Source organism: Grampus griseus, assembly GCF_964374135.1.
Source record: "Grampus griseus genome assembly, chromosome: 17".
NCBI classification, from domain to species: Eukaryota; Metazoa; Chordata; class Mammalia; order Artiodactyla; family Delphinidae; genus Grampus; species Grampus griseus.
The window spans coordinates 502,435-730,473 of record NC_139011.1 but is presented as its reverse complement, the minus strand read 5'-3'; the positions used below and the strand labels follow the sequence as shown (position 1 = coordinate 730,473).

The 228,039-nt window shown below is 59.9% G+C and overlaps 15 protein-coding genes and 1 pseudogene across 24 annotated transcripts; 11 read left to right on the top strand and 5 right to left on the bottom strand.

Moving 5' to 3' along the window:
• Nucleotides 1-9,814: 9,814 nt before the first annotated feature.
• On the top strand, nucleotides 9,815-27,472 carry SPATC1 (spermatogenesis and centriole associated 1; the record flags this gene model as incomplete). Its single annotated transcript, XM_082675049.1, has 5 exons — nucleotides 9,815-10,019; nucleotides 18,037-18,612; nucleotides 18,739-19,254; nucleotides 19,365-19,504; nucleotides 27,143-27,472. 5 exons carry the CDS (start codon nucleotides 9,815-9,817, stop codon nucleotides 27,470-27,472), a joined length of 1,767 nt encoding a protein of 588 aa, XP_082531175.1.
• A 1,140-nt stretch (nucleotides 27,473-28,612) lies between these two features.
• On the top strand, nucleotides 28,613-31,691 carry LOC309835689 (sphingomyelin phosphodiesterase 5-like; annotated as a pseudogene). The gene is made up of 8 exons: nucleotides 28,613-28,707; nucleotides 29,454-29,464; nucleotides 29,595-30,476; nucleotides 30,560-30,627; nucleotides 30,904-31,045; nucleotides 31,110-31,181; nucleotides 31,267-31,331; nucleotides 31,406-31,691. The product of its transcript is annotated as a sphingomyelin phosphodiesterase 5-like (transcript).
• OPLAH (5-oxoprolinase, ATP-hydrolysing) lies at nucleotides 31,685-41,400 on the bottom strand. Its single transcript, XM_082674401.1, has 27 exons — nucleotides 41,265-41,400; nucleotides 40,584-40,807; nucleotides 40,318-40,509; nucleotides 39,716-39,815; nucleotides 39,513-39,636; nucleotides 39,232-39,427; nucleotides 38,986-39,151; nucleotides 38,740-38,878; nucleotides 38,580-38,647; nucleotides 38,187-38,452; nucleotides 37,978-38,090; nucleotides 37,716-37,886; nucleotides 37,430-37,567; nucleotides 37,200-37,338; nucleotides 36,966-37,078; nucleotides 36,628-36,779; nucleotides 35,997-36,157; nucleotides 35,817-35,918; nucleotides 35,571-35,745; nucleotides 33,795-33,979; nucleotides 33,525-33,671; nucleotides 33,305-33,439; nucleotides 32,994-33,143; nucleotides 32,711-32,868; nucleotides 32,458-32,618; nucleotides 32,206-32,303; nucleotides 31,685-31,963 (listed from the first exon to the last, which is right to left on the bottom strand). Exons 2-27 carry the CDS (start codon nucleotides 40,752-40,754, stop codon nucleotides 31,817-31,819), a joined length of 3,867 nt encoding a protein of 1,288 aa, XP_082530527.1. The 5' UTR covers nucleotides 40,755-40,807; nucleotides 41,265-41,400; the 3' UTR covers nucleotides 31,685-31,816.
• Nucleotides 41,401-52,651: 11,251 nt separating this feature from the next.
• On the top strand, nucleotides 52,652-54,567 carry EXOSC4 (exosome component 4). Its single transcript, XM_082674801.1, has 3 exons — nucleotides 52,652-52,843; nucleotides 53,847-54,053; nucleotides 54,171-54,567. The coding sequence occupies exons 1-3, from the start codon at nucleotides 52,673-52,675 to the stop codon at nucleotides 54,528-54,530; spliced, it is 738 nt and encodes a 245-aa protein (XP_082530927.1). The 5' UTR covers nucleotides 52,652-52,672; the 3' UTR covers nucleotides 54,531-54,567.
• Nucleotides 54,568-55,800: 1,233 nt separating this feature from the next.
• Nucleotides 55,801-59,240, top strand: GPAA1 (glycosylphosphatidylinositol anchor attachment 1). Its single transcript, XM_082674540.1, has 12 exons — nucleotides 55,801-55,967; nucleotides 56,207-56,386; nucleotides 56,472-56,583; nucleotides 56,805-56,952; nucleotides 57,033-57,134; nucleotides 57,221-57,417; nucleotides 57,490-57,686; nucleotides 57,783-57,936; nucleotides 58,100-58,195; nucleotides 58,336-58,526; nucleotides 58,608-58,778; nucleotides 58,922-59,240. Exons 1-12 carry the CDS (start codon nucleotides 55,894-55,896, stop codon nucleotides 59,166-59,168), a joined length of 1,869 nt encoding a protein of 622 aa, XP_082530666.1. The 5' UTR covers nucleotides 55,801-55,893; the 3' UTR covers nucleotides 59,169-59,240.
• Nucleotides 59,241-69,189: 9,949 nt separating this feature from the next.
• Nucleotides 69,190-71,687, top strand: CYC1 (cytochrome c1). Its single transcript, XM_082675118.1, has 7 exons — nucleotides 69,190-69,357; nucleotides 69,969-70,165; nucleotides 70,248-70,374; nucleotides 70,461-70,618; nucleotides 70,714-70,874; nucleotides 71,183-71,283; nucleotides 71,387-71,687. Exons 1-7 carry the CDS (start codon nucleotides 69,226-69,228, stop codon nucleotides 71,489-71,491), a joined length of 981 nt encoding a protein of 326 aa, XP_082531244.1. The 5' UTR covers nucleotides 69,190-69,225; the 3' UTR covers nucleotides 71,492-71,687.
• A 1,144-nt stretch (nucleotides 71,688-72,831) lies between these two features.
• Nucleotides 72,832-77,405, bottom strand: SHARPIN (SHANK associated RH domain interactor). Of its 3 annotated transcripts, XM_082675082.1 has the most exons (9): nucleotides 76,762-77,405; nucleotides 76,298-76,472; nucleotides 74,093-74,230; nucleotides 73,880-74,021; nucleotides 73,705-73,795; nucleotides 73,485-73,638; nucleotides 73,287-73,405; nucleotides 73,071-73,199; nucleotides 72,832-72,987 (listed from the first exon to the last, which is right to left on the bottom strand). In XM_082675082.1, the coding sequence occupies exons 1-9, from the start codon at nucleotides 77,116-77,118 to the stop codon at nucleotides 72,904-72,906; spliced, it is 1,389 nt and encodes a 462-aa protein (XP_082531208.1). In that variant the 5' UTR covers nucleotides 77,119-77,405; the 3' UTR covers nucleotides 72,832-72,903. The 3 variants fall into 3 exon arrangements, with proteins under 3 accessions (XP_082531208.1, XP_082531207.1, XP_082531209.1); XM_082675081.1 differs by having other exon boundaries at nucleotides 73,485-73,795; XM_082675083.1 differs by having other exon boundaries at nucleotides 73,485-73,795; nucleotides 76,882-77,405.
• Nucleotides 77,406-77,583: 178 nt separating this feature from the next.
• On the top strand, nucleotides 77,584-80,656 carry MAF1 (MAF1 homolog, negative regulator of RNA polymerase III). 2 transcript variants are annotated; one of them, XM_082675084.1, is made up of 8 exons: nucleotides 77,588-77,927; nucleotides 78,660-78,785; nucleotides 78,890-79,018; nucleotides 79,093-79,258; nucleotides 79,391-79,512; nucleotides 79,593-79,712; nucleotides 79,882-80,013; nucleotides 80,140-80,656. In XM_082675084.1, exons 2-8 carry the CDS (start codon nucleotides 78,703-78,705, stop codon nucleotides 80,159-80,161), a joined length of 774 nt encoding a protein of 257 aa, XP_082531210.1. In that variant the 5' UTR covers nucleotides 77,588-77,927; nucleotides 78,660-78,702; the 3' UTR covers nucleotides 80,162-80,656. The 2 variants fall into 2 exon arrangements, with proteins under 2 accessions (XP_082531211.1, XP_082531210.1); XM_082675085.1 differs by lacking the exon at nucleotides 80,140-80,656 and having other exon boundaries at nucleotides 77,584-77,927; nucleotides 79,815-79,948.
• An 11-nt stretch (nucleotides 80,657-80,667) lies between these two features.
• On the top strand, nucleotides 80,668-90,617 carry WDR97 (WD repeat domain 97; the record flags this gene model as incomplete). The annotated part of the gene is made up of 23 exons (XM_082675301.1): nucleotides 80,668-80,905; nucleotides 81,110-81,240; nucleotides 81,425-82,053; nucleotides 82,211-82,332; nucleotides 82,521-83,226; nucleotides 83,298-83,440; nucleotides 83,523-83,759; nucleotides 83,836-83,926; nucleotides 84,029-84,161; nucleotides 84,252-84,373; nucleotides 84,648-84,708; nucleotides 84,880-85,029; nucleotides 85,108-85,335; nucleotides 85,417-85,542; nucleotides 85,638-85,721; nucleotides 86,715-86,837; nucleotides 87,271-87,372; nucleotides 87,475-87,672; nucleotides 87,753-87,874; nucleotides 87,961-88,123; nucleotides 88,244-88,959; nucleotides 89,056-89,117; nucleotides 89,227-90,617. The coding sequence occupies 23 exons, from the start codon at nucleotides 80,668-80,670 to the stop codon at nucleotides 89,427-89,429; spliced, it is 4,890 nt and encodes a 1,629-aa protein (XP_082531427.1). The 3' UTR covers nucleotides 89,430-90,617.
• Nucleotides 90,618-96,603: 5,986 nt separating this feature from the next.
• HGH1 (HGH1 homolog) lies at nucleotides 96,604-99,376 on the top strand (the record flags this gene model as incomplete). The annotated part of the gene is made up of 6 exons (XM_082674800.1): nucleotides 96,604-97,229; nucleotides 97,302-97,402; nucleotides 97,501-97,599; nucleotides 97,801-97,892; nucleotides 97,981-98,103; nucleotides 98,189-99,376. 6 exons carry the CDS (start codon nucleotides 96,604-96,606, stop codon nucleotides 98,366-98,368), a joined length of 1,221 nt encoding a protein of 406 aa, XP_082530926.1. The 3' UTR covers nucleotides 98,369-99,376.
• Nucleotides 99,377-99,443: 67 nt separating this feature from the next.
• LOC309835687 (testis-specific serine/threonine-protein kinase 5-like) lies at nucleotides 99,444-103,597 on the bottom strand (the record flags this gene model as incomplete). Its single annotated transcript, XM_082675300.1, is given in 11 exon segments — nucleotides 99,444-99,574; nucleotides 99,577-99,753; nucleotides 99,827-99,964; nucleotides 100,282-100,397; nucleotides 100,491-100,588; nucleotides 100,592-100,611; nucleotides 100,901-100,956; nucleotides 101,028-101,239; nucleotides 101,406-101,513; nucleotides 101,874-102,135; nucleotides 103,386-103,597. Coding segments are annotated over 11 exon segments (1,530 nt in total).
• Nucleotides 103,598-106,935: 3,338 nt separating this feature from the next.
• Nucleotides 106,936-173,758, top strand: MROH1 (maestro heat like repeat family member 1). Of its 2 annotated transcripts, XM_082674581.1 has the most exons (43): nucleotides 106,936-106,977; nucleotides 120,152-120,229; nucleotides 121,168-121,313; nucleotides 125,802-125,933; nucleotides 126,458-126,620; nucleotides 126,858-126,956; nucleotides 131,777-131,928; nucleotides 132,316-132,456; nucleotides 132,704-132,796; nucleotides 137,700-137,778; nucleotides 138,007-138,120; nucleotides 142,150-142,223; nucleotides 143,706-143,828; nucleotides 148,740-148,847; nucleotides 148,959-149,103; nucleotides 149,194-149,234; nucleotides 149,546-149,687; nucleotides 150,012-150,064; nucleotides 150,570-150,677; nucleotides 151,113-151,232; nucleotides 151,438-151,560; nucleotides 152,328-152,474; nucleotides 152,567-152,593; nucleotides 153,504-153,626; nucleotides 153,744-153,823; nucleotides 153,903-154,014; nucleotides 154,097-154,192; nucleotides 154,695-154,799; nucleotides 156,726-156,861; nucleotides 156,975-157,087; nucleotides 158,153-158,305; nucleotides 163,935-164,089; nucleotides 167,094-167,259; nucleotides 167,866-168,062; nucleotides 170,800-170,937; nucleotides 171,284-171,398; nucleotides 171,704-171,850; nucleotides 172,039-172,227; nucleotides 172,404-172,559; nucleotides 172,642-172,776; nucleotides 172,843-172,945; nucleotides 173,020-173,085; nucleotides 173,532-173,758. In XM_082674581.1, exons 1-43 carry the CDS (start codon nucleotides 106,947-106,949, stop codon nucleotides 173,615-173,617), a joined length of 5,010 nt encoding a protein of 1,669 aa, XP_082530707.1. In that variant the 5' UTR covers nucleotides 106,936-106,946; the 3' UTR covers nucleotides 173,618-173,758. The 2 variants fall into 2 exon arrangements, with proteins under 2 accessions (XP_082530707.1, XP_082530708.1); XM_082674582.1 differs by lacking the exon at nucleotides 152,567-152,593.
• A 150-nt stretch (nucleotides 173,759-173,908) lies between these two features.
• Nucleotides 173,909-195,048, bottom strand: BOP1 (BOP1 ribosomal biogenesis factor). 2 transcript variants are annotated; one of them, XM_082674570.1, is made up of 16 exons: nucleotides 194,652-195,048; nucleotides 192,983-193,180; nucleotides 186,951-187,031; nucleotides 176,610-176,764; nucleotides 176,394-176,511; nucleotides 176,214-176,315; nucleotides 175,931-176,143; nucleotides 175,696-175,857; nucleotides 175,527-175,607; nucleotides 175,384-175,453; nucleotides 175,173-175,305; nucleotides 174,914-175,094; nucleotides 174,550-174,838; nucleotides 174,392-174,476; nucleotides 174,209-174,316; nucleotides 173,909-174,136 (listed from the first exon to the last, which is right to left on the bottom strand). In XM_082674570.1, exons 1-16 carry the CDS (start codon nucleotides 194,922-194,924, stop codon nucleotides 173,983-173,985), a joined length of 2,403 nt encoding a protein of 800 aa, XP_082530696.1. In that variant the 5' UTR covers nucleotides 194,925-195,048; the 3' UTR covers nucleotides 173,909-173,982. The 2 variants fall into 2 exon arrangements, with proteins under 2 accessions (XP_082530696.1, XP_082530697.1); XM_082674571.1 differs by lacking the exon at nucleotides 192,983-193,180 and having other exon boundaries at nucleotides 194,652-194,792.
• Nucleotides 178,322-180,276, top strand: SCX (scleraxis bHLH transcription factor). Its single transcript, XM_082675080.1, has 2 exons — nucleotides 178,322-179,018; nucleotides 179,957-180,276. Exons 1-2 carry the CDS (start codon nucleotides 178,446-178,448, stop codon nucleotides 179,993-179,995), a joined length of 612 nt encoding a protein of 203 aa, XP_082531206.1. The 5' UTR covers nucleotides 178,322-178,445; the 3' UTR covers nucleotides 179,996-180,276.
• Nucleotides 194,928-214,616, top strand: HSF1 (heat shock transcription factor 1). Of its 3 annotated transcripts, none has more exons than XM_082674573.1 (14): nucleotides 194,928-195,174; nucleotides 209,271-209,379; nucleotides 209,686-209,822; nucleotides 210,058-210,182; nucleotides 211,469-211,544; nucleotides 211,613-211,674; nucleotides 211,763-211,859; nucleotides 211,939-212,075; nucleotides 212,156-212,425; nucleotides 212,780-212,863; nucleotides 213,602-213,707; nucleotides 213,805-213,870; nucleotides 213,973-214,018; nucleotides 214,094-214,616. In XM_082674573.1, the coding sequence occupies exons 1-14, from the start codon at nucleotides 195,058-195,060 to the stop codon at nucleotides 214,297-214,299; spliced, it is 1,638 nt and encodes a 545-aa protein (XP_082530699.1). In that variant the 5' UTR covers nucleotides 194,928-195,057; the 3' UTR covers nucleotides 214,300-214,616. The 3 variants fall into 3 exon arrangements, with proteins under 3 accessions (XP_082530699.1, XP_082530698.1, XP_082530700.1); XM_082674572.1 differs by having other exon boundaries at nucleotides 213,949-214,018; XM_082674574.1 differs by lacking the exon at nucleotides 212,780-212,863 and having other exon boundaries at nucleotides 213,949-214,018.
• A 1,420-nt stretch (nucleotides 214,617-216,036) lies between these two features.
• Nucleotides 216,037-225,125, bottom strand: DGAT1 (diacylglycerol O-acyltransferase 1). Of its 2 annotated transcripts, none has more exons than XM_082674751.1 (17): nucleotides 224,854-225,125; nucleotides 220,959-221,046; nucleotides 218,858-218,898; nucleotides 218,678-218,763; nucleotides 218,543-218,595; nucleotides 218,203-218,308; nucleotides 217,942-218,058; nucleotides 217,764-217,838; nucleotides 217,578-217,681; nucleotides 217,452-217,490; nucleotides 217,309-217,350; nucleotides 217,190-217,234; nucleotides 217,000-217,112; nucleotides 216,850-216,915; nucleotides 216,670-216,757; nucleotides 216,523-216,585; nucleotides 216,037-216,430 (listed from the first exon to the last, which is right to left on the bottom strand). In XM_082674751.1, the coding sequence occupies exons 1-17, from the start codon at nucleotides 225,048-225,050 to the stop codon at nucleotides 216,275-216,277; spliced, it is 1,479 nt and encodes a 492-aa protein (XP_082530877.1). In that variant the 5' UTR covers nucleotides 225,051-225,125; the 3' UTR covers nucleotides 216,037-216,274. The 2 variants fall into 2 exon arrangements, with proteins under 2 accessions (XP_082530877.1, XP_082530878.1); XM_082674752.1 differs by lacking the exon at nucleotides 224,854-225,125 and adding an exon at nucleotides 222,178-222,432.
• Nucleotides 225,126-228,039: the final 2,914 nt, after the last annotated feature.

The window sequence follows — 228,039 nt, the reverse complement described above, 5'->3', positions numbered from 1 at the left end:
ACCGGCAAGCCCTCAAGCCTTCTCCCCTCCCAGCCCACCCTGTTTCCCTCCCGCGCCCATCTGCCCTCCCTCCCCCAGGTGCACAGGGCCTGCTCCATGCCCCTTGTCCCACCACTTCGCGCCCTGGCTCAGCCCCCTCTGACGGGCCTTTCCCAGCCCATCCTTAGGCAGTCCGAGGCTGGGAGGGCACTCACAGGGCAAGGTGGGCTGGTGTCCTCCCAGGGACATTTCATGGACCTCGGCATGACCAAGCAGCCCTGCTACCAGCCTGCACACTCAGCACCCTGCTCCACTCTCCCCAGTCCTGGCTCTCCGCCTCACCCTGCTCTCAGCACAGGGTCAAACGGCGGCTGACGCCTAGAGAGCACTGGGTATGAGCTTACACACCCCCTGTCACATGGCTCCCCAACCACCTGCTCTGCCTACATCCCATGTACAGGCCCCACGCGTGCCACCAGCCCCTCCCCTGGTTCACGCTGTCCTGCCCCAACCTGCTCTGCCTACATCCCGTGGACAGGCCCCAGGCATGCCACCGGCGCCTCCCCTGGTTCACGCTGTCCTGCCCCACAGCCTTCTGGCTCTGCTTCTACGTGGCCTGCCGGTTCCTGCCTCAGGACCTTTGCTCCGCCCCTCATCCCAGCTCTCAGACACGATGTCCCCTCAGAGGCCCTGTAGTCCACCCTGCCCGCCATCTCCCATCCCACCACCTGCTCTGATGCCTTTGTGGCCCTCGTTCCATGCGTCTCTGCTGGAGCAGTGGTCTCGTCCACACCGTGTGCCCAGAGCTTGGCATGCATCTGCACACAGACAGACGTGCCCGAGTCCTCGGGTGCCGAATGGACAAATGAACATTCGGGAGGCTTCACAGATGAGGAGCCTGTGGCTCTCGGAGGTTCAGTAACTACCAGAGTCCAGCGGCAGCTCAGGTGTGTCCAACCAGCACAAGAAAAGCCACAAGACTTTTGAGGAAAATGAGGCTAGAGGCACAGTACTCAAAACGTCATCAATGAGATATTTAGAAGTCTCAACAACCTAATAAAAACGATAGCACAGTTTTATATATGTTACATGGTTAAGAAATACCAAAAATACTACAATAAATATGGCATTTGCCTTGAAGAAGACCTGAGCCAGTTTATAGAAGTGGGCGGGGGCAGGGTCGTGGCTTGTGGGTTACTATGAAGTGAGTTGTCTGAAGTCGGATGGGAAGTTGTGACCCGGATGTGGCGAGGTGTGGCTCAGCACAGAGAGGAGGCAGTGAACTGAGGCACTGGCAGATGTCTGAGGTGTGTGTGTTTTGCACGTTCCTATGTTGCTGTGGTCCATTCATCTGGGTGCAGTTTTTGCTTTCTGTTTTCACCCATTTCTCATAAACAAAATTGCACGTAAACAAACGGAATTTGCCTTATGTTCAGATTGCTCCTAAATATATCAACCATGTTGAAACAAATTCACATTTTCAAAACAAGCATTTTAGCAAACCGTATTTTTTTAGGATTCCCTCCTATAACCAGATTTTTCAGTAACACGACAAATTAAGAGAGTGCACCAGAGAAGGCACTCATCTACATCATAAACTGTAGCATGAAATTCCTCAAGCTGGGGCTCAAGGACCCAGACTGGCCAAAGAGGGGTTCTGGGGTCAGAGTATCCCAGCTGCGGGACAGCAGCCTAAACACTGTGGTGCAAGACGCTAGGAGGAGAGGACTGTCACGGGGAGTCTAAGCGTTGGTCAGCCCAAGCAGGTGTCCATCATCACCACCAAGCAAATGAGCTTAGCTCTAGCGAGTCCTCGGGTCACAAACCCAGGGCACAAACAGCAGATTCTAAGGACACTGGGTTTGGGAAAGTCTTTATTTCTGATCTGCTGAAGAAGGGAGGAGAGAAGAGACACTTTCCTAGGACCAGGCAGAAAAGGCTGGCCAAATACGTCACAGGGGGGCTTCCCTGGTGGCGCAGTGGTTGAGAGTCCGCCTGCCGATGCAGGGGACGTGGGTTCGTGCCCTGGTCTGGAAAGATCCCACATGCCACGGAGCAGCTGGGCCCGTGAGCCACGGTCGCTGAGCCTGCGCGTCCGGAGCCTGTGCTCTGCAACGGGAGAGGCCACAGCAGTGAGACGCCCGCGTACCGCAAAAAAAAAAAAAAGTCACAGGAAGAAGTGCGGGCAACTCTGCCCCCCTGATCCAACCGGAGCCCCGCCCAGGGCTCACTTGCAGGCATGGGGACCGGGGCAGCCTCAGGGCCAAGGGCAGGAAGGTCTGAGTGGCTGCTGATGGGGGTGGCCAATGCCCTGTGCCAATCCCAATATCTGACATGCAGCTTGGTGACCTTATCAGGCCAACCCAGCATGTGCATGTTGGCCTTGAGCTGCTCCCCTTCTAGCAGCTCTCCCTCTGCCAGCCCTGAGCGTGGGCAGATGGGACCCCAAGTGTCGGAAGTCTGTCACCACAACCAGGTGTTGAGCACCACGTGCAGGCCCCTACCTGATCTCAGCTCTCAGCCTCAGGGTCATCTGACCTTCAAGACAAACTCACTCCCCAGATGAGACAGTCCAGCCTGCCGTGACCTCACAGCCCCTCTCCCACCGCTCTCCAGATTCAGGCCTAAAACCAGGCCCCTCTGTCCCCGGCTGCTTCCCTCTGTGTTCACAGAGATTCCTAATGAAAATCCCTCGTGAAGGTTCTGTTCGATAGGGCTGAGCTGAGAGCTGGGAAGGCAGGTCTGCCCTCAGCCGCAGGGCCGGCAAGGGTCTGACACAGAGGCACCTGGAGCCGGAGCCAGGGGCGGGCATGGGCTGGGGGCGTGCAGGCTGGTGTGGAGGCAGGGTGGCAGAGTGCCCGGCTCACGGGAGATGTGAGGACCAGGGAAGCGTGCAGTGGAGGGGCGGGCATCGTCAGGCATGAAGCTGGCGTGCGCTTTGAGGAGCTGCAGGTGCAGAGGGGAGGGGGCAGGCAGGGACGTCTGGACTCTACCTGGAGCCGAGGGGCAAGGGCAGTGGCAGGGCCAGGCAGGGCCCATGCACTTGCCCTGCAGGGTTCACCCAGAGCCCGTGGAGCGCTGGGAGTGGACTCGAGGACCCAACAGAGACGAGTGTCCTGCAGCCCTGGGGTCACAGGTCATGCAATCACGTGAACTGGTGGTTAAAGCTCCTCCCTTCACTCCAAAGCCTCCGAGCCTTAACGTCCCACCGGGTGTAAAATCCAAACCCCTGTGTGAGCCCCACACGCCGCCCTCTGCCTCTCTGACTCGGTTGCCACCTCTCTCTCCGTGGCTCATTCCCCTCCATCTCACAGGCCTCCTGGATGGTCTTCAAAAGTGCGGCAGGCCTGCTCGTGTGCCCAGGGCCTTTGCACTGGCTGGCCCTCTATCTAGAAGGCCTGCCCCTCAACATCCTAATTTCTTGTCCTGCCCCCACCTCGAGTCCCCTCCCAAGTGTCACCTTGTTGGGGAGGCCCTCCGACCAGTCTGTACTGAAGGCCATGGCCTCCGCTTGCTCACCCTTTCCCCGCATTACGCCTCCCCACGGCCTGCATCACCACCACCCTCATCATCCTTCTCTCTGGCGACTGCCCATGGTCCCGCCGGGCATCAGCTCTGAGGCAGCAGGCCTTTGCTGTGTTCCCTGCACCAGTGAGAGATGGCGTCGATGGCTGCCGTGGAGCAAACGACCAAACGTACGGTCCTTACAGAAGCCACGAGAGCACACTGCAAGCCCACGTGGAAGAGGGGGAGACTGAAGCATCAGAGGGCCACGTGTCCTCTGGCCTAACCCTAGCCCTCGCTGGCAGGGCGGTCCTTGGCTCGGGCCCGTCAGATCTCAGGCCTCCCCCCCGCCTCCACGCCCTCTGTGCCCCCCACCCAGACTTTGAGAATGCCCTCCAGTCAAGGAACGGGGCTGGGGAGCCTGGGGTTCCCGCCAACAGCTTCCAGCCTGCCCTGCCCTGGGCAGCTCCTGCCATAGAAATGGAGCCAGAGAGGGCAGAGGCTCCTTGTTTGTTCCCTGCTGTCCCCCGCAACGGCACCTGGCAGGCTTTCAAGATCTCTGGGCTGATGAGAAAACGCATTTGGCTCTCCCTCTGTGCCAGACGTTGCCTCGCTATTTTACACACATTACCTCATCTAAGCCTCACAACAACAGTAGGAGGAGGGAGCGTTATTACCCCACTTGACAGACAAAGGAACAGAGGATGCGGGCTGCCCCGGCCCACACAGCAAAGCTGGAGACGAGCCGCCTGACCCCTCTGATGCTGCTGAAGGGGAGCCCTGAGGGGGTCTCCCAAGCTGGGGTGTGAAGTGGGAGCAGGAATCAACTGAGGGTCAGGGTAGGGGGCACACGGGCCTGACGTGGGGCCTGTGGAGCCTGCGGGCCTGGACCCCAACCACACACGCCCAGCAGCCCTGGCTCCTAGCCCCCGCCCCTCTCTCGGGCTGACCAGCCCTCCTCCTCCTTGCTGCCCTCCAGATAACACTTCTCAAAAAGCCGAGAGGGCCCTGCTACCAACAGGGAGACGTGGCCAAGGCTCCAGAGCCTGGCAGAGCCCTCCTGGCCCCTGCCCTGGCCTCTAGTCCCTGAGCCCTTCACGAGGGGTGATGGACGAGCCCCGGGGTTGGTGACCAAGGTCTCACTCCTAGAACATTCCGCCTCTAGCTGAGACCTGGACAGTCTTTCCTCTGAGGCTGCTCTTCCTGACTCTGGCTGGCAGGGCCCCAGGTAGATGAGCAGGTGCCCCTGCTCCCCACAGGGCCGGCTGCCTTCCCACGGCCCTCCAGACCCAGGGAGGGCACAGCCGGCCCCTCAGAAACCCAGAGGCACGTCCTCCTCAGACACTCAGAAGGCCAACTAGCACCTGGCCTGTTTCTACCACTAGCCAACGCATCCTCTCCAGCTTCATGGTGGGAATTCTTTCAGAAGAGAGGAGAGAGGGTTGAATAAAGATGCACTGATACATTTCTTGAGCACCCACTGTGTTCCAGGGCCTGTACTGGGCTCTAGGATGCAGAGTGTGCTGCGGTCCTTGTCCTCTCCGGGACACCACCCCGAGTCCTCCCTCTGAGTGGAGCCTTGATCCAGAAAGACCCTTTGGCAGCTGTGCAGAGAGGATGCAGCAGAAAGGCTGAGGCTGGATGCAGGGAGAGCAGGCCAGAGACTAGGCAGCCCGCCCCAAGCCCCAACCTCGACAGCTGGGAAGATGCAGGAAGCATGGGCCCGTCGTGGGGCCCTGGAAAGCCCCGGCACTTGGCATGGCTGTGTCTCGGTGCCTCACCTGTAGGAGGAGGGGACTGTACATCTGCCTGGGGCGGCGGGTGTTGGGACTGTTACAGCAGTGCCTGGAGGGTGTCGGCCGACTCCGTGGGAGCGCAGACTGGGCAAATGCCCCCAGGAGCTCCTTGCCAGCACCAGGATGTGACTGTGAGCCCACAGACCCTGAGGTTAAACAGGACGGAAATGATCACACGGCCGGTGTTGCTAGAACTGCGTTAGCCACATGCAGACTGGCCCCTCCTCGGGAGGGGACAGGAGGTAAAACGGGGTGTGGACAGAGGGCTCCAGGGTGAAGGTGCCTGTTCTTCAGCAACTTAGTGCCTTGAGAAGGTGGCTTTAAAGCCAAGTTTACTAAACCTACAAAGAATCCCAAGCCACGACAGGAGCAAAGACCCCTGAGGGCCTTGCCAAGTTGGCACGCCGAGCTGAATCTAATGCGGCAAATCTGAATGGGGACAAACGGCGCAAAAGCCCGTGACCCAAGACCAGACGGGGGGTCTGACTCAGCATAAGCAAGTGGGAAAACACCGAAGGTTTGACTGCAGTGGATTCCTGACGAGCCCGTGGGGAATGCAAAGCCAGAGCAGAGGCGTGGAGGTCCCCGTCACTCCTGCAGTCCCGACCTCCCTGTAGCAGGACCTGAGAACCATTCCACAGTGCCACTGGCCAGGAACTCAGACGGAAGAGCAGGACAGAAGACATTGAGGGGTGGCCCCATGCGTGCACGCCCCAAACTCCTGCCCCCAAATGCATGATCCAAATTAACGCGGGTCAATTTTTGGATGAATCCCTTGCTCGCCAGAGTTTTGCTACTCTCAATCCCAAGCTCAAACCTAATAGATTTGGATACCAAAGGACACTGTCTATGTGATATAACAGCAAAAAAAACAAAACAAAGATGAGAAAATTAAAGAGAGCAAATGAAGCCTGAAGAGGGTGAGTACAAGGAAAGCGGCAGGAGGCTGCAGCTCAGCACCGGGGGGAGCCGGGTCTTCTGAGGAGAGGCTGGTGGCAGCAGAGACACAGTGAGCTGCAACCAGGCAGTGGGGATAGCATCTGGCCCGTCCCCGGGCTTCCAGAGCTGGAAGGGGCTGGGGAGCCCGCAGCTGCACCCCTCCTCCTGGGAGCTGTCGTGCCCCCATCTCCTCGTGACCTTCCCGCTCACTTCTCACACTCAGGAACCCGGCATTAGCCCAATGGCTCTGCCAAACAGCCCTCCCTAAGTCCCTAAGGCCGATGCACACTCTGTCCTCCTGTCATCTGGCCTCTCGGCGCCATTCTATTTCCTCAGCCCGTGGCTGTGCCAGCCCAGCCCCCCGGGCTCCTCCTCGTGTCCCTGTGGCATTTCCGTCCTGTGTTCTCTGCAGGCTTGTCCTGCTCTTCAAGGCCCAGGAGGCCTAAAGCCTATTGTCTTTCATGACTTACTGATTGCTGGGTGACCTCACCCACCGCTGTGGCTGCATGTGCCGTCTAGAAGCTGATGACCCCAAGTGGTATCTTGCCAGTCCACGCAGCGGGCTCTGCCCTGGGACCCGAGCGGTAACCACTGCTTCCCTGAATTCACTCCTCAGAGGCTTCACGGCACCCGCTCTCAGCAGCGCATCCAAACCTGACTCAGGGTCTTTGCTCTAAACTCGGTCTTGCTCCCTGCTGGGCGGGGCCCCCAGCAGCTGTGAGGCTGTCCCTGCTCACGCCCGTGCCCAAGACCAGGCCGCCGGGTACCCGCTGAACTTCCCTCCCCCGCACCACTGCGTCCAAGGCACCCGCGCCGCTTGCTTGCGTGACTGTGGCGGCCTCCTTACTGCGCTCCATTCAGCGGCTCTTTCTCTCCAATCCATTCCCACGTGCCCTTCTCAAAGCCTTCAAGGGCTTCCCAAGGCCTTTAGGATGAAGATGAATGTAAGCCCTGCGGCCGCCAGTCCCCATCACAGCCTGGGCCCTCTGTCCTCCGCGCCCCGCCCCCGGGGCCCCATCACAGCCTGGGCCCTCTGTCCTCCGCGCCCCGCCCCCGGGGCCCCATCACAGCCTGGGCCCTCTGTCCTCCGCGCCCCGCCCCCGGGGCCCCATCACAGCCTGGGCCCTCTGTCCTCCGCGCCCCGCCCCCGGGGCCCCATCACAGCCTGGGCCCTCTGTCCTCCGCGCCCCGCCCCTGCCCCCGCCCCCGGGGCCCCATCACAGCCTGGGCCCTCTGTCCTCCGCGCCCCGCCCCCGGGGCCCCATCACAGCCTGGGCCCTCTGTCCTCCGCGCCCCGCCCCCGGGGCCCCATCACAGCCTGGGCCCTCTGTCCTCCGCGCCCCGCCCCCGGGGCCCCATCACAGCCTGGGCCCTCTGTCCTCCGCGCCCCGCCCCCGGGGCCCCATCACAGCCTGGGCCCTCTGTCCTCCGCGCCCCGCCCCTGCCCCCGCCCCCGGGGCCCCATCACAGCCTGGGCCCTCTGTCCTCCGCGCCCGGCCCCCTCGTTCCTTCGGCGGCACACTGCCCTGGGGCCTCTGCACGGGCTGTACTTCCGGTTGGAAGCTCTTCTCCCAGAGACTCCTCCTTCGTGTCACCTCAATCATCACTTCCTCAGGGGAGGCTGCCCCGAGCCGACTGGGTCTACCCTACCCGCCGCACCCTCTCCCGGCACCACGCTCAGCATTCATCACGCTGGTAATTCGACATTTACGTGTGATTGTTCGATTCTCCGCTGCTCCCCACTGTACTTCATACGGCCGATACGGCAGGGACAATGCCTGATTATGACTAGGATCGAACCCCCAGTTCCTAGCACAGAACCCCCAGTTCCTAGCACAACGCCTGCCATACAGTTGGTGCTCAGTATATATATTTTTGGAGGAACGCAGCACTGGTACATGGGAAATACAGATGGTGTATCAGTCAGCGTTCTTGTATATTGAGAGGTTTATTTTAAGGACCTGGCTCACACAATCGTGGGAAATAGCACGTCCGAAGTCTGTGGAGCAGACCAGGAGACCAGAAACTCAGGCAGAATTTCTAGGACAGCGTTGAGGCACAATTCCTTCTTCCCCGGAAAACGTCAGTTTTCTATTCTTAAGGCTTTCAAATGATTGTATAAAGACCACCCACGTGACTGAGAATCTGCTTTACTTAAAGTCAACCTTCAGAGCAATGACTAGGCTAGTGTTTGACCAAATACCTGGGCAGCACCATAGCCCAGCCAAGCTGACACAGAAAATGTAACCATCACAGATGGCAAGGAGGGCAGCAACCCAAGGAGAGGCCAACAGCGCGGTAAGACGATTGAGAGAGCCGTGACAGGCTTATTTTCACATGCTGGAGGAAAACCCAGCACAGACATTCTGTGAAGAGCTGAGGGTGTGCAGAGGGGATCTCTTCCACTGAAGAAATCTCAGCCCTGGTCCCCAGGGCCAGAGTGATTCAGCCAGGATTACAGTCTGGGGCGTCAGAGGAAGGTGAGGGCAGGCCCCCCATTGTGAGGTCCAGGTAGAACGCTCCACTCAGACTGGCCCCAGCCCTAGCTGATCTTCGACTCCATCCTCACCCTCACCCTCCTGCCAGGAGTGTGCCGTCTGTCTTATACCAGGACGTCACCACCCTCTCCTGTTCAAGAGCAGATGCCCGCAGAGCCAGTGGAGGTCACAAGGACGTGGCCTCACACAACTCCCAAGGTCAGGCCTGCAAATTTCTCTGTGTAGACGGCTCTAAAAAGGGGGAGTGCGATAAGGACTCAGAGATATGAGTTCTTGGAACCTGATGGGGAATGCAGTCTTGGGTTCTTGAAGGACTATAGTCAGGAAAATTCAAGAAGCCAGAGAATAGTGGGCACAGAGGGGGCACCGCTGGGGAATTTGGAATAGGGGAACCTGAGTCATCAGAAATGGAAACTCCAAGCTATAGGGAGCCGACTGCTTAGACGAGGGAGCCCCTGGGCCAGCAGCCAGGGAAAGGCTCTCAGCACCTGGCGTCAGAAGAAAGCATAGCCCAGTGTCCCGCTGTCCAACATGTTAGTCCCCAGGAGAAGGCTGACAGCTAAATCCAGGTGCGCCCAAGATCCCAAGGGAAGGGCACCCTCTCCAGGAAGGCAGGTGATGAGTCTTCATTCAGCAGATGTTCACTGGTTACCTACCTGCACGGCACTCGGCCCTTTGCTGGATGCTGGCGAGTCGCAGTCCTTGCCCTGGATGTGAAGTGAGTGAAACAGCGCTAAAGAGCTAACTGCACAGAGCCAGGTAAGTGCTGTGATGGAGGACACGCCTGCGGGGAAGCCTAGAGGGCGGCTGCTGGGAAGCTCCACAGAGGAAAGCCGGCTGGACAGAGAAGGGGTGGGAATGTTCCAGGCTGAAGCAGGGCCTGCGCTCAGGCCTGGAGGCACGGAGAGCTGAGCCTGGTAGAGCAGAGAGGCCTGGAGGAGGTGCAGCCTCTGACCTCACAATACCCAGGCCCATGGGCCAGCCTTGCAACTTGCAAACTCTAGTGCCCTCTTCCAGCCCGGGTGAGGCCCCGGGCCCTGGGCAGCCTCCAGGTGCAGCGCCCTGCTGACAGCCGCACCCTTCCCGCTGCCCTGGGGCATGTCTCTACTCACCAATTACGAGGGGCTTCGCCATCAGATCGAGAGGCTGGTGCGGGAAAATGAGGAACTGAAGAAGCTGGTGCGGCTCCTTCGGGAGAATCACGCGCTCAAGTCGGCGATCAAGATGCAGGCGGGTGGCCTGGGCATCAGCGGGTTCAGCAGCAGGCTGGGCGAGGCAGCGACCGACCCTCCTCAACACCAGGGTAACTGCAAGGGGCCTGGGTTCAAGAAAAGCGGGGAGGGAAGGGTGAGACTGCACCCGAGAGGAGAGACTCTGTGCTGGGGTCTCGGGAAATCGTGGAGGGAAGGGCGGAGATAGCAACAAACACCGGGTGAGGGGAGGGCGAGGACATAGGGCAACCACGATAAAAGAACAAAGCTAGGCACCAGCCCCATTCACCTGATGGCAGGAGTCCCTGCCCACCCACACACTCCTCCCCTCAGGTGAACTTCCAAGCAGCTCCACAGACTGAGAATTTCCCAGTCCTGGAATCCAAAGGTGCTGCCCCACTGGACCCAATACGGCACCCACCCTCAGCTTCCCCCCCCCTCCATCCCCCCGCCCCCCGCCCCCTCAGCCCCCTGCCCCATCCCTCTCCACTCAGAATTGACCACCGGAGTCTAGAGACCAAGGAGAGAAGCCAGGACTGAAGCTTGAGGTTTGAAATCGTTAGTGTGTGACAGCCCTGGGGCTGGAGAGGAGGTATGGGGCAGGGTGAGACAGAAGAATGGGCAGAGAAGTTAGGGGCGTTCACACGGAAGCTGCCCAGGGGCCAGCTCTCCCCAAGCCACCACATTCTGGCACAGAACTCCAGGGAGTACAGGAGTCCTAAAATCAAACCTTCCAGGTTGTTACAAAGGTTTATTTGTCAGGTAAGCAGATAGAACATAATTTAACAGTCGTTAGCTTGACTGATAACTTTTAACTGACATATCATATGTAAGCCTCCATTTGTGCTCTCGGCCAGGGGGAACTTGGGAGAAGGAAATTCAGTCTTGGAGGAAGAGAATAAGTTGCACTTTGGACAAACTGACTCTAAGACGTTCTCACGACATCCACCTGGAGCACCCAGGAGGCAGCGGAGGTGTGAGCCTGAGGCTCAAAGGAGAGGTCAGGGCTAGAGAGAAAAGATGGAAGAGTCACTGATAACTGAAGCCGCAGGAGGGGTGAGACGATCTGGAAAGAGAGAGGAACAGTGAGGAGAGACTGGGGACAAGTCCTGAGTCAAGACAGGTAGAGAAGCTGGCAAAGGGGCACTCAGAGAGACAAGGGACACCTCAAAAGTGTAATGTCACAGAAGCCGAGACAGCTTCGAAGGGGACAGAGTGTCAGCGGAATAAAGGCTGCCTGAGAGGTGGAGCAAGAAAGGTGCTAATGACCTGCGTTGGGAACCTCGGCTAGAGCAGCTTCAACCGCACTGTGAGCAGGAAAGGCCCAGGAGTGAGGTGGAGAGTGCGGGAGAAAACGGAGAGAATAGACGGTTGACACTACGTTCATGAAGTAGGGCTTGGAGGGGCGCCAGCTGGAGAAGGGCATGGCGTCTAGAGCTGCTTTTCCTGATGGCAGAGACCTGAGTTTATTTCTATGGAAAGGGGAGATACGAAAGAGAAAAGGAATGCTTTACAGAGCAGAGGCTGCCTTGACTGAAGGAAGAGCATCCGTCCACTGCCGGGGAAAGGAAGGAGGAAGGGTGGGTGAGAACACCAGGTGGGAAGCTGCAGAACTCCGGAACCGTGGCTTCAATTTTCTCTGGAAAAAATGTCATTCTCTGACAGTCAGGGTGGAGAGAAAAAGATGGGGAAAGTCTGAAATAAAGTGAAAATGGCAGGAGGAAGTGAGAGGGGAACCAGGAGGTGTGTAACGGGCGCAAACGGTGCCGGCATGTGTGGGCTTCGCGGGCAGCAGCCACCAGCCGCCTCCAGCAGCACTGGGCTGGCGGGGGTGCGGACAGACATGCGGAAGGCAGGCAGGTGGCCATAAGGGCCGGTCAGCGACAGCCTGGGCCCACCACGGAAGGGAGTGGACGCCAGCTGGGCTGGCACATGACACGGAAGAGGCCAGCGTCCCAGAGACCTAGAGAGGCCGGCAGCCAGGGCAGAAGGCACGCCTCCGTGGGCAGAGCGGGTCGCCTGCGCGGCGGGAAATCAGTAACCATCGCTGTTGGCTGCATTAATTTCACGGGGAAGAAAGGCCATGCGGTTCAGGCGCTGGCCTTGCGAACATGGCAGGGGAAGGCGGAGCCAGGATGCATGGGGACTGAGGGCTCAGGGGCTCTCGGCCCGACGTCTCGCAGACGGAAGGTGCGCGGGGCGTCGGGGCAGGGCTCAGGGGCTCTCTCGGGCCCGACGTCTCGCAGACGGAAGGTGCGCGGGGCGTCGGGGCAGGGCTCAGGGGCTCTCTCGGGCCCGACGTCTCGCAGACGGAAGGTGCGCGGGGCGTCGGGGCAGGGCTCAGGGGCTCTCTCGGGCCCGACGTCTCGCAGACGGAAGATGCACGGGGCGTCGGGGCAGGGCTCAGGGGCTCTCTCGGGCCCGACGTCTCGCAGACGGAAGACGCATGGGGACTGAGGGCTCAGGGGCTCTCTCGGCCCGACGTCTCGCAGACGGAAGGTGCGCGGGGCGTCGGGGCAGGGCTCAGGGGCTCTCTCGGCCCGACGTCTCGCAGACGGAAGGTGCGCGGGGCGTCGGGGCAGGGCTCAGGGGCTCTCTCGGGCCCGACGTCTCGCAGACGGAAGGTGCGCGGGGCGTCGGGGCAGTGGGCGCAGAGCGGAAGTGAGGGCTGCGCCGAGGGCTCAAGCCCCCACCGCGGGGGCGGCCCGCGCGCCGGCTCCTCCCCCCGAGGGGTCGGGCGGGGAGGCTGCCAGCAGGGGGGCAGGAGGGCGTCTGCTGCCCTTCCTGCTGGGCGCCTCCCCCTCCCCCCTCCTCCCAGGCCCCCACCCTGCTGCCCCTCTGTCTTCTCTTGCTTCCTTAGGCGGGGAGCAGCCTTCTTCCTCTTTCCCGAAGGGCTTTGAGCAGCCCTGCTCCTCACAGCCTCCCTCCCCTCCCCCAATCCTACCGGGGCCTGTTACCCCGGCAGGGCCTCCCTCCTCCCCTCAGGAACCGTCCTCCCCCAAGTCCCAACCTCCCACCCCGGACCCAACCCTACCCCCGCCCCACCCCCACCCCAGGGATTGACCCTAAGCCCCCGGATCCATCACTCGTGGGACCCCAGCCCTCCCTCAGGATTGCCTTCCTCTTAGGAGCCTTGTCCCCCCTCAGAACCCAGCCCCCTGGGGACCCCATCCCCCCTCAAGACCCACCTTCCTTTTGGGACCCCTGTGCACCCTCAGAACCCACGCCCTCACAGCCCTCTCCCCTCAGGACCCCATCCCGCCCTGCCCTTCTTTTAAGACCCTTGTCCCCCCTCAGAACCCGCCCCCTTCTCAGGGCCAGTCCCCTCCTCAGGACCTGTCGCCATCCCCCCTCTCTTTCTCACCTGCCGCCACCCCAGACCTCTTGGAACCCTGGGCTCTAGCGGCCTTTGCTCACCCGTCTCGCCTCCTCGAGTCCGGCCTCCAGCAACACCTTCCCGCCCAGACCCTCAGGCCCCGCCCCTCAGGGCAGCCCCGTTACGCTAGCTCCGCCCCTTGAGCGGCGCCGCAACTCTGGCCCCGCCCCTACGCTCGGGCTCCGTCCCGTCAGGGCCCTCCCTGGCGCCCCGCCCCCTCCGACCGCCGGCTTTGTCGCCCGCCGCATTGACTGACCCCCGGCTTCGTCCCCGCGTGGACCGGGGGTCTCGGTGGCCGGGCCGCCCTTGCCCGGGTGTGGGCCCGGCCTGGTCCTCGCGGGGCCGACGTCCTCGCGGAGGGAGGGTTCCGAGGCCGGAGAGGCCACGGGTGGTGGGCAGGCCCGGGAGGGACCGATGGGGAGGCTCTGCAGCCCGGAGCCCGAGGGCCGACCAGGGAAAAGGCGCGAGGGCGCGGCCGAGTGCAGGACAGTGTGGCGCACGTCCTGACCGACGCGACGAGGGGCGGGAGACCAGAGTGGGGCCCCTCCAGAGTCCCGCCCTCGGCCTCGGCGGGAAGGATAGAGCTGCCCCTGTGAGGAGCAGGCTGGGGGAGGAAATCACAAGTTCGCTTAAACGGTTAAAACATTGTAAACTGCATTTGTAGATCTAAGACATTTGCTTTTCTTTTTAGCTTCAATAGTCCGATGTAACAAACAAACCTTCCTGGACCCAAATAATTCTTATGTATAAAATAAACATAGGGCTTCCCTGGTGGTGCAGTGGTTAAGAATCCACCTGCCAATGCAGGGGACGCAGGTTCGAGCCCTGGTCCGGGAAGATTGCACATGCCGCGGAGCGACTAAGCCCGTGCGCCTAGAGCCCATGCTCCACAAGAGAAGCCACCGCACGGAAGAGTGGCCCCCACTCACTGCAACTAGCTAAAGCCCGCGCGCGGCAACGAAGACTCAAAGCAGCCAAAAAATTAATTAATTATTTTAAAAAGCTAAAAAAAGCCCTATATAGATGCAGTGAATCTAAGTTCTCTTTAAGGTTCTAATACTGTATGTAGTAAAGTGCCTAGGAACATTTCAACTCGTAAATCTAAATCAGCAAAATATAAATTATAAGGTTAAAACAAACTTGCACATTTTGCATTACAATACAAAGCTATAGGACTGAAATCTCTTAAACCGAGGCTCGACCTGGGGCTCCTGTTGGCTCCGAGCACTCCTGTTCATGAGAATTCCCTGGAGGTCCAGTGGTTGGGACTCTGTGCTTTCAAATGTCCCCATCTCCCAGCCAGAGATTTCAACAGGCTGCTCCTGAGATTCTCATCGGTGACCCTAATGGGTCAAAAATCCATGGACAGGGCTTCCCTGGTGGCGCAGTGGTTGAGTCCTGCCGACGCAGGGGACGCGGGTTCGTGCCCCGGTCCGGGAGGATCGCACGTGCCGCGGAGCGGCTGGGCCCGTGGGTAACCCTACACTGGCCTTTTTTAATCATCAGGTTTTATCTGTGCTCATGTATACGTCATGTTCTTCATACTTATTGAACACTTTCTGTGGCCCAAGTACTGTTCTAGGCACTGGGAAACAGGAGCAAACAGACAAAGCCCTGCCCTCACGGAGCTTCCATTCTAACCGAGGGAAATAGGAAAAACCAATAAGTCAATGGAGAATATCTTGGAGAGAGATAAGTGCTAAGGAGGACATAGTCCAGAGGAAGGGGAAGGAACGGGTTGGGTGAAGGAAACTGGTGATTTGGGATGGAAGAGCTCATTGAAGAGCTAACAACTGAAAGGACGGGTGGAAGTACGTGGCCAGCTGTGCACACGGGAAAAGCGTTCCAGGCAGAGGGAACAGCAACACAAAGACAGAGGCAAGAGCGTGCCGGAGCATTTGAGGAACAGCAAGGAGGCCCGAGGGGCTGAAGAAGAAGGTGCCAGGGAGAGACCAGGAGGAGAAGAAAGTCAGAGAGAGGACGAGCCAGGTCACGGGGGACACTGAACTGCCTAGCACTCAGAATGAGACGGTGAGCTAGCTGGTGGGCATTTTAACTGGAACAGTCTGGCTGATGTGTGAAGGGAGAGGCCAGAAACAGGTAGCAAGCCAGGGGGCTCCTGCAATAATCCAGGCAGGGTAGTGTTGGTATGGACCGGAGTTGGGAGGAGCACACGTGCTGGATTCTGGATATACGTACTTGAAGGTGTTGCAGACAGATGGGATGCTCGGGGCTCCTGAAAGAGAAGTGTTGAGGCTGCACCATTTGAGGCCTGAGCCACTGAAAGAGCGAAGACGTCGGCGGCCGGCACGCCAGGGCGGCAGAGTCCCCAGCAGAACCCTGGGAAGAAGGGGGTCAGGCCACTGGGATGTGAGTCAGAGTCCAGCCCAAGAGTAAGCAGCCTGCGCTGGTCCAGAGCGTCCGAGCTGCATCAGCTCCTGCGGGGAAGCAGACTCTAGGTGGGCCTTGGGGCTGCCCCCGGGGGCAGAGGATGTGGGCCCAGAAGCACCTGGAGGAAGCCGGGAGACCGGGAACCTGGATGCCAAACCAAGACGGGATTTCAGCAGGGAGGAACGTCCCGCCGCGTGGACACCACTCGCCACCTGCGAGAAGAGCCCCGTGAAGCGTGCGCTGGGTTCTGCGACGCGGGGTCACCGGCCCCTCGATCAGTGTTTGGGTGCAGGGATGGAGAAGGAGAAAATGGACTGAGATGCTGAGTTGGTACAACGCCCAGGGACATCTGCGAGGGACACAGAGGACACCGGTGGAGGTGGGGACATCAGTGAGATGGAAACCAGATCCCCTGGGTCTCAGAGACCATGAGGACCTGGCCGCGCAGGCACCGTCTTCTCTCCCAAGTCCTGAAGACGCTGCCCGAGTGGTCCTTTCCCATGTCATCCGGACCCTAGGCTCCCCCAAGAGGAGACAGGCTGGGAAGGACAAACGCCCTGACTCGGGTCTCCGTGCCCCGTCACCCGTCTCTGCCGCACCGCCTGCTCCTTCCCTCACGCCGTTCCTCTCCGTGGGATACTTCCCTTTGGGCCACAAGCTTCACTGTCTCTTCAATCCTAAAGCAAAAATCCAAAAAAGCCAAAGCAAGAAATCATAAAAGACTGGTTGATTTGATTCTGAAAATTTAAGTTATTTGTTTGGGAAAAAATAACAAAACTTAAAACAAAAATAAACGGCAGGACATCCTGGCACACATTGTGCAGGGCGGCATCAGTGTAACAAGTCCCGGACTTCTCAGGGAAAGTCAGATGTTTCTGAGGGGTCTGAAAGTGGATAGACTTAGCAGTGTGCGTTAAGAACCTCTCAAATGTCTGTTTTCGGGGGGAAAGATAATAAAGATTTATATAGTAGAATTTTTGTCACTGGGAAAACTGGAGACAATTGATTCTCCCAACAGCCGAAACAGGCTCAATAAACAATGGCACGTGCACAAGCCGGGCACCACCGCAGCCACGATAAGCGCTGTTTTCCAGGAACGATGATGCTGAAGGTAGCCGTGGTGCAGGCCCAGTAGGAAGAGGCGGGGCACATAAGGACACGGGCCACGTACGCAGTCACCACACACGTGTGCGTGGCCTGGGAGCTAGGAATGGACTTTACCTTTTTAAAGAGCTGAGGGAAAACCCAAAGGAGTCTGCTGGTTCACGACATGCACTGAGTCCATGAAATTCTAATATCGGCACCCACAAGTAACGTTTTGTCGCCAAGCTTCCACGTGTATTTGTTTCCGTGTTGTCTGTGGCTGTTTCGGAGCCGTGACAGCAGAGCTGAGCGGCTGCAATAGAGGCCGGATGGCCAGGAGAGCTGGAGCTCTTTTCACCAGCTCTTTACAGAGGGGTTCGCCAGCCCCTGAGCGACATAAACACGTGGAGAAAGTCTTTAAGCCTTCGCGGAGCTTTGCTATATGATGGACGGTGGGATAACAGGACCACCAGTGGTTTTCATCTTTTCTGACTTTTCTGTATTTCCATTCTTTTCCTATAGTAAGCATGTACTGCTTTTTTTTTTTTAATGTGGAAGTTTTCAATCAAACTGCACACTCACAGAAACCTTTCCTGCACCCTCCCTAGGGGCCTTCTCCCCCAAACAGCGGTCACTCAGTCATCCGAGGGCAGTCTCCTCAGGAACCCAAGGGCAAACGGGCTCCCAGGCCCCACGCAGGGGAGAAGCAACACCCCCTCCTCTGCCTGCATCCCCGGCGACAGGCAGGCGGGGGCCCTGTACGGGCCAGGCACACCCTGGGCTCCACGGGAGGCTCCCAGCAGCTTTGAGCTCTGGCCTCCCTGAGGGTCCCCCACGTGGTGAGGCTTGGCCGTCCCCAAGAGGACAGCAGTCAGGAGGCCCGGGCCCACTCCCCCACCACCTGGGAACAGAGGGGTCCACTTGGCGACCTACGTGTTCAGACCCTCCTCTCCTCCGTGAGGGGTCAGCGGCTCAAGGCAGTGGGCCTGTCTGAGGGACAGGCAGCGTGGAAGGTCCTGGTGGCTGGGGGACCGGCGTTTACAGAGGTGATCCTGGGAGGGACCAGGCTCCCTCGGAGCACAGGGATGAGGGGCCAGACCCTCGCGTGGGATCCACTGAGCAGCCCCACAGATGCCCGCTTAGAGGTGAGGCTCAGAGAGAGTTGGTCAGCTCATCAGAGGCACATGGGCATCTTGGTGCAGGCCCTGCCCCAGTGGGGAGAGAGCCTGGGGTCTCAGTGCTTTCTCCGTGTCCCCCAGGTGTCTTCCCGCCCCCGGCCCCGGCAGCAGCAAACGAACCCGTCCTGGAAGAAGGGATGGCGGCTCTGGTGCCCCTGGCCGACACGCTAGACAGCCCGCAGCCCAGCCCCGCGGCAGGCCCCGTCGTGAGCGCCCGGATGGGCCCTCTCAACACGCTGCTGCCCGGCCTGGGGCCCATCTCACAGAGCAGCCCACTCTCCAGCCTCCTGACTGGCCCCCTGAGCGACCACCTGGCCAGCCCCGTGGCAGTGCCCCTGGCGGACACACCGGCCAGCTCCCTGGGCCTGCCCTCGACTGGCCCCCTGACTCCCAGCAGCCCCCTGACAGGCCCCCGAGCTGTGCCTCAGAGCAGCCCCCTTATGGACGCTGTAACAGGTTCGGTGGCCCTCTCTCTGAGCAGCCCCCTGCTCACCTCCACGGCTGCCCCCCTAGGTGTCTCTCAGAACCTTCCGGCCAATCCCGTGAGCAGTCTGGTGCTGTTGGAGGCCCCAAGGGTGTGGCTGGCAGAGCCGCTGCAAGGATGCCCCTCTGGACCCCATCCCTCAGCGGGTGGGGGGCCTGCTGCCACCGCAGAAGGTAACCCGTGCAGGGGGAGGGGCAGCGGGGGCCCAGGGGGCGGGGCCCCTGCCAGGCTGGTAGGCCCTGGCCCTGCCTCGCTCTAACCCTCCTCCTCTCCTTTCTGCCCCTCCCCCACGTCGCTAGCCCCGCCCTCCGCTGAGCACCCCCAGCCCGCCCAGGAGCCTGAGCCCCTCAGCATGACGTCTGTGGGTGCGCCCATGCAGACCTCCACGCCCGTCGGTCCCATGGGCACACCCAGCCCCGCGACAGCCTTCTCCTACGGCACCCCAGACGCCCGGACACAGCCTGGTGGCCCCCAGGGACAAGCGGTCTCTGCCTCTGTCCCTGCCTCGGCCACCTCCTACAACATCACCATCCTCGCCTCTGCCCTCACTCCCGCTCCCCAAGCTGCCACCAGCTATAGGCCCTCAAGCACCCCGCACCCCTTTGCCCGCACGCACCGCTCCCCGACCCGGCTCTCGCCCACCCTCCACTCCCCTGCACACAACCCCCACTCCCCGCCTCGAGCCTCGTCCTCACCGGCTTCAGTCAACGACACCCGAGGTCCACGCGTGGCAGAGCCGTCTCGGAAGAGCAACCTGCAGTTGGAGCGGAAGCTAGCCCACCGGAAGACCGGCAAGTTCCCTGACAGCTCCCGACGTCAGCACGGGTCTGGGGTCTCCTCGGCTGCCCTAGGAGACCTCCCAGGCACCCCCCTGGGCTGCTGACCACGGTCACTGACCACTCCCTCCACCCCTTGTTGTCCCCAGAGTCGAAGCAGCTGGCCTGGGAGAGGCTGGTGGGGGAGATCGCCTTCCAGCTGGACCGCAGGATCCTGTCCAGCATCTTCCCCGAGCGTGTCCGGCTCTACGGCTTCACGGTCTCCAACATTCCGGAGAAGATCATTCAGGTGTGTTGTGCCTACCTGCCGCTCACCGCCTGAGGGCCTACCCCGCCACCTGCAGGGCTGGGGACGGCCTTCCGGGGGCCCCTGCACTCCGGCTAGGCAGAGCGCATCAGAATCTGCGGGCACCCTGGGATGGAGGATACACCGCACTCAGTCCAAGTGGCCAGCAGGTGTCCGCGGCATCTGGCAGCAGGAGTGTGTGGTCCCAGCCACCCGGGCGGCCTTCCCAGAGGGCAGAGCAGCAGAGGGGCCCCAGCACTGTCAGGCCTGTGAGCTCCCACTTTGCCACTGCCATGGCCTCGGGTCTGCCAGGCCCCGCTCCCACGGGCCCTCCCCAGACTGGCAGAGCTGCCGCCTTATGTCTCTCCCTCGCCCTGTCCAAGTCCTCAAGTGTCACTGGGGGGTGCAGGGGAGGCAGTTCTCAGAGCCTCTGAGCAGCTGGCGGCCTGGTGGCCAGGGTCTTCAGGCCGGGCTGGTTCCGTATTCCCAGCATGCCCTCCACTGAGCCCGCTCCCACTGAGGGACACAGAGGACGATGTTTCCCAAACACGCTTGGGCGCATCTCCTCGCCACCACGTGTAGGAGGCACGTTGGAGTGGGAGCCGTCGGGGGCTTGGGCTGCGCCGGGGCAGGATGAGCCGGTGCGCGCCCTTCCCCACCGACGCGCCCACTCGGGTGGAGCGGGGGTGGGGCAGGGGTGGGGCAGGGGGCGGGCGTCGGCGCCGAGGCCCTTCAGCCGTTTACTCTTCCCTCGCGAAGTAGCCCTCGGTGCTCCCGGCCTCTACCTCTCTGGCCGTCCTTATCCGTGGATGGACTGTGGCTCTGGGTCTGTGAGTGGGCAGGAATCACGTTCAGTGACAGTGGGCTCATCTGTGTCCCGGTTTGAGCTTGCCTTCTCCTTTTGTTAAGGTGTCCTTTGGTTAGGTTTGTAATTTTAATGAGACCAAAATAATCCACGTTTTTTATCCACCTTTTCCTTTTTTTTTTTTGGCCGTGCCACGTGGCATGCAGAATCTTAGTTTCCCGACCAGGGATGGAACCCGCGTCCCCTGCAGTGGAAGCGCAGAGTCTTAACCGCTGGACCGCCAGGGAAGTCCCACGTTCTCCTTCATTGTTTGTACTCTTCGAGTCCCATTTAAGGCTGGAGCTGCCGGCCCCGCCTCGGTCCCCTCTCCCAGTCCCACGAGTGTGGGCTCCAGGTTTGCAGGTCTGGCCCTGCCCAGGTGACAGTGTCCTAATCCTGGGAGGCCAAGGGAGCCAGGGCATCTCTCCTTCCAGATCGTCGTAGCTCCTCTTGGCCCTTCGCTCTTCAAGATGAATTTTAGGATCAGTCTGGCAATTTCCAAGAAAAACCTAGTTCAAATTTTTAGTTTTTCATTGGTTTATAGGTTGAACTGGGGAAGTTTCCCATCTTTGCCATGTTGGCTATCCCTGTGTTGCTTGTGTCGGTGGGGCCAGCTTTGGCCATGCTGGGTTTGACGAGCCTTGACTCCTACCCTGGACCACCGCCACCATGGCTGTGCCATGAGTGCAGCCCGGCAGCGGCTGTTTAAAACTTGGCAGATGACGCGGGAGAAGCACAATATTTATGTCTCTAAAATGCTGCATCTGATATCTAGTTGGCAAAGACTACACTTAATCATAAGTGAAAGTCTAGTTGCCCACATAGAAGTTAGACATCAAGCTATGGAGAGAGGTTTCTGGTTGTTTGAAACTGCTGTTTATGCGGAGGATAAGGTGGACCCTCCAGGAGGGTGTGTGCTTGCAGGTCCTCCGCTTCCACGCCGCTCTCCACCTTGCCCGCGAGGTGCCGCTTATGCCGGAGAACTTAAGTCACGGCACTAAACGGCAACTCTTTAGAGAAGAGGCAAGAAAAGGAAGCAGAACGCACGTAAGGCAATTTGTTTGGTATTTAAGGACGTCGAGGAGCTTGGTGCCCCTGAGCCTGTGCTTCAGGCTCCACCTCGGCGGCCTCTGGGTGGTGGTTCTCACCACAACACTCACCTGGTCATTCTGCCCATCGGCCACCGTCACCAATTCCACAGCCTCCGGCCCCATGCGCCTTCCATCCAGCCATGAGCAGAGCTGCAGGATCATACACTTGCTGCCCTTGTTCCCAGGAAGCCCTCCACTGCAGCCCACCCGCACGGAAGCTGTCTTCAGGATAGCCCCTGGCTGGCCTTCTGTAGGGCCCACTGCAGGTTGACTGAGCTCTGGTCCCACCTGAGGATCATAAAGATGCTTCCTGGTCTCGAGCCATCCTGCCTACTTGGCTGGATTATTCGTTGATTCCCATCTGCATTTAATTCCACTTTGCCCAGGCTTTCACTTCCCTTCATCAAGACATCTTGTTTATTTCTCTGCACATTGACCTCCAATGTTGGCGGTTGCTAGAAGCCCTAAATTCTACCTAGATTCACCAAACCAGGCGAAACCTGGTGTCGGCCCACTGGGGTCCTTTGCTTCCCGAATGCCGTAGAGCTTTAACGCTGGACACTGTAGTGGAACCCGATATTCAATGAGGACTTGCTGACTTCTTCCATAGAACGTGGCTATCTACTTTTGTGTAAGTTCGCAGACAGTTACGCTGTCTTTTAAGCTCAGCTGAAAGTTATCCCAGCGCTCATTACTGTCAGTTTTTCTACCCAGACACAAAGATCTGCTCCAGGGAGATGCTCTGGCTCTCTTCCTTTCTGCGCCCTTGTCCTAGGAGACCCTGAGTCCAGCTGCATCAGTGTGAGGGTGACTGAGGGTGGTGCCTCGGTCCTGCCCGTGGTCCCCCCGGGATGCTCTCTAGGCCAATGCATTGGCCTGCTCAGAACATTCTTGATTTCTGTGTACTGATTTGTTATTTAGCTACCTTGCCAAACCCCCTCGCTAGTTTTGATAGTCTGTATATCATTTTGGCTTTCCTCTGTAGACAATCATATCATATAGCACTTAAAAAAATTTCTTTTTGTTTTGGCCGCGCTGGGTCTTAGTTGCGGCATGTGGACTTCTTAGTTGCGGCATGTGGACTTCTTAGTTGCGGCATTCGAACTCAGTTGTGGCATGCATGTGGCATCTAGTTCCCCGGCCAGGGATTGAACCTGGGCCCCCTGCATTGGGAGCTCAGAATCTTACCCACTGGACCACCAGGGAAGTCCCATACAGCACGTTTTAAAAGCAGATCATAAGGCTACCTCATCTTGTCTCTGACGTGATTACAAACACACACTTCTAGTCTTCTGGTTAAGTGCGATGTGTGTTCCAGGCTTTTTGCCAGATCTTCTTTCGACAGATCAGTCAGAGTCCTCGGTTGCACACAACAGAATCCACACTAGCTGATATAGGCAGAAAGGGGTTTATTATAAATGTTTAGGTGTTCAGACAGGCTCCAGGAAGGACACCAAATTGGGCTTGCCTGCTACACAGCCAGTAAAAATGCCAGACGGCAAGGGAGTGAACACGCCATCGTCGTTGCTGCCCCGGGAACAGCACGCACACGCCTAGTCGGATGCCTGCCGTTTGGTACGGCTGCCCCGAAGAACCAGTGCCACAGCCAGTGCGCTCTCCAGAGAGCCCAGCCCCTGCCTGCACTGTCTCCTCCAGGAGACGAGGTCCACGCACCTGTACTTGCTGGGCGGAAACCCAGGTCAGAGGGGTACCTGAGCCACAGGGGAGTCTGGAATAGGTGATGTTTAGCGTCCCGCCTCTTAGAGTTCAGGAAGGTGCTAGAATGCACCAGGACAGAAGCCAGTGAGCCACATTCAGCATCTGCCTCACCAGGTGAAGAAGTTCCCTCTTCCTCCTTTGTCCAGAGTGCTTGGTTTTTTTCTTACTCATGAACAAATACTGAACTTTTAGAATGCTGTTTCTCTCTCACTGAGATGACCACACAGTCTTCTTCCCCCGCCCTTTTCTGTTAACATATTGATACACGTGAGGAGATACTCTGCTCGTAAACCACACTGCGTCCCTGTGTCTCTAGGTGCCCGGGAGGCTCTGTTGCTGTTCGTGAGTTCTGCGGCTTCGCTACATTTTTAGAGATCGTGCCAAGTTTCTGTGACAGGAATACATGGCTTAATAGCCAGAGGTTTATCTCTCCACAGGGTTGTGGGGCCCTGCTGACCAGCCCCTCGCACACGTCAGGGTCCCCAGGGTCCCCGCGTCCCGGGACTCGGCCTGGGGGTGGTGCTCGAAGTCCCAGGCGCCTCCCCTTGGCTCGGACTTAGGGACATCAGGTCCCCCTGCAGGATGGTGGGACACGTGGTGGTGTCAGCCGGGCATTTCATTACCTAGAAGAAGGGGGAGGCGCCGCCCTGTTCAGTGGAGGGTGTGGACTCTGCTCATCCTCTCTATTGAGCCTTCTTCAGATTGTGTTTCCTCACTTCTCTTTATTATTTCCTCCCTTCTCCTTCCGTTAGCTTTGCTTTATTTTCCTTTCTTGGGTTGAGCTCTTAAATCATTTTATTTTACATCTCTTTTGTTTTTAAATAACTGCATTTAGGACAAGGAAGTTCCTTCTGGTCAGGGAGATATTCAAAATCCTCAACAACCGGTACCAGGGAACCCCAGCCAGAGTGGACCCTGTTCTAGGGTCCAGGCAGAGCGGGAGGCTTCCGCTGTTCAAGGCTGGTGGGGAGAAGCGACGGTCTCCTGGCAGCCCCGGCTATGTCCGCCAAGGCTCCAGCCTGACTGGTGGCACTCTGGCTGCAGCCCTGCAGGCTAGAGGGGTGGTGTGTGGCTGTTCAGGTCTGACTATCTCACGAACTGCCTTGCATCTCCTCTCTAACCCCTGAGTCCGTCGGGACCACCATCTGAGGGGCGTCTGGCTGCCCGTGAGTGTTGGCTTCTAACACGCCTGCCCTGCGTTTGGAGAATGAGGGCCGCACCACGCGGATTCTCTGGTATTTGCTGCCATTTCCCCTCACTGAGCGCATGGTCGGTGCTGTGTGTGGTCCAGGACGGAAAGATTGCGTGATGAGCACGCGTGCTGGGTCTCGCAGGTGTGAGTCTATGTGCCTCCCCGCGCCCCCGCCCCCCACGTACCCCCTCCAGTGCCAGGCCCTGCGGCTTCGCCCTGTAGAGATTCTTCCCCTCCACTCTGATTGTCTCCACGTCCACCTCCACAGCTACATTCTCTCCTCCGCTCCTACCCCGTGGTCCAAACTGCTGTCACCTTAGCTGGTCCACAGCTAGCTTGCCGCTCCACCTGTTCAGGCCTGGCTAGCGGCAAGCGTTCAGAATATGCCAAGCGGGCGCCAGACACAGTCTCTGCCCTCGGGGAGCTCACTCTCTCCCTCCGAGGCCTTCAGTCAACAAGAAGAGCCGTCAGGAGCTCTGCCTCTCGTTCTTCTCCCCACCCAGACCCGGGCTCACCGGGGCCAACTTCACCGCCCTGGGCGCCCCTCCTTCTCTACTCCTACGCCTGTAGACGTGACCCCCGTGCAGCAGAGCTGACTGGCCCGGGTGCTGTGCTTGACGCCCCCAGAGACGTTTCCTTTGTCCTCACAGCAGCGCTGTCAGGCGGTGCAGTGTTTCCTGCAGTCCCAGCAGGGAACGCGAGGCTCACACTCAGCGTGGTGGCCGCCGTCGAACCCGACTCTCCCCGGGGGCCCTGCTCTGCACCCGGCGTCCTGGCACCTTCTGTGCCATGCATGCTGCTCCCCAGCCTGGAAACTTCTTCCCTCCACTGTCCTTGTCCTTCAGGCCTCGCTTCAGCGACCTCTCCCTCCAGGACCCCATCCCAGTGGCAGCGCTCGCAGTACCATCCCTCTACCGGGCCGTGTCCTCACTGTAAACTCTGAGGGCCTTTTGCTCACACCTGAACTGGGAGGGCTCGGAGATCTGCAGAGTGAGGATGGATGGACAGAACCCTTCACCCTCTCTCGCCAGCTTCCGCCCAGCCCCTGCCAGTGGTCAGCACGATCTCTTAAAACCATAAAGCCCACCAGGCGTCTCCGAGCCTTTAGGACAGGCACTCCGCTCGCCCGCCACCTCCAGCCCCGTGCTCTGCTCAGGCCCGCAGCTTCTCAGGGGAAGCCTGAGGGGACTGGGGGCGGGGACCCACACCCGCTGCCCCCGTGCTGTCGGGGTGCTTGTCCTACTCTTCCCCACCCACTCCCCCTTGTCGCCCTCCACTCTCAAGGGGTCACCTCCTAGGGGCAGCCCTGGCCTCATCTCTCAGCGTAAACGTGCCCCCGTCGGACTCCTGCTCGTGTCTTAAGCTCCGTGTGCCCGGCCTGGCACACAGCAGCAGCCCAGCCACGGCCGGGGGTGAGCAGGAGACGGCTCTCGATGCCCCCGCAGGGGCCGAGGCTGAACGCCATCCACCGGCTTGCTCCCCGGTCGCCCCGGTGTGAGCAGCCGCAGGTCCGCTTGCTCACCCACAGATGCCGGCTGAGCTCCTGCCGTCTGTCCCCCCGGGGCCTGGAAACAGGCAAATGGAAGAAGATTCAGGCGCCCAGGTCAGGAAGCCAGGCCCGTCCTAGTGTCACCAGGCAGCAGAGGTGCGAGCCTAGGGCTCTGGGGGCCCCTGGGCTGAGCCCAGGCATCAGCCTGGTGCTCTGCTCACGTGACCATCCAGGGAGCGGACAGGGAGGCCTTCCTGGAGAAGGCAGTGCCTGAGCAGACTGTCCCGGCATCCCTAGCAGGTTGGGAGCCAGCCTGGTGGACGTCTGGGGACCTGCGGGAAGAGGGTGAGCAGGGCCAGATCCGGGCCTTGCCGGTCCGCCCTGGCCCTGGAAGTTGGAGCAGTGGAAAGTGCAGGGGGGCTCTAGCGGGGAAAGACCCTGTCCCACTACGTACACTTCAGACCTTCGTTCTGCAGGCCTGGGGGCAGTGGTACCAGTGACAGATACCTAATTTGCAGGACCCAGTGCACACAAAAACACAGGGCTCCTTGTTCAAAATTATGAAGAACTTCAAATGGCTACAGCAGAGACGGCTGAGGTCCCAGAAGGCAGTGGAGGGAGGGACGGGGCAGGGGGGTGACGCTGCGGGACGCAGCTCAGCCCGGCAGGGCGGTCACAGGTGATGAAGATGGAGGCAAAGAACCCGGTTGCTGGCAGACCCCGGGTCCAGGCGCTAGGAGCCAGCACCCGGTGGCAGCAGACCCGGGGTCCAGGCGCTGGGAGCGGCACCCGGTGGCAGCAGACCCCCAGCGCTGGGACTCAGGGCCCTGGCTCTGGGCCTGGGGTCATCGGTGCAGCATGAGGGTGGGAAGGGACGCCCGCAGGGGGTGTGCAGGCCACGGGGCGCTGGGACGGGGGGCCCGGAGGAAAGGCTGAGAGGAAGCGGGGCGGGACCCAGGAGGCAACCCTGGGGGCTTTGGGACGCCCCCTCGTCTTTCATCACCCCCAGCCGTGCTCTCTGTCCCCAGCTCCTGTGGCCCCCGCTCAGTCCGAACCCCTGGCGGTGGATGGAGCACGTGATGGGGCCTCTGGAACCTCTCTGCTCAGGCGCAGCCCACAGGGCTCCCCTCGCCCTGAAGCCCACAGGCGCCTCTCTCAGCGCCTCCAGGACACCCCCCTTAGGACACCCCCTCGGATCTGGATCCCCCCACAACCACACCCCCCGGCCTCCGTCGCCCCTCACCTGCCTGCCTGCTTATGTGCTGCGGTGGGGCCAGAGGGTCCCTGACGGCTGCTGTCCCCTCAGGCCTCCCTGAACCCCAGCGACCACAAGCTGGACGAGGAGCTGTGCCAGACACTCACACAGCGCTACACGAGCATCATGAACCGGCTGCAGAGCCTGGGCTACGACGGGCGAGTGCACCCGGCACTGACCGAGCAGCTGGTGAACGCCTATGGCATCCTGCGGGAGCGGCCCGAGCTGGCCGCGTCCAAGGGCGTCTCCTACACCGTGGATTTCCTGCAGCGCGTGCTGGCGGAGACCGTGCACCCCAGCATGCTCGCCGACGCGCTGCTGCTGCTGTCCTGCCTCAGCCAGCTGGCGCACGACGACGGCAAGCCCATGTTCATCTGGTGATGCTGGCTCGCTGTGGCCCGCACCTGGGTGCACAGCCATTAAAGCTCGCCTCGGACGCTGGGCCTGCGCTGGTACTCCTGGGTGGTGCTGCCTCCTCTGGGGGGCTCGCCAGCGCCCCCTCCCCAGCTCCCCTTCAGTCCCGCCTACCCTGTAGGTTCACGCCCCTTCCGGGGCCCCTGGGGAGAGCCCCAAGACCAAAGCTCAGCAGCTGTGTTACCAAGGGGGATGTTCCAAAGGCCCCAAAGCTGGCCTGGCAGTGGGAGCACAGGAGCCCCTGAGACCTGGAGGGGGAAGAGCCGGAAGGAGCCCAGCTGGCAGGCAAGGGTCGTGGTGTGCCAGCAGGCCTGGTGACGGGCATGGAACTGAGGCCTGGGCACAGAGCAGGAGGCAGAGGCGACGTCAAGAGAAGGATGTGGGCGTGGGAGCGCCTCCCTCTGCACGAGGCAACAAGTGCTTCTGGAACCTCACGGAGGGCAGGAGGACGTTAAAGGGAGGGGAGCCAGGAGGAACCTGGGCACCGCGCAGCCCAGGGAGACGGGGTCCCTGCCAAAGGCCCCGCAGGAAGGGACCGGACTGGGAGAGTCAGAGCCGGCGAGGGCAGATCCCACCTACTGCAGGGGCAGAGCTGAGGTGCACAGGCCGACGGAAAGCCGAACAGAGCAGGGGAGAGCAGGAGTGGGGATGGGGTGGGGTGGGATTCCTGGAGGTGACCTAGAGACTCGGAGCGGGAAGGGCTCAGGGAGAGTGCGGGATGCAGAGGGGTGCAGGCCAGGATGCTGGTCCCTTCAGGACGTGCGTGAGGAGAGGAGAGCAGCGTGGGGCAGAGCAGAGGGCCTGCCTGAAGAGGGGGAGGTGGTGGGGATGCGGACCCCAGTCAAGGAGGCTCTGGAAGCACCGCTGCCTGCCAGCCTGAGGACCGCAAGTGAACAGAGGAGCCCCTGGGTCTGGGTTCAAGCAGGGGAAGCACGTCAGCAACCAGCGAGGGGTGCGGAGAGGGGTGTAGCGCGTGCTGGGGTGCTCGGCCCCAGGGCTCCGTCTGCTTGCTCCCCTCACTGCCGGGCTGCTACTTCAGGAGATGAAGCCAGAGCCCTGGGAGAGGCAGGGAAGGCCTCTGTGGGTAGACATGTTAGCGAGCTACACATGCAGACCTTCCAGCTCTGCCTGCCGAGAAGGCTTAGCATACGACAAACCCACGGCAACGAGCACACCCAGCACCAGCTCTTGATTCGTAAAGGGTATCGGGGATTTCTGGAAAATTGGGGGCTGGGGGGGAGAGCAGAAGCCCCTTCTCCTCCATGTCTGTAGGTGTGAAGGGCAGCCCTGGCCCAAACTTCAGGGCAATTTAAGAGACAACCTTAAGAGCTCTAGGAACTGGTTCACAGCTCGAATTAGGAAGGTGGAGGGCAGGGCAGCGCCTGAGCAAGCGGGAGGCGGCTCGGTCCTGGGATGCAGCAGAGCGGGTGCAAGAGGCTCCGTGGACGCAGAGCTGGCTTCCCCCTGGCTCGCGTGCCCCGGCGGCCCGGCCTGCTGCGCGGGGCCGAACCAACAGCCCTTCCCCCAGATTGGAAGCTTCTTGGGGGAGGGTCACAGAGCCGCCTCCACTATGGGCGGTGCCCGGCGCTGAGCCGGTGGCTGGTGAGGCCTCTCCGAGTCCGCCCCTTCCTCGGACTTGGGGGAAGCAGGTCGGGGTGGGGTAGATCCCGCAGTCTGGGCAGCGGGAGCGCCGGGGCCATTACGCTCTGACTCGCGGGAGGAGGGAGAGGGGGAGGCAGCGCGCATCGCGCTCCACTCCCTGTCGCTGCGCCGGCCCGCATTAAAAAGTGTCGCGCTCCACTTCGTGTGGGCTGCACCCAGAAGTCGCTCCCATCGGGCGGGTCTGGGGGTTCTCCCTGCGGCTTTCAGGGGAGGGCGGGGCGAGAAGGATCTGGGGCGGGACTAGGGTCTCTTTCGCTTTCCCTTTTGTTCTCCAACCGCCGCCGAGGTTCCGCGCGGGTGAGGAGAGGGCGGCTTCCCGGGTGGCTCCGCCAGTGCCCATACCCCCAGGCTCGCGGGGGCTCAGCGCCTTGCCGCCTCCGCGCACAAGTTGTGCCACGTGGCCTTGACCCCTGTGACTCCCCTGCAGCTCCCGGGCACGCACGAACGAGTCGACTCGCACGCTGGAAGCCAGTGAGTCGTCGGAGAGACTTGCTACCAAGAGCCCCGCGCGCCACGCCATGCCCGCCCGACTGGCCCCCGACGCCCTGCGCCCTACGGCCCTCAGCCTTCCCGCACCCTGTGCTGCACGCTCTCCCCGGCCTGGCCCGCGCGCTACGTTTCTCGGCCTGCTGGGCCCTGGACCAGCTGCTGGGCTGCTGGGCGCCGGCCGCACGCCCGAGCGACCAGATCTGGCTGAGCGCCGCAGCGGGCGCCGGAGCGGCTCTGTCGCTGCTGCTGCTTGTCGGCCTGCCTGTGGCACTGCCGGACCTGCTGCTGCAAGCCTGGCGCCGTCCCTTCTGCTACCAGCCCCCTCCGCAGTGCTGGGCGCCCCCCACGCCCTGGCGCCCCCCCAATTGAGCCCGCGCGCAGCTTCAGCTTCTTCGGCGTCAACCTGTGCCTGCTCCCCGACCGGCTGGCGCACAACCAGCGGCGGGCCGAGACCGTGGGCGCCGTGCTGCTCGCCGGCCTGCGGCATTCGCCCTATGGGGCTACCGGCTGCAGTTGGCCAGTGCAGGGGTGCCGTGAGGGGTGCTGATAGGCGCCGTGCCAGCGAGGCTGGACTTCATGTGCCTGCAGGACGTGTTCCATCTTCGCGCAGAGCGACGCCTGCTGAGCCGCCTGGCACCCAATCTGGGCCCGGTGTCGTACGACGTGGCACATTCGGCCTGCAGCCCGGGCTACATCTGAAGCTGCTGGGCAGCGGGCTGCTGCTGGCCTCGCGCTACCCGCTGCTACGCGCAGATTTCCAGTCCTTCCTCACGCACGTTGCGAGGATGCGCTGGCCTCCAAGGGACTACTTTCTGCACAGGTGTCCGCCCACCGGCCGCGGCGATGCGGAACCCGGAAGGGGGCGGGGCATGGGGTCGAACGCGCGAAGGTCCCCAAGCGCAGCTGGGCATCCCGGACGGGCGCCACATCGTGGGCTTTCCTGCACTGCACGCATTTGCATTCGCCGAGCGGTGAGCCCGACTGGCTGCTCGTAGGCTCGTGGGCGGGCCGCCCCCCCTCACTCTGCGCGGAGTCCCAATCCTTGTCTGCACCTCCCCTCCCCCCACCGTTTATTCACTGCCCCAGGCGCCGCCAGTCCCTTCGAGTGCTGGTGGGCTCACAGATCGGGACCGGGCGGGGCGGGGGAAGGCGCGGGCGCAGCTGGGTGTCCAGGAGGCAGAATGGCACCTCGGACTGAGCCTTCCTTCCCTCCCCGTCCCTCCCCTCCAACCCACCCCGCCCCGCAGAGGACGGGCTCCTGCGCCGCACACAGCTGACGCTGTTGCTGGACTGGGCCGAGCTGTCCGAGGTTGAGAGCCGCCAAAGTGACGAGGCCGTGGCCTTCAGTGTGCGCCTGGGTGACCACAACTTCGACAACTGCGCGCTTAGGTGAGAAGAGGCTGCAGCGGGGCGGGCGGGCGGCCCCGCCCACCGAGCGCCGGCCTCTCCGCAGCCCACGCGCGGGAGCAGCGGCACCAGCTGTTCAGCCGCTTCCGAGACCGCCGCCGGCCGGGGACGCGCCGGGGTTGGGGGCGGACGGACCTAGGGCGGGCTCGCGGGCCAGGGTCCCACTGATACCGCCTCTCCCCACCGCCCTCCGCCCTCCCCAGGAACGCTGCTGAGATCCTGCAATCTCCGCCACTCCGTGGCCTGCCCCGCGGAGATGCTGAGGCGAGTGGCTACCTGGGGGCCAGGCAACGCCCGGAAGGAGGGATGCCCTGACCTTGGTGACACTGCCACCCTCCTCAGGGCCTTGGAAAGGAGGAAGGGCGCCGCCACTCCCTGGCAGGCCCTCCCAGGGGAGGCCGCCCGGCTGAGCACTGGCGGGCCGGCGCCTGGACTACGTCACCTACCGAGGAGGACCCGGAGGCGTTCTGAGCCCAGTACGTGCCAGAGCTCAGGGTGCTGGGCCTGCTGGCGCTGGGGCGACCCCTCAACCTGACTCCTGCCCCCAAGAGGTGGAACGGGTGACATTCAGCACCGCCCTGGTGGGGCTTACGGACCACCTGGCGGTGGGACTTGCAAGCCCTCCTAAGGCAGGTACGGAGGAGACAGGTGCCAGCACGGGTGGAAAGACAGACAGGGACACAGAACGTGAGCCTGGCCAGCCGCCACTGGAACAGGACGACTTCAGGAATCTTTATTGTGCGGGGCCCTCCCTCACACAGTCTCCTGGGCCCTGCGGTACTCATAGACGCTGCCCCGCTCAGGGAAGGCTAGGGGCTGCAGGAGCGACGCCGGCAGAGGGGCGGGGTCCTCTGGGTCCCCATAGCCCCCGCCGCCTGGTGTGTGGAGACAGAACACATCCTGTGGGGCAGAGGGGAGGTTCAGTGTGGGGATGGGCTCTGCCTGTCTCCTGCCGCCATCCCATCCCCGGCGGGGCAGTGCAGCCACAGCAGCCAGCTGGGACCCCAGAGTCTGCAGCCCCCATCCTTCAGGAGCCAAATTAAACTCCGTCTCTAGTTATCTGTGCAACTCCATTCACTCTGTGGGATGAGGGCAGCTGGGGGTGGGGGCGGGGATGGGACAGGCCAGGCCGCAGTCCTTACCCCCGGGGACACGAGCACTGAGGTCTTCCCACCCAGATTCACTGTCCGGCCGCCCTTCCGGATCAGTAGGTTTAGGCCACGAGTTCCGGGCTCACCCCCTGCAAGAAGAGGCAAGGTAGGGGTGGCCCAGGAGGCAAGGAAGTGAGAGGCGTGGGGAGTTGGTGGGGGAATAGGGGGGTAGATGGGACAGGAGGTGGGTGGGGAACTGACGGCCGTGATGGGCTGGGGGGAGAGGGGAAGGGAGCCACTTACCCATAAGGCCATAAGGCTGGAAGGCGCGGCGCTCGGTCAGCACTGACAGTAGCGCCTCCTCACGAAAAAGCAGCTCGCGGATAACACCATCGCCGCCCCGGAAGCGGCCGCGCCCCCCAGACCCCAGTCTCAGTTCAAAGCGGCGCAGGATAACTGGGTACCTGCGCGGGGCCAGGGTCTCAGCCCAGCCTGCCCCGCCCCCGCTCCACCCCAGGCCCGGCTCCTCAGCCCCACCCCTTCCTGCAGCGCTCACCTGCTCTCCAGGATCTCGGGGTCGGTGATCCGTGTGTTGGTCATGTGGCTGTGCACACCGCTGCGCCCATGCCAGCCGGGGCCCGCGCCCGCGCCGCCCGCCACCGTCTCGTAGTAGCCCATGTGGGCGTTGCCCAAGGTCACGTTGTTCATGCAGCCCTGGCGGGGACAAATGGCCGCTGCACTGGCTGGGGGCGCGTCGCCTCTCGGCCGGTCGCAGCCTGCAGCCCTCCCTCCCCCCCGCCCCCAGCAGCCCCAGAGCTGTGCCCACCGGCCCACCACACCTGGGAAGCAGCGCAGGCCCCGAAGGCCCCCAGGATGACGTCCACCACCCGCTGCGACGTAAGCACGTTGCCGCCCACCACCGCCGCCTCTGGGGACGGGTCCAGGATGGAGCCCTTAGGGATCACAACATGCACCGGTGCCAGGCAGCCCTGTGGGGAGAGGGGCCAGCGCTCAAGAAGAGTTGGGAGGTACACCACACGCGTCCCTAGGATCAGTCCGACCTTGGGCTGACCTAGCCCCAGGCTCTCTCAGGGTGACGTGGGGCTTGGGGTTGACCTGCTGTCCGTGTGCGCAGCACACCCTTGCACACCTGGTTGAGTGGGATGTCGCGGCCGACCAGACAGCGAAGGCAGTAGATGAGCGCAGACAGCGTGATGGCCCGAGGCGCGTTGAGGTTGCCGAACACCTCGGGCCCCGTGCCGCTGAAATCAAACACCGCGCTCCCCTGCCCGCCAGAGAGGAGGGGAGAAGTCAGCAGCCGGGTGGCCACGGCCCTGATGCCTGGGGAGGTCCTTCCTCCCAAGACTGACCTCACTCACGTCGATCTGCACTCGGAGTCGGATGGGAGAACCGTCGTCCATGTGGTCCTCTGCAGACACCTCCAGGGGCAGGCCCTGGGCCTGCCGGGAGGTTCCAAAGGCCCGAAGCATGTCTCGCACAGCTAGCTCAGCGTTCGCCTGGTGGAGAGTATGTTCAGTAACGGCCGCGCCACCTTCCAGGTGGGCCAGGTGCCCCCCACCTCCGTCCACCTGCCTGGGGCAGGCACAGAGCTGCCGGCTTGCTCCTTCCCCCCGGCCCACCTGAATGTGGCCCATGTAGGCCTGTACCACATCCAGGCCGTACTGCCCAATGAGCTCGCCCACCAGCTGGATGCCCTTCTGGTTGGCTGCCACCTGGGCACGCAGATCTGACAGGTTGTCGTGCAGGTTCCGTGTTCCGCTGCAGCCTGGAATGTTGCCTGGTGCCCGCAGGGCTTCAGTTACCGCTGAATGGATGGGATCGCCACTGAGCCACTCAAAGTCCCAGGGCCACCTGGTGCCCTGCTCCACACCTGCTGTACTTCTCTGCTGGGGCACTTGCGGGGACCACATGTTGGCCCATCACTGGCTCCTCACTACCCTGCTGGTTCTTCCAGGTCCCTGAAAATCCCCAGCTTCCCCCCATCAGCTATTGAATCTTCTTCCCACACCACAATGCCCCAGGGCACCCTAGGATGGGACAAGCAGCTTTGACCGTGACCATGATCTCACGTGGGCTGGAGGTACCCGGGGCAGGGGGCAGGGCAGGGGGAAGGTTCCCTCAGCAAACTCTCCTCCCTCCTTCATTTCTCCTGCCCTACCTCCCCACCACCTGGCTCACACTCTCCAGCCTTTTCTGGGCACCCCTCCCCTCTCCCAGCAGGAAAAACCACTTCCCTTAACCCTCCCACACTCACACTGCCCTCAGCCCTGGGGCCCCGAACTCACCGCCACAGCCAGTCGTTTTGAAAGAGCGCCAGCATGGCTGCCTGTGCGCCCCGCCACCGCCCCCAAAAGATCTGGACAAGGCGTCCACCTCGGGCAGCAGTACGGGTTCTGGCCCCGTGGACCACTCCCTGCTTCGGGCAAGCTCCCCTCCTGAGTCTGGATCAGGGTCCTCTGCCAGACATGCCTGCACAGGTCCCTCGGTGACCCCTACCCTCTGCCCCCACCCCATACTGACCAAGGGAGCAGCCAGGCCTCAGTCACTCTGTTCGTGTTCTCAGCACCCACAACAGCCCATGGCTCTGTTACCCCACCTTCCACCCTGCCCACCTCACCTGTTCTCACTCTGGGATGCCCCGTGGGCTCTCACACCAGCTGTCCCTGACCCCCAGGTGCCACTGCAGTCTCTGTCCCACCTTCCTGGCAACTGCAGTGCCAGGACCTCCATCCTACAGCTGTCCAAACTTGATTCCCTCCCCGCTGCCCAAGTCCCACCACTTACCAACCCTGACCTCCAAAACCCCCTCACCGTTGCCTCCCAGCTTGAGGCTCAGCATCTTCGAGGGCGAGAGCGGCTGCCCCCCCCACGCCCCCTGCCTGGCCTGCAGGAGCCTCCACGCGCCCTGCACACAGGCAGGGGCTTGCCCGGTGCACAGGCAGCTCAGGCCCAGCTGAAGCCCTTCATGGCTGCCAAGTGACTGACCCAGGCCCCGAGAGCCTGCAGCCCCTGGCCGCTGGTGCCGCCGTGTCTCTGCAGTCCCCAGACCCAGTGCAAACCCAGTGCAAATCATAAACGCCACCAGCAGCCGCCCACCTTAAAATAGGCTCCTCCTCCTCCTGCACCCAATCCCTTGGGTGTCCTGGCCAACTCCCCACCCCCAAACCTTCCAGGCCTCCTTGGACCCAGGCAGAACTCAGCTCAGCTCGTCTGATCACCTCTGAGAGGCGATCTGCAACCACCCTGGGGGGTCACCGACCAGCTCCCTCAGCCTGGAGGCTGGCCTAGGCCAGGGGGGAGGGGGGCAGCGGGGGCTGCATCCCCGTGTCCGGCCCAGCCTGGCTGCACGAAGCGGCCAGGTGTTTCAGCCCCACCCCAGATCCGTTCCCACTCACCCTCCTCCTGGAAGACACCCGCCTGGACGAGTCTGAAGGACAGAAAGATGGCGCCCTCCTGCTGCAGGGTGGTGGAGTGGGGGGGCATGGAGCCCGGTGTGATGCCCCCAATGTCCGCGTGGTGCCCACGGCTGGCCACGTAGAACACAGGCCGCGTCTGACCCGGCCAAAACACCTAGGGGTGAGGGCAACGGTCAGGGGCGCCGGCGGCCCTACCACCCGAGGTACCTGGGCAGCGACCCTCACCGGTGTGATGACGGTCAGGTCTGGCAGGTGGCTGCCCCCCGCGCAGGGGTGGTTGCTCAGCAGAACGTCGCCGGGATGGAGGTCAGCCCCCACGTGCTGGATCTGAAGCCAGGAGACAGGTGCAGAGTGGGGAGGGGGCCGGTGCAAGGGGCGGGGGGCAGGGAGAGGGGCCCGCCGAACCTGGAACTGCACCGTCTCCTGCATGGCACCCAGGTGCACAGGGATGTGAGGGGCATTGGAGACCAGCCCCCCGTCGGGCCCAAAGAGGGCGCAGGAGAAGTCCAGGCGCTCCTTGATGTTGGTGGAGATGGCCGTGCGCTGCAGGATGCGGCCCATCTGCTCTGGGGACACAGAGTGACCAGATGCCCGCTGGCCCCACCCCATCCACAGCGCATCCCCGGGGTGCGGAGAGGCAGGGCCCACCGCCTTCAAGGCCTCTGAGTCCCGGACCCAGGACCCGAAGCGGGCGATGGTCCACCCAGACACTGCGAGGCCATGGCCAAGCCACATCTTACTCGTGAAGGGCACCCCCTTCCTCCCCAGCCCTGCCCAGCGCCACCATCAACCCTACGCCCTGCTTCGCAGGTTAAGAAACTGGTGCGAGGCACAGGCTTTGGGGCCTGGGTTCACCGTGCGGAGCCCAGACCACGCGGTGCCGGGAGAAGAGCGCCCACCCTGCCCAGGGCCTGCGCCACCGCAGGACGCCTTCCGCTTCCGCCCCTTCCCCCGGGTCACGCTTTCTCTCCGCACACCCCTGCCTGGTGCGCCGCAGGGAGCGGGGCGGGGGAGCAGGATGGTGGAAGCCACTCACCAGCAATGCTCATGAAGCGATGGGAGAAGATGGACAGGTGGATGGGGTCGAGCTGGGCACCCACCGTGCCGGGGGCCTCAGCCCCCACGGAGATGCGGATGTCCCCAGTGTCAGTCACCTCCGCCTGGCAGGCTGGCTCCACCAGGATGGTACTGCGGGCAGGGCAGCAAAGGGGCTGCAGGAGCCAGGCCACACACCCCTCCCAAGCAGGGACCCCACGTGCCCAGGCCCAGAAGCAGCCCAACCAGGAAGGGACCCGAGAGCCCTTCAGGCTCCTGCAGCCTGGGCCCCACGGGTCACCCCAGCCCCGGCAGCCGTGGCCCCGGCCCTCAGCCCACCTGTTGCTGTCAATGAGGAGGCAGGGCCCCTGCAGCTTGTGCCCAGCGCCCAGCTCGCCCAACAGGTACACGGGGGTCTCCTGGTAGCCCCCCTCGAAGTAGCAACGGGTCGTCTGAGGAGGGCGTCAGGTGAGCGAAGTTCCTAGGGCCGGTGCCCTCCCTGCGTCTCCCCCTCCACACCTGTCCCCGTGTCCCAGTGGGTGTGGGTGGACGGGCACAGGCAGGGCCACCAACCTTGTCTACCCGGGGAGGCCCACTCTGGGCTTTCGGGACGTACTCGAGGCGAAGGCCACTGCGGCCAGTGCCCCTCACCCGCACGTCGTCCACCACCACTGGCCGCTCAGGGATGATGAAGCCAAACTCCCTCATGTACCTGCACACCCGGAGGTCCCGGAGAGCCATCAGGGCGGGCAGCCAGGCCAGCGGACGCCAGCCAGGGCTCCCAAGACGCGGAGCTCACAAACCTCTCGACGAAGCCTGCCCCGAAGTCGCCCGCTCGGGGTGAGTGGGCCGTGGCCGGGTGCTGGTGGGCGGACACCATCAGGGCGCAGTCCGTGCCCTGGTAGCGCAGGTGCAGGAAGCTCTCGGTGCTGATCTGAGCCCTGCAGCGGCGACAGGCAGGGCACTCGCACTGGGTACCCTTGAGGACACCCAGGCCACCCCTCCCTGACTGCCGCCGAAGAGGCCCCAAGTGCAGCGGCTCGGGTGCGGCAGGCCCTCCACCTGGCCCGGCAGCCCCCGGAGCCCCACCTGGGGAAGCCCTGGGCCCGCAAGGCATCCACGCACTGCTCCTCCAGGCGGCTCAGCCTCTGGTCCAGCTGCACAAAGGTCTCGGGCGCGTAGGGCAGGGAGCAGGGCTCCTGTGCCTCGTGTACCACGTCTGCCAGGGCCAGCCCCAGTGCTGACAGCAGCCCACTATGCCTAGGGGGACAGGGACCGCACAGCGAAAGGGTGGGGTGCCTCCCACAGTGGCCCCCCGGCCCCAGGACACACGCACCACACCCAGACTCACCTATGAATGTGCACGGTGTCCATGCCCAGGGCCCGGGCGATGGCGCAAGCATGCTGCCCACCAGCTCCCCCAAAGCAAGCCAGCACATGGGCCGAGGGGTCGTGGCCTCGCGCCTGGGGAGCCAGAAGGGGATCAGTGGCCTACCCTGCCCCGCCCGGCCCTCCCCCATCCTGTCCCCCACCCCTGGGCGAGGGGAAAGGCGGCTGTACCTGCGTGAGCGCACGGATGGGCCGGCACATGGCCTCGTTGGCCACACGCACAAACCCCATGGCCACCTCCTCCAGGCTCAGTGGGGAGGCCGGACAAGGCCCGTTGGTCAGGAAGCTGTTGACCTCAGTGGCTACAGCCTCCAGGGCTTTTCGGGACGCCTCCGGGGACAGTGGCTGGTCCTCTCCCGGCCCAAAAATGCGGGGGAAGGAGGCAGGCAGCAGGCGACCCAGGACCAGATTAGCATCCGTCACGGTCACAGGGCCTCCTGGGAGGTGTGCACGGTGTGGGGCTGGAGGTGAGCGCCAGGAGCGGGCAGTGGGGGTGAGGCTGGAGGGGTCGCTGGGCCTGGGCCGTGTGGGAAGGGGACTGGCAGAGCACGTGCCAGCTCTTACCTTTGCGGTAGCAGGCGGGGCCAGGGTGGGCTCCTGCAGACTCTGGCCCCACCACGAAGAGGCCTGACCTTTGGAGAGGGGAATTGGAGGTGGAGGTGGGCTGGGAGGCAGGGCTGGGAGGCAGGGCTGGGGGTCCGCCCAGGTGCGGGATGGGGCTGACCTGAAGAAGAGGCGGGAGCCCCCACCAGCTGCCACGGTGTTGATGTCCAGCTGGGGGGCCTGGAGGGTGACACCAGCTGTGCTGGCCTCGAAGACGTGTTCAAATTCGCCAGCATAGCGGCTCACGTCGGTAGACGTGCCTGGTGGGAGACGGGGTGATGAAGGGTCATCCCACAGACCTGGATGCCTGACATTGCCCAGCCCGGCATCTGAGGCTCCCCCGGACCCCCCCCTCAGGCCCTCATACCTCCCATGTCAAAGCCGATGACAGGATGGCCACCCTCCACCCGGTAGGTGGTGGCTGAGTACCCAACGACGCCCCCAGCAGGGCCCGAGAGCACAGCGCGGGAGCCACTGAAGGAGTCCATGGGCGCCAGGCCACCATCGGAGCGCATGAACAGCACCTGCACGTCCTGTGGGCAGGCAGGTGGGCAGTGAGGGGCGGGGCGGCGCAGGGCGGGGGTGGCCGGGGCGGGCCGGCGGGGGGCCTCACCTTGAGCTGACCCTGGAAGCCACGGCGGAAGCCCTGCACGTAGCGCTGGATGGTGGGTGTGAGGTAGGCGTCGGCGCAGGCAGTGTGCCCCCGGGGCACGATGCGCACCATGGGCATGGCCTCCGAGGACAGTGACACGTGTGTGAAGCCCAGCTCGCGGGCCAGGGCGCCCACCTGCTGCTCGTGCTGGGCCCACCTACGATGGCGTCCGAGTGCCGCTGAGCTACCTGCCCACCCGCTGGCCCACCTGCCGCCCGCACCCCCAGCCAGCCCACACTCACGTGTATGAGTGCATGAGCACCACGGCCAGGCTGCGGATGCCTCGGGACAGGAGCCCCTCCAGCTTCCCTCGCAGGCCCCCCAGGTCCACAGGCTGCTGCACCTCCAGCAGGTCCCCTGTGCGGCCTGCAGGGAAGCCCCCCGCTGCCCGTCAGAGGCCCATCTGGGCCTGCTGCCCTGCGCCCCAACACTCGGGCATCCGTACCTTTCACGGGCTTCCCAGCACCTGGCTCCTCTCGATACAGCACCACACGCTCGTCCACTTCCAGCACCTCCTCGTACAGCATCTCGGGCATGGGCACGGCCTGAGGGCAGGCAGAGGCTCAGAGGAGTCCCAGGCCTGAGGGTCCCTGCTGGGGCCCTGCACGGGTGGGGCAATGCAGGCGAGCAGATGTGTCCCAACAGGCCAGTCCACAGGCCCAGGAGACACAGTGAGACAGGGTGACACAGTCAGAGCGGGTGGCCCCAGGAAGGCCCCCCCGGGGGGCGGCTCTCTGCCCCCAGGCCTCTGAGTGCAGCCAACTGCCCCACCCCCACAAAGGCAGCTCCTTCCCAGAGCCCAACCGTGGGGGTGAGGGTCAGGGTCCAAGACTGGGCGGAGCGGCAGACAGGCATAGGACAACACGTGACCAGTCAGGGCTAGGGGGACGCAGCATCCCACTACGAGTGCCCGGAACCTCCTCTCTATCAGCTGGTGGCCTTGGGCTGGCACTGACCCTTCCAAGGACCGCCCTCCCCGCGGGGCCACGGCACTCCAGGGAAAACATGTGCTGCAGAGCTGGCCACCTGCTGGCGTGATGAACTCACCAGGTCAAAGAGGTCTTCACGGGCCTGGGTGCCCACATGCAGCAGGTCTCGGAAGCCGCGAGTCACCAGCAGTGCCACCCGCTCCCCGCGCCGTTCCAGCAGCGCGTTGGTAGCTACCGTGGTGCCCATGCGGATGCTGGCGATGCGACTGGTGTCCAGCGGCCGGTCCCGCGGCAACAGCATGCCCCCCTCCTGGGAACCACGTGGTCAGCCATCAGGCCTCTGGCCCCAAGTCCCTCCCCACCCCACCACTCTGCCCTGGCCACCTGCTCCAGGATGCGGCGGATGCCCTCGGTGGGTGCGTCCACATAGTTGGCGGGGTCTTCTGAGAGCAGCTTTAAGACCCTCACGTGCCCCCCTGGGCACTGGGCAAAGACATCTGTGAAGGTGCCTCCGCGGTCAATGGCAAAGTGGAAGCGCCCCTCCGGGCTGCCCATGGTGGTGGGGCTGGAGTCCAGCAGCGACTCTTCAGCCGGCAGTCCTGGGAGCACTGGACAGAGGCAGTGGGTCAGCAGGGAGGCCTGGGGGGCATCCTGGGATGGGGAGAAGACAAGGGTTCCTCGCCCATGAGGGGCCCTGGGTGGAGCCAGAGCTGGGCAAGTCCTGCAGGGCCTCATGACCCCCACTCCCCAGTTCCAGTGCGCAGGGTTGCAAGGGACCCCAGGGCCTGGAGCAGGGCTTTCAAAGGAGGAGGCGCGGCGGGAGCCCTCGGGCTGGGGTTTCTGGGCCCTTAAGCACGAAGAGGCACGTGGGTTGGGGGCTGGTGAGAAAAGGCCCACTTCCCAAAGGCTCGACCTTGGAGCAGAGGCCGAGCGGGACACGGGGACGGGGCGGAGCCTGCGCAGACGACGGGGCGGGGCCGGGAGGCGAAGGGGAGCGGGCGGTGGGGGCGAGTGGGGCCGGGGGTGCGGACGGGGGAGCGGGGAGGATCCTGGCGCGGCGCCCACCTGGCCTGTCGGCTCCGGTCGCTCGCCGTCCGTTCGGCCGCACTCGCTCTGGGCCCTGCCCGCGCCCTCCCCCAGCCCGGAAGCGGGGCCCGCCGGGCTCTCCGGTTGCGTCAGGCTCGGGTGGCCCGGAGCCGCGGGCGGCAGGCGTCTCCATCCAGATCCCCGGCGGGGCGGCGCCGTGCCGGCGCGGCCCCACCCCGCGGCCCGGCCCCCGGGCACCTGGGCTCTGCGGCCGCCCGGCCCTGCGCCGGTCCGGAGCTCGCTGAGCGCGGGCGCCCCGGGTGCCCTCCTCCAGGTGCCCCGCGGCAGGCGGAGCGCAGACGACCTCGGACCGCGCCCCGCAGCGTGCGGCGGTTGTGGCGGCCCGGGGTGGGGGATGGGTGGCGCGGGAGGGCAGAATTGAGTGGCCCGACCCGCGGCGGGGGGGCAGGGGGCGTCCTGGAGAAACCCCTCGCTCCCCGTGGGCGCGCCAGGCGCTGTGGGCTGGGGGCCCTCCACGCCGCCCTCCCAGGCCGACCGCGCGACGCTCGGGCTGATAGCGCCAGACGCTGTGGTCAGTCTCGGGACCACGGGGCGGGTGGCTGCCCTTCCCTGGCCCGTTTCCCGGCGAGCTGAAAGCTGCCCGGGTGCCTGCCCAGGCCTGAGGTGCGCTGGAGCTGTGAGGGGCCGCAAAGGAACGGTGGGGGTAGGGGGCTTCCCAAGCGGAGGAACAGCAGGTGAAGGGACCGCCTCACCTCACGGGCCAGGCAGACAGGTGGCCAGACAGGCAGGGACACGGTCCATGCCCTGGCCCCATCCCGCCCCAGACTCTACCGCTTCCTTGAGCCTTGCTGGCCCTTGAAGTCTGCTTGGTCCCAAGAGGAGAGAGGGAGGTTGGCTGCTGTGAGAGCACAGGGTCTGGGCCGCAACCCAGGCTGCAGCAGGGCTCCCCACGGACTGGTGGCCTCTGGCCGCCTCACATCCTCTGTATGATGGGGCATTAAAGGGCAGCCTCACGGCTCCCTCACTTCAGTCTAGCGCTGCTCTGAGGGCACTCAGAGATGTCACCCTCTCCCCGCTGCACCCCTAGAAGAGCCCCCCGACTCCATTCCTCGCCCCTTCCTCCACAGCACCTGTCAGCACCTGACAGAACACGGCTGCACGGGAGCAGGGATTTCTCCCACTTTTCGCTGTCCTGCACGGCTCGGTGAGTGCAGCCTGCGGGTCCCTGAGGAGACCCCCACGGCCCTGGCCCACGCACCTCTTTCAGCATCCCTGAAGTTGATGGTTCTGCGCCGGGGCAGGCGGGGGCTGGCGGTCACCTCGGCCAGGAGCCCGGAGCTGCAGAAGCTCAGGCCGATGCCCCGGTTCCTGAGTACCAGCTTCAGCTCCTCGTTCTCCTGGATGAGCTGCACGAGCCGCCGCAGCTCTTGGTTCTCCTGTGCCAGCCGCTGGATCTCCTGCTGCAGGCCCTCGTAGCTGCTGAGGAGGGACATGCCTGGCAGCGGTGGGCGGCAGCTGCCGGCAGCTGGCGGGCTGGCCAGGGGCAGCAGACCCTGCCATTGTGAGGTCAGCACTGCCCCTCAGCCGCATTCCAGGGCTTCAGAGCACCTGGAGCAGGGCAAACTTAACCTCTGACCTCTGGCCCCCTGAGGGTTGAATGGCTAGAGGAGCCCAGACCTGCCTCAGGCCTGGAGTCCCCCTAGGAAGCTCCTCCTGGAGGACAGAAGCTTCTGCATCCTAGCCCAGGATGGCGGTGTTGCAGGTAGAGGGCTGCGAGATTCAGGCATCCTTCCCCACCCATCTGGCCACCCACTGGCCACCAGCTGCTCGTGCCATGTTGTGGGGCTGGCTGACTGGGCACAGTCCCAGAGGCGGTCGTGGCCAGCACAGCCTCTGAAGGGGTCGGGAGAGTGGATGTTTGAGCTGCCCTGAGGGAGGGGGCATCTCTGGCCCAACAGCAAGGGGGAGCTGGACTGTGGAGGCGAAGGTGGGTCAGAGCTTGGGGGTGTGGGGTGAGCCAACGAGCACCTCAGGGCAAGGCTGGAGGCAAAGTGGTCCTGCTGCTGGGGTGGTAGGGAGTGTCACTGTCACAGGGAGGATGAGGCACCACATTCAGGGCCACACCTCAGGGCATGGGCGGGGAGGGCAGGGAGCAGGGAGGCCCCAGGAGACGTTGAGGACAGCAGGTTCCTGGGGGCAGGGGGGCCGCCTCAAGGACAACTGGGTTTACACTTGAGATCATATAAAGGACTTCTTTCCTTCACCCAGTCTGGCTTCCAATGGGACGGCTCTGTGCAGTTGGCATTATTTTGTGTCATTTCTTCCATTATGATTATTGTTTATTTCACATCGTCGTTTCCTTTTTGCGGGTCTGCTGTTTCCAGTTGTTAACCAGTAGTTTTCCTGGAATTTGCATGTCATTTCCCCACTGCTCCAGGGTGACACGCTGGCAGGAAGTTCTCGCCAGTGCTGAGCATGGGGGGACAGTCCTGAGAGCAGTTTCCGGGAGACTGGGGAGCAGCCACACTTAATCTCGATGGAAGTGATGTCAATTTTAATGGTTTCTGTAAGTGGGAAATAATCCTCATTCTAAGGGTTATTCTAAGGGTTAAGTATTCTTAACCCATTCTAAGGGTTAAGTAGAGTGTTTATGCAGAACTAGAGATCTTACCCCCAAACGACGACAGGCTCAGTGCAGTCAACTTCCAGCTCAGACGCTCTCTGGAGGCCAGAGGGTAGACTGTGGTAGGCAGAATTCTAAGAAGGCCCCCAAGTTTTCCTGCCCTGGCACACGCGCCCTGCATAATTCCAGTACTGTGAGTAGAATGGCTTCTACACCCATGATTGTGTTATGACACAGCTGAGGTATAAAGGGATATTATCCTGGGCAGACCTGGCTTAATCAGGAGATCCCATATAAGGACGGCTTTCTTCCTGGAGGAAGGATGCAAAGCTCCAGAGAGATTCACGCAAGGGAGATTCTCCACTGCTGGGGGGCCATGAGGCAGGACATGTGGGCAGCCCCTAGGACCTGATATGTCATAGCCAAAATCTTGAAAGACAAAGAGAAAACTTCAAAAGCCACAAGATAAAAATAACTCATCACATATAAGAGAATACCATAAGATTTACACCTAACTTCTCATCAGAAACAATGGAGGCCAGGAGACAATGGGATGATAAACTCAAATTACTAAAAAACTCAAGCAAGAATCCAGTATTTTAGAAAATGATCTTTTGTAAATTCAGGTGAAATAAAGAAAGTCCAAAATAAACAAAGAGAGAATCTCTTGTTAGCAGACCTACCTTACAAGAAATACTAAAGAAAGTTCTTCAAGCTGAAAGGAAGTCACATGAAATAGTCATTCTAGTCCAGTTGCCCAAATGCAGCCATGTTGCACCCAGACTTGTGACCTGCAGAGCTGTGAGTTTACAAGTGGATGTAGTTTTAAGCCACTGCATTTGGGGCAACCTATTCCATAGCAGTGGAAGCTAGCACAGCCTCCTGTGTTGAAGGAAACAGAGGAGCTGATTATACAAGCAGCTGGGTTGCAAAGGAAATGGCATGTGCACTGTCCCGGGGCAGAGTCAGCCTTGAGACCTGGGATGGGAACTTGGAGCAGATACACTTGGATCTTTGGCTGCCAAACTCCCACGAGCCCCTTCCTGGCAGAAGCAGCCCCTCGTTCCTCGCTGGAGGAGCGGGCAGTGGCCTCCCCTGGGGTGCAGAGGGCCGCCGACCACTGCTGCCACTGTAGGTGCACGTGCTGTCTCCCCTCAACAGGTGCGTCCAGCTCTCAGTCCTTGGACTCTGACCTGGCTTTCTGCCTTATTTTGACTGGAAGAACGTGGTGGAAGTGACAGTGTTCCTGTGCCGAGCCGTGACCTTGAGAGGCCTGGCAGGGGCAGGAGTTCCAGGAGTGACCCTGTCACTCTGGAGACTGTCACTCTGGGCGTGCAGCAGTCATTCGTGGAGGTCTACTTCTTGGTAAGAAGAGCGGGACCTGCCCCTCCCCGCCCTGCTCTGCATCATGACAGCTGGGCTCCGAGAGGCTGTGGCCAAGAGCACGGGGCGCCCTGGGCTTGGCTCCAGCCGAGGGCAGAGGAAACTGGGAGAGACGAACTGAGAAGACGAGGCCTCCCCCGCAACACCCGCGGGTCAGGGGTATCTCTGGGAGGGGCAGGCTCCCACCCGCCCCAGCTCCCCCAGACCCCAGCCAGCGGTGAGGGGGTGAGACGGAAGGACGAGTGGCTCCACAGCGTAGCTGAGCAGCTCCTCGGACGCTGAGTGTGGTGTTGGGGAGGATGGTGGAGATCCTAGTGGTGAGAAATTATTAAGGAGCTCAAACAGGACTTTCCTGGCAGTCCAGTGGTTAAGACTCCCTGCTTCCAATGCAGAGGGCATGGGTTCAATCCCTGGTCGGGGAGCTAAGATCCCACATGCTGCACTGAGCAGCCCCCCCGCAAAAAAAGCTCGAACACGTTACCACAAATCCGAAGGCTTAGAACAACAGACATTTATTCTCTTCCAGTTCTAAGGGCCGGAAGTCCAAACGGAGTCATTTGGGCTAAAATCAAGATGTCAGCCAGGACAGTTCCTTCTGGAGGGTCCGGGGGGGGGGGGGGGGAGGAGTTTGTTCCTCGCTGCGGCCAGCAGTCGGCGCTCCCCGGCTTGTGGCTGCATCACTCCAATCTGCCTCCAAGGCCACCTCTCCTCCTCCTCTGCTTCTGCAACCAAATGCCCCTCTGCTTCCACCTTAAAAGGATACTCATGATTACATGTAGGGCCCACCTGGATACTCTAGGACACTCCCTCCTTCTCAAGACCCTTAGCTTAATCATACGTGCAAAGTTCCTTTTGCCATTGAAAGTGACATTCACAGTCTTTGGGAATTAGGACCTGGCTATTCTTCAGCCTGTTACAATGGCTGGACGTGGGGCAGACTTGAAAGTGTTCCTCAACCGCAACCTGATTCATCAGCAAAGGGCAGCACGTCACTGGCTTGGGAGCTGAAGCACAACCTGTGCCCAGTCGGTGGCTGAACCCTAAGCTATGCTGACTCAGACGCAACTTCTGGGCAGCCAGGCTTAACTATAAGAAGGGGGGGGGGAACTTCTCCAGTGGCACAGTGGTTAAGAATCCGCCTGCCAATGCAGGGGACACGGGTTCGAGCCCTGGTCTGGGAAGATCCCACGTGCCGGGGGGCAACTAAGCCCATGTGCCACAACTGCTGAGCCTGCGCTCTAGAGCCTGTGTGCCACAACTACTGAAGCCCGCGCGCCTAGAGCCCGTCCTCTGCAACAAGAGAAGCCACCGTAATGAGAAGCCCACGCAGCGCAACCAAGAGTAGCCCCCGCTCGCCGCAACTAGAGAAAGCCCGCGCGCAGCAATGAAGACCCAACGCAGCCAGAAATAAATAAATAAATTTATTTATTAAAAAAAAAAGAGGAGGGGGGAGGGGGCCTGAGGAGTGACGTCATAAGCTGCACACTGTGGAGGAACAGACTTCACAGAACTGCTGCAGACAAGCCACTGGACTAATTAACAGCAACAGCAACAAGCCCAAGGAGGGGCCAGCTAAACGTGACCCAGAGTTACTACAACAGATCACCTAAAATGTCCAGCTTTCAGCAAAACACTCTGAGACGTGCAGAGAAACAGGACAGGGTGATGGCTGCACAGGAGAGGCACGCAGCAGTCACTGCCCTCGAAGGGCCAGGTCTTGGATTCGTAGACAGAGACATCAAAGCTTCGCTTACACAAAGGCCCGTGAGAGGGGTGGCTGTAGTGGCAGGCGGTGGCAGGCCCCTCTGCCACTGCAAATACCCCACCTGGGGCAGCAGAGACCCACAACCTCACTCGCACCCCTTCCACCTGGAGGGGCAGTTATTCTGCCCCAAACCAACCCCTGTTCTGGACACGGCTTTGCCTCCCTGACAGCTCCTCTCCCAGCACCTTCACCCCAGGCTTACCAAGTGCCTTACCTCCCGCTGGATGGGGATGCACACCAAGGACCCATCTGAGAGCCGATGGCCCACGGCAATGAGCTCGTGACCCCGGGACTCGCTGGTCTTCCCAGGTTCCCCACCAGCCTAACGGAATGGAGACCGTCTGTTGAAGGCCCTGCCGTGCTTCCAACTGGCTGTCGACCCCTCCTGGGATGGGACGCTGCTGAGATGCGTCTGTGCTGCCTAAGGGGTCTGGGGTCTGGGGACAGATTCACTGCGAGGTCATGAGGCTCAACTCGGGACTCTTCCAGGCCAGGGCCCCAGCAAAGTGTTCACAGGGTCGCACATTTGTAAAATTTGCGAAGTACATAATTTAATCACAGTCGGTTAATGCTGTCTCTTCCCACTGCCACCCGCCTTGGGTCATTTCCTCCCCTGCTGCACCGAATGGGGGGGCCTCGTGGGCTCCGCTCAGGGAGGCTAAGTCGGGAGGGCTTTAGTGTGGTTCTGGGGGGAACAGTCACTCCCTGATGTAGTGCAGTTATTGCTGTCATTCTGGTGGAGAAGTGGCCGCCAGGAACACACCCGCCTGTGTGCTGTGTGTCACTACACGTCAAGCTAATGCAATTGGCTGAAGAGTGTCGTCAATTCGAAAACCATCTAAGTTAGTCACAGACAAGAGCCCCCAAAGGCCCTGAAATCTTAGGGCTCATACGTAAAAGAAATTTGATAGAGGTTTTCTCAAATTTAATAATTCTAAAAATGTACACAATATTAGCTAAAGATGCTGTTACCTGAAAACAACTTTTCTCCTAAGCTGTAAGTTATAAAAATAAACTTTGATGGGACTTCCTTGGTGGTCCAGAGGGTAAGACTCTGCACTCCCAGTGCAGGGGGCCCAGGTTCGATCCCTGGTCGGGGAACTAGATCCCGCATGCATGCTGCAACTAAGAAGTCAGTATGCTGCAACTAAGAAGCCCGCATGCTGCAACTAAAAAGATCCCGTGTGCCACAACGAAGACACGGCGCAGCCAAAATAAATAAATATATTAAATAAACTTTGATTAAGCATGTTAGAGGGGAGACTAAATTATCCTCTCTCCATATACAGAAGGTGACATCATGAAAGTGTCATCATCTTAAGAGGTGACAGATTTTGCATCTGAAAAGCACAGGGGAAACATTAGAAATATGTCAGGAAGTTAATTGATGACATTATGTTTGTTTTCTGTGTGTTGCACGTTGGGATTTCTTTCCTCACTCTGTTCACTTAATTTTGTATATATGATTTTGTCCTGTTTCTTTTTTAAAAAAAAGTTTATTTATTTATTAATAAAATTAGTTGTGGCACACGGGATCTTCATTGTGGCATGTGGGATCTTTAGCTGTGGCATGCGGGATCTAGTTCCCTCACCAGGGATCGAACCTGGGCCCCCTGCATTGGGAGCATGGAGTCTTAACCACTGGACCACCAGGGAAATCCCTGTCCTCTGTTTCTTAAAGAGGGCCCTGAGGCTGCTCTCCTTCAGACGATGTTTGCAGAGCTGTGGCGTCTGGGAACCTAGGTTTCAGAAGACCATTCCCCAATAAGAGTGGCTCACTGAACCTAAACTCTTTGAGGTCAGGAGACCATTCCCCAATAAGAGTGGCTCACTGAACCTAAACTCTTTGTACAAACAAATATGGTTTATGCTAAACTCCTGCTTTCGTCCCAGGACTCTGGGTACATACCAGGCAGGCGTGCCTACATGACCGTGACCAGCTCCCTATGAAAGCTGTAGGCCCTGAGTTTCCAGTGAGCTTCGCTGGTGGCCAGCATTTCACACACATTGTTGCACCTTGTTCCCGGGGGGATGGAGTGTGTCCTGAGCGATTTCTCAAGGAGAGGACTCTGGAAGCTGGGGCCTGGTTTGCTCTTACTTTGCCCCACCAGCCTTTTCCCTTTGCTGATTTTGATTAACATTCTCTCCCTTGAATCGTGGTCATGAGTACAACTGTATGTGCTGAATTCTATGAGTCCTAGTCAATCACTGAATCCAGGGCTGGTCTTGGGGATCCTCAACACAGCTCCCAAATTTGTATATGCTTTAGGCCCCAAATGTGAATCCACCCATGTGTGTACCCTATGGCTAGAACACAAGGGCCAGAGAACCAAGGGGTTCTCATTCCTGAACAGCCCATACCCTAAACCAGAGATGCTGCCAGGTTGGAGATCTTAGTTCCTGGGGTGGGGGGACACTTCCACAAGGGGACACAGTAAGGTTAGCACTGATCTGGAAGGAAAAGCCACCCCGCAGTCACTCTGGGCTCCTTAGGCCCAGAACCAACATTATCCTAATTATCCTGAGCTGCTAGGGCCAACCATGAAATGAGGGCGGGGCACCCGGGGGGCTTCCACCTGCGGCAATGGACTACAGCAATCTTGACCTAGTAAGAACTGGAAGAGTAAGAGCCCACACTGCTGAGGGAAGAAGGCCTGCTCAGTCCAGCTGAAGAGTCGAGGGTGAGGGGATGGAGGATGGCTAGTGGCAGAGAATGACGGCCATCATTCACGGCCTTCGACCAGGCACAGTGGCAGGGTCTCATGCCCCAGTATTCTAGGAGACCACCGCCTTGGAGGGGACGCTTTGTCTAGGACTTAGGCCCAAGCCCACCACAGTATGTCCATTCCACCTGCTCTTCTCATGGCTTGACATTGAACTGCTTCTATGGCGGTGGGGGGTGGGGTGGGGAGGGCATGTCCCCTCCCCTTGAGCCTGGCAGACCTCTGTGACTGCCTTGACCCAGAATTTGGTGAGAGTGCCACTACGTGACTTCTGAGGCTAGGTCTTAGAACACCATGCAGGACTTCCCTGGTGGCACAGTGGTTAAGAATCCACCTGCCAATGCAGGGGACACATTCAATCCCTGGTCCAGGAAGATCCCACATGCTGCGGAGCAACAGCTACTGAGCCTGTGCTCTAGAGCCCGCACACCTAGAGTCCGAGCTCCTCAGCAAGAGAAGCCACCGCAATGAGAAGCCCGCGCACCGCAACGAAGAGTAACCACAACTAGAGAACGCCAGCGCGCAGCAACAAAGACCCAACGCAGCCAAATAAATAAATAAATAGATAAATAGACTAAGGCTATAAAACAGACACAGAGTGTATTAGAAGCACAGCACGTGTGGGAGAGTGCACAGAGAAGCAGTTTGTTTAAGAGAGAAGCAAAGCAAAGTTACACACCCAGGGAAGAAGATGTGTGGGTGTCCTCCCTGATGAGCACACCTAAGAGGCAGTTAAATCATTTCTATAGGGGCAGTTTCCCGGTCTTTCTTTTCCTCTGGCCAACCACCTTGCTTCGTTTCCCACAACTGCCTGGACCAGGGCCCTCCCCGCCACATGCGTGCATCTTTCAGCCACGGCGGATTCCAGCACGAGGGTCTTCAGGAGATTGACAGCACCTATTATGGGATAGTGACCCCTCCCTTTTTGACCCCTGAAGAGTCTTTCTGCGCACGGGCAGTTGGGGAGGTCTCCTTGACCTCAAGAATGATAGATGTGGTCATCTTATCTCTCTACTCCAGCCGAGCTCAACTCCTCTCTGCTCCTGCCATTAACTTTTTCCTTGAAAATGTCAGGGGAAGACAAACTCCAATTTACTCAGCTTGACAAATTCCAGCTGCTCAGCCCAGGGGCCCATCTACCTCCTACCTCAATAATATATTTATTTTTTGTTATTTGAAGGCACTAAGGCCATGCATCAAGAGTCAGACAGACACACAACCCCATACAATTCCCTTCTGGAAAGGGTGAGGATCTCTTCACTCTCAAATGGAAAAAGGAGGCCCATTTTATTGCACGTGGGAGCTGGATGTAATGGGGGAGCATGAGAGGACCTGAAAGACACTACGTGCAGGTGGTGCTGGGACACAGGCCTGTGCCCCTTCCTAGGCCCCTGTGAATGCCACCTCCTCTTGGTGAGTGTTGTAACCCTGCTGGTTCATCCTTCCACGTTCAAGTCTGAAGAATGCGATCTGGCTTCCTAAGCACTGCAGAGGGGCTGAATAATGCAGCTGGTGGGAATGGGGGGCGGTAGCGAGGGGGATGAACTCGCTGATGGTAATAACCTTGACCACCGAGAAACAGAGGTACCTGGAAACAGGAGGCAGCTAGGGAGAAAAGCATCTCATTTCTCCCTTCTGTAGACCCCTCAACAGTTCCAGGGGACTTGACCGACACAAGATGTTGGACTACATCAGGCAAAGAAATGCATGAGTGATTACAGCATGTCAATAACACTCTGCAGGTTGGCGAGGATTATGTAAAAACTGTAACTTTTTCTTGGTGGGAAAGGAGGGAAAATGTAACTCACACTTACAGCCTTCACCCAGTTAGTCCCTACCCTGGGGTTCCATCTCCCAAGCCCCTGGACACACACCCACTGCCCACAGTGGGGCAGTAGATGGGTAAATTCTGGTACATCCACCCCATGAGTATCAAGCAAAAAATTAGAGTTCCACAGGATTATCTGGACAGATTTCACTACGTATTTTTTAGTGAGAAACAGAAAAGTGTGTACGAAATGATCCCATTTAAAAAAATAAGCAGAGTTCCAAAAGCCCCTATATGTCTGTACGTTACAACTGCACATATTTGTTGTGACTTGTATGTAATTATGTGTGTGGAGAAAAATCATAAAACCAGTATTTAAGCTACGGCAGATGCTGGGGGGCGTGGGGTCGTACGGAGTGAAGAACCAAAGCAACATGGAAAATTAAAACTGCTCTAAAAAGAACCACGTGTATGTACAATATAAACTACGTGGTTTTTTTTTTTTATGGACAATTGTTAAAACTAAACGGTAAAAAACAAGAGAACAGAGAATGTGTCTCAGCTTGGGAAAACGAATGCATTTACGAGCGCGGAAGAACAGAAGCCGTCAGACAAAACGATGCTATCATTCCAGCAGTCGCGGCTCTCACCCGCGAACCTCGAGGAAGACGCCTGGCGTCAAAGAGAAGCAGAGGCGCACCGGCTGCGCGGGGTCCGAGCGGGGCTCGGCCGCAGAGGGAGAGGGAGAGGCGGAGGCGCGGCAGGGCCGGCGGGTCGCGGGCGTAGTGGGACGCCCGGGACTCTGGGCCCGGGAGAAGGCGCGCGCCGGCGGCGACCAAGGCGGATAGGCCCCGAGGGTCGTGGGAACCGCCCCTACGACAAACCCGGGGGGAAACGACGTGGGGATTCCACGCCCAGCGGGTCTCCACCCCTAGCAGCCACGGGACAGTCATCCCAAACAGTCGTACCCCAACCTCCCCGCGGACCGGAGGTGCGGAAAGCGGCGCCGCCGGGAACCCTGGGAGAACCGTCGTTCTCCGGAACCGGAAATGGGAGGCGGCGCTCCGGAAACCGTAGGACCCCGGAGGTCGGAAGTGGGGCATCCGGACCGCCGGGAACTGTAGTTCTCCAGAGAGCGGAAACGGGGGCTAGCGGCCGGGCGGCATGGCGGGGCTGGAGCTTCTGTCGGACCAGGGCTACCGGGTGGACGGGCGGCGCGCCGGGGAACTGCGTAAGATCCAGGCGCGGATGGGTGTATTCGCGCAGGCCGACGGCTCGGCCTACATCGAGCAGGGAAACACCAAGGCGTTAGCGGTGGTCTACGGGCCTCACGAGGCGAGTGGGCGCGCGAGCCGGGCTTCCTCCGGGGCGGGCAGAGAAATCCGGCGGCGGCAATTGTGGGGTGCGCGGGGCCGCCAGGCTGCGCAGAGGCTCGGGAGGTGAGGCCGGCGCGCGCCTCCGTGTGGGGCCGCGGCCAGAGTCCTAACAGTGTGATGCACGATGGTCCCTGCCTTTCTCATCGGCCACTGTCCCCTGCACCCTCCACTCCTCTTTGCTATTCCTAAACCCGCCAGGTGCGCTCCCACTCGCTCCCTCACCACTCAGCTCTACTCCGACGTCACCCTCCGGTGACACCTTCCCAGATCACCTTACTCACCTGTCAGATTCCCTCCCCTACGTTCACACACTTCCTGCTTTTCTGCACCCGCCTCCTCAGACATCAATTTAACGTATTTCTCACCGTTTGTCTCCCCACTGGAACAAACTACGTGAGGACAGGGACTGTAAATAAAGCCGCCTGGGTATATTGCCACTCCAGCGCTGGAGGCGTAAGGCCAGAGGGGTGGAAGAGTAAGCATGACACTCCTGCAGATCAGAAAGGCTGATGGTGGGGAGGGTGGGGAGTATTTCCAAATGAGATTGAGGGATTTGTAGAACAGGGAAAAGATTTAGGATTTTTGTCTCATACGTGGTGGGAAGCCTTTAAAGGTAAGTAGTACATGTATTGCCTAGAAAAGGCAGAATCAGACTTGACATTTGTAAACAGACTCTGATACAAATAGAGAGTGGGTTGGGAGAAGATGAGTCAAGGATGGAAACAGGGAGGCCTGTTAGGAGAGAGGTGAGATCCAGAGGTGATGGTAGCTTGGAGACTGGTCCAGTGGCCCTCCCCCAGGCTATGTTTTGGAGGTAAAGTAGTTGCTTGTTGAGACGCTGCAGATAGAGGGACGGGAGGGAGGGAGGGAGGCCAAGGCTCAGGGCAAGAGCCAGAGGAAGGGGTAGTGTGAGCTGGGAGGAGTGGGCCTGGCTCACGTGTCCTCCCCCAACCCTCCCCCAGATCCGGGGCTCCCGGGCACGAGCTCTGCCTGACAGGGCCCTGGTGAACTGTCAGTACAGTTCTGCGACCTTCAGCACAGGTGAGCGCAAGCGGCGGCCACACGGGGACCGTAAATCCTGCGAGATGGGCCTGCAGCTGCGTCAAACCTTCGAGGCAGCCGTCCTTACACAGCTTCATCCACGCTCCCAGATTGATATCTATGTGCAGGTGAGCAGACAGCAGCCCTCAACCCAGGGAGGGGAGAGAGGAGGAGGGTGTGTGTGTGGGGGTGGGGATGGGGTCAGCGGCCTAATGGACTGATGCCACTGGGGGGCGTCCCTGCAGGTGCTGCAGGCAGATGGTGGCACCTACGCGGCTTGTGTGAATGCAGCCACGCTGGCAGTGTTGGATGCAGGGATACCTATGCGGGACTTTGTGTGTGCCTGCTCAGCTGGCTTTGTGGATGGGACAGCCCTGGCAGACCTCAGCCACGTGGAGGAAGCAGCTGGCGGCCCCCAGCTGGCCCTGGCCCTGCTCCCGTCCTCAGGCCAGATTGCACTGCTTGAGATGGATGCCAGGCTGCACGAGGACCAGCTGGAGCAGGTGCTAGAGGCTGCTGCCCAGGCCGCCCGAGATGTACATACCCTACTGGACCGTGTGGTCCGGCAGCACGTCCAGGAGGCCTCTATCTTGCTGGGGGACTGAGCACGTGGCCACCCAGGGCCAGAATAAAACCCACGCACACTGCACTGTACTTTGATCTCTCCCTGCAGCACTCCCATGCCCTCAAGGCCTGGCCTGGTGCTGGCTCCAGGGCTGACTAAGGATGCTCCCCCACACATGAACTGCGTACCCCTTGCAGCCTCAGGAGTCAAAGCCTGAAGAAGGAGGGGATGTCCCTGGATGAGGACAGCAGCTTGGGCCAGGAAGGGGTCAAGGCAGCTGGGCAGTGAGACATGGCCTGGTATAATGAGCCAAGCCCTGAGACCGTGGAGTCTGCCATTCTCACCCCGGCACCTCCAGGGCCCTGAGCACAAGTGCTGAGGGAGTACTCAGCTGGCTGTGGCATCCCCCGTGGTGCTGTAGGGGCCCATATCCCACATCCTCTGGATTACGGCTTAGACCGAATGCTCTCTTTCCCCCTAGGAATCCCTTGGGCCTGTCCTGCTACTTACCTTGGGCTCCAAAAGTACAAGACACATGATCTAGCCTGGAGTCTTCTCAGCTCTGATCCTTTCTCAGTCAGACACAGACACTCCCTGCTGCCCCACCACTGCCCCTCCCTCTTCAGACTCCCCTTCTCCCACCTCTTGCCCTCAGACCTGCCCGAGCCCCCTGCAGCCTACCCAGGGGCTACTTCTCCTCCAATATCCCAGGCACCTCCTGGCCTGGACAGGGGTGCGCCCCACTTTCTACTTAACACACCCCAGCTCCTTTGACACCCCTTTGGCCAGTAGTATCACGCACCCTCCTCCCTGTGGCCATCTGACCCCAATGACCTTGGTTCTGGGCACACGCTGTGATTCCACTCGGCTGTTTTTGGTGACCGACATCCATAGGAAAGGGTCCGCCAATGCCTTGGTCTCTCAGTTCACGGAAGCCCCCTCCCTTCCCACCACGGCATTCAGACCTGTCATTGCCAGTGGCAGCACCTTCGGAAATCTTCCGGCGTCTATGCTCTGGTCGCCGCTTCCGGATTTCCTCCCACCTGCCCTACTCATCATCCTACTCTGATTCCCCTTTGAGCCGAGCTTTCTCGAGCGGCCCGTCGTCTTCACTACCCTCCAGCGTTGCACAATGCCGTCGGCCTGTCTGGAGGACGCTCTCCGCAGGCGGGAAAACCCGGACCCGGGTCCCGCTCCCTCCACAGCGGCTCTGCTCTGGGCATGCGCGGCGGCGGTGCGGGGGGGGGGGTGACTAGGGGGACGGCGCAGGCGCAGCGGCGTGAGGGCCGTCGGGACCGGAAGTGGGGGCCGGCGTGCAGCCCAGGGTCTGACAGGAGAGGCGTGCCCGGCCGGCGGCCGTACCTGACAGCGGGAGCGCGGTCCCGGAGCCGCCCGGCCCTGCGATGGGCCTCCTGTCGGACCCGGTGCGCCGGCGCGCGCTTGCCCGCCTCGTGCTGCGCCTCAACGCGCCGCTCTGGTGAGGGCGGGGGGCGCGGACCCCTCCGGCAGCGCGTGCCGGTCTCCTCCCTCTCGCCGGCATCACTCGGGGCCTGAGGCCTGGGGCTCAGCTCTCCCGTCCGGCGTCCCGGGTACCGGGACTCTGGATCCAGGTCCCGCAGACATGGTCCCTCCACCCCCAGTGCAGAGGTAGAGGCTGCGGGCCGGGGTGCCAGGGCCCGCTAACGCTCCGGTGGTCCTCCGTCTCTCTCCCCGCAGCGTGCTGAGCTACGTGGCGGGCATCGCCTGGTTCCTGGCGCTGGCTTTCCCGCCGCTGACCCAGCGCACTTACATGTCGGAGAACGCCATGGGCTCCACCATGGTGGAGGAGCAGTTTGCGGGCGGAGAGCGTGCCCGAAGCTTTGCCCGGGACTTCGCTGCCCACCGCAGGAAGTCGGGGTGAGCGGCAGAGCCGTGGGTATGGGGGAAGCAATGTCAGTCAAGGCCAGAGAGCTCTGCTCAGAAGCTCTCTTGGTGTTTCCAGGGCTCTGCCAGTGGCTTGGCTGGAGCGGACGATGCGGTCAGTGGGGCTGGAGGTCTACACGCAGAGTTTCTCCCGGAAACTGCCCTTTCCAGATGAGACTCACGAGCGCTATGTACTGGGGGGGCGGGGCGGGGCGTGGGAGGGTGGGAGGGGGGTGTGCCTGCGACCAAAAAGCACCTTGAGGGGGTGGCCTTGGGGCCGGGAAGCTCATTGGGGGCGGGGGGGATGTCTTGGGGCCAGAGAAGTCACTGGTGGGCATTCTAGGGCTAAAGGGGAGGGGTTTCGGCCATCTAGAGTGGGGCCGTGCTGAGGCTTCCCCAATACTGCATGCAGATGGTGTCGGGCATCAACGTGTATGGCATCCTTCGGGCACCGCGCGCTGCCAGCACTGAGTCCCTGGTGCTCACCGTGCCCTGTGGCCCTGAGTCTACCAACAGCCAGGCTGTGGGGCTGACGCTAGCACTTGCTGCGCACTTCCGGGGTGAGGCTCGGGGGCTACCGCTGGCAAGGGAGGGTTTGGCCACCGCCTCAGGCCCTGCTGACCCTGCTTTTGGTCTTTAGGGCAGATTTACTGGGCCAAAGACATCATCTTCCTGGTGACAGAACACGACCTTCTGGGCTCTGAGGCTTGGCTTGAAGCCTACCACGACGTCAATGTCACTGGTGGGTGTTCTTGCCCTGCCCTGGCCCCCACAGGGCCACTGTCCTCACCAGCCCCTTACTGGCAGCTCATTCACCTGCTTCTACAGGTATGCAGTCATCCCCTCTGCAGGGTCGGGCTGGGGCCATCCAGGCAGCCGTGGCCCTGGAGCTGAGCAGTGATGTGGTCACTAGCCTCGACGTGGCTGTGGAGGGACTCAACGGACAGCTGCCCAACCTGGACCTGCTCAACCTCTTCCAGACCTTCTGCCAGAAAGGGGGGCTCCTGTGCACGCTGCAGGGCAAGGTAGGGCCACCTGCCTGGGGAGCACGGGGCCTTTGTGCAGGCTTTATCTGACTTTGTCTCACGCTGTCTAAGCTGCAGCCCCAGGACTGGACATCAGCGGACGGGCCGCTGCAGGGTGTGCAAACGCTGCTGCTCATGGCTCTGCAGCAGGCCTCTGGCCACCCCCACGGCGCCCACGGCCTCTTCCTGCGCTACCGCGTGGAGGCTCTAACTCTCCGTGGCGTCAACAGCTTCCGCCAGTATAAGTATGACCTGGTGGCGGTCGGCAAGTGAGTGCCTTCTGGTCTGCCCTTTGCATACTCGGGGCGGGGTAGTGGGTGCCCGGGGGTGTCTGGCCAGCCGTGACCCCAGCCCACGCCCGGCAGGGCTCTGGAGGGCACGTTCCGCAAACTCAACCACCTCCTGGAGCGCCTGCACCAGTCCTTCTTCTTCTACCTGCTCCCCGCACTCTCCCGCTTCGTCTCCATCGGCCTCTACATGCCTGCCGCCGGCTTTTTGCTCCTGGTCCTTGGTCTCAAGATATCCTCTGCTTCCCGCTGTCCGTTTGTGGCCAGCCTCAGGTCCCCCCACTCTAGGCTGGGGAAAGCTCTCCAACCTTGGGGTGGGGGAGTGGGAGTGAGCCCTGGGTCCCCCGCTGGGCAGAGCCCATCACACCCCTTGTCAGGGTCCTTGACTCAGCCACGCTCTGGAACTGTGGATGCAGCTGCATGAGGCTGGAGTGGGTCCTGAGGAGGCTGGGGGGACCCCTGGGTCCAGTCCTCCCCTCCCTGCAGCACAGGTGATGGCCCCCCACTCCTGCTGTTGGGGTCCCGGGTGGTGGTTACTGCTGCCACTCAGTCTCAGCTGGTGGCGGGATGGTGAGGCTCCTCGGGACGCCCCGGCCCGGGATCTGTCTCCAAGTGCCCATGTGCCCTGCAGCGCGTGGGGCTGGCCTCGCTCGTGGCACCCTTGCTGATCTCCCAGGCTGTGGGCCTGGCCCTCTACGTCCTCCCGGTGCTGGGTCAGCACGTGGCTGCCCAGCACTTCCCCGTGGCCGAGGCAGAGGCCGTGGTGCTGACGCTGCTGGCCGTCTATGCAGCTGGCCTGGCCCTTCCACACAGCACCCACTGGTGAGGAGCTGGGCTGGATGGGCGCGGGCAGGGTGCACCCTGGACACGCAGGCGGCTGCCCCTGAACCCCTTGCCTTGCAGGGTGCTGAGCACACAGGCCCCAGACAGGAGCTGGATGGCGCTGAAGCTGGTGGCCCTGATCTACCTGGCACTACAGCTGGCCTGCATCACCCTCACCAACTTCTCCCTGGGCTTTCTGCTGGCTGCCACCATGGTGCCCGGCGCTGCACTCACCAAGCCCTCCGGGCCCCGGTATGTGCTGGTCAGTCCCCACCACAAAGCCCGCCACGACGTGCCCCCCACCTCCAGGGCCTCTGCCCCTCGCCGCAGACTCCCCCTCACGCGTCACTCCTCCTCCCCCACCAGAGCCCCCTTGACCTTGCCTCTCCACGCAGGCCACTCTGTGCTGCCCTGCTGGTGCTGACAAGCCCAGCAGCTACGCTCCTGGGCGGCCTGTTCCTGTGGCGGCAGCTGCAGGAGGCGCCGCTCTCCCTGGCCGAGGGCTGGCGGCTCTTCCTGGCCGTGCTGGCTCAGGGCGTGCTGGCGCACCACACCTATGGCGCCCTGCTCTTCCCGCTGCTGGCGCTGGGCCTCTTCCCCTGCTGGCTCCTCTTCTGGAATGTTCTCTTCTGGAAGCGCTGAAGGCAGGTGGGAATCCCCCACGCGCCCCACGCTCTTCCCTTCCTGGGAAATAAACAGTTCTGCTTAGCTGCCCTTCTGGCTCCTGGTCACACTGTCTGCCGTGTACGTGGGGCCCCGGGGCCTGTAGCAAGAGGCTTTGCCTGCAGGGTTAGACACCCTGCTCAGCCCCTTCTGGTCCACTTACTGATGGCGAGAGGGAGGGCCCCAGCTGCACCAGCCTTGGGAAGAGGTCCTTGGGTGGATGCTCGGGGTGTGGAAGTGGCACAGGCAGACCTGGCCGCAGCCCCAGGTGCACTCTCCCGGCCTTGGAGGTCTCTGCGCATCATGGCCGAGTGCTGTGCAAGAGGAAACATGACAGGCAGGGCTGGGAGGCCTGACAGGAGCTGAGACACCCAGAGACCACACAGCACAGTCTTCAGCGCTGGAGCTGAGAGGTCAAAGGAGCTGGAGCTGGCTCCCTCCAGAGGAGGAGAATGGCGCCCCAGCCAAGGCCAGAGCCTCGTGTGGGCTTGGGGTAGAGCAGGAGGCGCCCCTGGCCCGGCTTCCTGGGGGCCAGGCCAGCCCAGGCCGGGTGCCCACCCAGCACCACCTGAGCACCGGGGGCTGGCGGGGGGCACTGATGGGCTGGTACACAGAGAGGTCACTGGTTGTACCAAGACCCTGAAAGGGACTGGGGTGTCCAGTGTCCATTCGGGAGGGGAGGAAAGCAAAGTGTAGCCCTCTGGTGACGTTACGGCCACATGAGGCTAAGAGACCTCACGGGAGGGCCAAGGTGCCCCTGCCAGCGCCCCGCAAGGCAGCGAGACCGGTACCACCTCCTACAGGCCTCAGAGTTGGAAGGGAGACAGAGATGCACTGCCTGGAGCATCAGCCCAGGACCAGCCTCCCTTCCTTCGGGACCGCATCCTGGGATGGGGCAGCCTGGCAAGTCTCAGGGAGGAAGCTTCGCCCCCGGCCCCCGCCCAGGCCCACCTCTATGGTGGGGCTCATCTTCCTGGGGGACCCCCTCAACAGCTGGGGGTCCCTGACTCCACAGTGGGGCGCAGCACCTGGAGAGGTTCACTTTGGGGCTTCTCACTGCTAAAGGGCACGTGTGCTGTGTGTGCAGAGTGTGAGGGATGGGGTGGGGCAAGGGTGCTGGAGGCCCTCTGTGACTAGCAGCCCGGCTTCCATCTGCTTGTCGTCTAGTCATTTTGAGGCTAGAGGAGGATTGCAGCCCCACACCCTGCACCCCCAGCAGTGCCTCCAGACTGGCCTCTCTCGGAAATCTCCCCTGATAAGGCAGGCGCCGCCTGTCTGTGGGCTTCCCATCTTCCAAGGTGCGTAGAGATCTCTGCTCTGCTGTGGTCTCCCGTCGTCTCTGTCTTTGTGGACTGGCATCTGATACAAAATCCCTTCCACACGTTTTACCTGCACTTCGGCGCCAGTCAGTCATTTGCAACTGGACTTAGGCAGCCACTTAAAACGCAAATCATGAAAATACCTTACATCGTGAAACATACAAGTGAGGACAAAAGCTGTCCGATCATCAGTTGATTTGGGCTTACCCATACACGAGAGGTGGAGGGGAGCCGTGGGAGTTTTGAAGCTGATATGTTGGCGAAACAGAATTTCTGCTCTGCTTTTCATTGATGTCACTTGTGCAATACATTTTAAAATGAAAGAAAACGTCAGGCTGTAAAGATACAGATGAGACGTACAGGGGGCGAGGATGAGGCCCCGCAGGCTTTACTCAGGGTGCTTGCCGCTGGCCCCCACGTCCCTTCTCCTTAGTCACGGCACAGGCGCACTGCCAGACTCTGTGCAGCTAGGTGTGGCCGTGTGGCTGCTGTGGCCCACAGGACCTGCGCAGAAGCTTCAAGAGTGAATTCCCTGCAGAGACTTCAAACAGAGGATGGCCCTCTGAGCCGCTTCTCTCTCCTTCCCCGGGGCCACGTGGAACCGGAAGCACGTCTGGGACGTGAGCTCCAGCCCAGGCTGGGGGTGGAGATGAGCAGGGGCTCCCTGACCCTCCAAAGCCCTTGCTAAACTGGGGTTAGCCGTCGCCCAGGGTTGCTCAACTGGGCTTCATTTGCAAGAAAGAAACAAACTTCTACTGTGTTTAAGTCGTTGTTATTGGAGTTTTCTGCCATCTCAGTCCAGTTCAAGAGGGACTATTGCTGAGCCCAGCTCACATGGGGCTCTCAGGCGGTGAGCAGCCGGGTGCATCTAGAAGTGTGTGTGTCTGTTGTGTTGGTAGTAAGTGCTCATTCCTTGGTCGCTTGCCTCCCATGCCCCAGAAGAGCAGCTCTATGGCACAGGCTTTGTCTTTCTTCCTGCCTCTTTTCCAGCACAGAGCCAGGGACGTGGTGGAATATTCCTACGTATTTCTTGAATGAAAGAAGGGAAGAATCAGAGGGAGCCCTTCTGGAGGTCCAGGGGCAGACCTTTTGGCTTCCACAGGGGGCTCCTGTCTTATGATATGGGGTGAGGGCCCGGCAGGTTAGGGTGCAAGACTGGGGAGGTCCTGAGCCAGGCGGGACCCACCTCAGGACACCCAGCAGCTTCCTCACGACCAGACCCTCTGCAGACGTCCTCCTGCAATTGGCTGGCTGTCCCAGGTCTCCTCCTCTGTGCTTCTATCAGACCCTTTGCGAAGTCACCCCATTCCACCTGGGGCTTTAAGGTGGGGCTCCAGGGCTGCCCTGGGGGCCTTTCTCTGTGAGCCGCCCCTGCGGGCTCCAGCTACCCTCATGCCTGCACTCAGATCGTGTCTTTCCTCTAGGCCTCTGTCCTGAGGCCACGTCCTGTCACCTCCGCCTCCTGGATGTGCCATGGTCACCTTTAAGTCATCTCTTCCCAACCTGAACACCTCCCACCCCGCGTGCATCTCCTCCCCTGGTGCCCTCACCCTATCCTGGACCTGCGGTCCACCTTGTCTCTCTTCAGGGGATGCCTATCGCCTCCAGGATAAAATCAAACCTCCTTACCTTGGTCTCCAAGGCCTGCCTGGCCAGCTCCTGCCTGTTCTTCAGAACATTTTTATTGCCCCCCAGAAGGAACCCTGTACCCCACTTCCCCCTCCCCTTTCAGCCCCTGGCACCGTTAACCTACTTTCTGCCGCTATAGAGTTGCCGAATCTGGACTTTGACATGAATGGATTCATGCAGTACAGTAGTACCCCTTACCTTCGGGGCTTGTGTTCCAAGACTCCCAGGGGATGCCTGAAACCCTGGATAGTACTGAATCCTATCTGTTCGTGTCTTCCACCCACAAACTTAATGCTTTTTCCATCTTAACCAGATTCTTATCATGCACTGCGGCCATAACTTTTGCAGTTTTTGAGGCGCACCAGCAAAACTAGCATGAATTTCTTTCTCCTTCACAGTTTCGCGGATAGAAGATTGGTTCTTAGCGTAGATCTTAGCAACCTCAGCATACAATTTTTCTCCTTTCCTTATTAAGTTGAGGACTTTCACCTTTTCGCTTAAAGGAAGCACTTCATTTCACTTAAAGGCTTCTCTTTGGTGTACCTGAATCGCAAGCACCGCTACTCTTGCACTTTGAAGCCATTCTTAGGTAAAATAAGGGTCACTAAATGTAAAACAGCTAGCTAGTGGGAAGCAGCCGCATTGCACAGGGAGATCAGCTCGGTGCTGTGTGACCACCTAGAGGGGTGGGAGGGAGATGCAAGGGGGAAGGGATATGGGGATATATGTGTGCATAGAGCTGATTCACTTTGTTATACAGCAGAAACTAACACAACATTGTAAAGCAATTATACTCCAATAAAGATGTGAAAAAACAAATAAATAAAATAAAAGGGTCACTTACTTGAACACAGACACTGTGATGCCTCCACAGATGATCTGATAACCCAGATGGCTACTAAGTGACTAATGGGCAGGATATACTGGACAAAGGGATCATTTGTGTCCCAGGCAAGACAGAGGGGCGGGTGCAAGATTTCATCACTGTACTCAGTATGGGAAGTATTAACATGTTAGCAATATTAAGGCTTCCAACCTGTGAACACAGGATGTCCTTACATTTATTTAGGTCTTCTTTAATTTCTTTCAGTAATGTTTTATAATTTTCAGTGTACAAAGGTTGTTAAATTTATTCTTAAATATTTAATTTTTTCTTTTAATTTATTTTTGGCTGCATTGGGTCTTCGTTGCTGCACACAGGCTTTCTCTATTTGTAGCGAGTGGGGGCTACTCTGTTGTGGTGCATGGGCTGCTCATTGCTCTGGCTTCTCTTGTTGTGGAGCACGGGCTCTAGGTGCACGGGGTTCAGTAGTTGCAGCACGCGGAACTGCAGATATAGAGGGCTGACTTTAGAGTTATAGGTGGATTTTCAACTTTGCAGAGGGTCGGGCGCCCCTAACCCCTGCGTTGTTCAAGGGTCAGCTGTGAAATAGTAGTTGCGGTACGTGGACTCAGTAGTTGTGGCTTGCGGGCTTAGTTGCTCCGCAGTGTGTGGGATCTTCCCAGACCAGGGGTCGAACCCGTGTCCCCTGCATTGGCAGGCAGATTCTTAACAGCTGCGCCACCAGGGAAGTCCCCTAAGTATTTAATTTTTTGATGCTATTGTAAATATAATTAGTTTCTTAATTTCATTTTCAGTTTGTTCATTGCTGGTGTATAGAAACACAACTGATTTCTGTATATTGATCTTCAGTCAAACTTGATGAACTCATCCATTACCTCTAATATCAATAGTTTTTGTGTTCCTTAGGATTTCACAGTTGACCCTTGAACAATGCAGGGGTTAGGGGCGCCGACCCTCTGCAAAGTTGAAAATCCACCTATAACTCTACAGTCAGCCCTCTGTATCTGCAGTTCCAAATCCTCAGATTCCACCAACTGCAGATGGTGTAGTACTGTAGTGTGTATTTAGCAAAAAAATCTGAGTATAAGTGGACCTGCGCAGTTCAAACCCATGTTGTTCATGGGTCAATTGTATGTAATTCATGTTATCTGCAAATATAATTTCATTTCTTCCTTTCAAATTTAGATGCTTTTTATTTTATATTCCTGCCTAATTGTCCTGGATAGACCCTCCTATATAATGCTGAATAGAAGTGGCAAGAACATCCTTCTCTTCCCTCTAATCTTACTAGGAAAGCTTTCAGTCTTGCACCATTGAGTATATTAGCCATGAGCTTTTCATAGATGTCCTTTATCAGGTTGAGGAAGTTGCTCTGTATTCCTGTTTCTTTGAGGTTTTCATCACGAAAATGTGTTGGATTTTTTTTCAGAAGCTTTTTCTGTGTCTATTGTAATGATCAAATGTGGTCCTTTCCCCTTTATTACTATTATGTGTTATATTGAGCGTTTTTTATACATTGATTGATGTTTACATTGATTTATCTTTACATTACTGAGATAAATCCCACTGGGAAAAAGACGTACTGCATTTTTCAAGCATTGGGTTGAGTTTGCTAATATTTTGTTGAGGATTTTTGTTATCTGTATTCATATAGGATATTGGCCTGTAGCTTTCTTTCCTATGATATGTTGTCTAGTTTTAGTGTCAGGGTAATACTGATCTCAAATAATGAGTTGGGAAGTATTCCCTCATCTTCTATTTTTTGGAGGAGTTTGTGAAGTATTGGAGTTAAGTCTTCCTTAATTTTGGTAGAATTCACCAGTGAAGCCATCTCATCCTGGGCTTTTCTTTCTGGGAAGTTGTTGTTGTTATTTCATTACTAGTTCCGTTTCTTTAGTTGTTATCGGTCTATTTGGATTTTCTACTTCTTCTTGAGTCAGTTTTGGCAGTCTGTATCTTTCTAGGAATCTGGCCATTTCATATAGGTCATCTAATTTGGAGGCATAAATTATTTATGGTGTTACCTTATAATCATTTTTATTTCAGTAAGGTTGGTAGTAATGTCACTTTTTTCATTTCTAATTTTAGCAATTTGAGTCTTCTCTTTTAATCTTAGTGAGTCAAGCTACAGGTGTGTCATTTTCGTTGATCTTTTTAAAGAATCAACTTTTAGTTTATTTTCTCTGTTGTTTTTCTATTCTCTGTTTCAATTGTTTCTGCTCTAATCTTTATTATTTCCTTCCTTCTGCTTACTTTGGGTTTAGATTGTCTACTTTTTGTAGTTTTTTAAGTTAGAATGTTAGGTTATTTATTTAAGATCTTATTATTTTTTTAATACAGTAATTTAAAGCTCTAAATTTCCCTCTTAGCAGCTCTCTTGATGGTGCTAAGTTTCAGTATGTTGTGTTTTTGTTTTTATTCATCTCAGAGTATTTTCTAATTTTCCCTGTGATTTTTTTTTTAATTTAATTTTTATTTTTGGCTGTGTTGGGTCTTCGGTGCTGCACACGGGCTTTTCTCTAGTTGTTGTGAGCAGGAGCTACTCTTCATTGTGGTGCGCGGCTTCTCATTGCCTTGGCTTTCCTTGTTGCAGAGCACAGGCTCTAGACGCATGGGCTTCAGTAGTTGTGACCCACGGGCTCTGGAGTGCAGCCTCAGTAGTTGTGGCTCATGGGCTTAGTTGCTCTGCAGCATGTGGGATCTTCCCGGGCCAGGGATTGAACCCGTGTCCTCTGCATTGGCAGGCAGATTCTAAACCACTGAGCCACCAGGGAAGTCCCTCCCTGTTATTTCTTCTTTGACTAATTGTCTATTTAGGAGTATGTCATTTAATTTTCACATACTTGTGAATTTCCCCACTCTCCTTCTGTTATTGATTTCTAATTTCATTCTGTTGTAGTCAGCAAACAAACTTTGTATGCTTTTACTACTCTTAAATTTATTGAGACTTGTTTTATTGCCTAACATATGATCTATCCTGAAGAATATTCCATGTGCACTTGGGAAGAATATGTACTCTTCTGTTGTTGGAGTGTTTCATTGCTGCCCGTTACGTCTAGTTGGCTTATTGTGTTGTTCAAGTCTCCTCTTTCCCTGCTGATATTCTGTCTAGCTGTTCTATCCATTACTGAAAGTGGGGTACTGAAGTCTCCAACTGTTATGTTAAATTTTCTATTTCTCCTTTCAATTCTGTCCAGTTTTGCTTCATGTATTTTGGGGCTGTGTTAGGCAAATATATCTTTATAGCTGTCATTTCTTCTTGATGAATGGATCCTTTTTTCATTATAAAATGTCCTTCTTTAACTCTAATACAAACATTTGTCTTAAAGTTTATATTGTCTGATATCAGTATAGCCCCTCCAGCTCTGTTTTGGTTACTGTTGGTGAAGTGTCCTTTTTTCCAAATTTTACTTTCTATTTGTGTCTTTGAATATAAAGTGTGTTTCTTATAGGCATTATATAGTTGGACCATGACTTTAAAAAGAAAAATCCACTGTGCCAATCTCTTCCCTTTAACTGGAGACTTTAATCCATTTACATTTAACGTAACTAATGATATAGTACAATTTATACCTGCTATCTTGATATTTGCTCTCTATGTGTCTTATGTCTTTTTTGCCCCCAATTTCTTCATTATTGTCTTTGTGTGTGTGTGTGTGTGTGTGTGTGTGTTATTTTCCAGTGAACAACTTTAATTCCTTTGTTATTTCTTTGACTACATTTTTTGAGTTATTTTCTTAGTGGTTACCCTTGGGATTACAACTGACATCTTAATTTGTAACAATCTGATTTAGATTAAAATTACATTAATTTTAACTGTATTAAAAGATGTTGCTCCTGTATAGCTGTTTACCCCTTCTTAATTTATTGCCACATATTCCACCTCATATATTCTGTGTCTATACCCATAGATTTTTTTTTTTTTTTTTTTTTTTTTTTTTGGCCTCACCACACAGCTTGTGAGATCTTAGTTGTGGCGCATGGGCTTCGTTGCCCCGTGGCAAATGAGGTCTTCCTGGACCAGGGCTTGAACCCATGTCCCCTGGATTGGCAGGCAGATTCTTAACCACTGTGCCGCCAAGGAAGTCCCTGCCCCCTTGTTGTGAGAGATGATTTTGACAGATATAGAATTCTCGGTTGGCAAGTTTGTTCTTTCAGCACTTGGAATATGTCATACCACCACCTTCTGGCCTCCATGGTTTCTGGTATGAAATCTTCTGTTAATTTTATTGAGGACCACTTATATGTGATGAGTCACTTCTCTCTTGCTGCTTTCAAGATTCCTTTTCTTTGCTTTTCAACAATGTATAATGTGTACAGGTGTGGACCTCTTTTACTTCATCCTGCTTGGAGTTTTTTAACTTCCTGGATGTGTAGATCCATGTTTTTCATCAAATTTGGAAAGTTTTCAGTCACAATTTCTTCAAATATTCTTTTTGCCCCTCTTTCTCCTCTGCTCCTGAGAATTATGTATAGGTTGGTATGCTTAATGGTGTCCCACAGGTCTCTGGGGCGCTGTTAATTTTTCTCTCTATTTTTTTTTTCTGTTTTGCAGACCAGACAATCTCAACCGACCTAACTTCAAGTTTGCTAATTCTTTCTTCTACCTGCTCAAATCTGCAGTAGAACCCCATAAGTAAAAATTTTCAATTCCATTATTGTACATTTCAACTCCATAATTTCCATTTGGATCCTGTTTATAATTTCTTTTTACTGACATTCTCTATTTGATGAGATATTATTCTCATACTTTCCTCTAGTTCTTTAGACATAATGGTTTCCTTTAGCTCTTTGAACATTTTTTAAATTTAATTGTTTTTTATTAAAATTTTTTATTATTTTTTTAATTTTTATTGGAGTATAGTTGATTTACAATATTGTGTTAGCTTCTGCTGCACAGCAAAGTGAATCAGTTATACATATACACATATCCACTCTTTTGTAGATTCTTTTCCCATATAGGTCATTACAGAGTATTGAGTAGAGTTCCCTGTGCTATACAGTAGGTCCTCAGTCCTCATTAATTATCTATTTTATACATAGTAGTATGTATATGTCAATCTCAATCTTCCAGTTTATCCCCCCAAACATATTTAAATAGTTAAGATTCCCTAGAGATAGTTTCTATTGATTGGTTCTTTTTTCCCTATTTATAGGCCAGACCTTCTTGTTTCTTTGGATGTCTCATAATTTTTTGTTGAAAACTAGACATTTTCAATGATATAATGTGGCATTTCTGGAAATCAGGTTCCAGGTTTTGTTGCTGTTGCTGCTATGGTAGTTGTGTTTGTGTATTGGCTTTTCTGAACTAATTCTGTCAAGTCTATTATTTGTCATGGGTAGCCACTGAAGTCTCTACCTGGTTAGCTTAGTGGTCAGATAAATGATTGGACAGAAATTTCCTTAAGTGTCTGGAACCAATAAATCTCTGTCATTCCCAAGTGGCTCTGTGTGTATGTGGGACATGCTCTCGGAATTCAGCCAGGCAGTTTACAACTCTGCTTTAGGCTTCACCTGTGCACAGAGACTCAAGGTCAGGTCTTTCATGAGTATATGCACAGCCCTTACTTATGTTTTTGACCAACGGTATTCCGGAAGTTTGTAGGGCTTTTCAGCGCCCCTGTGGACAATGTATTCCCCAGTTCTTCCTTTTAAGCTTTTTGGTTAGTCTGTTATTTGCCCCAGCTGTTCTCCATTGCCTCAGGGAGATTACAGCTTTGAAACTACAACACTTGCCAGTAATTGCCTTCAACAGCCTCGGGGAATAGGCTACTAGCACTGGGCAAGTTGAGTGGGCTCGGCGAGAGGGGCCTTCCAGGGGATCACCTGACTGGTTAAGTAATATCAGTGCTTTGCAGTGAGGGTGTTCTGCCACTGCGCCAGGTCTGGAAATGTTGCTGGACGAAAGCGTGCGATGCCTTCGAAAAGCGGTGGATTCCGGGTTGGGGGCGTCCGGGCGTGGGGGGCGCAGCACCGCTGAGCCCCGGAGACCAGCGGCGGGATCAGGGAAACCAGGGTTGTTGGGAGTTGTCACGGCAACAGAGAGACGCAACGAGGACCCGCCCAACCGCTGGTTTCCACGACGACCGGAGTAGCGCGGCGAGGCGGTGCCCGGCCCTGACTGACAGAGCCCCGCCTCGCCCCCGCCCCGCGCCCTCCCACGCTCCCCGGTTCTCGCGATGTTTAAGCTCTTTCGGCGCCGCAGAGGCCCACGGTAGCGGCGGCCGCGCTGAAGAGGGGCAATATGGCGGCAGCGGCGGTGGCTTCGCTTCGCGGGTTAGGGCTGGGCCCGCGGGGCGCGGGGCTGCCGGGCGCGCGGTCCCGGGGTCTGCTGAGCGGTGCGCGGCCCGGGCAGCTCCCACTGCGAACACCCCAGGTGAGAGCTGGTCTTAACCCTGGCCGCCGCGCGGACCCGCAGGCCGGTGAAGGTCACCGCTGGGAGGCTCCGGGCGCGGGCCGGGCAGCGCGGGAGCAGCCTTCGCACCCGGGCCCCCGCCCCGGCCGGACCCCCGCTGCCTGCCGACCTTGGGAGCAGGGCTGTGCTCCCACCCCTCCGAGCAGCACAGGCACCTGGTGCCGAGCGTGGGGGGCGGCGGGGCGGGCTCGCTGCCGGCTCGGGACTGGGCGCTTCCCCGGGGGGCGCGCCCAGGCCCGCTCCCCTCTCCGGCCTTCCAGACTGGGCCCGCGTCCTAAAGTGACCTCAGCCTGATCTCGGCCAGCTGCTTGTGACCTTGGCCTGCCCCAGCACCCTTGCTCACTTCGGCCCGATTCCTGGCGCAGGATCTAAGAACACGCCTCACAACCCGCCCCCCCCGCCCTCAGGGCCGAATTCCGGTCGAGGGGTCCGCAGCGGGGAGGGTGGGGAGGGCAGTGGCGCGGGAGGTGGCCGGTGCTGGGTGCCTGAGTTGGGAGAGGTAGGCGCTGAGAGTCAGATCCCCAGGTAGGGCTGGGTGGTGTTCTGGCAGGCGCTGAGCGGGACTCTTGCAGGCAGTGTCCCTGTCGTCGAAGTCTGGCCCGTCCCGGGGCCGGAAAGTGATTCTGTCAGCGCTTGGCATGCTGGCGGCAGGGGGTGCAGGGCTGGCTGTGGCTCTGCATTCAGCGGTGAGTGCCAGTGACCTGGAGTTGCACCCCCCCAGCTATCCGTGGTCCCACCGCGGCCTCCTCTCCTCCCTGGACCACACCAGGTGTGTGGCTGGCTGGGGGAATTTCTGGGTGGGCCGGGTGGGGTGGAATCCTCGGCGCCCTTAACCCTTTCTGTGTCTCTAGCATCCGGAGGGGTTTCCAGGTGTACAAGCAGGTGTGCTCCTCCTGCCACAGCATGGACTACGTGGCTTACCGCCACCTGGTGGGCGTGTGCTACACAGAGGATGAAGCTAAGGCGCTGGCTGAGGAGGTGGGGACGTGGGGATGCCGACGACCCACAGATAGGGGCTCCTGCTGTGCTGGACAGCAGGGTTGTGATGGGGCTCTTGGTGGCAGGTGGAGGTTGAGGACGGCCCCAACGAGAACGGGGAGATGTTCATGCGGCCGGGGAAGCTGTCTGACTACTTCCCCAAACCATACCCCAACCCTGAGGCTGCACGAGCGGCCAACAACGGAGCACTGCCCCCTGACCTCAGCTACGTCGTGCGAGCTAGGTACTGGCCTGCGGTGGCCGGGTGTGTGTGTGGCGGGGGACGGCGGGAAGGGCTGCCTCATGCCAGGGGCTGAGGAGACCCCAATCTGGTCCCAGGCACGGTGGTGAGGACTACGTCTTCTCCCTACTCACGGGCTACTGTGAGCCACCCACTGGGGTGTCGCTGCGAGAAGGCCTCCACTTCAATCCCTATTTTCCTGGCCAGGCCATTGGCATGGCGCCTCCCATCTACAATGAAGTCTTGGAGTTTGACGACGGTGAGAGGCCCCCACGCTGGGGGTGGGCAAGCTGGGTCCTACTTTCCCCACTGCCAGGGATGCTCTCCTGGTGTTCTTGGCCCAAGAGTGCCTGCACCTTCCTTGGCTGGGACACTGTGTGTTTCTGAGGAGGCTCATGGGCAGCCTTGAGGCCATCTGTGTGCTGGCTGGTGGTAGGGTGGGTCCCATCCCTTTTGAAGCTGTGGGCAGGAACCCGTCTCTGCCCCATGGTGGAGGATGCTCTTTGGGCTACCCCAAATTGGGCAGGGACACCCACGGGCAGCTCGTACCACTTGTCCTTGGTCCAGGCACCCCAGCTACCATGTCCCAGGTAGCCAAGGACGTGAGTACCTTCCTGCGCTGGACATCTGAACCAGAACATGACCATCGCAAACGCATGGGGCTCAAGGTGAGAGGGCTGGGCGGAGGGGCACAGTGGGCCTGGGGGAGGGGCTGGGAGCTGGGCAGGGCTCCTTCCTGCCTCCCTCCTCTGAGCCTGCCTCCCCCCCCAGATGTTGATGATGATGGGCTTGCTTTTGCCCCTGGTCTATGCCATGAAGCGGCATAAGTGGTCAGTCCTGAAGAGCCGGAAGCTGGCATATCGGCCACCCAAGTGACCCTGCCCAGTGTCTGCTTGCTGTCCTGCCTGAATGGGTCCTCAAGCCAAGGAGCCACCCTGGGCCTGTTCAGGTCCCAGCTGGCCCTCCTGGCCAAGCCCCTCTTCCTCTGGGACAGAGGGGAAGGGGCAGGAGACGGGGTTCCAGCTCCAGATCGTTCAGCGCCCATCATAGAAATAAATTAAGTTTCTCAATATACCCATTTGAGCTATTGTGTGATGGGAATACAGGTTTGCAGAGGACTCTGGGACGAAGATCCCTGCCCTCAGAGCTCCCGGGGTGTCCAGTGCAGTGTGGTCAACATTGCCCTGAATGCTGGGAGTCCAGCCAGCAGTGAGCGTGGGACAGGAAGCAGAGAACTAGCTGTTAGAGAAAGCGGCAACACTGACAGGAGTGGAGAGAACCTGGTTCCAGGTGGAAAGGGCTTCGCTTGGCCGGACACGGCCCAGGGACCCAGGGCCCTGCTGCAGTAACCCACCAGTGTCCGTGTATTGAACCACTTGGCCTTCATCCTGCAGGCGGCGGGGAGCCCTGCATAGGATTTCAACCAGGGAGAGGCTGGCCTAAAGTAGGAGCTGCAGGAGCTGTTCCTGGGGCTCAGGGGCAGGCAGGGCTGGGCGGTGGCCGGGAGAGGAGGGGCAGCGCTCAACCTCACCAAGGAAGCAGAGAGGCAGGCGGAGGCCACCCAGAGGTGCTTCTGGTCTCTTGGCTGGGCAGCTGGAGGTGCTGTTGACTCAAGGGTCACGGTTTTTGTGAGGGGACAGCACCTCCTAGCAGTCTACAGGGCGGCTGGGAGTGGGCTCAGGCCACACGGCCAGACAGTGGCTGGGCTAACACAGCCATGGACCTGTCAGTAGCAAGAGGGCCATGGCGGTGTTTTCTTAGTAGTAGCCCTGGGCCCTGGCTCGGGGCTCTTATCCTCTGAGCTTTTCTTGTCCCCAAGCAGGGAATGTAAGGGCAGCCTGGTGGGAATAGCCCAGAGGAGTGGGGACCAGCGTGGGGAGGGCAAGAGCAGAGAGGAGAAAGGCAGAGGGAGGGTGTGTGCCTGAAAAACTCTGGTTGGAAAAGGAGGGCCAGTCAGCTGAGGGCTGGGTGGGGCTCAGAGGGCCCAGCCCAGTGGTCAGCAGGCAGGGGGTGTCCTAAGCACCCTTGGGGCCTGGGAGACTTCAGGGGACTTGCGTCCCAAGTATGCTCTTCAGTAGCCACCTGGGCCCAGCTCGGGAGCCGCCACCCCTGCCTCTGCCACTCAGTTTCATCTGAGTGGGGCTGCACCCTGCTCTGCATTCTCCCAGCAGCCCAGTCTGCACAAGGGCACAGTAAAGGGGCACCCAGCTGGCTCACAAGTGTATTTAATGACTCCAGCTCACAGCCCCTCCCTGGCAGCCCCGGTTTTGTCTCCAGCGAGCGGTCAGTCAGCAGAGGTTCCCTGAGAGGTTCAGGAGGGGGTCCAGGGACCTTGGGCCTGGAAGGGAAGGGCCATCCTCTCTCCTTGTGACCTGGGGGCAGGGGCAGAAGATGGGTCATTCTGCTTGTTTTGCCCCCCTGCCCCCATCCCCTCCCCTGCCTCTGCCCCTGGTACCTTTGGTAGCTGCTGGGTGGAGGCTGTGGGAAGGGGGTCCCAAGCACAGGGCCTCTGGGTGCTGCACATCTCACAGCCGGGTCGGCTTGGGGCATTGATGAAGGTGCAGGAAGGGCAGGGCCAGCCGGGCTGGGGAGGTGAGGACACAGTTACTGCTTACCCATTCCTTCAATGCCCACAGCCTCCTAGGCCCTCCCTGCCCAGTCCCTTGCCCACCTGAAGGGCGTTGGGCAGGCTGGAGCCAGCTGGCTGAGGGGCTTGGGGCAGCCCCAGTGACTGAGGAAACAGGCGGCCTAGTTCCCCATCCATCTTCTGGGGGTGCTGAGGATTGCGTCCTGCCAAAGAGGGAATGAGGCTCAGGACCATGTCAGGCTGCACCCCACCTTCCTCATCCCACTCCAATCAAGGACTGACCTGGGGCCTCTCGGGGGGCTGAGAGCAGGTAGAGGAAAGCAGGATCCCCATCCCGCCGGACCCCATAGAAAGCAAGGCTGTATTCGGGGACACACAGGCACCTCCCGATGACCCAGCGCTGCACAGCCGGTGGGAAGCCAAACTCCGAGAATACCTGGGGCCAGAGTGTCGGAATGTCACCCAGGTCCCCCCAGCAGGGCTCCCCAGACCCCGTGCTCACCTGCTCCTGGAGGGCCCCGATGGTGGAGTGGGGGTGGACTGCCAGCGAGATGTGGGCAGAGGACGCAGCATCTTCAACTGTAACCTGTAGCCTGGGCCAGAGTGTAGGTCAGCGGTAAAGACCGGGGACCTGACAGGACTGGGAGGACGGGTGAGATGGAAGCCCCAGGCCTTACCTGATGGGGCCGGGAGGGAAGCAGGCCTCCTGGAGCTGGATGCTGAGGGCCACGTGATGCTGGGCCAGGATGGCTGCTGCGTGGGCTGCCCGCTTCTCATCCCCACCCTCTATGGCCCGGGTCAGGTGCCCTGCTAGGTCCTCTACAGGGGAGAGAGGGCCGTCACAGCCCCCCGCGGGCTGCCCCCCAGCCCCTCCAGCCCCCTGCCCTTACCTTTCTCCATCAAGTCTCCAGGGCGCCAAGGAAGATCCACCTTGGGCTTGGGGGCCTTGGTTGCAGGTACTTCAAGGAGACTGGGCGGGGAAACAGGGCACGTTTCTGAGCCTAGGGCTGGGGTCAGGCTGTCACTGCCTAGGAGGGAAGATGTGGGGTGGGCTGGTGGTCTGAGCTCTAGCCCCCAGCTGAGTACTCACCCAGGCCTCTGCTCTCTGACCTCAGGTTTCCAGTACCTTTGTCTCCTCCCTCCTCAGCTCAGCCCCTGCCAGGGCCCCGCCTTGGCCACACTTAAAGCCAGGCCTTTTCCCCAGCCTTGGCCCTTGCAAACTCCAGAGGTCCCAGCTGACTCCACTCAGAGCTGCACCTGGCTCTTCCTTGGGCTCTGGAGTCCTTTTGGTCCCTTCTGCTGCCCAGTCCCACCCGTGCCCCTCCTCCACAGAGGCCGGGCCCCTTCTCTTGGCCTGTACAGGCCCTCTCAGCCAGCCAGGAGGCTCCCTGGCCTCGCAGCAGAACCAAAGGAGGTCCTCAGAAGGAGCCCACCCCATACTGCTCACCAGGAGCCCTGGAGTCAAGATGGCCTCTTTTTTTTTTTTTTTTTTTTTTGCGGTACGCGGGCCTCTCTCACTGCTGTGGCCTCTCCCGTTGTGGAGCACAGGCTCCGGACGCGCAGGCCCAGCGGCCATGGCTCACGGGCCCAGCCGCTCCGCGGCATGTGGGATCTTCCCGGACCGGGGCACGAACCCGTGTCCCCTGCATCGGCAGGCGGACTCCCAACCACTGCGCCACCAGAGAAGCCCCAAGATGGCCTCTTTGTTGTCCTCGGGGACCTCCATCCCCTCTCTTGGCTCTACCATCGTCACAGAACACCTTGGGCTGCCCCCATGCCAAACCCTCTCCAGCCGATGCCTGCCCTGGGCATGCTGCCGTCTCTGCTTCTTACCACCCACTTGAGGCCCTGCCCACGCGGTGCTGATGCAGCTCCTGTGGTGGCCTCAGTATTCTGAGCTGTCCTCCCACCGAGATAAGCAGGGCTCCCGAGCACCGAGCCCGAAAGATGTCATGCATACTGTTGCCTTGGGGCTTCTGTACCTGCTGCTCCCAGGACACATGGTTCACCCCATGATCTTTAAATTTCACTCAAGGGTCACCTTAATGAGGATTTCCCTGCCACCCTATTTTAAATTGCAAACCCCTCCCTTCCAGCGCTCCCATCCTTTCCACCATCTGGCAGAATTTATTTTACTTATTTCATACGTCTGTCTCCTCTCTGGAAATGCCAGCTCCGAGAGAGCAGGGATTTAAAGTGTTGTTCATGCTGAATCTCTAAGGCCTTAAAAGAGCGCTTCCTACAGGTGCTGGACACACATTTGCTGAGCCAACGGGCAACGAGTGAACGAAAACAAAGGCCTTTCCTTCTCTGCAGATGCTGTCGTCTGGACCTCTCTTCATCTCAGTGTATGGTTTTCTTCTCACCTCTGACGGCTGTTCTGATGCATCTGTGGACTTTCCCTGGTGCACTGTCTGCCTTCCCGACCCTCTTCTCTTCCCACTTCTCTCTTCTGGTAACCTTGGTTGACCTTTTCTACCCCCAACCTTTACCTCTTTAGAGCCCCAGCCCCAGTCCAGATCCACCTATCTCCCTTCCCTCCCACATGTTTAAGAACTTGACCACCTCTGTGCCCTCCCAAAAAGGTCCTCTATCTGGGAGCTCCCCAGTGTCTGTTCCTTGCAGCTTTCTGTCTCAACCACTCACTCTTCCATTTAAACCTCAAGGAAATCCAGCCAATTCCATCTCCTAAGCATCTCTGAAACATCCTTCTTCTCTCCGGCCCTATCTGCACCACTCACACGAATGCAGGTCTCAACCAGTCTTAAGTAGCTCGAATCTGAGCCTGTCACTCTCCCACTGAATACCTTCCCAAAGCTTTTCATATAGTCCGTCTTCTCACCCAGGTCCTGAGGGCCTGCGTGCTCTGCCCCTCCACATTGTCTGGCACTCCAGGCTCCAGCTCTTCGGTCTCTGTTCCTTTTCTCTACTTCCTCCCTCCTGGGAGTCCTCCCAGAACCCCAGCAGTGGGTAAGGTGGGCTCAGCTTTCCCCACTACTCCCCCCATCGAGACCTGGGGGGTCGGGGCTACTCCTGTTCTCTTGCAGAACTAACACTATCCCGGTCCCAGTGAATCTTCACTCCAGGGCACTGACCATTCTGTCCTTCCACGGTGGCACCTCGGACCAGGGCTGCCCACCGCCGAGCTTCCTGAGGGTTGGCGAAGTGCAAGCTGAGAGTCCCAGGCCCTCCTGGTGGAGGCTGCAGCTCATGCTGGCTGGGGCCTCGGACGGTGTAGGAGACGGACTCCAAGGGCCACTCCAAACTGACCTGAGGAGGGGGAGAGTCCGGGCTCAGTGCCTCCCCCAGCACATACTGCATGATGATCAAAGGAACACGAGGTAACATTTGCAGGCCACTTTCACTGTCCTAAGCCCTTTACACGTATTACCTTATGAAACTCTCACACTAGTCCTACGAAGGGAGGTACCAGCATTATCCCCATTTAACACACAAGGAAACAGAAGCAAAGAAAAGGTAACTGCTCAAGAGCACGCAGCTGGCGAATGGAAGGGCATGGCCTCGGGTTCAGCGGCCAGCCCCCGCCGCCCCCACTCACCGCCCCGGGCCCCGCGCCAAGCAGCTCCAGCCGGAAGCGCCCTGGTCGCTCGGGGTCCGCGCTCAGCTGCAGCCTCCGCAGCTGCGCCTCTGCGTCCGGCCCCGCGCCCAGCGGCCTCACCGCGGCGTGCACGGCCAGGAGCACCGCAGCCGAGCCAGCGTCGGAGGCCGCAGCCGCGCCGTCCGCCGGCGGCGCCATCTCCGGTCCGGTCCCGGCCCGGCCCCACGAGCCCGCTTCCGTGGCCTCGGGCCGCTGAGCGCCTCCACCGGCCGGAAACTGGGACCGCGAGCCTGGGGTTCCGGGCGCCGCCCGAGCGTTGGAGCCGTCTGACCCTCCCGCTTCGCCCACGATGGACATGGCCAGAGGGTCTTCGGACTCCGGCGGGCGAGGCTGGGCTTGGAGGCCTGTATTCTGGGCAAAGCGTCAGGGACTGAAGCACCTGCCACAACTGGAAGGCCCTAGAGGCTCGGCTGGGGGCTGCAGCCCGGCGGCCCTGTCGACCCCCGCGTCTGGCGGGAGCCGGACGCGCTCCTAGGCTCCTTCTGGGCCGCCGCCCGCCTCTCGCCGCCCACCGAACACTCAGTTGCCCCCTCTCGCCCACACCTACAGCACCCGGGGCGGAGCCGGCGAGGGGCCGCGACCAATGAGCGCCAGGGAGGAAGGCGGGTTCGCACGGCCGAGAAGATGACGGACATGCGCCACAGCCAGTAGGAGTGGAAGACGGGACTGAGCGGCGGGTACTGCCCCCAATGGCTCTGCGAGCTCCCGGTCCCGGCGTCTGGAGCGGGCCATTCAGACGCGTGGGGCCGGGCCTGGCGGACGCTTGTTGTTGTCCGGCCCGGGGAGATAGAGGTCGTTCGCTCGCTTGCTCGGGCCTTCTGTGGCGGTCGGCGGGCAGGTCGGTCGCGATAGTCGGGCGCCGTGCACGGGCGAGGCTATGTCGCGGTGGCAGCTCGGATGGGCCGGCGGGGCCGGGAGTAACGGGACGTCGCTGCGGAGCTTCTTTCCCCGGATACAGTGCGGCCCGAGCGGAGGCCGCGGCGCCGCACTCCGGTCCTGAGGCGTCCGCGCTACCCGGGGCCCGCACCGCCTTCTCACCCGCACCGACGCCAATCGACCTGACCCTGCCTGGTCCGGTCCGGCCCGATTGAGCGCAGAGTAAGCAGGTAGGGGTACGCCCTGTGCCCGGCGCCGACTCGGGCCCTCCAGAACTACAGCCCCCAGCAGGCTTCGCGCTGGAGCGCACGCGCGCCTCCCTAGGCGCACGGCTTCCTGGGACTTGTAGTTCGCGCGGCTTGGCTGGGGTTCCCCTTAGACCCGGCAGACGCTGTAGCGCCCTAGCTGCCCGGCTGACAGGCCCTCCGGGGGCCGCGGGGCCTCCCTCCGCTCCCTGTCGTACTTTCGGAGAAAAACGGAGGAGCTCACTAGAAAGCAGCCTGTAGAACAGGAAAGAGCGCCGCGTCCAGGTGACGGCAGGGCCGAGCCCCAGGTGATCTGGTTCCTAACTGGGTGCGGTTCTTACCCGGGCTGAGGATCCCGGCCGGAGGGGCACCGCAGGAGTCACGTCCCTTCGCGGGCTCGCAGGGCCCCCCTTGGTGGGTAGGGCTCTTGTGTCGGGATGGGGGCTGTTGAGGGAGAGACTAACCCAGCAGCCCCGGGGTTAGCAGGATCCCCGGTGGGTCCCCCAGCCTGGCCCAAGAGCTCCTGTGAGGTGCAAGAGGTGTGGCTGATCTGGGGCCTGGACGTGCCGCTCTCATCACCTCTCCCGCCAGTGCTGAAGGCCTGGGAGCAGGCTGCAGGAGGGACCCAAGTTGTTTACAGCGGCGCCACTTACTGGGAGGAGGGCTGAAGGTGGAGCCCCAAGGGCCAGACACCCATGGACTGACCTGCATCCTCAGGCAGCAGTAGCCCTTTGGAGCACAGGACCTCCTCCCCGAGGACATGAAGCTGTTGGAGAACTCCAGCTTCGAGGCCATCAACTCGCAGCTGACCGTGGAGACGGGAGATGCCCACATCATTGGCAGGTGAGGCCGGGGCTCTGGGGCTGGCGTCTCAGAGGTCACTCTGCCCTGTCTCTGGGTTGAGCCTGCGGGGGTGGCGTGCTTCATGGTTGTGCCTGCGTCTCTAGGATTGAGAGCTACTCGTGTAAGATGGCGGGCGATGACAAGCACATGTTCAAGCAGTTCTGCCAGGAGGGCCAGCCACATGTGCTGGAGGCGCTGTCCCCACCCCAGACCTCGGGCCTCAGCCCCAGCAGGTGAGCCGGGCAGGGCCTGCCCACTGTGCACTGGCAAGCGGGGCAGTGCCAGGCTGACGCTTCTCTCTGTGCAGACTGAGTAAGAGCCAGGGTGGCGAGGATGAGGGCCCCCTCAGCGACAAGTGCAGCCGCAAGACCCTCTTCTACCTGATCGCCACGCTCAACGAGTCCTTCCGGCCGGACTACGACTTCAGCAGAGCCCGGAGCCACGAGTTCAGCCGGGAGCCCAGCCTCAGCTGGGTGAGGGTCGGGTCGGGGAAGGGACCTGTAGGCCCACAGCCATCCTTGGCATCCTCCCTTACTCACTGGGGCTCGGCCCGGTTCACGCCTGCTGCCCTGGGTCCTCGTCAGCCCTGACTGTGACCATCCTAGGTGGTGAACGCAGTCAACTGCAGCCTGTTCTCCGCTGTTCGGGAGGACTTCAAGGCCCTGAAGCCGCAGCTGTGGAACGCGGTGGATGAGGAGATCTGCTTGGCTGAGTGCGACATCTACAGGTGAGCTGGCGTCCCTGCAGGTGGGTCCTGGGCGGGTGGCACTTGGGACCTAACACCGCATCTCGCCCCACACGCCCCAGCTACAACCCAGACCTGGACTCAGATCCCTTCGGGGAAGATGGCAGCCTCTGGTCCTTCAACTACTTTTTCTACAACAAGCGGCTGAAACGGATCGTGTTCTTCAGCTGCCGCTCTATCAGGTTGGCCGGCACCTGTCCACCTCCCTTCCTGTACCTCCCTGTTTGGCTCACACACCGTTTCCCCAGCCTGGCCCACCCCATTCCTAACTTTGTCCTCCCCAGACACCCTCCCTGGGGTTAGCAGCAGGCTGGGGGTAGGCGGTTTTAAGACTGGTCCCCCCACCCCCAGTGGATCCACCTACACTCCGTCGGAGGCAGGCAATGAGCTGGACATGGAGCTCGGGGGAGAGGAGGAGGAGGAGAGTGGAGGTGGAGGCCGCGAGGGCGGCCACGAGGAGACCAGCACCATGGAAGAGGACAGGTGCGTGACGGTTGCAGTGGCCTCCCTCCCTTCAGCCTGGGGTGTGCAGGGCAGGGTGGGGCCCCCTCTGCCTGCTCTCCTGAGTGTGGGCTCCTCAGAACTCACTGTGTGCCGCCCGTTGCCCAGGGTTCCGGTGATCTGTATGTGAAGAGGAGGAACAGAGGCCCTCGCTTCACCCAGCTTCAAACAGTGCCTGGACCTGCCCACCTGAGGGGCCGCAGGGCCTCCACAGCTGCTGGCCAGATCCTGGCGCTACCACAGCACCAGCGCCACTCCAGGCCACACCTGCCTAGCCCTTTGGCTGTAGCCTGTGGATGTCCCCTCAGCCCCACAGGCTCCCGCTGCCCACGCTGTGGCTGGACTGGACAGCAACGGCACAGGGCCTGGTGGGAAGAGCCACTGCCCCGCCCAAACGAACTGACACGGGCAGGGACAGCTGGACCACAGAGTTTATTTTTGTATTTTGTGCAGGGTCAGGCCTGGACCTGCACACTCCAGCCCAAAGGGCCGGAGACCCAGCAGGCGGTCCCCAGGGGTCATCCGCCCACTTGTACTCCCCACCTTGCCCATTGGGCAGCGTGCACTGAGTGTCACTTTGCTGCAGCTGGTTTGCTTCCAATAAAAGTTTCTGTGACTCAGTGCGCACGGAGGCTCATGAGGCGTGGGGGCGGGGCCTGCGTCGAGGGCGGGGCCTGCTGCGTCCGGTATCCTAGCAACGGTCCTAGAGGGCTGTTGAGCCGCCTGGACCCCGCGGCTCCTGAAATGGAGCCAGAAGTGTGGGACGCAAGCAAGCCCTTTACCATAGAAGGCGACCACCTGATTCCAGACCTGGACCTGTATGATGCCGACATCTACGACGTCCCGGACCCGGGACTGCTCAACGAAGAGGATGGTGAGGTGTCCTGGCCTCGACCCCCAGATGGCCGGCTTGGCCGCAGGCCTCACTCAAGCTCTGGTTCTGTCCTCTGGGAATGCAGCACTCCCCGGGCAGTCCCCTAACCTGGCAGGGCCCTCAGGAGGGGCCTTGGCTGCCCACGACCTCCAGGGTTAGGGGCCCAAAGGCCACACCGACAGGGCTTCCGCTGCCGGTTCGCAGAGTCATCGTTTAAGGAGGCGGCCCCACGGCTTTTTACCAGCAACTCTCGGTGGCAGAATGTGACCCCGAGCGCCCGTGCCCGCCAGCTGTGGCTGCTCCTGCGCACAGGCCTCCAGACTTTGGTGGAAAAGGTGCGGCTTGCCCGTGGCATCCGTCTCAAGGCCTCTTTCCGGCCCAGCCCTTCCCCTAGGGGTCCCCTGCAGGACCCCAGCCCAGATCCTCTTGGCTCCGCTAGGTGGGTGCCGCCTACAGCCCCGCCCCTCAACCCCTGGCCCCCGCCAAGTTTACGGCAGGCTTGCTGGTCCCGGTCCGCAGGAAAAGAGAGCCGAGCTGCACGTGGCGCGCTTGACGCACGGGCTAGAGCTGCTGCGGCGCCTGGAGGTGGCAGCCGGGCTGTGTTCGGTGGCACAGGACCCCATGGGCAGACGCTTCGTGGTGCTGGACGGTGCCGGCCGCCTGCACCTGCGCAGAGAGGATGGCTGGGCACAAGAGAAGCTGCTAGCTCCGGTCGCGCTTACAGGGCTGGTGGCAGTGCCGGGCGAGCTGGGCACTGTGGGCCGCTTTGTGGGCTGGGGCCCAGCGGGGTTGGCCATCCTAAGGTCCGACCTCAGCCTGCTGTGGCAGAGTAAGCCAGTGGAGCGCAGGGTGCCGGGCCGCGAGCCAGTCTGCTGCCTGCCGGTGCCCGACGCCGGGCTGCTGCTGGTGGCGGAGGCGGGCAGAAGCCTGGTGCTCTGGAAGTTCCGTGCAGGGGGTCGCTGCCTGGTTCCCCATGGGTCTCCTCTGTGGCTGCCGCCAAACCTCTCGGGTGCGCTTGCGCGTCTGGCTCTCGGGCCTCAGCATCCCCCTCACGTCCCACGCTGCTGCGCAGCCTACGGCTCAGCCGTGCTCACCTTTGATCTGCACACCTGGGCTGTCACAGATGTGCGTCGGGATCTGCACAAAACGTGAGGAGGGGCCCAGGGGCTGGTGGGAAAGGGGAAATCATGAGGTGAGTCCGCGACACAAATCCGGTCGTGGTAGGGGTGCCGGCGCGTGCGCACGCGCGCACACACACACACACACAGCAGTCCTGAGTCCACGGGCCTCCCTCTCCCCCCTCAGCACCATCTCCGACCTGGTGTACTGTAGAGAGGTGGGGGCCATGGTGACAGCTTCCCGGGACAGCACGGTGAAGGTGTGGGAGGCTGACTGGCAGATCCGGATGGTGTTCGTGGGACACACAGGTGCGCCGTGTGTGGCTATTGAGGCCTGGTCTCCCCTCACCCTGGGCACAGCCCTGCCTTTGAGAGCTCCGGGCACAGGATCTCCACGGGCTTCTGGCCAAGCTTCTCCGCCCTGGTCATGACCCTGACCGACGGCTCCCCTTCCCTCAGTCCCTGGTGCTCAGGAGTGACCCGAGCCCCTCCCGCAGGCCCGGTGACTGCGGTGGCCGTGCTCCCGAACACGGCCCTTGTGCTGTCGGCTTCTCAAGACGGGACGCTGCGCACGTGGGACCTGCAGGCAGCGGCGCAGGTGGGTGAGGTGGCGCCGAGCCGCCGGGGCCCAAGCGTGCCGTCGGAGACCGTGAGGCATCTGCTGGCTCCCGCCGGCCCCGGCTGGCCCTTGCTCGCCTTGCGCTCCCGCAGCGTGGAGCTGTGGCGCGTGCGGGAGCTCTACTCGCCATTGGCCCAGCTGTCGGCGCCGGTGCTCCACCTGCAGGTGGCGCCGGCGCTGCCCTCGCCCATGGCCCCGCAAGCGCAGCTGCCCACGCGCCTCGTGTGCGCCTGCGCCGACGGCTCGGTCTACCTGGTGTCGGTCTCCAGCGGACGCACCGTGAGCGCGCTTCTGCTGGAGCCTGAGGACTGCGCGGCCGCCGTGGCCTACTGCCTGCCCCGCGAGGTGCTGTGGCTGATGACGCGCGCCGGGCACCTGCTGTGTGCCAACGCAGCACGCTGCCCCATGCGCGTGCTGCACCGCCTGTGCCCGCCGCCGCCCCCGGCGCCCCGGCCTTGCTGCCTGCACCTCTACAGCCACCTCACGGACCCCGGGAGCGCGTTTGCCGCCTGGGAGATAGTGCGCCAGTACAAGGGCGAGCTGTGCCGCAGTGACGTGGCCGGGGCCTGGAAGGACAAGAACCGGTGGGTGCCGGAGCCAGCCAGGGTTGGGCAAGGCGGCCGGGTCCACACCAACAGGCTGTGGTCACCCATAGGTACCTGCTCGTGGTGGGGCACACTGATGGCACCCTGTCCGTACTTGAGTTGCGCTCCTCGAAGACGGTCTTCCGTACGGAGGCGCACGGCCCAGGCCCCGTCACCGCCATTGCGTCCACCTGGAACAGCATCGTGTCCTCCGGTGGGTACCTCTCCTCCCTCCACGGCCGGCCTGGGAACCCCTTCCCTCCCCAAAGGCCCCACTGTGGCTCCCGTCCCCACAGGGGGAGACTTGACCGTGAAGATGTGGCGCGTCTTCCCGTATGCCGAGGAGAGCCTGAGCCTCGTGCGCACCTTCTCCTGCTGCCGCCCGGCGCTGGTGCTCTGCGCCCTCGGGAATCGCATCACCGTGGGCTTCGAGGACCTGAACAGCGCCACCTATGGCTTGGTGCAGTTTGGCCTGGGCAACAGCCCTCGCTTTGATCACCGGCCCCAGGACGACCCCACGGACCACATCACCGGTGAGCGGGCAGGGCAGAGGTGAAGTCCAGGCCGCCAGATGGCTCTGGCCCCTGACCCTGAGTCCTGGCCCCCCAGGCCTGTGCTGCTGTCCCACACTCAAGCTGTACGCCTGCTCCAGCCTGGACGGCACCATCCGCATCTGGACCGCGGAGAACCGCCTGCTGCGGTGGGCTGGGGGTGGGAGAGGGTTGGGGGCTTGCCTCTGCTGCTGCCTCCGTGTTCTGTTCCAAGGAGCAGGGCCAGACTGTCGGTCTGAACAACCCTCCAGGCTCCTGCAGCTGAACGGTGCCCCTCAGGCCCTGAGCTTCTGCAGTAACAGTGGGGACCTGGTGCTGGCCCTGGGCTCCTGCCTCTGCCTGGTGGCCCACAGGCTCTACCTGCCCACATCTTACCTGATTAAGGTGTGCACTGAGCACAGGTAGGCAGGGTGGGGCTGCTGTGGGCAGACCAGCCACCGAGGCCAGGGCTCCAGGCTCCTTTCCCCCGCTCAGAAGCTGTGCCAGGATGTCCCTGATGTGGTGGATGACCCTCCACTGCCGCTGACCAGCCAGGAGTCGCTGACCTCAGCCCAGCTGCAGAGGCTCGCCAGCCTGCGCGGGGTGGCCAGCCTCAGGTCTGCCAGCAGGCCCAACCGAGCCGTCCCGGAGGCCCCGACCTGGCTCCCCTGGGTCAGGGCCTGGCCGAGTGCTCCCAACCTGAGACCCCAGGGCTCCCAGGCCCCTTGGCCACCCACCGCAAGCCCGTCCCAGTGCCGGCCTTCCCACTCGTGGCTGTTTGTGGTTCCCCGCCAGGGGCCTGGCCACCACCCCGGGTCCCTGGCCCAGCCTCTGCCCTATCCCACTGGTAATGCCACCCAGTGTCCCACCTGTGTCCTTCCCTGTCTGCAGCGCAGCCTCGTCTTTCATCCACTGCCCGACGGCCACGCCTCAGCAGCCAGTGTTGGAGAAGGTGAGGTGGCTCCTGACCCCTTCTCCACCTCAGTGGCCCAGCCCTGCCCCCCGACCCCGGCTCAGGCCCTTCCCCTTCAGTCCCTGGGCCAGGCCTGGGATCCCTGTGCTTGTCTAGGGGCACGCAGCAAGGCTCAAGGAAGAATGCGCTGACCCCTGACCCTCACCCCAGGACTTGGAAGCCTTCATTGCCCGGGACCAAGACCTTCAGCAGCTGAAACTGGGGCTGGTGGGCCCTGCAGCCCGGCCCTCACCCTCCTGGCCGCAGTGCCAGGAGGCCTTTGATAACTACCTCCGTCTGATTTATGGCCCTGGTCTGCTGGTGAGTGTGGGGCCTCCCCAGTCCCTCCCTTCACCCGGAGCCTCTGACACTGCCCGTCTGCCCTGCCCTCCCTGCCAGGGCAGGTATTCCGGAGGAGAGTCCCAGCAGTGGAGCACCGTGACCCTCACAGTGGAGAGACAGACCTGGGACGTGTGCGCCCTGCCCAGAGACGTCCCCGATCTCGGGGGCGTTGAAGCCTCACCACCACAGGATCTTGGGACCCTGGGCCAGCGCTTTGCCCGACCACCCCAAGTCCCCTTGCCTCCCCCCCCCACCCACCGGAGGTTGCACAGCAGAGCACCCCAGGTGAGGCTTACCACCACTCCCACCCCTCTGCCTTCACCTCATGGTCCCCACCCCACCCCCTGACGACTCCTTCCACCCCAGCTGCTGGCCCGCTCCTCCCCGAGCCACGAACTGGGCCTTAGTCTGCAACTGCAGCTGCAGTTGGAGCGGCTCCACGGGGAGAAGCCTGTGGCCCCGGATCCACTGTCCTCCCACCTGCAGCGCAGGGTGAGGGGCCCAGATGGGTGGAGGCTGCCGCCCGAAGGCAGAACTGCAGGGACACTGGAGTCCAAACTCGGCTCTGATCCCTGTCCCATCCCCAGATCCCCCTGCTGCTGAAGAGGCGGCCCCAGGAGCATCTCTCCAACCCCAGGGGCTTCTTCCCTGCCGCTGTTCAGCCCTATGAGGTGAGACCCCTCGCTGTCCTGAGGCCCTTCCCTCCCCGGGGGGGCCCTCCTTATGTACCCCATGTCCCCTTTGCTGTAAGCCTTTGTGCCCAGCTCTGACCCGAGGGCCAGGCCCACCTGAACCCCTCACCCCGGGCCTGGTTTTGCCACTGCTGCTCTCCGTGTGCCCTAACTCCTCACTCCGGGAACTGGCTGCCAGAGGGCCAGGGACTTCGGAGCTGGTGCCAGGCGAAGCCAGAGCCTCTGCCAGCGGTCGCTCCTGCAGCCACTCCCTAGCGCGAGGGTCGGGGGGCTGGGGCCTCTGTGCACTTTGTCTGTGAGACCAGAGTCCCCTCCCTTGAGGGGAGCAGAGTCGGTGGGAGCCGGCCTTCCCACTCTCTCCCCCTCCAGATGCCCAGACAGGCCCAGCCCCTTCTCCCCACACATCTGGCACTCTTACCTTCCCAGGTGGGTAACGGATCCTTCCAGCTGCTACTCCATCTACCCAAGCCCCCAGTAACACCCCCTCGAGCTCCCATTGTCCCCTTCTTTTTTTTTTTTATTTTTTGGCCACGCTGCGTGCCTTGTGCAATCTTAGTTCCCCGACCGGGGATTGAACCCCGGCCCAGCAGTGAAAGCACGGAGTCCTAACCAGTGGACCGCCGAGGGAGTCCCTCCTACTGCCCCCTTCTTATCAGCGTCTCTGCTCCAGGACCGGGGGCTGAGTCCTGTGGAGACCATGTGGGTGTCAGGGCTCCCCAAAGGCCGGCTGTTACCCAGATCTCCGTCCTCAGTTACCACAGCTGATGCCACACTCACTGCCTGCCCTTCGGCCTGATTTCTAGAGATTCTCTCTTCCTGTCTGTGTGTCGTGGGCAGGGCGTGTGAGCCCCACTCAGCTCTTGGACGTCAGGCGGGCAGAGCTGGGCTGGTGGCGGGGGTGCCCTGCCAGCGTGGTCTCTGGGGCAGGTGGAGTCCAGGCCCTCAACCTGCCCCGCTGTGCTCCACCTGCAGTACTGGCGGCGGCCCATCCGCTTCCCGGGCTGCGTGCCCAACTCGGTGGTGCTGCAGCAGATGTGGCTGCCTGTGGAGGTCAGCGGCCTCGGAGCCCTGGGCCCGCGCCGCTGCGAGAGCAAGGCAAGGGGCGGGGCGAGGCGGGGCGGGGTCTGCAGGGGGCGGGGCCGGATCCCTGCCGCGCCCGTGGCCACGCCTCGCTCTCCACTTCGCAGCCTGGAGGGAGCCGGGACGACCCGTGGCTGCCGCGGCAGGAGAAGCTGACCCAGTTGTTGGGAGGCGAGGAGGAGGAGGAGGGCGAGCAGGGTCTGGACTGGGCCTCGGACTCGCAGCGCCGCCACACGCAGCTCTCCGACCAGCTGCCGGAGCAGGAAGCTCAGGTGGGCGTCCGGGGCTGGGCTGGGCAGCGGCGCAGGAGCTGCCTGAGGCGGGCAGGGTCTGCAGCTGCTGCCGCTGCCCCTAGAGCCCCGAGGGTCGCATCCCGAAGCCCATGGGCTCCCGCGAGGACACCGCCAGGGCCGAGACCTGTCTTCACTGCCCCCAGTTCCACTACGGGCACTCGCTCTGGGAAGAGCGCTGCGGGCATCTGCCTAGGTTCCTGCTTTTTTTCGTCGGCCAGAACTGGTTCAAAAAGCTCTTCCCCATCTTCACTCTGCAGGTTCGGGGGAGTTTGGGAGGCACGGGCTCAGGTACGGGAGGGGGAGGCTGGAGCGCCCGGGTGCGGCGCAGGGGGCCAGGCCTCAGCACCAGATCCCTGCAGGCGTACCCCGAGGTGGGCACGGTGGAGGGCCTGGCCTCGCTGTTCATGGACCTGCTGGACGAGGCCTCTTGGGCAGACCGTGTGCACATCCTGCACGCGCTGCTGAGGCTGCTGCCCGACGTCAGCAGAGACCTCTGTAGCCGGCTGCACGGCATCCTCGTGCGCTTGCTCAACCTGGACCAGCCCCCCAGCCTCCAGGTGAGCCCCTAGTCCCGAGACCCGCCCCGCCCCGCCCCACCCCAGGCCTCGGGCCCCAGTGTCGCTCCCCCTGCGCTCAGGACAGGATGCAGAAGCAGTTTGTGATGCTGGCGCTGCAGCTGCTCCGGGCCTGCTCCCTGGAGTCCCGCGAGGTGGTGCTGGAGCTCCTGTGCTACGTCCTTTACTCGCCAGCCTCCTGCTGGTGAGTTCCGCTCCCTTCCCTCCCTCCTCCCCGCTGCTGCCAGGGAGGCCGCCCAGAAGCCTCCCACGCCTGTACACCTGTCCCAGGCCGGACCTCAGGAAGCTGCTGGAAGGACTCGGCCTTCAGGACCCGCACGGCCTCCTGTTCAAGGAGATGATGACCTGGGTCCAGGGCCCGGAGCGCGCCTCCAAGGCCGCACTGCGCAAGCGCTGCTGCCAGAAGCTGGAGGAGGTGGTCGGGCAGCTGAAGGTCTGGGCGGGGGCGGGAGTGGGGGCGGGGCGGGGCGGGGGCGGGCCACCTGCCCGCAGAGCCTCTCGCCTTCTCCCCAGGCTTTTCCCAAGTGCAGAGGGGAGAGCCAGGTGAGGCCAGCGGGCTCCTTGCCCCGCTCTGGCTCTGCGCCTCTTCCATCCTCCCCCATCCCTCACCCCTCCCCCATCTCCCGGGATCTTCCTGCGTCTCCCCAGGAGGGAGTCTGGGGTGGGGTCTCAGGCTTGGAGCCATGGGCAGCACCTCTCCAGCCTCCACTGGCCAACTCCCCAGCAGATGGAAACTGTGCCGCCATCTGTAGACAAGTCGTCAGAGATGCTGCCCGAGGTCTCAGAGACCTCAGCACTTCACCCTCCTTCGAAGGAGACCCTGTCGCAGATTTCCATGGTCTCTGGGGCAACTGTTCATATCTCTGTGATGCCCTCAAGCGTCTCCCGGACGCCCTCACCGGTGGTCTCACCCGGAGAGCCGGACTTGTCCGCCCTGGAGTTGCAGGCCCAGCAGACACTTGCACAGATGCGCTTTGGGCGGACCCAACGTGCACTGTCTGGGACACTGACGCACTTCTGCCCCTTGCCTGAGGCCCACTTGGGATCCTCCGCGCCAGCTGCACTGCCTGATGAGCCACTGCCTCTGGAGCAGACGACCTGGTCACAGTCAAAAATGCTGGACCTGGGGCCCATCAACGCACTCAACTTCTTCTGCGAGCAGCGTGGGGCTCGGCAGCAGGACCCCCTGCAGGAGGAGCCCAAGACCCTGCCCCCTCGCCCGTCCCCACGGACGCCCAGCATGGTGGTGCCACAGCCCCGGGAACCCCGGTGAGCACGCCACGGGTCCCTGGAAGAGGCTGGGGCAGAGCCTGTGTGGAACAGCTGAGGCGTGGGCTTAGCCAAACCCGCTTCCTTATCCTTCAGGCACTACTCCATCCTCCGGCTTCAGGAGGCCAAGGTCCAGAGGTCTCCAATGAAACTGAGGGGTGAGTAGGGACAGGGGTAGAAATCGGACCTGACCTCTACCCCACCCCAGCCCAGTTCCCGCGGAGCACTGACCCCACCCCAAGGCCTCACTATACTGCTGGCCCCCAGGCCGAATGCTGTCCCGGCTCTGGGCGGGCCGCACCCTGGATGGTGCCGTCCGGATGCTGAAGCTGCCACTGCCCCGGGTGGAACTGCAGCCTTTCCCCCCAGACTGGCCCAGGCCGGCCCATCCGCTGCCCCCGCAGCTCCTGCAGCCTGCCCTGCAACGCTACTTTCTGCCAGATGACACAGACCCTGACAGCTACAGCTGAGCTGGCTGGTGACCCTGGCCTGACCTTGCCTCCCCCTTTTCCCTCCAGCATGGAGTCAGGACATGGCTCTCCAGCCGGCTGTTCACCCCAGCCAAGGCCCAGGGCCCGAATAAAGTCCAGAGGCCACGGCCAGCTCACTTTCACCTTTGGGGGCCCCTGATGTGGGCGAGGGGGGGGTCTGGCTGGTGTGTCACGAACCTGCTGGTGGCCAGCTGCATGTGTGAGGCAGGAGCTGGGGGACTGGTGGGGTCTGGGATGGGACAGGGTCTGGGCTCGGGTCAGCACGTGGTAGAGCAGCGTTCTCGGTGCGGGAGGGCCTGTCTGCCCAGAGAGGGAACCTGCCGCACGGGCGTGGCCCTGCTCAGGCACTCAGCCACGGTGCTCAGGAGGGGAGGGGGAGACTAACGGGTGGGCCGGGGAGAGGGGAGGGTCTGGGTGGTCGCAGGTGTGTGGGGAGGAGCTTGCAGTCATTTGATGCAGGTGAAACCAGGAGTCGGTCGGAGCTTTGCTACCTTTAGGCTGGAAAGGAAAAAAATTAATGAAGAGGCCCCGTCTGCTTTATCCGAGAAGCAGTAAAGGGGCAGTGTTCTCTGGACCTTTCAACCTAAAAGTCACCAGGAGATTCACCTTGTCTGTGAAGCACGGGGTCTCGGGGCCTCGGCCTTCTTCTGAACTGCCGTGACCTCAAAAGGCACTGACCCAACCACACGTGGAGCCCACGTGCGCACTTACTAGGACGGCTTTTGTGACGGGCCTGTTCTAGCTTTCTGTATCCTGCTGCTGGGTTGCCTGAGCAGCGATCTCTTTCCTGTATTTTCAGCCTCTGACTTTGCGCATTTCTGCTCAATGGCTTTGTGGTTAAAATTGGTCTCCCACACCTTTCCCACAGCCCCTAACCTGCGCAGGGGCTCTTGTCACAGGGCTGCTGAGTGGGCCGCTCTTTCCTAGGCCAAGGAGGGCCAGCAGTGCCAGGTCCAGATAACTGAAAAACTTGACGTTTTTATAAAAGGAACTGTACCTGCTACAACAAGGACTGAGGCCCATAGTAGTCTGCATCTACTGGTGTTTCTATGTTCCGAATTACAGAAGCAATAAATGCTTTAAAAAATACAGACATGGGAATTCCCTGGCAGTCCAGTGGTTAGGACTCTGCGCTTTTACTGCCGAGGACTCAGGTTCGATCCCTGGCTGGGGAACTAAGATTCCGCAAGCCACGCGGTGCAGCCAAAAAAAACCACCAACATACAAACGTGAGAAAGTAGGGCAAGAGTTTAAACAGGTCCAAATCCCTGCTAATCGTGAAGGAAAACACTAATATATTTATTAATACGTATTAATATATAACTTTTAAAATTAGGAAATATATTAATGAAAATATACCATTAAGAGAGTAAAAAGTCAGGCCACAGAGTGGGAGAACATATTTGAAATACATGTAACTAAAAATGGCTTGTCTCCAAAATATATAAAGAAGTTCTACAAATTAATAAAAAAAAATCACACAACCCAATTAAATGTACAAAAAGCTAGAATGGGATTTCCACTACAGATGTTAAAATACCAAATATATATATAGCAAACATAAATACATATTTTTTTCCACTTCCTGACTGTGTGACGTTAAACAAGTTACCTGTGTTCTCTAAGCCTCAGTTTCCAATCTATGAAATGTGGATAATAATGCTATGACACCTCACAGGACTGCTGTGAGGATTAAATGAATTGTTATATCTAAAGAACTTAGAAACAGTGCTGAGCACAGCATAGGTAGATAGAAAACAAAGCCGGAACCCTTCCTCACATCATTTATGAGAGTAATTTTCAGATGAAGATTGTAATGTAGAAAATAAAACTATAAATATATCAGAAGGTAATTTAGAAAAATAATTAACTTAGAACACTCAGAAAAGACAGATATATTTGCTGATTAAAAAAAAAAGTTATGGCAAAGACAAAACTCAAAGCAGATCATACATGTAAATGTAAAATTATAAAAATTTAGCCTTAGAAAACAGGCAAAAGAAACAAAACAGACATTTCACCCAAGAGAAGATGAAGATGGCAAACGAGCACATGAGAAGATGCTCCACACACCATCCATTAGGGAAGTGTAAATTAAGAATGGCTCAGATTTAAAAAGGGACGCCACCAGATGCTGGAGATGTGGAGCAGCTGGATCTGTGTACGGTGCTGGCGGGAATGTAAAATGGTCCAGACGCTGGAAAGCAGTTTGGCAACTTCTTGAAAAGCAGGACTCAGCAATCACACTGCTGGGCATTTATCCCAGAGAAATGAGGACTTACGTCCACACGAAACCATACTATGCACCACTGTTTACAGCAGCTTTATTTGTAACAGCCCCAAACTGGCGATGACACAAAGGTCCTCAACAGGTGAATGGCTGGCCAATCTGTGGCACATCCACACCATGGAATACTTCTCAGCAATAAAAATAAATTATTAACGCAACAACCTGGATGAATCTCCAGATAATTACGCTGAGTGAAAAAAGCCAATCTCAAAACATTCCATTTAGATAACGTTCCTGAGATGACAAAATTATAGAGGTGAAGAACAGACTAGTGGTTGCCTGGGGTTAAGGACGGGCAGGAGAGGGCAGAGCAGGAGGGAGATCTCTGTGGTGATGAAGCTATTCTCTATTTTGACTGTGATATTGGTTACACGAATCTACACAAGGGATAAAGAGGCATGGAAGGACTTCCCTGGTGGTCCAGTGGTAAAGAATCCGCCTTACAATGCGGGGAACGTGGGTTCGACCCCTGGTCAGGGAACTAAGATCCCACACGCCGCAGGGCAGCTAAGCCCATGCGCCACAACTACTGAGCTCGCGCGCCTCAACTAGAACCCGCGTGCCGCAAACTACAGAGCCCGTGCACCCTGGAGCCTGTGTGCCACAGCTAGAGAAGAGAAAACCCGCATGCCACAACTAGAGAGAAGCCAGCACACCACAACGAACAGCCCGCATGCCGCAACTAAGACCCGATGCATCCAAACATAAATAAAATAATTAAATAATAAATCTTTAAAAAACAAAAAAAAGAGGCACGAATCTACACACACAATTTCATTTTGACACTGTATTATAGCCTCATAAGAGTAACCACTGAAGAACCTAGAACAGGCAGCTTTGTAGAGACAGAAAATAGCCATGAGGTCACTGGAGGGGTTGGGAGGTTAGAGTTTCTGCTCTGGGGGGTGAAAATGTTTTGGAAATACACAGTGGTGATGGTGGCAGAATGTTGTGGTGGTGATTAATGCCACTAATTATACACTTAAAAATAATTAAATGGGGGAATTCCCTGTTGGTCCAGTGGTTAGGACTTGGCGCTCTCGCTGCCGAGGGCAAGGGTTCAATCCCTGGTTGGGGAACTAAGATCCCACAAGCTGTGCAGCACAGCCCAAAAAATGGTCAATTTTGTTACATGTATTTTACAACCGTTTACAACAGTTAATGTAACACACCAGAAACCACTGAATTTAAATGGACGATCTGTACTGTATGTGGATTACATCTCAATATGCTACCGAACGGAACTTGGGTCTGCCTGCCTGATGCACAGTGAAACCAATCTGCTGACACTGGGCTGTAGTGAAGGAGGGTACAGCATTTATTGCAGGCGCCAATCAAGAAGAGCTGGCAGCTCATATTCAAAAGACCTGAACTCCCCAGTGGCTTTCAGGGAATGGCTTTTAATGACAGTGTGAGGGAGAGTGTCATGGGTTTTGTGATCAGCTCGTGCACAGTTCTCTGGTTGGTTGATGGTGAGGTAACAGGGTACTAGGTATTTCGGAAATCTCAATTATCAGTTTTCTGTGGTCTAAGTGCTGGTGGTCAGCATGCAGTTAACTTCTTCCACCTGCTGAGGGCTTTAGTATCTGCAAAACCACTCAAGGATATGGCTCAGGATATTATCTGTAGCCTTCAAGTACAGCTAAAGGTCCTTGACTTTGTTTTATGGCTAAACTATTATTACTTTGTCTAGACTGCTCTCTCTTTTTTGCTACGTTTTCCCACTTCTCTGATTCAATTTGCTCTTTGGAACTCAGGGACAGCCTAGGAGGCTAGAGGTGGTGGGACGTGGCGGGTGTCTCTCCCCAGGAAGGCCCTGCAGGGTCCTGTTTGGTTTCAAATAAAGCTATTTTAAAAAACATGCAGAAGGGACTTCCCTGGTGGCACAGAGGTTAAGAATCCGCCTGCCAATGCAGGGGACACGGGTTTGAGCCCTGGTCCGGGAAGATCCCACATGCCGCATTGCAGCTAAGCCTGTGCACCACAACTACTGAGCCTGCACTCTAGAGCCCACAAGCCACAACTACTGAGCCCACGTGCCACAACTACCGAAGCCCGCGTGCCTAGAGCCCATGCTCCACAAGAGAAGCCACCGCAATGAGAAACCCACGCACCACAACAAAGAGTAGCCCCCGCTCGCCACAACTAGAGAAAGCCCATGCACAGCAACAAAGACCCAACGCAGCCAAAAATAAATAAATAAAAATAAAACAAAATTTAAAAATTAAAAAAAAAAAAACAAAAAAACAGAGAAGGGCTTCCCTGGTGGCACAGTGGTTAAGAATCTGCCTGCCAATACAAGGGACACAGGTTCCAGCCCTGGTCCGGGAAGATCCCACATGCCACGGAGCCACTAAGCCCGTGCACCACAACTACTGAGCCTGAGCTCTAGAGCTCGCCACAACTACTGAGCCCACATGCCACAACTACTGAAGCCTGCGTGCCTAGAGCCTGTGCTCCGCAACGAGAAGCCACCACAATGAGAAGGCCGCACATCGCAACCAAGAGTAGCCCCTGCTGGCCGCAACTAGAGAAAACCCACGCACGGCAACGAAGACCCAACACGGCCAAAAATAAATAAATAAATAAATTTTAAAAATAAATAAATAAAAACACACAGGAGCCTCCTTAAAGGGGCTTCCACTGGCCAAACTGAGGATCAAAATAATGACAGTAAAGTATTATATTTCTATGAATAAACTAGGAATCCATGAGACTTCATTGACATAAATAGGTAAAGAGAAAGCTTTTTTCCCTACAATAAATGATAAAATTAGAAAATAGCCATTTGGAAACCATCACAGTAATAACTAATTCAGAGAAAAAAAACAATACATGCAAAAACTAGGGAGTGAAAGGTGGATGAGGAACGGAGTGTTTACATAGCCTCAAAGTATCCCCCCATAAAATACTTATTAAATACAAGAAGAAAAAGAGTAACCTGACAGGGAAGAAGCTTAGGCCACTCCATCATAATTAAGTAATCAAAATAAGCCTCTCCCGCGCTGAGACACACTGACGTTGTGCCACCTGATTGGACAGGACGAAAAGAACCCAGGATTTCCTCCAGAGCATTCCTGCCAGAAATGTACAACCTGAATCTAATCAGGAGCCAACCAGACAAATACAAATCGAGGAACGTGCTCCACAATAGCTGGCCGGTGGTCTGTGTCAAGGGCATGAAGAGCTGTTCCCACCTGGACACAAAAGGTGAGACAAAGGTCATTACAGGGGTGACCTGGGAATTTGAGGTCTCTGGGTCAAGGCTATAAGGGGGTTCTTTGTACAGTTCTTGTACCTTTAACTTTGAAATCACTTCCAAACGCTTTGGATCTTTTAATTCACCGTGGGCATATTTAAGGCTCCCTAGCTGCTGATTACTGTAAACACATCCTTGATGCAGTCAAATCACGGGCCTGCTCATTAGTCCCCTGCTCACGCAAGTGGGCCCTGAAGGTGTACATTTCTGTCTCAGTCAAAAGTACCCACCAGAGGGCATCATTTACCTAGGTTATCCACAATATTCTAATTCCATACCTTGAGGAATTTTCAACTCTTATGGCCTGGCCGGGATCTGTGTGTCCCGAGCATGTGGTTGCCTTGGAGAGGTGGCACGTCCTTGGACTCATCCATCCTCTTCCTCAATTTCCATGGGACTTTCAGGAAAGTTTAGGTTGGGATTGAGGCTATGGGTCTCAGGCGGGGCAAGTCCCGGCTCTTGGACGTTATGACCTCCTGACTTCAGGGCCATATTTTTCCCTGTAAGTGGCTCTTCTGGGCATCACTGCCCCTAGAGGCTTTGTCCTAGCCCTTAGTGTGAAACAAAAATAATATCTATTAAGAGGCTTATAACCTATGTAAAAGTAAAGTACATAACAAATAACCCATGAGTCAGGTAATAATTGTGGGGAAACCCCTATATTAGAAAAGAAGAAAGGTTTCAAATCAATGACCTCAGCTTCTACCTTAAGAAACTAGAAAAAGAACAGTAAATTAAACTCAAAGTAACCAGAAGAAAGGAAACAGTAAGGTCAAAGTAGAAATCAATAAACTTGAAAAAGAAAACAATAAAGAAATGAATCCAAAAGGTGGTTCTTTAACAAGACCAATAAGGTCTTCCGTGGTGGCGCAGTGGTTAAGAAGCCGCGTGCCAATGAAAGGGACACGGGTTCCAGCCCTGGTCCGGGAAGATTCCCACATGCCGCAGATGCAACTAAGCCCGTGCGCCACAGCTACTGAGCCCGCGCGCCTAGAGCCCGCGCACCGAGACGGAGAAACCATCGCAGTGAGAAGCCCGCGCACCCGGACGAAGAGTAGCCCCCGCTCGCCGCAACTAGAGAGAGCCCGCGCGCAGCAACAAAGACCCAACACAGCCAAAAATTAAAAAAAATTTTTTTTTTCTTAAACTGAATACAACCACATATAAAACCGAAAATATATCACGATCAAACGGAGAGTATGCCAGGGATACACTAGAAAGGCAATCACTGTAATTGATCCTGCTTTTCTTCCCGCGAAGACGGATGTTTGCCAATCATGAAGGAAGAGGGAATGTAATCGGTCTGCTATCAGCGGCTGGCAGGACCCCCAAGGGACGGTGCCATGCCGGGGCCCAAAGCTTGTCCCTGCACGACCCCCACCACCGCGCAGAGCCCGAAGTCCCCGGCTTCTGGCCGGCAACCAATCCCACAATCCCCCGGGCCTTGGCGTGGCCCCGCCTCCGCGCGCCGGTCCCGCCCCTTGCGCGGAGTCGGTAGCCTCGGATTGGTCACCGGGGCTTCCGGTACCCTGCAGAGCGGGGCCGCTGCCCACCTGCAGGCGCGTCGCGAAGCTGAGCTTGCGCAGCGGAGCACGCCGACAAGCATGCGGGAGGACGAAGGGGTCGTGGGTGGGTCAGCTGGTGGCCTCGCCTCCGTAGGGTCGCCGATAGTGGAGGCCGGCCCGAAGGCGGAGGCGGCGAAGCTGCTGCCTTTCCTGGCGCTCGGGGCGCGGGCTGACCTGCAGGCGGCGGCGGCGCAGCATGTGCTGGCGCTGACCGGCTCGGGGCCCGGCCGCACGCTGCTGGCCGGCCAGGCGGCACTGCTGCGGGCTCTGGTGGAGCTGGCGGTGGCCCCTCCTCCCGCCCCGGCCCGAGACGCCGCTCGCGCGCTAGTCAATTTGGCCGCCGACCCTGGTCTGCACGAGCCGCTGCTGGCGGCCGAGCCCGGACTACCTGCCCGCCTGCTGGGCTGCGCTTTGGACCCACAGTGGCCCTGGGCCGAGGAGGCGGCCGCCGTGCTGGCTAACCTCAGCCGCGAGCCGGTGCCATGTACTGCGCTGATGGCGGCGCTGGCGGCCGCTGAGCCCGGGGAGTCGGGCCTGGAGCGGCTGGTGCTCGCGCTGTGCACTCCCGGCTACAACGCCCGCGCGCCCCTGCACTACTTGGGGCCGATGCTCTCCAACCTCAGCCAGCGTCCTGCGACGCGCGCTTTCCTGCTGAATCACGACAGGTGAAGCCCAGGGCGCTCGCGGGGAGGGCGTGGAAATGAGCAGGGACGGCACTGAGTGGTTTTTCCCTCCAGGTGCGTGGTCCAGCGGCTGCTGCCCCTTACCCAATACCCGGACTCCTCGGTGCGCAGGGGCGGGGTGGTGGGGACACTGCGAAACTGCTGCTTCGAGCACCGTGAGTGGTGGTGAGGAAGTTGCCGTGTCGGGGAGTGGGAGGAATAGACTGGACCCTGGGGCCCCTCTGGACTGGCCTCCATTCCTGTTTCTCCCCAGGACACCATGAGTGGTTGCTTGGGCCTGAGGTGGACATTCTCCCCTACTTGCTACTGCCCCTGGCTGGGCCTGAGGACTTCTCCGAGGAGGAGATGGAGCGTGAGTGGCTTGGGTCGAGCCTCAGGGTTGGTCTGGCAGGAGGGGAGGCCAGTGGGGGAGAGGCAGAAGGAAGTGTCCAGATCAGGGCCCCTTCTGGAACCTTCTAGCAGGGAGTTGCTGAACACAGATGGGCCTTACAATGGCAGGGTCTTGCCTAGCAGACCAGGGGCCAGCATAGGGACCCAGTGAATTCACTCCTAGGGCTGCCCGTTGACCTGCAATACCTGCCACAAGACAAGCAGCGAGATCCTGATGCCGACATCCGCAAGATGCTCATTGAGGCCATCATGCTGGTGAGCCGGCGTGCTGCTACATTAATGTCACGCCCGCACACTTACATATTAGCACACTGACGTCTGGATAATCTCTGCCCTCTCCCAGCTGACGGCCACGGCACCTGGTCGGAAGCAGGTGAGGGACCAGGGAGCCTACTTGATCCTGCGCGAGCTGCACAACTGGGAGCCAGAGCCCGATGTGCGGGTGACTTGTGAGAAACTCATCCAGGTGGGTGCAGGGTTGGGGGAGTGGTGGATGTCCACAGTGTGCCAGCCAGCTGCTCACCTGCTTACCCTGCCTGCCCTGCTGGCAGGTTCTCATTGGGGATGAGCCAGAGCATGGCATGGAAAACCTGCTAGAGGTGCAAGTACCTGAGGATATTGAGCGACAGCTGCAGCAGCAGGACCGCCAGGAGCAGAGCAGCGCGAGCGGTGCGGCAGCAGCTGGAGCTGTGGCCCCAGAGACGCGCGCAGAGGGAGCTGCACCCACCTGAGGCCCGCGAAGCCTGCCGCCAGCCCTGGGCCCACCTCTGCTCGCCATCCGTCCAGGCCTCCCAGACCGGGTCTGTGTGCAGCCGCCCGCAGGCCTCTGGGTCCCCTGGCTCTGAGGGTGCGCCTTGCTGAGAAGCAGAGCTGTTCTTAAGCTCCAGGTCTTTGCTGAGGGTTGAGGGTGCCTCCCTGTGCCCTGTTGGCTCCAGGAAGAAGGCTGGTTGCTCAGAGGAGGACTGTTCAGCCAGAGCTGGCCCAACCCTGTGACTTGCTCAGGTATCTCCACGGGGATGGCCAGCAGGGCCGGACAGAAAAACACTGCAAGCCCGAGGGGCTAGCTGGAGCTTCCCAGTGCCAACGGTGCTACGGGGGTCTGGGCATAGGGGGGCACCCAGGTGCTTGCAGTGCCCCTTGGTACCAGTCCCACCCCAGGCCCCTCCATCCTGGGGCCCTGCCGGAGACCCAGCCTCAAAGGGCTCACCTGTTGAGGTTTTCACCAGCCACAGCCTGTCGTGGGGTCTAGCCAGGGCTGCACCCCTGTGGCCTGTCCTCGGAGCACTTGCTGGGCGTTGCCTCCCCTTCATGCTCCCCACCTTTCCACTTGACCTGTGCCCAAACCTGCCCTCCGCTCTTTGCAAGCTCCTCAAGTCCTATTTCCCAGTCCTGGACTGAGCTGATGCCCTCGCTCTCCCCCGCTAGCTGGGCCCTCTCGCTGGTCAGCCTGCCTGAGCCTCAGCTCCCCAGAGCCCCTCGCCTGCCGAGCTGAGAGCCTCCCTGATGTGCCTGCAGCCTTGCCCTGGGCTCTTCTTTCCCCTGACCACCCTCCAAAGCTGGAGACCGTCCCCTGGCACGCCCATCAAGGCTGGCTTCTTCATGGGTGCCGGGTGCCTCCCTCCTCTGCGGTCCCCTCTCTCTTCCCTCCCTCCCCCCAGATAAGTGAAAGCTCTGGCCTGGAGGTGTGTGGACTGTTTTCCAGATGCCCCAAGGCCCGCGGCCCTCTTCCCGCGTTGAGAAGTCCACACCGTTGGCTCCACAGAATAAACGCTCTGTTTGGCCTTGCCCCCACCGTCCCGCCCGCCCTCAGTTAACCAAGTAGTGTCCAGGCACGATCCGGATGGCAGACATGGAGCGTGGCGACAGCGGACGCCTGGAGGGGCTCACCGCGCGACTGGCCGTCTCCGTGCTCCAGAGTCCCAGCCCGGCAGGGTCGCACCTCGTCTCGGGGGAGACTCCGTGGGCTCGGGCGCCGGACCAGAGGCACTCTCAAGGGGGGTGCACTGTTGCTGGGGTCGCCGCAGGTGCAGGAGCGGCCTTGGGGGATCTGAGTCCGCGCTGGGCTCCACGTTGTCCGGGGACGTTGGGAGCTCACACTCCTCGGGCTTCTTTGCAACTGACCAGAGTGGGAGGGTCAGGTGGGGCGCTGAGGAGCCGCCCACCTGCCCACACTGGTGGGCATGCAGCACCTGGTGTGACGCCGCCGAGCACGGTGCGGAAGAGCGTATGTGCGGCGGGCAGCCTCCCGTGCTGCGCGGCCACCTGCTGCAGGCCCAGGCGCGCTCGCGGGCGCAGCTGGCGCAGGCCTCGGATCAGGTCCTGGCACTCTGCGGGTGAGGGCTCAAGGATGCGGCCTACAGGTGCCACTGCCCTCTCGCGCCCCAGCCCGCAGCCATCACGGCCAACAATGCTGGCAGCTTGGAGGTGTCATCCCGTTCAGTCTTCCCAGACGGCCGTAGGGTGTCCGTGTTTCACACGTGGGGAGACAGGCAGAGAGAGGTGAGGCGCCCTGCCCTGGGCTAGCGCAGGGTTCAGGCTTAGCGGGGCCGCCAACACATTTCCACCTCTCTGGACCCAGCTCTCTCTTGCCGCCCACCTGGGTGCGGGCTGGGACCGGGGAGGGACACAGGGTGGAGGCGCTCACCTGGGGACAGGCCTGGCCGTAAGGTGGGGCCCTGGCGCATCAGGTACCGCATGCGGTGGGGCTGGCGCTCCTTGAAGGGCAGGTTCCCGGTCACCATGGCGTAGAGGATGACACCTCTGGGGGCGTGGGCTTCCCAGGGCGTGCCCCCTCCCCTCCCCTCCCCTCCCTAGGGGTCCTGGAGCCTGTGAGGTGGTGCTCCCCGGCTCCACGGGTCAGCCTGCTCCCCGCTGTACTTGCTTGTGAGGACCTCCAGGGCTGTGTAGGCCACAGAGCCGCAGAAGGTGCTCAGCCGCGAGTTCTTAAGCCCCTACCGATTGGCAAAGCCGAAGTCTGCAGGGGGCATACAGGGAGGGCGGGGGGGGCGGGGTGTAAGTGGGCTCCTGTGGTGGGCACGGGGTGTGTGGGGTGACTGCAAGTGTGGCTCTGGGCGAGGGTGGGGTGTAGGCCTCCTAGGGGGATTGAAGGACAAGGCAGGCTGGGGTCAGAAGTTTGGAGCAAGCAGTGTAGACACTGGGTGCCTGGCTGGGGCGAGAGTGGGGAATGTGGCCCGCAGAAGTCGAAGACCTCAGTCAGTTGGCGCAGGCTGGGGGCAGGGTTGCGGGCTGGGCCGCAGGCTCACCGCTCAGCTTTAGGAAGCCTCGGTCATCTAGCAGGACGTTCTCACACTTTAGGTCCCTGCATGGGGAAGCGGAGGTGAGGCTGGGCCTGAGCTCAGGCGGCTCTCTCCATGTGGTGGGCGGGTGGGCTGGGCGGCGCCCTCAACTGCCATGCCTGAGCTGGGGCAGCACGCCGCAGCACTAGCTAGCTGCCAGCACAGCCTGTGGGCCCCCTGCTCCAGCCCCGGGCAGCGGCAGTCGTCGGACACGGCATTGATGTGCTCCGGCAGGTCACCACGGGCCGCTGGCTCCAGCACCAAGTAGGCGCGCCAGCTGTTCCGGTAGGTCTCGTAGAGCTGCACCTACTGGATCCCGCCCGCCTGCCATCACCCCGAGGAGGGGCCGTCAGGTGCACTGGATTGGGGTCTCAGGATGGGGCTGGGCTCGAGCGTAAGGGTCCCAGGAGGGGAAGGCGGCAGGCCTGGGCTGGGCAGGAGGAGACCAGGATGTCTTGGGGTCTCTGCCCACCACGTTCAGGTGCTTGTAGGTAGCACTGAGTGACGAGATCTCACAGGGCAGGAACTTGCAGGAGAACTCCACAGAGGCCTCAGCGGTGGAGACGATCTTGATAGCCACCTGCGGGAGTGGAGGGTGGCCACTGTGCGAAGACCACAGCCCCTCGGGGGCGGGATGTGGCAGAACAGGCCCTGTGGCCTTTGTGCATGTTGCTGAACTTGGCCGGGGCAAGGCTCGGTGAGCAGTGTCCTTGGGGGGCAGCTCTGGTCTCCTGCTCACTCCTGTCCCAGGCACTTATGTGTTCAAGGGGTCCAGGAACTGGGAGTGATCAGCCTGCCCGAGCCTTGGCCTTCAGGGAGGATGCAGGACCAGGAGGGGGCCAGAGCACCTGGAAAGTGCCTGAGTGGGGTTAGGACAGGGGCCTCAGGGCTGGGCTGGGGGGTGAACCGCGGATCCCCCACCCCATGGGGAGGAGGTGGCCTGCCTCTCTGTGGTGTGGCACGTACCCCGCAGGTCAGAGGCCAGCTTGGAGTTGTGCTGTGTGCGCTCCTGCGTGGCGTAGGCCAGGTGGACTTTGGAGAAGGCCCCAGAGCCGATCTTCTTGGAGGAAGGCAGGTAGCTGTTGTCTCTGCATTCGCATACCTGCTCCACGAAGGCTCTCTGGTCCACGAAGGTCTGGTCTGACCTTCCGGAGGTCGGGGCACTGCGGAAGGGGTTGGGGCCATCCAGCTCACCGCAGGGCCTTGGGGATGGGGGGCGGGAGGCGTGACTGAGGCCTGACCTGTTAGCGGGACAGGGGTGATGGGACTGCAGGAGGCCAGCTGGGACCTGCGCCCCCTCAAGGCTGCAGCCGAGTTTCTGAAGTCTTCCTGGGACTGGGGCAGAGACACGGGAGGGCCCAGGACTGAGAACTCGGGGTGGGAGGCTAACACAGCTGCACAACCATAGACTGGCACGGGGAAGGCAGGCTCTGGGATAGCGGGGGCAGATTCTAGAGTGGAAGGTTCTATAGCTGCACCTGCAGTGCGCCCTCAAAGGGGGTGTCCTATCCCCCAGGACTTGCTTGCCCTAAGAACATCTTGCTGGAACCAGCCCTGCCCTGCCTGAGGCCCATTCTCTGGGGTGAGAACCCCAAGGGCCAAAAGAGGCGTTTTTTGGACGGTGCTGTGAGGCTTGCAGGATCTTATTTCCCTGACCAGGGATTGAATCCAGGCCTTTGGCAGTGAAAGTGCCAAGTCACATCCACTGGCCTGGGGACTTCCCTGGTGGCACAGCGGTTAAGAATCCGCCTGCCAATGCAGGGGACCCCGGTTCAATCTCTGGTCCAGGAAGATCCCACATGCCACGGAGCAACTAAGCCCGTGCGCCATAACTACTGAGCCTGTGTTCTAGAGCCCACGAACCACCACTACTGAAGCCCACGCGCCTAGAGTCTGTTCCCCAATTAGAGAAGCCACTGCAATGAGAAGCCCACGCACTGCAACGAAGAGTAGTCCCTGCTCGCCGCAACTAGAGGAAGCCCACGTGCAACACTGAAGACCCAACGCAGCCAAAAAACAAAAACAAACAAACAAAAAAACCACTGGCCAGCCAGAGAATTCCCAAAGCCACCCAGCCTTCCTCTGCTCAGGCCTGGAAGCTTCTGCTCAGGCCAAGACCTGCTGCAGAGGCCTTTCCCCCAGAGCTGTCTACACACTTGATGACACATTCCCAAGCAAGCAAGTAACCCTCGCCCCTGCCTGGGTCCACCTCAAACCCCAGCTCCAGGAGAGATGCGCCAGCATGGTCCCTCCCTTCTCCTGGCCCCTGGAGTCTTCTGTGAGTGCCTTTACCATGGGGAGCCAATGTTTCCTAAGTGCCTGCTGTGAGCCAGGTGCTGTTCTAAGGGGCAACTACCAGCTCCCAGAGTCCTGCTCCTGTGCACAGACCGCACCCGACGTGCCTGTCCTGTGGCAGGCAGTTCACACCCAGGATTTCAAATCTGAGTAACACCAAGCGATGCCCCCTTTCCAGACGACACAACTGAGGCCCAAGTCGTAGTCTCTCTTCTGTGAGCTGGACGGCACAGTGGCTGGGGGCTGCCGTCCTGGCAGTGGCTGGGGACTGGGCTTGTCCTCGCCGGGATCCACGGTCCACAGGGTGCTCCCACTGCAGGGAGAGCCTCGGAATGCTCGGAATTGAACTGCTGTGGCACGTTTTGTCATCCCTGTTGGACTGTGAGCTGCTTGAGAACAAGGCTGGTGTTTGATATTCCGTTGCTCACCCACAACCCTTGTCTAGCAAACTGCCTGGAGTATAGAAAATCTGGGCAAACTAACTGGTTTGCTACTGACCTGGGGGTTAGGAAAAGAGAAGCTGAGTCAGGTATTTCAAGGGGAGGGCAACGTTATACTTGTCTTCCTCTTTCTGACTTACTTCACTTAGCATGATAATCTCTAGGTCCATCCATGTCCCTGCAAATGCCATTATTTCATCCTTTTTTATGGTTGAATAGTATTCCATTGTATACATGTGCCACATCTTCTTTATCCACTCATCTGTCAGTGGACACTTAGGATGCTTCCATGTCTTGGCTGTTGTAAATAGTGCTGCTATTAACACTGAGGTGCATGTATCTTTTCAACTTATAGTTTACTCCAGATATATGCCCAAGAGTGGGATTGCTGGCTCATATGGCAACTCTATTTTGGGTTTTTTGAGGAACCCCCATACTGTTTGCCATAGTGGCTGCACCACTTCACATTCCCACCAGCAGTGTAGGAGGGTTCCCTTTTCTCCACACCCTCTCCAGCATTTGTTATTTGTAGACTTTTTAATGATGGCCATTCTGACTGGTGTCAGGTGGTACCTTATTGCAGTTTTGATTTGCATTTCTCTAATAATTAGCAATGTTGAGTATCTTTTCATGTGCCTATTGGCCATCTGTATGTCTTTGGAGAAACGTCTTCTGTGCATTTGAAAAAAATAAGTGTATTTATTTTATTTATTTTACTTTTGACTGAGTTGGGTCTTCGTTGCTGCCTGCAGGCTTTCTCTAGTTGTGGTGAGCCAGGGCTACTCTTCGTTGTGGTGTGCAGGCTTCTCATTGCAGTGGCTTCTCTTATTGCAGAGCATGGGCTCTAGGCATGCTGGCTTCAGTAGTTGTGGCACGTGGGCTCAGTAGTTGTGGCTTGCGGACTCTGGAGCACAGCCTCAGTAGTTGTGGTGCACGGGCTTAGTTGCTCCGCAGCATGTGGCATCTTCCCGGACCAGGGCTCGAACCCATGTCCCCTGCATTGGCAGGCGGATTCTTTTTTTTTTTTTTTTTTTATACCCTTGTCCAAAGAGGTGTGCCCACAGGGGTATCACATTTGTAGTGAGGATGTGGCTTTCCCTCTTTGTGAATTCAAAGCTTCTACTGTTTGCAGAACCTAGTACTTTTTTTATAAATTTATTTATTTATTTATTTTTGGCTGTGTTGGGTCTTCGTTTCTGTGCGAGGGCTTTCTCTAGCTGCGGCGAGCGGGGGCCACTCCTCATCGCGGTGCGCAGGCCTCTCACTGTCGTGGCCTTCTCCTGTCGCAGAGCACAGGCTCCAGTCGCGCAGGCTCATTAGCTGTGGCGCACGGGCTCAGCCGCTCCATGGCATGTGGGATCCTCCCAGACCAGGGCTCGAACCCGTGTCCGCTGCATTGGCAGGCAGACTCCCAACCACTGCGCCACCAGGGAAGCCCGGCAGGCGGATTCTTAACCACTGCGCCACCAGGGATGTCCTTTCTGTGCATTTTTCGATTGGGTTTTTTTTTTTTTATGGATTTCTATGAGCTGTTTGTATGTTCTGGAAATAAAGCCCTTGTTGGTCGCATCATTTGCAAATATTTTCTGCCATTCCATAGGATGTCTTTTTGTTTTGTTTATGGTTTCAAAGCTTTTAAGTTTGATTAGGTCCCATTTATTTATTTTTGCTTTTACTTTTTTTTTTTTTTTTTGTGGTACGCGGGCCTCTCACTGTCATGGCCTCTCCCGTTGCGGAGCACAGGCTCCAGACGCGCAGGCTCAGCGGCCATGGCTCACGGGCCCAGCCGCTCCGCGGCACGTGGGATCCTCCCGGACCGGGACACGAACCCGTGTCCCCTGCATCAGCAGGCGGACTCTCAACCGCTGCGCCACCAGGGAAGCCCTGCTTTTACTTTTATTGCCTTGGAAGACTGACCTAAGAAAACATTGGTACGATTTATGTCAGAGAATGTTTTGCCTATGTTCTCTTCTAGGAGTTTTATTTTTTAAAATAAATAAATAAATTTATTTAATTTATTTATTTTTGGCTGCGCTGGGTCTTTGTTGCTGGGCCTGGGCTTTTCTCTAGTTGTGGGAGCGAGGGCTACTCTTGGTTGTGGTGCGCAGGCTTCTCATTGTGGTGGCTTCTCTTTGTTGCGGAGCATGGGCTCTAGGTGCTTGGTTTCAGTAGTTGCAGCTTGCGGGCTCAGTAGTTGTGGCTCGCGGGCTCTGGGGTGCAGGCTCAGTAGTTGTGGTGCACGGGCTTAGTTGCTCCGCTGCATGTGGGATCTTCCCGGATCAGGGCTGAAACCCGGAACCCGTGTCTCCTGCATTGGCAGGTGGGTTCTTAACCATTGGGCCACCGGGGAAGTCCCTAGGAGTTTCATTGATGCCTGCTCATCTTTTTTTTTTTTTTTTTTTTGCGGTACGCGGGCCTCTCATTGTCATGGCCTCTCCCGTTGCGTAGCACAGGCTCCAGACGCGCAGGCTCAGCGGCCATGGCTCACGGGCCCAGCCGCTCCGCGGCATGTGGGATCCCCCCGGACCGGGGCACGAACCCGTGTCCCCTGCATCGGCAGGCGGACTCTCAACCACTGCGCCACCAGGGAAGCCCTATGGCTGCTCATCTTGATTCCCACGGTCTGTTGGCATACTGGACGTGTGCCTCCAGTTTGCGTGTGTGTACCTTTTTGCGGAGGGTTCCTCGGCCCTGGGTCTCTCGGGTGTTGGTTGGGTGTTCAGTGTGTGTGCATGTGTGAGAGATATAGGGCATGACAGTGCCTGTGTGTGTCCCGGTCAGGCCCACCTGGCGTGCGTACCTGGACAGGTATGTGCTTGTGAGAGGACCGGCTTTGGGCGCACTGACGCGCCGAGCCGGCGTCGCCGATGCCTCTCCCGGTATGTGGGGCGGTGTCTGTGTGCCGGGATCATCGCGGTGTAAATGTCGTACGAGGACACAGCAGAGTGGGAAGGGAGCCGCGTCCTGCGCCTGCGCAGTGGCCGGCCGCACGCCTTGAGGCCGACAGGGCTGCCCTACTGGCGCCCAACAGTCAGGTGTGGCGGTCACGGGGCGGCAGGGGGCGGGGCCGAGCGCGAGGCGGAGTTTGCGCACTCTCACTCTCTGGGGTTCGGGGGACCGGGTGGAGAGGGCGAGAGGGACGCACCTCCGACCAGTGAGCGCAGAGATCGCTTGGGGGCGGGGCCGGGCTGCCGCGCGCCGGGCCACGGTTGGCGGGGGGGGCGGTGGCCTCGCCGCGTGGCCCCGCCCACTCCGGTCAGCGGCAGGCGGGAGGGCGGATGCCGGGCTGCGGCTGCCGCGGCTCCTCAGGTAAATGGGGTCGGGGCCCGGGATCGGGGCTGGCGGCGGTAACTCGGCGAGGCGCCCCTCGGGGAAGCCTGGGCTGCGGACTCTCGGGCCGCCCCCTTGGCCAGGCCGCCGCGGGAAACCGAGTCAGGGGGCGCCTCTCCAAGGTCACCGGGCGAGCGCGGAAAGGGTCCCGGGCGTCGCGGGGCCGAGCCCACCCCCTTCCCCGGGCTCAGGTGCGCCCAGCTGCGCGCGGAGCCGCATTTGCCGCGTCACAACCCGGAAGAGCGCCCTGGGAGCCGAGCCGCTCACATTCTTCGTCGCAACGGCATGGGGAGCCCGGCCCCCGTGCCCGTCCCCTCCCAGGGTGGGACTCGGAGTACCTGGTCTCTGTGCCCGTCTCCTCCCTGGGGGGCGCTCGGTCCCCAGTCCTAGCGCCTGTCACTCCGGAGGCGTGTGGTTCACGCCCTTGCTTCCCCGGGGGGAAAACGGGGTCCTCCCTATGGGAAGCTAAGCCTAAACCCGAGAGTCCCAACGCGCAGGGGCCGTTGTATTCGTTCCATTTTCTCTTTGACTGTAGAGCAGGGAGGTACTTTGTCCACAGTCCTGAGGATTACTGGTCATGTAAGGTAGGCGTGAAGCTGGAGGGCTGCAGGACGTCCCGCTCTCAATCCAGGTGAGAGCTCCGTGGTGCTAGGCCAGGGCTGGCTCCCAGTCAGCCCCTGGGCCCTTAGGCCCAAGTTTGGGTTCTGGTTTTCCTGGAGCGCCAGCACAGCTAGGGCCTGAGGTTCCCCGTTGCCGGCCCAGCCGGGGTGGGGGCGGGGCTGACTGGTAAGCTCAAGGGCAGTGAGGCACAAAAGGGTGCGGGGGGCAGAGGGGGCGGGTGTGGGGATGTAAGCGGGAGCGGCTGCCTGGTGCGAGGGGCAGGTGGGGTTGGGGTGGAGGCTGGCTGAGGGGACCACCCTGGAAAGGGATGGTGGTAGAGGTGGGGAAGAAGGTGGTCAGTGAGTCACTGTAGGGTGTGGGAAGGGAGATAGAGGAACAGGAGGGGGTGATGCTGACCTCTGACCCACGTAGCTGAGTGCACGATGACACAGGAAAAGAGGCAGGTGAGGTGGGGGTCGGGGAGAAGTCGGGGTGACGATGGTGTTAGAGCCGTTGAGTGTGCGTGGCGATGGTGGTCCAGATGGAGAAGGCCAGCAGGCGCTGGGCCCCAGGAGACCCATGAGGGAATCATCAGTGTGGGACACTTGAGTGGTGGCATGATTGTGACGTGGTTGCCCCTGTGGTCCTGGCAGCCAAAGGGCCTGGGGATGCTGTTGTCAGCAGGGTCTTCGGCCATCATGGCTCACGCAAGCACGTGTCTCTCGTCTCTCTTTGGTGTCAGAATAGGATCACCTGGAGTTGAGCTGTCTTGGTTACCTTGACACCGACGTCCATGCTGCGGTGGATTGTTTGGACCTGCGTCTTGCAGTTTCTCACTCCTCCAGGGCTGTTTGCTGCCTGCTGAGGGCCCTCAGGGGATCAGAGGTGGAGCCCGTGGCTGCTTGCCGGCTCCCTCACCCTCACAGCTGCCGCCTGTGCCTGGAAGCAGGTGTCTGTGCTTAGTTCGGACCAGGGTCCACCGAGGCCCAGGTGGGCAGCCGGCTCGCTGCTTGTCTGTGATCAGCAGCCCCAGATCTCGTGAGCCCCTTTGTGGAGCTGAGTTACTTGATCTTCTCGAGGTAGGGCCCCAGGAAGGCTCCTGCTCGGTGCTCAAGGAATGGTGGCTGCTGGACGTCGTGAGAAACGTGCTTTCTCCACTGAGCTGGAGGGCCACCCAGTTCTGGGGGGACACCGCTTGGCATGGCTTATGTTGAGAAACGGTGTTCTCAAAGGACTGTGCTTCCTGGGTCATCTGCCCAGGTTCTTGTCGGTGACTCTGGAAGCTGATTCCTTCTCTAGCTCCTGTGCTAAGAGGGGAAGACCCTGGGCCTTGTGCGTGGGTGGGGGTGGGGAGTTCCTGCGACCCCCCAGGGCCTCCTGACTTCCCAGTCTCCCCTCACACACCTACCCTCCAGACCAGCTCCTGGCTGCCTCTGGGCTGGGCTGTGTGTGGCCTCCTTGGCCTCCCACAGCCACTTCTGACCCCTCTCCGGCTCAGCAAAGTTGGCCCAGCACCTCTGTTAGCGTGTGCCAGTTCATGTGGCAGCCATAATACAAGTGGGCATCTTTCAGGCCAGGGGCTCTGTGGGTGGGGGCAGCACCTAGTGGGCATTACTAAATGCCATTGAATGAATGCTGAGTACAGGTGAGCGAGGAGGAGGGGTGGGAGAGGGAGGAGGGAGCTGCTTCCACGCTCACCCACAGCGCGTCCAGCGTGGGAAGGAGGACCCTGTTGGCCCTGCTCCGTGCCCTGTGCTGGGAGCATCTGGGCAGGTGTGGAGGAGGGCAGTGCAGGAGCCAGTCCCGGCGGAAGTCCCGCCCCATCGCTGACCAGCTGCTGACAGCACGTGCCTCGCAGACCTGCTTGGCCGTGCAGATTAAAGGAGATGGTGCCTCTTCAGTGCATCCTGTGGGACGCGGGGAGCCTCCCAGACCCGTCCCCGTCTCTGCACCCCCTTCCCCTGCAGCGTGTTCACCTCGATTTGCCGTCAGCTCTGTGCTCACAGGTCTGTCTGCTCCACAGACCTCCTGGCCTGGGGCAGGGGCAGCAGGTGGAAACTTACAAAACCGGTCAAGCCCGGCTCTTCCACCAGCCAGGTAGTTTATACTTACTTGACAGCCACCTTTTTCCAGTGCTTGTTTTTTAAAAAGTCTAACCAGATCCCTGATTGACACGTGTGTTTTCTAACATCTGCACTCACGGGAGGGCTTCTGTAGACGGATGGCGAGAGGTGGATGATCCCGTCACGCAGCGCGACCATTTGGGCTTGTGGGGGACACTCCACAGGCTCTGCTGGTTGTTCGCACCTGTGTGGTGGCCACAGCACTGACAACGTCTGGTGCTGGCAGAGCGCAGCTGTGTGCAGGCCTCACTCCCAGCGGCTCACTCGTGACGCGGGCAGAGCCCAGTCCTGGACTGGCCGTCTGCATACCGCCCTCCTTCTTGTTCGTCTTGTTGGTGCGGATGGGCTCCTTTGCGTGTTAGTAGGAGACAGATTCGCCTCTTGATTATGAACGGTTATGAACGGTTGGACCTGCTTTGTCTTTTAGTTACTTTATGCTCCACTGAGGATGGGGTGAGTTGTGAGAGTGTGGGGTTGTGGGCTTAGGTGTATGTGTATGGATGTGGTCTTCAATTTATGTGTGTTTTTGACTTTCAGAAATTAAAAAATTTTATATAGTCCAACTGAACAACATTCATCAAGGTGTGTGGGTTTTTGTGTCTGGCTTAGGAAGTCCTTTCCTACTCCAAGACTCTAAAATGTGTACTTGTATTTTCTACTTAGGACTTACATTTCATTTTTACATGTAACACTTATATCCATCTAGCATTTATTTTGGGGTAAGGAAAGATGTAGGGAAGCCTAATTTTTTTCCCCAAGTGCCTAACTAGCTGTTCCAACACTATTGGCTAATCTGTCTTCATTATTTGAAATCCTCCTTTTCTTCCTTATTGGTGTTTATTTCTGGACTTTCTGTACAGTCCTGTTGATCTGTTCACCTCTTCTTAGAACAACAGCATAGTTTTAATTACGGTAGCCTTTTAATACGTTTTAACGTAACATAGGACAAATCCTGCTCACATACTTCTCAGAATTTAGTCGGCTACTTTTGTCTGTTGACTCTTCCATATGAACTTTGGAACCATTTTATCAAGTGCCCTCCAGTAGCCCGGCTCACATATTTCTAGATGAAGGAAACTCGACAGTTGTATAATATAGAGTCTTATGGGAGGACTTTGGGTCTTTTCCTTCAATGCACAGCTTTAGTTTGTTTTTTGAAATTGCGTGCATATTCAGGATATAAACCACAACTTTTCTCCCCACTCACAGTGCGCTGGAGTGGACTGGCACGCACAACTGTCACTGTTTGGAACTGATGCCACAGTCCCCGTAGGAGCCAGGGCCGCAGGAACACTGGGTCACCCGCTGGAGGGGTGCGCTAAGGGACTGGCCCTTGAGGAATGAGTGGGTTTCCCGGGGTGGAGGGGGCAGGGCGGGGCAGGGTACTCGTAGGGACCAACAGAAGCAGAGGTGCGAGAGCCGAAGCCCTGGCCCAGGGCGTTCAGGTGCTGGACGCCTGCAGCGTGAGGGGCGAGAGAGAAGCAGAGAGGGGCTTGGGTCTAGGTTGCGACAGCCCTCGTTGAAGGTGTTGGTTTGATTCTGTGGGCAACAGTGAAGATCAGTGAGAAGCGGTGTGACGTGATGTGACCTGCGTTTGACAAAGGCCAGCACTCAGCGTGGAGGAAGTGGCCAAAGGCAGGGTTAGGTGAGGCGGCCGCCAGGGATCAGCTCTCAGAGAAGGAGCAGGGCATCTGCTGTCTGATGTGCAGTGTGGGGGTGGAGTGAGGAGGGTGGGGGGGGCGCTGACGTTGATCATGGCATGTCTGTCACTGAGTGGTGGCCTTAGAGGTGTTCACTCGTTCAGTTGCCACTCCCTTAGTAGCATATTCAAAGAGCAGTGCTTGGACAAATGTCAGTTTATCAAGTTTTTCTTTTATAGATTTTGCTTTTGGTGTCAGTCATGGATATTTTCTTCTATGTTTCTTTCCAGAAGTTTTATAGTTTTAAGTTTCACATTTAGGTCTGTGGGTCATTTGGAGTTTTTGTGTGTGGTGTGAGGTATAGATTGGAGTTTACTTATTGTATGTGGGTGTCCAGTTGTTCAGTACTGTTTGTTGAAAGACTATCTCTTCACTCAGTTGCCTTTGTACCTTTGTTGAAAACTGGACATATAAGTCCTGAAGCCAGGTAGTGTAAGTTCTCCAGTTTAGTTTTGGTTTGCTTTTTTTCAGAGTTGTCTTGGCTATTCTAGGTCCTTTGCATTTCCATATGAGTTTAGAATCAGTCTGTCAATTTCTACAAAAAACATTCTGGGATTTTGATTGGGAATGCCTTCAATCCGTAGATGCATTTGTAAAAAGTTGATATCCTTGTACCGTATTTCTCTCCATTTATTTAAGTTTTCTTTACTATCTCTCACCAGGTCCACCTTTTGTCAAATTTATCCCCAAATATTTCATATAATTTTTGCTCAGTGGCAAATGGTGTGGCTTTTTCAATTTTTGTTTATTGTTAGTATATGGAAATACAGTTGCTTTATTGTTCTTAATTTTTTTTTAATTTATTTATTTTTGCCTGTGTTGGGTCTTTGTTGCTGTGCGCAGGCTTTCTCTAGTTGAGGCGAGTGGGAGCTACTCTTCATTATGGTGCGTGGGCTCCTCACTGCGGTGGCTTCTCTTGTTGCGGAGCACGGGCTCTAGGTGTGCGGGCTTCAGTAGTTGTGGCACGTGGGCTCAGTAGTTGTGGCTTGCGGGCTCAGTAGTTGTGGCTCGTGGACTCTAGAGTGCAGGCTCAGTAGTTGTGGTGCACAGGCTTAGTTACTCTGTGGCATGTGGGATCTTCCCAGACCAGGGATCGAACCCGTGTCCCCTGCATTGGCAGGTGGATTCTTAACCACTGCGCCACCAAGGAAGCCCCATACGTTGCTTTTTTAATGTTAATTTTATATCCTGTGATCTTGCTAGCTGACTTATTGATCTGGTCCCACTTGTAGGTTCTGTAGGATTTTCTGCATAGATGGCCACATCATCTGTGAATAAAAACAGTTTTACTTCTTTTTCAATTTGGATGCCTTATATTATTGTTTTCCTTACCTTGTTGCATAGGCTAGAGCCTCCAGTATGATAGTGAATAGAATGGGTGAGAGCAGACATCCTTGCCTTGTCCCCCATCTTACAGGGATTGCATTTAGTCTTTTACCATTAAGGATGTTCTTATAGGTTTCCCTTAGGTGCTCTTTGTCAGGTTGTGGAAGTTCCCTTCTATTCCTGTTTGTTGGTAATTTTTATTATAAGTGGATGTTGGATTGTGGCAAATGCTTTTTCTGCATTTATTGAGATGATTATATGGTTTTTATTTTTTGGTCTGTTAATGTGACTTACATCGGCTGCACTTAAAATACTCAACCAACCTTGCATTCATAGGATAAACCCAATTTAGTCATGATGTATTATCCTTTTTACATGTTGGATATGATTTGATAAAATATTGTCAAGAAATTTGTGTCTATGAGGGGTATTGGTCTATAGTTTTCATTATTTGTAGTATCTGTGTCTGGTTTTGTTATCAGAGTTATGCTGGCCTCAGAGAATCAGTTGGTAAGTGTTTTTATTTAGTTCGTTATTTAGTTTTGGCCGCATTGAGTCTTCGTTGCTGGGCGTGGGCTTTTTGCTAGTTGCGGTGCGCGGGCTTATTGTGGTGGCTTCTCTTGTTGCAGAGCACGGGCCCTAGGTGTGCGGGCTTCAGTAGTTGTGGTGTGCGGGCTCAGTAGTTGTGGCTCGTGGGCTCTAGAGCGCAGGCTCAGTAGTTGTTGTGCACAGGCTTAGTTGCTCCGTGGCATGTGGAATCTTCCTGGACCAGGGCTCGAACCCGTGTCCCTTGCATTGGCAGGTGGATTCTTAACCACTGTGCCACCAGGGAAGTCTTGGTAAGTGCTTTTTATTTTCAGTTTTCCTGGAAGAATTTGTATATAGTTGGTATTGTTTCTTCCTTAAATGTTTGACAGAATTCCCCAGGGAAGTCATCTAGGCCTAGAGTTTTCTCTGTGGGAAGGCTTTTAACTACAAGTTCAATTTCTTTATTAGATATAGGGCTATTTAGGTTATCTGTTTTTTCTTGAGTGAGGTTTGATAGTCTGTCTTTCAAGGAACTTGTCTATTTCTCTTATTTACTTATTTTTTGCGGTACGTGGGCCTGTCACTGCTGTGGCCTCTCTCGTTGCAGAGCACAGGCTCCGGACGCGCCGGCTCAGCGGCCATGGCTCACGGGCCCAGCCGCTCTGCGGCATGTGGGATCTTTCCGGACCGGGGCACTAACCCACGTCCCCTGCATCGGCAGGCGGACCCCCAACCACTGTGCCACCAGGGAAGCCCTATTTCTCTTATTTTTTAAATTTTTATAATTTTTTATTGAGATATAATTGACTTGTCTATTTCTTTTAAGTTGTCCAATTTACTGGCAAAAAGTTATTCAGAATATATTCTTACTATCCTTTTAATATCTGTAGAATCTGTAGTGATGTCACCGTTCTCATTCATAAGATTGGTAATTTGTGTTTTCTCTCTTTTTCCTGATCAGTCAGGCTGGAGGTTATCAAATTTATTGATCTTCTCAAATAACTAGCCTTTGGTACTTTGATTTTTTTTCTATTCTTTGTTTTTTATTTCTTTGATTTATGTACTGATACTTATTATTTCCTTTTGCTTCTTTTGAGTGTCTAGTTTCTTAAGGTGGAATTTTTTTTTTAATAAATTTATTTATTTATTTGGCTGTGTTGTGTCTTCGTTGCTGCACGTGGGCTTTCTCTAGTTGCGGCGAGCGGGAGCTACTCTTCATTGCGGCACGCAGGCTTCTCATTGTGGTGGCTTCTCTTGTTGTGGAGCACTGGGTCTAGGCACACGGGCTTCAGTAGTTGTGGCATGCGGGCTTAGTAGTTGTGACTCGCAGGCTCTAGAGTGCAGGCTTAGTAGTTGTGGTGCACGGGCTTAGCTGCTCCGTGGCATGTGGAATCTTCCCGGACCAGGGCTCGAACCCGTGTCCCCTGCATCGGCAGGCGGACTCTCAACCACTGCGCCACCAGGGAAGCCCCGAGCAGGCAGATTCTTAACCGCTGCGCCACGAGGGGAGTCCCTTAAGGTGGAATTTGATGTTGTTGACCTTAAAACTAAAACAGCCAGTTATTTTACCAGCAAAATGTGTTTATTTGGGAATAGCAGAGAATTGCAGCCATGGCATAGCAAAAACTATAGGCTAGTCCAGCAAACAAAGGAGAGGAAGTTACTTTGCAGAGAAAAAGGAGGAAGTTGGGAGGGGCTGCTCTGAAGGAAAGTCCACCAGAGGGATGGGAGAGTTGAGGATGGTGATGGCTTCCCAGTGCCTGAGCTGAGAGGGTTCCCATCTGCTGGGCTTGTTGCCGGGCAAGGAGAGATCTTCCTTCCTCTTGCCAGGGTCCTAAAGTAGAGACATCTTCCTGCGGGGAATGCAAGTCATGACTCTTCCTGTTGGGTCTGTGATTCACCTGGAGTGGCAGTGCACAGGAGCTCCCACTCTGGCCTCCGCACTCCCTGCTAAATTAGGTTTCTTTTATTCAAATTCACAAAGTCATTCTTCTTTTCTAATACAGACATTTAGTGCTATACATTTCCCACAAATTTTGATGTCTTCATTTTCATTCACTTCAAAATGCTTTCTAATTTCATTTTTGATTTCTTTTTTGACTCATGCATTATTTTGAAGCATATTAAGCAGTTTCTAAATACTTGGGGATTTCTCAGATAGCTTTCTCTTATTGATTTCAAATTTAACTCCATGTGCTCAGAGAGCATACTTTGTATGACTCGAATTCTTTTAGGCTTATTGAGACTTGTTTTATTGCTCAGAATATGGTCAGTCTTGGTAAATGTTTCATGTGATTTTGGAAAAAATACATATTCTACTGTTAATGAATACAGTGTTCTATAAATACGACTTAAGTTGGTTGACGGTATTGTTCAGGTCTCCTGCACCTTTAGCAATTTTCTGTACACTTGTTCTGACAATTACAGACAGAGGGGTGCTGAATTTCTACTGTATTTTGGATTTGTCTCTTTCTCCTTGCGTTTTTATTAGGTTTGATTTTGTGTATTTTGAAGCTCTGTTATTAGGTGCATAACTGCTTAGAATTGTTGTGTCTCTGTAATCCACTTTGTCTACTATTAATGTAGTCACTCCAGCTTTTTTATGACTAGTTGTCAGCCTTGTTTTTCTTTTCCCATTCTTGTACTTTAGCCTCTTTATGTTAACATACTCAGTGTTCCCTGTGGTTTCTTGAATGTATGAAATGCAATTATAATCTAAATGTCCTTAACTACTAATTCTTTCCTCTGCATCATTTCTGGGTCAGTGTCTATTGATTGATTCATCCTCATTATGGGTTGAGTTTTCTTGCCTGTTTGCATGTCTGGTAATTTCTTTTCTTTAATAAATTTATTTATTTATTTATTTACTTTTGGCTGCGTTGGGTCTGCGTTGCTCTGCGCAGGCTTTCTCTAGTTGCGGCGAGTGGGGGCTACTCTTCGTTGCGGTGCACGGGCTTCTCATTGCGGTGGCTTCTCTTGTTGCAGAGCACAGGCTCTAGGCGTGCAGGCTTCAGTAGTTGTGGCACGCAGGCTCAGTAGTTGTGGCACGTGGGCTCAGTAGTTGTGGCGCACCAGCTTAGCTGCTCCGTGGCATGTGGGATCTTCCCGGACGAGGGATTGAACCCGTGTCCCCTGCATTGGCAGGAGGATTCTTAACCACTGCACCACCAGGGAAGTCCCTGCCTGGTAATTTTTGATTGGATGACAGACATTGTAATTTTACTTTGTTAGTGCTAGATGTTTTTGTGTTCCTATTACTATTCTCAAGCTTTGTGCTGGGTTGTGGCTAAGTTATTTGGGAACAGTTTGATCTTTTCAGGTCTTGCTTTTAGCTTTGTTAGGTGAAACCAGAATGGCATTTAGCGTCGGGCTAATCTTACTTGTTTTTTTTCTTTGTCTTTTTTGGCTGCATGGCACAGTTTGCGGGATTGAACCCGGGCCGTGGCAGCGAAAGCCTGGAATCCTAACCACTAGGCCATCAAGGAACTCCCTAATTTTACTTCTTTACTGAGCTGAAATCTTTTTTAGTGCCCTTCCCAGAACCCTGTGAGTTGTGGTGTTTCCCCCGATTGCTGGGAGCAGGCCCATTCCTGCCTCATTGTGAGCTCCAGGGATTATTTGCTGCTAATCCTTTTGGGTGGCTCCTTTCCTGGCCTTGTGTAATTTCTTCTTCTTTTTTTTTTAAAAATAAATTTATTTATTTATTTTTGGCTGCATTGGGTCTTCGTTGCTGCGCGCAGCTTTCTCTAGTTGAGGCGAGCGGGGGCTACTCTTCGTTGCAGTGCGCAGGCTTCTCATTGTGGTGGCTTTTCTTGTTGCAGAGCTCGGGCTCTAGGCACGTGGCCTTCAGTAGTTGTGGCACACGGGCTCAGTAGTTGTGGCACGTGGGCTCAGTAGTTGTGCCTCGCGGGCTCTAGAGCACAGGCTCAGTAGTTGTGGCGCACGGGCATAGTTGCTCCACGGGATGTGGGATCTTCCCGGACCAGGGCTCGAACCCGTGTGCCCTGCATTGGCAGGCGGATTCTTAACCACTGCGCCACCGTAATTTCTTCTTAAACATCGTGCTTGTATTGGTTTTCTATTGCTGTTGTAACAAATTACTACAAACTTAGTGGCTTAAACAACACATATTCATTATCTTAAAGTTCTTAAGATCAGAAGGCTGACGTGGATCTCATGGGGCTCTAATTGGGTTGCTAGGGCTGTGCTCCTTTCTGGGGACTCTGGGGAGGATCTGTTTCCTGCTGTTTCAGATTGTTGGCAGAATTTGGTTCTTTATGGCTGTAGGACCAAAGTCCGTGTCTTCTTGCTGACTGTAAGCTGAGGGTTGTTCCCAGCTTCTATAGGTGCCCACATTCGTTGGCTCAGAGCCTCCTTCCTCCATCTTCAAAGCCAGCCATGGTGGGTTTTCTTCCCATGCTTTGATTTTCTCCCCCTTTTTCCATCTCAGCTCTCTGACACAGCTGGGAAAGGTTCTCTGCTTTTAAGAACTTAGGCTGGTCTCACCCACATAATCCAGGGTAATTTCTCCACCTCAAGGTCTGTACCCTTAATCCCATCTGCTAAGTCCCTTTGCCAGATAAGGTAACATATTCACATTCTGGGGATGAGGGCATGGGCATCTTTGGGGACATTATTCTGTTGCCCCTGTGCTGGCCAGTAAGTCAACTGAGTGACCAGGAGACCCTCTGCAGGTCTCTGGACTTCTCTCTGGCACTAGACCCTCCAAACTCCAGCAAGACTCAGGCCTCCCAAGATGCTCCCCGTCCTAACTCTGGGCCTTCCTGAGTGTCCTCAGCTGGATGTGCCCTATAGGTGACGAGCTGGAGTGACCTCAGGGTTTCCTGCCCTTCGTTTCCTGTTGACCAACAGCCTGAGAACTATGGCTTCACGTGTTTTGTTCAGTTTCTTAGTTGTTTTGGTTGAGATGGCAAACGGGTCCATCCCTCCCAGGTGGGCTGGGGGCTGACGTCTCTTATGCTTGTTTGCGTTTGCTGCGACTCGAGCCGAGTGAGCACAGCTGTCTGCACTTGTGTGAAGGATGTTCCAGCTGGAGCTGGTTAGCCCCTTTGCTCTGAGGCGTGGACATAGCTGTATCTTTCCACAGGGCAAAGCCTCTGCCCCAGGAACTGGCTGCTTGCCTTGTAAACTCAGACCGGTTCTGGGAACTCAGGATGTGGGTTCCATGTGCGGGGGTGCCTGCCTCTGAGAAGTGTCCTGTGGGCTTTCTGAAGCCTGTGGCCGGTGCACCTCACACCTGCCTGCTGGCTGTGGCGCTTCCGCCTTTCAGCTTTTCAGGGGGGCGGTTTCTGCCACCTTCTTGCTGTGCTGCCAGTGGAACATGTGTTTTTATTTCTTGTTTTCCTTGTTATTTTCAGATGCTTTCCAGAAAGGGGAAACACCTTGCTGATGCCACCAGCTTCAAACCAGTCCTCTCCATCTGCTTTCTGTCTGCCCGGGATTCCTGGAAGCTTCTGGTCTGCTAATTTTATCTTTTCTTGTTTTCTAGTGCTCTTGTGGGTTTGTTCTTTTAAAACATGCATCTTTTCTGTCATTTCACTGAGGTTTTGGTGGGATGGGTGAATGCTTAGGACCAGTGTGCCTTCTTGATCTAGAATTCTCACTTATTTTTTAAAAATTAATTAATTAATTTTTGGTTGCATTGGGTCTTCGTTGCTGTGCGCGGGATTTCTCTAGTTGCAGAGAGCCGGGGCTACTCTTCATTGTGGTGCATGGGCTTCTCATTGCAGTGGCTTCTCTCCTTGCGGAGCACGGGCTCTAGGTGCGCAGGCTCAGTAGTTGCAGCATGCAGGCTCAGTAGTTGTGGCTCACGGGCTCTAGGCGCACAGGCTCAGTAGTTGTGGCGCACGGGCTTAGTCGCTCTGCGGCATGTGGGATCTTCCCGGACCAGGGATCGAACCCGTGTCCCCTGCCTTGGCAGGCGGACTCTCAACCACTGCGCCACCAGGGAAGCCCTCTCACTTATTTTTAATTCCACCCCCTAACCCTGTCCCCGCATTAGGTGACTTCTCACTGCCCCCTTCCCGTGTGGCCGCAACCACATGAGCATATCCTCCATGCTCGGGAGCAAGGCCAGGCGTCTCTCCTTTGCTGCCTCCACCTTCAGCCTTTTCTGAATCGGTGGTGACTGGGGAATGAAGGGTGGTGACCAGCAAATCGAGAACACTAGTGTGAGAAAGCAGCACCGTACAGGTCCTCGGAGAGTGTGCCGTAGGGCAGAGCATGTGGCCACGTGCTGAAGTGGGGGCCGCTTGCGCATTTCATGGGCTTTATCCTTTGGGCCCATCTGTTGCAAGTGGCGCTTCGAGGCGTGTGGTGTTTGGATCCCGTGTGCTGTTTGGATGGTTGGTTTCAGGCGCCAGGGAGCCCACCAGGTCCCTGTGCTGCCCACCCAGTCTCTCGGCCAGCAGGAGGCTCATTTAACGTTGTGCTAGGATCTCAGGCATGGGGAGTCCCAGCCCCGCAGCCACCAAGGCTGTTGCTCTTGGCTCTCAGGGAGGGTGTCCCTGCTCCGCACAGACCGCCAGCGACACCAGACCTGATGCGCACGGAGTGAAGGGAGATGCTGTAGCTGGGGGTGGTAACACGCTTGCCCAGGCCACCGTGGGCCAATCAGGACCAGCCCTGGTGGGCCGGCCACGCATCGGCGGGGCTGACAGCTGCTGGGGTGGAGGAGAGCCGGTGACCATTGAGGGGACGGTGCCTCCCGTCCTCCGCACGCCTTTCAGCCAAACTGTGGCAGAGACAGTTCCCCCAGGGCGAAATTGTTTAAACCTTGTGTTTTACACAAACAGAGTAACTGCTCAAAAACTGAGGAGGCTTATGACTTAAATGTTGCGCGTCTGGTTGCTCCAGGTTTGAAGACAGCTGTCCATGTTCACACCGGGCGAGAGGAAGCCACGGCCACAGCAATGAGCGAGTCATACGTGAAGAGTGAGTGTGTGGGGCTCTTGGCAGGTCTCCACGTCATGCCTGCCGGTTTCTGAGTTTGGGACACAGAGGAGCCCGTGGCATTGAGTAAATGTGCTTGGAAGGAATGACGCTTGCACGAACACACTTTCTCTAAGTTTCCATTAGAAAAAAAAAAGAAAACAAAGCTCTCGTCTCTGCAGATGCTGACGCAGAGGTCCAGATCTGGCCACAGGCTCAGTCTGGCATGGGGGACGGCGTTTGCCTGGCACAGGGGGCTTCGTGCTCCATGTGGGAGGGTCCCTGAGCCTTCGTCCCTTCTTACAGAAGCCCCAGGGCCGGCATCCACTCTGGCTGGCCGCTCTGCTTGCAGCCAGGGCCAGCTGTTTGCTGAGGGCATGGCCCCGGGCGGGGCAGAGGCTGGGAGTGGTGTTCCTGCCCCACAGCTTCCACCCCCAGGGTGAGGGTCTGCGAACCGCTGGCGGGCACACGCCCGGAGCTCTCGGGGCACTGAGGATGGGGGGTCCTGTCCGTGGGGCGGAGGCCTGGATCTGAGTGTGGGGAGTTGCCAGGGTGAGGAGTCTGCGAAAGCAGCTGGTGGGACTGGGGTGCCGCCTGGCAAGCACAGGGCAGAGTGTGGGCCAGAGGGCCACCTGGGGCAGCTTCCGAAGGGGCCCTGAGTCTGCACCGCCTGCCTTTTATAGGAGCTCGGATCCAGCGGGGCCGGAGACGTGGAGCAGACGTGGCCTGGCCTGGAAGGTCGGGGTACAGGTGGCTGGAGTGACCTCAGAGCAGGCGGCCAGTGGGTCCCAGAGATCCCGGCCAGCGCAGTGGAGGCTGCAAAGCGGCCAGGCCGGCGCGGCGGTCTCCTCCAGCTGTGGGGCCGAGTCCTCAGAGGCTGAGCGTAGCGATGGCGGGGTCGGGGCCGGGCCTGACTACGCCACTGGGCTTTGTCACGGCAGGGCTGTTCACCATTCTGCTGGACGCTGTCACCGACAAGGACCCTCAGGTGCAGGAGCAGGTGTGTGGCGCCCTGTGCGCCCTCGGAGAGTCACAGCCTGAGGAGGCTCTCCGCGCCTGCGAGGAGCACCTGCGGCTGCATGACAAGGTATTGCTGCTCCTGCCGGGCGGGTCTGCGGGGCGGGGCCTGCGGGGCGGGGTCTGCGCCAGGGGTCTGCCGGCTGGCTGGGTCCGGAGTGCAGAGCCGTGCTGCTGTGGGCAGAAAATCGTACCTGCGAGTCCAAGCCCCCTCGAGGCGGGCAAGTCCAGCATAGATGACCCTCTTTGCCTCGTGGCCTGTGGGCTGGTCCTGTCGTGGAGGGACCGGGTGGTGAGCACTGCAGCGTCCAGCCGCTCGCTCGCAGGCCCAGTGCCGCCATCCCCTTTCGCTGACCCGCTGGAGCCTGGACAGCCGTCCTCGCCGATGAGAGAGGGCAGCTCGCGTCCACCGCGGTAACGGGAACACGTGGACAGGCCTTGGAGAGGGGCTGTGGCTGGGTGGGCGCGCCGACTGGACTCTGCAGAGATGGCTCAAGGCTCTGCAGAGATGGCTCAGAAGGGGCTCTGCCAGCTCCCCCTCTCCTGGGTCTCGGCTCCACGGTTCTGTGACGCTCTCAGCTCCCTGTGGTGGGAAATTATTTCAGTTTTCCCCAGTGCGTGTTTTAGGCTCATTCCTGGGAGTTAGACTTTCGGTCTCAAAAGACCATTTTTCTTTTTGTTTTTGCCATTTGATCAGTAAAAGAGGATCCCTATACAATATAAGTTATTTCTCTCTCATCTGTCAACTGCCCTCTCCTGGGGGAAAGAGCCGCGTCCTGCTGAGCGGCCTGTGCTGTGGCTTGATGGCCTCTCCTCTCGTGGGGAGGGTCCCCTGCCCCCGCCCCGCTGTCCTAGCTGTTCTGGGCCTTTTACGTGTTCGTGGACTGCTGTTGGGACTGGGGGTACACAGGACGGGAAGGGCACCCTCACGCTTGGGCACGTGTGTGTCTACCCAGGCTCCTCGGCTCACGGAGCTTCACGGTGCGTGCACGCTGGGCGTCAGGGCCCTTCTCTTCGTGGCCGAAAGGCTCCATCAGCGTGACCTGCTGAATTTAGACAAAGCTTAGGGCTGCCCTGGCTGTTTGAGGAGATGGCCTGAGAGTACTAGAGGTGGCTAAAAGCCTTTGTTGTTTCTAACAGTTCACAGCAGAATTTACGTGTGCTTCACACTTGCCATTTTCTGGCTCATTTATGATTTTACCCCTTTTCTAGCCTTTTTAGTTTCTTCAACCAACTGTAAAAACCAGCTTCCTTCACAGTGGCCCTTTACAGTAAGCGTGTCTGGAGTTGGAAGCCCTGTCCCTCGCAGTGGAGCCCTTCCTAGCGCCTCTCCCCCACCAGCCACCGCCCCGTCCACACCCTGCTGCCGGCAGCTTTGTGCCACTCACTCGTGTTTCTTTCACTCACTCGTGTGCCACTCACTCGTTGGGCTGCATCTTAGCATGTACATTTCGAATCCCCTTGACTCTCTCTCCAAAAAGATGGGGGCTAGCAGAAGAAAGGTGTACAGCACTATCTGGTCAGCGTAGGTCGGTGCAGCGTTTTGAGATGCGTGCCATACTTTGTAGATATCAGCTTCTCGAGGCTTCCGTGTGCCTGGGGCGCTGGGGCATGTTCGCTGCTCCTCCAGCTGGTCCTGGTCTGTGTTCCTGGACGGTGGGGGGCCGCACGGTTTTAGACAGATCCAGTCTCCTTCCTGTTGGCCAAGTCTCAGCATAGGAAAGGTGAACACAGGGGCAAGCAGGCTCCTTCGCAAGGGCTGTCAGGCCAGTGGGCAGGGAAGTGATTTGGGGAAGAGAGGCAGAAATAGTTGTCTTAGCCCCCTCTGGCTCCTAGGACAAAATGCCACAGACTGGGCGGCTCTGAGACAGCAGACTTGTGTCTCCCACAGTTCTGGAGGCTGGAGGTCTTAGGATCAAGGTGCTGGCGGGTTCGGTGCCTGGTGAGCGCTTGCTTCTTGGTTTATAGGTGGATGTGTCCTCCCTTTGTCCTCACCTGGCAGAAGGGATGAGGGAGCTCTCTGGGGTCTCTTCTATAGGGGCACAAATTCCATTCATGAGGGCTGCACCCTCGTGGCCTAATCACATCCCAAAGGCCCTGCCTCCTAACGTCGTCCTGCCCGCAGGTAGCCTAGTCATCCAGTTCGTCCATTTAGTGGACTCAGTCAGTCCTGGGGGTGGGGGAAGGGCAGCAGGCCACCCGCCAACACAGCAGAACGGTTGAGCCGGAAATCTCACACACTCCTGCCAAGGGCAGGTAGCATCAGAGAGCTGCCCCCACCCCCCCAGCCCCGTTCCCTTCCCAGTGTGCTACCTGACGGGGCTGCGCTACATCGTCCTGCGTGAGGGCCTGGGCGAAACCCCCTCCCTCAGAGGGAGTGCTGCACATCTTCCTTTGACGTGGTTACTGCTCTGCTCATTGAACTCTCAAGAGCAACGTAAAGTGGAAATAAAATCTTAAAAACTAAGCAGCGGTTGCAACTTTGTAGAAGTAGAAAAACCCACCCTAAGATTCATAGGGAGTCTCGAGGGATCCTGTGGTTAGGACTCAGCCCTGTCACTGCTGAGGGCCCAGGTTCAGTCCCTGGTCGGGGAACTAAGATCCCACAAGCTGTGGTGCTGCAAAAAAAAAAAAAAAGGGAATTCTCACACATGCTACAACATGGAGGAACCTCTTTTTAAAAAAAAAAATATTTTTATCTAGGGATACATATGACTTTTAAAAAATAAATTTATTTTATTTTATTTATTGTTTTTGGCTACATTGGGTCTTTGATGCTGTGCGCGGGCCTTTCTCTAGTTGTGGCGAGCGGGGGCTACTCTTTGTTGCGGTGCGCGGGCTTCCCATTGCGGTGGCTTCTCTTGTTGCGGAGCCTGGGCTCTAGGCGCACGGGCTTCAGTAGTTGTGGCTTGAGGGCTCTAGAGCACAGACTCAGTAGTTATGGCACATGGGCTTAGGTGCTCCATGGCATGTGGGATCTTCCCGGACCAGAACTCGAACCTGTGTCCCCTGCATTGGCAGGCGGATTCCCAACCACTGCGCCACCAGGGAAGCCCCTGAATGAACCTCCTTGAGGACATTTTGCTCAGTGAAATAAGCCAGTCACTAAAGGACAAATACTGTATACTTCTACTTCTGTGAAGTGTCTAGAATAGTCAAATTCAGATACAGAAAGTAGAAAGGTGGGTGGCAGGGGCTGAGGGGATGGGAATGGAGAGTTAGGGTTTAATGGGACAGGGTTTCAGTTTTATAAGATGGAAAGAGCTATGGGGAGGGATGGTACTGACGGCCACACCACCAGCTGAATGTATTTAATACCACTGCACTGTATGCTTGAGAATGGTTAAGATGGTAAACTTTGTTATGTGTATTTTAACACAATTTAAAAAAGCGAAAAACAGAACAAAACAAACCAGTAGGGCTTCCCTGGTGGCACAGTGGTTGAGAATCCGCCTGCCAATGCAGGGGACACAGGTTCGAGCCCTGGTCTGGGAAGATCCCACATGCCACGGAGCACCTAAGCCTGTGCGCCACAACTGCTGAGCCTGCGCTCTAGAGCCCGCGAGCCACAACTACTGAAGCCCGCGTGCCTAGAGCCCATGCTCTGCAACAAGAGAAGCCACTGCAGTGAGAAGCCCGCGCACCGCAACAAAGAGGAGCCCCCGCTCACCGCAACTAGAGAAAGCCCACGCGCAGCAATGAAGACCCAACGCAACCAAAGATAAATAAATAAATTTTAAAAAACCCAGCAGCTGTGAATGACCCCATCAGTAGGACATTGTACTTTCCCCAGGTATAAGCTGTATGTTTCTACTTGAAATAGAGGGGTTCCTGCCCTCCCCTCTCGCATGCAGGGCTGAGTGACCGGGTAGTGTGGGCCACCCCCGTGAGGGCTGCTAGCAGCCTCTGCAGGAGGGAGCGTGGTGGGGACGTCGTTGGTGGGGGGCCCGAGGGTCACGAGCACCTTTTCTCAGGCCTGAGCAGCTCTGCAGAGTGCAAGCAGCTCTGCAGAGTGCAGCCAGCCTGAGTCGCGCCCTTTCTTGCCCTCTTTGCTCCCGTCACGTGGCCTGGGCACTCCAGCTGCACTGAGGTTGTGCCCCCTGGTCTGCACCCGCTGTCTGGACGCTGCATTCCCAGGAGGAGGGGGGAGGGTCCTCAGGGAGCAGCGGGTCTTGGTCTTTCCTGGCTCCCTGAGTATTTCCTGTCCTCGCCGCCGGTCTCCGTGACGCCCGGGACTCCCGCAGGATGAAGCCCTTCCCTTGGCTGGGCTCTGCTCACGTCGCGGGGTTTTCTGTCATCACCGTGACATGCCCCCCACCTGTCACGGCCTCCGCTGTGGTCTGCGTGTCCTCAGTGAAGGCGAGGATGATGCGTGCTGGACGGGGGCGCTGCAGGGACATGGCTGAGGAGAGGGCTGCACCAGGACATATGGAGAGCTCCCCAGGAGGCGGGCCACCCAGAGCGACGCCGTCAGGAGACCAGGGCTCTTTCTTAAGCTCAGAGAGGAGCCGTGAGAGACAAGCAGGTCCTGGCCCTCCCTCCATGGTTCTCTCCTCAGCTGGCGCATCCGTACCGGACGATGATCCTGAGGGTCATGGAGACGGTCGTGAGCAGTCACCTCGGCGAGCTGGACAAGGGCTTGGCCAGGGCCAGCATCCTCCTGGCCTCCAGCGAGATGACCAAAGTGAAGGTCCGTGGGGCTGAGCAGGCCCTGGCTTGGGAGGGAAGCTGCCTTCCGAGACCTTTCCTCCCAGGTGCCTTAAGGGTGTGGGTTTGTGTCCGGCTGCCTCAGCTTGGCCCCTGGGTCCTGTGCACTGACTGCCCTCCTGGGATGGGGAGGGTCACCCCACAATGGAAACTGACGCAGAGAGCAAACTCCCCGAACCCTCAGGGCAGACGCGGGGGCGGTGGTGCCCGGTGTGTGGAGGCGCTGAGAGCAAACTCCCCGAACCCTCAGGGCACACGCAGGGGCGGTGGTGCCCGGTGTGTGGAGGCGCTGAGAGCAAACTCCCCGAACCCTCAGGGCACACGCAGGGGCGGTGGTGCCCGGTGTGTGGAGGCGCTGGGCTCAGCAGGGAGCCCTGCTCCCAGCAGCAGCAGCGTGTCCCCTGGCGTGACTGAGGGCAGAGTGTCTCGTTTCGCTTCCTGGGCGGTTTCAGGGCGAGGTCTGCCTCCTTCAGTCTGGGTGCCAGTTCAGGTCTTTTGGGGGGATAGGAACTGGTTTGTGACTGGCAGCAGGCCGCCAGCAACGTCCTGGTGGCTTTGGGAAAGCGTTTCATCAGCAGCGTGATGGAGGAGATACTGAGCAAGTTCCAGCCCGGGGTCCTGCCGCACCATTTTGTCGTGCAGACGCTCGCCAACCTCTCAGTTTCCAATGGTAGGTGGTGGCCCGGCCCCTTCGACCCGTGCTCTGAGCGGTCGTGAAGACCTCTGAGAGCCCGCCGGCCTCGGTTCCTTGTGTCCCAGCAGTTCCACCGTGAGCCCCAGGCTGTGCAGAAGGAGCTCAAGGCGTGTGGCCGGGGTGCCCTCTGCCTCCCCTGGGGCACAGGGCCCGAGGGAAGGACAGGCTGGGTGGGGATGGCAGTGGGGCCCCCGTGACGTACCCCTCTTGCAGTGTTCGGCGTGGTGCCCTTCCTGACGTCCATCCTGAGCACCATGCTGCCCATGCTGAGTGCAGCCAAGCCCGACTCGATGAGGGTGGTGTTCTGCTGTGGTAAGATGGGCCTCCGCGGGCAGGGGGGCCTCCGCGGGCAGGGGGACCTCCGCGGGCAGGGGGGCCTCCGAGGGCAGGGGGGCCTCCGCGGGCAGGGGGGCCTCCGAGGGCAGGGGGGCCTCCGCGGGCAGGTGGACCTCCACGGGCAGGGGGGCCTCCGCGGGCAGGGGGCCTCCGCGGGCAGGTGGGTCTCCGCGGGCAGGGGGGCCTCCGCGGGCAGGGGGGCCTCTGAGGGGCAGGGGGGCCTCCGCGGGCAGGTGGACCTCCGCGGGCAGGGGGGCCTCCGCGGGCAGGGGGCCTCCGCGGGCAGGTGGGTCTCTGCGGGCAGGTGGGCCTCCGCGGGCAGGGGGGCCTCCGCGGGCAGGTGGGCCTCTGAGGGCAGGTGGGTCTCTGCGGGGCAGGGGCTGGGTGCAGCCTGTCCACTCCTGGACCTTTTGTCTCCGGTGCCCCTTTGTGGGGCTGTGGGTCCCCCAGGCTGCAGGAAGAGGGCGGGACATTTAGAGGAAGGGTGACTGCAGGCGCGGGCTGGGTGGGCACTGCTGCAGATAAGAGACCTGGCCTCTGCCGTCTGAGTGCTCTTCTCTGCTGCTGGGGGCCCCCTGCCCAGGACTCCACACTGCAGTCCCTGAGCCCCGGACGCTTGATGTGGGGCGGGAAGAGACTTACCCAAGGCTGCAGCTGCTTCCCATTTCTCTCCCTGCCCCGTGCTGGGAGCGTGACTGTTCCCTGGGCATCTTGGGATGGGGCATTCACTCTCCCACCTTCTGTGTGCGGCCCTCCGCGTGCCTGGCCAGGGGACGGTGCCTTGCGGCATGACTCTTGGGGGAGAGGAGGGCACTCGTGTGGGAGGGAAGCAGAGGGTCCTGAGACCCGGGGGCTGAGGGGGCCTGGGCCTCTTCTAGCAGCCACCACGTTGCCCTTGTCCTTCAGCTTCCTGGTGTCCCTAGTGTCCCCACCAGGCTCAGGGAGACGCTGGCCGGTACTGAGGGGAGGGAGAGGGAGCAGCTAGGCCCGCATGAGGACTGGACCCTTTTTAACCCGCAGCGCAGCCTGTTAGCAGGTGCTGGGCTTCCACCCCAGGCTGCCAGCTAGGGAGCATGTGGTGAGGGCGTGGCCGCACTGGGCAGGGCTCAGGGTTGGGGTTGGGGGCTGGTAGCTAGAGGATTGGTGTCTGGGGAGGGTTCCTAGGGAAGCTGCGTATCTTGCACACACCTGGGGACTTTCCTAGCCAGGGCCTAGAGCTTTGGGCCCCAGGCCTCCCTGTTCACAGTGGCTTTGGGTTCAGGGTTCCCCTGCTTTCAGGGGGCCCTAGGAGGGGCTCCAGCCCCTGCCAGCCCCCCTCACAGCCCCCCGCGTTCCCCATTCTCTCCATTCCCTGCCATGGTCTCTTTGGTGCCTCTTGCAGGCTCCTCCCAACTGTGCGTGATTGGCAGGCTGCGTGGGCTGAAGGGCAGAACCCTCCTTGACCTAGTTTTGGCTGAAAAGGGGAATTGTGACAGGATCCCCGATCAGCTGGGTGGGAATCACCGCTGAGCTGGGAATGCAGGAGCAGGTCACAGAAGGGGCCGAGGCAGAGCTGAGGGGCTGGGGCTGTACCTCAGGTGCGCCGCACACGGGGAGAAGATCAGCCTAGGACAGAGCCCGTGTCGGAGCCGAGGGCTTAGGTACCGGCCCCAGGCAGCTCCTCTGGGAGGCACTGGCCTCGCTCCGGGAGGTGCAGGGCCCTGCACAGAGAGCTGACTCGCGCTTCTCAGGCGCTCTGGTCCCAGCCCTTCACGGGCCAAAGGCCCCTGCAGTTCCCACCTGTTGGTATGTCGTGTATGAAGCAAGTGCGTGGGCCAAGAGACCTGCCCGCAGGCCGCCCTCCTGCTGAGGTGTGCGCCCCTCACCGCAGACAGAATGTTCAGGGTCTGCAGTTGGAGGGAAGAGTGGTCCTGCCTGCTGGAGGGGCCTCAGTCGGGCCAGGAGGGTCCACAACAGCCCATCAGCGGCCTGGGTGGGCCACGAGAGGGCTGGGGCCTCCTGTCCTTCCAGACAGCCTCTGGTTCTGGGCAGATGTCTGTGTCCACTGCCGGAAGGCGGCACAAGTGGGCAGCGGCGCTGGGCCAAGAACAGGAGCACGTGCACACTTGAAGCTTCTCGTCCAGTTTGCAGTACGCTGTGGCCAGGGAGACCCAGAGACCGTGTTGACATGCCCCAGACAGCAGGGTGCACGGCTGGCCTGGCCACACTGTCCAGCACCAGTAGCGGCCAAAAATCACTGCCCACGAGGAAAGTCTCTGATAGGAAAGGTGGCCGCAAAATAAGCAGAAACCGAGACTTGGGGAAAGCCGACGGTTCAGGGAGGAGAAGACAGGCAGGAAAGGAAGTCTGTGGTTAATGTCCTCTGGGAGCTAAGGGAAGATGCGTTCAGGAAACGAGCGTGTGGCTGTGAAGAAGCTACATTCGGAGAATAAAATTAAGCTTCTGGGAATTAAAAACATGATGAAAATGGAAGGCAGAAATGGAACAGAAAGTTGAGGAAATCCTCCAGAAAGTAGAGCAAAAATGCAAATATATGGAAAATAGGAGAGAAAAGAATTAGCAGGCTAGGCCATGAAGCCAGCATTCGATTGAGACAACCTGGAAAGAACGAACGGAGAGAGTGGAGTGGGGGCGTCGTGCAGTAATCCCCGAACCTGTCCTGCAGCAGGAGCTGTTCCTGGTGGAGACGCCCTCCAGGCACCGCACCAGGAAGACTTTGCAGGGGGGTGGGCAGGGATGGGCCAAGGGGAGGCTGAGGAAATAGGTGGCCTTGCCTTCTCTCGCTCAAGTGAGAGTGCCAGAAAGCTCCGGTGGAAGGCACCCTCTGAGAATCAGAGCCCTGCCCAGATGCTGCTTGAGCAGGAGGTAAAGGCTCTTGTGGAGAAGCCAGGATCAGGAAGGGTGCGGTCCCACGTGGGGCCGGGGGAGCCCCAGGGTGTGCGGCAAGAGATGTGGAGGTCGCCTTGGTGACTCGTGCCTGGAGAGCCAAGGAGACTCAAACCGCAGGTGGTCGGTGACTCTGGGAAACAAAGCTGCTCATGGACGGAGTGGGTGGGCTCTGGCGGCGTGGGTCTGGAGGGATGGACGGGAAGGACGGGCCCCGTCCTTGCGGGGAGTGGGTGAGGAACACCGTGGACGCGTTATTTATCGAGAGAGAGATCAAACCCCATGTTTGCTCCTGGAGCAAGGGAGGTTGGGCTGGCGGAGGGTGTGTGAGGAGTGCCCTTTACTCTGTGCCCGTGTGTGTACCTGATGGAACACTCAAGCCTAGTAACAGGTCGGGGGATGGGCTTCTGCTTCTGGCCGTATGGTAGCCTGTTACCCTGAAAGACCTTCCCACGCAAAATACCTAGGATCCCTGATCAGTTTGACCAACAGCCTGACTGAACAGCTCAAGGAGGCAAAAGAGTGGGGGGACGAAGGGGCCGTGGAGGAGTGGGGGGTTGAGAGAGGAGCTGAGGGTTCTCGGGGCACCTGCAGCCCCGGTTTTAGCAGCCGTGTGGCAGGGAGGGGACCAGAGCCCACCTCGCCAGACCCTCCAGGGGCCCATCCTCAGTGGAAGGGCTGCCCATGACACAGAAACCTTCCCCCAGGAGGTAGTTTTCTTTGAGAATTTCTTTATGTTCTGTCTTGAGCACGTGTGAACATGGCTGCCCTCCTGTAGATGGAGGGTTAGGGTTAGTCTTTCTGCTGGGCTGCAAAGCCCAGGCTAAGAAATTAGCCTTACAAGTGGGCCAGGTTTGAGGTTGTGAGCTGGAGCAAGTAAAGACCCCCGGGGCAGCTGCTGCAGCCCCTGCCTGGGCGCCGGGCTCTGCCCTCGGGAGGCCCGGCCGGGAGCCGCCGCCTCTCCGGGCCATTGCATCCTCATCTCCCCCTCCACTGCCCAGGCCCGTGGCCAGGGCCTGGCCTCCGACTCTCCTTCGTGGCCCCATCGTCTCCCCTGACCCAGAGTCCAGGTCCTGCTGACCACTCGCAGGTCTGCAGCAAAGCGAGTCCCCAGGCTTACCCGCCTGGTGTCCACAGCACAGTCCCTTCCACAGACACAGACCCCCAGACCAGCGCTCCCCACCCTCGGCACCCCGCCACCGTGCCCCCAGGTCTTCTTCCTACACGTGTCCTGGGGGGCCCACGCCTGCCCGGCACAGCGGCCCTTGAAAGCGTGTGGCACGCATCTCTGTGAGGGGGGAGGTGGGCACAGCAGACTGGAGTGGGCCAGACGTGGTGGCCTGGGGGCATTTTGGGGAGGTTGGTGCCTGTACTGGTTTCCTTGGACCACCTCAACGAAAGACCACAAATTGGGGGGGTTAAAACAACAGAAATGTGTTCTCTACGGCTCAGGAGGCCGGGATTCCGAGAGCAGGGTGTTGACAGGGCCGTGCGCCCTCTGCAGCTCTGGAGAGAAACCTTCCAGGCCCCCTGGCGTCTGGAGGTGCCTGTGCATCCTGGCGCGTTGGCTCGACGCTGCAGCAGTGCAGCTCTGCCTCCGTTGTCCCCGCGTGTCTGTCTCTCTTCTTGTGAGGACACGGTCCTGTTGGAGTGGCCCCCCACCCACTGTGACCTCGTCTTGACTCATTGCATCTGCAAAGACCCTATTTCCGAAAAAGGTCACGTTCTGAGCTTCTGCGAAGCACGCGAGCTGGGGGACCCTTGACGCCCGCACAGTGCTTTGGTCCCGAGCCTGGCCGGGTGCTCTGGAGGGTGTCTCGCAGGCAGCATGGCATGTTAGAAGGGGCAGGTGTCGCGCGGAAGCTGTGCGGCCATGGGCCGGCCGCCGCTTACCGCGTGGGTCGCCACAGCTCTGCAGCGCTTTAGCGAGAGCACCCTGGAGTACCTGGCCGACCTGGACCAGGCCCCCGACCCCACGGTCAGGAAGGATGCCTTCGCCACTGACATCTTCAGCGCCTACGACATCCTCTTCCACCACTGGCTGCAGAGCCGGGAAGCCAAGGTATGTGTGGCCCTTAGGGACCTGTGGCCTCACCTAGCTGGCTTTCCTCTCCCACCCCCAGCCTGGAGGTACTGCTCCAGTCACCTGGGCCTCTTCTGGGGTCCTGCGGGTTCTCGGGTGTGGGGGGGAGATCTGTCTACATGTGCTCCTCCCTCCCCCGCCCCACAGGTCCTCACAGAGTAGGGCTAGTTTTCTGGGGCCCCAGCGCTGGACCTCTCCCTGTAGGCCCACTCCCTCCACCCCTTTAGGACCCCCGCTCGCGGTAACCCGGGTCTTCGATTCCAACTGTGGGGTCCTTGGGGAAGGGCTCTTTGCACATCTCTGCCCCGGGCTGACGGGCGTTGCCGGCCGGTCCGCACGCGAGCGCCTGTCCCTGTGTCCCCCCAGCTGCGGCTCGCTGTGGTGGAGGCCCTGGGGCCCATGAGCCACCTGCTGCCCAGCGAGAAGCTGGAGGAGCAGCTCCCCAAGCTGCTGCCTGGAGTCCTCGGCCTCTACAAGAAGCACGCCGAGACTGTCCACGTGTCCAGGGTGCGTTCAGGAGTTCAGCTGCAGGGGGCACGGGGTCGGGGGGAAGCCCTGGGGGCAGCCAGCCTCAGTGGGGGGCGCGGACAGGAGCCGGGGAGCCAGGCCCACCTGGCCTTGCCGCGCGCCCCCTTCCCGGCCCTTCCCCACGAGTGAGCGCTGGGGTGGAGGGCTGGGAGACTCCCGCAGCCAGCAGGGGTGGGGCTGGGCCAGGAGGAGGCCCTGACGGCCCCTCTCCTCCCTCCTCGAGCAGAGCCTGGGCCAGATCCTCGAGGCGGCCGCAAGCGTGGGCAGTCGCACGCTGGACGTCCAGCTTGACTCACTCCTGGCTGCCCTGCATGCTCAGGTGGGCTGGGGGCCCAGGGAGGGGTGGGAGCACGCTGGGAGGTGCCTGCTGAGGGTCAGGGAGCAGGAGGCGGGGCTGAAGCGCCGTCTGCCCAGCGCTGGGGCTCGGGCCGCGCGACACAGCACAGCCCCGCCGTGCAGGGGCCGGAGCGGGCAGCCAGCAGGCCGGGGGCAGCTCTGGGGCCATCTGCACTGGCCGTGCGTCCCGAGGGCCCGGGCTCAGGTGGAGACCCCCTCCAGCGGTCTTGATGGCTTTGATGGAGAAAGGGCTTCGAGGAGGCTCCGCAGCCGTGCACACCCTGCCCCCCCAGGTCAGATGAGGGGCATGGAGGTCACGGGGAGCTCTGGGGGGACGTTGCGTCCGTGGGACTTTCTGAGTGGGAGAGAAGAGGGCCGGAAAACTAGAGAGAGCGTGGGCAGGCGGCTCTGTGAGAAAGAGAAGCAGGGAGAGTGGACTTACTTCCTTGCTCCCTCCACCCCCTGGGGCATCTCTGGGCCTGCTCCACTCCCACACCTGCTGGGATGCCAGCCTGGCCCGCCAGCCTGAGCCCTCACCTGCCACACACACGGACGGCGCCCTGCGAGGGCCGGGGCTCGGGCTATGGTAGAGAGATTAAATAGTAATTTTAGTGTGTGAGCAATGGTAATGAACCTGAAAAACTGTATGAAGTGGATAGATTCCTAGAAAAATCTTAAAAATGTCAAAATTGGCAGAGAAGAAATAGAAAACTTGACTAAACCAGTAAAGAAATGGAAACAACATTCCAAGCCCTTCCTTTCTGAAAGCAAACCCAGGACCCACGTGGTTTGAAGGTTGCGTTCTTCCAAACTTTTGAGGGACAGCTAATTTCCACCATACACAGGTGGGCTTGGAAATGAGAAAAGGATCCAGAGCTGCCTGATGGATTCTTTGAGGTTGGTCTTGATTCCAAATCCAAGTCAGGACCACACAGAAAAATCTAGGTCTACTACTGTGAGGCTGGATGTGAGAATCGTGTGCTCAGTGAAGGGAGTTGCCCCGCACTGCGCTCCCAGCACTGCACCCTCAGCACTGAGCTCCCAGCACTGCACCCTCAGCGCTGCACCCTCAGCGCTGTTCCCTCAGCACTGCACCCTCAGCACTGAGCTCCCAGCACTGCTCTCCCAGCACTGCGCCCTCAGCACTGCACCCTCAGCACTGTACCCTCAGCACTGCGCCCTCAGTACTGCTCTCCCAGCACTGCACCCTCAGCACTGCGCCCTCAGCACTGCGCTCCCAGCACTGCACCCTCAGCACTGAGCTCCCAGCACTGCGCCCTCAGCACTGCGCCCTCAGCAACGTTCCCTCAGCACTGCACCCTCAGCACTGAGCTCCCAGCACTGTTCCCTCAGCACTGCACCCTTAGCACCATTCCCTCAGCACCGAGCTCCCAGCACTGTTCCCTCAGCACTGCGCCCTCAGCACTGCGCCCTTAGCACCATTCCCTCAGCACCGTTCCCTCAGCACTGCGCCCTCAGTACTGCGCCCTCAGCACTGCGCCCTCAGCACTGCGCCCTTAGCACCATTCCCTCAGCACCATTCCCTCAGCACTGCGCCCTCAGCACTGCGCCCTTAGCGCCGTTCCCTCAGCACTGAGCTCCCAGCACTGCACCCTCAGCACTGCACCCTCAGCACTGCGCTCCCAGCACTGCACCCTCAGCACTGAGCTCCCAGCACTGTTCCCTCAGCACTGCGCCCTCAGCACTGCGCCCTTAGCACCATTCCCTCAGCACCGTTCCCTCAGCACTGCACCCTCAGCACTGCGCCCTCAGCACTGTGCTCCCAGCACTGCACCCTCAGCACTGAGCTCCCAGCACTGCACCCTCAGCACTGCACCCTCAGCACCGTTCCCTCAGCACTGAGCTCCCAGCACTGTTCCCTCAGCACTGCGCCCTCAGCACTGCGCCCTTAGCACCATTCCCTCAGCACTACGCCCTCAGCACTGCGCCCTCAGCACTGCGCCCTCAGCACTGTGCCCTCAGCACCGTTCCCTCAGCACTGCACCCTCAGTACTGCTCTCCCAGCACTGCAACCTCAGCACTGCACCCTCAGCACCGTTCCCTCAGCACTGTACCCTGAGCACTGCGCCCTCAGCACTGCGCTCCCAGCACTGCGCCCTCAGCACTGCACCCTCAGCACCGTTCCCTCAGCACTGCACCCTCAGCACTGCGCCCTCACCACCGTTCCCTCAGCACTGCACTCCCAGCACTGCGCTCCCAGTACACGAGGGGTGTAGGCCCCAGCCAGGGGGGCTGCACAGCGCTGAGGCCAGTCAGCTCACCTCACCATGGAACGAGATTCCCGAAAATATTCTCTGATATCAATCAATGCAGAAAAAGCTTTTGATAAAGTTCAACACCTATTTGTCGCTAAAGCTCTTAGCAACCAGGATCAGAAAGGAACTCCTCTAACTTAGCGAAGTTTAAATGCCCAGGCCCTCCGCGTGCATCATGGTGAACGGGAGACAGGTGCGCTTCCTCTAATGTCAGGATCAGAAAGGAACTTCTCTAACTTGACGAAGTTTAAATGCCCAGGCCCTCCGCGCACATCATAGTGAGTGGGAGACAGGTACGCTTCCTCTAGTGTCAGGAGCAGGAAGCAGCCCCACTCTCAGTGTTAACGGGGAAAGGAACAGAAATGGGGGGGCGTGAGGACCGACCTGTCGTTTATCTTCTCCCGGCCACCCACCCTCTGTCCCGGTCCCCTCTTTGCCTTTCCCGAGGCCCCGAGCTCCTCTTAATACACTTAGCGACGGGTGGGTTGCCACTCGGGTCTCCCGAGCGAGAAGGCACAGGCCTGAGGGGGAGGGTTCGCTCTGTTCCGTTCCCTGCTGTCCCAGCACCGGTGCATGTTACCCGTGAGCACTCAGTAGATGTTTGTTTTATGGATGGTTGATTTATTCATCCAGAAATGCACTCATTTATGAACTGAGTCGGTTCACAAATACTAGAACTAAGTTCAGCAAGGTTGCCGGTTACAAGACCACCCTGTAAAAATCAGGAGCATTCTTCTCCGTCAGTAGTGACCAAGCACAAAAAAACGACCCTTTACAACAGCAACAGAAACTTATCGTGAAGTGTCTGGGAATTCACCTAACGAAGAATGCCTAAGATCTCTATGGAGAAAAAGCTTACAACTCTGAAAAAAAGTGAGAGATGTAGCACAATATCATTTACTTAATATAAAAGTGATTGCGTTAAACTATAAAAACAAACAATGATTATCTATGGGATGGGGGTGGGGTTTAACGGGAAAATAAATATATAAAAGCTGAAAAGGCAGGAAAAATGTGATATTTCCTTCTCTTAGAGCTTTCCATTCATGTCTTTTGTTTTTCTATTGGTTTTTAGAGGTTTTTTTTCATATTGATCTGTAGCAGTTATTTATAGTCTCATATCATGTATGTATAAATGTTTGTTTCTACTTTGTCCGTTATCTGTGGCTCTGTTTATGGTTTTTTGTTTGTTTGTTTGTTTTGCGGTACGCGGGCCTCTCACTGCTGTGGCCCCTCCCGTTGCGGAGCACAGGCTCCGGACGCGCAGGCTCAGCAGCCACGGCTCACGGGCCCAGCCGCTCCGCGGCATGTGGGATCTTCCCGGACCGGGGCACGAACCCGCGTCCCCTGCATCGGCAGGCGGACCCTCAACCACTGCGCCACCAGGGAAGCCCTGGTTATGGTGTTTTTTGCCATGCAAAATTATTTAGTTTTTACACCATCATTTATTCATCTTTTATGTTACAGTTCAGCTTTTGCTATACTTGGAAAAGGCTTTCGAGTTCTGCAATTAATTTTTAGCTTCTCTCATTTTCCCCTATACTTTTACTGTTTAATCCGTTTGGAGTTTATTTTAGGGAAAGAGTGAGAATCTAGTTTTATCTTTTTTCCAGATGACTACCCATTTGCACTAGTTATCTATTGCCCTTTGACCGATCACTCCAAAACTTAGTACGTGAAAACAGCAGCGGTTTACTCTCTCCGAGTCACTGCGGAGTCCTGAGCAGCTCAGGCTTCCGCGTGGTCACGGTCACGCATCTTCTGAAGGCTCCCCGGGGGGCGGGGGTTCTGCTTCCAAGCCGGCTCCCTGCTCCGAGCGGCTGAGCGAGCCCGGGAGCAGGTAGGAAGCCGCGGTGCCTTTTATGGCCAGGTTCGGTCTTTGCAGTGGAAGTGACAAGCAGCACCCTGGGGGCCTGGAGCAGAACCCGGCCGCCTGGCACTCACCTGGTCCTGCACTCACCGCTGGTCACTTCTCACCTTAGAGCCCTGTGCCTGGAGGCCCTGTGGGTGTCCTTTGTTGTGACCTTGAGGGGTTGAGTGGGGACTGGGGTGCCACGCAGAGCTCAGCCCCCGGTGAGTGTCACCCACTGAGGTGCAGTGGAGCCCAGGGACACATGTGCCAACAGCCTCTGTTTTTACTTTTACCAGTGCAGCTCCTTTTTCTTTTACAATTTTGAACGAATGGACTCGAGGTATTTTGGTTTCCAGTGCTTTCTGCATTCTAGAGGTCCGCGGTTTCCAGCCCAGGATGTCATGCCCAGGAAAGCGGGAAAGTGTCTCCTTTCTCGTCAGGGAATGTGTTTTGGGAGTTTGTTTTCCTGGCTGGTGGTGGGAGGGGTGGGGTGTAGACGGAGCCAGGACTCTTTTCCCTTGAGAGGGCCAACTGTAAGGTGTGGGCTGAGGTCCCCAGGGCGCTTCCAGCCACAGGCGAGGGGCTCCTGCCCCCAGGTGAGAGAGCGCCTGAGGGACCTGCCCTCCCATGGCCTTGCTGGGCCCCGTGACTGTGCCCTCTGTTCCCGGAGCAGTGCCCCTGGGCCCAGCATCGTCAGGGGGCCTGCCCCTCCCGTGGCCTTGCTGGGCCCCGTGACTGTGCCCTCTGTTCCCGAGCAGATCTGCGTGCCCGTGGAGTCCTCGAGCCCCCTGGTGATGAGCAACCAGAAGGAGGTGCTGCGCTGCTTCACGGTGCTGGGTACGAGGCCGGCGGCCTGGCTGCTCTGGGGGGCGGGGGGCCCTTTGTCTCGTGTGCTGCCCGCCCGTGTCTCTGGGGAGCACACAGCCAAGACCTGGCTGGGCCGCAGCCCCGAGCGTCCGGCCTCCCTGGCCGCCGGGCCTAGCTTGTCTTGGAGGTGCAGACAGCCAGCAGGGAGCATAGGACAGCTCGTTACAAACAGTTCTTTGATGAGCGCTTGCCCTGCAGCCTGCTGCTCGCCTGACCGCCTGCTGGCCTTCCTGCTGCCCAAGCTGGACACCAGCAACGAGAGGACCCGTGTGGGCACCCTCCAGGTCGTGAGGCACATCATCAACTCGGCCGGTAAGTGCCCTTTGTGACGCAGAGATGGAAAAGGCAGACATTGTCCAGCTTTTAGGTGAAAAGGAACATCTTGCTTTGAATTCTTTAAATATTTTCCCCAACTTTCTAGTTTGCAAAATTCCAAACTTTTTGAAAAGTTGCAGCAGTAGTGCTCATCTGCCTCCCAGCAGGCGTCCATCGCTGACCTTTGCCCTTGACAGCTGGCTGTGGACGGTGGGACACGGCGCCCCTGACCCTGGGCCCGGCAGCTGCCACATGCCCGCCGGTCGGGTGGCTCAGTCCCGCTGCCCCGTCACGCTGTCTGCCGCAGCTGCCCCTCAGTGTGGGGTCTGTGCACGGGCATATGTTGCCTAGTTGTGTCTTAGACGTGGACCTTTGAGAAGAGTTGAGGCCGGTTCTGTAGACAGTCCCTCCATTTCCGTGTGTCTGATGATTTCCTCACAATTGGATGGAAGAATTCGGGTTTCTTGCTTTTAAGGCTAATTTAATCAGCAATAGGCTTGAACAGTTTTCGCACTTAAGTCTGTTTTTTCCGGTGAGCTTGGTTGCTAAACAGTGTCCGTGGCCGTGGGCCACGCCAGGCCTGCAGCCTGCTTCGGTACCGTCCTGAGCTGAGAGTGGTTTTCACATGGCAACGGGCTGTACAAGCAAGCAAAGAAGAAGATGTGACGGAGGCCGCTTGTGGCCCTGGAAGCCCAAGTGTTCTCTGTCTGACCCTCTATGGAACGAGCACGTGGACCAGGTGGCACCTGTGGACTCGGCAGCTCTCGGGTTTGGGGAGTGAGGGGGCAGCACTCGGCGGGCAGGGCTGGATCCTGCCGTGAGCCCAGGAGCACGTGGCTGGTGGCTGCTGGGGAAGGGTGGTGCTGGGACAGAGAGCAAGGTCTCTCACCTGAGCCACAGCGCCCTTGGGAGCCCAGGTGCCTGCGGGCCTCGGCTGGGCCTTCGCTTCCTCTCTGATCTGCTGTTTGTGGTCATTAGCGGCGCTGGACGTTTTTTACGCGGTTCATGGTCATTAGCGGCGCTGAACGTTTTTTACGCGGTTTAGCGTCGCTTGCCTCTCCTTTGTTAATTCTTCTCTCACGATGATGTTCCAGAGTCACTTCGTATCCACTTGTCTTTCATTTTTTCCTTTAAGTTCTTTCTCTGGCCATAAGTGTATATACATATATATGGTTAGGACTCGGTGCTCTCACTGCCCAGGCCCCGGGTTCAATCCCTGCTCAGGGAACTAAGATCCTGCAAGCCACGCGGCGTGGCCAAAAGAAAGATGTTGTACATATAAAAAATGGAATGCTACTCGGCCATAAAAAGAATGAAGTAATGCCATTGCAGCAACATGGATGGACCTAGAGATTATCATACTAAGTGAAGTAAGTCAGAAAGAAGACATACAATATATCACTTTTATGTGGAACCTAAAATATGACAGAAATGAACTTATTTACAAAATAGAAACATACAGACAGAAAATTGTTACCAAAGGGGAAAATTGGGGGGAAGAGATAAATTCGGAGTTTGGGATTAACAGATACTACTATATATAAAATAGATAAACAACATATTTAGTATCTTGTAATAAACTATAATGGAAAACAATCTGAAAAAGAATAGATACATAGGGCTTCCCTGGTGGCACGGTGTTTAAGAACCCGCCTGCCGATGCAGGGGACACGGGTTCGAGCCCTGATCTGGGAAGATCCCACATGCCGCGGAGCAACTGAGCCCGTGTGCCACAACTACTGAGCCTGCGCTCTAGAATCCATGAGCCACAACTACTGAGCCCACACACCTAGAGCCCGTGCTCCACAACAAGAGAAGCCACCACGATGAGAAACCCGCGCACCGCAGGGAAGGGTAGTCCCTGATCACCACAGCTAGAGAAAGCCTGCGCGCAGCAACGAATGCAATGCAGTCAAAAAAAAAAAAAAAAAGAATAGATACGTTTATGTATAACTGGACCACTTTGCTGAACACCAGCAACACTGTAAGTAAGCTCTACTTCAGTAAAAAAGTAAAATTTTTTAAAATTATATATATATAGATAGATTTAAATCTCTCCCTTTTGGGGGGCTTGGCCCTGGGTGGTTTACTTTGCTTGTTTACAATTGTGGTAAAATACACATAACATAAAATTTTCCACGCTCGTCGTAGGTGTACACTCAGCAGCGTTAAGTACGTTCACATGGCTGTGCAGCCGCCTCCAGGACCCTTTTCATCCTGCAAACCTGAAACTCTGTCCCCACTAAACAACACTCCCCACATTTCGGTCCCTTTTAAACCGCAGGTCTCCTGTGCTCTTTTCTTTCCCTTGTAATTTATCCGTGGAAGAGCCTAGGCCATTGGACCTGTGGAGTTTCACACGGTCAGCTTGGTGGGCTGTGTTCTCGAGGTGCAGACTGAGGTTTCCTCGTCCGTCTGGATTTCTTGCAAATTGGCAAGAACTCAGACTCCAGTCGAGTCCCTTTGGCAAGACTGTAGGGGGCACAGTGTGTACCGGGCGGCCTTGGCAGCGCTGCCGCTCGCCGCCTGGGGCACAGCTTGTGCTGCGCCGATTCGCTGGGTGCCGTGATGAAGAGACGCTCTTCACCTGCCGCTCAGCCATGCAGAAGTGTGGCTCATGCAGGAACTGCAGGCTCAGCTGTTGGCTCCTTTGTTTTGTCAGTTTTCAAGATAATACACTGGTCCCCTGTCATCTTCTAAAGGTGACCATTGCTCTCTAAAAATATCATAGGGACTCATGAATTCAAACATATTTGAGAAATTTCAGTTCATTGCAGTTATCACCATTATTTTTTAATTAACTTTTATTGGAGTATAGTTGATGTACAGTGTCATTTTAGATTCTGCTGTACAGCAAAGTGAATCAGCAGCATGTATCCATATATCCCCTGTTTTTTAGATTATATTCCCATCTAGGTCACCACAGAGCACTGAGTAGAGTTCCCTGTGCTAGACAGTGGGCCCTTATTCGTTATCTATAGTTGTTACCATTACGGGAGCTCAAATTGTGTCATCTCCGGGGAGTGGGGAGGCTTCTTCAAGTTCCGAGTCCCTTGATGAGGAGCTAAGCTCGTTGCGTATATTTCTTGCCCCAGACCTGGAATCAGCCATTCCAGGCCGTGAGGCCTCCAGTTCCCTGCGGGAGGTGGGATCATGACACACCCCTCCCCTGGGGCTGTCCTTGGAGTGACAGCGCCATCACTGTGCTCCCAGTCTCTGTTTTCATTAAAAACAATTGTTTTTGGCCGCACCACGTGGCTTGCAGGATCTTAGTTCCCGACCAGGGATCAAACCCGGGCCCTCGGCAGTGAGAGCGTGGAGTCCTAACCACCGGTCCACCAGGAGGTCCCTCTTTGTTTTTATTTTTATTAATCTCATGGCCACTTCTTGGTATTCACTTCTTACCCCCATTTAAATGTCAGAATGCGACTTCCCTGGCGGTCCAGTGGTTAGGACTCCGCACTCTCACTGCCGAGGGTCCGGGTTCGATCCGTGGTCCGGGAACTAAGATCCCACGTGCGGCGTGGTGCGGCCCCCCCCCCCCGAAAAAAACCTAAAATAAATAAATATCAGGAAAGGAAGGGTTATACAGCTGGTTCTCAAAGTGGGGTCCTCAGCACCAGCTCACCTGGGAATGTGTGAAAAGTGAACGCCTGAGCCCACCTGGGCCTGCAGGTTGGAGTGGGGAGAGGGGACAGCGGCTGGTGGTGCTTAACGAGCCTGCTGTGATTCTGATGCCCCAGGAGACCCCCTGACCCTTGCACTTGAACTGGGATACCTGCTCAGCCCGCTCTTTCTCTGCTGCCCTAAACTACAAACCTCCTAGCTTTTTAATTGGGTGAAATAATGTTATTTGCTGAAAAAGGTCATTTCCCCCTCCCGCCCACCGGAGAGAAATGGGTGGGCCTGTGCGTATGCGGCCCCCCCCCTGCCACGTGGAGGGCCACACTGAGGCCAGAACCCCGGCAGTGTGGCCTTGGGCCTTGTGGTGGGGGGCGGCCTGAGCCATCTCTCTGTTTCCTGCAGCTGCGCAGATGGAAGTCAAGCAACCCTTTATTCTCTCCTCCATGAAGCTTCCTCTTCTGGACACCAACAGCAAGGTAGGTCAGCGGGCAGCCCTAGCTCCGCTGTGAGCAGCTGCGGGCAGTGTGGCCACCAGGGACCCGGCAGCCACCTCTCAGCCAGGCCAGACCTCAGTGGGCGCGTGCAGGCCTGGGCATCTGGGACCCCCAGCTTCCTCCTGACGCAGTTAACCAAGTATGAAGTTAGGAAGTGGTCCCCCAAACCACCCTGGGTTTCAATCGTTCTCTAGAAGAACCCCCAAGCTCACAAGAGTCGTCATACCCACGTTATGGTTTACTACACCAAAAAGACACAGGCTAACATCGGCCACAGAAGAGGCACGAGGGGCAGGAGGCCCAGGAGGGTCTGAAGTCGGAGCCCCGCTGTCCTCTCCCCGTGGAGCCGTGGGCAGCCTGGGCTCCCTGGCAGTGCTGTGCCGGCTGCCCCCCAGGGAAGCCCCCAGCCTTGTGTCAGGGGTCTCTGTCGGTCCTCCATCGTGGAGACCTCAGAGTCCAGCCCCTCCTGGCCCGAAGCCCCCACCCTCAACCATCAGGTGGTTAGGTGATTCAGCGTGGCTGAAGCCTCAGGGAAGCGAGGACCCGGGGCTCAGGTGGGACATCCAAGGCCTTGGGGGTGACGCCCAGAGCTGGGGGCAGGGCTGCTCCTCCCTCCTGGGCTCAGCGGCAGCAGGGCCCCTCGGCTCTGTCCTGGGGCTGCCCCAGCCTTTGTGCTCATCCTGGGGCCCTGTTCTTTGGGACCTTCTGTGAGAGTTTCAGAAGCTACTGAAATGGACCCCAAACCACCTGCATCTGTTTCAGGGCCCCCGTGCCCTGGGTCACCCCCAAGGGGCCGCACCGCGTGCCTCCAACAGTGTCAGTGGCCAGACGCACTCAGCCTGAGCGGCCCTCGTGCTACCACATCGCTCACTCCCTCCAGACCTGTCAGCCCCACGGTCCCTCAGGACACACGTGTAGCTGGGGGCACAGGGCAGCGATGTGCGACCTGAGATCCGGGGGAGGAGAGGCGTCACCGGGACACAGGGAAGGGTCCCCAGGGAGGGGCATCGGGCCGGCGTCTGATGGAGCGTGGGAGCAGGGGGCCCTGGAGGGGGCGCCAGCCCCGGGAAGAGGGTGCTGCTTCCGGCCGCGACGGCCCAGCCATTCCTTGGAGCCGCCAGACAGAGTTATCGAAGGGGCTGGACAGCAGGACACTCAGAACTCTCAGGAGTGTTTGGGTGACAAGTGCAGACCCAGGGCCCTTGCCCAGAAGGGCAAAACGGGGTCGGGAGATGCCCAAGGAGGCGCCGGGAGGGGAGGGGCTGCGGGAAAGAGGAGGAAGAGGCCTTCCCCTGGGGGTGTGGGCATGGCTGCAGGCTGGCCTTCGTAGCAGGCGTCTGGGGAGAAGGTGGGGGCAGGTGCAGGCGCAGGCAGAGGGAAGGGTGAGATTCCACCGCCCAGCTGGGCCGGCGTGCTGTCTGGCGGTCCTCTGAGGCCCTTGCTGCTCTCCCTTGGTCCGGGCAGGTGAAGCGGGCCGTGGTGCAGGTGATCAGTGCCATGGCCCATCACGGCTACCTGGAGCAGCCTGGAGGCGAGGCCATGATCGAGTACATCGTGCAGCAGTGCGCGCTGCCCCCCGAGGCGGAGGTAAGGGCGCGGCCTCACCCTCCTGCTCCTGGGCCCCTGATTCCCCACTTCCGTCGGGGGCGTTGTCACATGTGCCAGTGATTGGTTCTCTTACTGCTGAGTAGCATTCCGTGGTACGGACGTGCCAGTCTGTTCTCCACTCTCTAGAGGAAGGAGACTCCAGTTGTTTGCAGTGTGGCAGTTACGAAAAAAGCCACTGTGATCGTGTGGGTACAGGTTTCTGTGGGAGCATGCGTTTGTACACCTGGGTAAGCGCGAATGGAGAGTGTGCATTTAATTTCATAAGAAATTTCCAAACGGTTTTCTGAAGCGGCTGTGCGGTCTCATGGCCCCAGCAGCAGCGGGTGAGAGGCCCTGTGGGTACTTGCAGGCTCGGGTCCCGGCTGGTTGTTTCTCAAGCTGTCCTGACGGGCTGGCATCTCACCAACGACCAATGTTTGCCATCCCCATGTCTTCCTTAAGTGTCTGTTCACAGCTTTTGCCTATTCTTGAGTTGTGTACTTTCCTATTATTGAGTACAAAATGTTCTTTATATATTTCGGATGCAAGTCCTTTATCAGATTTATGGCTTGTAAATATTTTCTGACAAGTGTGTTGCGTCATACTTATCTTTTTATTTTCTTCAAAAGGTGGATATTTTAATATTTTAGAAGTCCACTTTATCAGGTTTTTATTTATAGCTCTTGCTTTTGGTGTTCTAGCTAGTAAATCCTCTCTTAACCCAAGGTCACAAAGATGTTCTCCTCTGTTTTCTTCTAGAAGCTTTAACTTCGAGGTTTTACATATAGGTTTGTGATCCACTTTGAGTGAATATTGTTTAATGGGAGGTGTGGTTGTTGTTACGGCTCATTATTTTGCACGTGGATGTCCAGTTGTCCTAGCACCATCTGCTGAAAAGACTCTTCTTTCCACGTGGATGAGTTGCCTTTGCATCTTTGTCAAAATCAAGTGACTGTGGACTCTGTTTCGCTCCGCTGTCTGCGTCTGTCCTTTTGTCGGGACCACGCTGTCTTGCCTGAAGCTTTACAGTAAACTCTGGAGCGAAGTAGCATGAGTCCTCTAACTTCAGTCTTCTTTTCTAATTCGTTTGGCTATTATAGTTCCTTCACTTATCCATATAAATTTTAGAATCATCCTGTTGATTTCTACAAAAATAAACCTATTAGAATTTTATTTGTTGGTTTATTTATTTGTTTTTATTTTTGGCTGCATTGGATCTTCATTGCTGCATGCGGGCTTTCTCTAGTTGCGGCGAGCAGGGGCTACTCTTCGTTGCAGTGCGTGGGCTTCTCATTGCAGTGGCTTCTCTTGTTGCAGAGCATGGGCTCTAGGCGCGCGGGCTTCAGTAGTTGTGGCGCACGGGCTCAGGAGTTGTGGCTCACAGGCTCTAAAGCGCAGGCTCTGTAGTTGTGGCACACAGGCTTAGTTGCTCCGCGGCATGTGGGATCTTCCCGGACCAGGGCTCAATCCCGTGTCCCCTGCATTGGCAGGCGGATTCTTAACCACTGTGCCGCCACGGAAGCCCAGCTATTATAATTTTGACTGGGATTGTGTTGAATCTGTAGACTCTTCGGGAAGAATTGATATCTTTTGATGAATTGATGTTGTCTTCCCATCTATGAAAATGGTGCATTACATTTACTTAGGTCATCTTTGATTTCTTTCGTCAGTACTTCATAATTTTAAGCATATAGATTCTGCACATATTTTGTTAGATTTGTAACTATGGTTTTAGTGCTATTGTAGTAGTATCGTTTTGTTAATTTCAATTTCCAACTGTTCATTGCTAGTGTGTAGAAATACAGTTGATTTTTGCATATTGACCTTGTATCCTGTGGCCTTACTTTTTATAGATTCTTTGAGATCTTCTACATGGAACATCATGTTTTCCAATAGACAGCTCAGTCTTCCTTTCCGATCTGAATGCCTTTTATTTCTTTTTCTGGCCTTATTGCCTCGGTTAGAATCTCCATTACAATGCTGAATACAAGTGATGAGTGCAGACATCCTTACTTTGTTTCCGTTCTAAGGGGAACACGTTCAGTCTTTTAATATTCAAGATTCTGCTTTCAATTCTTTTCAATTTGAAATGGACATAAGTGATTGCTTTTTAGGTATTGAATTCCTTGCAGTGCCAAGATAAACCATGCTTGGTCATGATTTATAATGCTTTTAATATATTGCTGGACTTGATTTCCCGATACTTTGTTGCGAGATTTTGCACCTCTTCAAGAGTGTTATGGGCCTGTACTTTCCTGTAATGTCTCTCTCTGGTGATCCTTCATTAGGTGAGTTTGGACGCGTCCCCTCCTCTTCTAACTTATGGAAGAGTTTGTGAAGATTTGGTATTTTTTCCTTAAATCTTTGGTAGAATCCCTCAGTGGAACTACATAGGCCTGGAGGTTTCTTTGTTGAAAAGCTTTTAGCCATGAATTGTTTACTAGACAAAGAACTATTTAGGTTATCTGTTTTCTTGAGTAAGCTTTGATGGTTTGTCTCTGGGTAAAGGGTCCTAAGACCACCTACATGCTTGCTGGTTCACTAGAAGGACTTGTAGGACTCAGAGGTAACTGTACTCGTAGCTAAAATCCCTGTGCAGGTTTCCTGTGTGCTCCCAGGAGGGGCCACACAGAGCACACTCCCTCCTGCATCAGAGAGGTGCAGCCCAGGGAAGCCCATCTGACAGCCTGAGTCACGGCTGTCACTGGAGGTGGGCGCCTTCTGCCACAGCCAGCCTCCCCGGGGGAGCCTGTGTTCGCTGCTCAGGCAGCCAGAACAGCCTTACTTCTCACTTAGGGAAGTTTCAAAAGATGAGCTCCCGGATGTAAAGTGTTTCAGGTGCTGTGGACAGAATTACCATATGATCCGGCAATTCCACTTCTGGGTATTTACCCAAGAGAAATGAAAGCGGGATCTTGAAGAGATACTTACACGCCCATGTTTGTAGCAGCGTCATTCACGATAGCCAAGAGGTAGAAGCAGCCAAGTGTCCATCAGGGGATGACTGGGTGAACGCGGTCTGCTCTATCTCTATAGTAGAATGTTACTCAACCTTAAAAAGGAAGGGGATTTGGACACATGTTACAACATGTGTAAACTTTGATAACTTGCTGATTAAAGTTTTCCCTACTAGTTTTAGCATCAGTTGTTCATTTTCTAACTCCATTAATTCTCTATACTTATTTTTTTGGCCTTCTGTTGTAACAAAGAGCTTTTTGCTAGTTTTTTTTTCTTTTTTGCGGTACACGGGCCTCTCACTGTTGTGGCCTCTCCCGTTGCAGAGCACAGGCTCCGGACGCGCAGGCCCAGCGGCATGTGGGATCTTCCCGGACCGGGGCATGAACCCGTGTCCCCTGCATCGGCAGGCGGACTCTCACCCACTGCGCCACCAGGGAAGCCCCGGCTTTTTGCTATTTTTATGTTCATATGTAATATCTCAGTGCGGATTCATGGGTTACTTTTTCATGCATTTCTGCCATTGGTTTTGGTGGTCAAATTGTTCTGAGTTTGGCCTGTGGGAGCCCCCGTGGAGCGGGCTCCTGTGTCCTTGAGGCAAGGTACGTCTCCATCATTTTTTGAGTGAGCCTTTCCTTGTTTTCTGGCACAAGAAGATGTTCCAGGCTCACCTGACCTGTCCTTACCTCTAGCTCTGTGGACACTTTTCAGATGAGCTCTTTTTCTCTCTTATTTCTGGGGGGAATTAGTCTCCTTTATCTCTTTAATTTTTTCTTGTTCTCCGTTTTTCTGTCTCTCTCGTTCCGGCACTTCTGTTATCTGAATGTTGCACTTTAATATCTTTCTTCTTCATTTCCCTGAAGTCTTCAATCTGTTCTTCCACGTCAGTGATTTCTTTCTTAACTATTTCACTATTAATTTCTTGAATCACATTCTGTGTTTAATTGTTACATTCTTTCACATGCTTTTCTTGTTCTTGGTTCATATTAATATTTTCCCACCGATAGTATTTTTCAGGTTCAGTTGATGTTCTTGGTCTGTGGGTCCCGGTAGTTGCGCCTTTGTTGGGCTTTGTATGCGTCCTCAGCGTTCACTCTTGGGTAGTTTGCGGTTTCTGTGTGGATTCTTTATTAACCCAAGGTTTCTTTTAGGATGTTTAAAGTTTTCTAGGTGACTCGCTTTTCGTGGCTACTGTGGGTTTGTAATTTTATTGCGTTCTCTACGTTGAATCTGGCCACAGGTTTATTTTTGCTTCTGAGAGTTTGTTGAGATCTTCTTTTTAGCCTAATAGGTGGTCAGACTTTCAAGTTGTTTGTGTGTATTTGGTATTAAGATTTATCTATATTTTTAGAGCATGCTTTAAAAATTGCTGTTTAGGCCCTATTAAATACCTCTATATTTTCTACTCCATCTTTGATTTCTCAGGGAGAGGTGTTAAATGTCTCCTACAGTCATTGCAGTTTTCCCAATTTCTCTTGGTTTTCAGTGTTTGCTTTTTGGTATTTCAAAGCGTGAGTTGAAGACTCAGAGTGTTTGGAGAGCAGAGTCCTTTTCCGCGTGGAAGGTTCCCGGGGAGCCGGGCCCTGGAACACTGTCTGCTCAGGTCTGAGAGAAGCCACTGGCCCAGCGGGTTCCAGAGCTTGTCTCTGTTCTTCGTAGAAAATGCCATTTTCTCAGCCTATTATCAGGTCCACAAAGGGCCTCTGGTTTCTGTGGACGTCGGCATTGCCCATCAGGACGGAGTCAAGGTTCCCTCTGTTCTGGTGGCTGAACCGAGCCTGGTGAGCCGGCTTCCTTGGGTGATTTTGGTGCAGAGTGACAGGTGGCATGGGCGTCCCCTCAGCGGGGGCTGGCAGGGTCTGTCCTGCTTCGCTCAGGCCGTGTCCTCAGGGCCAGAGCTCACGATGGTGTAACCTGGAGAGCAGAGAGCACACCCTCCGCCCTCCCCTCCTGCAGCCTCAGAAGCTGGGCGCCAACAGCGAGGCCCTGGCGGCAGACAGCGTGCGGGCCATCAGTGTCAGCACCCTCTACCTGGTCAGCACCACTGTGGACAGGATGGGCGATGTGAGTGCCGCCCACCCACCCCCTGGGACCCACCGCGCCCCTCCTGACCCCTCGGCCCGGGGGTCTGCTGCCCGCCCACCTGGGAGCAGACTCCCATGCCGCTGCCCCCAGGTCCTCTGGCCATACCTGTTCGAGTTCCTCGTTCCCGTGCGCTTCACCGGGGCGCTGACCCCGCTCTGCAGGAGCCTCGTGCACCTGGCCCAGAAGAGGCAGGAGGCAGGGGCCCACGCCCTCCTCATTCAGTACAACGGCAACGGTGCGCCCCCGGCCCTGGCCCGGCCCCCCAGCCCACCTTGACCCCAGGGCGCGGGCGGCCCTGAGTGTTGCATGTCTGTCTCCCCCGCAGTGACCCTTCCATCTCCCTACGCCATGGCCACCAGGCTCCTGGTAAGCAGCGCACTGGGGGCTTGCCTTCCCAGAAGCATCACGTCCCCAGGCAGGTGGCCGCTGGGCAGCCGCACTCTGGGGATGGCGGGGAGGAGTGGGCTCTTGCCTTTGTCCCCGTCCTCACGCTGTCACTGCTGTGAGAAGGACACTGTCTCGCAGTGGGAACTGTCAGGTGCTCCAGGCGGAGTTTTGGGGAGCTGCATCTCTGGGGACTTCTTGCCCCACCTGGGAGGCCGTGCTCAGCCTCATGTGGGGCGTTGGGGCGCTGTGGCCCTGGGCGCCGGTGGAGAACCCACTTCTGGCTCCTCCAGGCCGTGTCTTCCAGCCCCTACCTGGGGGACGGTCGCGGGGCGGCCTCGCTGCGCCTCCTGAGCGTCCTTCACCGGGACATCCATCCTATGCTGGGTCAGCGGTGGGCGACCGCCATCCCCCTGCTGCTGGAGCACCTGGACGGTGAGGCCCAGAGCGGGGCGGCGCCACTCGTCCTCTGGTCGCGTTTTTTCAGCCAGTCGGCACCGAGCCTGGCCAGTGGGGACCAGGGTTTTGAAAGTTGGAAGAAATGGCCTCTGCCGTGGTTCAGGAAAGGGCCTGGGCAGTGGGGCTGAGAAGATGCCCCCTGCCGGTTGCCACCTGGGGGCACACTGGGTGTGGGCGCAGCCCTTTCTTCCTCTGCGCTCGCGTTGATGGGCCAGGCTGGGGGCGGGGCTCTGAGCACTGCACTCCTGCCTGTGGGCATGGGTCTGTCTGCTGGGCTGAGGGAATGACTGGTCGTTTCAGCATATACGGAGGAAACCCTGTCGCGGAAGGAATGGGAGGAGAAGCTGCTGATGGTGAGAGAAGGGAGAGGAGGTGGGAGCGTAGCCTGTCTTGGACCCAGGGGCCCTTTCTGGCCTGGGCGGGGAGAGCTTGGGGCAGCCACGCTAGGGGAACTGTACCTTCCCAGGGCTGTGATGTTTGCCTTGGCCTAACGGTGTGGCTGGGGGAGGGGCAGAGGGACAGGTGGGTGTCTCTGGGGGGGAGCCCTGCCTACTGACCTCACAGATTGTCACCCTGCTGTGATGGAGTCAAATTACAGGGGCTTTGAGCTGCTCTGGCCACTGGAGCCTTCTCTCGTCTCCCCTGCTTGGCTCAGAGCTGTCTGTGCCCCTGTGTGGTGCGTGTCTGACCCCCCAGAATTTGTTTTGTCTGGGCTCGAAAGTGATCCACAACCCTTCAGAGCCATGGCACAGGACCCTGAGGTCCGTGCCTGTGACACCGCCGGCATTGGGTCCCTCCCCAGCCAGCGCAGTGAAAGGCCGAGCTCCGGCCCCTCACTGGTAGAGCTCCTGCCCACAGTTCCTTCGCGACACTCTAGCTGTTGTGTCTGACAACACGTGGATTTGCCAGCTGAGCCTGGAGATGTGCAAGCAGCTACCCAGCTACAACGGGACGCCCCTGGAGAAGGTGCAGGGGGAGGGGGAACGCCCCAGGAGGAGATGCAGGGGGAGGTGTGGGAGGACAACCCGCGGGGCGCTGTGGGCGTGGCCCTCAGCTCCTGTTCCTTGGTGCTGTCACTCGCTCCCTGCGCCTGTCTCTGGTGGCCCCTGTGGTCCTGGCAGAGGCTGGACGGGAAGGCCTGGGAGCCTCCTCGTAGTGGCTGACGGCTGGGAGATGCAGGGGCTCCGCACCCACCTCCTACTCCTCAGACACCGCCCAGAGCTCGTCTGGTCCTTGCGGCGGTCAGTGTCGTGGGTTCCCGCGTCCGCTGGCAGCGCGTACTCTGCCAGGGGCGTACTCTGAGTACTCAGGGCGTACTCTGCCGGGGGCAGCGCTTTGGTAGTGCTGAGCACCCCTCTACTCGGGAGCCAGGCACAGCCCTGTTCTCTGACTTCGTTGCAGAACTTCCTGTATAAATGCATAGGAACTACCCTGGGTGCTGCTTCAAGTAAGGAGGTGGTGAGAAAGCATCTGCAGGAGCTGCTGGAAACCGCCAGATACCAGGAGGAGAGCGAGCGTGAGGTGGCCGCCCCTTCCCCACGGGAAGCCCGGGTGCCCACAGGCTTGCTGGCAGTGGTCACTCTCTGTCCTCTCAGACGTGTAGCCAGCGTGTGTACCTGTGTGTGTGTGTGGTGTGCACAGATGCACCGGATGGTGTGCGCATGCGTGTGTACTCTCTCCGTCCCCGACCTTGCCCAGGTGTGAGTGCACCTGTGTACCTCCCCAGGGCCTTGCCTGTTGCTTTGGGATCTGTGCCAGCTCCCACCTGGATGACACCCTGGCCCAGCTGGAGGACTTCGTAAAGTCAGATGTGTTCAGAAAATCCGCCGGCATTTTCAACATTTTTAAGGTACAAAGGTCAGGCTGACAGCTGAAGGGGAGGTCTGGGGTGGGCCTGGCCTGTGATTTGGTCTTAGCTGTGGTACCTGCATTTCGAGGTTCTGTGGGGTGGAGGGTTGGGCCTGGCGCTTCCTGGGCTTTGGTGCCTCGCACGTTGGGGGTGGGTCAGGGAGCTGGCGTCCGGTCGTGGGCGGGGCTGGCGGATGAGGGCTCCCTCCCAGCTGCTGACTGGGGCAATGAGAGGGTCTCTGGGCAGCAGGGATGGGGCGGCCACCTTCCTGTCCCACCGCCTATCTGTGCGTCTTCTGCCCCCTGGTGGCCAGTGGAGGCTGTGTGCTCGCTGAAGCCCCGCTGGGGGCTGGACCCCCGCTGTGGGCCTCCACCCCAGCCCTTGTCCCTAGGTTTTCAGTCTCCCTGTGCCTGGGTCAGCCAGTGACAGAGTCTCAGGGCTGTGTAGTGTGAACAGGCCCTGAGGACGGAGGGGGGCTCCTGGGCAGCCCCCAAGCGAAGGCAGGGACCCCACCTCTGGCCCTTCCGTTGCTCTCAGCCCCCCAGCTCTTCCTCCTGCGTGCCCCTCCCACCTTGGTCCCCACCAGGCCCGAGCCTGCCCAGTCCTATCCTGTCCTGCTGTTCCCGACCTTGGGGCTCTCTGGGTGGGGTGGCGCCTTCCTCCCAACCAGCTGTGCCCTTCTTCCCGCGCACGTGGGGTTGGAGTGCTGGGCTGCTGCTGGGGGGCGTGACTGTGTCACAGCCCCGCTGGTTCCTCCGGCCTCTCAGGATCGGAGTGAGAACGAGGTGGAGAAAGTGAAGAGCGCGCTGATCCTGTGTTACGGGCACGTGGCAGCGCGGGCCCCCCGCGAGCTGCTGCTGGCCAGGGTGGAGTCGGACATCTTCCGGAACATGTCCCAGTGCTTCAGCACCAAGGTGGGTGCCCGGCCGTGGCACGGGGAGGGAGAGAGGGAGGGGTGCCGCCACTGGGGCCTCACGCGCTAACTCATGTCACCTCTGTCGTTCAGGTTCTGGGGATAAAGGTAGAGACCAAGGTACAGTGTGCAGGAGTGGAGCGGGGCTCTGCTTTCCTCTCTCCTCCGGGCTGGGCCGTGAGCTGCCGGGGCGGCAGCCAGGAGTGCTCACTGGGGCTCCCTGGTCCCAGTGCAAGGGCAGAGCATTCGGGACATCCCTCCGGGGCCTGTCCCCACCGCCTCGGAGCAGAATGGGGGCCCAGGAGCTCCTTCTCTGGCCCAGGCCCCGGACGGTGGGTGGGAAGGAGGGGGAGGTGAGGGCTCGCAGGCGGGGCGCGGGGCCTCGGCCGCAGCCCCTCTCCTGGCTCTGCTCCCTGACGCCCACGGCTGCCCTCTTGGCAGCGCCGGGGAGGGGTGCGTTCTGCAGCCAGTGACAGTGGCCTCTGGCCTCACTAACGTGTTTCCCTCTGGACTCTCCGGCACTAACCTGGAAGCCCCCTCTGGAGCGGCTGGGTCTCCCCTTAAAGAGCAGACCCTCCACCCCGGGTCTCCTGCAGTCTGCCGGGTGGTGGGGCTGTGCTGAGAGTGGTCGCTCTGACTGAGTGGGGGGCAGCCCCCCTCTGCCGGGGCTCTTCTTGGGCAGCAGGCTTCCCCTCCACCTTGGGAGCATCTCCAGCCACCCCACTGGTGGATGGAGTGGGCGTCTGCCTACTGCGTCTGCCCGGGGCTGTGACCCGGGGCCCCCCAGGCCCAGGCCGGGCAGACAGCCGAGGGCCCCGGGTTGCCTCACAGACCCCCCGTGGCCCACGTGGGGGGCTGGCCAAGAGCCCCAGAGTGGAGGGGAGCGTTTCTGGCTTTGGCGGGAAGAGCGGGCCGGTGGTCTGGTCTCGCTGCTGTGGGTAGCCCCCATCCTGGCTCAGCCCCACGGGCCTAGAGGGAGCGGCTGCTGCCTCGGGCCTTGGTGCCTTCCTGCAGCCCAGCGTCCCCGCAGGACCTGGGCCTGAGGCTGTGCCTCGCGCAGAGCGTTTGCATGGCCAGCCAGGCCGTCCGCAGCAGCTCCCACGGCAGCTCCTTCCAGCTCCTGAGGAAGCCGGAGCTGGTGGCGCAGATGATGGTGAGCGCCGGCGGGGCCTGGGGAGGGGCCTGAGTTCCCCAGCGGGTGAGGGGTGGCAGCTGACTGGGAGGCAAGCCAGTGCTGTGGCCAAGGGCCATCCCGCGGCTGCTCCCCCAGGAGTTCATCAAGGCCGAGCCCTCGGACTCCCTGAGGACGCCCATGCGGAAGAAGGCCATGCTCGCCTGCACTTACCTGGCGTATCCTTTCCTCCGGGGCCTGGGGGCCCGGCCGGGGGGCCCCTCTGCGTGAGTGCTGGGCCCTTAACTCGAGACTCAGCTCCCTGGAGCCGGCGCTGGAGGGGCAGGCGCAGGCGGACCTCATCCACAGCTGCCTGCACAGCATTATGGCCGTGCTGCCTGAGCCCGAGGGGGTGGACAGCCACCAGGAGGTATGAGCATGGCCCTGGCCGCGTGGGTGCCCGTGCGCGGGTGGCAGGGTCACGGCGGGACCGGCCGCTTCTCTCGTTCCAGCCCCTGTACCTGGACACCATGCAGGCCCTCAAGGACTTACTGACAAGCCTCCTTCAGCGAAACATGACCCCCCAGGGCCTGCAGGTCATGGTGGAGGTGTGCGGTGGGTGTGCGCTTCCCCGGGGCAGGGGCGCCGTGGGGACCCTGTGGTGTGCTATGCAAGGAGGTGGGGGGGGGTTCTGTGAGCGACGGGGGGACCCCCTTCTGCCTGGGCAGGTATGCAGATGGGTGCAGTCCCCGACCCAGATGGGGGCCCCAAGCTGGTTCTCCCCGCCCCCCCATCACATGGTGCCGGGATGGAGAGACCCTGAGGTGCCCCGGACATGCCCTCCTGGCCTGCAGTGGCCTGCGGCATGGCTTCCTGCCCTTTGCAGCACTGCGGTGGGCTGGTGCAGGGCCGACCCCCTCCTAGGAACACCCTGTCCCTCTGTATGCCTGGCTGGCTCTGGGTGGCCGTGGCCGTGAGCCAGGCCAGCAGGACGGAGTGACGGGGCGGGGTGCACTGCACAGGGGGCTTGCTCTGACCTGGCACGCTGGCCCCCCCACCCAGAAGGGTGGCTGTAGGCAGGGCACCTATATGAAGCCCCCTCTTCCCCAGCACCTGAGCCCATGGATCAAGTCCCCGAGGGGCCACGAGCGGGTGCGGGCGCTTGGCCTAAGCGCCTGCCTGCTTCAGCACTTCCTGAAGCACCTGCACATCAGCGTGAGTACCAGGTGGCGACCCGCATGGCCACTCCCTTGCCCTGTCCCCGTCCTGGCCCCTCGGCTTGGGGACCACTGCCTGCGGCCCTTGCGTCTCTGAATGCCAGCACGCTCTCTGCCCTTCGCCCAGCTGCTGCCTGGGCTCATCCCGCGTCCCAGCGAGTGCCACCGTCCTCTTCCTGAGCCATGGACGGAGAGCCATGAGGGCCAGGAACTGTCCTCAGGGCTGGCCGCCCGGTGTCGATCTGATGGGCACCCTCGTCCTTGGGAGCGGGATCATGGGCCGGGACTGGCGCCTGACGTGCTCCCCGGAGGAGGGAACGGGTGATGGGGACCTGGGCGTGAAAGGAGAGAAGGAGGGCGTTCGCGGCAGAAGCAGCAGTTTGGGCAAAGGCAGGGGGATGTGAACCCACGAAATGCTGCGGAAAAGGCAAGTATTATTCGGTGGTTGGAGCGGGGGAGAAGGAGCTTGGTCCAAGAACCGCGCGGTTATTATGCGTTTTAATATTTGCTAAGAGTAAGCAGCTTTTTACGTTTTCAGAACTTCACGGTTCTTTCAAGGCCATTAATCAGGGGGTTTTAGGGTAGATTGGACGCAGTCCTCAGATGCTCCCAGCGCGGCTTTGTGGGGGCACGCACCCCACATTTTCGTGTGTTGAGCAGTAACATCTTTTAATAATGGGCCTTTCCATCCAGGTCCCCCTGGGCCCCTCAGAAGCAGGTTCTGGGTCGCAGGTTCTGTTGCCGTTGTCAGCGTAACTTTTTCTTCCACTGTATTTAATAATTTGCTGATTGCTGGTAGGCAGGAAAACTATGGACTATTGGGTAATTAGGAACTGGCTAGTTTATAAGATTCCGTTGTTGTTTCTAGTGAATTTTTGGTTAGTTCTCTGTACTCCTCAGATACAGTCATCATAGTTTACAAATGCCGCGACTTTGGCCTTTCTCCCCCGATGTTGATGCACGTTAGTCCGTGCTGAAGATGAAAGCTGGCGGCAGCCCCGAGCCTTTACGGTCTCACTCTTAAGCGCGATGCTTGATTTGGTTGGCAGTATTTCTTTTTCGTCGTGTTCCAGAAGCATCTGTTTGCTCGCTTACACGGCTTTTCCCACCCAGGTTCCCCTGTGGCCTGTTTTTCATGTAACCCTGGTCCAACCAGAGTTCATGTTTGTTTGTGATGAGACAGAGCTCTGCCCTCTCTAAGAGAACAGCAGCTGGGGGGTCCTCTGTCCAGCGCTCCAGCCTCCCTGCCTTGTGCAGGTCCCCTCTAGTGACTTCTGGGAGAGCAGCAGCCTGGGAGCCCTGCACGTCCTTAGGAGCCCGTGCAGGGCGGGGGCGGGGCGGGCTGCTTCCCTGGGGAGGCCTCTCGTGTGGGGGGCTGACAGCAGGGTGGTGGGGCCGGGAAGGCCGAGGGCTGAGTGATGGCGGGGGCGGAAGTTGACATCCCCAGGTCCAGGGCATAGGAAACAAGGCCCTTTGCTAAGAGCAGGGTCGGGAAGGCTTAGTATTTGAGGAGAGCAGGAAAGGCTCTGAAAGGTGGGACCAGGACCCAGTTAGGAGGAGAGGGGTCTCACGCAGCAGCCCCCTTACCTGACGGGGGCCTTGCCTTCTGGGGCGGGGGCTTCCCATGTGTCTGCCGAGGCAGCAGAGCCCGACCGTCCCTCTGCCTGCACACACCTACTCGCCCGGCCCTCCTCCCCTCTTAGGGACCTGCACTTGGGGGGGTGGGGCTCGCCATGCAGGAGGAGGAGCTTGACAGGGGCCCTGCTGGCCACAGGGGTGGACAGGGGCTGCCCTGCTGCTCACACCCCTGCCCGAATCTGGGTGTGGGTGGCACCTGCCCACCGCAGCATCTCCAGAGCTCCAGCCCCCATCTCTGGACCTCTGCCCCCGTGCCCCTCCAGCACCCGCACATCTGCCTCTCCAGGCCCTGGTGCCCTTCCACAACCTGGGCCTCCTCCTCGGCCTCTTCTCCCCACGGTGCGCGGACCTATGGCCTGCCACCCGCCAGGAGGCTGTGAGCTGTGTCTACTCCCTGCTCTACCTCCAGCTGGGCTACGAGGGTGAGCCCCTGGCTGGGCAGAGGTGCAGGGGGTGTGGTGAGGGAGCAGAGTCTGGGCCTCTGGAGGCCAGGGGAGGCCTCCACCCAGCCCTGCGCTCCCTCCCGCCTCTGCAGGCTTCTCCCGCGATTATCAGGACGATGTGGTTGAGCAGCTCCTCACCCTCAAGGACGGCCTGGGGCACCCTGACCCCGCCATCCTCTTCCACACCTGCCACAGCGTAGCCCAGGTACCTGCCAGGGCCTCTGCGAGGGAAGGAGGGGCCGCACCGTCGGGGCCCAGGGGGCCTCTGCGGCAGCTCCTCTCTTGCACGGGCTCCACGGGTGCCGGGCCGGGCACGCGGACGGGTCTCACTCAGAGAGTTCGGTGTCCAGCACCACCTCCCGCCCCCTCCTGTGCTTGCTGGGGTCCCCCCTCCCTCCGAGGCCCAGCGGGGAGGGTGTGGGCAGGAGCTCAGCTCCGGCCCCAGAGGGTTGAGAAAGCTGCCCCTAGCCCACCCGTGAGCCCCCAAGCCAGGGCGGCGCTGTTGTCCCACTTGGTGACTGGAAATGGCCCTCAGGGGTCAGGAGGCTTTCTCTCCAGCCAAAGAAGGAAGGGGAGGGGGTCAACAGGGCCCTTTGTCGGGTGGGGGCGGGCTCAGACACTGGGAAGCGGAGGCCCCGCCCTGGGCGAGTCCAGGCACAGCGGAACTCTGTGTTTGGGATCAGACGTCATGGGTATTAAACCACTTTTATTTCTTCTTTGTACAAGGTTCATCTGCTTTAACTTCTGGTTGCTCTCTTTTATGTGGAGGGAAGGACAGGGGCTGCAGGGGGAGCTGAAGGTCCGTAGAGTCTTGGTGGCCGGGCGGTCCAGGGTGGAACATGCCACCATCTACCCTTGACTCTCTGCATTCTAGAGAGTTCTAGAGAGGCTGCACCACCAGGGCCACTCCCAGCCCACCCCACTGGTCAGGAGGAGCCTCAGGGAGGGCACACTGACCTGGGCCCTGCAGCTGCCCAGGGACCCCCCCCTTCCAGGGGCCTGGGCCTGGAGGCCCTGGAGGCTGCCTCCGGGACCTGGCCAGGCTTCAGTCTGGGGACAGGGGCTCCCGTGCATGGGCCACCCCACCCTTGCACTGGCAGGAGCTCCCGAAGGCGTACAGGGCTTGTATGAGGGTGGGAAAGGCTGGAGGAGGGATTTGAGAGGCGGAAATGTCAGCCCTTCCCAGGAAACTCGAGCCCCTGGGATGTTACGCCTGGAAGGTGTGCTGACGCTGTGCTCTCAAGTCTTCCTGACGCAACTGTCCTCCTAGATTATTGGCAAGCGCCTCCCGCCAGATCAGCTCATCAGCCTCTTGCTAACGCTGTTTGAGGGCCTGGGAGACCCCGACCAGAACTGTTCCCGAGCCGCTGCAGTGATCGTCAACTGCCTGCTGAAGGAGCGGGGCCACGTGCTCCTGGAGAAGGTGGGGCTGGGCGGGGCTGGGGCTCGGGCTCGGATGGGCGGGGGCGGTCAGGGGCGTGGCCGGCGCGGGGCTCGTCAGGGGCCAGGCGTGGGCGTGGTCTTGTCTGGGACAGGCCAAGAGTGTGGGTGGGCGGGGCTGGGTAACTTGGGGCGCCCCACCCCACTCCCTCACCCCCAACCCGTGCCCTGTGGAGGTTTGGCCCTCAGTGCTCAGCTCCTTTTCCCTGTGGGCCTGATTTGGACAAATCTTTCTCTTCTCTTTGAAGACAGAATTAAGTGAAAGTAACTGCTGAGAACTTAAGGGTAGAAAAGGCAATCGAGAGGGCAATGTCAGTGCTAGGGGCTATCACTTGGCGCCGAGCCAGCACTGGCTGAGCTCCCTGCTTCACCTGCTGGTGAAGACGCAGGTCCAGAGGGTCCCCAGGTGCCTGCACAAAGGGTTCCACGGCGGGTCTGGCCCAGAGCAGAGGTGCCCGGGACACTCAGGTGCTGCCCTGCCCATCGCCTCTGAGTCCTTCTGGCCGTGAGCTCACGTGGCTGTCCACATAGTTCCCAGACATGCATCGGCAGCCACCATGACAGACGTGCCCAGGTCCTCGTAGGTGTAGGTCTGAGGCAGGCTCCGAGGATCAGGGGATTTCTAGAACGCGTGTCTTTGAATCCTGGAGAGCCGGTGGCCTGGCAGGTGGGGTCCCATGTGCCTAGAGGGAGAGTTAAGCTCCCCATTAAAGTGAAGCATAGCAGCAGAAAAGGGGGTTTGTCCTAAGTGCATGGCCTTGGGGGCTCGCACAGGCAGGAGCCGAGGTCCTGCACACTCCAGAGTCCCTTATACCCCAGCAGACGCTCTGCAGCACAGACCGTGCCTCGGCGCGCACCTCATGTAGAGGGGCCTCACGTCTGCCCCACATGGCGGTAGCCTGTGAGACGGCGCGTCTCCCGGCCTGGCCCGAGCGTTGCTCCTCCCCGCCGTGAGGGCAACGTCACGCACCCACCCACCTCCGTGAGCGCTTGGGCAGTTCCCAGTCTGAGCACTGAGAGTGCTGCCAGAGCGCGGGTCCGTTGGACCTGAGGGTACATTTTGGTTGGAGACACACCCAGGAGAGCGACTGAGGCCTGCAGGAGAGCCTCCCCCCAACCCCCCCCCCCCCCCCCCCCCCCCGCCCCGTGCAGCTGTCCCAGGGCTGTCAGATGGCGCTCCGGGCCGTTCAGCTCCCGCCTGCCACGCCCCTGCGGACGCCGTTTCTGTCCCTTCTGGTGGGTGTGTAACGGCTTCCTTGTTGGGTTTTGTTCGCGTTTCTCTGGCGGCTTATGCAGTGGCACGCTTTGGCACACTTCCTGGCTGTTCAGACGTCGTCTGCTGTGAGGACACCAGCCTTGCCCATCTTTCTTCCGGCTTGTCTGTGCTTTGCTTATTGATTTGCAGACGCACTTTGTATATTCTGGGTGCAGGGCCTGTACTGGGTGGATCCCAGGGAGCGGGGGAGGGGCCGCAGTGCACGGCGCGGCGCCGCGCCGGGAGGGGAGCGTGCCATCGTGGCGCACTCCTCCTGGGAGTGGAAGCGGGCTGGGGGAGGAGGAGGGCGGCACAGGGCACGGCCGTGAGTCCTCGTCGGGGTTTGATGGGCCAAGGTTTGGATCTTATCTTGCACTCAGTGGGGCTTCCGGGTCAGGCTGGAGTGGTAGAGAGGTGCCCTGGAGGCTCTGTGTGGGGGGAGGGGACAGACCAGGCCGCAGGCAGTGGCCGCCGGCGGTCCTGGTGTGTGTGTACACACGGCGCATTTTGTCTGCTTGTTCATCTGTGGATGGACACTTGGGCCGCTTTCGCCTCTTGGCTACTGTGAATAATGCTGCTATGAACGTGGGTGTAATACATATCCCTTCAAGGTCCTGTTTCCTTTTGGGTAAATACCCAGAAGTGGATTTGCAGGATCATAGGGTAGTTCTATTTTGAATGTTTTGAGGAACTGCCGTACCGTTTTCCTTGGTGGCTGCACCAGTTTACATCCCCACCAGCAGCACACAGGGCTTCCAGCTTCTCCACATCCTCACCAGCACTTGTTAATACCTGTTTTCTCCTTTTTTAATGTTTATATGTATATATATATATATATATTTTACATAACGAAAGTTCCTCAGGAATGGACATTTTCCCCTAAGCCTCAGAAGTACAATATGGCATATTATTTTAATTAGCTAAAAGAGGAAATGAACAGACCTCTATAATTATTAATATTGGTAATATTCTTTCATTTAATATTTTTGTATATCAAGTGTCTCTGTGTTAACTTGTATTCTATTTCTCTAATCACGGTTTCCTTTAAATACCTGTTGGTTCGATAGCCGCCACCCTGATGGGTGTGACGTGGTATGTCATGTTGGTTTTGATTTGCACGTCCCACGTAATTAGTGTTGTTGAGCGTCTTTTGATATGCTTGTTGGCCATTTGTATGTCTTCTTTGGAGAAGTTTGCGTCCTTTGCCCATTTTTAAATCAGATTATTTGATTTTTTTGTTGTTGTTGAATTGTAGGAGTTCTTTATATATTCTGGATATTAACCCATTACCGGATATATGATTTGCAGATATTTTTCCCATTCCATAGGTTGTCTTTTCACACTCATGACCGTGTCCTTTGATGCATAAAAGTTTTAAAGTTTGATATAGTTCCACATGCCTGTGTTTGCTTTTGTTGCCTGTGCTTTGGGCATCACATCCAAGAAATCATTGCCAAACCTAATGTCCTGAAGATTTCCCCCTGTTTTCTTCTAGGAGTTCCTTAATAGTTTCGGGTCCCACCCGTCCTTGATAAATCCAGGTGCCTCTCCTTGGGCCCAACACACCGAGCCTGCTCCTGGCCTCTCAGGGAGCTGCTGGGCTGTCTCCTCCTGGCTCAGGCTCCCAGACACACTCAGCACACCCACCCCGGGTGCTGTGTTCCTGACTTAAACCTTCAGCCTGTCTGCGACGTGCCACCTCTGTCTCATGTGGCATGGTCACTGGTATCGGTACCCATGGGGGCCGTGGGGCCACCCTTTTCTTTCCTGCCCTGAGAGCCTGGCAGGGGGACCCCCTAGAGACACCTGGACACTGTTGGACTTTGAGTTTCTCTGACACTAAATCAGAAAAAGTGGTCCTAGCAGGTGACCCGTGACCGGGCTGAGCCCCTCCGCCAGCAAGCCAGGCTGGTCAGGTGGAGGGCAGGACGGACATGCCGGGAAAGAACAGACTTCTCTTAATAAACAGCGGGCGTGGGAAGTGAAGCCGCTGCTGCAGAGAAGCCCGGCAGGCGTTAGACACAGAAGCGCCGCCCAACCCAGCAGTTCCACTGCTAGGCGTGTACCCGAGAGAGGTGGGCCCATGCCCATGGGAACCTGTACCGACACGTGCCTGGCAGCCCAACCATGGCAACAACGTAGACGCCCATCAGTTAGTAGCTGGATCTGTCCGTTCAGTGAAACATTACTCAGCAGCAGGAAGGAGTGACGGCTGATTCCTGCCGCAGCATGGAGGAGCCTGGAAAACACTTGGCAAAGTGAAAGTAGCTGGTCACAAAAGGCCCCATAGAGTGTGATTCCATTTCTCTGAAATGTTCAGAAGAGGCAAATCCAGACACGGAAAGTGGATTCGTGGTTGCCGGGGTGGGGCGGGGGAACTGGGGAGTGACTGCTGGTGGAAATGAGGTTTCTTTTCGGGTGATAGAAATACTCTAAAATCATGGCTGCACAACCCTGTGAATATACGAAAACCACTGACTTGTACACTTAGAATGGGCGAAGTCTGGTGCGCAGTTACAGCTCCGTGAGGCTATTGCGAGGAAACAGCCTAGACCAGGTGTGAGGGGAGGTTAAAGGGCCCCCGCGGGGCTTGCCACCGAGAGGCGCGGGAGCAGCCCTGCAGGCCTAGGGTGCGGCTCCTGCTCACCAGTCCTGGGAAGCCGAGAACCCGGTGCCGATGCAGCCCCAGAGCCCGCCACGCCTGAGCGCCCGGGCGCTGCCATCAGGGTTCGCAGGAAGCAGATTCAAGCTGCTCACGGGCGCCAGCGGGTACAGCTGCTGAGAAGCACATGCAACAGCGAGGACGACGTTAGAGAAGAAGATGGATGAGCCCAGGGAAACGATTAGGGAGGAAGCTCTGTCAAGACAAGCCACAGAAGGAGAACCAACGTCCAAGAAGGCGAAGTGAGGAAGCGGAACATTACGTAAGAGGTTCCACGTACCGCGAAGCATATCTACGGGCAACTGTACTCCAACGCTTGAGAACCTGGGGCGACAGGGACAGGCTTCTGCAGGGAGGCCGCTCTCTCCGCGTCTGCGCAGGAACCGCACAAGTGCGCGAGTCCGCCAGGCCTGCACATCTTCAGGCGACCAAGAAAGAGCCCGGGAGACTGGAGAGGAGCCGTGCCCCTCGCCCCAGAGACGGGCTGGCCTGTTTCAGTGGCAGCCGTGGACTGGAACGTCCCGGCGCATCTGTCTGCGAACGTCGCCGTGCCCACGGCTGGCGGGGGGCACCGGCCCAGCGGCGGCGAAGGCTGCTGCACTAAAGCACCACTTGCCCGCCCAGGTCCCCAGGCAGGAACACGGGGAGGCTCCTTAGTGCGGCGGCCTGTCTCGCCAGGGAGACGCGGCTGGGCCGGCCGAGGGGCTGGGCAGGCGGGCGGGGGCAAAGCAAAGAGGTTCAGGTCCTTAGAAGGAGGTGCGGATGCCTGTGAGCGGGGTTATCAACCTTCTGGACTCGAGGTCATAAAAAGAAAACAGCCTCGTTACGCTTACAAGTCCTTCGAGAAATGGCGGCGGCAGTGCCCCTCCCTGAGGCCCAGCCCAGGCAGCACTGGGCACGCAGCGCCGCCTCCCCTGCCGAGGACCACGCCCCGTGCTCCCGCGCCAGTCCCTTCCCGCTGCTCCTGCGGCCCAGGTCCCCGGGCAGGTTCCTCAGCCAGCCCTGCCCAGGAGCCCAGGGTTGGCGGAGCCCAAGGACTGCCAGCTGCCCGTCCCGGGGACCATGTCCCTGGGGCCGTGTCCAGTGCTGTCATCAGCTTTCACCTTGCACCAGGGTGCTTCCCAGCTGCGCAGCCCAGACCGTCGTGGGCAGCACCCCCGTGGCGCGGGGCCCACGCTGGCGACCGTGCCCTGGGTGCCCGTCTGTGGCCTCTGCAGCAGCTGCAGCCCATGAAGCCTGCCTGAGGCTGCCGGCCCTCTCCCGGCCCAGCTGTGGCCTCAGTCTAGGCACAGGGCTGCACGGGAGGTGGTGTGGGGCCGCGCAGCCCCTGTGTGTCCTGCCTCCAGGGACAGGCTGGGTCACCCCGTCAGCTTCAGCACTCACCCCGGGGCCTTCCCGTCCCGATATGCCCTGCACACGCCTGTGTGTGTCTCAGTGCCTCCTCCCGGCAGGCCCCTCTTGGGTCCCCGTCGCTTCCCGTGTGGAATGTGGGATTGGCTCTCTCGGCCCCGAGGGCTCTGGGCTCCGGCTCTCCATCGGGTGCCGGCAGCAGGGAGCTCTGATCTCACAGGACTTCCCTCCCCCCACCTTGGCCAGCCAGTCTCCCCGGGGCCCCTGCACCCTGGCCACGGGGGACTGGCCCCTGGTGTGGGCGTGTCCCCGCTGTAGGCCTAACCGCGGTTTCCTCGCCCACAGGTGCCCGAGATTGTGAGCGTGCTGTGCTCCAAGCTGCAGGAGACCCACGGGGAGCACGTCCTGCAGGCCGCACAGCACAGCGTGTACGTCCTGGCGGCCCGGCACCATGCTGCCGTGGTGTCCAGCCTTCTGGGCAGCCCTCTGCCCTTTGACAGGTACGTGGTGCCCACTAGCCTGCGGGGGCGGACGGGGCTCCAGCCACCTGGGCTCCACGTTCCGGGGTCACTCCCACCCTGGTGTGGTGTTCACGGGCCCCAGCCCCTCTGCATGGGAGCCTGGAGACACCGGCCCTGGACTGGGTAGAGACAGGCTCACTCTCATGGGCTGTGCTGGCCAGTCCTCAGGGCTGGTTCTCTGGAGGGCGTCCACCATCATCTGTGAGCAGACCCCTGGGGCCAGGCCCCCTCCTTGAGCCAGGAAGGGGGAATTCATGGTTGCCAGGGGCGGGGCGAAGTGTGGGACCTCTGACCCGCCCCCCACTCGCACCCCGGTCCCCGAGCTCCCATCGGTGACCCTCAAGTCGCCATCCTCGGGCTCTCAGGGCAGGACTTCTCCGCGCCAGGGCCTGTGCCCGGCCCCGCCTGTGGACCACAGCCCCTGGGGTCCCTCCCCTCCTGCTCCGAGGCCTCCAGGTGGCCGTTGCTGTGGTCCCAGTGCTTCCAGAGCTCAGGGCCCGCTGCTCCTGCCTTGGTTTGCTGTCCACGGCGTGGGTGGAGGCCGGCACCCGTGGCCTCCTGGAGGCCCCTGTGCGGGGAGGCAGCACAGCCCTTCCCCGTGGCCACGGCCCGGGTGGCCGGACGCGCCTGCACCTGCCGTCAAGACGTGGGCTCGCGCTGCCTGCTCTGCTCTCACTTAGATGCCGGCGCCACTCTGGGCCCCCGGTTCCAAGGTGTGTGGCTTCTCCCCAGGTCACGCCTGTCAGCGTCTGCCGCTGTCACCTCTCCAGCCCGTCACTGTCAGCCTTTCTTTGCCCTCGCAGTTTAGGTGTGTTCCTTTTCCAGGGTAAATAGACGCTCTCGGTTGCTGAGGTAGCTGGGGTTAAACTCACTGTCTCATTTTGTGTCTTCTCTTGGTCTGTTTTCTTTATCGTCTTCATTGTCCTTTTTAGATTGACAGGGTCTTTTTTACAATTTCATCTTCCACTCAGTTAGTCTGGAAGTTGCACACTCTGTGTTCTCCAGCGGTGGCCCTGAGAACGACCGCGTGGGCACAGCGTCCCTGGGCAGTGCAGGCCTCTGCAGGGGCGGCCCCCTGCCCTGCCCGTCATCGTCATGGCTGCTCTGCGCGGGCAGTGTGTCTGCCCACGCACCCGCCCCTCGGCTCTGCGTCCCTGCCTTTCATGGGTGCGGCTCACGCAGAGGAGCACGCACACGGCCACAGGCCCTGAGGGGGCCTCAGCCGCACGCAGCGGGAGATGGGGCAGGCATCCAGCCCCTACTGGGCTCCGTGCCTGCTCGGTTGAAACTCCCTGAAAGGTCGCCGCTGTCTGACTGCTGTTGCCAGAGGTGTGTTTTGCCTGACCTTGAACGTGGCGTCAGTGGAGCCCTCTGGACTTTCTCCTGCTTCTTTTGCTGTCCTCGGGGTGCAGGGTGCTGCTGTCCCTCCTTTCCTGCTGTGCCAGTGCTTTGCGTGTTCATAGGAGCGGGGTCGTCAGGGCAGGGTGGGCACAGTGCGGCCAGGGCCGAATCTGCCCACCACCCGCTGCCTCTGAGCCAACGATGGGCTTTACACTTGTAAACGGTTGGGGAAAAGTCCAAAGAATTATATTTCACGTCCAGAAAGTCACATGCAACCGGAACGTCCGTGTCCGGGGTGGCGTTCCGGGAGCGAGCACACCTTCGTTTCCTTGTCCGTGCCCGTGGCTGCCGTCACCACGTCACAGCAGAGCTGCCTGGTGTGCAGAGACTGGGCGGCGAGGGGCCCTGGTGCCCTCCCGCTGGAGCGCACCCCCCAGAGCCCCGTGCGGCTCCTGGGGGCGACAAGCCCCACTTCGTGCGTCTGAACATGCATTTATTCAGCTGTCCTTCTCGGAGGTTATTTGCCAGAGTTTGGGACTCGAGCTGGGCGCGTGCTTTCTTTGAGTCTGAGTAAGAGGACGTGTCCTTTTCTGGCTCCTGTGAGTCCAGGTAGTGCCGAGGTCGTGAGGGACACACACCAGGTGCCCCTTGTCTATGGCGCTCTGCACCTTTGGGGGGTGGGGGGTGTGGGTGTCCATTCCTTGTCCTGCCAGGTGGCTACCGGGCTTCTTGAACCTGTGAGTTGGTGTCTGTCATCAGCTCTGACCGGTTTTCAGCCCTCCTCTTCAGACACTCTCTCGAATGTCTGCCAGACCTTTTCGTCCCACCCCCTACATGTCTGTTTCTGAATTTCCGCCGTGATTGTTATCTGCCGGGTTCTGGGTAACTCCCTCCATTTATCTTCCAGTTCATTGTTTCTCTCTCCTGCTGTATCCAGGCTGGTGCCAAATATGTCACTGAGTGCAGGATTAGGTGTCTCAATTCTTTTTTTTTTTTTTTTGTCTTTTTGGCCACACCGCGTAGCATGTGGGATCTAGTCCCCCGACCAGGGATCGACCCCGGGCCCCCTGCATTGGGAGTGCAGAGTCTTGACCACTGGACCGCCAGGGAAGTCCCCGTGTCTCACTTCTAGAGGGCTGTTGGCTGGCTTCCAAATGTGCGCTATTTTTAGAATTTCCGGGTCCAGTTAGGTATCTGGAGTCGGTCACTTCTCTCCGTAAACGTGACGCACAGCCGCCTCCCGTGTGTCTGAGCACCCGGGGTCTGCAGGCTGCTCGGGCCTCCCGCAGCCTCCGCCTGACCTCACTCACATGCCTGCCTGCCTTGGCCACGTGCTGCTCAGTGCGGGAAAAGTGACTTGTAGGCGCCCCCGCGGCCTGGGGTGGCGCTGCCCCCCTCCAAGGAAGTCCAGTGTCTGCTCTGGCAGCTCCGGGGACGCCTCCTCTCCCTGGCCCTGTACCACCCTTTCTTGCCAGCTCTGCTCACCCCTGGGCCGCCTGATTGCAGGCCACTGGGTCAGAGGAAGGGGTGAGTTCGGGTCTGAGGTCAGGGTGCCGCTCGTGGCCTGGCTGGAGCTGAGGCTGCTGGGCACGACAGGGGCCGGCAGTGGCCTCGGGGTGACCGTCCTCCTGCCCCGCTCCAGCCACACCTGCACCCTGTGGAGGGCGCTGGCCGTGGAGCCCGGCCTCGCCACACAGGTCCTGGGGCTGCTCCTGGAGAAGATGAGCGGGGACGTGCCGTTCAAGGAGAGCCGGGCCTTCCTGCTGAGCAGCGCACCCGACCGCGTGGCCACCCTGCCGCCCCTTGCGGTGAGTGAGCTCTGGGGCGGCACGCCTGGCCCCTCCCCCATCCCCCCTCCCCGCTGCCGGTCCAGGAGGCTGGTACGGGGCCGCGTGGCCGCTGCGGGAGGGCCCCTGGGGGGGTGGGCCTGGGTGGCACCCTGCAGGCACCTGGCGGCTGACTGGGGCACCGGAGCAGGCGAGCTTGGAGCCCAGGCTCGTAAAGGCCCCGCAGGTGCCGGTCCCCGAGGGAGCGCCCTCTGTTTCACCCTGTGGAAAAAGAATAAACCCAGCTTGGCAGCGTGTCCACAGTACAGCAGCTGTGAGAGTTTCCTCCCCCTCCTGCTGAAGCACCGAGAGCAGATGCTGGGAGCCCGGCCCCCCGCAGCCACACTGCCCTGGGCCCGCCTCCTGCCCCACTGCTGAGCTCCTCGTCCCGCCCACCCGGCCGCCCCTCAGGCGCCTCCTGCTGCTCCCAGGGCCCAAGACTTCTGGGGACACGGGGTACCTGCTAAGGAAGTGGGGCTTCAGGCTAGCTTGGGTCCTGGGGTGCAGGGTCCAGCCTTCGCTGTGGCCGGCCTCATTAGACCTGGCCTGGGGCGGGGAGGACTGAGGCTGAGGTGGCACCGTCCCCAGGCCACCTGTGCACTGTACGAGGTTGCGTCTGCCCCGGCGTCTGGGCCGGCGGTGCTGGAGCTCTACCCCCAGCTGTTTGCGGCGCTGCTGCTGCGGGTCAGCTGCACCGTGGGTGTCCAGCTGCCCAGGAACCTGCAGGCCAAGGAGAGGAAGAGCGCCAGCTCAGGCCTGGCCTCGCGGAGCCTCGAACCCTGCAGGTAAGCGGGCCCCGCCTTCCGCCCCTGGCACCCTCGTCTGTGGGCTGCTGTCCTTGCTGGGGGTGCAGCTTCCCTGGGCTGCAGGAGGGATGGGGACAGTCGGGGTGGGGCTTCCTGGGGACATCAGATGGGTTGTGAGCTGCGCCTTCTTTGGGAGGGCGGAGTGCGAGGAACGCTTGGGCACGGCAGGGTCTGCGCGAGCCCGCTCTGTGTTTGCGACCTCAGTCTTCAGCTCCAAATTCTGGCTCTTCCTACACTTGACTGGGGCCCCCCATCTTCGGACAGAAACTCCGCAGCAGCCTCCCTGCCTCCCCAGAGCGGCCTCTCACCTGGGTTGGCCCCGGCCCCCAGCCCTGTTGAGGAGGGCCCAGCTGCCACACGGGTGATGCCAGGTTGGCTCAGAGCCAGGCCCCTGGTGCCACCGGCCTGTGCAGGCACCTTCCCCTTGCCTCTCGTTGGGGTTTGGGGCCCTGGGTCCTGGGTCCTGGGGCAGGAGCCTGGGGACGGCAGGGTGGAGCTGTTTCAGCTCCTGGGGACATTCCTGGTCCCCCTGGTGGCTCTTCGGGGCTCCAAACAGCTGTCTGGGGCCACAGGATGAGCAGAGGAAGCTGACGCCCCGGGGCCACCGGAGCCTGAGTGACTGTCAGCCTGGCCGCCTCCCCACCCTTCCCCAGTGTCTGGCTGGGGACACACGAGGGACAGAGTCAGCTCTCCCCGCCCCACTGCGGGGCTGCCCCACCGCAGAACGAACGCGTCCACTCCAGCGAAGGCTGCGTGTCAGGAGGCCTGGACTGACTGTGCAGACCGGGTGGAAATGTGAACGGCCCAGCAGACACAGCCCAAGCAACCCCGGGCCTAGCACACCGGCTCCAGCACCGTGGTCTGAGCTGTGGGGCCTACAGCCCCATGGCCCAAAGAGGGGTTCTGGGGGGCACCCCTGAGCCAGGATGCGTGCAGTGCCAGGCACAGGCCTTGGCTCTGACGGAGGCCATTCGTCAGCAAGTCAGACCCTTGCAAACGCCACACCCCCGGCAAGTCTGGGCAGTAGGGTGAACAGGCAGGGGAGAAACCTCCTCTGAATCGTCGACCTGCTCCTCGGCCAGACCTGCCCCTCACCACTGCCCGTTCGCTGGAGCCAGGGGCACCTCTTCTGGGCCTTGAGGCCTGGAGCAGGGTGTGGAGCCAGGGGCAGAGCTGCTGGGCCCTAGCTGTGGCCCGGCCCTGCCCACACCGTGCGGGACTCCTTGGCAGGCACCGTGGGCATCTGCCCGGTGACCGCGTGGCTGGAATGGTTTTCTGTGCCTGCAGTCGGTGTGGGCGCCCCACATCCAGGGCCCCCCCCCCCCCCGTGTCTGGGCCTTTGCTGGGATTGCAGAGCTCCTGGGACAGTGGGAGCCACCTTCCAGTATCTTCCCTGGGGTGGGGACCCAGCTGGGTATAGTCTGTGGACGCACAGCCGGGGAGACTGTCCAGCTGTCGGTGGACACCAGATCCCTCCCCGCCCCCACCAGGGGCACCCCCACAGCCCTCATTCCACCCCGGGACGACCATGAGGCTGGAGCTGGGCCCAGGTGGGGGCAGGGGGTTGTGTGCATACGGCGGGCTTGGGGGAGTCTACCAGCATCTGCTTCCTGGGCTGCCGGGACCCCTGGGCCAGGACCAGTCACGGGGCCTCCAAAAGCGCGTCAGATGCCCCCACAGCCACCCCCGCCCCTCCCCAGATGTGAGGCCTGTGCTGCGCAGCTGGCGAGGCCTGGCCCTCACGCTCCAAGCGCCTAGGCCCCTGGCTGCCCCTGCACCCCAGCGGCTGAGCCGTCGAGGTCACAGGAAGACCCCGTGCAGCTGACGCCTGACCGCCCCGAGGACGGTCCAGCGCACTGCCCTGGGGTGGGCACGTGCCCTTGGGCCAGGAGCCCCGGGGACGGCGCCTACGTTGATGCGCTCACGTCTGAGGGCCCACACGGGCCCTGACACGGGAGGTGGTCGATGTCAGGAGAGAGGGGGTCAGCACGGGGCTGGGGGCACGGCCCTGAGGCCCTCCCTGTGCGGCCCTGGGGACCCTGACGTGCTGTCTCTCCGGGCCGCAGGTCGTGGTGTGAGTCTCTGCCAGGTCCATGTTGGGCCAGCACTGCTGTCCCCAGTGCTGTCTGGGGTCCTGCCCCTGCTGCCTGCTCACTGGCAGCCCTGCACCCTCTGCCTGAGCTGGGGAAGGGTTCATCAAATGAGGGGGGCGGACGCGCAATTCCAGCTGGTTTCTGCCTCCTTGGGCCCCTCCTATGAGAGAGAGGGCCAGCGGGGCGTGGCAGACGGGGCTGCCTGGCCCAGGCAGGAGTCAGGCTCTGGTCTGCCTCTTGAATTCATTTTTATGAAGGGTTTTCTCTATTTTCTTTTCACCTTTTTTTTTTTTTAATTAAATGAAGGTCTTCAAGGCAGGTGAAGACAGCTGATTGTTACCCTAAAATTAACCTGAGGGCCTTAACTGCTCCAGGGGCCTTGGGGACACTACCTGCAGAGCCCCCAGCTGCCCCTCATGGGGGTTGGGGAGACAGGAGCAGTCTGCCTGAGACCAGAGGGTCCACAGTGGTGCCCAGATGAGGGGGAGGGGAGAGCCCAGAGCCTGCGCCCCACAGGATCCTGCTGGTAGGGAGCAGGCTGGGTAGCCCCGGGGCATGTCTGCCAGCAGGACAGGTGTGGGCCTGAGCTGGGAGCCCTGCCAGCCGCACCCGTGTCTCCGCAGCTCCGCAGTGGATGCGCTGCAGGCCGTGCTTCTCCGAGGCGGCAACGATGACGTGGTGCAGCGCATGGAACTGGAGGGGGGCTGGCAGCTGCTCAGGACCTCGGCTGGGCACGAGGAGGGCGTCACCCGGCTGGCCAGGTGAGCAGGCGCGGCCCGCGCACCCCAGTTCTGGTGCTGGCTGGGCTCTAACAAGCCAGGTACTGTTCAGGTACCATCCGGGGGCCCCCAGTGGCGCCTGGGAGGGGGCCCAGCATGAGGAGCAGGTGCGTGGGGGCAGCTGTGGTCTCTAGGCCCGGCGGGCTGGGAGGGGCGTGTCTGGAGGGGGAGGACGTGCAGGGCCCGGCAGCGGGCGGGGGGCTCACGGGCTGGAGGGCGCAGACAGTGCGGGCTGGGAGGCGGAAGTGCCCCCAGGCCCACATGGGAGTGGGACGTGCTCGGGGGAGGCCTGAGGCCCCAGCCCTGCCCAGTGTAGCCTCCTTCCCAGCGCCATGGCCAAGTTCGCGGGCCCCCGGCTGCCCCTGATGATGAAGGCGCTCTTCGCCACACAGAGCAGCGTGTACGAGATGCAGAGGGTCAGCTCCACAGCCTTCCTGGCCGAGGTAGGAGCCACGTGCTCTAGATCACGAATAGAGGCAGCGGGGACCCCTCCCCGACAGGCAGGCTCAGGCCTCCCCCTGGAAAACCTGCCCCAGGCCATGGCAGCAGGGGCCAGGGTGGGGCTGGGTCAGGAGTTCCGGGGAGGCCAGGAGCTCAGGCTTGGCATACAGGCCTCAGCTGGCCTTCGCCACGTCCCCTCCTCAAAGTGACCTGCGACTGGGAGGGCTGCCCAGTGCAGTGGTGGGGAGGGGGCGGGGCGAGCCTGGGGTTAGTGGGGCAAGGGCGGTCAGAGCACCTCTGCCCCCAGCTGCTTAGCAGCAACACGGTGAACGACCTGATGCTCCTGGAGTCCCTGCTGGACAACCTGCTGGCGCGGCAGAAGGACACGTGCGCCCGTGTGCGGAGACTGGTGCTCCGGGGCCTGGCCAACGTCGCCTCGGGCTCCCCGGATAAGGTGAGGGGCTGGCCAGCCCTCTGGGGCCCCGTCCCCGGGAGGGAGACGGCAGAACTGCAGCCAGTGAGGAGACCCAGGTGGGCACGGGGCAGGCGGTGGGCGTGGACGCGGAGGTGGCACCGGGAGGGTGGGGCGCTGGGCCGCTCCACAGCATGACCTGGGCACACAGGTGTGTGTGGCGTCCCCAGGTACGGGCCCATGGCCCCCAACTCCTGACGGCCATGATCGGTGGGCTGGACGACGGGGATGACCCGCACAGCCTGGTGGCCCTGGAGGCCATGGTGGGCCTCGCGAGGCTGCTGGACCTGGTGGAGGCCTGGGACCTGCGCTCGGTGCTGCTGCACGTTGCCATCCGCATCCGGCCCTTCTTCGACAGTGTAGGCCCCGCCAGCCCCGCCCCTGGCCACGCCAGCCTGGCTCCTGCCCCTTCCTCTCCGGGCCCCGCAAGCCGTGTCACCACCGCACGCTCAGGGCCGGGCCCCGGGGTCGACGGACGGGCAGCTCTGGGGAGGGCCCCATAGCGTGACACCTGCCGCCCGCCACCCCGCCCCAGGAAAAGGTGGAGTTCCGTTCTGCGTCCATCCGCCTCTTCGGGCACCTCAACAAAGCCTGCCAGGGGGACTGCGAGGACGTCTTCCTGGAGCAGCTTGTTGGCGGGCTCGCGCCCCTGCTGCTGCACCTGCAGGACCCCCAGCCCCCAGTGGCTGCTGTGAGTAGCCAGAGGGCGTGGGCAGGCCGGGCCGGACTCACTCAGGGACTCAGGGACTCAGGGCTCGACCTGTGCCCTGCAGGCCTGCAGGTTCGCCTTGCGCATGTGCGGCCCCAACCTGGAGTGTGAGGAGCTGGCAGCCACCTTCCAGAAGCACCTGCAGGAGGGCCGGGGCCTGCACTTCGGCGAGTTCCTCAACACCACCTGCAAGCACCTGGTGAGGGGCGGGGCGGGGCGGGGCGGGGCGGGGCGGGGGCGGGGCCTGACTGAGGGCCTCCTGCAGATGCACCACTTCCCCGACCTGCTGGGCCGCCTGCTGAGCACCAGCCTGTTCTACTTCAAGAGCAGCTGGGAGGACATCCGCGCCGCGGCCCCCATGCTCACAGGTGAGGCTGCCCTGGGCCCCCCTCCCGCTCCCCACGGCGCGGGCCCTGACCCCGGCCCCACCCCCGCCCCGCAGGGTTCCTGGCACTGCACGTGGAGGCTGAGCGCCGGCCGCAGGTGGACCTGGAACAGCTCCTGGCGGGTGAGCCCCAGCCCTGGGCCCCGCCCCCCACGGCGCGCTGGGCCGCGCTGACCCTGTGGGCACCAGGGGGGACTAAGTGATTTTCCTGGATTTCAAGGATTTTTTCCCTGTCACTGGTGACCTCATCGTCTCTAGTAATTCACGGAAACTTCTTGACTGTTCCAAAAGAGCTTAAAAAACACTAAAAAAGGAAAAACTATCTTTCCGTTGGCTCCTGAGCCCTCCCGGCAGAGGCCTGTCTTAGGAGGGCGGTGGGCGGGCGGCCCCCACGCACAGGGTGGGGTGTGAGCCTCGGGGGTCCTGGCCCCCAGGCTCAGCGCGCCAAGAAAGGGGGGGCTCAGCCTTAGCCGCAGCTGCTAGCGGGGTGTGGGCGGGACCGCGGGCTCGGACGGTCAGTTCTCAGAGGGCCGCAGAGGAGCCCCCAGCAGCGGCTCCCTGTCCCCCAGCGCTCCAGCTCCTGCTCAAGGACCCGGCCCCCGCGGTGCGCGTGAAAGCTGCGGAGACTCTGGGCCGCCTGGTGAAGTTCGCCTGAGGCTCCCGTGGCAGCGCTGCCCCTACACGCAATACCGGCCTTGCCGGCCTGAACCGAACCTCTGAGATGGGGCCCTAAGGAGCCCCCTGCCCGAGGGGAGCCCCCAGGCCCACACAGCAAGGGAGGGCCGGGGCCACGAGGGTGGGCACGTCGCTGTCCCCCCCCTCCCCAATAAAGCCATTTGCTGCTCAGCAGGTGCCGCAGCGACGTGGCCTCTCCTTCTGGGCAGGTCAGCAGGCCCCCTCCCCCGTTAGGCCTCCTGACTCAGAGAAGGTCACGCCAGCAGGAGAAATGCCTCTATTGAGCGAGTGTCCGAGCACACACACAGCCCAGCCCCACCTGCCCCGCCCGGGAAGCAGGGCCGCCTAGGTGAAGAGGCGGAGGGTGCCGTCGGCCCCGGCGGAGAAGACCCACGGCTGGGTGGGGTGGAAGGCCACGTCCAGCACCCCCAGGTCTTTGGTCAGGCTGTGCCCCTTCAGCACCTTCACCGGCACCAGCCGCGGGTTCTGCAGCAGGTCGCTGTGGGGAAGGGAGAGGCTCAGGACGTGGGCGGCACAGTCCCCCCGGGGGCGGGCGGGCACCGGCACTCACTTGTACACCATCCCGTGGCAGACGATGACACTGCCGTCGTCGGAGCCAGACGCAAAGAGCGGGTACCGGGGGTGGAAGGCCACGGCCCGGAGGGCCTTCTTGTGGTGCCTGAGGGGGGGACCAGGTTGAGGGGGGTGTGGGGGGGGTGAGTAGGGAGCAGCCTGCCACCCGCCAGCACCTCACCTCAGCACCCTGTACGGCCTGGTGGACAGGTCCAGGTCAAACCACACCAGCTTGCTGTCATAGCTGCCACAGATGACGTTGTCGCCTGGGGGAAGACGCGGTGGTAGGGACCTGGTGGCCCCCCCACCTGCCCCCCACCACCCAGGGCGCCCCCTCACCTGCCGGGTGCACTGCCAGGCTGGACACCCACTTGCAGTTGGGCGTCAGCTTCTTGGTGAGCTCCTGGCGCAGCAGGTGGTAGAGGCGGACGCTGCGCTGGGAAGCCACGAGCAGGAAGGGCCGCACGGGGTGGAAGGCCACGCGCTGCACCTGGCCGTGGCCGCGGCGGAAAGGGCTCTGGCTGCGGCGCCGGCTCAGCTGGTGGATCAGCACCTGGCTGCGGCCCGGGGTGGCCAGCACCACGGCCATGTAGTCCCCACGACCGTGCCACGTCGCCTGCGTCACTGGCTGCGGGAAGGGAGGTGGGCTCAGCCGCGCCCCCCCGCCCCGCCCCGCCCTCCCCCTCCCCCACAGCCCCCGCACCTTGCCATGGCAGATGCGCAGCCGCAGGCCGACCCGGCGCTCCTCCTCCGAGGCTTCCAGCCAGTGGGCGGGCTGCGCAGCAGGCTCCGCGGGCGGGGTGAAGGCGCTCAGCAGCTGGTCCGTGCTGCCCACCACCAGCCGGTCCCCCAGGGCCGGGTTCAGCAGCAGGACCGCGTCCTCCCTGCGGCCAGAGCCCAGTGAAGGCCCCCGGGCACAGGACCACCCCCGCCGGCGCGGGCACCCCCGGCCTCATACTCACACTGCCACGGCCACCAGGCAGACGGTCGGGCGGGGGTTCCAGGCGACACTGTTCACCACGCCCCCCACGGGCACGGTCCTCACGCAGCGGGCGGAGGCCACCTCCCAGAGCCGCACCGAGCCATCGTCTGAGCCTGAGCACAGCGGATGGGCTCTCAGCACCCGGCCCCCAGCCCAGCCCCCATGGCAGGGCTGCCCCGCCCGAGGCCCACCTGATGCCAGCCACTGGCCACCCGGGGAGACACTGAGGCAGCGGACGAGGTCGCCGTGGCCCCTGTAGACCTGCAGAGAAGGGGCGGTGAGGGACGGAGCCCCGGAACTGTGTGCTACCAGCCGCCCCGCCCTGTCTGCTCACCAGGGCCTGGCACGTGGGGAAAGGCTGCAGGTCGCGTGGCCGGGGCAGTCTGGGGATGAGGTCCTCAGGGTCCACGTTCACCTGGGAGAGGAGCACGTGGGGTCAGCTGTGTCCACCCCCACTCCCCGCCCCCGCCCGGGAGCCCCACCCCCCACCCCCCACCGCACACCCTCATCTTGCGCTGCCGTGGGCACAGGTAGAGGTCAAGGCAGCGCTCGAAGCGCTCCTGGATGAAGCGGCCGTACGCAGGCACAGCCCGCAGGCTCGGGAACCGGCGCGGCAGGAAGTTGAGCCTCCTCTCCTCGGGCTCCCGCTGCTCCCAGGCCATGCGCTGTGAAGGCAGGAGTGAGCCCGGAGCGCGGGGCGGGCGGGGGCAGGCAGACCCCAGCCTGCACCAGGCTCACCTCCTCCTCGCTGGGCAGGTACTCGGGAGGTGGGTTGTAGGACTCCGCGTGGCCCGGCAGGGCCAGCTTGGGTGCAGGCACGTGCATTTTGTGGCGGCCCAGCACCGCGTCGGGGTCCTCTTGGGCCCACAGGTCGTAGAAGCTGGGGGTGGAGTCCCGAGGACGGCGAGGCTGGATCCAGCCCATCTTAATGGCGTGCACCATGCGGGAGACCTGCAGAGGTGGCAGGGTCAGGGCGGGGGCAGGTGGCCGGGGGCGGGCCGGAGGATGGGGCCGCACCCACCTTCTCCTTCTCCACCAGGGACGGGATAAAGCTGCGCTTGTCAGCAGGCCGGTTGGTCACCGGGTGTATCATGAGGTCCCCACTGAAGAAGTCCACAGCCGGCTGCGGGGACGAACAGAGGGGTGTGGGCCCGGGCCCCGCAGGTGCCCCCAGACCCTGGGGACAGCGGCTGCCCCTTACCTCGTACGGGTTGAAGCTCACATCCCCAAACTGGCCTCTCTGCAGTCGCCGCACCAGGGCCACCTGTTCATCTGTCAGCTGCACGCTGTGCCCCGTCATCCGGTCCCGCACCGTACGCCTAGGGGCTGCCCGTCAGCGCCGAGGCCCTGCCCCAGCCCGCGCCGCCCCAGCCCACCGGCCCTGTCCCACCCCACAGTCTCCGCCCCACGCCCGCACCAGTAGTCAGGGTTGTCCATCTTGTCCAGAAACTGGTCCAGCTCGTCAGGGGTGCGCAGGGGCTTATAGATGCGCCTGCCGTCCAGGTCGTAGCCCACGTGGGGGAAGTCATCGTACCACTCCAAGGGCACGTTGCCCACCGTGTTCCGGATGTCCTGGGGCAGGAGGCCAGCATATCGGCACTGGACACCCGCTGTGCCCACCCGTCCCTCCAAGCCCCCCAAAAGATACAGACGAGGGGGAAAGGTGAGGGCAAAGGGACGGGCTTCAAGGCTAGCCAGGGGCAGCACCCGGGCACCCTGGCTTGTGCCCTCTCCCTGGGGTGTGACGTGGCAGGGCAGCCGGCACTGTCCCCCACCACCCCCTGGCCCTCAGAGGCGCCGGAGCTGTACCTTCACATTTTCCACTGAAGTAGCGCCAACGCCGGAGCCTCCCCCTGGATTCCTTGGCCAGGGCTCCGGGCAGCCACAGGCAAGGGTGACCTCATCGCCCGTGGGCTCCCTCCCCTGGCGGGGGGCCTCAGGCAAAACCGGGTAGCCACGGGCAGGGACTCGGGGGAGACCCCACCCACCCACCACAAAGGGACGCGAAGCCGCCGCACTGTGACCTGCAGGCGCTCAGGGACTCCCCAGCCCCCAGCCCTGCCCCCACCCCACCCTCAGCGGGCAGAGCAGCCACATTCCTGGACACACATTCCTGGTCGAGGCCCCTGCCAGCCGCCACCCTCCCTCCACCCAGCACAGAGACTGCTGCCCAGGCGGCCGCTTCCTGCAACAGTAGCCCCGGGAGGAGTGGCCCCAACGAGACAGCACGGCCGGGAGCCTGGGAACCCCTCCCCCTTACAGCAGGACAGGACCCTCTGGGAGCTGCCCCTCTGCACCTGCCCCCAGCCCCCAACCTGCCGACTTCAGTTCTCCCCGCTTGCCCATCCTCCAGGTGTGCCCCCGCGTGTCCCTGCCGTTGCTAGGAATGCCCTTCCTTCTCCTGTGACCCCCAAGTCTACACAGCCATCCCTGAATTGGACAGACTGGGGGTGGGGGGGTCGGTGGCCCAGAGAAAAGGCCCACGGGAGCATTCAGCAGGGGAACGGGGTGCTGGTGGGGGTTTCTCCAGAGCAGGAGCGCAGGCAGGACCCGGTAAAGTGGGCACACACAGCCTGGGCCAGACCTGGAGGTTGATGCCAGGAGGGGGCAGGTGCAGGAGACACAGGCTGTGTCATCAGGCGACCCCAGGCACAAACCTGAGAGGGGGTGGCCAAGGGAGCTGGGGCTGAACTCCAGCCCCTCAAAGCTGTTCTCTGCCCCCTCCTCCGGGCACAGAAGGCCCAAGTGTACATGGGAGGGAGAGACAGACAGGGTGTGGCTAGGCGCTGGGGCCAGGGCAGCTGGGTTAACTTGGTCATGCCAAGGAAGAAGGCCTGGGTCATGGGTCCTGCTTGACCCTCCTGCCCCCCCCGCAAAGAGGGAGGAGAGGAGGCGGCACAGCCCCGGTACCACCCAGAAGGGGGCTCCCACTTTCCCCGCATCCCCCAAAGACAGCAAGATGCTCCAGGCCCCTTCACCGTGGCGCGAGAAGGCAGAGGGACAGAGGGCCCCTGCTCCAAGCGGCCTCCAGGGGCTGGGAGGCGGGGAGGAGGGCGGGCCGGCGCGGGGGAGGGGCCGCCTCGGCTATAAAGGCCCGGCCCGCGGCCCTGCTCCAGCCCGGGACGCACACGTGCGCGCGGCGCCGCAGCCGCCACCGCGGGAGCCCTGAGACCCCGCGCCCCCCTGGCCTGGGCGGCGGCGGCGGCAGCGGCATGCACAGCGCGCCGCGGAGCTGACGGCGGCCGCCGGCCCCATGTCCTTCGCGATGCTGCGCTCGGCACCGCCCGGCCGCTACCTGTACCCCGAGGTGAGCCCGCTGTCGGAGGACGAGGACCGCGGCAGCGAGAGTTCGGGCTCCGACGAGAAGCCCTGCCGCGTGCACGCGGCGCGCTGTGGCCTCCAGGGCGCCCGAAGACGGGCCGGGGGCCGGCGGGCGGGGGGCGGCGGCCCGGGGCCTGGGGGGCGGCCGGGCCGCGAGCCCCGACAGCGGCACACGGCGAACGCGCGCGAGCGGGACCGGACGAACAGCGTGAACACGGCCTTCACGGCGCTGCGCACGCTCATCCCCACCGAGCCGGCCGACCGCAAGCTCTCCAAGATCGAGACCCTGCGCCTGGCCTCCAGCTACATCTCGCACCTGGGCAACGTGTTGCTGGTGGGTGAGGCCTGCGGCGACGGGCAACCCTGCCACTCGGGGCCCGCCTTCTTCCACGCGGCGCGCTCTGGCAGCCCTCCACCCCCGCCGCCCCCGCCCCCCGCCCGCGACGGCGAGAACGCCCAGCCCAAACAGATCTGCACCTTCTGCCTCAGCAACCAAAGAAAGTTGGTGAGTGTTGGCCGCGGGTCGTCCCCAGAAAGGGAGGCGAGGAGGATGGGGCGCCCCCCACCTCCAAACCACCCGTGCAACCCACACCTGCCTGGCAGAGAGGGCGGGGCCAGAGGCAGGCAGAGCTCCCCAGCAGCACCTGTTAACCCACGCGCAACCCCGTGCCCGGGGCGGGGTGGGGGGGCGCAGCACGAGGAGGAGGGCGCAGCTGGAGCAGGCGGGGCCGGGCCTTCCCTGGACGTTCTCCCCACGAGTCCTCTGGACACAGGCTCCCACGGGGACCAGACAAGGGCACCCAGGGCCAGATGGGGGAGGAGACTGAGGCAGGGCCGACACCAACTTGGAAGCTAGGGGACCAAACCAGGGTTGGATCAAGCAACTCTGGCCACCCACCCTGCCCCCGGGGGAAAGAGACTCAGGGGCAGTGGGATCCACTTGCTCTGCCACTGGCCTAAGGCTTATCGGGCACCTGCCTGCCCTCCCCTGGCCCCTGCCCCTGGGGCTGCCCACTCGGACACCAGTGCAGCTGTGGGACCCGCTGGCAGGAGCGGGCAGGAGACTGGGGGCTGGGGGAGAGGCCCCGCTGCGGGAGACGCTGGCTGGCCGTGATTTACGGCTTCTGCTGTGCTTGGTGGCACTGGAAAAGCAGGGTGAGCAGGCAAGGAGAAAATACGGCGCGGCTCTCCCCAATCCCCACTTCCTCTCCAGACGGCACGCGCGAGCTCCTGGGGCCTGAACATCTGGGAAATTTAATTTTACAATTTCGGCTGTGCAGCAGCGTACTCTCCTCCCCAAGCCGCTTGGGGAAGCTGGGCTGAGCGTGGAAGGGGGGTGCTTTCAGCACCCCACCACCCGAAACAGCACCCAGTGGGGAAGCCCAGAGGTGCGGGCTGGCACTGGTCTCTGCGCGGGCCCTGACACTGCCCTCCCCTCTGCAGAGCAAGGACCGAGACAGAAAGACGGCGATTCGGAGTTAGAGGCGGACACTGCTGGGCCATCCACGGAGAGCCCCCATGGACCTGACTCGGGCACAGGCCTCCCTGAGGGCACCCCCCAGGCCAGCCCTGCCCCAGCTGTGAGCGGGGCCGATGGACAGACAGGCGGTGGGACTCAGAGCTGGCCCAGCACTTGCCCAGCCCCACTGGAACTTTCCGTGCTGGCTCCCAACCTGGTTTTCTTCTGGTCGCTATGTGCTGGCATCTTTGATACGATAATATAAAGTCTGGAAACTTTGTATAATTAAAAGCAAAACAATTATCTTCTAAACACGGACGCACACTGTCCTCTCCAGCAATCGAGAATCCACCCTGAGCCGGAGCCCGAGCCCACCCTCCCACCCCTCAGGGCTCCGTGGGCCAAGGTACCCAGTTCTCGGGGAAGGTCCCCCACTTTCCCGGGCTCAGGGCCAGCGCGCCCAGCACCCCCGACCAGGGAACTACAGCGTGGGGTCCGAAGGAGACCTGTGAAGGGAGAGGAGGGCGAGGGACCGAGCAGGACACGGGCAGCCCAGGCCCGGGAGCAGTCTCGCCCCACCCCCGTTCCAAGAGCCTGCCTGGTGTCCCAGTGCCCTGAAGGGTCCTCAGTGCTTGCGGCATGCAACTCACTGGTCGCTCTTCAGGGCCTCGGCACCTCAGCCTCTGCCCACGGAGCCCCACGAAGGGGGCCTGTGGGGGAGGGTAAGCGAGGGGCACTGTCTGGCAGAGTGAGTCCCCAGGCCTGAGGGCATGGACCAGGTGGCAGCTGCCTGTGTGTACCCCTGGGGCCCACCCCTGCCCCCAGCCCTGCAATTGGCCCCGGCAGCACCGCTCACACCGGGAGGACCCCTGGCTGCCCACCACCCACCCACCCACCCAACTCCCCCAAAGGCCCCACCTGCCCATGAGGAGAGCAATCCAGCCTTCTCCCCAGAGCTGTGCACAGCTGGTGGACCACTAAAATCGTGCAGGTGACAATTATAGACTAGTGGCGCGAGCTCCACGGGCACAGCAGAGAAGAGAGGTGGGGGCGGCTCTGTGCAGGCCACCCCAGCACCCCCAGGCTGGCCAGCAGCCTGACTTCCGGCCAGCGGGCGGGGAATGGCCATGAGCGCCAGGTGCCAGCCCCGGGCCCTGCAAGCCCTCAGCGCAGGCTCAGGGACCCCGGGAGAGGGCAGGTGCCGAGGCCCACGTGGGCACCGCAACAGGGCAGGGCTAGAGCCGCCCCCTCCTCTGAACAGACGGGCTCCAGGGAACCGAGAAGCAGGAAGCGATGGTGTAATTTTGGAGGAAATTCTCAAAGCCAGAGCCATTAAGGACTAGAAGGGGGCTGTGTCCAATCTGACAGAAATATAACAGGATAAAAAGTCACAACGGCAGGTTCCACTCAGAGAGAAACCCAACCCCAAATTTCCTCTCCTTAATCCTGCAGGAGCTTACAGCTGGCCAGCCAAAGGGGGGGAGAGGGCATGCTCGGTCACCCCCACCCGCCTGCCTGGAGAGCCAGGACCCAGGAGGAATGTGGGGGTCTGCCTGGGGGATGAGAAAGGCACCCCTTCCGCCCCGGGGGAACTGAGGACACTGCGAGAACGCGACCCGCAGAGGGGCACGCGGGCAAGCAGGGACGCCCCCCAGGGTCTCCGGCCTGCCTCCCCTGCTCCCCAGGGCACCAGTGCAGTTCTGTGGGGACGGTCTGTGGCCCACCTGCCGCTCACCCACCGGCCTCACCTCTCCATACCTGGGCTAGGTGGGAGTGCACCCTCCCTCACAAATCCTCCCGAAGACGATGGGGGGCAGGGGGCCGCATGCCCTGCACAAAGGCCTGAGAGAAGAGTGTGGGGTGAGGGGGACAGGCAGGGCGAGGCCGGAGGGGTATGGGTGTCAGGGACCCTTGGAGCCGGTGCAGGAGAGGAGAAGGGGCTGAGGGAGCCTCGGAGATGCCAAGTCGGTAGGAGAGGACAGGCCGTTGGGACGGTCCCCAGGGGCCGGCAGGTCCTGGCACGGGGCGCGTGGGCCAGGCCCTCGGCTGCTGGGCCTGTGACTCCGACAGCGGCTGCAGCTTGGCCAGCCTCGGGCCCGGGCAGTGGGCCCGGTCGCTCCCTGAGCTGCACCGGTAGCAGCAGAGGCTGAGAGCCTGGCCCGCCAGCCAGCAGGAGAGAGAGGGGAGGGGGCGGGGAGGGGCACGCCGTCACCCTCCACCGCTCCAGAAATTCAAACCAGACTGGGGGTGGCGGGCCGGCCCGAGCCCCTGCAGCCCCACGAGAGTCCACTTGGCTACTCACGGCAGCCGCCAGGCCCCCGTCCACCACAAACCCCACTTCCTCCCCAGGACGCCAGCCTCGCCCCTCCACCGAGCCTCCGCGTGCCAGTGCCCCACAGAGGCGGCACGAAAGGAGGGCCCAGCCCGCACCCTGGGCCAGCAGCCGCCTCTGCGGGCCAAGCAGGCCTGGAAACGCTCTGATGGCCATCAGGGCCAGGCTGTCAGCTCCCTGTCCCCAGCCCGGGGAACGAGCTGCTGCCGGCACCACGTGATCCATCGCCAGGCCGCCTGCGCCCGCAGGCCAGCCGGCCCCCACCCTGCGCAGCACCTGCGGGCTGCCAGGAAGCACATGTGACCCCGTGGGGGCGGGAGCCCGCCGACCCCTCCAGGGCCCAGACAGCCCCCAGCCTGCGCTCTCCCAGGGGGCCGCCATGCCCCAAGGACGAGCCTTCGGCGGCAGGGGTCCCCCGCCCCCCAGGCTGCACCGGACACGGGCGGCCACCGGCTGATGTGTCGGCTGGGATTTTTCCGCTCTCGCAGAGCCCCCCCCTCCCCTCCCCCTCCCCAAAGTGGCTGCAGCTGTCAGGACCGCAGATTGGAACTGCAGGTACGGCGCTGGCCCGCTGCCCACCTCCCTCCCGTGTCTGTCTGAGAGAAAGGAAGCCGGCCCACCTCTGGAATCCTTCACTCTCTCCTCGTTCCGCCTCTCCCACCTGTCCCCGGGGAGCGCGGGGTCAGCCGCCCTCGCTCGGGCTCTCTCTTCCCCTTGCCCCTCTCCGATTACAATGCCGGCAGTGTTCCCTCAGCTCCCCCGACACGGAGCCCCCCCCCCGCCCCCCGCCTTCCTGCGCCTCCTCTCTCCCGCACTCCATGGCGGGAGGAGGACAGGCCACGTGCCCCAGGCCACCTGCTGCAGCTGAACCCACACAAGGTGCTGGCAGGATGAGTCCTGAGTCCTGGTCGACGGGCCCAAGGGGAGAAAGCCAGGTCCCACTCGGCCTCTTCCTGCCCCAAAGACCAAAGCCAGCTGAGGGGATCCCGGCAGGGGTCGGGGTCAGAAGCAGGGCCCACCAGCTGTAGCCAGCCAGGCCAGGGTGGGGCGGGCGAGAAACTCGGAACCCCCTTCCCAAACCTCCTCCGTCAGACTGTCCCTCCCAGTTGCCGTCCTCACAGAAGTGCTGCTGGCCCGACCCACCCGAGCCATCGGACGTCGTGTGGGCACAGGGCCCCTCCGAGGCCACTCCTTGACCCCTGACCAGTGCCTCCACGGCTGCTGGGGTAGAGAGAAGCAAGTCCACTCCCCCGCCAAGGGGTCCATGGGGGAGGGGGAGAGGGCACCGAGGTTGCCCCTGCTCTTGGGTCCTCAGATACCCAAGACCCCCACCCACCTGCCCCTCCCCCTCCTGGGGTTGGCCAGGGTCCAGCGGGCATTCCCACGTGGGACACCCGAATCTCGGCTCCCTGCAGGCAAGGGCTCCCAGAAACTCCCCTGGGAATGCTGGAGGTGGGCATAGGCTTGGGACCCCCTTGCTAAGTGCCAAAGGCCCACTACGCTGCTTCACACATCCCAGCCCCAGCCCCTCTAAGACCTCATTCGGGAGGACTCGCCCCGAGCCCCTGCCCACACACGGCCAGCCCCCCACCCCGAGCCCTGTCCTCAGCGAGGCAGCCGCAGCCTGGGCCGGGACACATGATGGCCCTGCTCAGCAGCCGGCCGCTCACCGCCTTTCCTACACAACTTGCCCCCACAAGCCTGCCCAGCCAGCCCCAGTCCACGGCCACACCTCCAGCCCTAGGGCGACACCCACCGCACCCCCGCCCCGCCCCAGGCCCAGGAAACTGGCTCCAGTGGGCACAGGGCGGGCCAGGGCCTCTACCACCCAGGTGCCCCAGTGAAAGGGAGGGTGCTGCTATCCTCCAACACCCTCCGCCCTCCCCAGGGGGAACCCTGTCTCCCAAGTGTGACAAGTGGACCCGGGGGGGCGGCGCTGGCGGGGGGCACCCCACACACACCCAAACGCAGCGGGCCTGGCTGAGAGGTGGTGCCTGGCAAAGGCAGCCAGGGGCGCCCTGAGGTCACAGCCGCCACACCCACAGCCCCCCCACGGCCACCTGTGAGGCCACGGTGTCATCGGGCCCCTCCCAGGCCAGGCGGCCGGGGCGACCCGAGGGTCTGTCGGAGCCTGGCCGTGGGACGGGGGCCCGCCAGGGAGGCCGGCGGCCCGCGAGGCCGAGACGCACGCTCTGCGCAACAGCTCGAAACCCGAGCCGCGGCTGCGCTGCCAGCAGCAAGCGAGCGCCGGGGGCCGAGGGCCGCGCCGGGGGCCGGGGCCGGGGGCGGGGCCCGGAGGACGCGGCTGCCGCTCAGTAGCCGGGAGGCCATTAGCGGCGCCTGGCGGGAGAGCTGGGAGGACCGCAGCCCGGACGCAGATGCGCCCGCCGCCCGCCCACCCTTGCAGGGCCGGGACCCCGGGGGCTCGCAGCCCCGCCCCCACCCCACCCGCCCAAGGCCTCAGCTTCTCCCAGGCCAGAGGCAGGGTGGGGGAACCCCGCTGCTGCGAAGGCCGCCCAGCCCCCCGCCCCCGCCCCTCCTCCCGGGGCGGCAGCTGGATGAGATCACGTCTGTGGGGGAGGGGTGCAGTGGACTTGTGGGAGCGGGGCTCCCCCCACTCACGGTGGCCAGGACCCCCGCCACGCGTGGCCTGGCAGCACGTTCAGGGGCTGCAGCCCTGTTGCTGCCTGGGATGTAAGCTGGGGGGAAGGTACGGAGAAGGCCAAGGTGCGGAAACAGGACCCAGGTCTCCCGAGAAGGAGGACCGTTGCTCACCCGTCAGTGCCTGGGGCCGGGGTCCCCCAAAGCCATGCACGGCAGAGGCCGGCGGTCAGAGGGTCTAGAAAGTCCGGGCCTCAAGCCCAGGCCTGAGGGGTGGGCAGGACAGGGACTGGGGAGGGGGAGGTTGGGCACTGCCACACCGCAGGTTCTCCCCCAGGAGCATGCCTTGTCAGGACACCACTGCTGGAGGCTGGCCAAGGCCTGAGTGGAGTCCTGGCACCACCGGCCACCTCCAAGGATGCTGCGTGGAGGAGGCGCTGCCCGACACAATGCGACCAAGTGTTCGCGGACGGTGGCCCCCCCCAAGTGCCAACCACCCAGGGCACAGCCCCGGGGTGGGGGAGGCTCCCGCGCCCTTCGCGTGCTCTTGCCCCTTGGGCTCCCGAGAGGACTGCTCGCCACCCCACCTCTCAAGCCTCTTCCCTGAAGCCCACCCTGCTTTGCACAGACGGCAGAGACGCGGCGACAAGTGTGTGTGTGTCGGGGGGGGGGCGGGGGGGCCGGGGCAGCACTTCTCAGGGAGGAGAGCATCTGTCAGGCCAGCCTGGTCCCTGAAAGCCGAGCTCTGCCGCCCCCTCGAGCCACAGCCGGCTGTGCTGGCAGAAGTACGGCTCCCTGTCACTCAGGCGACATATGGGATAGTCATCGCCGGAGGAAGCAGCCCCCACCCCGGCGGCTCCAGCACAGCCCGGGCCAGGAGGAGCGCCTCCCCGCGGGCGGGCCGAAGCCCCTCCCCCGGCCTCTGCACTCCATTTACAATCATCATCGATTTCTCAAAATACCGAATATAAAAAAGTAGCCGACAGGATGTGGCTGCCGACAGCCAGAGCCCCTGGGAGGGGGGGAGACAGGCCGGGAGCCGCGCTGCACTGGCCCCCCTTCACCGAGCACGCCCGCTGCTCCGGCCAGGAAACCAATTTATTTTGTTTTGTCTCTGTTCTCTGAGCGCACAGAGACCGGGTCGGGCGCGCAGCCAAGGCTCCTACAGCCGCTGCCAAGAGAGCAGAGGATGGGGGTGGAAGCTGCGCGGGGGGGGGGGGGGGGGGGGCGGCGCGCGTGTCTCCCCAGCCGGGGACAGCCCCTGGCAGGCGGCAGGAAGAGCCACCGGGCGTTAGGGACCGCCGTCTCTGCAGGCCCCCCAGCCCGAGGAGGCACACACCGGGAGGGCTCACGCCAGGGCAGTGGGCACGGGGGCCGCAGCCCCGCCCGGCGGCCAGGACACATTAGGGAGGGGGCGGCTGGGCGAGCAGCACGGCCACGTCTACCTGGGAGGCTCCTCAGCCCCAGCGTCCCCCAGAACCCACGGGCAGCTCCGGGCAGCTGAGCCACAGCAGCCTCTGCCCGAGCACCCCTAGCCTGGCAGCAAGCTTTCCCCTTGAGAGCGTAAACGTGGGAAGGACGACCAGATTCACTGAGGGCCCCTGCGGCCCAGGCCTCCAGGATGCCAGGGAGGAAAGGGGCAGAGAACCGGGGCCGCCCGTCTCCTGCCCTCAGTGCCCAGTGCAGGTGCCCGTGGGGCCTGTCACTGCACCCTCACCCCCGGGGCCCAGCCCAGGCCGGCTGGTGTCGGCGAAGCCTCCCCGGGCCTGTCGGTGCCCGCCCAGAGCATAGGGGCGCCCACCGCCTGCCAGCCCCGCCGCCCACCCCCAGGGCCCAGGGGTGGCTGCGAGGTGCCCAGTGCCCTCCCCTCCCCGCGATGACACACACTCCTGCAGTCACGTGTACCCGACCCTGAATCGCTCTTCCAGACGGGGACTGGGGCCCCAGGCCAGGACGCCCACTCAGGCCTCGCTGTGGCCTGACCCACCTCTGCCCAGGCAGTGCAGCCCACCCTGCGAGCGAGGAGGCCACGGCCCCAGCCATACCTCCTCGTCAGAGCTGTCCTCCACGTACTCGTCCTCAAGCCGCACACTCGCCACCTCCGTCCTCGGCGAAGGGGTCCCGGCCTGGGAAGGGAAGGGGAGAGCAATTATGTTATGTCAGGACACTGATGCCCTGTGCCTGGGGCAGATCGCAGGTCCAGGATGCCCGCCCCCTCCTGCCAACGCTGAGGCCTAGGTTCCTACACCCCAGTCTCTAAGCGGCTCCAACCTGGTCCCACCGCAGGTCTAAGTGGGCCTCTCAGGGAGGGGGTCCCACCCAGGGTCATCCTCTGTCAAGGGCTGGACCCATCATAACGTCCAAGCTCCGGGAGAGGACCCCAGGGAGGGGCTGACACCGGCAAAGGAGCACTTAGCCACCCCCGCACCCCTTAATGCGAACAACGGCTGCAGGGCTCCCGGCCCAAAGGCCCAGCCGAGCCCAGAGCCAGCCTGGGCTCAGGGGACGAGGCCTCTCAGCAGCCGTTCCACCGAGGGGAAGGCCATGTACTCGCTCTTGGCCACCGGCAGAGGGGCCACAGCCGACCCACTCCTAGGGCAAGACCCTTGCCCCGAGGAGGCCACATTCAGCGCAGCCGGCCAAGGGCCCAGAGAGGCACCCACACTCTCAGACTGCTGGGAGGACCCGGCCCCAGGCTGACCCCGCCCACCGGGCCAGTGAGTGGGTGCCACTGCTCACTCACACCCCAACCTGGAAAACAGATTCTCCCCTTGTGGGGCGGGGGGACCTGGTGCACCGGAACTGGGATTGATGGGGAGAACAGCCCGTCTCTCCCCCCCGACTCCAGGGGCAGTAAAGTGTAGCAGGGGCCCCCCCACCCCAAGCACGGGCGCCCCGCCCAGAGCCCCGCTCCCCCTGCCCGGGCAGGAGCCAAAGGCCCGCAAGGCAGCTCTCCCTCCCTCCTGTTTTTCCCTCGGTGTAAGGAGGGTGGGAGAGTAACTTTCTTTCCAGGCCAGGAAAAGGCGAGATTCGGTTTCCACGTCTCTCCCACCCCTTGCTCCCCGAGCTGTGCGCTGCGGGAGCCCGGCCCTGAAAGTGGGTCAGCACTGCCTGGGGGCAGGGGCAAGCGGGGGGCGCAGAGGGCCAGCCTGGGACCCAAAGCTTTCCTGCCGTCCTCACCCACAGCAGCAACCAGCGGACACACCTGCCCCAGGCCCTGGGCTGGCAGGACCCCAGGCCGGGCCACTTGCAAGTCTCTCCACAGCCCCCTGATGCCAGCCCGTGGCTGACAGGCCACTGGTCGCAGCAGGGTCGGCAGTGCAGGCCACGGTGCTCCAAGGCTGCCAACTGCCAGCCAGTCTGATGCCCCCCACCAGGCACCGGACCCCAGAAGCCCAGCACCACCTGCACGACAGGCCACCATCCCGGGGCCCTGGCCAGCCCCAGTGATGCCTGCGGAACCAGACACAGGCGGAACCTCAGCAAGGGGAGGGGACACCCAGCAGCGGGGCTCTGAGTTCCTGGGCAAAAGAGCTGGACACCCGGCAAGGAGGGCCCTCCCTCACGGCACCAGGGCTCTGAAGCCACATCCTCCCTCCAGAGGTGACGCTGCAAGGCAGATGGTGGCCACCAGGGGGCTGCCGTGATGCGGGGCGTGGCCCAGCTCCTGGGACCAGGAGGACCTAACAAACCCCGCCCCTTCAAAGTTTAGAGGTACCGAAGCCGGGCAGTGGCCACCGTAAAAAAGGGAGAACTCGCACAGCGCCGCCCTCTCTCCGCTTTCTCAAGCGGCCCAGCCCCGGCCCCCAACATCCTCAGGCACAGGCGCCAGGTGGCGAGGGACTGCCCAGAGCCGCCAGCGCCCACCCCAAGACGGGGTCAACGCCACGTGCTGCGGGCTCGCAAACGTGTCCATGTGGATGGCTGGGGGCCCACGGGCAGGACCAGAGGGAAGTGGGGTTCTGTAGGCAAATGTCCCAGACCAGGGGACCAAGGGAGGCAGGACGGGCCTCTCCTGGGAGGCGCTGCAGCCTCGCAACATGACTGGCAGCTCCACGGCCAGGTGCTGCTGCACGGCTTGCTTGCTCTTGGAGCCCTGAGTCCCGAGAGGGGGGACAGGCAGGCAGAGGTGAGATGCCCAGTGACAGCCAGCCACTCAGGTCACCCCACCCAGACGTGTGAGTGAAGCCCAGAACACGGGATGTGATCTGAGTGACCACCCTCCGAGGGCAGAACATACTAGAAACCTGGGGAGGGTACAGGAGAAGCTGACGTGCTTCACAGCTGAGGGGGGGCTGTGCGATCTCCCAAACCCACTGATCATGTCACCCCAGATGCGACACCACCCCACCTGCCCTGAACTCTGATCCCCAGAAATAAGAGTGTCTGACGCTGGGCCACGGCCGGGGCTCTCTGGGACAGGCCCGGGCACATCCTGCCTGAGGTGGCCTCCACTGACGGGGCCCACTCCCTCCCCAGGAGCCAACGCCCAGACCCCACAGTGCACAGGTCTGGGACTCACAGCTGCTACTGGTCTCCTGGGGGCCCTGCCCACCACTCCCCAGAGCTGAGCTGAGACCCAGATGGGCTCCTCCTGCCCAAGGGTTTGCAGTAAGCTCAGTGCACAGACAGTACAGGCAGGACTCTTAAGTTATCTGGGAGATGCTAGTTGCACATTAGGCATCGCTACTAGGTCTTCCGTTACATTCCTTTTTTCTTTTTTTTTTTTTTTTGGCGGTACGCGGGCCTCTCACTGTTGTGGCCTCTCCCGTTGCGGAGCACAGGCTCCGGACGCGCAGGCTCAGAGGCCATGGTTCACGGGCCCAGCCGCTCTGCGGCATGTGGGATCTTCCCGGACCAGGGCACGAACCCGTGTCCCCTGCATCGGCAGGCGGACTCTCAACCGCTGCGCCACCAGGGAAGCCCTGTTACATTCTTGAACGTGGCAAGCAGATTCAACTAATGAAGATGGGAACTTCTGTACAAAAGAATAAGAAAACAAAATACAGGAAAACCCACACAAATGAGAAAGGACCAAACCAAACAGGACAAGCAGAAGAAAAAACGGATCTAAACAAGCACAAAAATGAAGAAATGGCCGTCAGCACCTAAATCCACTCAAGATGAGAAATCAAGAGGAGGCCCAGCAACGCGAGACCTATGGGACCGGAAAAGCCCGCCCAAAAGCACCACCAGGTGCTACCGGGGGGACACAGGGAAGCAAGAGGCCCTGGGTGACTGGGGGTGCCCGGCGGCAGGAGCCACCACCTGAGGGTGGAAACAGGAGGCGTGTGGGCGGCCAGTGGGGGAGGGGCCCGGGGCTCCCCTCCAGCTTGCTCGCAGGGGACAACCCACGGGCTGGGGCAGGTGAAGGTGGGTCGGCAGACCCTCGAGAGGGCCCTGAACTAGCGGAACTCCCCAGCGTGGTAGGAAGGTTCTGCAGGTTAGCAGCCCTGCCGTAGCTGCAGGATGAGAGGAACAGGCTGACTCGGGGGGCCCCGATGCAGAGCATGACAGGGCTGTCACGGGGGCCGCTCCTGGGTGTCTCGTGCGGCCAGGCTCGGGGGGAGACAGGAGAACACACAGGAAGCACTGACTGGCCTGTTCGTGAACAGGAGACGTGGAGAATCGCCAGCTACACCAGGTGGAGCGGTGGATGGCTTCTGAGGAACGGGTGGAAGAAAAGGGGAGATGGGGGGACTTCCACCAGGAGTCAAGAGCACCCACCTCTTCAGTTCCCGTTCTTGGCCTGGACGAATTCCAACCCAGTACTGAGGTCCCCGCTTTAGAAGAAAATACTCCAACACCCCTCAGCTACAGCACGAAGAAGCCAGAGACGTGAGTGCCCAGGCCAAGCAGGTTCCAGGGAAGCTGGCAGGGCTCCAGGACGACCCACAGGGCATGCGGATGGGCGCTAAGAGCCTGCGCACGCGCGGGGAGGGGAGCACGGCACTAGCGGGAGACAAGGCGGGGTGAGGGAGCACCACCGGCCCAACGGAGCACGGAAGGGAGGGCCCGAGGGCCTGGCTGCCAGTGGGGGACGCCTGGGGAGGGCGCAGAGCCACAGGCAGCCTCACCCCCTCTGAGGACGCCCCCACCCAGGTGGCCTGGGCTGACTTCCTCAGACAGAGGGCTCAGAGGGCACCCCGGAGGGCCGAGGGCCAGGGGCGAGGACGGCTCCCCACCCTCTGGAGAGGGTGGGCATGGAGTCTCTGCTGAGCTGCAGCTCGGCCGCCAGCAGACCCAGGACGGCAGCACAGGTACCTCTGCGGAGCAGCACAAGCCCAGTGGCTCGTGGGGCACAGGTGGTCAGCCTCGAGATGCCTGTACAGCAGTACCTCACCTAGAGAATTTCAACTAAAAATTATTTTTATTAAAAAAAGTTATTTAAAAAATAACTTTAACTTTTAAAAATCATTCCTAAAATTTTGCTTATAAAAGAGGATAAAAATCCTATTTTAAAGGAAAAAACTTAAGCGTGTGGACCCTTAATTTTTTTTTTTTTTTTTTTTTTCCCGGTACGCGGGCCTCTCACTGTTGTGGCCTCTCCTGTTGCGGAGCACAGGCTCCGGACACGCAGGCTCAGCGGCCATGGCTCACGGGCCCAGCCGCTCCGCGGCATGTGGGATCTTCCCGGACCGGGGCACGAACCCGCGTCCCCTGCATTGGCAGGCGGACTCTCAACCACTGCGCCACCAGGGAAGCCCCGATCCTTAACTTTAAAAGAGGAGGAAAAGATCCAGGAAGATAATTTAACCATGAACTGTGCTCACCAAGGAGAGTGAAGGCAGCGAATGGAAACGTCCTTTACCGAATAGTGTTGATGTAAGATTTAACGTTTTGTCAAGGAGGGAATATTTTGTAAATTTAAAAAGTTAAGGGACTTCCCTGGTGGTCCAGTGGTAAAGAATCCGCCTTCCAATGCAGGGGACACGGGTTCGATCCCCGGTCAGGGAACTAAGTTCCCACGTGCCGCGGGGCAACTAAGCCCACGTGCTACAAACTACAGAGCCCAGCGCTCTGGAGCCCACACGCCACAACTAGAGAGAGAAAACCCGCACGGCACAACTAGAGAGAAGCCTGTGAGCCGCAACAAAAGAGCCTGTGTGCCGCAACTAAAACCCGATGCAGCCAAAAATAAAATAACTAACTAAATAAATAAATAATGAGTCTTAAAAAAAAAAGTTAAAAAGGAGAAAAATCTGCCCATAAGCCCATAAAGCACGGGCAAGGCAGTCTGTGGACCATCTTCTCTTTGTGCACCAGCGCTACAATTAAAGCTCGAATGGGTGGAGAGTTTAAATTGGATTTAAAATCGTGTCTTCCTAGGAAACAGATCAAATAAGTGTGGCTTTTGGTTTCCATCACGGTCCTAACCTCCAGGACACCACGGCCATTCAAAGTATAAACAGTTACAAGATCGTTTCTAGGATGCTCTGAACAACCAGTGTTGTGTTTTACTTAAATTAAGCTTTTCTGTCATTTTCCTCACTTAAGACAAGAGTGGGGTTTGCCTTTCCCCATCGTCACAGCAACAGGCAGGACAGCAAAGCCTCACGCGGCGGCCAGCTGGCTCCTGTGCCCCCGAGACCAGGCCAGGTGGATGGAGCTCCACTCGCTCCCACAAGTGCGGGGCCACCAGCTCCCCCCAGGCAGTCCCCTGCAAACAAATCCCACCTTGGGCTTTGCCCCTAGGAAACCCAGCCTACAGCTGAGTCTAGCAAAGCGGCCTGAGCCTCAGGAGAAGTGACATCAGAATCACCGGGGTAGGTGTGGGGGCCCAGGCAGGTAGATTTTGGGGGTTCCTATGAACAGAGCACATGACTATGCTTGAAAACTGGTGCTCTAGAGCTCAGAGCACCTCAGCTCCAAGAAAGCGTCCTACCCAGCCCCCACCAGCAACACCCACCCCCTCCCCTGCCCCGCTGCACCAGAGGAGGGACGAGGGCCTTGGGGTTCCCAAGGAACGGGAGAAAGCACTGCCGGGAGCCCCCAGAGAGCCCGATGCCTGCCAGGCACTTTCCTGGCCATGGTCATCCAGGGGGAGAGCCCACCAGGAGGCTCCTTGCCTACGCACCTGCTGCCCGGGGGGCTTCTCCGTCCCGCTGTGCTGCTCATCGCTGCTGGCCCCATCCTCCTCCTCAGCCGCAGTGTCGGCCTCACTACCGTCACTGCCGGAATCCTCCAGGCCTGAGAACACACTTTCCTCGCTGTCGGAGAGGCCAGGATCGCTGCCAGGCCCAGGGCTGAGACCAGGAGCACCGAGGAGAGAAGGCTAAAAGGAGCATGGCGTCAACGAGCCCACAGCCCACGCAGCGGGCACCCTGCGCTGACCCACAGCTCTGTGTGGCCGGCCTCCAAGGCCACAGCCCTCAGGCCACAGCCTCCACCTCCACCAAAACCACCCACCCAACCCAGGCCTCCCTCACCACCCACCTCCGCCGACAGCAGGCCGCGTGCACTCGGAAGAGACATTCAACTCCTAGCATCTCACAAGGCAAGGACTCTTCAAGGAGCTCAGTTCCCATCACATCCCCCACACCGGCCCCCTATCCTCCACACCCCACCCTGGCACTTAAGAGACCCAGAGCTATGAGGACACTAGGGTGGGGTCTGGGGCAAGCAGAGGACCCCAACCTGAGGGACTTTTCCCACCTGAAGCAGAAGACTCTGTATCCAACCAGATTGGGACCGACAGTTGATCAGTAAATTGTAAAGGTTGGTTGAAAAGACATAAAAACTACACAAGCTTTACTTAAAAGCAAGTGTTTCCATTCACCCCCTCAAGGGGTAGGACCAGAGCTTCCCCCGAGCAGAGCTCTGCTGACCAGACACTCCCCGATCCCTAAGTCTACAGGACGCAGTGCACGGTGTGGACCTTTTAGAACTGCAACAAGAACTTGCAGACTTTTAGCAAGCGTTGATCTGAACGGAGAATTCGCTGCTTTTCAATTGTTAAGAAGTCTCTCACCTAATTGGACAGCCTGCACTCACCAATTACTTGGCAGCACTCAACTCAGCTTCCACAGAAACGACTCTGACACACACTAACTACTCCAACACTTAGTAAGCCATACAATTAAAACAGCAAGTGAAAACGGCATAAATGATTTGGGCACAAGTACAAATGGCTGCTGATGGGTACAGAGCCAGGAGGACTTGTCGCAAAGTGAGCGGGCAGCCGGACAACCCAGCAACGTGGAGTCCCGGCTCAGAGAGGCTCGACTGTACAAGCCTTCGGCGGCTTTCTACCACCGAGATTTGATGACACCCCACAACCCAGCTGGGGTCCAGCTGGAAACCAGGAGTGGCCATGAGTCCAGTTGAAACGATGCATCCAGTGCAGAAGGCACTGCCTTACTATTCTCGTACCCTCTTTTACAATGCATGCGACGTATTAGTAACGTATCAACAGACAAGTGGTTACTGCAGGCTCAAATCCCTTTAACGCAGGAAGCACAATTCAAAGGGCTAGGGAGGCTGCCGCACAGGATGCCAGCCCTCCTTCCTAGCTCTCTCCAGCCCAGACGTTCTTCCAACCGCAGAACAGCCCAGCCCCACACCGGCTACCCCTCGCACAGGGGGTGCTCCCTGCCCAGGACGCCCCCACAAGGCCACCACCAGCAGAGGACAGGCGACCCTCCTCCCCGCTTTCCCCGGCCTGGCTCCCCGGGGCTGGCGGCCGAGGAGCCGCCACGTGCGGCCCAGATGCACCTCCCCGTCCCGCTCGCGCAGCCCGCGGTCACCTCCTCCGGCTCCGGCGGCCGCTTCCCCGGCAGCGACCCCGCCGCCGCCGCCTCGCGCCCCACGCCCCGCGTGCCCGCCATGCTCCAGGCCAGCCCCGACCCGCGCCGCCACTTCCGGCAGCGACACGACCGCGTGGGCCTGGGGGCGGGGCCCTCAGGGTCAGAGGGCGCAGGGCGGGCCCTGGGTGGGGCGGGGCCGGCGTGCGCGCGCCGTGGGGACGCGGGCGGGCGGCGCCGGCGGGAGCGCGCCCGTCGCAAGATGGCGGCGGCCATGCTAGGGCTCGGGGCCGTGTGTGCGCAGCGAGCGGCGGCGGCGCGGCCCGAGCGGGAGGCGCGGCGGCGGCGCTAGCCCGGCCCTCAGCCCCTCCTCGTGATCGCTACCTCCGTTTCTCCCGCCTCGCCCGCTATGGATCTGCCCGTGGGCCCGGGCGCGGCGGGGCCCAGCAACGTCCCGGCCTTCCTGACCAAGCTGTGGACCCTCGTGAGCGACCCGGACACGGACGCGCTTATCTGCTGGAGCCCGGTGAGGGGCTGGGCGCGCCGGCCCGGGGCTTTTGGGGGCGGGCAGCAGGGCGTCGGGAAAGAGCGTCCGAGGCCGCCCCTCGTCGCTCCTGCCGCGCGCTCCCCTGGGCTGGGCAGGAGGGGCCTCTCCTCCTCGGTCTCGCGCCGACTATGTGCGGGACAACTGCGGAAGCGCGTCTGGCCTTAGGGCAGCGCCCAGTTTCGCTGGCGAGCGTTGTGCCCAGGTGGCCCCCGTAGCTTCTTAGATGAGTTACCAGGGTGGTGGGGTCGGCAGCCTTTGGGAAGAAATCAGGGCTTGACACAGGAATTGGAGGGCGTTACTCTAGTGGAAAAGGAAAAGGAGCGAAAACAGAAAGCAAAACGTCATAAAGTTCCAGTGGGTCTCGAGCCCGTGTCCGGAGACCAGAGCCGGGTTTCCCAAGAGCGACTTTGTTTTTCATTCCTCTCGGGACGTCTTCGTTCGCGTCCCTGCCTCCAGTTGCCTGGCAGCAGGCTCGTTTCCGTGGTCTGACCCTGCAGACCGGACAATTCAGGCTTGCAGAGGTACAGCAGAGACTGTCTGGAGTTGCGGCCGAGAATCTGCCGTTCACGTCCGGGCTGTGACGTCGTGTCCGGGGAAGGCCGGAGCCATAGCTCAGGGCCGGCAGATGGGTGGCCTAGGCCGCCCTGGGCTGCGGAGCCTCTGGGCGCCTTCAGACATGCTTGCTCTCCTGAGGGTCCAGACGCTGGCTTTCTCAGACTCTCCTAAGTACTTGTCTTTCATAGTCTTAAGCCCTTAGGAAGGAAGCAGTCAGGGCTGAAGCGAGCCCAGAACTGGAGGCTGGGTTCTCGTTCCTGGGTTGTCTGCTGAAGCTCTGCCTCAAGAGGGGGAGAGGGAGTAAAGAGACTAGAAATCCTGCCGCGTCCTTGTGGGGGACACTTCGTGTTGGTCCAAGTAGCACATCCATGTGGCACTCTGCCTTCCCACTGCTTGTCTCTGTGATGGTGGGCAGCATTCCCAGAGAGGGGGCCGTGCTTTCCTAAAGCTTGTCCTGTTACCACCATCCCTTCGTTGCAGGCCTTGAACTTTGCAGACCCGAGGAAATGACCCCATGTTTCTGTCATCCTTCCTTCTTCCTCTTTCCCCTTTCCCTTAACTCCCGGGCAGCACTCTTACCCGGTTTGGGGAGGGGCATCAGAGATCTTTTGGGATGTTCCGAGCTTAGTCCTACTGGGGTGATCGCCCCACCTTTTGACCTGCTCACTGCTTCTGCTTAAAGATCGTGAGGCAGCGGGCGAAGCCGCACCAGCAAGTTCTCCAAGTCCCACTGCCTGTGCTCTGGGCAAGGCCTTGGAGCAGGAAAGCGGGAACCATCAAGCCTGAGACAGCCTCGTTCACAGTGGCTGCGCCCCCCGCCGGCCCTGCTGGCACTTCCTCCCCGGGGGTAGAGGGGTGCTGACTGGAGCCTGTGCATTTGAGCCCCCCTGGTCTGTCCACAGGCCGAGCAGGGTGTGCTTGGTGCAGGACGCAGCGGGCGGGCTGGCTCTGCCAGGCAGGGCAGAAACGGAGCCCTTTTCTGGGTTGGGCACGGTCTGCAGAGCTGCCCAGCCCCGAGAAAGGAGACAGCCCCCTGCCTAAGGCCTCAGTGATGCACACACAAGCCCCGGGCCTCTGTCAAAAAGTCCTCATGGAGACTTCTGCAGACTTGCAGCCCAAAGTCCAGCTTCCAGAGACCTTGGAAGGTTCTGGCATCTGTGCTCTCGGTGCCTTCCCCCTTGTGCTGGAAGTTTTCTCCCCATTCTGCCGAGGACTCTCCCTGCGTTTGACCGAGGGGACCAGGGAAAGGCGGTGGTGGGGTGGCTGACCCTCAAGGCTGATAATGTGGGGGGGTGGCTTCCGGCCCCAGAAACTCTGGCCGGGGGGCCAGTCCGGCAGTGTTGTGCGGCCTCTGCACAGCCCAGCGGACGGCCAGCACGTCGCTGCCCAGAGAGTCGTGTTGGCTCCCCCCCTTCCAGACCCCCTGCCAGTTACCAATGCGCTTGGTGTGGGGCCACTGCTGAATAGGCCGGGGCTGCCCTGCAGGACCCGAGGCCCCACCGCCCTCGGGAGGGAAGCTGGCGAATGCAGTGGCTCTCCTGACCCGACTCCCATGGGACAGGGACCCGGGGGGGGGGGGGGGGGGGAGCGCGCAGGGGAAGGAGGCTCTCCTGACCCCACTCCCACAGGACAGGGACCGGGGGGGGGGGGAGCGCGCAGGGGAAGCAGGCTCTCCTGACCCCACTCCCACGGGACAGGGACGGGGGGAGGGAGCGCGCAGGGGAAGGAGGCTCTCCTGACCCCACTCCCACGGGACAGGGACGGGGGGAGGGAGCGCGCAGGGGAAGGAGGCTCTCCTGACCCCACTCCCACGGGACAGGGACGGGGGGAGGGAGCGCGCAGGGGAAGGAGGCTCTGCTTTTAGGCTGCAGGCACCTCGAGGCCCTAAGAGCGAGGGCCTCTTTCGCCTAGGGTGGCCCATGTGAGCACGGGCAGTCAGAGGGTCAGAGGGTCACACTGGAGGGGCTGGCTGGAGAGCAGTCGCTGCAGTCAGGTCGCCAGCTCCCTGTGAGACCGAGCCTTCGAGGAGGGTCCTGGTCACACCTGGCCACTCCGAGCTGGCCAAGGACCGTTTTCGGGGCTCCCACGACAGGCAGGGCTGCTCCTCCACCCGGCCTGGGAGCCAGGTGGGCCCCAGCAGGCCCTCCGCCCCGCCCTCGGGGATGGGCAGTGGCCCCGAAAGGCCCGAGGCACACCCGGTGCAGGCTGTGAGGGGCGCTGGGGGCCTGGAGGCTCCCGGTGCCCCCTGCACCTGCCAAACAGGACACGGCTGTCCCTATCCAGTCCCTCTGCGCAGCGGGAGGCCCAGCCCCTCGGGTATCGGTTCCCCTCCTTCCACAGCCCCACGTGGAGGTGATAGCCGGCCTTTTAGAGACACGGGAACTGAGTCCCAGAGACATCAGGAAACAGACAAAGAGCTGGGGGACTGCTGAGCAGGACCCGAAGTCCACGGTCTCTCGCTCACCTCTGGAGCCAGAGGCGTCCAGCTCTGGCTCACGCCTGCCCTCGCCATGCTCCGCGTCTCCCGGGTAGAGGGCAACGCGAGGCCTCCACCTGTGGGGTCCGGGCTCCGGCTCCACCCCACCTGCTTGCTTTCTTTTCTTTTTTTTTTAAATAAATATATTTATTTATTTTTGGCTGCCTTGGGTCTTCGTTGCTGTGTGCGGGCTTTCTCTAGTTGTGGCGAGCGGGGACTACTCTGTTGCGGTGCACGGGCTTCTCATTGTCGTGGCTTCTCTTGTTAGGGAGCATAGGCTCTAGGCACATGGGCTCAGTAGTTGTGGCTCGCGGGCTCTAGAGCGCAGGCTCAGTAGTTGTGGTGCACGGGTTTAGTTGCTCCGCGGCATGTGGGATCTTCCCGGACCAGGGCTCGAATCTGTGTCCCCTGCATTGGCAGGCGGATTCTTAACCACTGCACCACCAGGGAAGTCCCTACCTGCTTTCTTAGCTTGACCCCGGCCACACTCGGACTAACCAGTACTTGGTGCTCATAGAACTGTAGTTTGTATTTTTACACTAGAGTCCTCCCCCTTCCCCTTCCGTAGAGATATATAGGTAAATGTATAGATGGATGGATGGATGGACGAGACGGGCAGAGATCTATATACGGCAGGCTATGTGTGTGGCCTCCTGTCTCTTTCCTCCCTCCACGGTCCTGGGGTGGGCGGGGGGGGTGAGGAGGGGCACAGGGGTCTCAGAAGGGGCTGGAGGGAGGGTAGATGGGCACAGCACACCTGAGCCTGAGCCTGCCTGGCTCCACTGGGCTGTGTGTGGTCAGAATTCTTTATTAAAGGACCAGGGAGTGGTCAGCAGGGTCCTTAGGACCCACCCTGGAATGAGCGGTCAGCTCCCATCAGATATCACGGGAGCCGGGTGAAGACCCCAGAGCCTGCACCTTTGGCTGCAGGGTTTCCTTGAGATCTGCAGGGCTCGCAGGGGCTGGCTTTGCAGGCTGTGGAAGGAGGGAGGCCGGCTCCCTGAATGTTTCCCGATCTTGGAGGCGCTGGCAGCTGCCCCACAGTCTCCTCCCACTGGGAGGGCGCCGGCAGTTACTGAGTCAGCAGTCACCCGTGTGCAGATGTTCAGCTGGGCCTGGAGACCCGAGCATGGGGCCAGCGGCTGGACATGAGCGGGGATGCTTTGGTCATGGGGCCTGTGCTGCGTCCCTGAGCAGAAATAAGAAAATGACATGAGGACAGTGCAGATGGTCCTATCCTCAGCTGAGGACAAGACAAAGGCCGGGGAGGGGACCGAAAGCGAGCTCCCCTCTGCACCCCGCCTTGTGCCTCCCGTGTCCTCCCGCCAGGCTGCGTTTCTCTGCTGCTGCGTCCACGCGGCTCTAGTGCTCACACTGCACGTGGGTGCCAGCTACACGCCCACTGCTCCCGGAGCACATCACACACACCAGTCTCTTTGGCTGGGGGGACTAAAACGGGCCTTTTTTTCTGGGAATATACTTGAGAAGTACCGGTAGGCCTCTCATGGAATTACCGTGGATGTTAATCCTGTTGAGTTGTGGGCGCTTTGAGAAAATATTCAAAGACAGAGATCCTCCCTCTGTAAAAATGTACTTACATGCAAAACTTTGTATACGTTTCAGGTTGTTCACAGTTGTGTAGGAAATAGGGCCACAGACTCTGAATTTACAGTAAGACTTGATATTTACTAAGAACTGCATCGCAGGGGCAAGGGCATTGCTCACCAGCCAGCAGCTGGGCAACAGCTGCTCCCTGGTCCTGCCGTATTTCCCGTCACTGGTTTCCGTTATATCCAAGGGTAAGCCAGGACTTCCTGCAAGAATTGCACGTGGTCAGCAGAGGAGGAGGAGGCATCGGGCTCTGCGATGGACTCACCAGAAGGCCCTCTCAAACTTCTAACACACCTTAAGGTCAGGCTGGCAGGACACATCCAACATGGACTCAGCCCACCAGCAGTGTTCAGGATTGTTAAACAGGAAGGACAGGTGAGCCCTCCAGGTGCCTAGGCGTTCTATCTGGAAGCAGTGTTCAGACTCTGAGAGCCCGGCCTTTGGAGAAACTGAGACAGCCAGAATTTGCAAGGCCTGGTACCAGAGAGGAGGAGCTGCACGTGAGCCCCTGAGGATCTTGGTCGAGTGCTGCTTTGCGCATCCGTGTGGGGAGCCTGGGAAGCCGCCCCAGAACTTCCAGGGAAAGAACCGCCGCTGAGGAGCCGCGTGGTGAGCGATCACCGGGCTCACCTAGAGCTGCCGAGTCATCTGATTCCTCACAGCCAGAGCGGAGAGGCCGCTCTAACATACAGAGCCTTTCACAGACCTCAGAACAGCCACGCCTTGAAAGTGGGGCTGGATTAGCCCCAGGGAAAAGGCTACCCAAATGCAGTGTGAACGAGCTTAAAAACAAGCCTTAAAAGGATCAGGGCTTCCCTGGTGGCGCAGTGGTTGAGAGTCCGCCTGCCGATGCAGGGGACGCGGGTTCGTGCCCCGGTCTGGGAGGATCCCACGTGCCGTGGAGCGGCTGGGCCCGTGAGCCATGGCCGCTGAGCCTGCACGTCCGGAGCCTGTGCTCCGCAACGGGAGAGGCCACAGCAGTGAGAGGCCCGCGTACCGCAAAAAAAAAAAAAAGGATCAGGCTGATCCTTTCCTGCAGAACTGAGGGTGCAGTACTCTTGAAAGGAAGACAACTAAACTCAGACACAATGTAGTAAAATTCTTCGTGTCCAGGATCTAGTCAAAACTAATAGATGATCCACTTGGCATGAGAATGTGACCTGTAACAAAGAAGGGAAGAGTCATGGTAACAGATCCAGGCGTGATGGAAGTGGCGAGCAAGGACATTAAAGGTGTTACTAAGATGCTCTGTTTGCTCAAAGTAGAGAGAAAACGTTAAGACAGAAATGGAAGATATAAAAAGGAAGGAAATTGAACAGAATATCTCTGGAACAAGTGTCCCATGCAGAAGAATTCCACATTATTTCTGTTGACTCCCTTCAAAGAGGTGACACGTAATTCCCACCCTTCAGTGTTGGCTGCACACAGACTTCCTTCTGAGGAGTACAGGAGGGGGTGGGGGGAGAGACTGTACAGTGGAGACGCCTGACAGACAGGCCTCCACCAGCAGTGATGAGTCACGTTGACGGGTGTGCCCTGCCGTGCTCTGATGGGCAGTGCAAGCCACCTCTGTGGTCTTCCTCTCCAAAAACTTACATAACCCCAACTCCTCATGAGGGGAAAACATCAGACGAATCCAAGTTGAGCAACATTCTACACAGAAGCAGCCCCGTCCTCAGAGCTGTCAGGGGCGTCAGGAACCAGGAAAGTCTGAGACTGTCGAGAATGACGTAAGGAGACGTGCATGGAAGGGAATGTCTCAGATGATTGTCCTGGAATAGAAAGACCTATCAGGTAAAAACTAAGGAAATCTGAGCAAACTGGGGACTTTGGTTAAAAATAAACTATCAACATATTGAGTCATTACTTGTGGCACATGCACTAATGCAGGGTGTTAATAATAGGGAAATGGGGCGTGGGATATATGGGAACTCTGTACTGTCTAGCTTTTCTGTAAATCTAGCTTTCTAAAGTTTAAAGCTTGTTTTTATAAGTCACTGGAGGGGATTAAACAGCAGATTAGAAACTGCAGAAGAAAAGATCACTGAACACTAGACTAGCAAAAGAAACTATGCCTGGTGATCACAGAGAGGAAAAAAAGACTGAAAAAAGTGAGCAGAGCCTTACGGGGATAATGTCACGTGGTCTGACACACGATTTAAGTTCCAGAGTAAAGGAGGAAGGAGAATTTTAGAAATACTGGTTGAAATTTGCCCCAGCTTTTTTTTTTCTTTGAAAGCTGTAAACCCACAGATCCAAGAATTTCAATGATTCCCAAGGAAGATAAAGCACAAAAATAAAAATGATAACCAATGCACATCACAATCAAATTGCTGAAAACAAGTGGTGAAGAGAAAATCTTAAAAGCAGCCAGACGGAAGAATAGGATAAGAATGAGACTGACTTCCGATCAGAGACAGCATGAGGCCTGGGACTGGAAGGGGCCCTGTAGGTGGAAGTCTGGTCAACACTCAACACCTAGTGTAACTCACCACATCAACAGAACGGGGAAGAAAAGCCACACGATCTTAACAGAGGCAAAAGAAGCATTTGACAAGATTCAATATGCATTTCATGATAAAAACTCAGCAAGGGACTTCCCTGAGTGGCGCAGTGGTTAAGAATCCACCTGCCAGTGCAGGGGACACGGGTTCCGTCCCTGGTCTGGGAAGATCCCACATGCTGCGGAGCAACTAAACCCATGCACCACAACTGCTGAGCCTGAGCTCTAGAGCCCGCAAGCCACAACTACCGAAGCCCGCGCGCCTAGAGCCCGTGCTCCGCAACAAGAGAAGCCACCGCAATGAGAAGCCCACGCAGCGCAACGAAGGATAGCCCTCACTCGCCACAACCAGAGAAAGCCTGTGTGCAGCAACGAAGACCCAACGCAGCCAAAAATAAATAAATACATAAAATTTTTTTAAAAGCTCAGCAAACTAGGAAGGGAAATTCATCAATCGCATAAAAAGCTTGTACCAAAAAAACCCTACTGCTAACATTATACTTAATGGTGAAAAACTGAATACTTTCCCCCAAGGCTGGAAAAGAAGACAAGGATGTCTGCTCTTACTGCTTTTCCTTAATATGTTTGGGATGCCCTGGTCAGGCAGTATGGCAAATCCATAAGTAAAGACATCAAGGCGGAGGTGCAAGAACTAAAACTCTGTTCGTAGAAAACATTATTGTTTACTTAGCAAATCCCAAAGAACCTACAGAGAAGTTATTAGAACTAATGAATGAGTTTAGTGAGGTCACAGGATTCAAGGCCAATATACAGAAATGGAATATATTTCTATGTACCAGTAACGAGCTGTTGAAAATGGAAATACTTACAGTGCTACAAAAACCACAGAACACTTACTGGTTGTATTATCTGTGGCTGTGTAACTAGTCACCTCCAGACTTAACTGCCTAAAACAACAAGCCCTTGTTATCTCCCAGTGTCTGAGAGCCGTGAGCTGGCTGCCTCAGGATCTCTTGTGAGGGTGCAGTCATCTCAAGACTCAGCTGGGGGGACTTTCCTGGTGGTCCAGCGGTTAAGACTTCGCCTTCCAATGCAGGGGGTGCGGGTTCAATCCCTGGTCGGGGAGCCAACGTCCCACATGCCTCTCGGCCAAAAAACCAAAAGATAAAACGATTAATGCTGTAACAAATTCAATAAATACCTTGAAAACGGTCCACATCAAAAAAATCTTAGAAAAAAAATAGACTCAGCTGGGTGCTGGCAGCCTCAGTTCCTCACCCTGTGGACCTCTCCTTAGGGCTGCTTTCAGCATGTCACCTTGCCTCTCCCAGAGCAAGCGATCTGAGAGAGCGGGAGCCCAAGGTGGGCTTGTAATGTGTTCTCAAATACCATCATGTCTGCTGGATGCGGCTGGTCATAGAGAACACTTTTGGTAGATCATGGAAGGGGACAGCACAAGCTGTGAACTCCTGGAGGTGGGGGTCCTTGGAGGCCATCTGTAGGCTAGTTATCATGGGGTAGATCTTGCAAAATGTGTATATGTGTGTATATATATGTATATATATACACACACACACACACACACACACATATATATATGTGTGTGTGATTTATTCATTGAAAACTGTAAAACATGGCTGAGAAAAAGAGGTAAGTAGATTCCACACAACCCCAGTGAAATCCAAGCAGAAATTTTTGTGTGCACTAACCTTCAGTTTATATGAAAAAGCAAAGGGCAGAGAATAGTCAAACTTTTTTTTTTTTTTAAGGAGAACAAAGTTGGAAGACTCACACTATCTGATATCAAGACATACTGTAAAGCTATAATAATTAATACTGAGTGATATTGGCATAACTATAAACATACAAATAAGTGGAACAGACTAGAGAGTCCAGAAGTAGGCCCACCCATTCAAGGTTATTTGATTTTTGACAAAGATGCCACTGTAATTCAATGGAGGAAGAACTGTCTTTTCAACAAATGGTGCTGGAATAATTGGACTTCCACAAGCACAAATGTGAGCCTGTCCTGTGCTTAATACTATATACAAAAATTAAACATAGACTGAAATATAAGAGCTAAAACTGTATAACTTCTAGAAGGAAAAAACCGGGACACAAATGTTCGTAGCAGTTAGTTATAATAGCCAAAAACAGGACACAACCCAAACGTCCATTAACTGGTGAGTAGAAGACAAACTGGGGGACATCCCTACAATGGAATACTACTCAGCATTTAAGAGGAACAAACAGCTTACCCTTGCAACACTACGGCTGCATCTCAAAGGCATTATGCTAAGTGAAAGGCTACATACAAACACAAAAGGCTACATACCCTGTGATTCCACTTACATGACATTCCAGAAAAGGCAAAACTATGGGGACAAAAGATCAGTGGTTGCCTGGGGATGAGGGAGGGGGTTGACTGCAAAGGGACATAGGGGTGGTTTGGGGGGTAGATGGAAATGTTCTCTATTCCTCGCTTGTGCGAGTAAACAGCTGTGTGTCAGAAATGGAGAGCTGTTCATTTAAAATGGTAAACTGTATATAGATTATAGCTTCCTTTTCAGAGATACGGAGGTACATCCCAGACGGCCAGCCATGTGGAGACACCCAATCAGTCAGCAAGGGTAGAGCTCAGCAAGCAGTCTGGCCTAGGGTGAGACAGGATGTGCTTGAGGTCGTGTGGGTGAATGGTAGATGCCACGTGGGGAGACTGAGGCACAGTGGCAGCCTGCAGATACCACCATCAAGACTCGCAGGAGTGCAGACTCCAGAGGAGCAGTTTTCTCCCCCATTTCCATCTGACAGGACATCCATCTCCTGTGCCACAGACATTCCCCAGCAGCCCACCAAACTCTTCCTGTCTGAAAATGTGTGAGATCCACGTAAAGCAGTGCTAAAAGGGAAATCAGAATGGCGTCTGAGCTTCCACATTAAAGTAAAAAAGAGCAAAATAAGCCCAAAGCAAGCAGAAGGAAGGAAATAATAAAGACAACAAAAATCAATGAAATTGAAAACAGTAAAACATGATAAATGAATTCAAAAGCTGAATCTTTCAAAAGATTGAGATCGGTAACTTGTGGAATGACTGACAGAAGAAAAAAGGTAAATTACTAATATCAGGAATCACAGAGGATATATCACTACAGACGCCACAGGTGGTAAGAGGATAATAAGGAAGTACTACAAACAACTCTATGCATGTAAAGTTGATAAAATGGACCAATTCCTTGAAAAGCACAAACGGCCAAAACTCACCCAAGGGGAAACATAACTATTAGTGGCCCTGAGTCTATTGGAGAAATAGAATTCCTAGTCATAAACCTTCCTAGAAAGAAGTTTTCAGGCCCAAACGATTAGACAAAAACAGTCCAAGAAAATTACAGGCCAATATCCTTCATAATGTCTTCTATAAAATTTTAGCAAATCAAATTTGGCAGTACATAAAAAGAATAATGTCACAACAAATGGGATTTATCCCAGGAATGCAAGGATGGTTCAAGATTTTTAAATCAATATAATCCACCATGTTAACAATCTAGAGAAGAAAAACCACATGATCATATTATTTGATTCAGAAAAAGCATTTGACAAAATTTGACATTCGTGATATTAAAAAAAAAATTCCTCAGGAAACTAGGAAAACCAGGGCTAGCAGGGACCTTCCTCAGCTTGATACAAAAGGATCTCTAAAAAAAAACAACACACACACAAAAAATCCCACACCTAATATCATACATAATGGTAAGACACTGAATGCTTTGCTCATAAGATCAGAACAAAGCACAAAGTCTGTTTTCACCAGTTCTAGCTAATAGTGTACTGGAAGTCCTACCCAGTACATTAAGACAAGAAAAAGAAATTAAAGGCTAACTGGGGTGAGGGTAATTGAAGCCCCAGTATCCTCAGCCTGCCATGCCTGGGGTAGAGCCTCCATTCTATAGGCGGGGGCAGAATGGGGAAGAGGACCCTCAACCTCTTGGCTGCAATCACCAGGAATTTAGCCTCTTCACCTTCAAGTTGGACAGGATGAGAAATGCTGGTGGCCTGCCCCTCAGCAAGATACAGAAAGCCTTGGTTGTAAACTGAGGGGAGAGGAATCCCCACCTCTAGGCCATAGCCTCCCAGAGTGTCATATCAATCCAGGTGAACTGATGTGAGAAAGAGGGAGTAAGTTATGGCTAAAATGCTACAGACTCACTGTTCCTACTGAGTTTTAGGTTTTCTTGAATAAATGTTTCTTCATTTGTTATATGCCTTTAGGACAATTTCCAGAGACTTTAGATGACTTAAATAAGCTTCGTTTTTTTTCTCCTTGGAGTGGTTCACTGGATCTCCTTAGCTGCCTTCGCAGACAGAGAAACCTTGCCTTTATCTTTAGAGGATAGTTTTGCTGGATATCGAATTCTTGGCTGACAGGTTTTTTTCTTTCAGCACTTTTGGTATGTCATCCCACTGGCTTCTGGCCTGCATGGTTTCTGATGACAAATTAGCTGTTATTAGGGATTCCTTGTACATGATGGGTCTATTCTCTCTTAACTGCTTTCAAGATTCTTCCTTGGTCTTTTGCTTTCTTCAGTTTGATTATGGATATCTAGATGTGAATCTCTTTGAGTTTCTCCTTGGAATTTGTTAAGCTTCTTGGATATTTTTCATCAAATTTGGGAAGTTTTCTGCCATTATTTCTTCAGATATTCTTTCTGTCCCTTTCTCTCCTCTCCTTTATGCATATGTTGGTCTTTGGTGGCGTACCACATTGTCTCTGAGGCCTGTTCACTTTCTTCATTCTTTTCTCTTTCTGTCTCTCAGCCTAGGTAATCTCAGTTGAATATCTTCCTTCACGATTCTTTCTTATTCCTGCTTGGATCTGCTCTTGAGCCCTCTAGTGAATTTTAAATCTGAGTTGTTACACTTTTCAACTCCAGGATTTTTTTTTGTTCATATTTATAACTTCTATCTTTATTGTTATTCTTTGTTCTAAGAGATATCATTCTTATGCTTTCCTTTATTTCTTTAGATGCCATTTTGTTTTGTTCTTTGAACATATTTCAAATACCTGATTTTAAAGTCTTTGTCTAGTAAGTCCAACATCTGAGCTTCCTTAGGGACAGTTTCTTTTGGTTGCTTCTGTCCGATGTATGGGTCATACCTTGTTTCTTTGCATGTTCCGTAACTTTTTGTTGAATGTTGGACTGTCCATTAATATAATGTGGCATTTGTTAAACTCAGTATCAGATTTTCTACGCTCGCCAGGATTTGTCGCTGTTTCTTGCTGTTGCTGTTTGTTTGTTTAGTGACTTTTCTGAACTAATTCTGGGCAGTTTGTGTTCTTTGTGATGTGTGGTCACTGAGTTCTCTGCCCAGTTAGCTCATTGGTCAGGGAGTAAAGGGAGCAGGAACGTCCTTCAATGCCTGGAGACAATAACCCTCCCAGCCTCTGCAGCGGACTCTGTATGTGCTGGGCGTGCCTTCACCTCCCAGCCAGGTAGTTGACACCTTGACTTTCTCCTCCACTTCCTGCTTATGCAGAGCCTCAGTCAGCCAGAGGTGAGAGGGCCTTTTCAGGTCTCTCTCAGGTGTGCACAGAGCTCTACATGGGCATGTGACTTCTAGATCCCCTGGAATATTTTGGAGCTTTTCAAAGCTCCTCTTGATATCTCATTCCCCAGCTCTTCCTTTTAAGTTTTCTGGTTAGCTTGTTTTTCCCCGTCTGCTGTCCACTGTCTTAGGCAGGCACAGGTTTCAAAATTGCCTCTAGATGTTTTCAACAAACATCCCTAGGAAAAGGCTTTTTATACTAAGAGAGCTTCCAGTCAAATCAAACAAAAACAGCCTTGCAAGTGGAACCTTCCAGGGAGTTGCCATACAGGCCTTGAAGGAGCCCCAGCCCCATTCTCACCCTGTGGCTGCCAGAATGCTGGTTCCCCCACGATTTCAGCTGTTGGTTTTCACAGCTACGGGAAAGGAAGCGGGAACAGGGCGAGTTTGAGTGCCGCAGCTCACTGATCTTGCTGAGATTCAACCATTTCTTGAATAAACTCTCCCCATGTTGGTGCAGTCCTTTGGGTGAGTGTCAGGGTTCTGAAGAAGTTGACTGAACATTTTTTGCTCGTTTTCTTATTGCTTCTTTGGAGGAAGAAAGCTGTAGAGGTCTGTCTTCCACCATTTCTCCTCACCTCACACTTACATCTGTTTATTGTCCCGTCTTTGTCCGTGTTGAGAAACGTTGCTGCGTCCTGGTCACCGCCACGGGGATCTTCCGGCTCTTCCCTGTCCCTCGTCCCAGGGGAGGACTGCACCCGCTCCCGGGCCCTGCCAGCACAGAGGGCTGCCTTGTCGCCCTTCCAGTAGCTTTTGGACTGAGGGCAGGAAAGAAATGGAAGAGCAGCGTAGCAATTTTTTGGGTTTTTTTTTTTGCGATACGCGGACCTCTCACTGCTGTGGTCTCTCCCGTCGCGGAGCACAGGCTCCAGACGCGCAGGCTCGGCGGCCATGGCTCACGGGCCCAGCCGCTCCGCGGCATGTGGGATCTTCCCGGACCGGGGCACGAACCCGCGTCCCCTGCATCGGCAGGTGGACTCTCAACCACTGCGCCACCAGGGAAGCCCAGCGTAGCAGTTTTGTTCATCTCTGTTTTTTGTCTCTGTTGCCAAAAGAAAAACAAAGCTGCGTTTCTGAACGTGACTGTGTTGTTTTCCTCCAGAGTAACAGAAATCAGGTTCCCGTTTTCTTGGCTGCCTCCGTTTGGGGTCTTGGCTGTTCTTAGGGGAAATTTGCTGATTAAAGCCAGCACGAGGCCCCCTGAGGGAGGGGCCTGCCGTGCTCTGAGGTGCTTCCTGAACGGCCCTCTGCAGCCCGGGTGAGCGGGCCTCGGCAAGGGTGCTGGGTCCTAGGGAGACCTCCACCCTGGGTGGGGGCACAGCCCCTGCACGGAGGCGGCTGCGTGACCCCCACGTCTCCTGGCAGAGTGGGAACAGCTTCCACGTGCTGGACCAGGGCCAGTTCGCCAAGGAGGTGCTGCCCAAGTACTTCAAGCACAGCAACATGGCCAGCTTCGTGCGGCAGCTCAACATGTGTGAGTGCGCCACCCCGGGGCCCCACTCGCTGGCCTGGTGCAGCCCCCAGGCTCTGAGCCCTGGGTAGCCCGGGGGCGTGGCCCGGATCCCGAGCACCTGCAGGGGGAGGGGGTGTCGTGGGGGGTGTGGAGCCTCCCTGAGACCGAGACCACCCAGCCACCTCAGGCAGGGCTCCCAAGAGGGCAGTGCTGGGCATTTCCCCACTTCCCCAGCCTCCCTCGTTCTCCAGCGGGGCGGTGGCCGTGCCGGAGTGAGGGCTGGGTCCCCAGCCCTGAGGCAGCACTGCCCCACCCTGTCGCGCGCAGATGGCTTCCGGAAGGTGGTCCACATAGAGCAGGGCGGCCTGGTCAAGCCAGAGAGGGACGACACCGAGTTCCAGCACCCGTGCTTCCTGCGCGGCCAGGAGCAGCTCCTGGAGAACATCAAGAGGAAAGTGACCAGCGTGAGTAGCCCTCCTCCCTCCCCCACGTCCTCGGACTTCCCTCCAGGCCATCAGCAGGAGCAGCGTCCACCCCCTGTCCTGCTGGCCTGGCTGCACCGAGCCCTCTTCCTGCTGGCAGCCCCTCCTCCGTCAGCCACCACAGCGAAGGCCCCTCCAGACCGGCAGCCCCTTGGCCCTTTCTGCTGTATCCCGCCCCCCCCAGGCCATCTCAGTGACTGCTCCCCTGGGGACCCAGGTGTCCACCCTGAGGAGCGAGGACATAAAGATTCACCAGGACAGTGTCACCAAGCTGCTGACCGACGTGCAGCTGATGAAGGGGAAGCAGGAGAGCATGGACTCCAAGCTGCTGGCCATGAAGCAGTAGGTGCTGGGACCAAGAGGCCTCCTGGGGAGCAAGCAGAGGAGGGGGAGGGGGCGCCAGCGGAGGGTCTCTCCCCCCAGTCCCGCCCCACAGGCTCCAAGACAGACGCTTCAGGCCTTCCACTCTCCAGACAGAGCTAGGTTCAGGCTTGCACAGCCTCCCACCCTGCCAGGTTGAACTCGTTTCCAGAAGGTGGGGTTGGACCCGGTTCCCATGGCAGCAAGCAGAGCTGGGCCCGGAGCAGCGGCCACGCCCTTGGGCTCCTCACGCAGCCCCCGAGCGCGTGCCTGGCATCACTCAGCACGGGTGTCACCTCTCCTCAGGCCTGGGAAGCAGGAAACACTTTGGGTTCTTTCTGGAACCCCTGCCCCTGGGGCATGTGTGGCCATCACAGAACCAGCTCTAGGCTCCCCCGAGCCAGGACCCCTATGGAGGCTGGCTTAGGTCTCCTCCCATGTACTTGGGGCCCTGGGGACCTCAGGAACCCCAGCCCGGGGTGGCTGGCCGTGTCTCGGTGAGGCCTCAAAGCCGCTCAGAGGGCCGGCCGTCATGCCCCCCAGACCATGGAGGATGCTCCTGGGCCCCGACTACTCACATCAGGGCCCAGCAGAAGCCCCTGGCTGGGTGATACCTGGAGATGGAACCAGGTGAACTTGGCCTCTGGGACATGGACACCTCTCAGGGTGAAGCCAGGAGGGTCTCTTGCATGTCAACAGGACATGCTGGGGGCTGAGCAGGGCTGGCCCCCTGGAGTGGCAGACCGTGGGCTGCTCAGGTGGCCCTTTCTGCTCCTCGAGGCCACCTCTGGTCCCCTCAAGGCACGGGACAACCCCCCCACATGCTGCCCTGTGGCCTGAAAGCTGTACTGCCCCCTTCCCCTGGACTCCCCTCCCATTCTCAGCCTCAGTCTAGGGAGAGTCGGCCAAGGGTGGGGGCCGCCCTCAAGGCTCTGCCACCTCGACTGTGACCGAGAAAGCCCCGGGGGTCTCGGCCCAGATCCTGGGGCGCACCAGCGGGCCCTGCCCAGGTCTCCACCACAGCCCCGCTGCCCCCGCAACTGGCACCCCTGCGCATCCTCCCTTCGCAGCGCAACAGCGCGAGGAGGGGCGGGGGCCCTGGCCTGGCCCCCAGACCGTCCCACAGCCTGTGCTTGGGTGGGGTGGGGATGGGCCGGCAGCTGGGCTTGTGACGAGACGCAGTCCCCCACGGCCCTGCTCCTGCCCGGGTGGGGTGGAGTGTCCGTGGGGCTCCCTGCAGCCCCCCGACGGCGCCTGGTCTGTTGCAGTGAGAACGAGGCCCTGTGGCGGGAGGTGGCCAGCCTGCGGCAGAAGCACGCCCAACAGCAGAAAGTCGTCAACAAGGTGCGACGCCGGCGGGCGGGGCGCGGGGTCCCTGTCTGCAGCCAGGCTGACCACCTCTCCCCTTGCAGCTCATCCAGTTCCTCATCTCGCTGGTGCAGTCGAACCGGATCCTGGGGGTGAAGAGAAAGATGTGAGGCACTAGGCATGCCCACCTCCTGTTGGCTGTGTCCTGGGGGCCGCCGAGGCCGGGGACGCAGCTAACCTGCCTCTCCCCACAGCCCGCTGATGCTGAACGACAGCAGCTCCGCGCATTCCATGCCCAAGTACGGCCGGCAGTTCTCGCTGGAGCGCATCCATGGCCCGGGGTCCTACTCGGTGAGCGGTGGGTGCCGCGCGGGGCGGGGGGTTGAGGCGGCGGCAGGTGCTGCATGTGGTCACCTCCCTCTGGTGGCAGGCTCCGTCCCCAGCCTATAGCGGCTCCAGCCTCTACCCCCCAGACGCTGTTGCCAGCTCCGGACCCATCATCTCCGACATCACCGAGCTGGCCCCCGGCAGCCCCTTGGCCTCCGCAGGCGGGAGCGTAGCTGAGAGGTGGGCCCGGCGCCTTCCCAGCAGGCGGGAGCGGGTGGGGCTGGTGGAGGCGCCTGCTGACACGTGCGCCCCCTGTGCAGGCCCCTGTCCAGCAGCCCCCTGGTTCGAGTCAAGGAGGAGCCCCCCAGCCCACCTCGGAGCCCCCGGGCAGAGGATGCCAGTCCCAGCCAGCCGTCCTCCGTGGTGGAGACGCCCCTGTCCCCGACCGCCCTCATTGATTCCATCCTGCGGGAGAGCGAGCCTGCGCCGGCTGCCTCGGCCCCGGCCCTCGCCGATGCCGGGGGCCGCCCCCCCTCGCCCCGGCCTGCCTCGGCCCCCGAGAAGTGCCTCAGCGTAGCCTGCCTGGACAAGTGAGTGCCGTCCGCTCACCCACCGGCTTCTGGAAGCACGGCCGGGCCTCTGACGAGGGCTGGACATGGGCGGCCGTCAGGCCTGCGGCTTAGGGCTTGCTGGGGATGAGCTCGCGGACCTGGCCCTGAGCACAAAGCTCAGGGCTGGGGAGGGAGACAGATGCCAACCAGGTGGTCCCACAGCCCTTCCACTGCAGGAGCCCAGGCGTGTGGCCAGGCCGCCCTCTCCTGCGGCAGGCTGCTGGGTCCCTGTGTCTGTCCTGCTGCCCCAGAGGTGGGCAGGCGAGGGTGGGGCCTGGGGGTCTGCCTGGCCCCCACCTGCAATCCGGGGGCTCTTGTCTTTCTATCTTGCAGTGTGGCTCGCGCTCCACAGATGTCTGGGGTCGCCCGCCTCTTCCCCTGCCCCTCCTCCTCTCTACATGGCCGAGTCCAGCCAGGGTTAGCGCTGTCCCACTGGGGAGGGAGGAGGGCTCTGCCAGAGCTCGGGCCCCTCCCCAGCCGCGGACCAGACCCCAGCCCGGCTGGGAGCACTCAACCCTGCCTGGTGAATGGGCGCCCCAGGCCCTCTGCGACAGGGACTGGCCCCCGGGCTCTGGGGCCCCAGCCAGCACCCTGAGTTGCTGACTGACAGAGGGTGGCCCAGGTGTTGTGCTGACTGGCCTCCTCTAAGGAGAGGGCAGGGCCTTTTGGTTCGCAGCCGCCAGGCCTGGTCTTTCCTGGCGGGCACCGGGGGAGAGGCTGGCCCAGCCACCGCCGAGCACGGCTCCTCGCCGCCTCCTGCTGTCTTCCGGTGCAAAGGCCCAACCTTACCGAGCCTGAAGATCTGGGCGCCCACCCCATTCTGAGCACTGAACTCCTCCTTGGCCCTCCTGCCATCTTGACCCAGCCTAAAGTGCTGCCAGAGGCCTTACGGGGCCTCACGGTGACCGGGGACGGCAGGGCCTGAGCCACTCCCCCGGGGTGGCCAAGGATCCCGGCCCTGTGCACACTGCCCCGCCGGGCCCGGGCTGGCAGCGCAGAGGGGCCCTGCCTTGGAGGGCCTCCCGTGTGCCCGAGCAGGGTGGGTGGTGGCCGAGGGGAGCCCTTCTCTGGCAGGCGGGTGTGAGCGCTGGCAGGAAGGTGCCTGGGTGGGGACGCCCAGGGTGCCGCTTCACCCGATTCCCTCCGTCTGGCCAGGACCGAGCTCAGCGACCACCTGGATGCCATGGACTCCAACCTGGACAACCTGCAGACCATGCTGACAAGCCACGGCTTCAGCGTGGACACCAGCACCCTGCTGGACGTGAGTCCCGGCCCCGCCCCGCCCCGCCCCGCCCCGCCCCGGCCCCGCCCCCCGGCCCGCCCACAGGCACAGCCTGACTGCCCTCCCTTCCCTGCAGTTGTTCAGCCCTTCGGTGACAGTGCCTGACATGAGCCTGCCCGACCTTGACAGCAGCCTGGCCAGCGTGCGTAGAGCATGGGGGTGGCGGGGTGGCGGGGGAGAGGATCCGGGAACCCTCACCACGCTCCCTCCGCCCCAGCAGATCCAGGAGCTCCTCTCTCCCCAGGAGCCCCCCAGGCCTCTTGAAGCAGAGAGCAGCAGCCCTGACTCAGGTGAGCTGAACCTGCCCGCCCCCGCCCCGTGCCCTCGCGCCAGCACGCTGACCTGCCCGCCCCCCCCCCCCCCAGGGAAGCAGCTGGTGCACTACACGGCCCAGCCCCTGCTGCTGCTGGACCCTGGCTCCGTGGACGTGGGGGGTGGCGACCTGCCGGTGCTCTTCGAGCTGGGAGACGGCTCCTACTTCTCCGAGGGGGATGACTACACAGACGACCCCACCATCTCCCTGCTGACGGGCTCGGAGCCCCCCAAAGCCAAGGACCCCACTGTCTCCTAGAGGTCCCAGGAGGAGGGCCGGCCTGCGCCCCACACACCCCCACCCCATCCCCACCCCCCAGTGCAGGGCTGGTCTCAGTAGTACCGGGCCGGCTGGGCGGGCATGGCCCCCAGTCAGCACCGAGGGCCCAGCCCCATGAGCAGTTGCCTGCTGGGGCCTTCACGGCCACACTCGGACTGACCGGTACGCGGGTGCTCATAGAATTGTATTTTGGATTTTTACACGAGAGTCCCCCCTTTCCCCTTCTGTAGAGATATACAGGCATATACGTGGACGGACGGACAGACGAGACAGAGATCTATAAACGACGGGCTGTGTGTGTGGCCTCCCTGTCTCTTTCCTCCCGCGGGGGTCCTGGGGTGGGTGGGGGGGGTGAGGAGGGACACAGGGGTCTCAGAAGGGGCTGGAGGGAGGGTAGATGGGCACAGCACACCTGATCCTGAGCCTGCCTGGCTCCACTGGGCCATGTCCATGCAGAAGTCTTTATTAAAGGACCGGGGAGGGGTCAGAGGGCCCCTAGGAACTCCATTGCCAGGTCTGCACCAGCTGGGACACAGGTGGGTGCACCGTTGTGTATCTGCCCAGCAGAGCCACCTCTGCTCTGCACTCATGTCACGAGGGGCCGGGCTGGCTTTGGCAAAAGGGAGGCGCGGGGTCTGGCAGAGGGAGGCGGTGGGAGCACAGCACCGCCCCTGCGTCAGGCAGCCACTGGTGAGCACGTGCGTGCAGCACGGGGAAGGGGCCAGAGCAGCGCACCCGACGTCCTGCCCCACCCGGCTCACGCGCTGCTCACCATTCTCCCAGCAGCCGCCAGGAGGCAAGGGTCGGGGAGATGCGGCCTGTAACCCCTTGGACTCAAAGGGCACCCCCAGGTGGCCTCCCTCTCCCCAAACCACCACCAGGACCCAGAGGAGGCGAGGACCCGGGGCTGAGCAGCTTCTGGTTGGGGCAGGGGCAGCATGGCTCCGAGACCAGCACCCAGTCACCTCCTCAGACGCCCACCTTGTTGGGCTGTGGCTGTACGTCAGGGCACACGTGGCCCGGCACAGCCTCGGGGTTCCACCAGAGGTGGGAACAGGAGCCCGGGGCTGCCCCCACCTCCCTGGCAAGCTCTGGGAGCAAGGTATCCCGAAGGCCACACTCAGGATGTATCAAGTGGACCATCCAGCCCAGTCAGGGCCAGGAAAACTGGGCAGGGCTGGGAGGGGGCCGGGGAGGCCTCAAGCCAGCAGTTATCAGGGAGGCCACTGAGAGGGAGGCCCAGGACGAGGGTTGGGTCGGGCCACCTGCCTCATCCCAGAGGCCCAGAGCCCACCCCAGGTGAGCGCCCCAGCACGTGGCTGCCCCTCCCCAGGGGCCTGGGCACTTGGCCTTTGTGTCCTCTGCAGCCTTGCCTTGGAGTCTCGAGTCAGTCCTGATTCTCGGCCCTCTGGGCCTCCGGCCCCACCCCAAGCTGAAGTCCACTTCTGGGGAGCCCTCAGGCACACGGGGCCTGGGAGTTCTGAGGCCCCACCTTGTAGGACAAGAAGTCTTGGGATGCAGGGAGGTTGTGTCCTATGCCGCGCACCCCCTCCCCCCAGCCCAGCCACAGCCGGGCAACTGCTCCAGGCCCTGGGATGCCGAAGGGACCCAGATCCCCCTCCCATGGTCCAGCCCAAGGAAGGCCGCCCCCGCGGGACTGGGACGGCCACCACCTCCCAGCAGCCCCGTGCCCCGGAGGCTGAGGGAGCTCACTGTGGACAGCGCTTTATTGACACATTCAGACCCCTGGGCAGGATCGGCACAGCTCCCGAGTGCTGGCACCTCCCACGGGCCCAGTCTGCCGTCCCTGAGGGGGCAGGAGGGTGCCCCATAGGGGCAGAGAGGCAGCATCGAGCAGCCAGGCCTCCCCAGCACACAGGTGGGGGGCCGGCTCCAGCCACGGGCAGTGAGGCAAGGCGGGCAGCCGCAGCAGGGAGGGCCGGCCCGGAGCGGCTCAGGCCGCGGCCGTCGGGGCCTCGTGGTTGAGCACGTAGTAGTCGTGGACGTACATGAGCACCGCCACCGGCTGCCCGATGATGATGGTCAGCCACACGGCCGCGTTGCCGTAGTTGCCGCGGAAGAAGCGGCCCACTATCCAGGCCAGTGGGATCTGGGGACACGGGGGCCCGGTTAGCAGGCCTCAGCGACCACGGGGCTGGCTCCCGGGCGCGGAGCGGATGCCCGGCCACGCGGGGTGCTCACCTGAGCCATCATGCCCGTGAAGGCCCAGAGGCGGAACATGCGCAGAGGGACGCTCACCAGGTACTGGGTGGGGGTGAGAGGGGCGTCAGCTTACCCCTCGGCCACCCCCCGCCCGAGGTGGGGCAGAGGCGCCCACAGGGCACTGACCTCGTGGAAGAAGGCCGAAGCCAGGAACACCCCCGTCCTGGCTACCCACTTGCTGCTGCCCTTCCGGAGCATGGGCTTGTAGAAGTGTCTGCAAAAGGGAGCAGCCGTGGGGCGGGCGGCCGTGGGGCGGGCGCCCGGGCCATGTGCCGCCCGCCTGCTGGCTGCAGCGCCCACACCCACCTTAGGCACCACTTGTGTACGGGGATGTTCCAGTTCTGCCAAAAGTAGGTGACGGACTCAGAGTTCCTGGGGGTCGGGAGACGGCGGGTGACTGGGCTGCGCCAGGGCCCTCCCCCCCCGGCCCCCGGCCCCACACCCAAGGCCACCCACCACCAGTCCCGATAGAACTCCCGGTCTCCGAAGTGCATGAGCTCGGCCACAGCGTTAAGGCAGGAGTGGAACAGCCAGTAGAAGAAGATGAGCCAGATGAGGTGGTTGGGGACCTGCGGGGAGGCGCGTGCCAGGTTCCAGAACACCACCACCCCGCCCCCCACATGCCCCAACCCGCCAGGCTGCTCACCGCCAGCTTCAGGAGGCGCTCGATGATGCGGGAGTGGTCCATGTCCTGCAGAGACAGGGTGCAGCTGGCTCCCTCGGCCCCGCCCTCAGACCCCACCCCGCGAGGGCCTGCCTGCTCACCTTGAAGGGCTTCATGGAGTTCTGGATGGTGGGGACCATCCACTGCAAAGAGGGCAGGGTGTCAGCTCGCTGGCCGCCCGAGCTACCCTCCTCCAGCAACTCCCCCACCCCACACAGCGCAGCCCCCAGCCCAGCCCGCGTACCTGCTGAATCAGCCCCACCATGAGCTGCGTGAGGAACAGCTGGAGGAGGAAGCAGAGAACAGCGGGCTGAACCCCCAAGTGCCCCGTGGCCCCCCAGCCCGCGAGGGCCCCAGCCTCCAGCCTCACCATCTCAAGGAGCCGACGCAGCAGGAAACGCTTTCGGATGCGGGCGGAGCGGGGGAAGTTGAGCTCGTAACACAGGGTGGGGGCAAAGAGGAAGTAGTACAAATCTGCAACGGGAGGGTGGGGCTAGCAGGCCGAGGCCCCGGCCCCCAGCAGCGCCCCTCCCCCAGGCCCTGGCAGGGTTCTCACCTCGGTAAGTCAGGTTGTCAGGGTAGCTGACGGTGCACTGGGCGGCTCCCCCGTTGGCCTTCTTACCCGCAGCAGCTACGAGCAAGTGGCAGGGCAGGGTGAGGCTGCGATGCTGCCCGGGTCCAGCCCCACAGCAGGTGGCAGCCCCGGGTGGCCCCAGCCCCAGGCAGCCCCTCACCAGCCTTGGCCTTGGCCCTAGCCCTGCGCTGCTGTCGGCACCACAGGTTGACGTCCCGATAGGAGAACAGCTTGAGGAAGAGGATGGTGTACGCCATCAGAGCCAGCACGGAGCCCACTGCAGGAGAGGCAAGCTCAGGCCATGCACCCCCCACACTGGCCACAGGGGAGCCACGACCACAGGGGCGGCCCCCGTGGCTCGCCTGGGTCTCTCCTGCGGGCCCCAGAGACAGGTTGGGATGGGCTGAGATGGGTGGCCCACCTGGAGTGATGGACTCAAGCAGTAAGGCCACAGCCGCCGGGAAGCAGAGAATAGTGGCCAAGTTGACCACGTGCAGCAGCAGCCCTGCTGGCTCCGTCAGGGCACCCTGAGGTGGCGGGGGGGAAGCACAGCGCTCAGCCGGGGGCCCTCACTCCCCGGCCAGAGGGTCTCCCTAGGGCATGGCTGCCAGGCCTGTGGTGCAGCCCCTCCCGGGAAAGCCACACACAGCCCCAAAGCCTGGATGAGACACAGTGCGCCGGGCTGCTGGTCTGCCCTAAGTCTGGCTGGAGAGGAGCAGACCTCCGGGCAGGGCGAGGGTGGGCGTGAGGGTGCTGCTCACCACAGCCAGGCGCTTCTCCACCTGGAACGCAGCCACGGCAAAGACGTTGGCCACTGAGGACAGAAGCGCCACAGGGCAGGTTCAGGCTCGGGTCAGCCCCGTCCCCACCCGAGGCCTCCTGGGCACTCAGCTCACCAATGACCAGGCACAGGGCGGGCCAGCTGTAGGGGTCCTTCAGAAACAGAGACACCACCTGGATGGGATCCACCAGGATGCCGTACCTGCGGATGGGCAGGTGGGGGATGAGGGTCTGAGCGGGGGAGAAGGGCGGGGCCTGAGCCGGCAGTGGGCGGGGCAGGGCCAGGGCCCACTCACTTGATGAGGTTCTCTAAAAATAACCGTGCATTGCTCAAGACCTGCGAGAGAGAGGGGGACACGACTCCGTCACCTCTGGCCCCGGAGCAGCCACCCCACCTCCTCCCGGCACCCCTGGGTCCCAGCAGCAGCCTCCACCCTGCAGGCCCAGCCCTGCCTGACCTCACGCCAAGCTCCAAGACTCGCCAGCCACCCCGCAGACGCCAGCGCAGGGGCGGGAAGCCCCTCGGCACTGCCCCCGGCACGCCAACAGGAGCCGCCCCGACACCAGGCATCTCCCAGATGCCTGTGTCTTCAGCAGCAGACAGAGACCCACGCCGTCCAGCAGCCCGCACCCATCCCACCGAGCTGGTGAGGGCCCCAAGGCCACAGCAACAGTCCCAAAGTCCAAGCCTGCCAGATGGAGCCACGACCCACGCCCAGGGCGCCGCCCTGCCAGTCAGGCCCCGGCTGTGTGGCAGGCGCTGCACCGGGAGTGCCCATGCCCTGTGGGCCAGAGTCCTGAGGGGCCGGGGGAAGCTGGGCCTGGAACGCCACACTGTGACTCACGCCCCTGCCCGCCTCGGCCATTCCTGCGGCAACAGCAGCTGAGGATGGAGCCCCATCACAACAAGCTCTTGCCTTAGCCGGTGGCTGGGGGCCTGGCTTTCCTCTGCAGGGACGGGGACCTGCTCCCTCACCCCACAAGGCACAGGCCCCGTGCAGGTTACGGAAGGGTCCGCAGAAAAGTGATGCCTCTCCAGGGGACACTGGTGGGGTCCCTTACCTGGCAAGGTTCACGAGGAGGTGAACAAGCTCAGAGATGCAGGGGCCAGCTGCCACACCCTCTCCCAGTCACACGCCTGAGCGGCCAGCTTACCAGGACACACGCGGTCCTACAGTGTCACCCCACCTGGCGGTGGCCTGTCCTGAGAGCTCACAGCAGGCGAGAGCTGGAGCTGCAAACAGGCAGCACCCACCTGGAGGCCCAGGCTGCAGAGGGGACGCAGCGCGGGATGCGCATCTCCTACAGGAAGGGTGTGGCAGAGGTACCAGAAGCAGGGGGAAGGCTTTGGGGCGACACCAAAGGGCCAGGCAGGCCCAGGGGCTGCAGGGGAGCAGACAGTGCCGCCCAGGCAGCTGAGGGCCCGCCCCACACGACCCCCTCTTCACAAACCCAGCCTCGGCCGGCAACGGCCTCCAGAGACCAGGGACACGTCATCTCCTGGGTCTGGGCTGGCCAATGGCCCGCCCTCCCCTTGCCCAGCCAGCTTCTCACCCTCCAGGCTGCATGGTGCCCCACAGCTCCCCAGGGAGCCTCCTGGGGCCACAGGCAGGGAAGGTGCGGGAGCCCCTTGCACACGGGCAGCCGCGGGAGCCACGCCCAAGACAGGCAGACACGTCGGGTGGAAGGTCAAGGGTGATGTGCCACGTCAGCCCTGAGTGGCGGGGGCAGAGCCCAGAGAGGCCCCTGCCCCCTGCCCCGCCCGAAGGCTGTACCCTGGAGCGCTGGACTCTAGCTGCCAAATGCCGGAGGAGCGGGGCCCCTGAAGCAGTGGCCTCGACCAGGCCGCAGAGCGAGGCAGGCGCGGGGCTCCCCACTCTCACCCTCCTGAGACTGAGGGAGGGGAGCCCGGGGCTAGAACCGTATTCTCACCCCTGCTCCTCCAAGTCCAGGCCTGCCCGGGGGCTCACGCCCATGAGGGCCATTTGGAACAGAAGAGGAAACTCTTCGCGGAGCCCCAAGACCACTCACACGCGCTGCCAGGAGGCCCTGCGCCCACAGCACCCCTTCCACAGCCCCAAGGCCCACCAGCCCATCTACTCCTTCCTGCCCCCACGCCAAGCCAGAGAAGCCCCTCAGGAGACCCCAGCCCCTCGGGCACAGCCCACGGCACAAAGGCTCCCACGCTAGCCCTGCAGGCGTCTCCTGGGATTCAACAGGGACAAGGGTTGAGTGTGTGCCCTCCGGGAGCCCAGTATACGGCCGCTGCAGGCACCGCCACCGCGATCCCCCTCCACTCAGCCCAGCCACAAAAGCTCTGGCCACCCGCCCCAGGGGGCAGAGCTCGTGCCCCGCCTGGCCACAGGAACACCTGCTCCAAGATGCCACCCTACTTACCAGCATCACCACACACCAATTCAGGATGCCACGGTAGTTGTTGAAGCCACTGTCAGAGCTGAACAGAGAATCCTGCAGGCGGTGGCACCTGGAAAGCAGGAGTGGGCACCCGCAGAGCCCAAGGCAGTGAGAACCTCGAGCGAGGCCCAAAGCAGGCCCATGCCTCCCAGCACTGGCAGACACCTGTGAACCTGGCCACACCCAGCCCCTCACTCTGGGCAGCGCACGCCCATCTGCCCACCAGCCTACTCCCCAACTGTCACCAGAGAGGGGCCAGGCCGTGCCAAGCTCTCAGGAACACCCAGAGGCCTGCCGCTCCACACTGCGGGTGGGCGGGGCACGCCACAGGCAGGAGCTGGCTACGGGGCGGCTGGAGTCCCCCAGGCTGGGAGCACCCCTCCCCCCACAGCTGCCTCTGGTTGCCGCCACCCTCGCTGGCTAAGGAGTGCTGATGGCCCACAGGAAGAGTCCACCCCAGGGGTCCGGGGGCCCATCCGGCAATGCTGGACAGATGGGGGGGTGCGAATCTGCCTTTGCAGTCAGCCCAGCCCACCACCCAGTGAGCCAAGGGCCCCACTCCAACCGCCTCCTCCCTCCATCTGGCCCACACAGGTCCCAGCGGGCACCGGCACTCAGGCACTGGACGCCTGATGGCAGGGAGGTCTACAGTAGAAGCCAGCGGAGGCGCTTTCGGTGCCCCCCGCCCTTGAGCGCTCCCACCCAGCGCCGGGGCTGGGGGACACAGACGCAGACCCTCACGTCCCTGCCTGACCCTCAGGGCGAGGCAGAGGTGGAGGGGCCACAGCACGGCGGGGCAAGGCTCAGACCTCGTGCCGGTCCTTGGCGGCAGCCCCGCCTCACCCCGAGTGCCCTGCCACCAGGAGGCCTTCCACGGCATTGAGCAAGGCCTCCGGTTTTGTAAGAGAAGCCAGGGCCTCCCCTTCCCTCCTGTGGACACAGCTCCACCTCAAGAGGCAGCTGGGGCACAGGAGAAGACAGGGCCTCCGGGGGTGGCCCTGCCTCTGTGGCAGGCCTGGCTACGGCTGGGGTCAGCACTCAGACAGCCGCACCCAGGAGATGAGGGCCAGGGAGGACGAGACACCACTCAGCATCTTCAGCCAGGGCAGTGCTGACGGTCTGACCTCTGCCTTCCCAGACCGAGGTCTGCCCCCACCTGGCCCACCCACCTCTCCCAGTCACAGCCCTGGCCTCCTCGCACCTGCCCTCCAGCGCCATCCTGGAGCACGCGCAGCGGGGCTGTGAGCTCCACCCCAGGCGCTCTGCCTTTCGAAGAGGCAAGCAGAGCTCCAAGGCCCAGCTCCCCAGACAGGACAGTCTCTGGGCCTCTCCACTGGCCGGGCTTGCCCAGAACCCTCCCCCAAATTCAAGCCCAGTCGCTTTTACTGGAAGCGTCCCAAAGCCACCTCATGCTACAAGCTGCCAACCGCCATCTGCATGTCCACGCCCGGCTCGACACGCCCAGGGGACTGTTTCACAACAGCGTGACCCCTGCCCGCTTTGGGCCACCGAGAAGACCACGCTGACTTTATCTGCAGCAATCTCTAAGATGAAACTGGGGGTGAGGGAGCGGTGGCATTTTCCAAACCTGACAACAAGTAACATTATAAAAGCTCTCCCAGATCGCTGCTGTCAAGCTCCTAAGGCCTTCCCCAAGCCACCCACACCCGCCCCTCAGGTCCCTCCACCGGCCTTCTGACGACCCCCAACCCAGGCAGCTCTGTGCCCCCAGAGGTCGGAGGGCCCGACCCAGGGAAGGAAGCCCACCGCCCACCAATCCCCCCAGAGGTCCAGCCTTGCCGATGCAGTCAGCTGCAGTGGACCAGAGGGCACCAGGCATGGTTGGCATGGACGTGGGGCCTGGCCGCCTTGCCCAGAGCTCTGTCACCCTCTCCCCTACTGCAGGCGTTGCCCACGCCTCTGTGCCCTCCAGCGGCCTGCCCACCTGCTCCCAAGTCCCACCCAGCCAGCAGGGCCATTCTAACTCATCACAGGTATCACCTCTTTCACCACCTCACACCAGCACTGGGAGGCGGGCACACAGGGAAACTGAGGCTCACTGAGGTTCAAAGTCTGCCCAGAGGCACAGCCCCAAGTGTGGACCACACACGCGGGACCACACGGTCCAGCTCCAGGGCCAGTTAGAACAAGGAGGGGGCAGGGTGCCAGCTCGCCTCCCAGCTGCCACCCCCTTGGCACTTCCTCCAGTTGGGTGGGCTCCCCGTGTCCTCAGTCCCTGCTAGAGAGGGAGAAACAGAGGACACCCCAGAGACAAACCCCTGGGAGAGCCCCACGACAAGAAGGCCCCGCCTGGAGGGCCCGTGAACCAAGGGCTGGAGAGCGCACAGGCGAGTGTGGTGCACCTGAAAGGAATGAGCTGAGAGGCAGGGCTAGAGGGGCGGCCCTCCTTCCGGCCCCACCCAGAGCGTGACCGCCCCGGCCAGGCCAAGGTGAGCAGGAAGTGTCGGGAGGGGAGGGAGGAAGAAGGGGGAGGAACAAGCAGGGAGGAGAGGCGGCAGGTGAGAGGAAGATGACGGGGAGGAGGGGCGGCGGAGGCCAGAGGGAGATGGAGCCAGCCACGCCCCTGCCTCCTGGAGAGGATAATGTGGGGAGGTGGCAGAGGGGACTCCAGGACACTCCTATCCTTTGCATCCTCCCTCAGTCCCACCTCAGGCCCACAGGAAGCCAGCACCCCTCAGGAGAGCCGCCCTCATGGACTCTGCGCCAGAACTCTGCCCACACTGCTCAGTGCTGAGATTATCTTATCTCCCAGGTGAACCGTGCGCACCCCAAGGGCAAGGACAGTGCCTGCACCACAGCTGCCTTTGCCCATCCCCGCCCCACAGTACCCAGTGAAGAAAGCCTCGGTTCTTCTTTCATGAGAGAGCAAATCCTTGCCAACCCACTGACAGGTTGCCCACTTCCTCCTTGATAATCTCTAGCTCTGGAGCTGCTTCCAAAGCCAGAGTCCCTGAGGGCCCCTGGGCCGGGAAGGCTCCGGTGGGGGGAGGGGGCGTGGAGGACGGCAAAGCGACCGCCTGGAGCCAGCTGCAGGACTTAGCCAATGCCCAGGTGGGCCAGGTCCTCGCCATCAGCCACAGCTTGCTCCCCACCCGCTTCCCATGAGTCCTTCAGCTAAGTAGGGAGACCACCTGTGGGTGTGCCCACTTCAAACCCTTCTCCTGTACCCCAGCCAGGGGTGAGAGTCCCAATACAGGACCCATCTCTGACCCTAGAGCAGGCATTTGTGCTGGTAATATAAGCAGGACCCCAAGCCAATCAATCGCTGGGTAAAGGATGAGGGACCTTTGTGAAGACCATTCTTGGGAGGGTCTGCAAGGAATGAGAAACCCTCTCGCATTGCCCCCTGCCCCTTTCCTCAGGCAGTCCCAAGCTCCTGCTGGCCCACTCCCCAGCCAGCCCACCCTCCTCTGGGAGCCTTATCTACCCACAAGGCACCCCTCATAGCCCTCAGGAGGGGCCCCCTTCATCACACACCGCCAGACGCCATCCATCTCCTTCCAGGAAGAAGACAGTACGGGTGGCTGGAACCAGCCCACCTCGGGCTCCAGGTTCTGGGCTCACCCTGGGAAAGAGCCTCAGGACCCACCTAAAGATGGGCAGGGGGGGGCGTCTGGAAGCTGGGCCGGCTCCCCTCGGCGCCCCCACCTGTGTGACTCTGTCAGGCGACCCTCCACCCCTAACCTCTCCCTAAGTTTCCCCGCGGAGGCCCAAGGGGCACACCTGTCCACGCAAAGTCCGGAAGCCAGGCTCTCGGGCTCGGAATCCGAGCTGCGGCGGACACGCCTGGGGGAACAGCGAGGGTCGCGCAGGCCCCGGGTCGGGGTCAAAGGTTAGGGGTCAGGCGCACCGCTACCTCAAATCCCACTGGCCGCTGCCCACGTCGACGTCTCCGTCCTTGTCCTTCTCCGGGGCAGGCGCGTCCCCCCCGGCGCCCACGTCCCGTACCTCCTCTTCCGCCGCTGCCGCCGCGGGCCCGCTGCCGCCCTGGCTCGAGGGCCGCGACCCCGTCCTCCGGCGCCGGGAGCCGCTCGCGCCGCTGCGATCGCCCATGGCCTCAGCCCGCACCCAGCCGCGGCGGAGTCGTGGTCCACCGCGCTCGCAGCGCCCGAGGCCCGAGGCCCCGCCTCCGGTCCCTCGGCCAGAGGCCGCCACCGCCCCCTGTCGGCCGCCGTAGCCTGCGCCGCCAATCAGCGCGCAACCGCCGGGTCCTCCCCGAGCCCGCGGCAGCGTCGCTCCCGGAGCTGCTAACTGGCCCGTGGCCGCGGCGCGCGTCCATTTGTAGTCCGCTGGCGCGCGGGGCACGCTGGGAGTTGTAGTCTCATGGCGCAAGCCGGAGCGCGGAGGCGGGCGCGCAGCCAGGGGCGGACGCTGCTCCCCGAGGGCCTCGGCGGAAAACGCGCGGCTTCCTGGCAGCTGGAAGCCCCTCCTGACCGCTGCCTGACCCTTGTCCCGCTCTTTCAACGCAGGGTTTCGTCATGCCTCAGCCCAGGCGCGGGGTGGGGGATGTGGGTAATTTATGAAGTGCCTCGTGCGTTACTGTCAGACAGACACCTAGGGCGTTGATGCTCCGCGAGCCCTCTAGTTGCTACCGTAGGCCCCCGCTTTTCCTCCGCTTAGGTTGTTCAGACAAGCGCCAGGCCAAAGGATGGAGCGAGAGAAAGGCCCCAGGCCCCGCGTCCCGGGTACCTCCACCTGGCCCGCCTACGCCCAGGGCAGCACTTCTCCCCTGCAGGCCCAGGACGGGGAAGGGCAAGGGTGCTGCCCTCGCCCCCACAATGGGCACGCCCGGCCCGCCTCTCCACCCAGCCCCCTTCTGCCCTCGTCCGCAGACTTGCAGAGCTTCCCGCCTTTCGCACCCGGGCCAGTTTTGCCAGGGCGTGGGGATCCTGAAGTGCCAGTTCGCGGCGGCCCAGAGGCTTCTGTGTCATTGCACAGTCTGCAGTCATCCAGTCGTTAAATGAAGCAACTAATACACCATAACAACTGCACGGGGAGAACCGTGGGCGGGCAAGTCCGGTCCCACTTGGCTTGACCTGCATTTTGCAAAGAGCATGGAGTGTGAGTATCCTGGATTTCCGGATGCGAGGGTTCACTGGGGGCTCAGGCCTGGTTTACCCAAGAAACACCCCTAGCCGCAGAACCCACTCCATTCACTCCTCTGAGGTAAGCAAGGCCGAGAAGATCACCTCTCTGAAAGCAAATAAACCCAGAGGCTCAGCCTGAGTTCAGCCCTCCTTCCCGCCCGGCTTGCCCTGGATCCATCACCTCCACGGACAGGCACCTGGGCCCCCTGGTGACACGTGCTTCTGCCACCGGACCATTTGCGACTTATAGCAGCCTGGCATCCCTTCCTGGCAGGCTGAGGCTACCTTGCAGGTGTTTTCGAGTAGCCTGCTAAAGGGGCCCTCATTGGGCGCCAGAACCCCTCCTGCGTGCCCACATGGCCCAGCCTCGGCGGGTCAGGACCAGCCCCGTCTCTTATCCAGTGTCCAAGAACGTTCGTCTGTTCCTAGGCAGACCTGAGCCAGGGGGAGCTAGGCCTTTCTGAGTACTGATCCCAAGGGAGGTCGGACGCAGGAGAGGGTCCTCTCGGGAGCCCGCAGCGTAGGGGTGAGCCCTGGGAGCTCTGGCCCTCCCTCCCAATGACCTCTCCCAGGCAGCTAGTGGTAAGCTCCCCACCCACGCCCACGTGTCTCCGCGCACCTTCTGGCCCTGCCATCCTCCAATAAAGAGCCAAGACTAGAGGGCCGGCCCGGACTGGCACGCTGATTGGTAGAGGAGAAGATCGACGGCTCAGGCTGCCAGTAGGCCCAGAGAGGCTGAGCGCAGTAGCCAACGAGGAGTGAAGGGCCGTGTTAGAAGCGGCTGCCTGTGTCCGCGTCCAGGCTCCAAGTCGTCGGCAGACAAGAAGCAGTAGGAGTGAGGGGACCAGGGTGGACTGGGGGCCGCCAGAAAGGACCGATCTGACCGGGGCCTGTGGGGGAACCAAGGGTTCCACCACCGAAGTTGAGAGCAAGATGAAGGCCTCGAGCCAATGGGAAGGCAGGGGCTGTGAAGGCACCAATAAGGAAGAGCCCCTGTACCAGCGGGGTGCAGGGCCTGTCTGAGGGAGGCGGAGGCCTGTGGTTGATAGTGGACGGGACTTCTAGGAGGGAGGTGGGGCCTACGCCAGCCCCGCCCACAGCCCCAGCACCTCAGGATCCTGGGTGCGGTGCGGCCCAGACCCACAGGGGAGAGGCAAAAGGTCAAGGTAGGTGAGGTTGTTTGGGGACAAATGTGTGCATGAGGAGTTGTCGAAGAAAGCTTAGTGGCGAGTTTCCCTGCTGGTGGAAGCAACACCTGGCCCGGGGTGAGGAACCTGCAGGTCTGGTCGAATAAAGGGCTGGAAGGGTTTTGGGGTTTAGAAAGGGCCTCGAGCTGACACTAGGTTGGAGGCGCCGCGGGCAGGCCAAGGAAGCCTGTGAGGGAAGACACTGGACATGGTGACCAGCAGCCTGTTCTCTGGAATGCAAAGTTCTGTCCATGGACACCTGTGGAGACAAGCGTGGGCTCGTCCCAGGCACCGGGGAGGCAGCCTACATCCTTCCACCCCCACTGCCCCTTAGAGTCTTGGAGAAGCAGAAACAGTCAATCCAGACCCCGAAGCTGAGGAGCCCTGGGGAGGAGTGGACCTCTGAGAGCCTTCCTCCCTGCCATTGGTGCCCACCCAGGTGTGAATCTGAGTTTAGGATGGGTGGGGTATTGGGCAGGGCTTAAGTCAAAGGCAGCCCTTGGACAAGTTGTTCCTCCCCCTGAGGCTCAGTCTTCATATGCAAATTAGGCAATGCTTCCTACCTATCCTCTACCAATACTGGGGGCTTTCCTGAGGTTGTTAAGGCTGATGACGCTCCCCAGAAGGGGGCGCCCACCTCCAGGTAAGCCCCACCCTGAGCAGCAGGCCCACAGGCTATGGTCTGTTGCAGGTCAGTCTCCCCTGCTGTCCATACCAGTGGAGTCTGGGTGGGCCTGTCCCCTGCCAGTGTGCAGACAGCTGCTCTGG

Bases quoted from the DNA above. Each gene is read 5' to 3' on its own strand.
- OPLAH (XM_082674401.1), bottom strand. From the start codon at position 40,754: ATGGGCAGCCCGGAGGGGCGCTTCCACTTTGCCATTGACCGCGGAGGC. The intron at 38,091-38,186 runs GTACAGCCGCCT...CTGGCTCCCCAG, and splicing joins CCATCCGTGCGCTCACGCAG to GCGCGAGGCCACGACCCCTC. The intron at 32,869-32,993 runs GTGTGGTGGGCC...TGTCCCCGCCAG, and splicing joins GGGCCTGCGCTGCTTCCCAG to GGCTGCATGAACAACGTGAC.
- EXOSC4 (XM_082674801.1), top strand. From the start codon at position 52,673: ATGGCGGGGCTGGAGCTTCTGTCGGACCAGGGCTACCGGGTGGACGGG. The intron at 52,844-53,846 runs GCGAGTGGGCGC...ACCCTCCCCCAG, and splicing joins TGGTCTACGGGCCTCACGAG to ATCCGGGGCTCCCGGGCACG. The intron at 54,054-54,170 runs GTGAGCAGACAG...GCGTCCCTGCAG, and splicing joins AGATTGATATCTATGTGCAG to GTGCTGCAGGCAGATGGTGG.
- GPAA1 (XM_082674540.1), top strand. From the start codon at position 55,894: ATGGGCCTCCTGTCGGACCCGGTGCGCCGGCGCGCGCTTGCCCGCCTC. The intron at 57,418-57,489 runs GTAGGGCCACCT...ACGCTGTCTAAG, and splicing joins TGTGCACGCTGCAGGGCAAG to CTGCAGCCCCAGGACTGGAC. The intron at 58,196-58,335 runs GTGATGGCCCCC...TGTGCCCTGCAG, and splicing joins CTCCCCTCCCTGCAGCACAG to CGCGTGGGGCTGGCCTCGCT.
- CYC1 (XM_082675118.1), top strand. From the start codon at position 69,226: ATGGCGGCAGCGGCGGTGGCTTCGCTTCGCGGGTTAGGGCTGGGCCCG. The intron at 70,375-70,460 runs GTGGGGACGTGG...TCTTGGTGGCAG, and splicing joins CTAAGGCGCTGGCTGAGGAG to GTGGAGGTTGAGGACGGCCC. The intron at 71,284-71,386 runs GTGAGAGGGCTG...CTCCCCCCCCAG, and splicing joins GCAAACGCATGGGGCTCAAG to ATGTTGATGATGATGGGCTT.
- SHARPIN (XM_082675081.1), bottom strand. From the start codon at position 77,118: ATGTCCATCGTGGGCGAAGCGGGAGGGTCAGACGGCTCCAACGCTCGG. The intron at 73,796-73,879 runs GTAAGGCCTGGG...ACTCTGGCCCAG, and splicing joins TTCCCTCCCGGCCCCATCAG to GCTACAGGTTACAGTTGAAG. The intron at 73,406-73,484 runs GTCAGTCCTTGA...CCTCTTTGGCAG, and splicing joins AGCCCCCCGAGAGGCCCCAG to GACGCAATCCTCAGCACCCC.
- MAF1 (XM_082675084.1), top strand. From the start codon at position 78,703: ATGAAGCTGTTGGAGAACTCCAGCTTCGAGGCCATCAACTCGCAGCTG. The intron at 79,513-79,592 runs GTGAGCTGGCGT...CACACGCCCCAG, and splicing joins GCTGAGTGCGACATCTACAG to CTACAACCCAGACCTGGACT. The intron at 79,713-79,881 runs GTTGGCCGGCAC...CCCCACCCCCAG, and splicing joins TTCAGCTGCCGCTCTATCAG to TGGATCCACCTACACTCCGT.
- MROH1 (XM_082674581.1), top strand. From the start codon at position 106,947: ATGCCGGGCTGCGGCTGCCGCGGCTCCTCAG. The intron at 138,121-142,149 runs GTAAGTGCCCTT...TGTTTCCTGCAG, and splicing joins GCACATCATCAACTCGGCCG to CTGCGCAGATGGAAGTCAAG. The intron at 151,561-152,327 runs GTACAAAGGTCA...CCGGCCTCTCAG, and splicing joins GCATTTTCAACATTTTTAAG to GATCGGAGTGAGAACGAGGT.
- SCX (XM_082675080.1), top strand. From the start codon at position 178,446: ATGTCCTTCGCGATGCTGCGCTCGGCACCGCCCGGCCGCTACCTGTAC. The intron at 179,019-179,956 runs GTGAGTGTTGGC...TCCCCTCTGCAG, and splicing joins TCAGCAACCAAAGAAAGTTG to AGCAAGGACCGAGACAGAAA.
- BOP1 (XM_082674570.1), bottom strand. From the start codon at position 194,924: ATGGCCGCCGCCATCTTGCGACGGGCGCGCTCCCGCCGGCGCCGCCCG. The intron at 193,181-194,651 runs GTGACCGCGGGC...TGCTCCTTTTAG, and splicing joins GGCCGCCGGAGCCGGAGGAG to CCTTCTCTCCTCGGTGCTCC. The intron at 176,144-176,213 runs GTGGGTGCGGCC...CCACCTCTGCAG, and splicing joins CCCTGGTGGAGAAGGAGAAG to GTCTCCCGCATGGTGCACGC.
- HSF1 (XM_082674572.1), top strand. From the start codon at position 195,058: ATGGATCTGCCCGTGGGCCCGGGCGCGGCGGGGCCCAGCAACGTCCCG. The intron at 195,175-209,270 runs GTGAGGGGCTGG...GTCTCCTGGCAG, and splicing joins CGCTTATCTGCTGGAGCCCG to AGTGGGAACAGCTTCCACGT. The intron at 211,675-211,762 runs GTGAGGCACTAG...CTCTCCCCACAG, and splicing joins CTGGGGGTGAAGAGAAAGAT to CCCGCTGATGCTGAACGACA.
- DGAT1 (XM_082674751.1), bottom strand. From the start codon at position 225,050: ATGGGCGATCGCAGCGGCGCGAGCGGCTCCCGGCGCCGGAGGACGGGG. The intron at 218,596-218,677 runs GTGAGCTGAGTG...TTCTGTCCTCAG, and splicing joins CGCCCTGTGCCTGGTCATTG to TGGCCAACGTCTTTGCCGTG. The intron at 217,682-217,763 runs GTGAGAACCCTG...CTCCCGTTGCAG, and splicing joins TGACAACCTGACTTACCGAG to ATTTGTACTACTTCCTCTTT.